The sequence below is a fragment of the Erythrolamprus reginae genome, chromosome 1 (assembly GCF_031021105.1).
Source record: "Erythrolamprus reginae isolate rEryReg1 chromosome 1, rEryReg1.hap1, whole genome shotgun sequence".
In the NCBI taxonomy this organism is placed as follows: domain Eukaryota; kingdom Metazoa; phylum Chordata; class Lepidosauria; order Squamata; family Dipsadidae; genus Erythrolamprus; species Erythrolamprus reginae.
Genome location: NC_091950.1, coordinates 296,806,131 through 297,082,765, shown reverse-complemented (window position 1 = coordinate 297,082,765; position 276,635 = coordinate 296,806,131). Strand labels below are relative to the sequence as shown.

The following is a 276,635-nucleotide window of genomic DNA, read 5'->3' as shown; positions in this document are numbered from 1 at the left end:
GAAAGCTGCTATAACTTGAAAAAAGTGGCTAGGAAAAGGTAACTTATCTGACTTTGTGAGACTGGTTAAAATTATCTGAACCTCTTTTAAAACGCTAGTTACAATGCTTTTTTGTTTCATTTCATGAAACCTAAGTTGATTTGGGGAAGCAATATTAATTGGTATCTGTTGATCAAATCTAATTACATCTCCAGCTTCTGCTTAAGATAACTATGAATTTTTTAACAGTACTGTACTTGAAAAAGACTGGATGAAGAACTTCGAAAGAGACTAGAATAAGCTGCAGAGGCATACAGTGGAAAACTTTTATCTGCTTTCTGTGGTTGCCCTGGCTTCTAACCATATTAAAACTGAATGAGTTCTGTATACCCTGCTCATTGACTTGGAAAAAGATAGCTGGAAAGGTTTCTTAGTGTAATTTAATCACAGGACAATGAAACCATTGAGGAAACCGCAAACATGACAGTGAGAACAAGGTGTACTTATCGAGCCATAGGGGAAATGGCAGACCCCTCGTGTTAATATTTTCTCACTTAAACCTTGGCAGTCTGGGAAACTTGACACTGTACTCTAGAAAAGGTGATAATACAAAGTAGCCTAGGCTGTTTGTGGGGAGTTACTATATTAAGTTTTTAGGACTTAAACAAATTGTTGCAACTTGCAAAACTATTAGTTGCAGTCTGGGTTGGCAGCAGCATGCATGTGGTCCTGATTTAAACACAGCTAAACTATACATTCAGCATTGGATCAGTCAAGATTAATCTGGATAATAGGTCCTGGAAAGTCTTGAAGAAGATAAGCTTTAATGCTATGTCCCTGCTTTAATTTTTCAATATATTTTACTTACTGCTCACCCTGTAGAACTTTGAAGTCACTAGGAACACAATTAGAACCCTTAAGCAAAACATCCAGATTGTCACAGATCCATGCTTTTTTTTTTGAATTCTCTCTTAAAAACTCTTGCCACTTAAAAGAAATTATGGTGGGCTCCGAAAGAGCTTTTGTTTGTAAAAATTATATTCATTTATATTCACTGTATTAAAAATTAATATGCTGAGGCTACCACTTCTCATAGTTGTTTGATGGGATTTTAATGAATTGTTTTTCAACCTAGGCTAGCAAATAATTTTGATTTTGGGAATCCCTGAGAGGATCTTGGGAAACCCTTAGGTTAGGCCCTAGGATCACATTTAAGAAGACCTAGACCAGTGGTTCTCAACCTGGGGGTCGGGACCCCTTTTGGGGTCAAATGAGCATTTCAGGGGGGTCGCCTGAGACTTGGGAAAAGACAAATTTCTCCTGGTATTAGGAACTAAAGCTTCTATTCTGGCATCTTGGAACATATTTTTACAATCCGACCAATCAGGTATTTACAGTGGGGGCGTCTCTCTGACCTTCCTGCCAATCAGCTCAAAACTCTGTTGGGAGAATTGGGGCTAGACTTATGGTTGGGGGTCACCACAATCTGAGGAACTGTATTAAGCGGTCGCGGCCTTAAAAAGCTTGAGAACCACTGACCTAGACTAAAAGAGTTAAAAGACCAAATGGACCTCATTTATTCACTTTGCTCTTTAGATACTGTGAAAAATGATACTGAAGAAGAATTGCAAATTTACTTATGAATACCTGTGATTTTCACTGTATCTAACATTCTGTATGTATCTATGGTATAAATGCATATATTAAATTTATTTCTGATAGAGACTATTCTTCCTTTTAGACATCTGAGGGCCCAAATTGTGGAAAACATCATCCAATGATTACATTGTGTCACAAACAAGAATCTACATCCTGCCTCCATTTCTTTTTTCCCATACTGTAGACATCATTTGCTTGTGCAGGAAATTTTTATACTAGTTCTGCATTTAAAAGACACCATGTAGTATTGACTGCTATGTTTTCTCTGAAGTCTACCATTCTGCTAAACAGCAATATGCAATGTAATGCCAGACACATTTACTCAATGTGAAGCCTTATGTAGTTCAAAGGGACTTATTCTCATGTAAAGGAGAATAGCACTCACATTCCAAGCTTTACTGGCTGCTGAAGTCCTGAAAAGTAACTTAAACTCTCCTTCGGTGAGCAGCCTGTGATCAGTCAAATGAAACACTCCGTTTCCTGGTCACGAATGCATTTAATTGCATGTTCTTAATGTTCCAGAGCTGCTTGGGGAGGCATTATTGATTCTATTTTGTTCTAAATGTTTTCTTCCTTCAGATACAAACTTGTGTGTCCTTCAGAGACTGATAATAACACTTGTTACATTCAAGATCCATACAAATAATATCTTATTTTTCTGGTTCTCTCAAGGTCTTATTTCCAGCAAGTTTCAGCTTTAGATATGAATGGGATACAATTTTTAAAAACCAGACAATGCATTATTATTATTATTATTATTATTATTATTATTATTATTATTATTTTTTAGATTTGTCTGCCGCCCCTCTCTGTAGACCTTATAGTGATAAGGACCTGCAAACAGAGTTGGTTTTAAATTGAACACACTCAAAATTATGATTTGGTGCAGGGGGTAAGCAACTCCTTTGGACTGTGGATGCATGTGGAGCATTGATTAAACCTTGTGTCAAACTTCCTAAGACTAAAGCTCTCTGGCATTCACACAAAGGCACATTCAGAAGTAACTTTTTAAATTAAATTGGATAGGAGAAAGAACTAAAAGTGTCAAATTCCATATACGTATTATAAATAACAATAGTGTAATCCAAATTAGCAAGCAAACGCCACAACGTTTAATATAATATTGGGGAAACGGGACTCTGCCATTCCTTTGAAGGGAATGCATCCAATCACCCAGGAGCCCTTCCTTTTCCTAAGTCAAAAGCCATGCATTTTTTTAGGCCTGTAGCTGCTTTGGCCTGTCCTTTTTTTGGCTGCAGAAGCCTGGGAAAAAAATGTTACTGCTCTGAAACAGTAACTCCTAGGTCTGCTCAAGAATCTGAACACCTATAATGTGTAACATATAAATAAATGTCTGGGGAGGTGGGAATCACCAAATAATTCAGTGGAATTAGATTAAATTGTTGACCCTTTCCTTGCTTTCCAATTGGAGGAATATTGGAGTGCCCACATCTTTACACATAAGCCTCCTTTTCATGATTACAATAACATGTAGTTCTTCCATGGTTGAATCAGAAGGGGGAAAAAAAGTAGTTGGCACAAATTGTGATTTTGTCCAGCTTTGCCTCAGTAGTATCAAGGGCAGGGAGGGACGCTATCTTTACTGTTTGAGGGGAACTATCATTAAACACGAGGGTAGCATGATTCAGAAAAAGTTCTAAATCCATGCTTAAAGTAGCCCCCAAATTCCTGACAGGCATTGCACGGATTCTAGAACGGTGTTTCTGAAACGTGGCAACTTTTAAGATGCATAGATTTCAATTCCCAAAGCAACTCAGTCAGCAATGAAACAGGACATTTTGTCCTTCTATATATTTTTCTGCTGGTGCCAGCCAGCTGCTTATCAGAGTCCCTGGCTGCAGAAATTCAGTCGTCTCCTTATCATGATAAACAGAGACTTTGCAGCAAGAATTCCTCTGTGGCCACCTAAGGTTTACTATTTTATAATTTTATAGACAGTCAACCTCACTTTTAGACTTTGTGGACTTCAACTCCCAGAGGCAGGCAGAGGGGAATCCCTCCCCTCCACTCTCCCAGCCTCCGCACAGGTGCCTTTCCCCGGTGAGGAGCGATGGAGGAAGGCACGCAGCAAGTGAAAAAAGGGGAGGGTATGATGCCCGTCGCCTGCCAGCCTTCCTTCCCTGCATGGTCTCTCTCCCACACACACACCACACACAAACATGCACCCTGTATGCACCCTGTACACACCACACACAAACATGCACCCTGTACACAGTACTCCAAGTGTGGTCTCACCATTGATCTGTACAGAGGCAATACAACACTTACTGACTTATTTTCGATTCCCTTCCTAATCATGCCAAGCATGGAATTTGCTTTTTTTACTGCTGCTGCTCACTGGGTTGACATCTTCATTGAGCTGTCCACCAAAACCCCAAGATCCCTTTCTTGGGGTATCTCAGAAAGCTTGAACCCCATCAGTTGGTAGGTATAATTGGGGTTCTTTGCCCCGATGTGCATAACTTTGCACTTGTTTAGGTTAAAATGCATTTGCCACTTTGTTGCCCACTCACTCAATTTCAAGAGATCCTTCTGGAGCTCCTGACAATCAGTTTCACTTTTCACTAGCGGGAACAATTTAGTGTCATCAGCAAACTTTGCTACCGCACTATTTACTTCTACATCCAGATCATTAATGAATAAATTAAAAAGTAAAGGTCCCAAAACTGAACCTTAGGGTACACCACTTCTCACTTCTTTCCATCCAGAGAATTGTCCATTTATTGCTACCCTTTGCTTCCTGCAATTTAGCCAGTTACCAATCCAGGACAAGATCAATCCAGGACAAGATACTTCAAGCTTGAGTGAGAATTTAGAAAAAATTCCTTGTTAGTTCCTGAGAAATTTAGAAGAATCAAACAAATAAATACCATTTAAGCAACTATTTTTACAGTCTACATAGATAGCCAGACCCAAAAAAGTATGAGGCACAGGGGCAAATGAAGATCTTGTTTTTCATATTTATTCATAGAAATAGCATTATCTACATGAACAGGCTGGGTGGGGCTTTCAGTAGTATATCTGCAGGTCTGCACATTGCCACATCTAGCTGATATTCCAGTGAATTCCAGTATAGGTGAAAACATGCATATTTAAATTTTTCTAAATTTTTCAAAGGTTTCAGCACTTTACAGCCTCAAAACAGAATTGTCACTGTTTTACCAGTTTTTTTCTTTTCCGAGATCTATTTTTTATGAATTTTGTAGGTGTGCTATAGTGATGATCTGATGTTATATTTTGTAATATCCATTATTCGTCATGAAACTGAATATTATTTTGCCATCTTCTATTCTCATAGCTGCTGTGCCTGTTTTGGCAGGAAGTAGCAGATGAAATAAAAGGTTACCTCAACCTGGAAAATGTTTGACTTTTTATATTAACCTTTTACATGCATTATTTGGGGACGCAAGACTTCTGAAGGTAACTGTGGCTCGACTTCTCATTTCCTTATGGGCTATTACCTAATCTGTCCAGTGAAACTGTTCTACACCTTTCACATTCAGTGGGTACATGGAGATATGCTAATGACTTGAGGCAATTCTGCTTTCAGGAAATTGTCGCACCTGCTTGTTCCTGCCTAAAAATAGTCTGTCTCCAATTTCAGAAGGGCAGGGTCTGACAATATCCTCAGCCTACCTTGGCCTGTTCGCAAGGTGACTTCTGAGTTTTCTAGCTCACCATCAAAAGTTGTATTTTTCTTCTCTGATGACACACACAGATCAGTCTAACCAATTTGGTGCACAATACTAATAATACTAATAATACTAATAATACTAATAATACTAATAATACTAATAATACTAATAATACTAATAATACTAATAATACTAATAATACTAATAATACTAATAATACTAATAATACTAATAATACTAATAATACTAATAATACTAATAATACTAATAATACTAATAATACTAATAATACTAATAATACTAATAATACTAATAATACTAATAATACTAATAATACTAATAATACTAACAATAATACTAACAATAATACTAATAATACTAATAATACTAATAATAATAATAATAATAATAATAATAATAATAATACGACTTCAGACTGACCGAATTCTGAAGCATAACACACCAGACATCCTGATTGTGGAGAAAAAGAAAGTATGGATCATCGACATTGCAAACTCAGGGGACAGCAGAATTGAGGAGAAGCAGCTAGAGAAAGTAGTGAAATACGAAGATCTAAAAATCGAGCTGCAACGACTGGCATAAGCCAGTGAAAGTGATCCCAGTGGTACTTGGCATGCTGGGCGCAGTGCCAAAGGATCTCAGCGGACATTTGAAAACCATCGGAATTGACAAAATCTCCATCTGTCGATTGCAAAAGGCCGCTTTACTGGGATCGGCAAACATAATTCGCCGCTACATCAGTCAAATTTCATTTATTTATTACAGTCAAATCTCATCACCGGCTCAAAGTTGACTCAGCCTTCCATCCTTCCAAGGTGGGTAAAATGAGGACCCGGATTGTGGGGGCAATATGCTGGCTCTATTAAAAAGTGCTGTTGCTAACATGTTGTAAGTCGCCCTGAGTCTAAGGAGAAGGGCGGCATAAAAATAGAATAAACAAACAAACAAACAAATAAATAAATAAACAAACAAACAAACAAACAAACATAATAATAATAATAATAATAATAATAATAATAATAATAATAATAATAATAATTTATTACATTTGTATGCCACCCCTCTCCGAGGACTCGGGGTAGCTCACAACAACATAAACAGTGTACAAATCCAATTTTAAAATGCAATTTAAAACCCTTATAATAAAATAAAATAATCACACAACCAATCAAACCATACACCAGCCTTGACAATTGGGGTGTGCTGAGAGAGTTTGCTTGAGAGAGACTTCCATTCCAATTAGCTGGTATGTGCTCTGAAACTGGAGTCTCCAACCTTGGCAACTTTAAGACTTGTGGACTTCACCTCCCAGAATTCCTCTGTGTCAGACCAAAGCCATTTTTAATTGGGGTCTTTGGCCTGCCACACTTTATGCTATTTTAATATGTATTCTTTCCTGTGGGAATTTGGGAGGTGAGATTGCATGAGGTCTGTCTGTATATGGCCATAACAAATTCTTTCTAGATAGTCTACAAGAAAATCCAGAGCATAATAGCATGGTCTTTCGAGACCAAAGGATGCCAATGCAATGCAGTCAAGGTCATCCTTTGTCTTCACACTCCTACATCTGCACAGAAGGAGATGGGTGGATGCTCCCAGGTTGGCGGTTGAAGATTAGTGAAGGTGATGAACTTGGGGGTGTGGGGACAGGGGCTTGAACTTTAAACTGGATGGAGAAACCCCAGGACTTCAGATTTGGATTTCTACCAAATGAGCCAACATGGTTTTGCTAATAAATTGGAACTTTGAGGAATACTTTGCCTCCGGCTCTGATTTAGTTTTGAATGCTATTTGGAACCCAGGCACTAATCCAAATCTACCTTAAAACTCAACCAGCCATCTCGCCTCCTTGGGGCATTGTTCAAGGTTCTGAGCCCCAACGGCAACCCGGCAATCAGCAGTGTAAAGACTCAGGGAAGATGGAGAAAGAAAAGCATGCCACCGGAGAGCAAGTATTTATTTTATTATTTGTTTATTTATATGCCGTTCATTTTGTAGCGGACTCAGAGCAGCTAACAAGCGGGATAAATACAACAGTAATAAAATACAATCAAAATACGCAATAAAATCAGTAATATAATAAAACAATAAAATAATATCCTAAAAAGAACCATACATACACAGCAGTCAATCAAACTCCAGGCCTGCTGGAAAAGCCAGATTTTAACGGCTTTCTGGAAGACTGGTAGGGAGGCGATAGTGTGAATCTCTGGGGGCAGTTGATTCCATAGGGTCGGAGCCGCCACTGAGAAGGCTCTTCCCCAAGGTCCCGCCAACTGACATTGTTTAGCGGATGGGACCTGGAAAAGGCTGACTCTGTGGGCTCTTACTGGCTGGAATGAGATATGAGGTTGGAGGTGGTCCTGTAAAAAGAAGGGGACGGATCGCATATTCACATCAAGACCCTTTCTGTTCCTTCCAAAGCTACTGTGGAAGCCAAAGAGGCCACGGAAAGGGACACCAGTTGGGAGCTTGGTGCAAACAGCCAACCCCTGAGCACCTCTATCAGCAAGGATGGACTTCTCAAGGCGCAGCCGGAGGGCTGAGCTCTCCCACAGAGCGGCTGTGGGACTTCAGATTCCAGCTTCTCCATCTTATGTGCTAATAGGGCTCTACTAATAAATTGGAACTTTGAGGAATACTTTGCCTCCAACTCTGATTTAGTTTTGGATGCTATTTGGAACCCTGACTCTCTGCCATAACAAGAAATGTGATAAGCAAGACCAGGTCTCTTGCCTACTTCCCAAGAAAGGAGTCCACACTTCACCTCCCAGAATTCCTCTGTGTCAGGCCAAAGCCATTCGTGACGTCAAAGCTCCGCCTATGGAATTCGCTATTGGGATTCCCCACCTCCTTTCTAGCCTCCAGATTGGCCGAAAACGCTGCCGCCGATCGCAAAAACGGCACTCCGCCTAGCGGCGGCGCACAGCTGTAATCTTCTGAAACAGCCGGGCGCTTCTCGGCGGCCTCCGGAACCCGAACCCAAACCCAAACTTCCGGGTTTGGCATTCGGGAGAACGCTGAGAAGCCCCCCAGCTGTTTTAAAAGGTGACAGCTGGGCGCCGCCGCCCAGCGGAGCGCCATTTTGCGATCTGCGGTGGGTTCGTAAGCCGAAAAAAGTTCATAAGAAGAGGCAAAAAATTTCCGAACCCCGGGTTCGTATCACGAGGGGTTCGTATCACGAGGGGTTTGTATCATGAGGTACCACTGTATATGTATCACATGTTTTTGCTGAATTTTTAAAATTAAGGGAGACTAGGATAGCGCTATTTAGGCCTTATTCTGGCCTCATCAGCTAGGCATACCCTTACTGGGATTTGATCCCGAGGCCTCTGCCTTGTAAGGCAGAGAATTAACCTCTAGGCCACCAGACCTGATCCCTTCAGCTCTGTACCAGGGAGGGGCTATATGTTTTTTCTGTTGGATCACCCTGGTATATTGAAGGAATGTCACAGCTCCTTTTTGCCTCTAGGCCCAACCCAGGGCCATTTCAAGGCAGTTAATTTATTCATAGCCAACAAACTATGTTCTGTATGTATCACATGTTTTTATATATATATAAATTTATTTATTTATTTATTTATTTATTTAATTTGTTTGTTTGTTTGTTTATCTTATATGCCGCCCTTCTCTGAAGACTCAGGGTGGCTCACAACGTATAAAAATATATATAAAGCAATTCAAAAGCCCAATTTTAAAATGGTCTAAAAACCCCAAGTTAAAAACCATGCAACCACATTCATACACACCACAGTCATACTGATGTCCACAGAAATATGTTAAAGTTCAATGGCCCCAGGCCTGCTGGCATAGATAAGTTTTTAAAGCCTTCTGGAAGGCCAGGAGAGTGGGGCAGTGTGAATCTCTGGGAGAAGTTGGTTCCAGAGGGTCGGAGCTGCCACAGAGAAGGCCCTTCCTCTAGGGCCCTCCAGAAGGCATTGCTTGGCTTATGGGACCTGGAGAAGGCCGACTCTGTGGACTCTAGCCAGTCTTTGGGATACATGAGGCTGGAGACCGGCCCGTAAGTAACCTGGTCCTAAGCCATATACGCAACATTTTTACTACCACATTGTGGGCGTGGCTTATGCAGGAGGCCCTGCATTTTCTTTCAACATCTTTCAGTGCAAATCGGGTGCTCTGGGGTAGAGCTCCATTTTCACTACCCCACTGCATTCCCGCCCCCTGTCCAGGCAGTAGCCCACCCCGGCATATACAGCTTAGGTAACATGTTTGCCTTTATTCGGGTTAATTTTTATTTATTTATTTGTATGTCACCTCTACAAATAACTCAGTAGTGAACATATCCAACATATCTTTTCTCCTCTGATTGTACCCACAACAATAACCCTGAGAGCAACTGGCCCAAAGTCACCCAGCTGGCTTTCGTGGCTAAGGACTAGAACTCATGGCTTTCAAATCTGATGCCTTAATCCCGTGATGGCGAACCTATGACACGCATTGCCACAGGTGGCACGTGGAGCCATTTCAGACGGCACATGAGATCTTGCCTTGTGTCAGCTCCAGCACATATGCGCTGCTGACCAGCAGATTTTCAGCCTCGGGAAAGGCCGTTTCACCCTCCCGATGCTTCTGGGAAGGTTCCCTGAAGCCCCGGAGTGCAAAAAAGCTACTAAATGGACAAACAATGCAGCCTGCATTGGTTGCCGATCAGTTTCCGGTCACAATTCAAAGTGTTCAAAGACCTATAAAACCCTTCATGGCATCGGACCAGAATATCTCTGGTACCGCCTTCTGCCGCACAAATCCCAGTGACCAGTTAGGTCCCACAGAGATGGTCTTCTCCGGGTCCCGTCAACTAAACAATGTTGTTTGGCGGGACCCAGGGGAAGAGCCTTCTCTGTGGCGGCCCTGACTCTCTGCAACCAGCTCCCCCCAGAGATCAGAGTTGCCCCCACCCTCCTTGCCTTTCTTAAGCTCCTTAAAATCCACCTCTTTCGTCAGGCATGGGGAAATTGAGATATCCCCCTTCCCACAGGCCTATACAATTTATGCATGTTATGTTTGTGTGTATGTCTTGCTTTTTAAATAAGGGTTTTTTAGTTATTTAAATATTAGATTTGTCATACATTGTTTTATTACTGTTGTGAGCCGCCCCGAGTCTACGGAGAGGGGCGGCATACAAATCTAATAAATAAAATAAATAAACAATAAACCGGAAGTTCAGAAAATGCACTTCTGTTTTGCCTGTTGTGCTGTTTTTTACACTCCGGAGGCCCCAAAGGGCAAACTAGAAGTGCATTTATCTAAACTTCCGGTTTGCCGGTTTGGCTGTTTTGTCATGTTCCAGGCTTCAGTGAGGCCTGTACGCATGCACAGGGGCAGTGCAGGAGTGTGTGCATGCATGGGGGTGGAGGAAAGGGGTGTGGTCACGCGCATGCATGCTAATACACTCACACACCCACTTTTGGCATGCGAACCAAAAAAGGTTCGCCATCACTGCCTTAATCACTAGACCAAACTAGCTCTCTAATGCAGTGTTTCCCAACCTTGGCAACTTGAAGATATTTGGACTTCAACTCCCAGAATTCCCCAGCCAGCGAATGCTGGCTGGGGAATTCTGGGAGTTGAAGTCCAAATATCTTCAAGTTGCCACGGTTGAGAAACACTGCTCTAATGGTTGTAACTGCTCATTTTGCATCGCTTTAAGGCTTAAAATAGATTAGCCAAGCATGGGAGGATCTGATTCAAAGAAACCCCACAATTCTCTGCAGGGATTCTTCATTCAAGTATCCTCCATTGTACAGATGTGATTTTATTTATTGAGTTTATATGGCACTCCAGTTGAACAGGATTCTGATCACTAGACACTACCAATTATTTGTGCCAGATAAATCTCAAGTCCTTTTTACCATATAATTTCTTGCTATTTTATCATCTCAGACTATCTCCTCATCTGAAGCCATCAATGATTCTGGTGGATTGAAAAATTCTGCAATTATATGCTTGCTGCATATGTAAATCAAAATCTTTCTCTTTTGCCATCCCAATAGTATAATAAAACTTAAGCTGGACATTAAAAAACCCTCAAGTGATTAAATTGTCTGCTAAGTGAATTTTCAAATCCATATCTTATGGCATAAGAATATATTTTTAATCTGTTGCAGATAAAGAGGAAGAAAATGACAATAAAAATTAACTGACTGCTTATAAATGGCAACAGTTGCTTGTAATTTTCATAAAGTGAAAACATATATTGGCCATAAAAATAGCTATAGAAGAACTTATCGTTATAACAAGCTATATCCCAAATGACTATTTAGAAAGATGTTTCCAATTTGAGGAATGTGATATATGCTGGACAAAAACTCTGCAGTCCAGAGAATCTAAAGAAAAGAAATTATCTCAAATGTAACAAACAAATAAGCTGTATTTTTAGCAGTAGCCTTGGGACATCATTCAATTGATGTCAGAAAGGCTGCCAGGTACAATTCTTGGGGCACCTCCCCAGTGGTGCAGACCAACTCAGTTGCAGAAATGACACATACTCTGTTCAAAAAAAAACATGCACTGCTACATAACAAAAATCTCCCCATGGATAAATGTAGGTTAAATCCAGATTGTAAATTCTAGAATAGATCTAACTGCCTTAAACATTGAGCAAGTGGAGTCCCAATCCATTCTAATTTCTAGCATGTGAAATAAATCATAATTGTCAAAGAATTAAGAGGCAGATGTTTGTTCTTTATAGGATGTAGTGGGTAAATAAAATGAGCTCAGGATAATTTATTTTGATGTCTTAAGTATATTTTTATTTTGATGTCTTAAGTTATAAGGCATTCTACTTGAGAATTTTAGTTATATATTTAAATCGGACATGAAATGAATCCCAGACGTCCAGCAGATATCTTTGCTATTGTAGGTAAGTATTTTTTTAAAACTAGTATCTTGTCTCGATATGAATTCTGTTAAGGAAATTACAATGCTACATAATTGATGGAGTCAGATTATAAATTAAATTGCATGTTTGTTTATATACTATTTCCTATAATCCTATTGTTGAGGAATATAAATAGTAATAATTTATAATGACTGTTTATTAAATATTTATTTATTAATTGGTCTTGTATGCTATCCCTCTCCTGGAATAATTATCTCCCTAAAAAAAAAATGAGTTTATTAGTTCTCACACTTTTCATGTAATGAAAGGATGTAGATACTAAGTTGTAAGTCTCCAATGTCTGAGATGAAACTTCCCAAATAGATAAAGTATTTTTACTTTGGGGTTTCATTAGTTGACAGTAAGGATCAGACCACTTGGAAAAGCTCCATGCACCTTAAGGATCATCTCTATTTTAAGATCTCCACCTGCCCCCAAAGTTTACATCTGCAATGCATAGAATTTACCCAGTGAAGGGCTACCAAACTTTTTACTACCACACTGTGGGCGTGGCTTATGCAGGCCACCGTGCATTTTCTTTCAACATTTTTTACTGCAAATTGGGTGATGTGGGGTGGAGCTTCATTTTTGCTATCCCATTTTGTCCCCCCCCCACCGTCTGGGCAGTAGCCCACCCCTGTATTTACCGGTATTTAATACCCAATGTACATCTCATATTTTCTTTTGAGACTTCTCAATGGTTCTCCTAATTTTAGCCACATAATGACAGTCTAGTGATGTAGATTGGGCTGAGAGAGAATAGCAAGCCAAACCCTCAATAAGACTGTCTTTTTAGACTAGGAGTGTGGAACTAGAAACAGAACAGCCACAACAAAGTAAAATCTTGTAATTTTATTTTTTTTATGGACTGTCTCTTCCTTTAAGCTGTGGAATGATTTTCCCTAGCCACGCAGGCAGCTTGTTCAGGCTGGACTTGCACCAAAGGAGTCAATTTAAGAGTAGTATTTAGGTCTTTCCAATCATGTCTTTTTTCATAACCCCAGTCAGGGCTCTGTGCAAAATTGCCCAGACTGAATGCAAAGGTCCTTGTAATGAACTCTATCTAATCTGTTCTGTCGGGATCTCTGGTAGACTCCTCCCGAAAATTCACAGGTACAAATTTCAGACACACACAGGTTTGAAAATTCAAAACAATGTTCTTTATAATGAAAATTCACTTCAACTAAGCCCTCTTTTGGTATAGCAAAGAGCACTCGTCTCCAAACAAACTGGTAATTTGTACAAGTCCCTTATCAGTTCTGTGATACTTAGCTTTCAGCTGTGAGGCAATTCACAGTCCTTCTTCTTTCACAAAGTGAAACACACTTTGCTCTGGTTTAGTTTCAAAGCGGGGGAAAATCAGCACACAAAAGGTCAAAGTCAGTAAAGCAGGCATGAAACACAAGGATCAGATAATCCTCCACAATGGCCAAACCCAGAGGCTGCTATTTATAGCAGCCTCACTAATCACCACAGCCCCATCCAACCACAGGTGGCCTCATTTTCTTTGATAATAATCTCTCAGTTGTTGTTGCCTATGCATCGCTCTCCGCATGCGTGGCTGTATCATTAACTCTTGTTCTGAATCCAAGGAGGAGCTAGAAAATTGATCTCCTTCTGAGCTTTCTGCCACACTCTCCTCCTCCCTGTCACTCATGTCTTCTTGGTCAGAGGAGCCTTCATCATCAGATTCCACCGGGGGCAAAACAGGCCTGCAGCATGTGGATGTCTCCCCCACATCCATAGTCCTTGGGGCAGGAGCTGGGCCAGAGCTAACCACAACATAATCTAAGCTTTAGGTTTCATTGAAAAATTCGCTGCCAGATAATCAACTACAAAGGTGTTTTATCTGCAAGCTTTAGCTAAAAAAATTGGCTATTGATTCTTGTTTGTTAGTGATCATTCTTTGAGTCATCTCTATACTAACATTTAATTTATAGAGGGAGCAACTGGGTTTTAATCATACAGGTGACTATAAAAAGTATTTATTTAGCTATAGTGTGTGTGTGGGGGGGGGGAATCACTAACTGGTTTCCCTGCATTACTAAGACTTCCAAAGTTATAGTCATGATTGAAACATTTAAATATGTTAAAGGGTTAAATAAGGTTCAGGAGAGAAGTGTTTTTAATAGGAAAGTGAACACAAGAACAAGGGGCCACAATCTGAGGTTAGTTGGGGGAAAGATCAGAAGTAACATGAGAAAATATTATTTTACTGAAAGAGTAGTAGATGCTTGGAACAAACTTTCAGCAGACATGGTTGGTAAATCCACAGTAACTGAATTTAAACATGCTGGGATAAACATATATCCAGCCTAAGATAAAATACAAGAAATAGTATAAGGGCAGACTAGATGGACCATGAGATCTTTTTCTGCCATCAATCTTCTATGTTTAAGTTTCTGGAAAGTTCCTAGCAGAAGAAATCTGAAGGTATTATGAAGCTATTAGTCATCCAAATATTTTTCTGTGGAAAAGAAAAGGAGGAAAGAAACAATGAGAAAGCAAAGGAGGGCAGTAAATAAAACAGCATGCAATTTGGGTTCCTCATTAAAAGTTGCATATGTGTGATGAAAATCTGGAAGCATCTCTATCTGCCAAGCCCTTGAGAAGAAGGCAAACTGAATGTCTCTTCTTTTCCCAGTATTTTTCTCAGTGTTTCTGATCTGGCAGAAGCATCCTTATATCTACCCAGGAAGAAAAACGCCTAGGGTAGAAATAAGAACTCTGAGGTGTAATAAACTAGCGACACAAACATTCATTTTCTTCTGAACCACTTTGAAGGCAACCCTTCCTGTGCTTGCCCTGGAAGGATGGACCTCAGTGGCTTTGTTAGAGATAATAGTTGAAATGCAGCATGTCATGTAGCCATTAGTAGCTGAAGTAGGATGTGTCTACCCAACAGCATGGTCCCTATTTGCTGAAATAACATGCAGAGATGCAAGGCCAGGAACAAACAACAGGAAAGACTTTGGGATGGGATAGAAATTTTCATATTTCTTTCACAATCAGTTCTCTCCTGCAAAAGTTCCTTCAGGCTGTGTCTCTGCTCCTTCCCAGTGCCTGTCTAATTGGCAGCTCAGAACTCAGCAAAAGACATAATTAAAAGACTGTTCCTGAGGGGTTAGCATGTGAAGAATAGAAGCGGAGTCACCATGTCTCCTTTATCACATTAGTTCACCAGGCAAAGCTTGTAAATAGATGTCTGGTTGGTTGGCTCCACATGGTTTATTATGGACCATTGAATACACCATTGCAGAAAAGGCTTGGTTAAAAGTCCGAACAAAAATATAGGATAGCAAGCAATCATCTAAAACGAAAGTGTGCTGCATTTCCATCAAAGGTGAGAACTGGATGGCCTTCAACCAGATGTTAGTAAAGGGAGTGATTATGACTTAAAAACTGTGTTGATAAAGCTTCTGTTGCAACATCTGGAAGGTCCTGGAGTCCCCTTCCTGATACAGAAAGAAGTTGTGTATAAAAAGAAACTCTAATTTAGGGACGGTTCCAAATTAAGATGCAAGGAGCCAGAGTTCCCTTTAGGCTTGGATCTTCACAGTCCATCCCCAAGGACTTTGAGGAGCTGCTTTCTGAAGTGAGCCTGCTTGCCTCTTCAAAAAAGGAAAATGGAAAAGAAAATTCCAAGACATTATTTACGGAAGGAAAGGATTCAGGGTCTGTCGACTCCAGTAGTGCTCTAGTAGGCTGAAGATTCATGAAGATTTGCGAGCCAGAATTATCAGAGTGAAAATAGAAACCCATTAAAAAGTAATTATGTGAAACCCAAAACAGAAGGAAGTGTGAAAAGAATTCTAATTAGGAAACGTAATGCAATTCTGACCATACAAGGTGATATGCTCTTAGGACATAAATGTCAAAGACCTCTAGGTTGTCCAGCCCTGCTAAGTAATGGCTAGAGCAGGGGTCGGGAACCTATGGCTCGCGAGCCAGATATGGCTCTTTTGATGGCCGTATCTGGCTCGCAGACAGGGCTCCTAGCACTGAGCTCCCGCTCGCAGCTGTCCCCTGGCTCCTGCTCGATGCCACGGTTTTCGGCGCTGTCCTGCTGGGCCCCAAAGACGGAAGGCAGGAAGAAGGAGAGCTCCATTCTTCTCGCCTTTTTCCCGCCTTCCGTCTTTGGGGCACAGCAGGACATCGCCGAAAACCGCGGCATCAAGCAGAAGCCGGGGGACAGCTGCGAGCGGGAGCCCCAGGAGGGAAGTACCGGCAGCGCCCCGCCCAGCTGAAGCTTCACTGGCGTCGGCGGCAAATGTCCTTTGTGGCCCGATGGGAGGGGGGGGGGGCTGCAGCGGCCGCAGGCAGTCGCAGGGAGATGGCGGCGGCGAGAGGGAGCTCCAGCTGGGCTGGGGGTTCGGGGGGGGGCCATGAACGCCGCCCGGAGCCAATGGCTTCTTTTGGGCTTACTTGAATTCCTGCTGCTGGTAAGCGCGCGCGGGTGGCCGGATGGGAAGGGCGAGGCGCGAGGGGGAGGCAAGTGGAGAAGCGGAGAGAGAGAGAAGTGGACCAAAAGAAAGAAAAGGGAAAGAGAGGGAGGGAAAGAGAAATGGAGAGGAAGGAAGGAGGGAGGGAGGGGAGGGAGGGAGAGAAGGAAGGAAGAGAAAGGAGGGTAGAAAGAGAGGGAGAGAGAGAGGAGAGAGAAAGGAAGAGGAGAGATAGAAAGGAAGAGAGAGAAAGAAAGAGGGATAGAAAGAGAGAGAGAGTGAGAGATGCTCAGTGAGCCTTTCTTTGAAGTTGCCTTTCTTTCTTTCTTTCTTTCTTTCTTTCTTTCTCTCTTTCTCTTTCTCTCTTGCTCTCTTGCTCTTTCATTCTTTTTTCTTTCTCTTGCTTTCTTCTCTTTCTTTCTCTCCTTCCTTCCCTCCTTCCATTTCTTTCATTCCCCCTCTCTATTTTTATTTCTCTTTCATTCTTTCTTTCTCTCTTTCTTGCTTTCTTTCTTGCTCTTTTTCTTTCTCTCTTTTACCTTCCCTTCCTCTATTTCTTCTTTTCTTTCTCCTTCCTACCTTCTTCCCTCCCTCCCTTCCTTCAGTCCTTCCTCTCTTACTCTCCCCTTTCATAAGTTTCCTTGCTTCCTTCCTCTGTTCCTGTCCCTTCCCCCTTTCTTTCTTTCTTTCTTTCTTTCTTTCTTTCCTTCCTTCCTTCCTTCCCTCCCTCCATTTCTTGCTTTCCTTCTCCTTCCTCCCTTGTTTCCTCCCTCATTCCCTTCTTTCACTCCTTCTTCTCTTACTCTCCCCTTTCACACCTTTCCTTGCTTTCTTTGCACCCTTCCTCTGTTCCTGTCCCTTCCCTCTTTCCTTCCTTCCTTCCCACCCTCCGTCCATTCATTCACCCATTCCTCTCTTGATCGCCCCTTTTACCATTCCTTCCTTCCTTCCTTCCGATGTGGGCCTGGGCCAGCAGAGTAGTTTGCTTTTGCACCCCGTCTCGAGCTCCCTTGGTGCCAACCCGGCCCTCCCCACTTCAGAGAGAAGGGGGAGAAAGAGAGAGAGAGAAAGAGAAAGAGAGAGATAAAAAGAGAAAGATAGAGGGAGGGAGAGAAAGAGATAGAAAGAGACAAAGAGAGGGGGAGAGAAAGAGAGAGAGAAAGAAAGAGAGAAAGGAAGATACGTACGGCTCTCGCGGAATTATATTTCAAAATATGTGGCGTTTACGGCTCTCTTAGCCAAAAAGGTTCCTGACCCCTGGGCTAGAGGATGTAAAGCAGTGGCTTCAGTTATCTCTTGTGGATAATGATGTACATTAAAAAGTACGTTTAAAGTGAATTCTGTTTATACGTGTTTTTCCAGGCTTGTGTCTGGAAAAAACACATATAAACAGATTTTAAACAGGAAGTTTCGTGGTTTGTTTGTTTCCTTTGGGGTGATTTTAATGTATTTGTATGCATGTGATTTGTAAGGCCACCCAGTTCTCTCTCTTTCTCTCTCTTTCCACATTCCCCAGGATAACCAATCCTGGGCATAATAGATGCTCACTCTCCCAGCAAAACAGGCTCAATTACCATTTTGGCCCAAGTATTCACAACTCTATGAAAGGCTACTACAAAGAGCTACCTGAACCTGCTGGGGTGGGTGACGGGAAACTTGTTGCCAAGGGCAAGTAGAGCAACAGGGAAAGACGGTAAATGTTTAATTGACTTAAGCACCCCAACCAATTTGTAATCTTCCTCTATGAGTGAAGTGCCAAACAGAACCTGTCCTCCTCCATCCATCTGGAAGTAATTTAATTTAAAATTTAATTTAATTTAATTTAATTTAATTTAATTTAATTTAATTTAATTTAATTTAATTTAATTTAATTTAATTTAATTTAATTTAATTTAATTTAATTTAATTTAATTTAATTTAATTTAATTTAATTTAATTTAATTTAATTTAATTTAATTTAATTTAATTTAATTTAATTTAATTTAATTTAATTTAATTTAATTTAATTTAATTTAATTTAATTTAATTTAATTTAATTTAATTTAATTTAATTTAATTTAATTTAATTTAATTTAATTTAATTTAATTTAATTTAATTTAATTTAATTTAATTTAATTTAATTTAATTTAATTTAATTTAATTTAATTTAATTTAATTTAATTTAATTTAATTTAATTTAATTTAATTTAATTTTTCAACTTTTATACCGCCCAATCCTGTAGGACTCAGGGCGGCTTACAACAATACAAATACAATATAATAATTAAAAAAGAAGTCAAATATTAATAATACCTATAAAAACCCCATTATAAACTCATAACAATAACAATAACAATAACAATAACTTATTACATTTGTATGCCGCCCCTCTCTGAGAACTCGGAGCGGCTCACAACAATAATACACAATGTACAAATCTAATGTTAAAAACAATTTAAAACCCTTATTATAAAAAACAAACACACAACCTAACAGACCATACATAAAAAACCATAGTAGCTAAGGGGTATATCAGTTTCCCCATGCCTGGCGACATAGGTGGGTTTTCAGGAGTTTTCGAAAAGCAAGGAAGGGGGGGGGCAGTTGATTTCAGAGGGCCGGGGCCGCCACAGAAAAGGCTCTTCCCCTGGGTCCCACCAGACAGCATTGTTTAGTCGACGGGACCCGGAGAAGGCCAACTCTGTGGGACCTAATAAAATCCCTGTCCAATGTATCAACAGCAAACATACCAATCAGACATGACTTGGCTGTGCCAGATGTTAAGATTTATGGCCCTCAGGCCTGTCGGCAAAACAAGGGTCTTGACGGCTTTTCAAAAGGCCAGTAGAGTGGGAACAGTATGAATATAAGGGGGGAAATGGTTCTATAGAGCTGGGGCAGCTACAGAGAAGGCCCTCCCCTGTGATCCCGCCAACCTACATTGCTTAGTCAACAGGACCCAGAGAAGGCTGATTCTGTGCGATCTTATGAGCCTCTGGGAGGTATGTGGCAGGCAAGGGTGGGCTACTGCCCGGATGGGGGGGGGAATGCAGTGGGGTAGCAAAAATGGAGCTCCACCTCAGAGCACCCAATTTGCACTGAAAGATGTTGAAAGAAAATGCAGGGCATCCTGCATAAGCCACGCCCACAGTGTGGTAGTAAAAATTTTGGTAGCCCTTCACTGGTGGCAGGAGACGGTCCTGTAAATAGCCAGGCCCTAAGCCATGTAGGGCTTTATTAGTAATAAGCAACACCTTGAATTGTGACCAGAGACTAATCGGTAGCCGGTGCAGTATGCGGAGTGTGATTTATCAGATTTTTTTGAGGCAAGGGGAGGTAAGGTCACTTGATAGAATATGGCACAATTCGTGTCAGGAACCGCTTGATGTGATCAGAAAGGAAATGGCATTAACCATTTGCACAGATGACGTCTACTTGAGCAAGCCATTCATATGACTTCTGGTATTGCTTCCTCAATGTAATGGAATGTGAGAACAATCTTGGAAAATGTGTATGCCTGCTTTTGGGGCAGATGGGGGAGATATGTCCCCAAGGTAATGATTAGATAAAAGAAGGAGTAGCCTACAAGTGAGTAACCGGCAGAGGAAAAAAAACGTAGAAAGGATCTTCCGTAACCAATAAATGGATAAAAAGATACAAAAGGAGATTTGCATTTTCAGACTTTCAACATCTCTTAATATATCCTTGAAATAAAATAGAATTACCTAATCTTGTCATGTTTCTTGTTTGGTCTATGTGGGAGGCTGACATTGATTAAATTCAACTCTCTTCAGAAAATGGAAGATTAGAGTCTCATATGGCCTGCAATAAGAATACCAGTACTAAATGTCCCTAGCAGTAAAAATATAAATGGTTTTTTTTTGGGGGGGGGAGGGGGAGAGGGCGTAGATTTTTTTCTAGAATCCTGTAGGTGGACTGGTAGTGGAATAAAACTGAAAAAGTGAACATTTGCCTAGGGGCAAAAGAAAAATTGTGAAGGTTTTGTGCTGTACAACAGTGTTTCCCAACCTTCGCAACTTGAAGATATTTGGACTTCAACTCCCAGAATTCCCCAGCCAGCAAATGCTGGCTGGGGAATTCTGGGAGTTGAAGTCCTGATATCTTCAAATTGCCAAGGTTGGGAAACACTGCTGTACAAGCCTTCAAATCTCCCCGTATAATTGACACCATTTCCCCTCTAAGAAGTTCGTAATTAAGCTACGTGCATACGGTTAGGCCTAGCCTGGTACTTATCTGTAAAATCTCCAAGGGAGTTGAGGAATGTGGAATATGTCATTTTTTTTTACACAGGTGAAACTGTGGGAACCCTATTAGCCACACCTTAAAAACCTGTTGGAGGGCTATGTGGAAGGGCAGATTAAATTGCATAGCAGGAACCCAGCTCTGTGTTGTGGACCCTCCTGGGTTTAAATATACAAGGAAATGCTGTCAATTAAATGTCTGTTTTCCTGGAGGTTTCTCAACAATGTCTCCTTTATTTATAGTTTTTCCTCTCAGTTTCCTCATAAAAGGATGGCGGCTTTATTTTACGCCACTCTTTTGTGCAACCCTTATTCAGTTTCACACATATTAAAATTGTGTGAGTCATAAAATGATCCTGTTTCTTCAGGAAGATTTTCCCTCCTTGCCCAGAACTTTCAAATGTGATGTGATGAATAAAAACCTGGGCATATATAGTATGTTTTAGAAGCTATTTTATTTTTGTGTATAGTATTGTTGATCTGGACCCACAGAGGAATCAAAAGAATGCAATATAAAACCAGGAACACCTGCCTGTCAATCGACCACACTGGGAAACAATGACTATTGCTTTAGTTGAGGTAAAAATGTCCAGCAGACATTCAAATTCACTTAGCTCAGCATGGAAGAAACATTTAAACAGAACATCCTAGCATCACTCTTACATGTGCATTTGACGGGGGATTTCAAAACAGGCAAGATAGCAACCATTACTCCATAATCAAAGCCCACCTCTTTTTTTGCATGCATTGTGATCAATTTTGATTACATGGTTGTGGCTTCGTTCTTGACGTTTTGACATTCCATATGTGCCCCTAATTATATGATTAGACTTATTGATTTCATGAACTCATCATAAATGTTGTGCATTTATGAGGGTTATCCAGAAAATAAGGTTACAAGGCATGTGTCAGGCCGAAAGCCATTGTGTGGAGTTAGAGGCTGTGGCCTGCCACAGTAACATAGCATAAGGGACTTGGGAGGGGTGGGAGTGAAGTTAATAGCCGCAACAAATTCCTTTCTCAGAGTCCAAGGTCATCTTTTGTTCTGCGTCAACTGTACGAAAGAGGAAGTTGGTGAATCCCTGCACTGGACTGGTCCACGTGATTGCTCTTGTGGGTGTGGGGATGTGAGATGAACCTTAACCTGGGTGGAGTACTGGAGAGAAATTAGTATCAGAATGGCCGAAATGTAACCAGCATGGCTCTGCTAATAAATTGAACCTTTTGTCTGAGAATTGGAGTGGATTCTGATTTATTTCTCAGATGCTATTTGGGGCGTTGACAGCACGTAGTTATTGCAGGGAATATTTGCAGGGGTAGTTGGTGTTCTATTGTGTAGCGGGAAGCCAGCTAAAGAGAGCAAGCAGTTTCAGTGGTCAGTAGATTGTCGACTGGCATAGTGGTGAAGGTTAAAGATGAGCGTCCTCATTCCATTTCCCTCCAAGTGCAAAGTGCATGCTGTAATATGCTATCTGGATGCTAAGGGCATGAATGTTGCTGCGATGGGTGCCCAAGATTTGTGCGCAATGGGTGCTCAAGATTTTTCTCGCCAATTGTTGAGTTTGGAATATTTTGGCTGAAAAAGAATGAGTGTGGCGCCACTGCATTGATTGATGTTTGCTCCCTGGAGTATGGCAATAACCCAAGTTTCATCTCCTGTCCCTATACAGTTGAGAAAAGCCTCGCCTTCAATCTCAAAATGGTCAAGAAATTTTCAGGTGGCCCTGACTCTATCGATTTTGTGCACTTCAACAAGCATCTTGGGCACCCATCGCAGCAGCATTCATGCCCTTCACATTCAGGTAGTGTATTACTGCGCGCACTACGCACTTGGCGGAAAATGGAATGAGGATGCTCATCTCTAGTCTTCACCACAATGCCAGTCAATGATCTACTGTCCACTGGCACTGCTCGTTCTCTTCCTCTGGCTTCCCACTACATGATAGTACAGTGTTCCCTCGATTTTCGCGGGTTTGAACTTCGCAAAAAGTCTATACCACGGTTTTTCAAAAATATTAATTAAAAAAATACTTAGCGGGTTTCCCCCCCTATATCACTGTTTTTCCAGCCTGATGATGTCATATGTCATCGCCAAACTTTCCTTTAATATTTTTTTAAATAAACTTTAATAAATAAACATGGTGAATAATAATCTAAATGGTTGCTAAGGGAATGGGAAATTGTAATTTAGGGGTTTAAAATGTTAAGGGAAAGCTTGTGATACTGTTCATAGCCAAAAATAGTGTATTTACTTCCGCATCTCTACTTCGCGGAAATTCAACTTTCGCGGGCAGTCTCGGAACGCAACCCCCGCGAAAATCGAGGGAACACTGTAATACCAACTTCCCCATGAACATTACCTGCAAAAGCTACATGCTTTGTAACCTTACTTTCCAGATACCCCTTGTAGATTACTTAAAATTTGATGCAGTTTTCAAAGTTATTATTATTATTATTATTAATAATAATAATAATAATAATAATATTAACAATAATTATTATTATTATTAACACTAACACTAACACTAACAATAACAAATAAAGTCTACGGAGTCTACGGAGAGGGGCGGCATACAAATGTAATAAATAAATAAATAAAATAAATAAATTAGACTTGTATGCCGCCCCTCTCCGAAGACTCTTTTGTCTGAGCAAATAAATAAAACAGCAATAAAACAGTACAATACAAATCTAATAGTTAAAACTATGACTAAAAAACCCGCTATCTTAAAAAACAATCAATATTATACAATCACAACCACAAACATAACTCTTAATGGTCAGAGAAGGGGATACATTAATTGTCCCATGCCTGGCGACATAGATAGGTCTTTATGGTCTTGCGAAAGGCGAGGAGAGTGGAGGCAGTTTGAATCTCCAGGGGGAGTTGATTCCAGAAGGCCGGGGCTGCCACAGAGAAGGGTCTTCCCCTAGGCCCCGCCAGACAACTACTGTTTAGTCGATGGGACCTGGAGAAGGCCAACTCTGTGGGACCTAATCGGCTGCTGGTATTCATGCAGCAGAAGGCGGTCCTGTAAGTATTGTGGTCCAATGCCATGTAGGGCCTTATAGGTCATCACCAACACTTTGAATTATGTCTGGAAACTAATCGCCAACCATTGCAGGCCGCGGAGTGTTGATGAAACATGCACGTATCTGGGACGACCCATGACTGCTCGCACGGCCACATTCTGCACGACCTGAAGTTTTATGATTATACATGATTGTACCCCACAACTGTGGCTCTTGCTTTTTTTAAAAAAATATATTTTTATTGATTTTGTAAATATGGTTACATAAAACAAACATAAAACAGTGCACAGTGCGTGTGCCCATCACCCGACCAACAAAAAACATCACCACCAACACCAATTGCGGGGGGTTCTACTTTGCATTTGTTATTATTGAAAGAGTGATTGGAGTTTATTTTTCACATTTGCGTCACAGATTCTACTCAGCATATAACCTTTCACCTTATTCCATCGTGCCATCAGCTTCTCCAGTTTATTTTCATCAAAATTGTTTAATCTTATTTCCATGATTTCAAAATGTATGTGATCCACCATGTACCAGTACCAGTTCTGTAGTGTCCATTTTATAGACTCTTTCCAACCCAATACCACTACCGCTTGAGCACTTTCCAGTGCTGCAGTTTTTATTTCTTTAAAATCTCTTAGTTCTCTTTGTTTGATTAAAATCGCTATTTCTTTTGTAATTGTCCAATTAATATTTAACATTTTATTTATTTCGTTCTGCACTTCCTTCCAAAATTTCTGAATTTCTACACACTCCCAGAACATATGCATGAAAATTCCTTTCTTTTGGCAACCATGCCAACAATTACCTTTCTCTTTCCCCTGGAAGTGTGCAAGTTGTGCTGGTGTATAATACCATTTATGTAAGATTTTTCTTCTCATCTCTTTAACTCTTGTGTTCTTAATCTTATGTATATTTTCTACTATTTCTTTCATTTCACTTTCATCTATTTGTAAATCATTTTGCCAGCATCTTGTCAAACCTTTTATTACTTCCTCTTCTGCTTGCGATAACATTCTATATATATTACTAGCTTGTGCTTTTGTATCATTGATCTTTTCTTTTAATATTTTCTCTACAACTGTGGCTCTTGCATATATCAAAATCAATGCATAACACATTGCGGCTTCTGCTGGAGCTGACATCTTACAAAAGGACCTGTGTAATTTATGTTACTGGAAAAAAGGTATTACACCTACAGATTTAATTTGATTTTACTTCTGTATTTACATTTTAATTCTGCCTTTATTACTTTATAGGTAATTTTTATAATTAGTGAATATATCTAATGCTGCCTCTTCCTCCTCCTCCTATTTTCCCCACAGCAACAATTTTGTGAGGTGAATTGGGCTAGAGAGAAAGTAACTGGCCCAAAAGCACACAGCTGGCTTTCATAACTAATGCAGGACTTCACAGTCTCCTGGTTTCCTGCTTTGTGCTTTAACTAATAGATTGGATCATGGATGTGGCATGAAAAACTGGCCATGTTGCAGATACCTACCCAGACTGTGGTTCTAGGGCCAATTAAACTCAGCAAATAAGGAAAAATAGCTTCTGGATAGCATTGGGTTGTTTTAACAACAAATTCAAGCCCTAAACCACAAATTGAGGTTGCCAAGAGGTGGACTGAACACAAACCTAGATCAGCAATGCTCTTGACTATTTAATGATAGCAGGTTATGCTTATTAGCTAAAAATTCATAGTATATAGGTAATATAAGATCAACTTATAATTACAACTGGGTCATAAATATGTCAGTCTCTAAATAATATGATTATTATGCGAGTCGCAAGTGTTTATTTTAACCAGTTAAATGAATCGTTATGGTTGTTAAACAAGTCATGTGGTCATGAAGCAAATTCCAGAATTGACTTGGCTTGTTAGAAGCTGCCTGGGAAGGTTACAAGTCACAATTGTGACGTTATGTGGCAGCAACCATTGTAAACAAAGCAGATCTCTGGGGATCTTGGCTGAATGAGCCAAAACAAACGAACTAACAAAAAACACCCAGATAGGATTTCTTCTAATGAAAACCTAGGTTCTTTGAAGGCGTCTGAGCAGGGGTGGGCTTCTGGGGGTCCACAGGGGTTCATGAGAACCTCTAGCTAAGATTCCGTGCAGTTCAGAGAACCTCCTACTCCCAACCCTGGCTGGCTCCGCCTATCCATCTCCTCCCAGGAGTCCCCATGTAGCCCGTTTTGTATACAGGGTGCAGATGGAGGCTTAGGAGGGTGAAAAAGCTGTTTTCACCCCAGGGCCGCCGATAGACCGGTATTACTGGGAGTGGCATCAGGGGCCCGGCCAAATTGAAAAATGGGGGGGGGGGGGGACCCGGCGCCCGCCAAAAACTCCCCAACCCAGATTGCGACGAACTCTGCCTCTGCGGAGCTTCTCCTCCGACAGCAGCCTGCACCTTCTTCCCACCCCCGCGAGGAAAGAAGGCAGGGAGGCCGGCAGAAAGGCAGGGAGCCCCGATGGCAGCCACGGAAGGAGGAGTCACCGTGGGGGTGTCTCGGCCCTCCGGAAACCAAGCCGCGCTGCTGGGAAAGCAGAATTGGGGAAGCCGGGAGAGAGCTGAGCCCGGCCGGCTTCTCTGCCGGTCTTGCGTCCCCCCCGAGGATTGTGAGGGCAAGAGAGCCGCGCCTTTCGGCCTCCGGAGGTGCTGGGCTGGGGGTTCGGGGGGCCATGAACACCGCCCGGAGCCAATGGCTTCTTTTGGGCGGGTGCCGGCTTACTCGCTTGCATTCCTGCTGCTGGCGCTGGGAGCAGATAAGCGCGAGGGGGAGGCAAGTGGAGATCCAGGTCCCTCTTTTCATGCATCAGCTCAGTGAGCCTTTCTTTGGAGTTGCTTTTCTTTCTTTCTCTCCTTCCTTCCCTCCTTCCATTTCTTTCATTCCCCCTCTCTATTTTTATTTCTCTTTCATTCTCTTTCTTTCCTTCTTTCCTTATTTCTTTCTTTCCTTCTTTTTTCTTTTTTCTTTCGTTCTTTCTTTCTTTCTTTCATTCATTCTTTCTTTCTTTCTTTCTTTCTTTCTCTCTTTCTCTCTTGCTCTTTCATTCTTTTTTCTTTCTCTTTCTTTCTTTCTTTCTCTTTCTTTCTCTCCTTCCTTCCCTCCTTCCATTTCTTTCATTCCCCCTCTCTATTTTTATTTCTCTTTCATTCTCTTTCTTTCTTTCCTTCTTTCTTTCGTTTCTTTTTCTTTCTTTCTTTCTTTCTCTCTTGCTCTTCATTCTTTTTTTCTTTCTTTTTCTTTCTTTCTTTCTCTTTCTTTCTCTCCTTCCCTCCCTCCTTCCATTTCTTTCATTCCCCCTCTCTATTTTTATTTCTCTTTCATTCTCTTTCTTTCTTTCCTTCTTTCTTTCATTTCTTTTTCTTTCTTTCTTTCTTTCTCTCTTGCTCTTTCATTCTTTTTTCTTTCTCTTGCTTTCTCTCCTTCCTTCCCTCCTTCCATTTCTTTCATTCTCCCTCTCTCTTTTTATTTCTCTTTCATTCTCTTTCTTTCTTTCTCTTTCTTGCTTTCTTTCTTGCTCTTTTTCTTTCTCTCTTTTACATCCCCTTCATCTATTTCTTCTTTTCTTTCTCCTTCCTACCTTCTTCCCTCCCTCCCTTCCTTCAGTCCTTCCTCTCTTACTCTCCCCTTTCATAAGTTTCCTTGCTTCCTTCCTCTGTTCCTGTCCCTTCCCCATTTCTTTCTTTCTTTCTTTCTTTCTTTCTTTCTTTCTTTCTTTCTTTCTTTCCTTCTTTCTTTCTTTCTTTCTTTCCTTCCTTCCCTCCCTCCATTTCTTGCTTTCCTTCTCCTTCCACCCTTCTTTCCTCCCTCACTCCCTTCTTTCACTCCTTCCTCTCTTACTATCCCCTTTCACACCTTTCCTTGCTTTCTTTGCACCCTTCCTCTGTTCCTGTCCCTTCCCTCTTTCCTTCCTTCCTTCCTTCCCACCCTCCATCCATTCATTCACCCATTCCTCTCTTGATCGCCCCTTTTACCATTCCTTCCTTCCTTCCTTCCTTCTTCCTTCCTTCATAGCTCGCCCTCGCCTTTCTTCCCTTCCTTCCAGATGGGAGTGCCCTCTCAAGACACCTTCCCGACTGCTGGTACCCTGCTTTTTCTCTCCCCTCGTCCTTTCCAGCTCCTCACCAGTGGCTGCCAGGTGTGGGATCCCCATCCCCTCTCCCCTCGCTAGAAAGCACATGGTTTTGTCAACAAGGCCTCTTCCAAGAAGGGAGAAGTGCCAAGGAGACGTAAATAAGCCATGCTCCGCCTGACCAATGCCAGGAGGCTCTTTCTTTCCCTTGCCGCTCCCGCTTCTTTCTTTCTCCTGGATGAGTCCACACAATCGGCTTAACCCAGTTCCTGAAATAGCCTATGGCAGTGCTTCCCAACCTTGACAACTTGAAGATATCTGGACTTCAACTCCCAGAATTCCCCAGCCAGTATTCGCTGGCTGGGGAATTCTGGGAATTGAAGTCCAGATATCTTCAAGTTGCCAAGGTTGGGAAACACTGGCCTATGGGACCGCCTCGCTTGGCGTGAAGCGGGAAATGATCCCCGGGGGATGGAGTGGCTTGGCGACTTAAAATAGTTTTAAAATGGCGGGGGTGCCCAGACACTTAGGCTGTATGGGGCCCCAAAATTCCTGATGGCGGCCCTGTTTCACCCACTCAGAGGCTTGAAGAAAGCCTATGGAGCCCAGGGACAGCAAAACACCCTCCTACTATGGTGTTGGAGGCCAACTAGGCCACACCCACAATGGCCATGGACAAAACCTTGTGCGTAACTTGTGACAATGTTTTTTCCATCAAATATTTGAATCTGCCTATGGTTTTTGGCACCTGCAGAAATAAATTCTTCCTCTTAATCTGATAAAATGTTTGAGATTTTAATCTGCACAACGGTAGATCTCTTTTTTAAAAAGAAAAAATATATTAATTTCCTCTTTAGATGTTTTTATGAGATTATTTTTTATTTAAAATGCCAGTTACAGGATTTCACTGAGATTGAACAGAAGTCATGGTTGCAAACATCACTAGCCTTTAGGAAAAACAAAAAGGGGTAATCCTTGATTCATCACAAGTGATTTAGTGACCATTCACAGTCAAAATGAGTACTTAACCGCAGAAGTAAACTCTTCCTCCTCTCTCTTCTAATGTGATAAGATCTTTGACATCTTAATCATCATGATGGTAGGTCTACTTTTCTAAAGAACAAGATGTATTTCCTCTTCAGATTTTTAAATTAAAGTTATTCATTTATATTTCATATTTCTGAACTGCCCATATCAATCATTTTTTCTTTTTTCTTTTTCTTTTTTATTATTATATACAAATAGACATTAGAAAACATACAAACACGCCTGTGTAGGAAACACAGTTCCTATTATGCTAGAGCTCAAGATTGATCTATTATTATTTTTTACATTTGTCATTTAGTTATTAACAAATCTTTTCTAATATGCCAATTACATACCACTCAGCTTGAATGGAAGTCATGGCTACAATTATTTACACAGTTACTTAATGACCATTCATAGTCACAATGGCCTCATAATACTGTATATGCATCACTAGGGAAGTAAACTCTTCCTCTTTTCTCTTTCTAAACTGATAAAATGTTTGAGATTATAATTTGCATGAAAGGAGGCCTCTCTCTTTTATTTTAAAGAAAAGAATTAACTTCCTCTTTAGATTTTTTAATTAGATTATCTTTTTTTTAAGTGCCAATTATAAATGTCATTGAGATGGAATGCAAATATAGCTGCAAATATTACTATCTTTAGGAAGATCAAATACATTGATTTATCAGCGGTCATTTAATAACCATTTGCAGTCACAATGGCCTCAGCACCAGTGATTTACAGTCTACAAAGCAATACCTGCCATTATAGAACGTTGCATTGCCCCCACTCCCAGGTTCACAACTGTATTTTGGATGTTTGTCAACCTGCTTCCGTTTGTAATTGGTTACCAAGTGCCCTGCGATCATATAATAGCCATTTGCAATCTTCTCTGCTAACTTTCCCAGAACGTCAATAGGAAAGGTAGCAGAGATGGTTGCAAGCAGAAAGGACATTGGCTTTAAGGGCCATTTCTCCAACATGTTGTTGGAAGACTGTCTATCTGGTTTCAGTTCCAAGTGGGGAGAAAGACACTGGAAACATGGTGGTTGATTGGAAAGATGGTTTTTGTGATGGTGGACAGAACCACATGATTTGAGGCCCTGGGCAAAAAGACAGATAGGATATATATATATATATATATATATATATATATATATATATATGTGTGTGTGTGTGTGTGTGTGTGTGTGTGTGTGTGTGTGTGTGTGTGTAGGTAGGTAGGTAGGTAGAGAGAGAGAGACAGAGACAGACAGACAGACAGATAATGTAAGTAGGTAGATAGACACAGAGATAGACAGGATAGATGATAGATTGATAGATAGATGATATAATAAATGATAGATATATAGGTAAGTAGGTAGGTAAGTAGGTAGATAGAGAGAGAGAGAGAGAAATGTATACCTTCTGTTCAGCTCTGAAGAGAGAGAGAGAGAGAGAGAGAGAGAGAGAGAGAGAAATGTATACCTTCTGTTCAGCTTTGAATTTGAGCTTGTATTCTGATTAGTTGTCAGACTCCCATGGGACTATGCAGGGGTAACTTTGTAGGTTGTCTGTTAAGTCCCAGGCTTGGTTGACTCTTGTTGGGTGATGGTGTAATGAAAAGGCAATTCCTACTATGGCTCTGCCTGAAGAAGGTAGATATTTGTAGCCAGAGAGGCGCGGCATACAAATCTAATAAATTACTATTACTATTACTATTACTATCATCATCATCATCATCATCATCATCATCATCATCATCATCATCATTAGTTATGTAGAATAGACTGGCCCAGGCCTTAGTGGTCTATTGACAAAAGTGTGGGGCATGAGTTTCTGCCTCCCTTGTAGGAGAAATATTCTGCTCTGTTAATATTTCCTAAAATATCTCATTTTCCTAGGAGAGGGATAGGTGCTACACTTCCTACAGCCCAAAGGAATGTTTTCTTTCCACATACTAGAAGAACTTAGTTCTGGCGAAAATGTTATCAAACATCAGCATTCTTGTTGGCTTTTTAGCAAATGCTATCACATCCTCCACGCCAGAGTGGAAAATGCTAATGCACCAAACACAAGCATTCTTAGCCTTCCGGAATGATGTCATTCACCAATTGTTTTTTCCAGATTTGGGATCCCTTCCTCCAGCATGCTGAGAAATTTCCCACTGGCAGAGAGAATCCTCATACCGGGCAGAAACAAGAGCAAACCCGCACAATCATTCTTCCTAGTAGGACAGGGATAGGTTTTGGCTCTCCCAGGTATGCTGAGAGGCTCTGACTCTCTCTCTCTCTCTCTCCCTCCCTCCAAGGGTGAGCTACTGCCTGGATGGGGAGGGAAATACAGTGGGGTAGTAAAAATGGAGCTCCACCCCAGAGCATCCAATTTGCACTGAAAGATGTTGAAAGAAAAAGTACGGCATCCTGCATAAACCACATCCACAGTGTGGTAGTAAAAAGTTTGGTAGCCCTTCACTGCCCCCCCCCCTTAGTGTTTCCCTTAAAAATGTGTGCAGTGGTGGGTTGCTTTTGGTTCGCCCTGGTTCAGGTGAACTGGTAGCAGCGGCAGAAGGGTCTGCCCACCCACTAGATGTCATCAGGGACAATCTACACATGTGCATAACAGTGAAGGGCTGCAATTTTTTTTACTGTGGTCTTATTTTGTGGGTGTGGCTTGCTGCCATGTGACTCGGTGGGAGTGGCTTGACAATCATGCAACTGGGAGGTGGCTTAAAGATCATGTGACTGGCTTAATGGTGGCCAACTTGACATCACTTACGTCAAGAGTTTGGGTTAGGGTGCCTGGCCCCTCCTCACCTCAAAGAGATACAATTTCCCTTACTATTACTGAACATCCAAAATATACTATTTAATTCTATGTATATATGCCATATGCAAAAATTCTACTACCACACTGTGGGCGTGGCTTATGCATTTTGTTTCAATATCTTTCAGTGCAAATTAGGTGCTCTGGGGTAGAGATCCAAATTTTGCTACCGGAATTGCGTTCCTGACCATTCTCATAGGATCCCATCACTGGCCATATGTGTACATACGTATTACATGTAGGCACACAAAAATATACATTATCGACTATATAAAGTGTATGCACACACATGCACACACAGCTCTTCTAAAATTATACACATTCAAACTCATTTACTGCGATAGGAAAAACATACCCAGAGCCCAGAAGGAAAAAAAAAATCAAAATTTTCCTATTGGTTCTGCGGATCTGACCAAAATTTTTCTATCGGTTCTGCGTACCTGACTGTACCTGTAGGAGCCCATCACTGGTGCAGAAGCACCATGCACTTGCCTTGCTCGCACACCTGCGCACACATTCACCGTTCAAAACTGGTAGCAAAGGTAAGTGAAACCCACTACTGCTTAATAGCCATAATTCAGAGAGCCAGGACAGCAGTTATTGAGCAAAGCAATCATGTGGAATCTCAACCACTTTACTCAACGACCAAGATTCTTGGCTCAATTGTGGTTGTAAGTGGAGAAATTCCTGCAACTTTCTCTAGTTAGACTATCACAAAACTCTGAAAAACAATTGTAGTAGAGCCTTCACTTGGGCACGGCTTGAGAATTTGCATTATTTGTATAAATTGTATTGGCAGTTCTGTGTTAGCAAAAATTTCAGAAGAAAAGGATTTAGGGGTAGTGATTTCTGACAGTCTCAAAATGGGTGAACAGTGCAGTCAGGCAGTAGGGAAAGCAAGTAGGATGCTTGGCTGCATAGCTAGAGGTATAACAAGCAGAAAGAGGGAGATTGTGATCCCACTATATAGAGCGCTGGTGAGACCACGTTTCGAGTACTGTGGAGACCTCACTGACAAAAAGATATTGACGAAATTGAACGGGTCCAAAGAAGGGATACAAGAATGGTGGAAGGTCTTAAGCATAAAACGTATCAGGAAAGACTTAATGAACTCAATCTGTATAGTCTGGAGGACAGAAGGAAAAGGGGGGACATGATCGAAACATTTAAATATATTAAAGGGTTAAATAAGGTCCAGGAGGGAAGTGTTTTTAATAAGAAAGTGAACACAAGAACAAGGGGACACAATCTGAAGTTAGTTGGGAGAAAGATCAAAAGCAACATGAGAAAATATTATTTTACTGAAAGAGTAGTAGATCCTTGGAACAAACTTCCAGCAGACGTGGTTGGTAAATCCACAGTAACTGAATTTAAACATGCCTGGGATAAACATATATCCATCCTAAGATAAAATACAGAAAATAGTATAAGGGCAGACTAGATGGATCATGAGGTCTTTTTCTGCCATCAGACTTCTATGTTTCTATGTTTCTATAAAATTCAGACAAGTTCCTGGCTGGGTCTACCCACCATTATTCGCTTTATAAACTGTTGTTATTTTTAACAAAGAAAAAATTGTTTTCAGAACTGCTTCGATAGTTTGGAGAAATTTGTTCATGTGCTTCATAAGTGTATCTTCTATAAACATCTTTTCATGCATATAGATTGGAGTCTTGCAGAACTAGTTTTTCAGAGTTATCCCTGGAAGCATTAAAGGTTATGTTTATTCTGAGCATCGGGGGGGCACTTGCCAAATTTCACTAACCTTGTAAATGTATCATTGCATTTAACTGAAATTTTGCCCTCCGTTCCTTTCCTATTCCAGCTGTACTGGGAATACCAAGATGAACTATGTTAAACTGAACAGGAAAGTTTCCAGGTAGCTTGTTTTGAATAAATAAAGATAACAATCAAATTCACTACAATGAGTTTCTGTGAAACCTGGTTGGCTTGCATTTCCTTCTTTAACTGACCCTCAAGACAATGATCGTCATAGTACCATAAACGCAAAAACACAAACAAACAAATGGTTTCTTTTACCTGGAATTTGGCACAGTGAAATGGCTTTTAGCAGAAACGCTATCCTCCATGTTTTCTAAATGCAAAAATAACATGGAAAGGGAAATGTTAAAGTTACACGTTCTTCAACTCTTGAGATGTTTTTAGCCTAAAATGCATAGATAAGTTAGCACAATTGCCCTCCAAAGTGGATTAATGTTTGTGTATCAAGGAATTTGCTCTTTGTTATTTTACCTATTCTACCACTGATTCTTTAACATTACATGAATACAAGATATCATCTTGTATAGAGATTACCAAATGTTGGAGAATGGCATTGGTGCAGGAGGACTCTTGAAAAAAAAAAGAATGAACATAGAAGGAAGAAATGCTTTTTGTTTCTTGTTTGAACTGTCTATTCTCAGGCTGCTTCCCTTTTGGTTCTTGTTTGAATTGTCTAATCTGGTTTCAAACAAATGATCCATTGTTCAATTAATTAAATAACCCCATCTTCCTTTTTGAGTTCTCTGGTATTTCCTAGAATTTCTTCTGTGCTGCAATGCCTTTTCATTGATAACATTACAGATTTTGGGAAATTATCGACCTCTGATATAAAATGTTTTAATTCTACATACTTACCGTGTTTCCCCGAAAGTAAGACAGTGTCTTACTTTCTTTTTATCCCCAAAAGCCCCACTATGTCTTACTTTCGAGGTATATCTTATATTGGAAAAAAATTGTCGAATTTTTTGTTTTAACCATAAAATTAACATTTAGACGTGGTGACGTATGGAGGGGGGACGGCGTGGAAGTGGGCAGGAGGCGGCGCTCATTAAGATCAGAGGGAGGTGGCAGACGCGGCGACGTATGGAGAGGGGGACGGTGCGGACGTGGGCAGGAGGCGGCGCGCAGCTAGACGAGAGGGAGGCGGCAATACCCCCGTGTTTCCCCGAAAGTAAGACATATGTCTTACTTTCAGGGTACGGCTTATATTAGCCGAAACCCCTGAAACCCCCGATACGTCTTACAATCGGGGGTGTCTTACTATCGGGTAGTTGACAAAGGTGCTGGTTGGCTAAAGTTTTCAAGATGTTTCACAATAAAGATTTATACACAGGTGAGTATATTTGTCTACAAGGAAAAAAGGTGTCTTATGATTATTATGCCTCGTAACTTCTCAATAAAGTACGTTAGAACAATGAAAATAATACCACATGGAAATGTATACATTTTTCATCATTTTGAGAACAGCAAGGCAGACAGTTATGAAAAACATGTGGAAAATTTGCTTAGGCCTTATAAAGCACTTTGTTACTGAAAATTCACTTCTTACGCTTGCATTTAGACTACAGTGTTCCCTCGATTTTCGCTGGTTCGAACTTTGCGCATAGCCTATACCACGATTTTTCAAAAAATATTAATTAAAAAATACTTCGTGGTTTTTTTCCTATACCACGGTTTTTTTCCATCCGATGATGTCATACGTCATTGCCAAACTAATAATTTTTGCAAATAAATAACAACAAAAAATTATTGTTAATAAATAATTATGTTTATAAATATCAGGATCACTATTCAATGGTGAGTACCAGTAATAATGATGAGTAAATGGTTGTTAAGGGAATGGGAAATGGTAATTTAGGAGTTTAAAGTGTTAAGGGAAGGCTTGTGATACAGTCCATAGCCAAAAATGGTGTATTTACTTCCGCATCTCTACTTCGCGGAAATTCGACTTTCGCGGGCGGTCTCGGAACGCATCCCCCGCGGAAATTGAGGGAACACTGTATTTCCATTTTAACTGTGGAGCAGGGAGTGATGACCACAAAAAGACCAGGATATCACAAGCATCCAGAAAAAGATACTAAGAGAAATGGAGTCTGTCCATGCTTGCCGATTACGGCTGGAATCTCCCCAGGGATGATCCTACTGCGCTTCACAAGAGAAAACCCCAAAACTGCAGTTTAGATACTGAATAAAGATGGAACCTTTATTGGAATAACAAAGTATTAGAAAAAGACAAGATGTCAAAATATTGGGAGGAAGCACACATCACCCTGACACCAAAAGAGGGAACAAATGACTGTCAAATCCAAAATTACAGACCTTTTTCTTTGCTGAATACAGATTACAAATTTTTTGTTTCAATTCTGGCAGAAAGACTAAAAACAATTTAAAATCAAATCATACATTTGGCTCAAACGACAAATTTATAACAACACAGGGACAATAATGAATCTCTTAGAATTTTATGAAATGAGATCAGATAAACAATTGGCATTGATATTTGTTGATGCCCCAAAAAGCGTTTGACAACTTGGATTGGAATTTTTTAACCACACAATTAAAAATGATGCACTTCGTCGATAAATTTATCAAGAGTTGAAACCATATATTTTCAGCAAACAAACATTTAATGGAGAAATGACAGGAAATATATATATCAGAAAAGGTGTCAGGCAAGGATGTCCACTTTCCCTCTGTTATATATTATGTTGGCAAAAGTGCTCCTGAATCACATAAGATTAAATCAGGAAATTAAAGGATTGACCATAAAAAGAGAGCACAACAAAACTGAAACGTTCGCCAACGATATGGTGTATATTATTGAAGATCCTCTTACCTCCGGTTCCAATTAATAAATTGAAAATTAATAAAGATAAAACAAAAATGACCACAAAGAATTTTCCCAAAAAGCAGATAGAAGAATTAGAAAGGTAATGGGAGTCTACGGAGAGGGGCGGCATACAAATCTAATAAACTAAAATTAAATATCTAGGTATTTGGATGTCAGTGAAATGTTCTTCAATAAAAGAAGACAATTACCTGAAACTGTTACAAAATATACAAAATGATTTAACAATTTGGTCCAAACTGGAATGAAGCGTATATAAGAGTGAATGGACAAAGAAAGCAGAGAATTAAAATATTAAATGGCACCAAGCAGAGATGTCCTTTTTCTCCAAAGTTATTTGTAATAGCAATAGAGATCTTAGCTAATAAGATAAGACAAGATAACACTTGGGCAGGATATAAAATAGGGGAATTAGAAATGAAATTAAACTTATTTGCAGATGATGCAATTATATTGACCCAGACCCCGATGGAGATGATTAAAGGTATAAGAAATATTTTAAACAGGAATCAGAGATTATGTGTTTAAATACAGGTCCGAGAGAGCAGATAGAAATTAGAAAAGAATCAGGGTTGAAATTAGGACTAATTTTTTTTTAATATTTGGGAATTTGGTTATTGAGAAACCCAGCAAAAATTGAGGAGGTGAATTATAGATTAATGTGCAGGAAAATGTTGAAACAGATGAGGAGCTGGAAAGAGAAAAAGCTAAGGAGACCCTCTAAAATAAGAGCTTTAAAAATGATGATAGTTCCCAAAATGATGTACCTATTTCAGGTGCTGTCAGGGGTGGCTATCAACATTTAAGTTTAAAGAGTGGGACAAAAAACTTAATTACTGGATTGAAGAAGATAAGAGACCAAGAGTAAGGAAAAAGTGGTTAGTTGCTAATTGCGAATGAAAAAGAGGGGGGATGGGGAGTTCCTTGTTTGGAGCTGTATAGGGAAGCTTTTCAAATGGAAAGGTTAATGGAGTTGCAACTATGTGAAAACAAATGGATGAAATTGGAAAAACTGATAAACGGAATGAAGAATAGAGAATTAATTTTTACAAAGTGGAATAGGAGCGACTTAGGTAAATTAATAGGTCCCATGAAAGGGACTGTGGAAATTTGGAAAAAATGGCAGGAGAAAATAGGATTATATAAATCTAAACTGTCATTGCTTTATGCAATAAATAGAGATAATGAAACAAATTTGAATAGGGTTATAGGAGAGTTGAAGGGAAGAGGGATAACTAAGGTAGAACAGTTATATGAGAAGGATGACAGGCCAAGTAGAAATCGTATAGAATGGTGGTTAGGTAAGGAAAGATGGCTACAAATAAATGCAATATGAAAATATCTCAATGAAAGGGAGAATAAAGAAGTAGTATTGAGGGAGGAGACAGGGTTAGAGAAAATAATAAGAGGAAAAAGTGAGGGTATAAAGGCGCAAGCAACCAATATATATAAGTTGCTAGTGCAGTCAGACGATTCAAGGATTGACTAAATGGTGGCAAAATGAGGTACAAGAGATGGAAAATACAGTAGAAAATATAAGGAAAATTAAGAATACAAGAATTAGGGAAATGAGAAGGAAAATATTACATAAGTGGTATTATACTCCCGTTCAACTTGCACACTTTCAGCAGAAGGTCAGGGGTAATTGTTGGCACGGGTGTCAAGATAAAGGAGTGTTTATGCATATGATTTTGGAATGCCCCATAGTGCAGGAATTTTGGCAAAAAGTTTGAGAGGACATTAATGGAATGTTAAATATACAATGGACAATTACTAAGGAAATGGCAGTACAGTGATCCCTCGAGTATCGCGAGGGTTCCGTTCCAAGACCCCTCGCGATAATCGATTTTTCGCGATGTAGGGTTGCGGAAGTAAAAACACCATCTGAGCATGCGCGCCCTTTTTTCATGGCCGCACATGCGCAGATGGTGGAGTTTGCATGGGCGGCGGGCGGCACCCAGGGAAGGTTCCTTCGGCTGCCCAGCAGCTGATCTGCTCCGCAGCGCAGCAGCAGCGAGGAGCCGAAGATGGGGTTTCCCCGTTGCCCAGGCAAAGGGGAAACCCCATCTTCGGCTCCTCGCTGCTGCCGCGCTGCGGAGCAGATCAGCTGCTGGGCGGCCGAAGGAACCTTCCCTGGGTCTTCCCGCCGCCCAGGCAAAGGGGAAACCCCAAGATCGCTTGCCGCTTGCCGCTTGCCCGTCACCCGCCCGCCTGGCCGCTCGCTTGCCACTTGCCGCTTGCCCGTTCACCCGCCTGCCCGGCTGCTCGCTTCTCGCTTGCTGCTTGCCCGTTCACCCGCCCGCCCGGCTGCTCGCTTGCCGCTTGCCGCTTGCCCGTTCACCCGCCCGCCCGGCTGCTCGCTTGCCGCTTGCCGCTTGCCCGTTCACCCGCCCGCCCGGCTGCTCGCTTGCCGCTTGCCCATTCACCCGCCCGCCCGACTGCTCGCTTGCCGCTTGCCCGTCACCCGCCCACCCAGCCGCTCGCTTGCCACTTGCCCGTTCACCCGCCCGCCCGGCTGCTCGCTTGCCGCTCGAGAGCAAGAGGGGGAGAGATAGAGAAAGGAACACTTTCGTCCCGGACTTCCAGCAAGGGGGCTGCAGTAGAGGCAGGGCAGGCGTTCCTGAAGCGCTCGGAGAAATCGCTCTCGCAGCAGCCCCCTCACCGTCGGTGCCTCTGTTCCGGAGCTCCACCTCACAGCTGATCACTCTGCTGCCGCCCACGGCTACTGCCCAATGCCGCTGGTGCTGAGAGAGAGAGAGAAAGGGGGGAGAGATAGCAAGAGAGAGAAGAGGAAGAAAGCAATAGAGAGAGAGAAAGAAAACAAGAGAGAAAGGGAGAGAGAGATGAAAGGGGGGAGAGTGAGATAGCAAGAGAGAGAAGAGGAAGAAAGCAATAGAGAAAGAGAGAGAGAGAGAGAGAGAGAGAGAAAGAGAGAGAGAGAGCAAGAGGGGGAGAGAGAAATGACTCTTGATTTAAAGCATATGGTAAAAAGCACCCAAATAATAACAGAGAAAAAAACCCCCAGCCGTTTGTGTGTGTGTGTGTGTGATTGAACTCTTGAACTATTTCCAATAGCTCAACTCTAATTGGAAATGATTCAAGAGTTCACACACACACACAAGGGGGGGAGGAGACAGGGATGGAAAAAGAGAAGATAATAATAGTAATAGATTTTGGTTTTGTTTTATTATTAATTTCTTTTAATAAAAAAAGAAGGGAATTTTTTTCTTATTTATTTATTTATTTGTTTGTTTGTTTGTTTGTTTATTTACTTACTTACTTACTTACTTACTTACTTACTTACTTACTTACTTACTTATTTATTTATTTATTTATTTATTTATTTATTTATTTTTCTATGCCGCCCAGTCCCAAAGGGACTGTCGCTCAGACACTATACTTTTCTGCCCACACCGAAAAAAAATTAGAGGGAACATTGCATGGTGGACCATATTCAATTTGAAATGATGGATAAAAGGATAAATTTGGGTAATGAAATTGAATTGAGACAACTGATGGGACGGTGGGACAAGGTAAAAAGTTATATGACACGTAGAATCCGAGACCAAGGTATAAGAAATGAATTGGAATCACTCTATAATATATAAATAGATATATTGCTCTTGGCTTAAAGTGGGTTATATAAGAAACACCGCCCATTTGGTGGTGGGGTATATGTGTGTGTCGGGGTGGTGGGCATTTTTCACTACGCACTGTTTTATGTTGTGTGTATATTAAACTTGCTAAAAATCAATAAAAATACATTAAAAAAAATTGGTCCAAACTATAAATATCAAAGCATAAACAAAAATAACCAATACTTGATGATACACATAATGACGGCGGCAAGATTTTCATATGCACAACAATGGGGAAAAGAAGCGGCTCCCACCAACTTAATAGTTATAAATAAGATATTGGAAGTGGCAGAGATGAATAGGTTCACTATGTGAATAAAGCAGAAGGAAGAAACAGATTTCTATAAAATCTGCAATAAATGGTACTATTGGTTGGATAAGAAAAATAAAACAAATTAAGATTAAGTAGTACAGAGGTAACATAAATGAGAATCACCCTGGTATATTGAATCACTTGGCTATAAAAAAAACTTATCTGCCTTGGAATATGGCCCCTGGTGGGGCTGAGAGACAAAACAGAGCTGTGACGTTCCTTCAATATACCAGGGTGATTTGACAAAAAATCACATGTAACCCTTCCCTGGTACAAACTGATACAGGAGTTGAGCCTGTAGCCTAATTGCCTTATAAGGTAGAGGCCCCGGGTTCAAATCCCAGTAAAAAGGGTGTGGCTACCTGATGAAGACTAATAAGTCTCCCTTAGTCTCCCTTCCTTTTCATTATCAGCAAAAATATGTTACATATACATATACATATACACGTACACATACACATACACATACACATACACATACACATACACATACACATACACATACATATACATATATGTTTTCGTAGATTTTCATGGGTAAAGGTATGAAGGTCTTGGCATATTCAGGTTTCTTCCCGACATTTTGATGAGGTCCCATTCATCATCTTCAGGCTGGTGCTTTTGTCCTGGTGAGTCAGTGGGGTAACACCTGGGGTCATTGATGTAATTGATGTATGCTGAAGTTTCAAGACAGCTTGCAGCTGCTAAGCCAGCACTCCACACCCACCAGTATTTATAGAGGGAAGGCAGCTCAGGTCACGCTGTGTTCGCCCTGGCACAAGGACAAAAGCACCAGAATGAAGAGACGAATCAATTTAAAAGCAAATAATGTGTGCAATTTTGGAAACCACAGGGAGAGTGGAGGCCGTTTCCTCCCAGGAGATTCCTAGAGAGGCCCCATGGAGGCTTCTCCCCACCTTTTCTGGCCCTGTTTCCTCCCAGGAGATTCCTAGAGAGGCCCCACAGAGGCTTCTCCCTGCCTTTTCCAGTTACAATTTTGGAGGCTCGGGTTTGTAAGTGGAAAATGGTTCTTAAGAAGAGGCAAAAAAATCTTGAACACTCGGTTCCTATCTAGAAAAGTTCTTAAGTAGAGGTGTTCTTAGGTAGAGATACCACTACCTCTCTATATATATTTGTGGATTTTTTGTTTTTGTTTTTTTTGTTTTTGTTATTTTGGGTTTTTTTGTTTTCTATATATTGTTTTGTTTTTTGTATATGTCAGTTTTCTTTTTAATATTTTCAATATTTTTTTTTAAAAAAATATTCTCGAGCAATGACTAGTCAAAAGTTGTTGAATAAGTGGGATTGAGCCTGGGGTGAAAAATGTGTTCACAACTGGGGCTACATATTTGATCCAAAATGCCCAATGTCATGCCAAGCCATACTTCCACTTGGAATTGTTCTCTGTGGTGTAGCATTAGCACATCAAAGTGGTCAATCAAAAATATAGTTATTTTATGTCTGTTAACTCTTTTGCTCTTTGAAGAGCACCGGGGCACCAATTGCAAGGGCAATAATCCTGTTAAATTGCTATCAGCAACACTGAGGGACAGGGAAGAGGAGAAAGCTAATCTTTTTCAGCATCTGACCTCTCCATACAACCTCCCCATGTTTGGATAACAGTCCTTCCCTTCCAAGGAGGGAAGCTGTTTTCACCCTCCCCAGGCATTGAATTATGGATGTGGGCACTTGTGCATGCGCAATTGCGCAAGCCCATGCTCTTTCGGCACCTGAGGGAAAAAAGGTTCGCCATCACTGTACTAGTCATTCCTTTTCTCTTCACTTATTGCTATATGATCAGTTGAACTTTGTCTTACTGAACTTAAATTAATATTGTCCTGTTACCTGCAATATTAGCTATAACTTACTAATACAGTAATCATGTTTTAAGAATCTATTGTTTCAGACAAAGCAATTGCTTATTGTTAGCTTTATTCTATTTGAAAAAAAATTGTTACTCACATTTAGGATTCACAGTTGTGAACTCTGATGTTTATTTTCAGGACTCACTACTTAGGGGATGTATGTAGTGATGGGCGAACCCAATGGTGTTCAGGTTCGGCAAGTTCCGATGAACTTTACAGAAAATTCGGCCGAACCGGAACCGGAACCCGAACGGGGAATCCCACCAAGAGATTCCGTGGGTGGAGCTTTGATGTCATGTATACCGGCAGGTTGCTAAGGACGCCAAGGTGATCACTTCCTGGATTCTATGGAATCCAGGAAGTGATTACCTTGGCGTCCTTAGCAACTTGCCGGTGACGTCAAAGCTCCGAACGCCGAACGCGACCCTGAACTTTGCCTGAAGTTTCAAAAAATTTCGGGTTCGTGTGCGGCATACCAAACACTGCAAAATTCGGTACGGACCCGAATTGTGTGGGTTCGGTTCGCCCATCACTAGTTGTATGTCTTAATTTAGAATTTATTTTTGAACTGATCTATGACAGTAAAATCTGATCCAAACTTTTCAGATGTTTAACAATACATTTGCAAAGTAAGCAAAGTATTTTAGTACGAGCTTTAAAATTGATTTAAAATAATAGCCTTGAATTTGGAAGGGAAGTGATAAATTGATGTTTACAGGTAGAATTAAAGTACGCTAATTACATCTTATTGCTGATAAAATGAATTTAAAAATTGAGCAGTTTCTTGAAAAATTGGGAAATTGCACTAAAAATTATTGAATGAAAATTACATTTCAATATTTTCTTTTTTCTTCCAAGTGAGAATATTAGCATTAAAAACTCATCTTTGACAACAGGCATGGGGAAATTGACACACATTGATTTTCTTCCAAATTGAATGAAAACCTTGAGGAAAAACTACAGAAGCAATTTCTAGTACAAAATAAATCATTCCACAAACTTTCTCCAACTAATACGTAGCTGGCTTCTTCAGGTGTATCCAAGGATACCGTCTTACAGTAGTTTCACAGCTTATCCCAAGGGGTAGTTCTTTAGTGATGAATGAATGTATTGTACCTCATACTATTGTTCTGATACTCAGTGAGCAAATGTACATACTGTGAAATGTCAACTGTAAAACAGTATCATTGTGTTTTCAAATGCCAGTTTTTCAGATGTTATGAAATGGAAAAAGCAGATCACAGGACATTTACTGTTTTATAATATCGCTACTGAGACCCGCTGATTAGAATAGAATAGAATAGAATAGAATTTTATTGGCCAAGTATAATTGGACACACAAGGAATTTGTCTTGGTGCATATGCTCTCAGCATACATAAAATAAAATATACATTTGTCAAGAATCATGTGGTACGACACTTAATAATTGTCATAGGGGTCAAATAAGCAATGAAGAAGCAATATTAATAAAAATCTTAGGATATAAGCAACAAGTTACAGTCATACAGTCAACATGGTAGGAAATGGGTGATAGGAATGATGAGAAAAAGTAGTAGAATAGAAGTGCAGATTTAGTAGAAAGTCTGACAGTGTTGAGCAATGTTCCCTCTAATTTTTTTTCGGTGTGGGCAGAAAAGTATAGTGTCTGAGCGGCAGTCCCTTTGGGACTGGGCGGCATAGAAGTATAAATAAATAAATAAATAAATAAATAAATAAATAAATAAATAAATAAATAAATAAATAAATAAATAAATAAATAAATAAATAAATAAACAAACAAACAAACAAACAAACAAACAAACAAACAAACAAACAAATAAGAAAAAAATCCCTTTTTTAAATTAAAAGAAATTAATAATAAAACAAAACCAAAATCTATTATTACTATCTTCTCCTCTTTTTCCATCCATGTCTCCTCCCCCCCTTGTGTGTGTGTGTGTCTGTGTGTGTGTGTGTCTCTCTGTGTGTGTGAACTCTTGAACCATTTCCAATAACAGGTGAGCTATTGGAAATGGTTCAAGAGTTCACACACACCCACAAGGCTGGGGGTTTTTTTCTCTGTTATTATTTGGGTGCTTTTTACCATATGTTTTAAATCAAGAGTCATATCTCTCTCTTTCCCTCTCCCCCTCTTGCTCTCTCTCTCTTTTTCTCACTTTCTCTCTCCCTCTCTTTCTCTCTCTACCCCTCTTGCTCTCTCTTTCTCTCTTGTTTTCTTTCTCTCTCTCTATTTCTTTTTCTCTCTCTCACTCTTTATATTTCTCTTGCTTTCTTTCTCTTCTCTCTCTTGCTAACTCTCTCTCCCCCCTTTCTCTCTCTCTCTCTTTCTCACTCAATTACTTTCTCTCTTCCCCCCCTCTCTCTATCAGTGAGGCGGCTGCGAGAGCGCTTTCTCCGAGCGCTTCGGGAATGCCTGCCCTGCCTCTACTGCAGCCCCCTTGCTGAAAGTCTGGGACGAAAGTGCTCCCAGTGAGGGGGCTGCGAGAGGGACGGGGCAGGCATTCCTGAAGCACTTAGAGAAAACCCTCTCACAGCCCCTTCGTTGGGAGCACTTTTGCGGAGCCAGCCCCATCGCAGCTGCCCCTCTGTTCCAGCCCCGCCCTCCCAAAGAGTGGGGCTGCCACGTCCTAGCCAATTGCATCCCTCTTGCCAGGAGCGCGGATGAGGACGAGGAGAAGAAGCTGCAGCGACCGCCGAGGGAGAAGTCTCACCCAAGGCAGGAGGTGGCAGAGGAGGAGAGGGGGCGGATCGGATGGGCGGGGGGCATGGCCGAGAGGCCAGGAGCGCGAGGGGGCTGGAGGCACCATGAAGAGGCAGGGGCGGCCGCGGCTCCCTTCTACTGCCCGCGCCTCCCCGCCCGCCCCCCCTCTGCGGGCTGGCAGGGGGATGGGGAACATGCACCCGAGGAAAAGGGTGCGTGGGGGTTATTTTGGAGCGTGTGCATGCGCACGCGCGCAGCTTACAGAGAACGCTGGTGTTGAGGGAATTATTTGTTTAGTAGAGTGATGGCGTTCGGAAAAAAACTGTTCTTGTGTCTAGTTGTCTTGGTGTGCAGTGCTCTGTAGCAACGTTTTGAGGGTAGGAGTTGACACAGTTTGTGTCCAGGATATGAGGGGTCAGTAAATATTTTACCCGCCCTCTTTTTGACTTGTGCAGTATACAGGTCCTCAATGGAAGGCAGGTTGGCAGCAATTGATTTTTCTGCAGTTCTAGTGGGAAATAACTGGCTTGATCAAAATAAGATAGACTGGATTGCTTGGCTATATGTTTCTATGATGCTGACATCTAGAAGGGATTTGGCCTTTGAGTTCAGTGGGAGCTAGATTACATCTGTTTTTCACAACTCACGCTTTAGTGAGGTATACAAGCCTGAATTTCAAGGTACAGTATTCCATGAGTGGGAGGGAAAGAGAGAGGGAGGGAGAGATCAGTTAAATTGCTCTGGTTTCTTTTATTAACTACGTTGAGCTGCTGATATGCCAACAGCAAGTATTTCCAGATTTAAAGCTGTTATGTTTTATACACATTTGGGCCATTTTAATTATTGACCAGCATGTGAATAATTAATCATGCATAAAAGCATTAACCTAATGTCTTCTGAAAGAATATCCTTAATTTGCTCTGGGCATGACAAGGTCAGGGTTGCTTGCAAGAAGAATAAATCCACTTAAACATATAAAATTATTGGTATACATTTTAGCCATCTGATTAGAGAAAGTTCAGAGGAAAGCCCTGTTCCCCTAAAAATTCCAGTATGGTGTTAGTGATTGTTAAAATAAGTTCTCCTCTCCCCTCAGGGGTGGAAATTTCCTGCTGACTTTGTCTCAATTACAGACCTGTTGTAACATAGGAGGCAGGAGGGGGTTCCAACTTACCTTGCTGATGGCTTGCTTCTTTCCATGGCGCAGTACAAAAAACACTGAATAAACCCGCCAAAAACAAAATGGCGACTACATGCACATTGCTGGAAACTCAACTTTTGTGCATGTGCAGAAGAAATTTTTTTTTATTTTTTTTTAAATTAGCAAAACAGATGGCAGTGCCCACGGACTAACATCAATCAATCCAGTTTGGTAATGTCATTGTGACATCACCAGCAGGTTGCTACCAGTTTGGGTGAATCAGTCTGAACTGGGAGGAACCCACCCCTGGTTGGAGGACAGAAAGCTGTTGTTGCAGCCTTGAGTTTCTGAATAAAAGGAGAAATATAGCTCTAGTTTGAAAAATAAACATGCTGACTATTGCACAGAGAATACGATCTACAATAATGAAGTAGTGAAAATAATAATTTTTTAAAAATGAAATCTGTATTCCAGCCCAGGTGGTCTTTTTCATAGAATTGTTCTTACTTTTTACTTTGTTCACTTCACTTCCTCGTCCTGACTTCCTCTTGGGGGCTTAGAGCAGAGGCGAGTTCCATCCAGTTCCAACCGGTTTGCCCAAACCGGTAGCAACCTGCTGGTGATGTCACAATGACATCACAGAATTGGTTCAATCAGTGCCGGTCCATGGTGGCCGCCACCAGTTCACGGAGAGGGGTGGCATACAAATCTAATATATTATTATTATTGTTGTTGTTGTTGTTGTTGTTGTTGTTATTATTATTATTATTATTATTATTATTATTATGCGCATGCATCACCATCTTGTTTTCAGCTCTTGTTTTTGGATTTTTTAAAAAATGTTTGCGACTGTGTGAGAGCAACATCAATTCAAGGTCTTTCCTAATTTTTATCTTTATTCACAATAACTGTTGGGAGGTACTGCAGATTGCACTGATTTAGATTATTAGATTTAACTGTGAGAAAGATTTAAACCATTAATTTCAATTGAAAAACTGGAGGCAACTTAGAGCAAATAAGATTTTAAAAGGCAGATGAATTCCTAAAAGCTTATCATTACATGGAAATCAGTCCCATCTACTGCTGAGAGTTTGGAAAAGATATAAAGCACAATTATCTCCCAAAACATCTTTTAGGAGAAAGTCTTTTTTTCAAGAAGATAAATGAACTCAATCTGTATAGTCTGGAAGACAGAAGGAAAAGGGGGGACATGATCGAAACATTTCAATATGTTAAAGGGTTAAATAGGGTTCAGGAGGGAAGTGTTTTTAACAGGAAAGTGAACACAAGAACAAGGGGACACAATCTGAAGTTAGTTGGGGGAAAGATCAAAGGCAACATGAGAAAGTATTATTTTACTGAAAGAGTAGTAGATCCTTGGAACAAACTTCCAGCAGACGTGGTTGGTAAATCCACAGTAACCGAATTTAAACATGCCTGGGATAAACATATATCCATTGTAAGATAAAATACAGGAAATAGTAAAAGGGCAGACTAGATGGACCATGGGGTCTTTTTCTGCCGTCAGTCTTCTATGTTTCTATGTTTCTATGATAGTTACATAAACTTGGTTGATTTATGCCGATCTATTTAAGAGGGTTATATTTATCAATGGTTTGCTTCCGTACAATCAGCAGAAAAAGTTAAACTGGATAAAAATAATGTTGTTTGAGCAGATGAAAAAACAGACTTTGAAAGGGATTTATGTACTAATGATGAATATCTGATTGCCAAAGTATATAAACGGTTGTTGAAAATGAATAGGTGTCAGCATTCCAAATAGCATCTGAGGCCAAAGCCAGAATGATTGGCGGTTTTGTCCTGCCAATAGGATTAATATGTCAAATGGTATAAGATTAAATTGGAGCGGGGGAATTGTATCCAATTTTTCCCCATTTAATCTTATAACATATGTGTGATTGGTGAGAAAATATATGTCTTAATGGAGTGAACTATAATTTGAAAGATTTTTTTAAAACAAATAGAATGATGTATCGTTGGAATTTAACACCTGAAAAACCGTCAAAGATATATAAGGGAATATCTAACAAATTTTGAAAATGTAATCAATGTGAAGTCCCCTTTCACATCATGGTTGATGGACATGCTGGTCAGTAGTACCTCAAGATACGAACTTAATTGGTTCCAAGGGGAGGTTCGTAAGATGAAATGTTCGTAAGACGAAACATTGTTTCCCATAGGAAACAATGTAAAGTCAGTTAATCCGTGCAACAACAAAAAAAAACCGCAAAAAAACGCTGCCGCCCGGCTGTCACCTTTTAAAACAGCCAGGGGGGGGGGCTTCCCAGCAGCCTCCCGAACCCGGGGTTCGGGAGGTTGCTGGGAAGCCCCGCAGCCCGGCTGTCACCTTTTAAAACAGCCGGGCATGGCGCTGACGGCGGCGGTGCTGCTGCTCCGGTCGCCCGATTGTCTCCTGCCTCCTGCGCCCTTCGCTTTGGAAATGGACCCCGGCGGGACTCGGGAGGAAAAGTGGGAAGGGGCGCCAGGGAGGCGACATTTCTCCGTGGGGATGCTGGTCCCAAGCGGGTTGCGGTTTTCCCCGCACACCGATGAAGGTTGGGGAGAGCGGGAACCCCGCAGGCGAAAGGAGCTCGGGCATCGGAGCGTGGCGCCAGGCATTGTTCTCCAGACCCCGCCCGCTCAGCCCCGCGGCGGCCCTTTCCCTCTCCAGGCTGCGGGAGAAGAAGAAGGGGACGTCCCTTCCCTGGCATTGTTTAAAAAGTGAAATGGGTTGGGGAGGGGAAGAGAAAACCTCGTGCCGGTAAGTGGAAAATGAAGGGGGAGGGTCGCGGGAAAATCGCCGGCGGGAGCCTCAGTTTCCCGAAGAGAGCGGGAGAGGAGGAGTGAGGAGTGGGAAGGGTCGCGGGAAGTCTGGAAGCGCAAAGCGGCTTCACTCCGGGCGGGGAGCGCCGCCTTCTTTCTTTCCTCCACCAACTAACTTTTCATAATCTGTTTTAATTTTCTTCACTCCCCCCCCCCAACATTCCCCGCCAAGCCCCACCTTGCCTCGCTTGACTGGTCGGAGGACAGGACATTCACCGCCTCCCATGCCTCCTTCGGCTTTGCGATTGGGCAGAGCGGTGGGAGGCGCATCCATAGGCTTGGCCGGGTCGCCGCAGCACCCTCCCTTCACCAACCCTCTGGCGGTCACCGGTGGGCTTAGGGTGCCTCGGCACCAACTTAGCCCTTCCCCGTCAGCCAACATGAGCCGTAAGGAAGGGACCATCGTGGCTGGGCGGGAAGCGCCGCCTTCTTTCTCTTTTTCCCTCCCCTCCCAGCCCAGCCCCCCGGCCAAGCCTATGGACGCGCCTCCCGCCGCTCTGCCCAATCGCAAAGCCGAAGAAAGCACGGGAGGCGGTGAATGTCATGTCCTCCGACCAGTCAAGCGAAGCAAGGCGGGGAATGTTGGGGGGGGAGTGAAGAAAATTAAAACAGATTATGAAAAGCTCGGTGGTGGATGGCACTCCTTCCAGGAAAACCCCCAGCCCAGCCCCCACAGAGGCGTTTTCCTGGAAGGAGTGCCATCCACCAACTAACTTTTCATAATCTGTTTTAATTTTCTTCACTCCCCCCCCCAACATTCTCCGCCAAGCCCCGCCTTGCCTCGCTTGACTGGTCGGAGGACAGGACATTCACCGCCTCCCGTGCCTCCTTCGGCTTTGCGATTGGGCAGAGCGGTGGGAGGCGCGTCCATAGGCTTGGCCGGGTCACCGCAGCACCCTCCCTTCGCCAACCCTCTGGCGGTCACCGGTGGGCTTAGGGTGCCTCGGCACCAACTTCGCTGCCCCTTCCCCGTAAGCCAACATGAGCCGTAAGACAGAGGGACGGGGTTAAGCCTCCTTCGGCGATGCGGAGCTGCTTGCTGTCAACTTTGCACCAGACCTCCTGCCTTCCCCCCCCCCCAGCCAAAACCCCAAATGTCTCCACTGTAGCAGCTGCTACAATAGGCTTCCACGCCTTTCGCCCGTGCCTGGCGGGAGGTGAAGAGTGCTTTGCCCAGTGCAAAGTTGACAGCAAGCAGCTCCACAGTCGCCAAAGGAGGCTTAACCCCACCCCTCTGTCTCACCCCTCGCCCGTATCCGGCATAAGTTCCTCCTGCCTATCCCCGCTCTCCTGCCGGCCACGGGAGAGGGGTGGGGTTAAGCCTCCTTTGGCGACTGCGGAGCTGCTTGCTGTCAACTTTGCACTGGGCAAAGCACTCTTCACCTCCCGCCAGGCACGGGCGAAAGGCGTGGAAGCCTATTGTAGCAGCTGCTACAACGGAGACATTTCGGTTCTGGCTGGGCAAAAGGCAGGAGATCCGGCGCTTCACTTGCCCTCCCAGCAAAAGGTAAAGCCGCGCAGCTCCGCATCGCCGAAGGAGGCTTAACCCCACCCCTCTGTCTCACATATCGCCCGTATCCGGCATAACTTCCTCCTGCCTATCCCCGCTCTTCTGCCGGCCACGGGCGAGGGGTGGGGTTAAGCCTCCTTTGGCGACTGTGGAGCTGCTTGCTGTCAACTTTGCACTGGGCAAAGCACTCTTCACCTCCCGCCAGGCACGGGCGAAAGGCGTGGAAGCCTATTGTAGCAGCTGCTACAACGGAGACATTTGGGGTTTTGGCTGGGCAAAAGGCAGGAGATCCGGCGCTTCACTTGCCCTCCCAGCAAAAGGCAAAGCCGCGCAGCTTCGCATCGCCGAAGGAGGCTTAACCCCACCCCTCTGTCTCACCCATCGCCCGTATCCGGCATAACTTCCTCCTGCCTATCCCCGCTCTCCTGCCGGCCACGGGAGAGGGGTGGGGTTAAGCCTCCTTTGGCGACTGCGGAGCTGCTTGCTGTCAACTTTGCACTGGGCAAAGCACTCTTCACCTCCCGCCAGGCACGGGCGAAAGGCGTGGAAGCCTATTGTAGTAGCTGCTACAGCGGAGACATTTGGGGTTTTGGCTGGGGGGGGGAAGGCAGGAGGTCCGGCCCTTCACTTGCCCTCCCAGCAAAAGGTAAAGCCGCGCAGCTCCGCAGTCGCCAAAGGAGGCTTAACCCCACCCCTCGCCCGTGGCCGGCAGAAGAGCGGGGATAGGCAGGAGGAAGTTATGCTGGCCACGGGCGAGGGGTGAGACAGAGGGGCGGGGTTAAGCCTCCTTTGGCGACTGCGGAGCTGCTTGCTGTCAACTTTGCACTGGGCAAAGCACTCTTCACCTCCCGCCAGGCACGGGCGAAGGGCGTGGAAGCCTATTGTAGCTCGCCCATGGCTGGCAGAAGATCGCTCTTGCCTGGCTTCCCCGCGAGGCATCAGGTCAGCATTCTGGGCGGGCGGGCGGCGGATGAGGAGGGGGAAAGCCTCCTGCAGCAGCTGCCACAGCCGCTGGCTTCCCCGCCGCCCGCCCGCACAGAATGCTGACCTGATGCCTCGCGGGGAAGCCGGGCAAGAGCGATCTTCTGCCGGCCATGGGCGAGCGGCGGGGAGTTGGGGCTGCTGGCAAGCGCCCCAGCCCGGCTGTGACCTTTTAAAACAGCCGGGCGGCTTCCCAGGAGCCTCTCGAAGCCAAACGCCAAACCCGAACTTCCGGGTTCGGCGTTGGGAGGCTCCTGGGAAGCTGCCCGGCTGTTTTAAAAGGTGACCGCCGGGCTGGGGGGCTTCCCAGCAACCTCCCGAACCCCGAACTTTTGCCGAACTTCCGGGTTCGGGGTTGGGGGGATGCTGGGAAGCCCCCCAGCCCGGCGGTCACCTTTTAAAACAGCCGGGCAGCTTCCCAGGAGCCTCCCAACGCCGAACCCGGAAGTTCGGGTTTGGGTTCATAACTCGAAAAAAGTTCGTAAGAAGAGGCAATTTTTTTCTGAACCCCGGGTTCGTATCACGAGTTGTTCGTAAGACGAGGGGTTCGTATCTTGAGGTACCACTGTATTGGGATCAGTTGTGTTGTTTGGTTCAAGAAAAACTTAAAAATGAATGTAAAATTGAAATGAGAAGCTTTTCTTTTAGGTATCATGGATAAATATATTGGGGGGGGGGGGAAATAGGGCAGTGGTGAAATGCTACACCACGGTTTGGGCATACTGATAGTAGCCACTGGTGGTTTGGAGAACCGGTGGCAACAGTAGCATGAAGCTCTGCCCACTCTCCTGGATATCACAATTTCTTTGTTTTTTCACTCTGTGCATATGCAGAGGGTGAAAAAATGTGCTTGACAGGTGTACGTGCTTCTGAACCAGTAGGGAAAATAAGTAGATTTCACCACTGAAATAGGGGATTGTATTTATACAGTATATAGTAACTATGGCAAGACTTTTTAATGTACATAGTTAGATGCACAAAAATAATACAAAAGCTACACAATTGACTCACAGACAATGCAGAAGCAGCTGAACCTCACACAAAATGGCCCCTGCAATGAGCAGTTAACTCACAGAGTCACATTTTTGTTGAATAGGTTGTTTTTCAAAACTGTAAAAAGTAAAAAGAAGGTTCATCAGCTGTGACAATCGGTTGTGCTGCCCGATTGTGGGAACCTTTAAAAAAAAAAATTAAAAGCATTTTCACTACCAGTTCTGCAAACTGGAAGCATTGGTGCTATTGCTGTGTAAGCCACTGTTGCTTATAAACCATGACTTTTTGTTGAGCATGCTCTGATTGCGGGCAGCATCTAGAGCAGGGATGTAACTCGCGTCCTCACGGCAGAGTCACATGACATATCATGATTTTCCTCCCCTTTGCTAAACCGGACATGGCCGTGGCTGGTGCGTGGCACATCCGACCCATGAGCCAGAAGTTTGACACCCCTGATCTAGAGGACCTTGGATGATCTCAAAAAGCTAAGCAAGGCTTAGTTGGGAGCCCGCTAGAAAATATCAAAGTATAGACTAAACGAGGAAGCTAAAAATACACACTGGAAGTTGATTTAATTCAGGAAATGACATGAATATGTCCATGGAGTCACCCAAAATATTTTTTTGTCAGTAATATTATGCAGAGCTTTCCAACTGTGCTTAGTTTAAGAAATCATGGTTTACCGTGGTTACTGAGGCTGGTCCCCATAAATATGAGTTTGGAGACTAAGGTTAGTTTAACCATTTATATTTATGGAGCTATGCATATTCCTTTTTTCTGATTCCTCATGGGGGTCACCTAGGACATCTCGCAAACTGAAACATAAACAAACCATGATTCAGAGTTTTCTAAATTCATGCCTAAGGCGGGACTAGTATTCATGATCTTCTGGTTGGGGTTTTAACCACTAGAATTCTAGACCAAATTGGCTGAAGGTGATGATGATAATGGTTTTTCTGTAGAAGTTAGGGCAGCAGTCTCATAATGCTTGTTTTATCATTTTGTGTAACTAAAAGTTGAACTTTTGCTTCTGGGTTATTTTAAAATGGCTGCTTTATTACCATATAGATTTTTGAACAGTCAGTTATAAGGTAACACTTTATTACACAACTGTGCATGAACTATTACCTTATTAACAAGATAAGAACACAGCACATTTAGAAGTAGTAGGGCCACTTTCAGCTCCATTAGCTGATTGTGTTCTATAAACAGCCAGGACCTTTTACATTTGAGTTGAAAATTTCTCTGCCGTGAAGGACAAAGAACTGATTACTGCTTTTTAATCTCTGCTGTAGCTGTATTAACAATCCCACCTCTTTATAATTATGAATAACGGCAAACAAGGATATTACAGATATGAAAAGTAATTGATTGCTGTTCTGCTAATGCATTATGAATATAATTGACATTTAATAGCCATTTTAAAATGGTCACTATATTTTCATTAATTCAAAAAGACAGACAGGGAGAGATAAAACTGGGCTAGGGAAACAATGACTTGCATATTTGGGTGTAAAAAGTGTATTCTTCAGTCATCAAATGTGGTATTGTTCAATGTTGACATTTCCAAAGAATGTGAAATACAGTGGTACCTCTACCTAAGAATGCCTCTACTTACAAACTTTTCTAGATAAGAACCAGGTGTTCAAGATTTTTTTGCCTCTTCTCAAGTACCATTTTCCACTTACAAACCTGAGCCTCCGAAACTGTAACTGGAAAAGGCGAGGAGAAGCCTCCATGGGTCCTCTCTAGGAATCTCCTGGGAGGAAACAGGGCTGGAAAAGGCGGGAAGAAGTCTCCATGGGGCCTCTCTAGGAATCTCCTGGGAGGAAACAGGGCCGGAAAAGGTGGGGAGAAGCTTCCATGGGGCCTCTCTAGGAATCTCCTGGGAGGAAACAGGGCCGCCACATTCCCTGTGGTTTCCCCAATTGCATGCATTATTTGCTTTTACATTGATTCCTATGGAAAAATTTCTTCTTCTTACAAACGTCTCTACTTAAGAACCTAGTCACGGAACGAATTAAGTTCATAAGTAGAGGTACCATTATATAAGATCAAACTATGCCTGTATATTCATAGTCATTTCCCAACTTATATGGCTTACCGTATACCTTTTCCTGTATGTGTTTATCTTACTACTGTATCATTATAGAAGAGTTTTGTTCATAATCATCCCCCCCAAGGTTCAGTAGGATGCACTTGAAGTTTGTCATTTTCTCCTAGTTTATTTATTTATTTTCAATTTGGACAATGTTTTTATTTTGCATACTGTCCAGATTCCTAATGGGTTGTGTGAACCCATTAAATTGAAATTAAAAATACATAAATAATACTAATTTTGGCTTGGGACTTTCATATATGCTAATTTATTTGGTGGGATTGAGTGTTTTCTTAAAGAAAATGCAATTATGCATTGTTAGAACTTCAGAAGATGGTAGATCCAATGAAGGCTTGCTAGCTCCCGCTGCTACCGGTCCGCATTCCGTGGAGGTCTGTGACCCCTGCGCACACCTGCACATGCCCAAGCAAGTTTTTGCTTCTGCGCATGCTCAGAAAGCAAAATCTTGTAAGGGGACATGTCGCGAGTGAGATTTTGGCTATTTTTTTGCTTCTGCTCATGCGCAGAAGCAAAAAATCACCGAAATCTTGCTCATGTGTGCACTTCCTCGTGAAATTTTGATTCCTGTGCATGCGCAGAAGCATAACCTTGATTGAGCGCTAGAGAGAGAGAGCATTGGGGATGTGGAGCTGCACGCATAGCCGCCTCGAGTCTTCGGAGAAGGGCGGCATACAAATCTAAATAATAATAATAATAATAATAATAATAATAATAATAATAATAATAATAGTTATTATTATTAGTTTAATATTATTATTATTAGTTTAATATATTATTATTATTATTATTATTATTATTATTATTATTATTATTAAAAACAATAAAAGTGGGATATAAATAAGCCAATGAATTAAAAAAACAACTTTTTATGGAGACTGGATTTCTAGGCCTTTTATAGTTAATGAATAATTAAAAGAAACAAAGTCACTGGATGTGAACAGAATTGATGATTTGGCTGACCATCAATACAGTGAAATTGTGTCTTTGTTCCTGTATATTTCACAATGAACTTCAGATCCATTTTTAAAATTTATTTTTATTTTTTTAGGGGGGGGGAAAGCATCTCCTTTATCTCCTTTATCTTTTCTTCCTTTCATATATCTTCTCCTCTATTTTTATATCTTTTCTTCTATCCTTTTCTGTATATATATTACTACTTGTCTATCCTCTTCAATGTGTATTGTGTATTGGACTAAATAAATAAATAAACAAACAAATGTAAACAAACAAACAAAAACAAACAAATAAATAAAATAAGAAAAAGAAAGAGAGAGGGGGTAAGGTAAGGTAAGGAAAGAAAGAAGGAAGGAAGGAAGGAAGGAAGGAAGGAAGGAAGGAAGGAAGGAAGGAAGGAAGGTCAATTTACATGTACAGAGATAATTTATCTGATCATAGCACAGACCAGACCAGGCATCTGATTAAATGAATTACAGCATCCTATTTTTATAATTCTGGGACATTCTTTTTCTACTGTAAAATGAAAAGAGGTGCTCCTTTCCATTCGGGGGGGAGGGGGGACTGAGACCCTTCACCTTGAAGAACCTGTTTTGTACCTAGGGGATTACGATCTCCTTTGCTTAAAAACAGAAGCCATTGAGCCAAACAGCATCCTGTATCAAAGCAGATTGTTTTGTTGGCACCAGTTGGCTCAGATTTTATCAAAAGTAACTCAAAAGGTATGAAGAAAAAGGCAGCAGAGGAGAATATCTTGGGGTGAGGAGGATAAATCTTGCAATCTGGGACAGAAAACATTGCAATGCATCATTGTTCCAATCTCAGAATCAGTGTAGCCTTGTACTTAATCTCCCTACTACTCAAACAAAATGAGATTTAATGGGGAGAAATGTGAAAGCTTGCATTTGGGGAGAGAAAATGATGTCTTTAAATCACTTCATCAGGCCATGCTAGATTGGCTATCGTGAGAGATAGGCCCTGGATAATTAGGACATTTGGTCTCCATCAATAAGTCAAAGTTCTTAAGGCCATTCAGGTTTTTTTTTCCAGGTCAAGGTTAAAAAATGACCTTTATAATCTGACATCTCCGGCTTTGTTTATGGTTAAATATTATTGCTTTAATCAAAGAGATTTACTAAGCACTATGTGTTCTAGTTGGGGGTTTTTAATGATTTTTGTCAACAAATGGTAATTTTCCTGTAGCAGTTGCTTCCCCCCCCCCAAGTTTTTTATTTTTTTATTTTTTACAAACATAACAATTCTTGAACAGTGTGGCACCTGAATGTCTTACATTTTAGAACCAATAAAATAATATTCATATTATTTATTACATTTGACAAGTTTATATAGTTTTTATAATAGTACATATATTTCTTTTAAGTTATAACCCTTTCGTTATTTATTCAATATTTCAATATGTTATTTTTATGCCAATCACCATATTATTCAAGCATACCAGTCCTTAATAATATCATCATTCAAATCCTAATTTTCCCTCTTTATTATATACAATGGGTATTCCCTTAATTCCACCCTCTAGTTTCCATCCCTATTCTAGTTTTTAATTATGTCACTATTACATTTAAATATTCCCTTTCTATATATTCCCTTTCTATCCATCGTCTCTTGTCCACTTTAAATCTTTCATTATTTGTTTCTTAGCTTGCCTCATGTACTCCTCTCTTGGATCTTTATCTCTATCTGCTTCCACATCTTGACTAATCATTTTAAATATTTCTTCCTTCTCTGCCTTATTCTTGTTTTGGTTGGGTCTGGCCCAGCTCCTGCCCCAAGGAATGTGGAGGTGGATGTGGGGGAGACATCCACATGCCGCAGGCCTGTTTTGCTCCCGATGGAATCTGCCGATGAAGCCTCCTCTGACCAAGGCAGCATGAGTGACAGGGAAGAGGGAAGTTTGGCAGACAGCCCAGGAGGAGATCAATCATCTGTATCATCTTTGGATTCCGAACAAGAATTAATGACACATCCACACATGCGTAGAGTGATGCATAGGAGACAACAACTAAAGGATTATTACAAGAGAAAATGAGACCACCTGTGGTTGGGTGGGGCTCCAGTAATTAGGGCTGCTGCTATAAATAACAGCATGTGGGTTTGGCCGTTGTGAAAGAGTATCTGATCGCAGTTCTTCAGGAATTGTGTGTTGCTGGTTTCTGGACTTTGCTTGTTGATTTTTCACGCCTTTGAAAACAAAGCATAGCAACGTGTGGTGTGTGTGTGTGTCTCACTTTCTTGGAAGAAGAAGGGGTGTGAAGTTTCTTCAAAGCTGCTAGCTAAGTACTTAATGACTGCTTAAGGTTAATTGTACAGACTACCCGGTTGTTTTGGGACAAGTGCTCTTTGCAATACAAAAAGAGTGCTTAGTTTATTTTGACTTTTGGGATAAAGAACATTGTTTTGAATTTTCAAAAGTGTGTGTGTGTCTGAAATTTGTACTCTTGAATTTTCGGGAGGCTCCTACCAGAGAGCCCGGCAGAACAATTCTATTGTCTAATTTTGCAAATATCTACTCTATCCCCTCTCTCTCTTCCAAAGAAGTCATCTTGCAACTATAGTTCCTTTTTTAATTCCCTTAAAATAATCTCCCCTCTGTTTATTTCATCAGTCATTTTTATTTTTGTTAATGTATCCTTGTTGTCATCTTGTTTTATTTGTCAGTTTATCTGTTGTTTTTCTGTCTACTCTTTCAATTGGCTCCTCCTCTTCCTGGGCGACTTGGTCACTCCTTGTCCTTTGCATCATGTTTTCTAGCTCTCCCTCTATGCTCTGCAATATATTCATAATCTCCTTGTAGCTTCTTGTCAAAGTATTCTTCATATTTTGAATTATTGATGTCAAATCTTCCCAAATTCACTTATTTATTGCTGGTGGAACATCTAGTTTAGTTTTATTTTATCCCTCTTTTGTCCAATAATAAAAAAAACTATATATTCAAACCTAAAGTCACTTCTTAAAAAGTTCAATATACTGTATATAAATCTTTATATCCCAAAGCTGATTGACCTGTTCCTCTGGATAGTCCCATTTTTTCCCAATAAATTTCATATGTCCCTGTATATATTCAGTCTTGTGTTGTAGCTTTCAAGGGTCAATATTTAATAATAACGTCTTTCTTATTCTCATGTTTAAGTCTCCAATAGCCAAGTACTGTACTGTATTTCCAAGATATTGAGAATGTGTTATGCCTTCCTTTTGCCATCAGGTGGTGCTCTTAAGTCACATTTTAATATTAATCAGTTTTATCCAATTTTAATGGTAACAATCTAAAATATAAAGATAATGTTAATTTTTTAAGTAGATAGTTCCAGCATTTTGAAATGCCTATTCAAAACAATGCCTGTCCAATTTAAAAGCACAATTTTCTGTATTTTAAAAGATTTTACCTTTCTCCCTTTGATTCTTTTCCCTTCAATTTTGAAATTCTTCTCAAAGTGTTAGATCGCTGCTTTTAAAAAATAGTACTGTAGTATCACTTTTCTCTGATATTCTTTTGGAGTTGAGTTTTAAATAAAAAGATTTCTTCTCACCCTGTCCCAGACACTGACTCCGCTCTAGTACAATTCTTGGCTATCCCAGCTTCATGGCAGCCATCTTTAGGCTGTCTCTTCTCCTCGCCATGGCATAGTGCGAAAAAAGCCTGGGATTCAGCAGGAGAGTTGCAATCTCTCCCATGATCTCTCAGGGTGCCCCTCCTTAGCTTTGCCACTCCTACAAAGTGGCATTGGCTCTACTCAGAACCCACAAACAGGGAGAATTCAGCACAGGGAACACGGAGACCCTTCCCTGTGTCTGATAACACTGTGACATCAGCCAGAAGTCTTGTACCAGTTGCTTTCTGACAGCACTCATACCAAATTCATAAACATCTTTTAGTCACATTGGGTAAAAATAAATTTATAAAATAAGTAGTATTTTTGTTACTGAGCGTGTATTCCAATATCTAAGAAGCTGCCAACAAACAAGAGGGGGGCAATTTACTCTTCAAAGTACCTGATGGCAGAACAAAAACCAATGGATCGAAAATAATCAAGAAGAGAACCAACTTAGAACTAAGGAGAAACTTCCTTAAAACAATTAATCAGTAGAACACAGAGGTGGTATTTAGCCAGTTTGCACCTGTTTCACATGTACCATTGGCGGAAATTTGGCCAAGGTCACCGAACCAGTAGCGATGGCTGGCTGGCTACGCCCCTGAACTGGTTCCCCAGTCACTGCTCACTTGCCCCGTGTTGTGGTTAGCTCTGGCCCTGCTCCTGCCCCAAGGACTGTGGATGTGGGGGAGACATCCACATGCTGCAGGCTTGTTTTGTCCCTGGTGGAATCTGCTGATGAAGGCTCCTCTGACCAAGAAGACATGAGTGACAGGGAGGAGGAGAGTGGGGCAGACAGCTCAGAAGGGGATCAATTATCTAGCTCCTCATTGGATTCAGAACAAGAGTTAATGATACAGCCACGCATGCGGAGAGCGATGCATATGCAACAACAACTGAGAGATTATTATCAAAGAAAATGAGGCCACCTGTGGTTGGGTGGGGCTGTGGTAATTAGTGAGTTAGCTACTGTGGGTTTGGCCATTGTGGAGGATTATCTGATCATTGTGTTTCGTGACTGCTTTACTGACTTTGACCTTTTGTGTGCTGATTTTCCCCCGCTTTGAAACTAAACCAGAGCAAAGTGTGTTTCGCTTTGTGAAAGAAGAAGGACTGTGAATTGCCTCACAGCTGCAAGCTAAGTATCACAGGACTGATAAGGGACTTGTACAAATTACCAGTTTGTTTGGAGACGAGTGCTCTTTGCTATCCCAAAACAGGGCTTGGTTTAAGTGAATTTTCATTATAAAGAACATTGTTTTGAATTTTCAAACGTGTGTGTGTCTTTGTACCTGTGAATTTTCGGGAGGAGTGTACCAGAGAGCCCGACAGAACACCCCGTCTGCCATGTTTGTTGCCATGCTCTTTGCACAAACGCATTCCATTGCCTTGCAAGACCCATGGGATGTGCATGCATGAAGAACATGTTGGCAATGTCAGCACTGCGCAAGGAAAGCAGACATCACACTGAGAAGCCGAGAGCAAAAGTAGTGGAGGTGAGGGAGACAGGAGCGTGTGATAGGTCCCTCCATAGTCCCCTCCCCAATGACAGCCAGGGCTTCGCTGCCTCTTTTCCATGGAAGTGCGGTGTCTGCCTCCATGTTCTTACAGAGGGACACACACACATGCCCGTCACCCCTTCTGCCATTACTTTTGCTCTCGGCTTCTTTTCGGTGTTCTTAAAGTCAATTGCCAGCACCTCCTCTTTTCCTCAGAGGCATGGTGTATGCCTCCACGTCCTTGTGGAGGGACACCCACACCCACACCCACCAGTCATCCCTGCTGCCACTACTTTTGCTCTTGGCTTCTCGGCACTTTTAAAGTCAATCTTGAAGAGCCGGAAGACGTTTCCTTAGGTCACTGCTAAACTCATTTTTTGGGTGGCAATCTAAGCAAATGTCTTTCAGCTTTTTCAAGATCGATTTTAAGAGCGCCTATAAGCTGAGAGCAAAAATAGCAGCAGTGGAAGAATATGTATGTGTGTCACTCCACAAGGACCTGGAAGCTACTAAGGAAAAGAGGAAGCACTGGCGATTGACTTAAATGTCAAAATGTCGCTACAGAGCAATGCACACCAAGACAACTAGATACAAGAGCAGTTTTTCCTGAACACCATCACTCTGCTAAACAAATATTTCCCTCAATACTGTCAAACTATTTACTAAATCTGCACTATTACTACTAGTTTTTTCTCATCATTCCTATCACCCATTTCCTCCCATTTATGACTGTATGACTGTAACTTGTTGCCTGTATCCTTAATATTTTTATCAATATTGATTGTTTCCTGATTGCTTATTTGACCCCTATGACAATCATTAAGTGTTGTACCTCATGATTCTTGACAAATGTATCTTTTCTTTTATGCACACTGAGAGCATATGCACCAAAGACAAATTCCTTGTGTGTCCAATCACACTTGGCCAATAAAGAATTCTATTCTGTTCTGTTCAGTTCTGGAGACCTCACCTACAAAAAGATATTGACAAAATTGAACGGGTCCAAAGATGGACTACAAGAATGGTGGAAGGTCTTAAGCATAAAACGTATCAGGAAAGACTTAATGAACTCAATCTGTATAGTCTGGAGGACAGAAGGAAATGGGGGGGACATGATTGAAACATTTAAATATGTTAAAGGGTTAAATAAGGTCCAGGAGGGAAGTGTTTTTAATAGGAAAGTGAACACAAGAACAAGGGGACACAATCTGAAGCTAGTTGGGGGAAAGATCAAAAGCAACATGAGAAAATATTATTTTACTGGAAGAGTAGTAGATCCTTGGAACAAACTTCCAGCAGACGTGGTAGATAAATCCATAGTAATTGAATTTAAACATGCCTGGGATAAACATATATCCATCCTAAGATAAAATACAGGAAATAGTATAAGTGCAGACTAGATGAGGTCTTTTTCTGCCGTCAGACTTCTATGTTTCTATGTTTCTATGTTCAATATGAGAAGCCTTATCTATGCATCCCAAACCAAAGATTCTAATAATGCCAAATAGTTGATGCCCTTTTCATACTTTTTTCTTTCTTGGCTTCCACAAAATGACTACCTATACCCCCTTTGGAAGCAAGATAGAGCCATTACGACAAAATCTAAACCACTATTTTATTTAAAAGTTGTCGCACTACTACTAATAAAGATGATGTGTTCGGGTGAGGGAGAAAAATATCCTTGAAGACCTTAATTCCACCCACTCTCTCTCCCTTAACATTTTTATGTACTGAAATGGCTGTGATGACATCACGATAATTCATTAGCACCTTTATCGTGTAAATGTGGACCAGCATGGAAATGTGGCATTTGCATAATGAGCTTGCATGGAAGAACCCACAGGTGATGGTTTAATGAATAGCTTGCCAGGGAGGTAAAAGAGAAAGGAATGGCTGTATGTGGAGATAAGCTTGTTGATCGCTATGGTTACTAACTCTCAAATCTGGATTCCCAAATAGAAATGCATTTACTTTGGAGGCGGCAGCCATTTTAAAAGAGCCTTCCGCATTCATGGCCTTGAATGAATTAAGCCTGGGGCCAGAGAGGGGATTAAAAACACCCCTCATTTGAGAAAAAGAGATAAAATGGGAGGATGGGGTATGCAGTATTATTCTGTCTCCTTTCATTTAAGCCCTATATTGACCAAATGCAAATAGATTACAGTGTTCCCTTGACTGTTGCGGGTCCGACATTCGTGAAAAGTCTATACCCTGGTTTTTCAAAAAATATTAATTAAAAAATACTTCATGGGTTTTTTTCTACACCATGGTTTTTCCTGCCCTTGACCTCATACGTCATCGTGAAATTAGTTAATAAATAATTATGTTAATAAATATCAGGATCATTAAGTATCTTCTTCAATGGTGAGTACCAGTAATAACGGTGAGTAATAATCTAAAGGTTGTTAAGGGAATGGGAAATTGTAATTTAGGGGTTTAAAGTGTTAGGGGATGTCCTGTGATACTATTCATAGCCAAAAATAGTGTAATTACTTCCGCATCTCTACTTCATGGAAATTTGACTTTCGCGGGTGGTCTTCGAACGCATCCCCTGCAAAGGTCAAGGGAACACTGTACACTTATCCTCCTGGTGCAGGACATCCAAAAGTACAATTTTGGGGGGTTGTTGTTGAGACTCAGAAAGTTTAAAGATGGGAAGGCTGCTTGAAAGACTTATTTTTTTGAGATGAAGGCTGCCCAGCTTCCTAACCCTGCATACTGTAACGCTCTCTACATGGGGCTACCTTTGAAAAGTGTTCGGAAACTTCAGATCATGCAGAATGCAGCTGCGAGAGCAATCATGGGCTTCCCAAGGTATGCCCATGTCACACCAACACTCCGCAGTCTGCATTGGTTGCTGATCAGTTTCCAGTCACAATTCAAAGTGTTGGTTCTGACCTAAAAAGCCCTTCATGGCATCGGACCAGAATATCTCCGAGACCGCCTTCTGCCGCACGAATCCCAGCGACCGGTTAGGTCCCACAGAGTTGGCCTTCCCTGGGTCCCGTCGACTAAGCAATGTCATTTGGCGGGGGCCAGGGGAAGAGCCTTCTCTGTGGCAGCCCCAACTCTCTGGAACCAGCTCCCCCCTGTTATTAGAAATGCCCCACCCTCCTTGCCTTTCATAAGCTCCTTAAAACCCACCTCTGCCGTCAGGCATGGGGGAACTGAGATAACTCCCCCAGGCCTATACTGTTTATGTATGGTATATTGTGTGTATGTTTTCTTAAATTATGGGTTTTTAGTTTTCATTATTAGATTTGTATTGTATATTGTTTTTCTATTACTGTTGTGAGCCACCCTGAGTCTACGGAGAGGGGCCGCATACAAATTTAATAAATAAAAAATAAATAAACCCTACTTTTTTGGGATCTGGAAGAAACCCCACAAATCCCTAAATGTCTATGGAGATTCTCAGTCGTTCAGGTCACGGCTGTCCCAAAGGTGCTTTTTCAAGAGGCAACTGGACTTTCTGGTTTTTCTTTGAAGATATTTTGCTTCTTATCCAAGAAACTTCGTCAGCTCTGACGGCATGATTCATTTCGGTCAGAGCTGAAGAGGCTTCTTGGGTGAAAAGTGAAACATCGTCAAAGAAAAACCAAAAAGTCCATTTGCCTCTTGATAAAAAGCACCTTTGGGTCATCCATCAATCCCTACAAATCAATTTTAAAATCTAAATAAGGTCTGATACAATCTTTCTTGAATACCCCCTTTTAAAAAACAAAGATGCCTTCTCTCCATTGAATCCCAACAGCAGCATTCAGCTATCAATATTTGTTTAACAAAAAGGTTTTTACGACTTGCTAATGATAAGAATTATTGTAGCAGGAGGTACCAGCCTATTCAGGTAAACATTTCTTGGAGAATGTCAGGGACTTTCCCAATTACATAACAAAAGGTTTTTTTCTTCAAAGAGATTGCTACCTCAGTTTGCAATGTTAAATAAGTGGAAACTGCAAACTCACCCGGCTGACCAAAAAATAGTGCCCCCTTTTGGAAACCTGGCTAATTGCACTTTCTTGGAATTCCTGAGCTTTTTCTCCTGTTTTAAGGAACAAACTGCAAGGTTTTCCAGTACAGCAGGATTGTGAGGGAAGGCTCATGTTCTGTCGGGCTCTCTGGTAGACTCCGCCCACAAATTCACAGGTACAAATTTCAGACACACACGTTTGAAAATTCAAAACAATGTTCTTTATAATGAAAATTCACTTAAACTAAGCCCTCTTTTGGTATAGCAAAGAGCACTCGTCTCCAAACAAACTGGTAATTTGTACAAGTCCCTTATCAGTTCTGTGATACTTAGCTTGCAGCTGTGAGGCAATTCATAGTCCTTCTTCTTTCACAAAGTGAAACACACTTTGCTCTAGTTTAGTTTCAAAGCAGGGAAAAATCAGCATACAAAAGTCAGTAAAGCAGTCATGAAACACAACGATCAGATAATCCTCCACAATGGCCAAACCCACAGGCTGCTATTTATAGCAGCCTCACTAATTACCACAGCCCCACCCAACCACAGGTGGCCTCATTTTCTTTGATAATAATCTCTCAGTTGTTGTTGCCTATGCATCGCTCTCCGCATGCGTGGCTGTATCATTAACTCTTGTTCTGAATCCAAGATAATTGATCTCCTTCTGAGCTGTCTGCCACACTCTCCTCCTCCCTGTCACTCATGTCTTCTTGGTCAGAGGAGCCTTCATCATCAGATTCCACCGGGGGCAAAACAGGCCTGCAGCATGTGGATGTCTCCCCCACATCCACAGTCCTTGGGGCAGGAGCTGGGCCAGAGGTAACCACAACAGCTCAGAGTGCCCACCTCCAATGGGTAACCCTTCTAATTGAGACAACTGCCTGGATTACTTATAGAGCTCAGAAACCTATCTGGAAATATTATTTTGATACCACCAATAAATACATTTTTTTTAAAAAACAGAATAATGTATATTTATTATGCCACCCAATTCCCAAGGGATTCTGCATAGCTCACAACCAAAAAAAAAGTAAAACATACAATGTGATATTAAAACCCCTTAAAAAACAATCTAAAACAATTTAAAGCCAACAATTAAAAACAGTTAAAACCATGCATGTCATTAATGGACAGATTCCAATGGTATGCCATCAGATCAATGGCCGCAAGCCTGCCGGAAAAAACTAGGTCTTTACAGCTTTCCAGGCGGGTCAGTAGGGTGGGGGTAGTCTGGATCTCAGGAGATAGCTGGTTCCAAAGATACGGAGCCACCACAGAGAAGGCCCTCCCCCATGGGCCCACTAGTCAACACTGTTTAGCTGATGGGACCAGTAGAAGACCAACTCTGTGGACCCTTATCAGTTGCTGGAAGCTATGTGGTAGAAGACAATCTCAAAGATAGTCTGGCCCTAAGCCAAGTAGGGCTTTAAAGGTAATGACCAACACCTTGAATTGCGCCCGGAGACCTTTGTATATACTCCCTTTGTACATTTCAAACTAATAATGTTCTGAAAGACACAGTTTTTGTTGGGCTTGGTGTGTTGTGTGTATCCTACTTTTATGTGATAAAACAACCTATGCTTTAATTTGTGAATCCAGCTAAAAGGAAGCACCCAAAGGATGTAACCATGAAAACAGATAAGTTGAAGTGGGTGTTGTTTGGCACTTCAGAAATCCATTTACAGAAAGTTCAATGATTTTTGCCTATTTGTCCTGGAGACATAGAAACATAGAAACATAGAAGACTGACGGCAGAAAAAGACCTTGTGGTCCATCTAGTCTGCCCTTATACTATTTCCTGTATTTTATCTTAGGATGGATATATGTTTATCCCAGGCATGTTTAAATTCAGTTACTGTGGATTTACCAACCACATCTACTGGAAGTTTGTTCCAAGGATCTACTACTCTTTCAGTAAAATAATATTTTCTCATGTTGCTTTTGATCTTTCCCCCAACTAACTTCAGTTTGTGTCCCCTTGTTCTTGTGTTCACTTGTGAGACTTCATACACTACAGAAGATATATACCTCCCAAGTCATATTTATGGGCTTTTTTCTATAAAATATATTTACATTTGATTTTTTTATATACACGATATTTAATATTTTAAATCCCTTTCTCCAAAATGGAATACAGCAAAATCGGCCTACAAAGAGAAATTTTACAGGTGAAAAAGTTTATTCTGTACTGGGGTGAACCCTGTAGAACAAAACATAGCTACCAGTAGATGGATTTATCAACCATCTTTCTATCTGCAGCAGCAGAAGGGGTTTGAGAAGCATCAGCCCCATTTCAGGACCCATTCTATTATGTGGACTCATCTAATTAATATATGGTAGGGTAGTTAATTGTTAGTGCCCTAGTTTTGATTTCTTCTTTACAGAGAGGGCCAGAGAGATAAAAGAGGACCTTCCTACCAGCAACCAACCAAAATCTCAAAGTTCTCTCTCTCTTATCCTCTTCTCGGCAATAAGTACAGTGGTACCTCTACTTAAGAACACCTCTATTTAAGAACTTTTCTAGATCAGAACCGAGTATTCAGGATTTTTTTGTCTCTTCTTAAGAACCATTTTTTACTTAAGAACCTGAGCCTGGAAAAATTTCTCAGGAAATTTGAGAGCGACAGGAAGGCCCAGCGAGTTTCCTACCATTCCCCCTTTAATCCCGGCCACCTTGGGATTTTCTGGATTTTCTGGACCAAGAGGAGCCTTTTGGTGGTGCTTAAGGAGTCTTCGGCAGTCCAAAGCGAACAAAGCATTTTGTTGCCTCCTGGAGCGCCTGGGAGAAGAAAGGGAAAGGGGGCGCTTCACCCTGGCCAAATCAACTCGACTTCAGCCTAACCGAGGCGTTACCACAGTTAAGGAAAGGCGCCGGCTACAAAGCAAGCGAGCAAGAGAAGAGGGGAGCCCTTCAGCATGGGAAGGAAGAGGAAGGAGGTAGCAGCAGCAGGAGCCACCTTTTGGTGAGAACGGAGGTTTCCCCCTCTTGTCCGCCTGGGTTTCTCTCTCTGGCACAGTGTATGGGAGGCAGCCTCGTGCTGGGTGTATGGGAGGCACGTGCTCCTCCTCGCCGCCTCAGAGTCCCTCTTTTTTTTTTAAGCCTTAAAGTTTTGGATTTATTTTATTCCCCTCACATCTTTTTCCTTTGGCAGTGACTATCCTCCTCTTCTTCCTCCTCCTCCTCCTCCCACCCAAATTCCGAGCTTTTATTTCTTTCCTAGTGGGTTTGCATGCATTATTTGCTTTTACATTGATTCCTATGGGAAAAATTGCTTCTACTTACAAACTTAAGAACCTGGTCATGGAACGAATTAAGTTCTTAAGTAGAGGTACCACTCTACTATGTTCTTTATTCAATGAGGTAATTAGTTAACTCCTTTGTTAATTAGTAGATGATTCAAATAGGGAATTAATCAGTGGTGAAATCCAATTTTTTTCATTACTGGTTCTGCGAATTGGCTACTAGTGGTGGGTTGGTGGGCATGGTGTGGCTTGGCTGGGCCTGGCAGGGGAAGGATACTGCAAAATCTCCATTTGCACCCCACTTTGGGGCCAGGCAAAGGTGGTATTTGCCCATTCTCCAAACTTCTTAAAATTTCCACTACCGGTTCTCCAGATCCTGTCCGAACCTGCTGGATTTCATCCCAGGAATTTATTACACACTTTCCTGGATGCAAGTTATCTCCTGGGTTTCAGCACCTTCCTTTTGATTTTCCTAAGACTCATCTGAAGGCACAAGTCTATGGTAGAAGGGCTAAGAAAAAGATCAGGATGTTCAATTTGTCCGATGGCTGCTATAGTAATTATTATTTTTTCTAGTATCCCTTTGGGAACAGATATCAGCCAGAAAGGTTTGAAATTATCTTCCCTTCTCGGTTGAAATATCACCAGTGGGGATCACCAGGCCCACAACTCCTTGCGAAACTCAATGCTATTCTTGCAATTTTTTTTTTGCTGAAGCAGCAGCTGAGTTGGAGATTAATTGAGACTGCTGCTTAACACCCCCCCCCCCCAACCCAAGGAATGGCACCCTGGGAATATAGGCACAGTGCAATGGTCGAGGGGTTTTTCTGTTCAAATTCTGAAAATATAAAGCTTTCCTTATTTGTGTATTGTAAAAATGTTACTTGTCCTTTCTGCATTGAGATTAGTGGTAAAAACAGTTCATTTTCAACAAGGAAGTAAAATAGTTTCAATACGTTCGAATTGGTTGTTCTGTCCATGTGCAGAATTAAGCTTGCAGATTAATTACTTATTTGAAGAAGAAATATGTTTTGCAGATCCCTAGGATAATAATGGTTATATTATATTAGGCCAAGGCTGACAAATACAATTTAAAAAGCTAAATCAGATTAGGGAACAGAATCCATGTCGGAAGGGCAAAATTGATTTAGGAAGCAATTCATTTGTGTGTGTGTGCTTTTGGAGTCTTCATTTAAAATTAAGAAATAAATATAAACAAAGCTACTTTAAACCTGCAACCAATTTGACTAAATTGCTGTCTTTACATTTATGTACTTTTCTAGTACTCAGGCTACAAAATAAAGTGGAAGATACCAAAATGAATTGAAGAACATGGAGGCAAACTTCTTCCCTTCATCAAAAAAGTCTGCAAGACAGCCAGTTTACTTGAAATTCAATCAAAAAGATGAATAGTCAGGGAACACTGAGGCTGATCTGATATTCATACTCATATTTCTCTTTAAACCTTGCTTGCTTTATCAGAGTTTTGAATATGTCCATATACGATGCCCATATGCCTAGCACTTTGGAATAATAAACAACTCTTTTCACTCACATTAACAATCATCTGTGAAACTTAACTACTGTATTGTAAAAATCAGCTAACCTAAACAATGTCGTCTGACGGGACCCAGGGGAAGAGCCTTCTCTGTGGTGGCTCCGACCCTCTGGAACCAGCTCCCCCCAGAGATTAGAACTGCCCCCACCCTCCTTGCCTTTCGGAAACTCCTTAAAACCCACCTCTGCCGTCAGGCATGGGGAATTGAAACATCTCCCCCTTGCCCATGTAGTTTGTGTATGATTCGATTGTGTGCTTGTTTTTTATATATTGGGGCTCTTTTGGATTTTTTAACTTAAAAGTGTAATTTAGATTGCGAAATATTAGATTTGTTACTATGTTTTGTTTACCATTGTTGTGAGCCGCCCCGAGTCTATGGAGAGGGGCGGCATATAAATCCAATAAATCTAATCTAATATAATCTAATCTAATCTAATCTTTTATTTAACAGTGCTTTAGAAACTATAAATTATAAACTTGAAAACAGTGTGATTGCTCAATAAATAACCTGGATAATTTAACTCTGTATTTTAATCTTTAATAAAAAGTGTTTCATTTCTAAAGTACATTGAAAGCTTTGATACACAGAGATTTGTACTTTTCTAAATCTTTTTTTATTGTATAAATAATAAAGTGTCCTATCACCATTCATGAAAAAAATGCTGACTTCTCCTGGTGAGATGTGGTATCAAGAGGCTCCAATGTCCCTTCTAGGTCTAAGGCAGGGAATTGCACTTGTGTTTCAAACCACCTGGCTACGGTGAGAAGCTGCAGCTCATGAAAAGCACGGCCAATAAATTGCAACCCGATCGGTAAGCCTTTTCCAGAGAGGGCAGAAGGAACACTCACAGCTGGCAATCCTGAAAGATAAACAAACATTTCTTTCTTTCTCTGCATTGTCTGATAAGGAACATACAGTACGACAGAAAAACTAAAGCAAAAACATCTTGAAAACAAATATTTAATTTAGTATTGTAGTTTTTCAAGCTGTATTTAATTAAGATTAAAAAAAACCCCACCAACCTTTATTTCTTCTTAAAACATTTCATAGAAACATAGAACACTGACGGCAGAAAAAGACCTCATGGTCCATCTAGTCTGCCCTTATACTATTTCCTGTATTTTATCTTACAATGGATATATGTTTATCCCAGGCATGTTTAAATTCAGTTATTGTGGATTTACCAACCATGTTTGCTGGAAGTTTGTTCCAAGGATCTACTACTCTTTCAGTAAAATAATATTTTCTCATGTTGCCTTTGATCATTTCCCCAACTAACTTCAGATTGTGTCCCCTTGTTCTTGTGTTCACTTTCCTATTAAAAACACTTCCCTCCTGAACCTTATTTAACCCTTTAACATATTTAAATGTTTCGATCATGTCCCCCGTTTTCCTTTTGTCCTCCAGACTATACAGATTGAGTTCATTAAGTCTTTCCTGATACAGTGGTACCTCGAGATACGAGTTTAATTCGTTCCGGACCTGGGCTCTTAAGTCGAGCAGCTCTTATCTCGAACGACTTTTCCCCATAGGAATTAATGTAAATAATTTTAATTGGTTCCAGCCCTCAAAAAACTCACAAAGTTAGTCTAAATTATGCAGAAAGACATGTTTTTAATGAAGAAATGTACATGTACATATAAATGAATAATGAAGTTTCTTTCACTTAACTTGTAAACTTTCTTAAACTTTTAAATTTACATATGTTCAACTTCTCTGCCACCCAATCCTGTAGGACAGAGGTCCCCAACCCTTTTTGCACCAGGGACCGGCTTTAAGCGATCAAGAGAGGAATGGGTGAATGAATGGACGGAGGGTGGGAAGGAAGGAAGGAAAGAGGGAAGGGACAGGAACAGAGGAAGGAAGCAAGGAAACTTATGAAAGGGGAGAGTAAGAGAGGAATGAGTGAAGGGAGGGAGGGAGGGAAGAAGGTGGGAAGGAGAAAGAAAAGAAGAAATAGAGGAAGGGAAGGTAAAAGAGAGAAAGAAAAAGAGCAAGAAAGAAAGCAAGAAAGAAAGAAAGGGGGAAGGGACAGGAACAGAGGAAGGAAGCAAGGAAACTTATGAAAGGGGAGAGTAAGAGAGGAATGAGTGAAGGGAGGGAGGGAGGGAAGAAGGTGGGAAGGAGAAAGAAAAGAAGAAATAGAGGAAGGGAAGGTAAAAGAGAGAAAGAAAAAGAGCAAGAAAGAAAGCTGCAAGCACCCCCCCCCCCGAGCCCCCCAGGCCGGCTGCAACCTTTTAAAACACGCGCGCCGCTTCGCAGCTGTCTCCTGAAGCCGAACGCGGAAGTTAGCGTTTGGCTTCAGGAGACAGCTCCTTGGCGCTTGTATCTCGAATTTGGGCTTGTAAGTAGAACAAAAATATCTCTCCCCTCCCAGCTCTTATCTCGAGTTGCTCTTAAGTAGAGCAGCTCTTATGTCGGGGTTCCACTGTACGTTTTATGCTTAAGACCTTCCACCATTCTTGCAGCCTGTCTCTGGACCCGTTCAATTTTGTCAATATCTTTTTGTAGGTGAGGTCTCCAGAACTGAACACAGTACTCCAAATGTGGTCTCACCAGCGCTCTATATAAGGGGATCACAATCTCCCTCTTCCTGCTTGTTATACCTCTAGCTATGCAGCCAAGCATCCTACTTGCTTTTCCTACCGCCCGACCACACTGCTCACCCATTTTGAGACTTTTATAAGTATTGATAATAACTACTTATAATCAGATAATATAATTATTTAATCCCCTTACAATATACTGTATTTTTCGGAGTATAAGACGCACCTTACTTTTGGGGGAGGAAAATAGGGAAAAAATCTACCTACCAGGTATTCATATGGCTGGTATCCCTAGTCTGTTCAGCTTCAGCACATTATTTTATCCCCTGGTTAGAGTTAAAAAGGCCTTTTTCAGAGGGAGTAGGAATGAAAACAAGCCTGCAAAGACTTAGGGCAAGAAAAACTGCTTTGGAGGGAATAGGAATAAAAATAAATGCTGCAAGCCAGGCAGATCATTCGCACCGCCTTAGGGCTGAAAAAGCCTTTTTCAGATGGAGCAAGAATGAAAAAGCTACAGAGTATAAGACACACCCAATTTTTCAGCCTTTGTTAGGGAGGAAAAAGGTGCGTTTTATAATCAGAAAAATATGATATATGGATGATTGATGCAAATTGTCCTTTACTAGGGCACGAGTAATATTTCATCATTCTAAGGTTCAAATATTCTTTCTAACTATTCATCATTACAGTGTCGGATTAGAGTCACAAGTATACTGAATTTAATTTCTCACTCATTATCCACTAACTCCTGCTTGGACAAACTAATATGAAAAATCACTTTAAAATGTTTGGGTTTTTCATGTGGGTTTCATCCCAACATATTATTCCCTTGCTAAATGAGCAAATCCAGCAACCACATATTTGCTCATACTTGCTAATTTAGAAAATTACATACAAATATACTCAAAGACATAATTGATTGAGCTTTGGCAGCATACTGGTGTAACCAAACTTCAGTAGTTTTTCTTGTTACAATTACATATACCTCCAAAACTCCTCATGGCATAAACATCTACATATTTCCTCCCTGTTGTTTTGGATTATTGTTTTCTCTGATCAAGATTATCTGAAAAAACCCCAGAAAATCAAGCCTAATTTTGAAAATGTTCAGCTGATCTAGTTTATGCAAACTTGGACAGGGTGTGGATTGGCAATACTTTGAATAGCTACAATTGGAAATTTCAGTATCAGCCAAAATTAATCACATCTGACTGTCCATTAGAAGTCTGACTTGGCTCCTGGTCTTTGTTGTATTTAACCTTTTAATGTATTTAGTTTTTCAGTCTTAATTGGGGGTGGGTGGGTGTTGTTATTTTAACTTTTCATTAGGAGATGCCCAGAACTGACTAGAAGATGGGTGGCTACTTTCTTTCTTTCTTTCTTTCTTTCTTTCTTTCTTTCTTTCTTTCTTTCTTTCTTTCTTTCTTTCTGTCTGTCTGTCTGTCTGTCTTTCTTTCTTTCTTTCTTTCTTTCTTTCTGCCTGCCTGCCTTTCTTGGATTTATATGCACAGCTATTTTAAATAAATAAATAAATAAATAAATAAATAAACAAACAAACAAATAAATAAATAAATAAATAAATAAATAAATAAAAGTCTACAATGAATAAGTTTTGTAAAGGATCAGATTTTCCTGAAGGTTGGAAGCTTTTATGTTTTGAATAAAACAATTGCTGCCTGGTTCTAATCCACAAAACGAAGAGTGTCTACAACAAAAACTTTCACTTTTTTTTTACCGGCCATGTTGGCAGCCTGAGTGAGGATATCATCCTGGGTGCTGCGAGTCCTGTTGTCTTCCTTGATGAATTCTTGATACAGTATAGCCTGATTTAAAGTAGTTGGGGTCAGCAGTATATCCACACCAGAACGGAAGAGTTTTGCAAAATCATTGGCTATGAGTCTTCTCACTTTCTGAGCTTTGATGAAATAATTCTCGTAATTCCTAGAGGGAAAGGGATGAAGTCCAGGAAGAAGCCAAAAATTGAATCAGGGTAAAGCTATTACTAAAAAATAAATAAATCATGAGTCAAAACATATTGTGATACTAGCCTCAACCTGTCAATAGGACAGCATTTCTTTTAATGTCTGAAAAGTGAAGTTTATTCCTAAAGATAGACATAAAATACTGTAACAAGAACTCACAATTCAACGATGCATCAGCTACAGAGGTAAGTAACGTTTTACTACACCTTGATATATAGTTCTGTACCTTAACATGTGTCTTTCAGCTATGCTGCCATATACAGTATTCTGTATCTTTCCAGATATCTAACAGCCTTTTTCTCCTGGACCTTCTCTATACTGGTGGACTCTAGTTACTTTCATATTGCAGTTCCCTAAACTCACTGTTCTAACTATTGGGACTATGCCCCCAGATCTGGAACTCTTGAACTTATTATCGGGCCATTTCTAAACACCTGGCATTAATGCCACTAAGCCTCATACATGAATGAACATGAACGTCAGTACCAGTAATGATCACTACTGCATCTACTTATTAATGATGCTGAAAGTTTATCTATTTATGTTCTTTAACTACCCATCTCTCTCAGAATTTTAATTTAGTAACATCTAGGGTGGGGGCTTCAAGTTCTTTATTAAAGAATGGGTAAAATTTGGGGATTAGGAGCTATACGTGCCCCGGATTTAAAGATATAAAATAACGTTCTGAATATAAAATAAAAGTTTCCTTTTATTTAGTCATCTTAATGAGGCTGCAATGGTAGGATTTAGTAAGCATGTCTGCCTTTGCATATATTGGGAATTTCCCCTAACCAATAAAATAAATTCTTGATCTACTGGATTATGCAGAATTTTAAAATACAGGTAGTCCTTGATTTACAACCCTTTGTTTATTGACCATCCAAAGTTACAATGGCAGTGATAAAAGCGACCCATCGTAGTTTTTAACACTTATTGTAGCATTGCCATGGTTACATAACAATGGGGAACAGCAATTTCGTTGTCTTAAATCTGTGATTTGTTTTCAACTAACCTTTGGCCTCTGGATCCAAAAATAACCACAGTTTTTGTCTATCATGTCAACTTTTTAAGCTACAGGATATCCTCAAAAGTCGTACAAATTGTGCATATAAAGGAAAGGAAAGTAAAAACTTACCAAATATACTGTTTACAAAGAATAATTTTATTCATACAAGGCTATTATAGTTACTGCGAGTTAAATTGTGTTCATACAAATAGTTGTGTTTTTTTATCAAACGGTAATTATACATATTAAGATTAAAAAATTGCTTATAGCTTTTTCTGGAGTGTTTAATCTGTGGACATTCTTGTTTGATGCTCCAACAATAGTCAGCCATCATATGTACATCCCATCTACCTTGATACATGCCTCCATGACCTTCAAAACTTGGTGGACTTGATCACCCTGCTCATCACTGACTGCACCAAGATTTTCCGGGAAGTTAGCAAGATGGCTATGTAAAAAATGCAATTTGATGCTCATGTTGCCTAATTAACTATATTATATATATAAGGTGTAGAGAAAAAACTTGACGTGGTAGAAGAAAACTAACTACAGTTTTGAAACCAGCATGCCTAGCTAACTCTAAAAAAAGTCAAAAGTCAAACTCAACAGAAATCGGGTTACAAATTATTCCCCAGTGGATCAAAATTAAGAGGTTTGGCAACTGGCATGCATTTTGGACAGTTGCACCAGGTCCAGGGGTCTTGAGATCACCATCGGTAACCTTCCCGGCCAGCTTCTGACAAGCAAAGTTGATGGAGGAAGCCAGATTCACTTAATGACCACAGTGATTCACTTAACAACAACCAAGGTTGTAAAAATGGGACAAAACTTCCTTAACAACTGTCATGTTTAGCCACGGAAATTCTGGACTCAATTGTGATTGGAAATTGAGGACTGCCATCTCTTACTTCTAAAGCCAAACCAGTAATAATGATAATACTGATTTGGCAAGATGAAAAAAAATCTGGTACCCATGTGTAATTTCTCCTTTAATCGAACAACAAATAAAACGTCAGTTTTGTAACTTTGAGCCTTAAACTTACTGCGAAACTTAACTGTTTTAGCAAGAAGTAGTTCCCCGATAGAATTCTTCCCCTTACAACGTCATTAAAACCTTCTCGGCGTGTGGATGCAATCAAAGCTTCTGTAGATTGTTCAGCATTGCTGCGATGGCCTAAGAGAAGAAGCAACCAGCAGTTAACAAATACATTCCAAAAATTCAAAGCTGATTAAACGATCCCATTCAGCAAAAAAAGGCTAACGAAGGCTTATTGTTGCTAAACCCCATCATATTTCATTTCTGCCGCACGAATCCCAGCGACGGGTTAGGTCCCACAGAGTTGGCCTTCTCCGGGTCCCGTCGACTAAACCAGTGTTTCCCAACCTTTTTTGAGCCGCGGCACATTATTCACATTTAGAAAATCCTGGGGAACATTGAGCGGGGGGGGGGGGGGGGGGGGCTAAAAAAAAGTTTGGACAAAAAAAATCTCTCTCTTCCTCCCTTTCGCTCTATTTCTCTCTCTCTCCCTCTTTCTCTCTCTCTCTCTCCCTTCCTCTTTCTTTCCCCCTCTCTCTCCATCTCTTTGTTTCTCCCTTCCTTCCTCTCTTTTTTGCCCTCCTTCTCTCTCCCTTCTTCCCTCCCTCTATGTCTTTCCCTCACCATCCTTCCCCCTCTCTCTCCCTCTCTTGCTATCTCTTTCTCTCCCCCCTCTCTCCCTCTCTTGCCATCTCTTGCTATCTCTTTCTCTCCCCCCTCTCCCTCTCTCTTTCTCCCTCTCCCTCTCTTGCTATCTCTTTCTTTCTCTTCCCCCCTCTCTCCCTCTCTCTTTCTCTCTCTCCCTCTCTTGATATCTCTTTCTCTCTCTTTCTCTCCCCCCTCTCTCCCTCTCTCTCTCCCTCTCTTGCTATCTCTTTCTCTCCCCCCTCTTTCCCTCTCTCTTTCTCCCTCTACCTCTCTTTCTCTCTTTCTCTCCCCCCTCTCTCCCTCTCTCTTTCTCTCCCTCTCTTGCTATCTCTTTCTCTCCCCCCTCTCTCCCTCTCTCTTTCTCTCAGCAGTGGCATTGGGCAGTAGCCGTGGGGCGGTGGCAAGGTCATCAGCTGTGAGGCGGAGCTCCAGAACGGAGGCACCGATGGCGGCGGCTAGGACATGTTTCTAGACGCCGTACATGCTGGCGTTGCGCTGGGCATGGACGTGGGGCTGGAGCCTCTGTCCCGGCCCAGACAGCAGGCAAGTGCCAGCCACGCAATTCCAGCATGTCCAGCAGCCGCCGTTGGTGCCTCTGTTCCGGAGCTCCGCCTCACAGCTGACCACTCTGCCGCTGCCCCACGGCTACTACCCACTGCCGCCGCCATCACCCTCTCGCTGCGCACCGCCCTTCCGCTGCCGCTATCCTCCCACCAGGCCCCAAAGCTCACCTGCTGCCGCCGCCAGGAAAACTCCAGCCGGGCGGGGCACTGCAGTTGCCGGAAAACTTGGAAGGCGCAAAGAAGGAAGCTCAGCTTCCGTTCTCACAACTTTTTGCTCTTCGCAAAAAGTTTCGAGACCAGAAGCTGAGCTGCTTTCTTCGCGGCACACCTGACCATGTCTCGCGGCACACCAGTGTGCCGCGGCACACCGGTTGGGAAACACTGGACTAAACAATGTCATTTGGCGGGACCCAGGAGAAGAGCCTTCTCTGTGGCGGCCCTGACCCTCTAGAACCAGCTCCCCCCAGATATCAGAGTTGCCCCCACCCTCCTTGCCTTTCGCAAGCTCCTTAAAACCCACCTCTGTTGTCAGGCAGGGGGGAATTGAAATTTTTCCCTTCCCCCTAAGCTTATAGAATTTATACATGGTATGCTTGTTTGTATGATTTGTCTCTTAAATTGGGGTTTTTTAGATTCTTTTTAATATTAGATTTGTTACATTGTCTTCTTTATTGTTGTTAGCCGCCCCGAGTCTTCGGAGAGGGGCAGCATACAAATCTAATAAATAAATAAAATAAATAAATAAATGTATTCATCAGCCAAAAACTAGACATTTCACATGGGTTTTAACAGCTTGACACCTGATCTAGCAGTTTGAAGGACTGAGCTGAACCTTCTTCACTAAATATTTCTTGCACAAACAGGATGGTACAAAGAGACGGAAATCCTCTCCAAAGATGATTAAATGTGACCTTTTTATGTCTCTTTCTTTTTCCTGGTTCTTGCTCAAGAAGGAAAACAAGAGAAGAGAGACAGCTAAAATTAAGTGTAATATATTGACCAACATTAAACCAAGCCTTGAAATCAAGGATTGTCTAGAACTTTGGCTCCTACTTTGCTTTTTCCACAAGGAGAAAAAGTTATGTGAAATAAATGAACAAGAAATAGGCTTAATCATAGTTTAATCCAGATGTAATTTCTGTAAATTAAAATTTCTACATCCCTATTCAATAATGCAAATTATGAAAACTTCTCAAATAATTCCATACAGAACCACTGAACAGTAGAAAGGAGCTCTACATATATTGGGTTTCCATATACTGTGGATTTGATAAACATCAAGCTGGCAACGTCCTAGTCCTTTCCCTTCAATACTGCCATCTAATGGAGAAACTAACATACCATACTAAGCTATGATACAACCGATTTGACTTTGCTTTACCTGGTTGTGTGTAACTGGCTATTTTTTTAAAAAAAATATGTTTTTTTACAAACAACAGTGTAGGGTTTACACATTGTGTGATTATAACTCTTATCACATTGCTGTACCTGGCAACCTTCCTTAGGATTAGGCAGATGAACAAGTCATCAGAAGAACGTTTGCAAATGAAGGCTACCTAGAAGTAATATTTTATTGGGCCCCTTGGATTAATTGTCAGCTGAAGAACCAACAATACAGGGTTATTCAAAAAAGAAAGAACCGATTTTATGATGCAATATTTTATTAAGGAAAAGTAATACAAAATGCCAGCCAAGTCACAAGTACAGTGATACCTCGTCTTACAAACCCCTTGTCATACAAATTCTTCGAGATACAAACCCGGGGTTTAAGATTTTTTTGCCTCTTCTTCCAAACTATTTTCACCTTACAAACCCAAGCCGCCGCCATTGGGATGCCCTGCCTCCGGACTTCTGTTGCCAGTGAAGCGCCCGTTTTTGCGCTGCTGGGATTCCCCTGAGGCTCCCCTCCATAGGAAACACCACCTCCGGACTTCCCTGTTTTTGTGATGCTGCAGGGGAATCCCAGCAGCGCAAAAACAGGTGCTTCACTGGCAATGAAAGTCCGGAGGTGGGGTTTCCCAGCGAGGGGAGCCTCAGCGAAATCACAGCATCACAAAAACACGTAAGTCTGGAGGTGGGGTTTCCCATGGAGGGGAGTCTCACGGGAATCCCAGCAGCGCAAAAATGGGCACTTCGGCTGGCAAAAGGGGTGAGTTTTGGGCTTGCATTGATTCCTATGGGAAACATTGTTTCATCTTACAAACTTTTCCCCTTACAAACCTTGTCCCGGAACCAATTAAGTTCGTAAGACGAGATATCACTGTATTCAACTCACAATCAACTTTTATTTCCTGTCTACAAGTAAGTGTTCAATGTGGCCACCACTTGTAGTATGGGCAACATCAATGCAATAAGAGAATTCTTCCCAGGCACATTTCAGCATATCACAGTCCACTGAGTTGATCCCTGTTGTTATTCAATGTTTAAGGTCATCGAGGTTAGTGGGTGGAGGGGGAATATAAACACGATCTTTTACATATCCCCACAAGAAAATAAATCACAGTTAAGTCTGGAGATCTTGCAGCCCTAAGAGCAAGATCTTGGGGCTCCTTCCAACCAATCCAATGCAGAATGCCTTTTCCTGAGGATTCGCCATTCCAAGGGTAAACAAACAACTGAACATTGACAGAAGAACGATGGAACGACATCGCCCCTGTAGCAGCCATTCAAAACGTAGAAAACTCCTCTTGCAAATGGTCACTGACATGACAATGCTTGAGAACTGAAGCAATGCATCACGAAATCGGTTCATTCTTTTTGAATAACCCTGTATATTATCTTTTGTTACTAGGATTTTTACTAAATAGAGTTTGGTTGAAAACACACTAAATGTGAATATTTAAGAGATGACTTAATATTCAGCAGGGAGAAAGCTTACCATACTCCAGACCATCGAATCGAGCCATATTAGAAGCTACCTCTGCTGCACATAACACGTGATAACAGACAATGGAATAGGAGGTATGGGGCAGGCTCACTTCCATCACTTTAGCTCCAGCTCTCTCAAAGAGCCCAGCTGCCTTGGACCACACGGCTAGAGTCTCACTAGATAATCCTGCAGTATGGTATTCCTGGGAGGGAAGGGAGGAGGAGAAAGCAGAATGTTATGCACAACCAGCAGTATTTCACAGGGTTCGTCTGATCTGAAAATGTCAGAAATGCTCAAGTGAATTGTGGGATGGCAATGAAAGGCTCTGTGTTGGAGAGTGAAATTTCTCTCTGGATTATACCTTATTTCTAAATCTGTACAGGGAGTCCTCGTCTTACAACCACAATTGAGCCCAAAATTTATGTCATTAAGTGAAACATTCATTAAGTGAGTTTTGGCCCATTTTACGACCTTTCTTGCCACAGTTGTTAAGTGAAGCACTGCAGTAGATAAGTTAGTAACGGGATACTACAACGGTCAGAAGTATGAACCAGTTGCCTAGTGTCTGAATTTTGGTCACATGATCATGGTGATACTACAAAGGTCTTTAAGCGTCAAAAGCGGCCATACATAAGTCACTTCTTTCGGTGGTATTGTCACTAAATGAACTGTTGTAAGTCGAGGACTACCTGAATCAGGGACAGTTTTCTCTACAGGGCAGCCAATTTGGCCCTGAGTCTGATATTAAACTGCAGCTTCTTTCAGAGTTATTTATTTATTTATTTATTTATTTATTTATTTATTTATTTATTTATTTATTTATTTATTTATTTATTTATTTATTTATTTATTTATTTATTTATTTATTTATTTATTTATTTATTGGATTTGTATGCCGCTGCTCTCCGTGGACTCGGGGCGGCTAACAACAGTGATAAAAAACAGCATGTAACAATCAAATACTAAAACAATTAAAAACCCTTATTATAAAACCAAATTATAAAACGAAAGTTGGGGGAAAGATCAAAAGCAACATGAGAAAATATTATTTTACTGAAAGAGTAGTAGATCCTTGGAACAAACTTCCAGCAGACGTGGTAGATAAATCCACAGTAACTGAATTTAAACATGCTTGGGATAGACATATATCCATCCTAAGATAAAATACAGGAAATAGTATAAGGGCAGACTAGATGGACCATGAGGTCTTTTTCTGCCTTCAGACTTCTATGTTTCTATGTTTCTAAACATACATACAAACATACCATACATAAATTGTAGAAGCCGAGGGGGAAAGAATATCTCAGTTCCCCCATGCCTGACGGCAAAGGTGGGTTTTAAGGAGCTTACGAAAGGCAAGGAGGGTGGGGGCTATTCTAATCTCTGGGAGGAGTTGGTTAACATCTTTTGGAAAAATCCTGGGATAACATGAGCTCTTGCTCAGGGATCAAGAATGATATTAAGCAATATTAAGTAGCCATTAAGTATGGAATGAATAACAATGCTAAGAATTTATTCCAGGACATTTTATAAATCCTAAAATAGGCTTAAGAAACTTTGGAAGAGCCTACATCTTCTAAACAGTGGCTTACTCACAGTTACTCATGCGCTGTTCACCATTAGAATGCCTTACTATATAATAAGCTCTACATGGGGCTGTTCTTGAAGAGTACAGAACTCCATTTCCCCCGAGATGAATGTGACGTTCAATGATAGTCATCTCTTTTGCTGTCTTGAATGATTTTTTTTCTGCTTTTATTTAATATTTTGCTTGTTTGTCATTTTTATGTATTATATGCAGTCTAGAGCAGGGGTGAAATTCAAATTTTTCCCCTACCAATTCTGTGGGTGTGGCTTGGTGGGCGTGGCAGGGGAAGGATACTGCAAATTCTCCCTTCCCACCCAACTCGGGGACCAGCCAGAAGTGGTATCTGCTGATTCTCCGAACTACTCAAAATTTCCGCTACTAGTTCTCCAGAATCTGCTGAATTTCACCCCAATCTAGAGTCACATTTCCATACACTTGTTAAACAAATAAACATTTAATCAGAACCAGTAGAAATGTACAAAGCAAGGTTTAATACTAAATTGTTCTGTTATACAATTATCAAACCTAGCGCCATCTTATTTTTGTGTGTAACAAATAACTCTGAACAACGCCTTCTCTGTGGTGGCCCCAACCCTCTGGAACCAGCTCCCCCCGGAGATCAGAACTGCCCCCACCCTCCTTGCCTTTCGTAAAGTTCTTAAGATCCATCTCTGCCGTCAGGCATGGGGGAACTGAGACATCTCCCCCGGGCCTATATAGTTTATACATGGTATGTTTGGGTGTATGCTTGCTTTTAATAATGGGTTTTTTACTGTTTTTTAAATTATTAGATTTGTTCTTACATTGTCTTTGTTATTGTTGTGAGCCGCCCCGAGTCTACGGAGAGGGGCGGCATACAAATCTAATAAATAAATAAATAAATAATAAATAAATAAATAAACGTTAATCTGCAGACATGCCAATAGCAAATGGATGCTAACCTGCCATTTCAGCCTTTTTCTTTATTAAAAAAAGGATATGTTTTTAATATGTTCCAATGTCATGTTCATTAATTCCACTTGCTTTTCTTTTGGTAACATTACAGTGAATTCTTTTTAATAGCCTCCCATCAATCTGGACACTCTCCAGGTATATGGATTCCAGTTTCCATAAATCTCGTGAATGGCCATGTGGCTGGGAATTATGAGGGTGAAATTCTCAATGTCTGGAGAGTGCCCTTGGAAAAATTTGTATTTATAACATTAAAAAAAACAACCAATTCTCAATTTATTTAAGTAGTGCATGGAAAAATGATAAATCATAGGTTTTGGTCTTATGTTCAGAATGTGAGCTTCATTATCTACAAACACGAGTTTTGAATGCAAGATTTTGGTTTTGAAATTTATTTTTTTGTAAAGGGAAAAAAAGTTTTGGAAGAAAAATATCACATATTTATTTTATATCTTTTACTCTGGCACTGGCATATATCTCTTCAGAAGACAGAAAGGTATTTGAAGTTATCACAATGTAACCAAAGATTTCACAATCCTCTCTAAAACATGAAATACTTGTTTTTAATCTTGAAATATGAGATGGTTTTATTCTTCTTCATATGTTGTGAACTGCAACTTCTAGCCTTTGTCATCATTGCCAGTAGTGCCTCAGGCAGCTGGGAAGATTCGTTTACACATGAAGGAAAATATGGGTGTCCCAGGATAATGTTGCAGGATCCAATCTGGGTCAGTCACCAGGTGTGGCAAGAACCCACCCCTGGTATCTCCAGATTTTACTGAACTAATCTTGCAGGGTCCAATTTGGGTTGGTCAGCGGGACCAGAGATTTAGTCTTCTGAATTTTGGGGCTCCTGCTGGTGCCCATCTTTAGGCATTTTCTCTTTCAACCTCTGGTCCTGGTAATCAACCCAGATTGGATCCTGCAAGATTAATTTAGTAATATCTGGAGTCACATCTGCCATAAAAAGGAGAAAAAAGCTTAAATTTCACTTTATGTTTTTGGTAAATGATGCTGAAACAATCAACACAAAACCTAATGCCAAATAATAATACAATTAGTGCTGTGCTCATTCAACTAGGAATAAGGGAACCTGTGTAAGGGAGCTTCTATCAAATTCCCACTATCTCTTGACTATTCATCATCGCCATTCACCAGAGTTGCATAGAGATTAAGAGTGCAGTACTGCAGGCTACGTCTGCTGATTGCTGGCTGTAGTTCGGCAGTTCAAATCTCAGCAGGCTCAAGGTTGACTCAGCCTTCCATCCTTCCGAGATGGGTAAAATGAGGACCCAGATTGTTGGGGACAATAGGCTGACTCTGTAAACAGCTTAGAGTGGGCTGAAAAGCACTGTGAACTGATATAAAAGTGCTATCTTAAGACTGGCAAAAGCTGTACTCCAGCAAGATTTGGGTTTCTGTCTACTGTACTGGCTTTATTATTTATTTTATTTTATTTTATTTATTTATTCAGATTGTATGCTGCCAAACTTCCGAGGGATTCTTTTTATTACTTTTGTAGGTTGAAAGCATGAATCAAAGGTAGAAGGGTATGCTCACATGTTTAATTTAATTAAAATTAAATTTTAGTGCTCACTAACTAAATGCTCATTAATTTCTTATTTTAATGCAATTTAATATTTATTTATTTATTTATTTATTTATTGGATTTGTATGCCGCCCCTCTCCGTAGACTTGGGGCAGCTAACAACAATAATAAAAACAGCATGTAAATCCAATACTACAACAACTAAAAAACCCTTATTTTAAAACCAATCATACCTACAAACAAACATACCATGTATAAATTGTAAAGGCCTAGGGGGAAAGAGTATCTCAGTTCCCCCATGCCTGACGGCAGAGGTGGGTTTTAAGGAGCTTACGAAAGGCGAGGAGGGTGGGGGCAATTCTAATCTCCAGGGGGAGTTGGTTCCATAGGGCCGGGGCCACCGCAGAGAAGGCTCTTCCCCGGGCCCCGCCAAATGACATTGTTTAGTTGACATTTAATTTAATTACAATTAATGTAACCTAATGCTCACTAATCATGCACCCGTTTACCTTAGGAACCCCAATGCAAAGATTCTTCATGTCTACCAAGTTAGGTAGCTGAAATGGACCAAAGGGATCTTGCACTGTAGTTGAATCTTTCGGGTCATGCCCGCCAAGAACACCTGGAAGAAATGGAACGGCACATGAGATAACAGGAAAAAAGAGAACTGCTAAGCTAAACTAACTTGAGACAAATGCCTAAAGCTGTTCTCAACCTTTCTAATGCCACGACCCCTTAATACAGTCCCTCATGTTGTGGTGACCCCCAACCATAAGTCCAGTGCCAATTCTCCAAACAAAGCTTTTAGCTGATTGGTAGGAAGGTCAGAGGGACACTCCCACTGTAAACACCTGATTGGTCGGATTGTAAGAATACGTTCCAAGGCTCCAGAATGGAAGCTTTAGTTCCTAACACCATGGAAAATTTGCCTTTTCCCATGGCCTTAGGCGACCCCTGTGAAATGGTCGTTTGACCCCAAGGGGTCCCGGCCCCCAGGTTGAGAACCACTGGCCTAAGTAAACATATAATTATTGTACCTAACACAACCGCTGCATCATCAACACATCTGGTTAAAATGCCCGGGACATCCATTGAGTTCACAAGTGGGATGAGACCATAGCGGGAAATGAGGCCATAGCTGGGCTTTAGACCGACAACTCCACAGAGGGAGGCTGGATTTCTTGTGGAACCTCCTGAATCAGATCCCAGAGCCCTGCAATTGAATTTAAAGAAACCCATGGCAATCAGAAACAAATACAAAACTGTATCCCATTAGGCTCTCCTTTTATATTTGCTACCTGAAAGCCATTTTCGAATGAATGAATGAATGAATGAATGAATGAATGAATGAATGAATGAATGCACATATAATTACATTTCCTTCCAGTTAACTCTTGAGGACTCCATGGAGCTTTCTCAACAACAGTACACAGTGCTTTACCATTACCTTCTTCTGGTATTTTTAATATTTATTTTTACCCTATCCTGCTGCTCTGAAGTTTATTGATGGCCTCTTATCCAGGAATTAAGTATGTATCACCTGACAAGATTGACCAGATATTGTCATCTGCTGAGGCAGAAACAGACAAGCTATACTTAAAATAAGAGGTGGGATTCAGCAGACTAGTTCTCGAGAACCAGTAGTGGAAATTTTGAGTATTTTGGAGGACTGGTAAATGACTGCCACCTCTGCCTCCTGAGTCCCAGCTAATGGGGAGGAAATGGGGACTTTGCAGTAACCTTCCCCTGGAGTGGGGAGGGAATGGAGATTTTGCAGTATCCCTCCCCTGCCGTGCCCACCAAGCCACGCCCACAGAACCGGTAGCAAAAAAAATTGAATCCCACCACTGCAAGTTAAAATATGTGTGAGCAACCATAAGTTTTAGATTTTGTATGCACCATTCATCTTTCAGCTCTAAGGAGAGGCAAGTTTGAATTCCAACGTATGTTTAATTTGGAAAGAACTTTAAATGGTACTTAGCTGTGCTACAGGTAGTCCTCGACTTACGACAACTGAACATAATAATTCTGTTACTAAATGAAACATTGGTTAAGTGAGTTTGCCCCATTTTACTATCTTTCTTGCCAGAGTTGTTAAGTGAATCACTGTAGTTGTTAAATTAGTCAAACTGTTGCTAACTAAATTAGGTTGTTGAGTGTTACACCTAGCTCTGGCCATTGACTGGAATGTTTATGGGATGAATGTTGATCATTGTTTTTAATTGTATTGGGGTTTTAGATCTCATTTTAAATTTAGATTTCTTATATATTGTATTACTATATTTATTTTGTTGTGAGCTGTCCTGAGTCTGGGGAGAAGGGTGGCATAGAAATATTATTATTATTATTGTTGTTGTTGTTGTTGTTGTTGTTGTTGTTATTATTATTATTATTATTATTATTATTATTATTATTATTATTATTATTAAAAATCTGGTTCCCCATTGACTTTGCTGGTCAGAAGGTCTCAAAAGAGAATTACATGACCCCAGGTTACTGCAAGCACCACAAATACCAGTATGAGTTAATTACCAAGCGTCTGAATTTTGATCACACTACCAAAGGGATGCTATAACAGTCAGACAGGTCATAAGTCTCTTTTTAAATTCCAGTTGTGACTCTGAACTGTCACTAAACAAAAACTGTTGTAAGAAGACCATCTGTATTACGATGTTCTAAATTCAAGGTTGCGAGATCCTCTTACGCAAAGCAGGTAAGAGATGATACCGCAGCAGCACTGCCACCAGAGCTTCCTCCAGTTATCAGCCAGTCGGTATCCTCGTGTTGAGCAGGGGAAGTTGGTGCACGTTTTTCTCTGTACTGCCTTGAATAACTCCAGGGGTTCCGCACTGGCCCAAATGCCCCATCTGTACTTCCAGACCTAGGATGAACAAGTCGCAAAGGAAATTTTGAGAATTGTGAAGCATTAAGCAGGTTGTTGTTGTTGTTGTTGTTATTATTATTATTATTATTATTATTTGCCTTTCAAGAATTTAATTCAACTTACCCCATGGCAAATTCGTCTAGATTGGTTTTTCCTAGCAGAACAGCCCCTTGATCCAGCAATTTCTGAACTACTGTTGCATTGAATGGGGGGATATAACCTGGAAAAAAAATGTAAATGACTGGATTAGCTATGGACTCTATCTTGTAATAATTGAATGTTTTACCATTGCAACAATATTTTATTAATCTGATATATCTGATTGATTTTTGTTTCCGGGCATGTGCAGAATCAAAAAATTACTGAAATCTTGTATGTGCGCATCCCCTCGTGAGATTTTGCTTCTTGCGCATGCTCAGAATCAAAAACACTCCAGGACACACATGCATGCTCAACTTTTGCTACCGGTGCGGCATCCATCCTTCCTTCCTTCCTTCCTTCCTTCCTTCCTTCCTTCCTTCCTTGATTTGATTTGATTTGATTTGATTTGATTTGTATGCCGCCCCTCTCCATAGACTCGGGGCGGCTAACAACAATAATAAATATGACAAATCTAATGTTTAAAATAACTAAAAACCCTTACTAAAAGCCAAACATACACAAACACACACCATGCATAAATTGTATAGGCCTGGGGGGAAAGGAATATCTCAGTTCCCCCATGCCTGACGACAGAAGTGGGTTTTAAGGAGCTTATGAAAGGTGAGGAGAGTGGGGGCAATCATAATCTCTGGGGGGAGCTGGTTCCAGAGGGTCGGGGCTGCCACAGAGAAGGCTCTTCCCCTGGGTCCCGCCAAACGACATTGTTTAGTCGATGGGACCCAGAGAAGGCCAACTCTGTGGGACCTAACTGGTTGCTGGGATTCGTGTGGCAGAAGGTGGTCCCAGAGATATTCTGATCCAATGCCATGTAGGGCTTTATAGGTCATAACAAACACTTTGAATTGTCACTGGAAACTAATCGGCAACCAATGCAGACTGCGGAGTGTTGGTGTAACATGGGCATATCTGGGAAAGCTAAAGATTGCTCTTGCAGCTGCATTCTGCACGATCTGAAGTTTCCGAACACTTTTCAAAGTAGAGAGCATTACAGTAGTCAAACCTCGAGGTGATGAGAGCATGAGTAACTGTGAGCAGTGACTCCGATAGAAACCCATTACTGGAGGGGAGGCTTTCCTCCCCCTCCCAGCACTGTTTTGGAATGTGAGGAGTTGAGCATGCATGCATGGAAGGAGTTTGTACACACATGTGCAAAGGCAGGGTGCACAGGAGAGGCATTGCATTATGGATGTGGGCACACGCGACAACATGCGCATTATGCACTTTCGGCACCAGAGGGGAAAAAGTTAGCAATCACTGCCATAGATTAATGTGAGACAATTAAGACACTAAGAATCAGAGCTCTAACGTATGGACTTGTTTTCTTTTTTAAAAAATCTACTTTACCTTTTAACATCTTGGATGCACATGTTGTTTCAATGCCAGCAGTGCTGAAGTTGTCTTTCACAGCAAAAGGAATACCATCCAAATCACCCAATGGTTGACCTTCATTATGAAGAATACAAGGATACAAGGATAATACAATATGACTCCACAATAGAATACAGACTTCAACTTATAACTCTGACTAAGCCCAGAAATATGATTGTAAGTCATGGTAATCTTAAGAAGATGAATGTGTCTGACTTTACAACCCTTTTTGCAGTGGTCATTGGAAGAACATAGAAAACCCACTGCACCCTATGGATGTTTGAAATTGTAAGTTAATGCTGGTTTATGGCATTGTGATTTATTGTAATAAATTGTGATCATGCCACTTCAGGATGCTGCAAATAGCTGTACAGTAAATTGGGATCGATTGGCAAGTGTCTAAAATATGATCACACAATGGCATTGTGTGTGTGTTTGTGTGTGTGTGTTCTGCTATTGGAACTTTGAAACTGGATTGTAAGTAGCCTTGGAGAGAACCATCACAACTTTGAATGGTCTCTAAGTGATCAGTTGTAAATCAAGGATTACCTAACAATTTTAGAGGAGAGCAGCTGTTTGGTAGTAGTATCTTACCTTGTCTGTATCTCTCCTGTGATGCCTGAGCTTGTTTTAATGCTGTCTCTTCTGTTACTGTTATGTACGCATTAAGAAATTTGGTAGCTTTTATTAATGAGAGACATTTCTGACAAAGTTCAGTTGAACTGATATGGCCTTTCTTTAGTGCTGCAGAAATCTGAAACGAGAAAGGAAAAAAAAGAAGTACAATAATTTGAACAGAAAAAATACTGTAGTTATACAGTGAAAAAAGCCTATTTAAATTGTGATATTAAAATACATTAAATAAAGCAAGAGAAAGAAATAAAAAGTAAAGAAAAGAAAGAGAAATGCCCATATAATATCCATTTAGTATTAATAGAGAATTAATAAAATTCTAACATAACAAATTTGTGTTGTGAATAAATTCCATAGTACCAGCAGGATAAACTTCTATTTATATAAGATTATTCTTTTTCATTGAGCCCCAAGGTCAATAGAACCAAAACTCTTCATAAAATATATTTTAGGAATAAAGTTTAACATGGCATTTACATCTTTAATCACAACATTTCTTTCTAATTGATTAACATGTGCTATATTTGAAATCAAGACAAATAAGACAAAAGGAGATCACATGAGTTAAGGAACTCTAAAATTTCTTACAATGTTACAATTTCTTGGGGAGGGGGGATGAAATTCAACCCCTTTTAAGTATTACACCATGGCGTCCTAGAGCAGTGGTTCTCAACCTTTCTAATGCCGCAGCCCCTTAATACAGTTCCTCATATTGTGATGACTCCCAATTTTAAGTTTAGCGCCAGAGCTCTAAGTTGATTGGCAGGAAGGTCAGAGGGACACCCCCATTATAAACGCCTGATTGATTGAATTGTAAAAATATGTTCCAAGCCGTCAGAATAGAAGCTTTAGTTCCTAACACTATGGGAAATTTGTCTTTCCCTTGGTGTTAGGCGACTCCTGTGAAATGGCCGTGCAATCCCCAAAGGGATCCCGACCTCCAGGTTGAGAACCACTGTTCTAGAGACACAAAATATTTTCTGATGAATTACTTTCTATCAGTTCTCTCCAGATAAACTAGACAAGAAACACAACCTGAAAAGTTAATTCTACTTCATTTATTATATTAGCACAGTACATTAACAAAGTTGCCAATATGAAAGCACAAATCTCCTGCTGAAGATTATTAATTGCCTGATCCATTAAGATAGGTCTTTCCTAAGTTTCTTTCTCTGATCATTTATGCAACTAAGTTCTTCTCTTGTCTGATACTTTTTTAGGCAGCATCTCTTCCCTTCGTCCCTCAAGGTCATTCTCACATACTGTTACAGTTTCATCCTTAAATCACAAGTTGTGTGTGTATGAATGTACATATGGTCACCTAACATCAAAAACATCATCAAAAAAGCACAACAAAGAATGTTCTTTCTGTGCCAGCTCAGGAAGCTCAAACTGTCCAAGGAGCTGCTGATACAGTTCTACAGAAGAATCATTGAATCTGTCATCTGCACCTCTATAACTGTCTGGTTTGGTGCTGAAACCCAACAGGATCGACACAGACTTCAGAGGATAATCAGAACTGCAGAAAAAGCAATTGCTGCCAACCTGCCTTCCATTGAGGACCTGTATACTGCATGAGTCAAAAAGAGGGCAGGGAAAATATTTACTGACCCCTCACATCCTGGACACAAACTGTTTCAACTCCTACCCTCAAAACGTCGCTACAGAGCACTGCAGACCAAGACAACTAGACACAAGAACAGTTTTTTCCCGAACGCCATCACTCTACTAAACAAATAATTCCCTCAACACTGTCAGACTTTCTACTAAATCTGCACTTCTATTCTACTAGTTTTTCTCATCATTCCTATCACCCGTTTCCTCCCATGTTGACTGTATGACTGTAACTTGTTGCTTATATCCTAAGATTTTTATTAATATTGCTTCTTCATTGCTTATTTGACCCCTATGACAATCATTAAGTGTCATACCACATGATTCTTGACAAATGTATATTTTCTTTTATGTACGCTGAGAGCATATGCACCAAGACAAATTCCTTGTGTGTCCAATCACACTTGGCCAATAAAAATTATATTCTATTCTTTATGTGTGCATATACATATATGTGTATACACGCATAGCGTGTATTTGTGTGCTTGCCAAGGAAATAGGAATAAGAGATCCACAAATAAATGCATTCCTGAATATTAACGTAATGATAGAATCCCTATGCTTATTTATGTAAAAATGAATGCATTTTTATATATTCTGTAAAAAAAGGTTCTTCTTACAAGACAGGGATTCTAATGCCACCTGGGTTGTTCTAGATTAGATTTTTAAAATTTTATCTTGCTTTTGGTGTATCAAGTCCCCATTGCTATCTTAGAATATGCTCCATTTTTAACTACAAATACTAATAAATCTTCTCAATAAAAATCATATCATTACAATGCGGTAGTATCCAGGTAGCCAAATACAGTATAGAATTCCTTGCAGCCTCTCTGTTTTTGTACATAAATACAGTAGTTGCCTATTTGCAAACATTGAATATTATTATCACACTGAAAAAAGCATAGTACACCTACAAATGAAATGTAAATTTATATTGTTAGTCCATGTATAATATGTCATCCGCTAAATAAATAACCTACAGACAGAGTAATCCTGTTTGTGAAGGGCATCAATGTGTTCCCTGGGAATAACTCTTATACAATCACTCTTATACAAACTCGGGTTATACTCTTTTGTAAATACACTGCTCAAAAAAATAAAGGGAACACTCAAATAGCACATCCTAGATCTGAATGAATGAAATATTCTCATTGAATACTTTGTTTTGTACAAAGTTGAGTGTGCTGACAACATGTGAAATTGATTGTCAATAAGTGTTGCTTCCTAAGTAGGCAATTTGATTTCACAGAATTTTGATTTACTTGGAGCTATATTGTGTTGTTTAAGTGTTCCATTTATTTTTTTGAGCAGTATATAAAGAGATGGTTTATTTTGTATGGATTATTGAGAAACTACGGTATTTGTGTGATGATGATGATGATGATAATAATAATAATAATAATAATAATTTATTAGATTTGTATGCAAAAATAGCTATTTGACTCTCTCTCTTTTTCCCTCGTGTGTGTGTGTGTATGTGTGCGGGCGCACTAAACTGTCATCTATAGTTTCTTTTTGCACAGCCAAGATTGCAGGTTTTCCTGCAAAAATCCGGATGAACACCTGAACTTTCCATATCCTTTCGTTGCTGTTACTGGTCATTTGGATTTCTACCACCCACATCTGTTTTCTTATCCTTACTACCACAGCAACCTAAAAAAATCAACCCCACCAACAACCGAGAAGCGCATTGCCCACCACGCAATACGGAAAATCCTGAATGATCTGGATTCCTATTCTTTATATGCCAAGTATACTTGGCAAGATCAAGCGTCTCCCCAAAATGCAGAAGGAGGACCCAGATCTAGGCACGGAAATAACTCCCAGAGCAGCCGAAAACAACAACGACGACGCACCTCTCGGAACGAGGCGCGCAGCATTTTGCCCGGCATCCTGGGACGAAAGATTCCGAGGGATCCGCAGACCTCACTCGCTGTACGAACTTCTGTTATTGGTACTGCAGGAAGTCACCTATGGGCGCATCCATCTTGGTAAAGATGTCTAACATTGAGATCGCTGATTGGCTCAGCGCTCACAGCATCGAAGCATGGTGGGCTTTTATTGGTCCAGACGGAGCCTGTCAATCTATGTGCATGCCTAGGATTTGGATGACCGGGGGTATCAAGCGCTGGCCTGCAGGAGATTTGGGATTAAGACGGGTAGATCTTTGCGCGACTTGAAAAGTCATAGGAAGGACATTGTGGGAAGGGTGCAGGGAAATATTATAATATCAGCGGCCGGTTTTTTTTGCTGGTGGGAGAGATTAGTTTCAATTGCCTTGAGGACTTAGTGCATGGGTGCTGCATTCTGGAACTGGAAAGAAAACAAAATAGTTTTACTTCCTATGAAGTTTAGCATTCTTTTGCTCATCAACCTGGAGGATCAATGAAAGCTATTTCAGAATTTTCTCTTCCCAAGTTTTTTTTCCTTTGTCTTGTGAGAAAAGAGAAAAAATAAGGAGGGTATATTTTTCAAAAATTGTAAAGGAACAAAATGATAGTTTTAAGCTAAGCATTAACACTTTTCTAATTTATTAGAAGTGCTTTTCAAAGCAGATCAAAAGAGACTTACCATTTCTATTGTCTTTGGCAATCATGTTGCTAAGGGGACACACACTTAGCAGGAAAGTGTGTTCTAAATTGTTGGGCTGTTTTAGCCTTCCTGGATTGAGGCAGAATTTGAATCTACAACCGCTGAGTAGAAAGTTCCACGTTTCCTGTCAAAGATGCTCAACAATGCCTTCCTGGGTGATTGATCGCTATGGGAAAAACGATGTACTCCGACTCATCAGTGATATGGCATTTCCTGCAATTCGCCTCCCTAATGAAGTTATTATTAAAGTTCACGCTGCAAGTTTAAATCCCATAGATGTTAACATGCGAAGTAAGTAGATGTTATGAATTGCATATTATAGATATAGATGGTAGATAGATGTGAACATCAGTGAACTTATTGTAAAAGTACACGGAACGCACAAAAATAAATCTTATGCATCATTTCTGTATTTTTATTTCAGTACTGATGGAGTATGATGTTAATTATCTTTTTTTAAAAAAAAAAACCTGTAAAATAGGTTTGTAGGCATGTAACTTCTCTAATAACTAATTTTCCCCTGGTGTTTCTGTTTTACTATTAGTATCGTATAAATTTGTCTGGTAGGAAAAAGTTATAGAAAAGCTGATTAATACAGAATTCTGTTTTCACCTTAAACAAGAACTACTAGATTGGAATTGTAAAAAATTCAAACAGGTACTAAAAGGCAGCAAATCAAAATGGCTATTTCTTTGCAGCCTTCTTTCTACCAGCTGCTAAATTTTTGCAGCCAAGATACAATAGTTCTGCCTTAGAGATTTTCTTAAATAGATTGTGCCTTGAGCTTCTTTAGAGTTAAGACTCTTAAATCTGTTGAAACCAACAGCCTAACATTATCTACAAAGTGAGTATTGCTGGGAACTTGTTACATTTAATTGAATGCAAGTGACATTGAATAAGAATAGGCTTAGATTCTTGCACTGTAACTTAACTGGGTCTTCTTAAATATTTTCATTAACTTAATTTTGTGTTAATCCAGTCTAAATGAGCATAGAATTATCTCCATTGGCATCTGCTCTTTGACTTTGCCCATTCCTTTTTTTTCTGTTTCATTTCACCATTTACAAAGAAGTCTGACCTCATTTTCTCTTGCAGTCAGATCATCCTATTAGGAAATGCTGTGCCTTGCTGGGAATATTCCCCCTCTGTTTTCACTTTGGTTAAGAGTAAATGTAAAAGTGGAAAATGTGCAGTATAAAGCACCAGTGAACAGTTTTAATGTTATATTAACCAGACTCTTGTTTACACTCACACAATTTAAAACTTCAGCATATACCAAACTGAATTCAGACAAATCTGACTTTTATGTTTATTTATTTATTTTATTTATTAATTAGATTTGTATGCCGCCCCTCTCCGTAGACTCTTGGCTTGGCTGCTCTGGCAACCCTTTGGGAAATGCTGATGGGATTGCAATTTTAAAGAAACAAATATTTTTTTTCTTTTTTAAAAAGCCAAACTGGATACTGGATTATATAGTTCATACTGTGTCCCAGAAACTAATGCCTAGCTCAATGTCAGTTTTCTGTCTGTAAAGTGGGAATCCTCAGTTTGGAATGGATAAAGTAATGGAATAGTGCAAGCAAATAGTGAGGAAGAGAAGTATGTAAATCTAAATAAAGGTTCAACAAATAGATTCCCGTTTTTCCATTTCTTTTAATAGATGGCTATGGAGCTTCTGCTCTAAGAGTGAAACGAGATCCGCTGCACATTACAGAAAAAGGCACCGAATTTCCTCTAACTTTAGGTCGAGATGTTTCTGGGGTTATTATGGAATGTGGACCTAGTGTTCGCTACTTCAAACCTGGAGATGAGGTAATGGAAGATTGAAATATAATAGCAGTAGCACTTAGACTTATATACCGCTTCACAGTGCTTTTACAGCCCTCTCTAAGCGGTTTACAGAGTCAGCCTATTGCCTCCAACAATCTGGGTCCTCATTTTACAGAAGGATGAAAGGCTGAGTCAATCTTGAGCCGGTGAAATTCATAGAATTATAGATTGCATGAGTGGAAAGGATCCTAATCCTTCTTCCTGGTTTATACAGGAATCTTCAAATCACCATGGCAAATTATCCAGCTGCCATTTGAAAGCCTCCAGTGAGGGGAATCAACCATTCTAAATAAGCAGATTGTTTCAGTTCTTCACTCTTCTCATTGTCTTGATGTTTCTCTTAATGCTCAGCCTGAATCTCTTCATTAATTTCATCCTTGTTTTGCCCATGGTTTTGACAAAAATCAGATCTGATGCCGCCTGCATGTAATAGCTGTACCCGTAGACTGCTGTGCACCATTAACCACCATTCATTTAGTGATTATTCAAAGTTTTAAAAAAAACATTGAAAAAAGTGAGGTACAGTAATCCCTCTCTACTTTGCGGTTCATCTTTTGGGGATTTGCTACTTCATGGGTTTTCAAAGGGGGCTTAAATCCATTAAATCCACTGAAAATTTTAAATCCATTAAAATTCATAAAAAATTTTCTACAGTACTACTGTACTCTATTAAAGAAACTGGTAGGATATCACATGTAGTTCCAGCTGAGAAACATTATAGAATGACTGTTTAATGCAAAGGGTGGGTTTTAAAAGTCCAAATACTTGTTAAATACATAAAAAAACCTCTTTACTTTAGGAAATTCATTTTTCACGAGTGGTGTTAGAACGCATCCCCTGTGTAAAACGAGGGATCACTGTATGTCTTTTTTTAAAAAATTTTAAAATAGACTGTATTAAACAATTAAAATAAACAAAATTAATAAACATGCTTGACATTGGTTGAGGTTTTTAGGCTTACATTTCAGCAGTTTACCATTCTTTTTTCTATATACATTCTAGATCAATTAAGTATATTTACTATAATTTGTTCTTATGTAATTACCCAGTTATCTTATTACTTAAGCCTAGACTTAACATATGCATGATAAAGAAAAAAGAAAGAAAAGAAAGAAAAAAGAAAAAGGGAAAGGTAAAAGAAGAGGAAGGAAAGAAGAAATACTATTGGTCAATTATTTACATTGACTCACGCATTTAAGCGAACTGTTTCTAATTGTATTTATGCAATTATTGAATTCTTAATTTGCAAATACAAATGATTGTGATGTATGTGTTTTTCCATGACTGTTGAAGGGTCACGTGATCAAAATTCAGGCATCTGGCAATTGGCATGTATTTATGAATGTTGCAAGGTCACAAGGTCATGGGATCACCTTTCACAATCTTCTGACAAGGAGGGTCAATGGGGAAGCCAGATTCCCTTAACAACCGTATTGCTAGCTTAAAAACTGCGGTGATTCGCTTAATAACTGGGGCAAGAAAGGTCGCAAAATTGGGCAAAAGTTCACTTAACAACGGTCCTGCTAACAGTTTGGGCTCAATTGTGGTCAAAAGTTGAGGACTACTTGTAATATTTTCCTTGTGTCTCCTCTTTAGAAAGTTAAGTTCTTTTAATTGTTCCTTTTAAGGTTTGGTTTCCAGACCCTTATTGATCCTGATAACTTTGTTCTGAACTTGTAAAAACCTGTTAAAAATCCTTGTTAAAGCTTAGGGCCCAGAATTGGACATAGCTTTCCATTTATGTTTCAACAAATACAGAGTACAGTGACACTATTACCTCCTGTACTGGAATCTGGTTTCTATCATTCTGTTAATGCATCTGAAGTTTGCATTTTACCTTTTTAGCTGCTGCATCATCCTGCTTCTTTAAATTCAGATGGCAAAATATTAGCGCTTTCAGAATTTTCTCACACAAGAAGGTTCCTCAGTCCTGGCTAATAAGACCCAATCCACCAAACCAAATCAAACCAAACCACAACGCTACACAACACAACAAAACCCTTAGCATTTTGAGTGGATTTCCAAATCATTAGTGTAGAAACCAATGACTTCAACAGAGATGTTTCACTTAAAATTGTAAGTGGGAGTATTTTTATCTTTTATTGTTATTTTATGGGAATAAAAAACTTGCTTAAGATTTTCCAGTATGGAATGAATTGGACAATCTATGAATAGAGTAGAGTAGAGTAGAGTAGAGTAGAGTAGAGTAGAATAGGCCAAGTGTGATTGGACACACAAGGAATTTGTCTTGGTGTACATGTTCTCTGTACATAAAAGATATGTTCATCAAGAATCATGAGGTACAACACTTAATGATAGTCCGGGTACAAATAAGCAATAAAATCATATTAAAAAACAGTCAATATAAATGGTAAGGATACAAGCAACGAAGTTACAGTCATACAGTCATTTGTGGGAGGAGATGGCTGTTGGTAATTGTTCTGTTGGGCTCTCTGGTAGAATCTTCCCAAAAATTCACAGGTACAAATTTCAACCACACACACGTTTGAAAATTCAAAACAATGTTCTTTATAATGAAAATTCACTTAAACCAAGCCCTCTTTTGGTATATCAAAGAGCACTGGTCTCCAAACAAACTGGTAATTTGTACAAGTCCCTTATCAGTTCTGTGATACTTAGCTTGCAGCTGTAAGGCAAGTCACAGTCCTTCTTTCACAAAGTGAAACACACTTTGCTCTGGTTTAGTTTCAAAGCGGGGAAAAATCAGCACACAAAAAGTCAAAGTCAGTAAAGCAGTCACGAAACACAACGATCAGATAATCCTCCACAATGTCCAAACCCACAGGCTGCTATTTATATCAGCCTCACTAATCACCACAGCCCCACCCAACCATAGGTGGCTTCATTTTCTTTGATAATAATCTCTCAGTTGTTGTTGCCTATGCATCGCTCTCCTCATGTGTGGCTGTATCATTAACTCTTGTTCTGAATCCAAGGAGGAGCTAGATAATTGATCTCCTTCTGAGCTGTCTGCCACACTCTCCTCCTCCCTGTCACTCACGATTCCACCGGGGGGGGGGGGCAAAACAGGCCTGCAGCATGTGGATGTCTCCCCCACATCCACAGTCCTTGGGGCAGGAGCAGGGCCAGAGCTAACCACACCAGTAATGATGAGAAGATTAATAGTAGTGTAGACTTAACTAGTTTGACAGCGTTAAGGGAATTATTTGTTTAGCAGAGTGATGGTGTTCAGGAAAAAACTGTTCTTGTGCCTAGTTGTTGTGGTGTGCAGTGCTCCATAGCAACATTTTGAGGGTAGGAATTGAAACAATTTATGTCCAGGATGTGAGGGGTCTGTAAATATTTTCACCACCTTCTTTTTGACTCATGCAGTATACAGATCCTCAATGGAAGGCAGGTTGATAGCAATTGTTTTTTCTAGAATTCTAATGCAATTATAATACACTACCATGTCAGAATATGCCTTTTCTTTGCTTGCATTAGATGCACCACCTTCTGCAGATCAAAACATTGGGTTATTTTGTAGAAACAAAATATTTCAGATTCTTTATTCTTCAGGTATGGGCAGCAATTTCACCCTGGAAGCAAGGAACCTTGTCAGAGTTTGTTCTAGCAAGTGGAAATGAAGTAAGCCAACCAGGTTATATTTTCAAATGAAGTAAATGTATGTGCAAATGCAAAAGAATTTTTAAGTTGTAATTTTTAAAAAACAGCAATAGCATTTAGAGTTATATACTGCTTCAAAGTGCTTTACAACCTTCTCTATGTGGTTTACAGTGTCAGCATATGGCCCCCAACAATCTAGATCCTCATTTTACCGACCTCGGAAGGATGGAAGCAGTAGTGGGTTCTAAGACCATTTAATACCGGTTCAGTGTGTGCTTGCACATGTGTGCGACACTTCTGTGCATGCGTAGAAGTGTTCTGGGTGGGTGGGTGGAGCCTCCTGCTGCCAGCATTACCAGTTCTTAGAACCGGGCCGAACTGGGAGTAACCTACCGCTGGATGGAAGGCTGAGTCAGAAGACCAGCTCTGCTGACGGGCATGGGAGCTGTGAGTGTTGAGATTGTCTCCGGCTGATATTAGGAATGATTGAATTGGATGAATATATATGACTGTATATGGGGTTTTCTAACATTTTTAGTAATTTTGTATAATTCTTTTTAAAGTAATTTAGATTTCTTTAGAATAGAATAGAATAGAATAGATTGGGGTGGGTAGGTGTAGATCTGCATTTTAAGGGAAACGTTAGGATTGAGAGAACTCAGGACAATATCTCCATGCATTTATTTTGATGCAGGTATCAAGGAAACCGAAATATCTCACTCACACTGAAGCTGCATCCTTGCCTTATGTCGGTCTAACCACATGGTTTGCAGTGTCCAATGCTGGGGGACTCGATGCAGATAGTTGTCCCGACAAAAGGTAAACAGTCAGATGATCTAAAGCAGTGTTTCCCAACCTTGGCAACTTGAAGATAACTGGACTTCAACTCCCAGAATTCCCCAGCCAGCATTCGCTGGCTGGGGAATTCTGGGAATTGAAGTCCAAATACCTTCAAGTTGCCAAGGTTGGGAAACACTGATCTAAAGAAGTTAGTTGTGGGCTTTCTTGTCCAAAAGTAAGTCCCTAACTTTCCTTTGGATTGTCTGTATGAGTCTTTGCTTCCTGATTCAATTTTAGCGTCTCTTACATAACCCTTCCTTGAATATAACTAATTTCAATATCTTATTTATTTATTCATTCATTCATTCATTCATTCGATTGTTATGCCGCCCTTCTCCTTAGACTCAGGGCGGCTTACAACATGTTAGCAATAGCACTTTTTTAACAGAGCTAGGCTATTGCCCCCACAATCCGGGTCCTCGTTTTACCCACCTCGGAAGTATGGAAGGCTGAGTCAACCTTGAGCCAGTGATGAGATTTGAACCGCTGACTTTCAGATCTACAAGTCAGCTTCAGTGGCCTGCAGTACAGCACTCTACCTGCTGTGCCACCCCGGCTTATATCAGGCACAGAATATGCCACAGATAAGTTTTTTAAAATCATCCTTCCTTTGTAGATCTTCTCAACGTTGCTTGATTTTCTCCTTCCTTCATGCCAATATTGGGCAAGTGAGACCAATTTTCATATTATATTCTCACAATATTTCTACTCTGTGGATATGTTATTGTATTATTTATTTATTTATTTGTTTTTTTTAAAAAATGCCGTCCTTCTCCTTAGACTCAGGGCGGCTTACATGTTAGCAGAGCCAGCATATTGCCCACACAATCTGGGGCCTCATTTTATACATTTAAATATTGCTATCCTGTGCTTTAAACTTGCAATACTTTAAAGGTGAAGGTTACCTGAAATGTTGATTCCTCTTCATTTATAGTTTCTTAACACTGCACTATATAAATTGAATTCCTTAAAAGCAGTTTGCACAATAGCCACTTTTATCAGTTTACTCCTTTTGGTCATTAGATATAAAACTACCCAGAAATTAATATTTTCATTATTTCTACTTGTTTTTGCTTCATAGAATATTGATAATAGGTGCATCAGGTGGAGTGGGTACCTTTGCTATACAGGTAAGTTTACTAAATCTGATTATCTTGGTAGATATTTTGCTTGTTTCTTGAAAGAATCCTAGAAGAGAGTCTTTTGCTATACAGTGGTACCTCGAGATACGAGTTTAATTCGTTCCGGACCTGGGCTCTTAAGTCGAGCAGCTCTTATCTCGAACGACTTTTCCCCATAGGAATTAATGTAAATAATTTTAATTGGTTCCAGCCCTCAAAAAACTCACAAAGTTAGTCTAAATTATGCAGAAAGACATGTTTTTAATGAAGAAATGTACATGTACATATAAATGAATAATGAAGTTTCTTTCACTTAACTTGTAAACTTTCTTAAACTTTTAAATTTACATATGTTCAACTTCTCTGCCACCCAATCCTGTAGGACAGAGGTCCCCAACCCTTTTTGCACCAGGGACCGGCTTTAAGCGATCAAGAGAGGAATGGGTGAATGAATGGACGGAGGGTGGGAAGGAAGGAAGGAAAGAGGGAAGGGACAGGAACAGAGGAAGGAAGCAAGGAAACTTATGAAAGGGGAGAGTAAGAGAGGAATGAGTGAAGGGAGGGAGGGAGGGAGGGAAGAAGGTGGGAAGGAGAAAGAAAAGAAGAAATAGAGGAAGGGAAGGTAAAAGAGAGAAAGAAAAAGAGCAAGCAAGCAAGCAAGCAAGCAAGCAAGCAAGAAAGAAAGAAAGAAAGAAAGAAAGAAAGAAAGGGGGAAGGGACAGGAACAGAGGAAGGAAGCAAGGAAACTTATGAAAGGGGAGAGTAAGAGAGGAATCAGTGAAGGGAGGGAGGGAGGGAAGAAGGTGGGAAGGAGAAAGAAAAGAAGAAATAGAGGAATGGAAGGTAAAAGAGAGAAAGAAAAAGAGCAAGAAAGAAAGAAAGAAAGGGGGAAGGGACAGGAACAGAGGAAGGAAGCAAGGAAACTTATGAAAGGGGAGAGTAAGAGAGGAATGAGTGAAGGGAGGGAGGGAAGAAGGTGGGAAGGAGAAAGAAAAGAAGAAATAGAGGAAGGGAAGGTAAAAGAGAGAAAGAAAAAGAGCAAGAAAGAAAGCAAGAAAGAAAGCAAGAAAGAAAGAAAGAAAGGGGGGACAGGAACAGAGGAAGGAAGCAAGGAAACTTATGAAAGGGGAGAGTAAGAGAGGAATGAGTGAAGGGAGGGAGGGAGGGAAGAAGGTGGGAAGGAGAAAGAAAAGAAGAAATAGAAGGGAAGGTAAAAGAGAGAAAGAAAAAGAGCAAGAAAGAAAGCTGCAAGCCCCCCCCCGAGCCCCCCAGGCCGGCTGCAACCTTTTAAAACACGCGCGCCGCTTCGCAGCTGTCTCCTGAAGCCGAACGCGGAAGTTAGTGTTTGGCTTCAGGAGACAGCTCCTTGGCGCTTGTATCTCGAATTTGGGCTTGTAAGTAGAACAAAAATATCTCTCCCCTCCCAGCTCTTATCTCGAGTTGCTCTTAAGTAGAGCAGCTCTTATGTCGGGGTTCCACTGTATAACTATAATTCATTGCTTTACTTTAATATTTGTAGTAGTGGCTACAATAAAGAATACTGTCACTTAGAATTCTGGGAGTCTTAAAGTTGCCAAGGTTGGAGAGGCCTGACTTAGAGCTTTATAATCAAATATTACCAATTGCATCATAGCTTAGAGACATTCAAAGAAAAACTTTTGACAATGCTTATGTGAACTTGGAGATGTGTTAATTCAGGTTAAGTGTTCTAAGAATCCCTGTTATTGAATCATTGTTGGAAAATGATGTAGAACGAGACAATTTTAGTGTGAAAAAAACATAATTAAAAGCAATGCACAATAAAGACTCTCTTTGAGAGTTCAGATTTTTTTAAAGCATCATTTGTAGGTAGTCCTCAACTTATGACCAGTGTTTAGTGACTATTTGAAGTTACGGCAAACCTCTCAGGGCTACTTATGGCCAGGATTAAAAGTTCTGAGGGTTGCCCACACCCCGTCTACAGATCACATTTTTGGCACTCAGCAATTTTCCTGCATTTATGGCCATTTGCAGTGCTCTGTTCATATGACCACAATTTATGGCTTTTTTTAAAAACTGGGAACCGGTATTTATTTTTAGTTTTTGACAAAAAAAAAAAAGACTCATTGCAGAAGTGGATTAATTTAACAACTAGCATTTCCTTAATGGCTTCAGTGTTTGTTTTATGACTGCGGCAAAAGTGGCCACCTTATAACCCACTAAATCAGTGTTTCCCAACCTTGGCAACTTGAAGATATCTGGACTTTAACTCCCAGAATTCCCCAGCCAGCGAATGCTGGCTGGGGAATTCTGGGAGTTGAAGTCCAGATATCTTCAAGTTGCCATGGTTGGGAAACACTGCACTAAATGACTGGCCTGATTAGTGTAATTTTGGACTCAATTACGGCCATAATCAAAGATTTCCTCTACTGTGAAGTACACAAGTATAAAACATGAATAGCATCTATTACAGCAGGGCGGGGGAAAAAAGAGTCCAAGCTATATCAGTGTTATTGCATTGTAAGGCTCAATTGTTTGGGCCAAGACATATCAAAAATGAGTTTAGCAATAGCATTTAGCATTTAGACTTATATACCGCTTCATAGGGCTTTTACAGCCCTCTCTAAGTGGTTTTATAGAGTCAGCCTGTTGCCCCCAACAATCTGGGTCCCCATTTTACCCACCTGGGAAGGATGGAAGGCTAAGTCAACCTTGAGCTGGTGGTGAAATTTGAACTGCTGAACTACAGCTAGCAGTTAGTTGAAGTAGCTTGCAGTGCTGCACTCTAACCACTGCGCCACCCCGGCTCTTAAGTTTGCAAGCTTGGGGGGAAAAAAATCCAAAACGGACAGTTAACAAGTTAAGTCTTTCCCATTCTGATGTGTGGTGGGTGAAATGTTAAGGATGAAAAACTGGAAAATGCGCCCCTGCCAAATATCCCTACAGTATTTACCCCTACAGCATAGACTCTAGAAAAAGTTCAGAGAAGAGCAACAAAGATGATTAGGGGACTAGAGGCTAAAACATATAAAGAACGGTTGCAGGAACTGGGCATGGCTAGTTTAATGAAAGGAAGGACCCAGGAGACATGATAGCAGTGTTCCAATATCTCAGGGATTGCCACAAGGAAGAAGGAGTCAACCTATTCTCCAAAGCGCCTGAGTGTAGAACGAGAAGCAATGGGTGGAAAGCTGAAAAAGGAGAGAAGCAACTTAAAACTAAGAAAATTCCTGACAGTCAGAACAATTAATCAGTGGAACAACCTGCCACCAGAAGTTGTGAATGCTCCAACACTGGAAGTTTTAAAGAAGATTTTGGATAACCATCTGTCTGAAATAGTGTAGAGCTCCCTGCCTAGGCAGAGGGTTGGACTAGAAGACCTCCAAGGTCCCTTCCAACTACAGTAATACCTCGCCTTACGAACCCATCATCATACAAACTACAAACCCGGGGTTTAAGATTTTTTTGCCTCTTCCGAAGTATTTTCACCTTATGAACCGAAGCTTCCGCCGCTGGGATACCCTGCCTCCAAACTTCCATTGCCAGCCGAAGGCTCCCCTCACTGGGAAACCCCACCTCCGGACTTCCTTTGCCAGCGAAGTGCACGTTTTTGCGCTGCTGGGATTTCCCTGAGGCTCCCCTCCATGGGAAACCCCACCTCTGAACTTCCATGTTTTTGCGATGCTGCTGGTGATTCCCAGTAGGGAAATCCCAGCAGCGCAAAAACGGGCGCTTGGCTGGCAAGGGAAGTCTGGAGTTGGGGTTTCCCATGGAGGGGAGCCTCAGGGGAATCCCAGCAGTGCAAAAAAGGGTGCTTCGGCTGGCAAAAGGGGTGAGTATTGGACTTGCACGTATTAATCGCTTTTCCATTGATTCCTATGGGAAACATTGTTTCGTCTTACTAACTTTTCACCTTGCAAACCTCGTCCCGGAACCAATTAAGTTCATAAGACAAGGTATCACTGTATATTGTTATTGTTATTTCCAAAACAAAACAGTCCTTGAAGTAAACTGGACTTAGAACTAGGGACGTTGTGTAGCATTCACAGGAAGTGAGTGGAATAATTGTCGTGCATGTGATTGTAGACTTCCTTTTTTTTTTTTTTGCCTTTTCTCTTAGTTAATAAAAGCTTGGGGTGGTCACGTCACTGCAGTTTGTTCTCGGGATGCCAGCGAATTAGTAAAACGTCTTGGAGCAGATGATGTCATTGATTATAAATCGGGAAATGTGGAAGAGCAGCTGAAAAATTTACCCAAGTATGTACTTAAATTATGCGCTCGGCAAAAAGTTTCCAAACGGCGAGTTGGTTGTTTACTTTCTGAAAGTGTAGAGATTCTCAGCCATCCAGTTCATGGTTGTTCTAAAGGGGCTTTTTCAGGAGGCAACTGGACTTTCTGGTTCTTTCTTTGAAGGTGTTTACTTTCTGGTATCTTGCGAATCCAACCTGGCTACTTTCCATAAACTAGGAATTTATTTTCATTCAGCCCCTATCTTGAAGACAGGAGTTGGCAGCCGTGACAACTTTTTGTTCTTTCTTTGAAGACATTTCGTCTCTCATCCAAGAAGCTTCTTCAGCTCTGACAGGACAGTGGGGAGTGGAAGGATTTATATTCCTTGCAGACAGCTGGTCATTTGCATCCTTTTAGAGCAGTGGTTCTCAACCTGGCAGTCAGGACCCCTTTGAGTCGGGACCCTCGTGAAATGACCGTTTCACAGAGGTCGCCTAAGACCATTGGAAAAGTTTTCTATGGTGTTAGGAACTAAAACTTCTATTCTGGCGCCTTGGAACGTATTTTTACAACTTGACCAATCAGCTGTTTACCGTAGGGGTGTCCCTCTGACTACCCTGCCAATCAGCTTAAAGCTCTGTTGGGAGAATTGGCACTAGACTTATGGTTGGGGGTCACCACAACATGAGAAACTGTATTAACGGGTTAGAAATGTTGAGAACCACTGTTTTAGAGGGTCCTTGAAGCGTTTGGAGGTTTATCTGTGTCCTCAAGGTCACCTTGGTTCCTTTGGTCTGCAGGTTTTTTCCCACTGGAAATCCATTCCTACTCCCACAAGGGTGTGCATCCCAAATTGTATAGCTAAAATTCTGCAGAAATTCGTAGAGGGGTGTAGAGGGTTGGCATACAAATCCAATTAAATCTTAATCTTAAATAATTCAGGACCTGATTGTCCCAAGGGTGCTTTTTCAGGAGGCAACTGGACTTTCTTGTTTTTTCTGTGAAGATGTTTATCTTGCAAATCAATATGGCTACTTTCCACAAACTAGAAATTTATTTTCATTCAGCCCCTATCTCTAAGGCAGGAGTGGGCAACCATGACAACTTTACAATCTGTGGATTTCAACTCCCAGAATTCCTAAGTCGGGGTCAAGAATTCGGAGGGTTGAAGTCCACGGTTCATAAAATTGCCATTGTTGCCCACCCCTCCTCAAAAGGTTTTGGAGTATAAGACGCTCCTTAGTTTTGGGGGAGGAAAATAGGGAAAAGAATCTGTTTTCCAGATATTCATATGGCTAGCATCCTTAGTCTGGTCAGCTTCAGCACATTATTTTATCCCCTGGTTAGGGCTTTAAAAAAAACTTTATTCAGAGAGAGTAACAATGAAAGAGCTCGCAAGCCAATAAGAGTTGGAAAAATCATTGGCACCTGGTTAGGGCTGGAAAGAAACATTCGGAGCAAGTAGAGCAATGAAAAAAAACTACAAAGACTTAGGGCCTGGAAAACATTCTTCGCAGAGAGTAACAGTGAAAGAGCTTGCAAGCGGGTAAGAGCTGGGAACATCGTTAGCACCTAGTTACGGCTGGAAAGAAACATTCGGAGCAAGTAGAGCAATGAAAAAAACCCTGCAAAGACTTAGGGCTTGGAAAACATTCTTCGCAAAGAGTAACAATGAAAGAACTTGCAAGTGAGTAAGAGCTGGGAACATCGTTAGCACCTGGTTAGGGCTGGAAAGAAACATTCGGAGCAAATAGAGCAATGAAAAAAACCCTACAAAGACTTAGGGCTTGGAAAACATTCTTTGCAGAGAGTAACAATGAAAGAGCTTGCAAGCCAATAAGAGCTGGAAAAACCATTAGCACCTGGTTAGGGCTGGAAAGAAACATTTGGAGCAAGTAGAGCAATGAAAAAAAAACTACGAAGACTTAGGGCTTGGAAAACATTCTTCACAGAGAGTAACAATGAAAGAGCTTGCAAGCGGGTAAGAGCTGGGAACATCGTTACCACCTGGTTAGGGCTGGAAAGAAACATTCGGAGCAAGTAGAGCAATGAAAAAAACCCTGCAAAGACTTAGGGCTTGGAAAACATTCTTCGCAAAGAGTAACAATGAAAGAACCTGCAAGGTAAGAGCTGGGAAGATTGTTAGCACCTACCCTGTTTCCCCGAAAATAAGACGTACCCCGAAAGTAAGGCATGTCAGAGGTTTTGCAGAATTTGCTAATATAAGGCACCCCCCGAAAATAAGGCATAGTCAAGTTTACATACGGTATGGTGGAAAAACATACGGTACTATTCAAAGCTGTTCATAGCGGTACCGTAATAATGTGGCGTTCCCTGCTGGCCCCTTCCATCGCTTTGTACCGTCCAGTACAGCAGACACAGTCTGCTGCTGTCTCACCGCCATTACAGTCTCCACTACAGTGCGTAGACTGTAGTTCCTTTGGTGGCCGGAAGCTGCAATAGCGGGAGTATACTGTTGTACAATATAAATGCCGTCATTTGTGTGTGGGGGTGCCATACTGACAGGTACCGTACTGTAATCAGTGTACCATACGTTACACTTTCTTTGGGGGTGTCAGCTTTTCTGCCTGTGAATTTGTCTTATTTGAGAAATATAAGGCACCCCCCGCAAATAAGATGTAGCACAATTTTTGGAGCAAAAATTAATATAAGACAGTGGGGAAACATGGTAGTTAGGGCTGGGGGAAAAAGGTTCGAAAAAAGTTACATTCAGAGGGTAAGATGCACCTGAATTTTCAGCCTCTTTTAAGGAGGAAAAAGGTGTGTCTTATAATCTGAAAAATACGGTACTTCCTGACCTCTTAAATATCTTATAGAAATTACATTTATTTCTAGGATGTTTTGTGCTATTGTTTCCTATTGGGGGGAAATACATGTCATGTTGAGTCACTCACTTTTTGAAAATTAATTGGTGCATGCGTCTTTTCTTTTTAGGTTTGATTTCATCCTCGATAACGTTGGTGGATCTACTGAAAATTGGGCTCCTAATCTTCTCAGAAAGTGGTCAGGGGCCAAATATGTGTCTTTGGTGACTCCCTTCTTAGTGAACATGGACAGACTTGGGGTAGCTGATGGCATGCTACGGAGTGGCATCACTATTGGTACAAAGGTTTTGAAGGTCAGTTAGGAAAAAATAAGTATTTTCGCTTCTCCCCCAGCCATTTGCTTATGTGACAAACTCACGGAAATGTTTGTGGAAGGTTATGCGGTTTTTACTTACTTTTTGGTACTTAATTTTCTTTCTTTCCTTCACAGCACCTTTATAATGGGATCCATTACCGGTGGTCATTTTTTGCATCGAATGGTCCTCATCTGGATGAGATTGCAACTCTTGTTAATGCAGGAAAGGTAGGTCTAACCTGGCTACTTCACTTTTTGTTATTTGATGAACCCATGATGTCTTGATTCAAGCCTTTCTGCTAAGTTTATCAGGAAAGCAACTCGCCCTCTGTTGCACTTTCTGCTGAATATTCCTAGTGATGGGAGGATTGTTTTATCTTCCATATTTGTACAGTGATACCTCGTCTTACAAACGCCTCGTCATACAAACTTTTCGAGATACAAACCCAGGGTTTAAGATTTTTTTGCCTCTTCTTACAAACTATTTTCACCTTACAAACCCGCCGCCGCCACTGGGATGCCCTACCTCCGGACTTCTGTTGCCAGCGAAGCACCTGTTTTTGTCTGGAGGTGGGGTTTCCCAGCAAGGGGAGCATCAGTGAAATTGCAGCATCGCAAAAACACAGAGGTCCGGAGGTGGGGTTTCAAGGACTTCGGTGTTTTTGCAATGCTGCGATTTCACTGATGCTCCCTTCGCTGGGAAACCCCACCTCGAGACGTTTTTGCAATGCTGGGATTCCCCTGCAGCATAGCAAAAAACACGGAAGTCCGGAGGTGGGGTTTCCCATGGAGGGGAGCCTCAGGGGAATCCTAGCAGCGCAAAAACGGGCACTTCAGCTGGCAAAAGGGGTGAATTTTGGCCTTGCACGCATTAATCATTTTTCCATTGATTCCTATGGGAAACATTGTTTCGTCTTACAAACTTTTCACCTTAAGAACCTCGTCCCGGAACCAATTAAGTTTGTAAGATGAGGTATCACTGTACTATGTTACTAGAAAAGATGTAATTGGCAGAGTGTGGTCCTCTAGCTTTTTAGTTTCCTTGAGGTTAATCTCTTCATCTTGATGTCAGGAAGAGTTCAAGAGCGTTAATGCATGCAAACCGGATAAAATAAAATACTCCGGGAAAGCCTTCGCTTATGTAGGTTTTGGTTTTTTTAATTTCATCTCAGGTTAGGAGTTATTTTTTGCATGGTGGAGGGAGCAATTGTATTTATCTTTGTCAGGCTTAGCAATCCTGGGTGATATTTCATTGTAGTACCATATAAGGTAGAATGTAAGCATGCTAATGATGAGTTATTGGGTACGAACTGCAATCTGATTGGGCCTGGGCATTATAAGATGCAGATCAACATCACCATTCCCTTGTGGTTGTTTGCTGTTGACGGTGTTTGTTAGTTGGCTGGCTGGAGCAGTTTTAGCATGAGTTAAATATTGAGTAGAACTAAGATAGCGATACGAAGAAACCTGGATTAGTTTGGTATCTACTAGAAACCTGGATTGCTTTTGTATCTACTTCTAACCTGGATTGGTTGAATATCAACTTGTAAGTAAGCTGAATATAACTGATGTAAACTTCCAGTATATAGAAGACTGAAGATATTTTTCACTGAAGAGTAAACTACTGTTTTATACAAACATGTCTTCATCATTTATCTGGTTCATTAAATTGCCACCATAGATTCTTATATCTTATCTAGTCCTCCTGCGTTACTCTGCATACAAATCCAATAAATAAATAAATCTCTCCATCCATCCATCCATCCATCCATCCATCCATCCATCCATCTATCGTCTGTCTGTCTATCTGTCTGTCTGTCTGTCTGTCTGTCTGTCTGTCTGTCTGTCTGTCTATCTATAATCTGTCTGTCTGTCTGTCTGTCTCTGGACAATCTTTTCCCCTTGAAATATTCTTCTCTTTTCCTTTATTATTGAATACTTCATAAAAACAATATGCAAAGTATATTTAAAGAAAGGTATTGAATTAAATGAAACTAATGTGTGTGATGGCAAAAGTCACCCTATTTATTGGAAGAAAGCCAATCATTCATGGTTTTTGGGCCTGGCAGAAGATCAGGTAAAGAAACCCAACACATAAAAGGACAGATTTTACTGTAACATCCCCACCTCTCTTTTCCTCTCATCTGTCTGTCTCTCATCATCATCTATCATCTACCAATCATCTTATCCATCCATCCATCCATCCATCCATCCATCCATCCATCCATCATCATCTATATCCGCGATGGTGAACCTATGGCATGTGTGCCAGAGGTGACATGCAGAGCCCTCTATGTGTGGCATTGCCAGCTACTATTCTGGTTTCCGGCATGCGCATTGGCCAGCTGGTCTTCCTGCATGTCGGAGCACCTGAAACTTGAAGACCACGTGTGCATTCTGGCTTGGTTACTCAGTGCCAAAAAGGTTCCCCATCACTGATCTATATGTATCTGCCTATCTGCATATCTATATACATCTCTATATGTATCTGCCTATCTGCTGCTCCGAGTCTCCGAAGAGGAGCGGCATACCAATCTAATAATAATAATATCTAAAGCAATTCTGAGATATGTTCTCAAGTTATTTTCTTGATTTGAATTCAAGGCCAAATATCTGACTGTTGCTTTGGTAGTAGCTTTTTCTCTTGTAGTGGTATAAGATATCCGTTCTCCATAACACATGAGCTGCATTAATTGCCAATCCTATAAGAGGCCCCCCCACCCAATACATGTGAACTTCTTAAAGTCCTCTGTTTGCAACAAGCTTCATTGACTGAGTGGTGATGGGAGAGGGAGGAACCGGATGGGAACATTTGACTCAATAAACCTATAACCTGAAGATACTATACTTAGCATACTGACCTAGTGAGAGTTGAATAAAGTCACCCAGAGGGGTTTATGTAACACATTCCAACACCATGTTGTAATTTACATTGTGTCTGCCTTTTCTTTTGTGTGTGTATGTGTGTTTTCGAAACTATTGAATGGCAAAGTCATTGGGTCTCTGGAGACGGGTGGCATACAAATCCAATAAAAAATAAATAAATAAATAAATAAATAAATAAACAAACAAATAAACAAACAAAAAAGAAAGAAAGAAAGAAAGAAAGAAAGAAAGAAAGAAAGAAAGAAAGAAAGAAAGATGTATAAACTGAGATTCTGCTTTTCTTCAGCAAACTACCAATGCTTTGCTGGGAACTCGATGGACACTGTAGCTGTTTGCATGCTTAACAAATTTATATTGTATGTTCCAAGTGATTTGATTGCTTTGGGTTTTGGTCACAACACTCTTGTCTTTCAAGGCTATTCTCTATGCCCTTTATGTCCTCCCTGCTAACTCTTTAGTTTTCATAATTCCTGTTAATCAGCTTATGTGATAAGAATAGAATTACAGTGGTACAGTGGTACCTAAGAAGGTTTCTACTTACGAACCTTTCTATATAAGAACCAGGTGTTCAAGATTTTTCTGCCTCTTCTTAAGAACCGTTTTCTACATAAGAACCCGAGCCCGGAAAAAATTCCCAGGAAATTTGAGAACGGCAGAAAAGCCCGGCCAGTTTCCTGCCACTCCCCCTGGGTTTCTCTCTCTGGCGCAGTGTATGGGAGGCAGCCTCCCGCCGGGTGTATGGGAGGTATGTGCTCCTCCTTGCCGCCTCAGAGTCCCTCTTTTTTTGTAAGCCTTAAAGTTTTGGATTTTTTTGATTCTCCTCACCTCACCTTCTTCCTTCGGCAGCGACTGTCCTCCTCCTCTTCTTCCTCCTCCTCCTCCCACCCAAATTCCGAGCTTTTATTTCTTTCCTAATGGGCTTGCACACATTATTTGCTTTTACATTGATTCCTATGGGAAAAATTGCTTTTCTACTTAAGAACCTGGTCACGGAACGAATTAAGTTCTTAAGTACAGGTAACACTGTATAGCGTTCATGCTATATTTCACAATGCTTGCTATATATTATCTAGCTGAGGTCCTTGGAATGAGCTTGTAAAATTAGCACCTACTGTTATTTCCCAAATACAAACTATTTATTTATTTATTTAATTTCATTTATTTATTTTGTCCAATATACAATGCATATTGAAGAGAATAGACATGTAGTATTATACATAAAGAAAAGGATAGAAGAAAAGATAAAAAAATAGAGGGGAAGATATATGAAAGGAAGAAAAGATATATTACCTCAGGGACCGCCTTCTGCTGCACGAATCACAGCGACCAGTTAGGTCCCACAGAGTGGGTCTTCTCCGGGTCCCGTCAACCAAACAATGTTGCTTGGCGGGACCCAGAGGAAGAGCCTTCTCTGTGGCGGCCCCGGCCCTCTGGAACCAACTCCCCCCAGAGATTAGAATTGCCCCCACCCTCCTTGCCTTTCGAAAGCTGCTTAAAATCCACCTCTGCCGCCAGGCATGGGGGAACTGAGATACACTTCCCCCTAGGCCTTTACAATTTTATGCATGGTATGTCTGTATGTATGATTGGTTTTTATATAATGGGTTTTTAACTGTTTTTAGTATTGGATTTTGTTATATACTGTTTTATTGCTGTTGTTAGCCGCCCCGAGTCTGCGGAGAGGGGCGGCATACAAATCCAATAAATAAATAAATAAATAAATAAATAGGATATATGAGATAAGGAGAGACAATTGGACAGGGGACGAAAGGCACACTAGTGCACTTATGTACGCCCCTTATTGACCTCTTAGGAACCTGGAGAGGTCAATCGTGGATAGTCTAAGGGAGAAATTTAGTAAATATGTGATAGTGTAATCATTATACAGGTAAAATTATCAATAAAGCGTTTGCTGTTGTTGTGGATTGTATAATGCACTGTCAAGGTTGTTTCCTGTCATGTATAAACTTGCAGATCTAACAATTTTTCCTGCAACAAAGTGAAAAAAGAACCTAATGGATTCTTATTATTTGGGCCATTCTTTTTCAAGTGGATCAGGTGTCCACTTGACTTATTTTTGCAGCCTTATTTGAAAAGAAACCATCACAAAAACAACATATGTGATAGAAAAAAAGTGCTCTTTCTAATGAAACAAAAATGAAGATGATTGAAGGTGAGAAAACAGAGAGCTCTGTTTCATCACCTTCAATCATCTTCATTAGAAAGAGCAAGTTTTTTTCTACTGCTCTCTGTTTTCTTACCTTCAATCATCTTCATTTTTGTTTCATTAGAAAGAGCACATTTTTTCCTATCATATATGTTGTTTTTGTGATGGTTTCTTTTCAAATAAGGCTTCAATTGCACCTGGTCCACTTGATAAAGAATGACCCATTTATAGAATGACAATACTTCATTGGACCTAAGTAGCTGTTTTCAAGCAAAACCAGGAAACTGTCCATGGCAGGGAGTGAACCAGGAAATATTACAAACAGAATTTGGCCAAATGGGTGTGTCACATTTCTTTTGTAGTTGGGAAGATCTTGTCATTGCCTTTGTATATGAACAAGAGAAAGGGTGTGACTAAGTCATCCATTTGCGCAAGACCAGAGCAGGTGAATGCTCTTACTATTAAAAATGTGGTTGGCATGTTTGTTGATGGCTAGTTTTCTTTTGTCATAAGAATAACAAGGAATAAAAGTATTTGTTTAATCTTTTGTTTGTTGTCTTCACAAAGGACGGCTTTTAATGTCGCACAATTTTATTCTTCCTTATCTGCAGAATGATCTTTATTTGACTTTCTTATCCAAATGCATTTTTTACATTTATTATGTGCCACTAAGACCATATAAATAGATTTTCTTCATAGCAATCTATACGTAACCTGATATATAGGCCCAGGGCCACCATTGTATACTGCTCAAAAAAATAAAGGGAACACTCAAATAATACATCCTAGATCTAAATGAATGAAATATTCTCATTGAATACTTCGTTTTGTACAAAGTTGAATGTGCACAACAGCATGTGAAATTGATTGTCAATCAGTGTTGTTTCCCAAGTGGACAGTTTGATTTTACAGAAGTTTGATTTACTTGGAGTTATATTGTGTTGTCTAAGTGTTCCCTTTATTTTTTTGAGCAGTGTATAACTGGGTTCATTGCCCTCTTCTTTTCACCTTTTGCTAGCATTACATTGTCACATTGTTATTATTATTGTTGTGAGCTGCCACGAGTTTGCGGAGAGGGGCGGCATATAAATCTAATAATAATAATAATAATAATAATAATAATAATAATAATTATTATTATTATTATTATTATTATTATTATTATTATTATTATTATTATTATTATTATTATTATTATTATATCCTTCTCCGGAAAGCTTGGTCTTTGCATAATGTGCTTGAAGTAGGACAATGTGATGCCTCCTCTTTAGGCAGTTTCCATGGCTTATTCCAATATCCAATTTGTTTCCTACTTCTTCATCTTTGTATCCTTTTTTTGCATTCATTCTTAAAGACATCTTTACGTCCAATCCACATTTTCTCAGATTCCCTACCAAAATGAGACCCAGAACTTCTAAGTAATTCCTGGTGGTCTCCCTGAAAATGGTGGGTAATGCTCAAAGTTGTATTTGTTCTGACCTAGGCTTCCTGGTAAATCATGAAACAGAAATGTAGTCCTGAAAAACCTCTTTTTATTTAAAGGGCTGTGAATTATGTTCATTCCCAGCCGTAATAAGTCCAAAACAGTATTAATTAGTCTGACAGAAGTCTGCCCCAGTCTTTCAAAGGCTGATAAGCACCAATCTGTATCTCTTGATATGCTGCCAAAGACCTAATTGGCAAGGGGGCTTTGCAAGGCCAAACACAACAAGAGTCAGAACAGAGTTACCCCAACCAGAATCGAACTAAGTTGCTTCCTGAAACAAACACATCTGTTTGCTTATTCTTGGTCACAGGCCATCTTGGATTTGTCTTCCTCTTGCCTTGTCATAGGACAAGGACATGTGAAACCCTTGATAACTCTTATTTCTGATGTTGCAGTGAACATTGACAAACTCAAGCAAGCAGGTTTAATGGCAACATAAAAATCAACGATTTTTTCAGAACTAAGGCTGTTTGCAATGATACCTTTCTACATGGGCATCACCAGATGGACTGTATAAAAATCAGATTGACCCTATTAAAAGACATGGTGAGGTGCTGATGGTAGAAAAGACCACAAATTGCTAAAAGTATCTGTTACACTCCAAGCTAAAGAAGAAGAAAAAGGCAACCAGTTTCCACAATACTGTGATTTATTTTCTCAATTTTTTGTGGGTGAACAAAGCTGAAGATTTTCTTGGTGATAGATAATATTTTGATAATCTTACTACATAAGGATATGGCTATTTTGCCTAGAGCATGACCAACACAAGAATTCAGTTTGCTAGTAATATATACAGGTAGAATGATTACACTAATGAATGATGAACCACTAATGGAGAAATGTGTAGTCAGAATTCAGTAATAGTTCTTTGTACATGTATACAACCTCTTTCTGCTGTGGAGGCCTTGGTCCTTCCTGAGTTTGGTCATTTGTTTGCAGACATTTCATTACCCGATTAGGTAACGTGATCATGCTAGTGAATCTAGTCTTTGCTCTCTCATTATACAGATAATAGTTGGTGTGGATAATAGTTCGATGTAGATAATAGTTCAAAGTGTATAAAACCATGCATGGGATAGAAAAGGTGGATAGAAAAAAATTCTTTCCTCTATCACACAAAATTAGGACGAGGGGGCACTCCCTAAAGCTCATAGGTATGAAAATGAGGACAAATAAAGGGAAATATTTCTTCACCCAGAGTGTCGTTGGTTTATGGAATTCACTTACAGAAGCAGTCGTCACAGCTGTCAGTCTGGATAGCTTCAAGGCAGGATTAGACAGATTCATGGATGCCAAGTGTATTGATGGTTATTGAAATGGATGTCCATGTGCTGCCTCTATTTGTTGGGGGTCGACGGAAAGGGAGAGTTTTGCCTTGTCTTTCTGCTCAAGATCCCCATGGACAATTGGTGGGCCACTGTGTGACACAGGATGCTGGACTTGATGGGCTTTGGCCTGATTCAGCATGGGTCTTCTTATGTTCTTATGGTGGCAGTGTGGTGTTTTCCTTGGTAGTTCCTTGATTAGGCTATTTTCCGTTGGTTTGCTTGCTTGTCTGCTTGTATGTTCCCTGAGTGGTCCCTTGATTAGGCGATTGTTTTCTGTTTAATTATTTGTCTGTTGTTAATCTCTGCTTATCTGGGTGTTGGCTGTTGAAGAGGATGTGTTCTGACCTTTTTGTTTTCTTCTTAGGGGTTTTTTTTTTGTCTCTTTTGAATGGTGTGTAAATGTAACACAAAGATAGTGTTTTCATTGTCTTGCTAATCTCCTTTTACTGTCACATCACCACTTGCTGACTTGCATGGTTGTGTGTACCGAAAGAAATATTTGTCTTAGTCAGGCTGTTTGGAGTAAACAGTGAATGACTTATTATACTAGGTTACACCATCAGCCCTTTTCAGGTTTATTGAAACAATGAGTGTGGATCAACCAGCCAGAAAGGGCTTAATGTACCAAAGTGCTGTGCTCATCAGTCTCAGCCGTCATGACACTTCCTGTCAATGTTGAAGGCTAGAAACCCAATTAGATAGTGGTCTGCAATAATATAGCACAGGGGAGTAGTTTGCTATAGCCTTGAACAAAAATCTATTTAAGCTGAAAGCAACTTGCTTCTTTTAAAAAAAAGATGTTATGGGCATCAAGTAGTAAAATTGTGCCCTCTAGAGAGCAATCCTGAGAATTACATATTTTTAAAAATCGCATTATTTATACATTAGTAGTATGATAGCGTAGCTTCCAAAGGGAAAAAAATACAGGGTGAAATCCTGAGTTATTTTACAAAATTCACAAACTGGAACATTTAAGAATGTTGCAAGTTCTTTTTGTACTTGTAAAAATAGGAGCTTAGGAATTAGAAATCATCATTTTGGTGGCTTCTTCAATCTTTTTAGCTCTTCTTTAATTTTTTAAACTTTTCTTCTGTACTAATTTTAGGTATTTCAATGTCTTGTTCTATTGTAAATAAGGAACGAAAAAGTATTTCATTATTCTGAATGAAATCACTCTTGAAGTAGATCCTAGTAAGGAGAGGTGATTTTTATGAAGAACCTTATCCTGGCAAGAGATGGCATCTTGTATTTGCCCTCTTTTTCATCAGTTATTTATTTGCTTTATCTAGGCTGAAAAAAAATAACTGCAAAAATATGATGGGAATTAATTCTAATATGTTTGTATGTATGTATGTGGGGGGTGGGGGTGAACAGTTGCTCAGCATTTATTCTATAAAACATGTACTTGCTTGGATAACATATTCCCAGTAAAGAACTTCCTTAAAACTGGTGGGACGAGGGAGGGCATTGAAAGTATATTTAGTTTTTGTTGCTTATACTTTTCTACATCATATAAGGTAGCAGGGGTCTCCAACCTTGACAGCTTTAAGACTTGTGGACTTCAACTCCCCGAATTCTGAGGAATTCTGGGAGTTGAAGTCCACAACTCTTAAAGTTGCCAAGCTTAGAAACCCCTGATCTGCAGTATTGCTTTTGTAATTAGTTTCATGTGCAACAATACATAATCAATCATTTGAGAATTTGTTTCCTTGCTAGAGGTCTGTTGAAAGGCTTTTGAAAGCTTCGGAGAGGGGCGGCATACAAATCTAATAAATTATTATTATTATTATTATTATTATTAATTATTCAGGGACACTTCTGCGAGACAGGCAGGTGTTACAGATCAATTACAGACACACCGAAATTGGTGGCAGTTTTCAATAACAGTATTTTTTTTCCATGTAGATACATCCAGTTATTGACCAAGTCTTTGAATTTTCTGATGTTCCCATGGCCTTTCAGAAGATGGAAAGAGGACATGCACGTGGTAAAACGGTGATCAATGTAATTAGTAAATAAATTAGTAAATAAAAAAGTATTTACATCTTGGTTTCTGTTTCTTTGTAAGAAATATTACTTTCTTTAGAAATTCCTGCGCTACAAACATTCTGTTAGCCATTTGTAAGAATTCCTACTTCACAACATGAACTTTGGAAGTATATTACTTTCATATTAGCCTTTTAACATTTTCCAAATGAAACTCATGTTTTTTATGTAGTTCCTTATTGTTATTCAAGAATAGTGGGGAGTGGGGAGAGAAATTTTTTAAAATGATTCTTTATCATGCATTAGTATAAAGTTGTAGTGGAACTTTAGAAATTATTTAGCAATGGCTGCATTGGATCAGAGTTATATGTGGTTGAAAATGTTGATAGCTTTAGATATAGTTATAATTTAGGTATACCCTGTTTCCCCGAAAATAAGTCACCCCCCCAAAAGTAAGACATAGGAGAGGTTTCGTAGAATTGCCTAATATAAGGCATCCCCCAAAAGACGTAGGAGACGTTTCGTTTCGCAGCATTCCCGAACAGAACATATATAACATATATTTGAAGAAAGTATAATTTTTGTATATGGAAATAATGGTATGGTAGTAGTAAGGAATTCTTGATAGGATTCAGTTTGTCTGGTTATGCTGGTTTATGATTACAACTACTTTATAGTATATAATAAATGTTCTTTTTTTGTTGTTCAGCAATAAATGTGAATTCTTCTTCACTGAAAAAAAAATAAGACATCTCCTGAAAATAAGACGTAGCACATCTTTGGGAGCAAAAATTAATATAAGACGCTGTCTTATTTTCGGGGAAACAGGGTATTAGTCTACTGGTTCTATGAATATTAGTTACCCTTGCAGGGTGGCAATGTGTACATATACACAGGCAAATATATGTTTGGATTGGTTGGTCTATCTGTTGATCTAATCATTGGTGGATTTCTATTCAGATAGTTTACGTGGGTGTAAATACAGTGATGGTTATCCACGATAATTAAAATATGCTTTGTCATCTGAACCATGGATTCTGTATCTCTAATCAATATTGTCATTACCACATTATACTTACCTTTAGAGCAAATGGCTGAAATTCTGCATAGCAGCAATTGCTACACTGGCGTTTCCTGACCATTTTGTCAGAATTCTTGTTTGTACAACAAAACAGATTCCATCTGAGTAATATTTATTTGTAAAATACATGTGTTTATACAAGGGTTTGGACACAAAGACATTTTCTGCAAAGACCACAACCTAAAATATTTTCTTTTATCAAGGATAGATAAGCAGCAGTTTCAAAATGTTACCAGAAAAATATAGCAGCTATGTGAGTGTTGCAAACAGTTATACAGCAGATTGGGGTCAAAGTAAACCTTGTAACATTTGGATTGAGTATTATAATATCCCAGTAAACAGTGGCAAATTAACACAATACTGGTTTCCAAACAAACCAGTGCAGCACTGTTAAATCCTTATAGTTTTTCATGACATTTGCCTGAGCAGCCTAAGGGCATTGCTAGTTATGACTTCAGATCTGTGTGGGAAGCTAATTGAGCCCCTACTGATTTCTCAGTGTGGCATAGCCAGGCGCTTTCCAATGCACCAGCCATGGCTACCTCCTGTTGCTGTGGCAGGGTTTTATGCGGTATTATCAATTGTGTGTGTAGAGGGGGCAGGGAAGGACACTCAGCTTGCTGCATGGGCTTCAAGCAACATTTGGCAATGCTCCAAGATAGTTGTTGGCAATGTTGCTTTTCAAGTAGTTTGTGTACATGGAGAAATAATAGATCTGGGAAGAACTGGGAGGGCTATTGATGCAGGAGTTATTTTATTTCTAATTTCTCTTGTAAAATGCAGCAGCTGGATTAGACATTCTGAAGATACAGGGATTTATTCGCAGTGTTTTCCATTCAGTAGTATGATGTGATAGCTTTGTCATTAGTGATAATATAACAAATATTTTTGGTGGATATTTTTTTTAACCTGCCAGAACTTCAACATTTTGAAATTCAGCAGTTACATATAAAAATATCTTAAAAGTAGGGTTTGTTTTATTGTAGAAACAAACTGTGCCCAAGTAAATCCAGCTTTAACATTAAATGTTAAAGTAAGAAACTACTTGGTATTCTGATATTCAGATTAGTTTTTTCTGAATTCAAACTTTGAGACCTCATTTTCATGTTGATGATCAGTATAGTATTAGAGAAATGTGAATGCAAATAAGGGGGTACAAAGCAGGAAAAACTGAATGGTGAATATTGAAATTACCTGAATACAGAATCAGAAATATAAAACTTACGTGTAATACACGTTGTGCGTTTCATCAGAGAAGGCTTAAAGCAAAGATATAGGAAAACATTTCTTAATGCAGTTCATTAAAAAGCAAGAACTGTTGTGCTATGGAAGTCACATATAGCTTGTTACACAATTTAAAGTAACTTATTTTAGAATAGAGAAACAGTAAACTTACCATGTACAGAGTTAGTAAGTGCAAATTGTGTAAAATAAGGCAGCCACGCAGATAACTGACATTTTTAACAGATGAAAAACTCAGCAACAAATGTTTGTTGGGCACTAAAGCATTCATCTGTCACAATTTCATTTATTTTAATATCATCTGAAATGATTTAGATTTTTTACATAAATATCTAATTCATTTTTTTGATGACGTTGAACTAGTTAGCAATGTGTTTTCACTAGAAAATATTTCAGTGCAATAGTAAATTAAGTTTTAGCTCTAAACCTGGAGCACCAAAACATTAAAAGTTTACTTGTATATTTATAATTGCACATTAAAATGTTAGTAGCCTTAGTAATATAAAATAGCTGCTTGTGATGCATGTTTCTAATAAGAAAAGGTCAGAAAAGTCTAAGACTATTTCCTTTCAACCCAGAATATTTATACCATATACTCATATACAATTTCATTTGTGGCAAAGGAAAGTATGGCTGAGCTTGCCAAGCCTGTCATCTTCTTTGCGTCCTACCCAAAGAGTTGGAAAAGAGAATCTGAGACAGGGAGTCCATTCTAGGCATATTACAGCTCCATATTTAGTAACTTCCTCACTTCTGGCTTGGTCTGCCTCTTTGCAGAGCATGGAGGGCAGTGGACTTGAGCAAAAGAGTGAAACAAGGCAAAGTTAACAAACATAATAGAAATTAGGTGACATGACATCCATATAAGGAGTACTTTACTCTTGGATGCAGTGATGGAGTTAGCATATTACAATTCTTGTTTCTTCAAATGACAAGCTGGTTGAAAAACCACCGTTTGTCTAATTGACTACTCAATTTTTGCATCTCAATCCGCCTTTTAAATAATCAGTGGCTCCCAGTACTGGGTTGATCTGTCTTCACTGGCTGTGCTGAGAATCAGGTGGTCTTGATCATATAGTTTTCCCCCTAAAAGAAAAAAAATAGTTTTAATTTAGTCATATTATTATGATTTATCTTTGGATTGAACGTTTTAGATATCTTAAAACTTCTACTCCTATTTCTATATTTGTTCCCTTTTCCTATGATGATAATTTTGCCTTCACTGTATTTAGTCTTCTGAGTCGCTGTCATATGTTTTTTGCATTCATCTTGTTTTGCAAAGGTATTTCAAAAACACATTAGCAATAGCAGTAGCATACAGACTTATATACCACTTCACAGTGCTTTTAAGCGGTTTACAGAGAATCAGCATATTGCCCCCAACAATCTGGGTCGTTATTTTACCGACCTTGGAAGGATGGAAAGCTGAGTCAACCTTGAGCCTACTGAGATTCGATCTGCCAAACTGCTGGCAGTCGGTGATCAGCAGAAGTAGCTTGCGCTACTGCACTCTAACCACTGTACCACTGAGGCTCTTTTTTTACATCATGCAATTATATTATAACCCAACAAATGATTTATATGTAGTCTTTGACTTATGACCACAATAGAACCCAACATTTTTGTTGTTAAGCAGGACAATTGTTGAAGAAATTTTGCCCTTTCTTTACCAACTGTATCACTGTAGTTGTTAAGATGGTAACAGAGTTGTTAAGTGAATCTGGCTTCCAATTGTCTCTGCTTGTCAAAAATTCACAAAAGGTGATTGCATGACCCTCAGGACACTGCAACTGTCATAAACCAGTTTCCAAGCATCCAAATTTTGATCACGTGACTATGGGATGCTTCAATAATTGTGTGAAAAATAGCCATACATTTTTCAGGGTCACTGTAACTCCAAACCAGGGGTGAATTCCATTTATTTTCACCACTGGTCCGCATTGCATGCCTCCCCTTGTGAAATTTCGCTTTTGTGCATGCTCAGTAGCAGGAATGGACCCAAAACACAGCTGAGGAGCCAATCAGCTGTGCTTCAGGCAAAGAAATAAAGGTCAGTATTAACCCACGGGTGTGCGGGAGGGCCCTTTTTCAAGCAGCAGGAGAAGCAATCCAAATGGAAAAATTAGCAAAATAAAACTTTTTACAAGATGGTGGTACCCATGGACTGGCACCGACCAAATTGGATCCATGACAGCACCAGTGGGTCGTTACAGATTCAGGCGATCCAGTCTGAACTGGGAGGATCCTAGCCCTGCACCAAACAATCACTAAATGAATAGTTGTAGGTAACTACCTGTACAAGTGCTTATTTATCAATCAAATATTTTAGCTTTAATTGGGAAGGCCTTCAAATGTAGAAAAAAGATTTAGAATCAGAGGAATATCATTTCTCAGTACTAAATATATACAGTGGTACCTCAAGATACGAACCCCTCGTCTTACGAACAACTCGTGATACGAACCCGGGGTTCAGAAAAATTTTGCCTCTTCTTACGAACTTTTTTCGAGTTACGAACCGGCGTTCGGGAGGCTGCTGGGAAGCCCCCCGGCTGTTTTAAAAGTTGATAGCCGGGCGGCAGGGCTTTCCAGCAGCCTCCCGAACGCCGGTTTGTAACTCGAAAAAAGTTCGTAAGAAGAGGCAAAATTTTTCTGAACCCCGGGTTCGGTTCGGGAGGTTGCTGGGAAGCCCCCAGCCCGGCTGTGACCTTTTAAAACAGCCGCGCGGCTTCCCAGCTGTCTCCGAACGCTGAACGCGGAAGTTCGGGTTTGGCCTTCGGCTTCGGGAAGCTGCTGGGAAGCCGCACGGCTGTTTTAAAAGGTCACAGCCGGGCTGGGGGGCTTCCCAGCAACCTCCCGAACCCCAAACTTTTGCTGAACTTCCGGGTTCGGGGTTTGGGGGGGTGCTGGGAAGCCCCCCAGCCCGGCTGTCACCTTTTAAAACAGCCGCGCAACTTCCCAGCAGTCTCTGAACACCGAACGCGGAAGTTCGGGTTTGGCGTTCGGCTTCGGGAGACAGCTGGGAAGCCGCGCAGCTGTTTTAAAAGGTCACAGCCGGGCTGGGGGGCTTCCCAGCACCCCCCCGAACCCCGAACTTTTGCCGAACCTCCGGGTTTGGAGTTCGGGGGGGTGCTGGGAAGCCCCCCAGCCCGGCTGTGACCTTTTAAAACAGCCGCGCGGCTTCCCAGCAGTCTCTGAACGCCGAACGCGGAAGTTCGGGTTTGGCGTTCGGCTTCGGGAGACAGCTGGGAAGCCTCACGGCTGTTTTAAAAGGTCACAGCCGGGCTGGGGGGCTTCCCAGCACCCCCCCGAACCCCAAACTTTTGCCGAACTTCCGGGTTCGGGGTTCAGGGGGTGCTGGGAAGCCCCCCAGCCCGGCTGTGACCTTTTAAAACAGCCGCGCGGCTTCCCAGCTGTCTCCAAACGCCGAATGCGGAAGTTCGGGTTTGGCGTCCGGCGTCCGGGAGGTCGCTAAGAAGCCCCCAGGCTGTTTTAAAAGGTGACAGCCGGGCAGCAGCGGGTTTTTTGCGGTTTTTTTTTTTTTGGTTGCACGGATTAATTGACTTTACATTGTTTCCTATGGGAAACAATGTTTCGTCTTACGAACCTTTCGTCTTACGAACCTCCCCCTGGAACCAATTAGGTTCGTAAGACGAGGTATGACTGTACTGCTCAAAAAAAATAAAGGGAACACTCAAATAACACATCCTAGATCTGAATGAATGAAATATTCTCATTGAATACTTTGTTCTGTACAAAGTTGAATGGGCACAACATGTGAAATTGATTGTCAATCAGTGTTGTTTCCTAAGTGGACAGTTTGATTTCACAGAAGTTTGCTTTACTTGGAGTTATATTGTGTTGTTTAAGTGTTCCCATTATTTTTTTGAGCAGAGTAGTTACTTCTAGATGTGGATCAAAAGAACTACTGGAATTGTGTGTATATATAAAATATTATTTTGTAACAAATTTTTGGTATACCTTTTTATCTTCTCTCTATTACTATCTCAGGCAGTTTCTAACTGAAATCTTGGCCAGATTCCCAAATATCTTTAGTTTCATCAAACTAACTTTATAGTCTTTCTAGATTACAGTACACACTTCAAATCATGGTTGAAGTGACACAAATATTTGCCAGTTTTAATTATCTATGATGTGAAAATGTTTTTCTTACAAATGTTTTCTGATTTGGAGAATCAGTGAGTTAATTCTGCATATTTTTGCATCCACGAACAAGGGTGGGGATTGTTTTTTCTGCAGCTGGAAATAAAGATGTGTGCCATCTGGCTTGTACTTGCAAGACAGATGGTAAAAGTACCTTATGGTTGAAAACAAACTCATTCCTTACATATTAAACATATAGAAGCTTCAGAAGCATTTTGGTGTATCTCGGGGGAAGCATATAAAGAAAATTCTTATTGATGCTATTTATTAAAAATTCCCCACAAGCTTATCTGTAAAAATTTAATTGGCATTAAATTTTGGTTATGGATAAATGCATAAAAGTATGAGGTATAAAATGAAGTGTCTTGGAATAGTTCCATTTAATTGTTTCATGAAATACTAATGATAGTTTTATTTATTTTTATATTTCTAACCTGCCCATCTCCCTAAGTATATAAAACTTTTTAAAGTATTGTTATGCAGATTAGTTTTATGAAACATAGCTAGTTCTTGCACTCTTATATGTAACCACCTGGGCCTAAAAACCATGAAACTGATGGATTTATTCTGAATAGATACACCCAGGATCATGCAGTTATTGTTACATCTTGTGTCCTCTAGAGGGCACACTTACATTATGAGCTGTAAACTTGTACACTAACTAGGATACAGGGTGCCTTCCAAAAGTAATGCAATTATTTTTTTTAAAGTAATTTATTGAACAGATTTGCACAAACACTTAACATTCTTCAAAGTACTTTCCTTGGGCCTCTACACATTTTTCCCAGTGACTTCCATGACCGGTATGTGCCCTGAAAGCTGTCTTTGGGGACCTCTCACAAGGTCTTCATAACGGCTGATTAGGTCACTTCTATGGACGAAAAACGGGTTCCTTTCAGGGCTGCCTTAATCCGAGGGAACAAAAAGAAGTCTACTGGGACGACATCAGGACTGTAGGGGGGATGGGGCATCGTTGGCACCTGGTGTTTGGCCAGGAACTCGTGGACTCGTAGCATGTTGTGGCAAGGTGCCTTGTGATGGAGTTGCCAGGTAGTGGAGATGTCTTTTCTTGTCCTGATGACCCTTTTTAGGAGTCTTTCCAGCACATCCACTTAGTAGGCAGCGTTAACTGTCTGTCCTTGAGGAACAAACTCCTTATGGACCACTCCTTTACTGTTGAAAAAGACAATGAGCATTGTTTTCACTTTTGATTGCTCATTCTTGCCTTTTTGGGCTTGGGGGACGGATCAGTGTGCCACTCAGAGCTTTGGCATTTTGTTTCTGGGTTGTATTAAAAAATCCAGGTTTCACCACCAGTGATGACGTCCAAATAACCAGGTTCAATTTCTATACATTGCAAAAGTTCACTTGAAATTTCCATTCCATTTTTTTCGTGACATGGTTGGCGCGCAGAAGTTTACAATAACTGATGTCCTGCTGCTTCCACAGCTTGGAGAGCACTGAGACCGGTTTCGTGGCAAAGCTTAGCGTTCCCCCCACCTACTCCAAGTGCTTCAGTCCCACTCCGAACAATAGGAGCGGCGCTGGAAATTCAATTGCATTACTTTTGGAACACACTCTGTATGAACTGATGTCTGTTAAGGTGTGTCTTTAAACTTTTATGAGTCACTGTATATCATGCCTTTTTAAATTAATAACAAAAGCAGCAATGTAGACAGGAGTTTTAATACAAATAACAAATCATACATTTATTCCTGAATCACTGAATGATTTTTGTACTTCCACATCTATTCCAATATTCAAATGAATCAGACTTGCTATAAGATAAACTTGTTCACCTCTAGCAATAGGTATTGTTTCTCAAGAGTCCTTGAGAGATCTCATGTAAATTATGATTACAGGATTATCACTTGATTCCTTACAGTCATTGACTTGTAATACATTGCAAAATGAAAACTTCATCAGTTTGCGTCAGGTATAAAGGTTCAAAGGATGCACCTTTAGAAGCTATTTCTTTATTGCAATTTTGCAATTTGTGTGCCATCAAGACAGAAAGTCAACAAAAAGTAATAGTGCACTTTATTTTAGAACAGTGTTGGAGAAAACATTTTTGGTTCATGTGCCAAAAGGTGTGGGTGTGCCAGCATGCATACATGCACCATACCCCTTCCTGCCCCTGCATGCACAGCCCCCTGTGCTGCCCACCGCCCATGCGCACAGGTCCTTCTGAAGCCTGGTAGGTGACATTTTTTTTTTCCAAATGGGCAAACTGGAAGTTTGGGAAACATACTTTCAGTTTGCTGTTGTGCTATTTTTTGCACTCCAGGGCTTCAAGAAGCTTCCCTGAACCCTCTGGAGTACAAAAAACAGCACAACAGAAAACCGGACGTACATTTCCCCAAACTTTTAGTTTGTCTGTTGGGCAATTTTTTTTGCTTCCAGGGCTTCAGGGCAAAACGGCCTTTCCAAGGGCCGAAAATCAACTGGCCAGTACGCACATGTGCGCTGGAGTTGAAGCATGGCAAAATCTCGCATGCCCTCTGACATGGCTCCGGGTGTCACCATGGCACACGTGCCATAGGTTCACCATCACGGTTTTAGAACATTCTCTTGGACTTCACAAAATATTAATTAAACACTTCCCTTTAGTCAAGCACTGGGTGTGTTTTTTTCCCCTTTGAATCCATTATAGTTTTATTTTTGTTTTTGAAATTGCTGATTAAAAAAAAATTACTCCAATAATTAAACTAATTATTATTAGTTTAATGATAATTCATATTATTCATATTCATACTAATTCATTATTCATAAATAATTCTAGGTGACTGAATTATTCTAACTACTCTTCTGTTATTATTTGAACACCGGATGATAAATGGAGCTTTATCATAACTGGTTACATGAAATAATATGAAGAACTTATTATATTTGCTATTTACCAGATGAAAATTAATTTTCATTCATTAAATAAAGTTCATAACGCAGCAATAAAAAGTCCTTACCTTTAATATCCAATACTAAATTTGGTTTCATTTTGCTGTAAATCTTGCCATCAGGATTAAATCTCCAGTTTTGCTTTTCATCATTCTGCTGAAGGGCCAGGCCCAGCTTTGTACCAGGGGTTATCAAATTTCCTACAATCGTTAAGCAGACGTCTTCTGCCCCCTGTGCAAGGAAACAGCATCGGTTAGAGCCCAGCTTACACTATCACTCAAGTAACTGGTCACATGCTTGGATAAAAAGTAGATATTTCTGAGGAGTCCTTGGTGCTCAATGAGCTGTGCTGTTTTCCTACAGATGTTTCATTACCCAAACTAGAATAGAATAGAATTTTATTGGCCAGGTGTGATTGGACACACAAGGGATTTGTCTTGGTGCATATGCTCTCAGGGTACATAAAAGAAAGATACATTTGTCAAGAATCATGTGGTACAACACTTAATGATTGTCATAGGGGTCAAATAAGCAATGAAGAAACAATCAATATTAATAAAAATCTTAGGATACAAGCAACAAGTTACAGTCATATAGTCCTAAGGAAAAGGATGATAGGAATGATGAGAAAAACTAGTAGAATAGAAGTGCAGATTTAGTTATAAGTCTGACAGTGTTGAGGGAATTATTTGTTTAGTAGAGTGATGGCGTTTGGGGTAAAAACTGTTCTTGTGTCTAGTTGTCTTGGTGTGCAGTGCTCTGTAGCGGCGTTTTGAGGGTAGGAGTTGAAACAATTTATGTCCAGGATGCGAGGGGTCAGTAAATATTTTCCCCACCGTCTTTTTGACTCTTGCAGAATACAGGTCCTCAATGGAAGGCAGGTTGGCAGCAATTGTTTTTTCTGCAGTTCTGACTATGTAACATCCTCAGTGCTGGTCCTGATAATCCCGACTAGCATTGGTGGTGTTATCTAGTTTGGATAATGAAATGTCTGCAAGGAAAGAACCAAGCTCAGAGAGCACCAAGAACCCCTCACGTCAACCCTGAGCTACATATATTCTCTTTTATTAGCAGACATTTTTATTTACTACTTGGACATTTATTCATGCCAACATGGTTCTTAATACGGTGTTTCAGATTCCATCGTTATTTAAATAAAGAAAATCCTTCTAGATTGCTGCAAACACTCAATGCTTTAAAAACATAATGTTCGGTTACGTGAAATTCAGGTTATGACATATCATATTTACAGTTCAGTTAATATAAACCAATTGAAGCTGCTTAGCATCATCTACTAAACAAACACTGTCAAACTTTTTACTAAGTTTGCATTTATATTTCTACTAGTTTTTTCTCATCATTCCTATCACCCATTTGCTCCCACTAAGGACTGTATGACTGTAACTTGTTGCTTGTATCCTAAGATTTTTATTAATATTGATTGTTTCTTCATTGCTTATTTGACCCCTATGACAATCGTTAAGTGTTGTACCACATGATTCTTGACAAATCTATATTTTCTTTTATGTGCACTGAGAGCATATGCAACAAGGCAAATTCCTTGGCCAATAAAGAATTATTTTCTATTCTTTTCTATTCTATTCTATTCTATCCCATCCCACCCCACCCTACGCTACCTTACCCTATCCTATTCTATTTCGCAAGCCTTAGCTTCTTTTTAAAGCTATGGTTTTGGAGCTACTATAATGAGGTCTAGTCTTATCAAAAAACCTGTTTTTGTTCTCAGTGGCCTCCTCTTCTTTTAATAGGAGATCCTGTGAGGTTGTGTTTTAATACTAAGGAAAGGCTTCTTCCCAGTCCTGCCAAAGATTGGTTGCAAGAATTCCAGCACGAATATGCTCAAATGTAGAGAAATCAAAGCCACGTGACAGATGTTACCAAATATCGGAAAGGAAAACACTGAAAACCCTTTTATGTTATTTTAGGTGGGGCATTAAAATGAACACCTTCACTTTTTTAGTCTGTTGTGAGCTACAGTTTCTCATCTTCTCGTGTTCAAACATGTTCTTGAAAAGGAGGAACCCTTTCCACTCTGACACAGGTTCACAGGATGATAATATAGTTGAGAAATCTCTCCTTTTGGAAGGATGCTTTGGGAGGTGTTGCCCAACTGTAAACAAGAGATCAACATATAGCTTGCCACTTGGCTGTCTTCACTGGATTTGATGTTAATGAGACTGTACACTGTTAAACATGAAAACTGAAAAAAGGCTTCAATTCAGCTCCTAGATCAATGATGTGCCACAGGTGACATGCGGATCCATATCCACTGGCACATGAGCTGTTGTCCTAGCTCAGCTCCAATGTGCATATGTGTGCCAGCCAGCTGATTTTTGGCTCGCACAAAGGCTCTGGGAGGGCATTTTTGGCTTTCAGAGAGCCTCCAGGGGGTGGGGGAGGTCATTTTTACCGTCCCCCAGGAGCCTGGGGAGAGCAAAGAGCACAAGCCTAGTGGGCCCACCAGAAGTTGGGAAACAGGCCATTTCCGGCCTCCAGAGGGACTCTGGGGGAGGGGGGGAAGCTGTTTTTGCCCTCCCCAAGCATTGAATTATGGATGTGGGCATTCGCGCATGCGCGATAGCATGTACGCACGCAATTTCGGCACCCGAGGGAAAAAAGGGTCCTAGATCAATTGACCAGATTTAACTGACAGGAAGAAAGCCTGTGTCAGTCTCCTTTGCCTGCTTGCTTTGGCTGTCATAGTAATGGGGGGTGGGAAGTTAGGTATTTGGGTGAGGGGGAAGCGTGCTGGTGGTTGTTCTCTGTAGTTTAATAGAATGCTAGAGAGGAAAGTTCTCATCGCTGTCTGCCAGTTACAGCCAGGTGTCATGGACATGTTGATAGCTTGATCAAGGTCAACGGCTTTGACAGACCAGATGTGGAAGACCAAATGGCACACCCACCCATCTTGGGACATGGGGATTGGATGAATTGCCCAGTGGGGGTTATGTGGGAGGATTTGGAGATTCTTTGTATATGCATTTTACGTGCCTTTTGCCTCAGAACTTGCTTTCCTTTCGTTGCTATCACTTCTTGTCCAGGAAAAGTTGGGGTTTTTTTCTTTCCTGGAATTTGAATGGGAGCACACCTGACAGCCTCTATGTACGATTGAAGTTTGTAATTGGATACAAGAAGTGCAAATTGTGTTCTGAAGAACTGGGAATCAAGAAGCTCAATTGGTTTGGGCATCTGACAAATAACTAGATAAATAAATTTATAACTGAACAATTATTTCTACTCTCGAGAGCTGTTTCTACAATTTTACGGATCATTCTGTTTTGTTATTAATTGCTATGGGTCAGCAATGGCAGACAATCAAATTTGCCTTTCCGAAAGGCTAAAAACCCCAGTCAAAATAAAGGCAAAATCAATAGTTTCCGCTTCCTTATTTTTAGCTAATTCCTGCAAATATGTGCAGTGTTACAAAGCAGACCTGAACTCCAGTAGTGGGTTCTAAAATCCTTTACTTCTGTTTTGTGCCGAAGCATCCCAGATGGGAGGGCGGAGCCCCCCCCAGCAGTACCGGGTCCTAAAAACCGGTCCAAACCGGGAGCAACCCACCACTCTCAACTCATACTTTTTAATCGTCGTGCTTGAAGACAGATGTTCAAGAAATAGAGGGGTGTCTAAGATTCAGTTGCTAAGTAAGATAAACAAATACATCAATGAAGGGACAAACATAGTCTATTTTCTTAAATTTCAGGAATTGTTATGGAATCACATAACTAGAATTATACCCTATTTTAGAGGAAAACAGATTAGTAGATTGGGCATTAGCAGCACCCAAGCGTAGTGAGACAAGCACCAACGCCCTTGGGTCATGACCAAGTCTTCTGAGATAATTACTTTGCCATTGCCGAGCCCTACAAGGAATTGCCTCCTAATCTCTGCCACTTTTCATTTCCTTCCCTCTTTGCTTACCCAGCAGGTAACACTTTTAGAAGGGAACCAACCCATTTGCTGCCAACGTAGCCCCTCCAAATGCAATTCTGCTGGATTAAGTGCACCTAGAAAGAAGGTTGGTTGGCAGTAATGACATGCCATGCAGGTTAGGTCTTTTTAGATTGGTAAAAGAGAGGCATCATCTGGAGGCACTTTGAGAATGGCCTAGTTTTTCCCAATCCTGCTAAAGACTGGTTATGGCTCTAATTAATAGGAAGAAGAAACTTAACTCTAATGAAAACTAATGATAGAAATAGCTGAAGAATAATAATGGTCTGAAGCTGAAGAATAATGTTGGTCACAGACTGTATTTACTAGGTAAATAAACAAAAAGAGAACCAGGGTGGACTCCCTTTCAATTACGTTTGTTTCTGTGGGGAAGCAATACCTGTTTCCTGTTTATCTTATGGAAAGTCTGTCAAATATGCTGAATTGTATTCTACAGCAAGATATGTTTCATACAGAACCTTACCCTACACTTGATGAATCCATCTTGATAGACCCAGATCTGGTCTCCAGATTTATTGTCTTCCACAGCTTGTATCCTCAGAAGACTCAAGTCATCCATATTACCATCAGCTGCCATGAATTTTCTGGTCTCTTTGTTTCTGAGTCTGAAGTACACTTGTCTCTGAAATGTAACAAGTTTTCTTTAACAATAATAACACACCTTCAAGATTTAGCATTTCCCACTTTCATTTTAAACTAATGTTAATGTTATCAAAGGAAAACATAACTAAAATATATTACACATTTGTAACTACATTTTGAATATTAATTTTACTGTATATTTTTTATTTTATTTCAAATTAGAAACAACATGCAGATTAACATTGTATATTGCTTAGACTTGATAATATACACATTGAAAACATGATTATTCCTAAACGGAAATGGATGTCTAAATAATTTTTACGAAGAAGACTTTCATGTTAAGCACTTAGGTTTTCCATAAGGAAGTAAAATGAAATCTATTAAATACCTGAGACATTTTAAGTAGATTTTGGTACAATGACATTTTGTAAAAGAGAAGAAAACATGGCATTATGTTTAAAATGTATTACCCCAGATCGGAGAACTGAACTAAATCCTAACTTCTACATTTTAAAAATCCACTGCGGACAAGAAATGTGTGATTTCAGCATTCAGTATCAATAATAAAAGATATTTCTAAAACCTCAGAATGAGAAGTGGAATAATATTCATTAGCATGAAATACTGAATAGACTCACTAGTGATTTTATTCAGTGTTTTCATGTGAAAGGCAATATGCTTACATTTTTATTTAGAGATGTAATTTTGAACAACACTGGATGGTAGAATGAAAATCACCATTTAAAGTCCGAAAGACCATAGTTCTTTCTGCAGCTCATAATATTCATAGATAAAAAAAATCACATGATTTTTTTATCATGTGATTTAAATGATACCCAGGTGGAATATTAAGGCAAAGAAACAACACTGGAAGAGAAGTTGAATGAAGGTAATAGAATGATAAAAACTTCACAAAAACCTTTAATATCCCAAAATGGTCTGTAGTACACTCTTACCTGCAATAAAGGTCGTAGTGAACCAATTTTGTGATAGCCGCTTGTCTCTTTCCAGTTTGATATTTTTCTAGGTGTTAGTAAAATCTGACGGCCATTATAATTATGATGTTCATAAATAATCCATCTGAAAAAAATCTCTAGTTATTATATCTAAAATAATGCTTTCACTAAAATATCATTTTTTAAAAAATACGTAACTTCATAGTTATCTATTAGGGTGGATATTTTAGAATCTATTTGAAGTATATCATTATACTTGTTGGTATATTTCCCATGGCATTCTATAAGAGTTCTTCTAAAGTCTCTTTTATGTCTATTGTGTAATGATTTCACGTTTGAGTCTAACAAAGCCATTTCATGTATTTGAATCTGATAAAGCCATAATGCTTAATAGGCTCTTAGAAAACAAGGTCATGTCACCAAGAAATTGGAGCCTCTCTTTGCTCTAGCCCCAGTCATTTGTACAATAACATAGTTTTATACTGATTTATTACAGTAATTTACAAAGGATCCGTGGGAGCACACATTAACAGCTAAATAACTATTATATCTAAATCCTTAAATCATAGTTTAAATCCTTAACACGTAGTTTAGATTGGCTTATAAACATTTGTTAAGTCATTTGTTAAGAATGAGCTAAATCTAATGATGGGTGAGCAGATTTTTTCTTCTGCAGTCTTCGATCCCCCAAATTAATTATGCATACACCCAGAAGATTCTAGAATAGATTTTGAAAAAAAAGGTCTGTTGAGCCTTTTCTGTTCTTTCAATTGAAGGCGTTTTAATGGAGATGGCTGTATCTTAAGGCAGCAAGATGGAGATACACAGATAAACTATGTTTAACTTTTTAAAAAAGTGGTATAACCTCCATGGTGGAAAATGGGACATATTATCTACCTTTAATAAATTTGTGACAAAAATCATATCAATTGGGTGAAGTTAAGTATTATTTTTCTGGAATTATATTAAAATATATAGTTTTGCTATTTTCTGTAATATAAACATCTAAGAAAAAAATTGTTTAGTCTAGTTCCCTGAGTAAATCTGAAACCAATACCGCAATTGTCAATTGTCTGTGCCTAGCTTGACAAAAAGACAGATACAGTACATACACTTTCATATAGACACTGGAACGATATATTAAAGGAAGCATTATAGGAAATCCTATTTAAATTCTAGAAATAATAAATGTTCAAATTCAAACTAACTTACATGCCACCATGGACTTCTACTGAAGCAATAGGAGAATTGTAGCCAAGAAACTGGAGATTTACTATTTCTGTCATGAATTCAAATTTCTTTCCTCTGAAGTTTTCTTTTTCAAAAAGGCTTATAAGTGGCTCAGAAAATTCCTGTTTTTTTTTTTAAAAAAGGGAGGCCTTAAGTTATTGTTTTGCCAGCAGGGAATTATAGTGCTAATATTCTAGACAGGAAAAGTGATATATACAGTACATGAAACACTGTGAGCGACTTTCCCCCCCCCCCTCCACTAATATATATATACCGGTATTTTGAATAGAATAAATGCTTATATCTTTTCCCACTTCATTTCAATATTTATTATTTAATAATAAATATTAATTTAAATATTTATTATTTTCAAATAATTCCATCATACAAATCTGCCCAGATGGCAAAGTCTAGAATAAAGGACTTTGCTCATTGAAAAGGCATTCCAGGTGTGGAAGGAAAACAAGGAGGAGAAGCAAGGTTGATTTCTTACAACCACACCTTTCATTCTTGGCTGACATTTTCATGAGTCAGCAGTAGCTGGGTCTTCAGAATTCCCCTGCATATTATTGGCATCTGGAATATTTATGGGAGGTTTTTTTAATTGCTGGTACCACAAAGCTAGAATTCCAAAAGATTTGTTTTCTCTGAAGAAGGTTTACTAATAAAACCATACAATTTTCCAAACAAAACCTTCAGTATTTGGAATCGGTGTTCTCCAGATTTCTTGGACTTGGTGATTCTTAGTGGACTTTAGTGAATCACTGAAACTTCATTTGCAAGGAACTAATATATTAGCTAATTATATAACACATTACATAATTGACTTTCCAGAGCAAGTATCTTCTGCCTTAAACTATGTAATTTTTAAAGAATTCTGTTAATTTACAGTTTACTGTTTAATTTATAAACAGTTTCATTCTAGTTTATGATTTAATAATCATAGATAAAAAGTGCAATATGTAGCCTTATTTTATCTACACACACCATGATGCATGGTTGTGCAGAAAAAATAATTTTATATGCCCCAACAACTGCATTGAAATAGATAAAATCGTTTAGCAAAAAGAGCACTTTTCATTACAAGTTCACATTACCCTAATCCTAAATGTAAACTTTGCTTTGGGTGGAATTTATTCTGTTCAGATGGGTACCTATTTTTCAAACTCAAAACAGACTTGTTTGGATCCTCCAGGGACAAATTAATACATTCTTCAAGTAGGATTATCTCTACTCCTGTTGACTTAAGCTTTCATCTAAGAAAAACGGAGGGGCGTAAACATGTTGAAATTCCAGCCCATGTTTATCTTCGCTCTTAATACCCACACAATTATCTTTCTCTCCCTATTTTGTAAAACCTCTTTTCTTTCCGGTGTTATTCCAGCCAATTAGTAACATACTGTAACCAAGAAAACATTATGGCATTATGGAGTTCAACTTAGTGATGTCTTCTCAGATTGCGCTACATAATAAAGCAGTCAAGTATGCTCTAATACCCAAGGATATTTTTTGCTCTTTTTTATCTCATACATATACACCAGCGAACGACTGCCGTCTGATGCACCCTCTGAAGCCGTTGCGAGAGTGGGCGCATCTGGCATTCATGGACGTCAGAATGAGATTTGGCATCTACGCATGCTCAGCAAGCAGAATGTCAAGTGAGGATGTGTGTGTGTGAGCAAGATTTTGGCGATTTTTGCTTCTGCGCATGCGCAGAAAGAAAAAAAACGGCAAAATCTTGCTTGTGCGAACGTCTTCCCATGAGATTTCGCTTGCTGCACACGCACAGAAACCAAATCTTTTGCAGGCGCTTGCTAAGGATGCACAGCCATCACAGATATACAACCCCAGGAAGGTGTAGCTGTAACTATAGATATATGATGCCTCTACCCTGATCACACAAAGACAGAAGTTTGGTTTCTAATTCTATTCTCAAAGAAGACTTAACAGAAAATAACCTTCTCCTCCTCTTCTCTACTGATCTCATTGCATACTTTCACTTGAAGCTGCTTTGCTTTTAATTGAACTCCAGTTGTCTAGGGTGAATCTGAGTTGGTCTAGGATGAAAAATACAGGTAGTCCTCGATTTACAACAGTTCAGTTAGCGACTGTTCAAAGATACAACAGCACTGAAAAAAGTGACTTATGACTGTTTTTCAGACTTCAACCATTGCAACATCAGGAGCTTGCAATGTCCCAGGGCCATGTGATCATCTTTTGCAAGCTTCTGACAAGCAAAGTCAATGAGAAAGCCAGATTCACTTAACAACCATCTTACTAACTTAACAACCGCAATGATTCACTTAACAACTGGACAAGAAAGGTTGTAAAATGGGTCAAAACGAAAATGCTTCACTTAGCAACATCAATTTTGTGCTTAATTGTGGTCGTAATCAGAGGACTACCTGTACTTCAAGATAGTGAAACCGGTGAGATATTTTTTTGTTTTAATTTTTACTTATTTTTATGTTTACACTATTTACAAGTCATGTCATCCTAAAAGATTCTGGGAGGATTCTGGATTTAATTGCAAAATCAACTCTGAAAAAGAAGAGTTAACTATTATTTTTGTTGACTAATGGAGTGATAGAATAATAACTTTCTAAACAAATTAACAATCTGTAAATACTTAAAAGTATCCAGAAGCAAAGATGTTATTACTTAGGATTGTAACTCATATGCTCTCACTGCTATGCATCATATAAATCATTCACATACATTTTGAAGCCTCACCCTTTTCTAACCTACTTGGCTATAATTTCCCCCCCCCAAAACTTACAATATTTACAACTTGTAACGATTTCAAGCATGTTTGGGGCAGGCAACCCATTGCAGACAGATCAGGATAGGCTCCTTCTTCTAACACATACTGATTCCCAGAGAAATTTTCTTTATCATATGCAATCCAACTACAAGTGGGAAAAAAAGGAAGTAAGAACATAAGATAGATTTTAAATAATTTCCAGATTGAAAACCTGCTAACCACTGAGTCAAATGCAGGAACTATTTGGTATTTCTATTCATTGTTTATTTGGTGAAGGGATAGAAATCAGATTTTTAAGAACAATAATATGAATTGGTACAATTTACAAAATCATCAAGCATTTTCCTTTATGTACTTGATAGAAAGAGCATCCAGGCACACTTTCTAAAATATAAGAGTAATAATTCAAACAAGAATCTCATCTTCGCAGCAGGGCAAATGCTTTGGATTTATGGGAAGAAATATAATGAAGAGCCCCTTAGAAGACAGAGAAGGCCTGCCATCTTCGCCACTACTGGTGTGCCCTCTGAGGCTGCCATGGGTGCGTGTGTACCCGGGTGCACCCGTCAGTGCGAGATTTGGCTGCTGAGCATGCACAGCAAGTGAAATCTTGTGTGAGGATGCGTGTGCAAGTGAGACTTTGGCGATTTTCATCGATATCTTTGCTTCCGCGCATGTGCCGGAGCAAACGTTTGGCGAAAATTGCCGAAATCTCACTCGCACGAGTGTCTTCACCTGAGATTTCGCTTGCTGTGCATGGGGGCACGGAGGGGCACGTGCACGCGTCAGGGGCAGCAGCTGCGCATGCATCCCCAAAATCACTACCGGAACATAGCACCTTATTTATTTATTTATTAAATTTGTATGCCGCCCCTCTCCGTAGACTCGGGCTGGAACTTTACCATTCCAGTAGATAACAGGCCATCACTGTTACAAGAGCTGCAGTTTTAGAATCCTTAGAAAAGAAGTTGGTTTAAATGTTCCTGACAAATACTCTGACTCACATTTCTCCCTTCAAATGCAAGGCACTAGTAAGGCTTATTTATTTTTATGGCAAACAAAAGTACATCCTTCAATGTACTTTTGGACTCATCCCTCTGCCATTCATCTTAGGTTAAATTTAACTTATTAAAAACAAAACAAAAAATACAGGAAACTCAGTATAAATGTAGTTGCCAATAAACACCCAGTAACTTGGAGTGGTTGCATTCATCAGCATAAAAGTATGTATCCATCCAGCCCAGTCTAAATGACCTCCCTTTGCACCTCTTTCAAAAATGTGCTTCCATAATAGCTTGTTGACTAGAACACTTCAAAGTAACACTTCACTCACCTGCCAGATAATACCTTTGAAGATTTAGCAGGAAATTCCACAATTTGAGAAACATCTTTCTCAAGTATTTGACTGCTGCCTTGGAACTCTGGTTCTGAAAATAACTGGACCTTTAAAGGCAACAGAGATAATATAGATTAACAATACATCCAGACATAATTCATCTTCTCTCTCATGATACAAATGAAGCAGGTTCATATATGCAGTCTTATCTCTTTTTTTGTTGTTCCTTCCTGGATTATCTTTATAGGCTGAAAACTATTCTATTAGCAACTCTCCTCACATCCCAATTCTTCACTTTTCTTAAGTCACTTATACATCAGACTCGGCTTTCATTCCATATTGCTTATGCAAATTATTTGATTTATTTTACCTTAAATTTTCCCACATGATCATTGATGATATCCTAAAAAAATACAGAAAACAAAAAATAAGAAAATGACACCAGAAAAAAGTATAATAATTTCTAAGGGAGTAAAAACATTTTAAAAATTTGTTTGTTTGTTTTTTAAAAGAGGAATCTTCTTACCAAAAATATGGGTTGAACTGAAGATATCTTATTATTCTTTGCTCCCCAAGCTTCAAAGCTGGGGTACATTCCTTTATCAAGAATATATTGTTCTCCTGTAAAGTCAGGGTTTTCATAAGCCACCCACCTAAAAGAATGTCAATTTTTATTTTATTATATAAATTATATCAAATAATTGTAGTGAAACTTTACATTCATATATATTAAGGACAGAAAAAAATCAAAACAACAGCATGACATAGTTGTATACATAGTTTTTTTTTAGGGAACATGGTTTGCCTCGGTGTATAATTTTTTTCAGTCCACTTAACAAATAACACATTTGGGGGGGGGGGGGGGGAAGGATTCAATTTGTATTTCCATGCAGGATTTATAGGAAACTGCTTAACGACAGTCATATAACACTTTAGAAACTTATATCCTTTTTCCTATTATTATGCAATTTGAAAACACAATTCTACCTCCTCTAAGGTATCTCCTATTGAACTCAATTCAGTTTCAGCACTGACATATTAATAATGAAGTTAAAACTATTTTTCATTGAACACATGTGAAATTACATATGGGTTCCTTTAATAAAGTCTTTATATGTTGCATCCCCCCTCCCCCAATTCTCTAAGTGTAACCTCAAAATGTCATAAGATATTATAAAAGTGACTGTTATGTGCTTTGGCCACTTCTCTCTCTTATTTTATGTTTATTCTTATGAATGTTAACTACCTGGTAATTCATTGGTTAATGTATATTCCAATGTATAAATCCAGACATAGCTGTAAATTGTAATGTGACAAGATATGAACAACATATTAACCACTAAGTACAAACAGGCGTGTTTGCACTTGAACCTGAGCTCAAAGTTTTGAAAACAGTCCAGGCCTGGCTGGTTCTCAAAGATATCAGGCTTTTCATTCTACAAACATGCTACTCCTATTGCATTAATGCATAATTGAAAACATGAATATGAGGTTATGCTGAGAATCTAAATAAAGAATAATGGTTTCTCCATTATGCAGTAAGACTATCATGAAAATGTATTGCTTGATTTGTGCCAGCTACCAGTACACTTTTCCTTCCAAGTCCCTTAATCTGTGCTTTCACAACAGGAATAAGTAGTTTTTTTGAACTGCTATTGAAGCAGGAAAAACATTTTGAGTGTCCTTTAAATTGTTTAATTACTAGGTATGGTTCTCACAGAGGGGTGAAAAGACACACTAAGGCAGTGGTCCCCAAACTACGGCCCGGGGGCCGGATGCGGCCCGCTGAGGCAAATTATCCGGCCCGCGGCAGCCCACAAGATTTTATCAATAGATATAATAAGCTCCCGAATCTCCTGTCAACTCACCGCGGTCTGCTGCTGAGCGAGGAGGCGGTACAGAGGCAAGGGGCGGGGATGATAGGAGGGAGAGAGAGAGAGAGGGAGAGATACAAAGAGGGAGAAAGAGAATGAGTGAGAGAAAGAAAGAGAGAGAGGGACAGAGAAAGAAAGAGAGAGAGAGAAAGAAAGAGGGAGAGATAGAGAGGAAGAGAGAAAGGGGGATAGATGGAAAGAGAGAGAGAGAAAAAGAGAAAAAGGAGAAAATGATGGAGAGAAAACGAGGGAGAGGAAAATGAAACAAATGAGAGAGAAGAAAAGAGGGAAGAGAGAAATGGAGAGGAGGGAGGAAGGAAGGGAAGGAAGGAGAAATGGAGGGAGTTTGTTGATTTAAGTTTAAATTACTTTATTACTTAATTATTTAATTACTTCTTTATTTTAAATATTGTATTTGTTCCCATTTTGTTTTTTTACTTTAAATAAGATTTGTGCAGTGTGCATAGGGATTTGTTCATAGGGTTTTTTCATAGTCCGGCCCTCCAACAGTCTGAGGAACAGTGAACTGGCCCCCTGTGTAAAAAGTTTTGGGACCCCTGCACTAAGGATCTCAGTGATTTGCAGAGAGAAAGTCAAATATAAATATCTGGCCATAGAAGGTGTAGCTGCTTAAGTAAAATACTGCTGCTTGTATGTTAATTTTAACTATGATCCATTTTAGCTCCTGATGAAATTCAAGTGAGGTTTCTTTTTCTGTATTTAACTGTATGATTTTAATAATTTGTATATAGTTAAAAGAAAGAAAACATGAAGAAGCTAGAATAGCACGTTCTTCAAATTATAGTTGACTTGATCCCTTCCTTATGCTTATTTCTGTTCATACCTAAGAGGATAGAGGCACGTTTGCACTTACAATAACCTATTTATTGTTTAAAGTATTTTGATGGAATTTGAGCAACCAGGTTTTTTAAAAAAAAATCATAGTCAGTTACCCAAAGTGAGTTTGAAGTCTGAAGTCAGTAATAATTTCAACACCAAGCTATGATCAAATGGTGTACAGTATAAACCTTTAAATGAAAAGTTGGGGAAATCCCAGAAAATTCTGAGTTGGGATATATTCCATAGGAACGCCCCAATAATAGATGTCAGTAGTGAATACAAGTTCTTCCCTTGCTTTGATTTCATTCATGGGAACTCAGTACAGAAGACTAATCTGAGTCGGATTAGGATTCTGTGTTAATCACCACTCCTGAATCAGTACAAGGACATTTGTTTATGTTGCCAAGCACTTCAACTTCAAAGTCCTTTGACATAGTTGCCAAACTATGACAAATGTATTCCTGCAGGGAATTAAATATTTATGTAAAGTGGCAGAACAGTGTAATACAGTACACCTTTTGTCTCTGAAAGGAAGAAAGCAATAAGGTTTGTGAGCTATTACACTTATATAATTGCAAAAAATGTGCCTTACATGAGAAATTTCAGAGCACTGAAACTTTTTACTTAGGGCCATAGATCACCAACATATTAATCAAACGCTCATTTTAAAAATTTTTGGAACACTTAATTCATTTCAAACTGAACATGCGCCAGCAATGTAAAAAAAGGCAGACTAGTTTTAGCCTGCATTAGCAGTTGTATAATGTTCAAATTAGGGGAACAGATAAATCCAGTCTATTCTCTATAGGTGAGAAATGTGCTGAGTTCTGGGCACCACATTTTAAGAACGATTCAAAGAAATTAAAGAAATTCAGAGAAGGGTAATGGAGATTATAATGGGACTAGAAACAAGTTCACTAAAGAGAGATTAAGAGTGCTGGGCATATTTAGTTTTGAGAAAAACTCATGAGGAGGGACTAAGTGTACTTCAAATACAGTACAGTGTTCCCTCGATTTTTGCGGGTTTGAACTTCGCGAAAAGTCTATACCACAGTTTTTAAAAAATATTAATTAAAAAATAATTCGCTGGTTTTTTCCCTATACCACAGTTTTCCCCGCCCAATTACGTCATATGTCATCGCCAAACTTTCGTCCGCCTTTAATAAATATTTTTTTAATAAACTTTAATAAATAAACATGGTGAGTAATAATCTAAATGGTTGCTAAGGGAATGGGAAATTGTAATTTAGGGGTTTAAAGTGTTAAGGGAAGGCTTGTGATACTGTTCATAGCCAAAAATAGTATATTTATTTCCGCATCTCTACTTTGCGGAAATTCGACTTTCGCGGGCGGTCTCAGAACGCATCCCCCGCGAAAATCGAGGGAACACTGTAGTACCTCGTGATATGAACCCCTCGTCATACAAACTTTTCAAGATATGAACCCAGGGTTCGGAAAATTTTTGTCTCTTCTTACAAACTTTTTTCGCCTTATGAACCCGCCACCCGAACGCAAAACCCGGAAGTTCGGCAAAAGTTCGGGTTCGGGGTTCGGGTTCGTAAGGTCGCCGAGAAGCGCCGCCGCCCAGCTGTTGCTTTTTGAAACAGCCGGGTGACTTCTCGGCGTTCTCCTGAATGCCAAACCCGGATGTTTGGCAAAAGTTCAGGTTCGGTGTTTGGGAGGCCGCCAAGAAGCCCTGCCGCCCGGCTGTCACCTTGCCAGAAGAGCCGCGGAGCTGTCGGCCGGTCGGGAGGCTCAAACGGAGATGGGGAATCCCAATAGGGAATTCCATAGGCGGAGCTTTGACGTCATGAAGATGTCCTTCCTGGCCGGCCGAAACGTGCACTCCAGGAAGGACGTCTCCGTGACGTCAAAGCTCCGCCCATGGAATTTCCTATCCACCTCCGTTTGAGCCTTCCGACCGGCCGACAGCTCACAACAAAGTAATACATAACATGTAGAAATCTAAATTTAAAAACATACTAAAACCCCAATTTCTTAAAAAAACAGTCACTCGTATTCAGTCAATCAAACATGAATTCATTTGTCGGGCGGGACTAGATGTTGGTCTAAACAGTGCCAAGCCTGTCGGCAAAAATAGATCTTTACAATCTTGTGGAAGGCGGGGTGGGTGGGGGCAGGGCGAATCTCTGGAGGGAGTTGGTTCCAAAGGGCCGGGGCCGTGACAGAGAAGGCTCTTCCCCTAGGTCCTGCCAGGAAACATTGTCTAGGCCAACTCTGTGGGACCTGACCGGCCTCAGGGTCACATGCTTGGCAATTTGTTCATAATTATGACCGTTGCAGTATCCTGTGATCATCTGATCATCTTTTGCGTCCTTCTGACAAGCAAAGTCATTGAGGAAGCCAGATTTCTTTAACAATCAGTTACTAACTTGCCAACAGCAGGGAGTCACTTAACAACTGTGACAAGAAAGATTGTAAAATGGGGCAAAACTCATTTAACAAATGTCTCACTTAACAACAGAAATTTTGGGCTCAATTGTGATAGTTAAGTCAAGGACTACCTGTTCTAAGCACAATTCACCAGTGTACAAACAATTGATGGACAGAGATGTAGACTTCCCTTCATTGGATTTATTCAAGTGGAAGCTAGGGAGCCGTCTATTTTGAGAGGCTGCTTTAATTTAGATTTCTTTACTGATGAGAGAGGTAGACCCCGTTGCCTTAATGCAGTGGTGAAATCCATTTTTTTCACTACTGGTTCTGTGGGCATGGCATGGTGTGGCTTGGTGGACGTGGCAGGGGAGGTATACTGCAAAATCTCCATCCCCATCCCACTCTGGGGCCAACTAGAGGTGCTGTTTTTCGCTTCTCCAAACTACTTAAAATTTCCGCTACCGGTTCTCCAGAACCTGTCAGAACCTGCAGAATTTCACTCCTGTCTTAATGCCCTCTTTCAATTCTGGGAGCCTAAGATTAATCTGCGATCATCTTCTTAATAACATTTAAAATTCACCCAAGAAACTGCACATTAAAAAAAAAAGTTTCATAAGGGAAATCTTTTTAATATGAAGAGTTTTCACTCAAACCATTAATGAATATAATGTCTTATGCCCTTGTATTTATTCCCCTATGCCAACATTTCCCATTAAATTTAAATGAACATCTTACTTACACTCCATTAGTTACATTTATGGATTGTGTCCTTAATCCATAGCCGGTGTCCTTCAAATTGGAAATAATCCCTAATACATTTATACTGGAACCTTTACTGCCAAAGTCTTTTTCGGTGTACATTATCATGTGAGGGTGCGTTGGATCCTGAAGAAAGAAAAATCAAATGAAGATAAAGAGAGAAATGAAGACATAAATTAACTATTAATTTATTTATTTATTGGATTTGTATGCCACCCCTCTCCGCAGACTCCGCAGACTAAGAATATTTTTCTCTTGAGCATATTATTGTTGCCTTGTATTTAGATATGGTAGGAAATGCAACAGAGACTGAGTCCATGTAAAGAAGAAACCAACAGTAAGAGGTACCCGTAAAGAAAAAATATTGGAGGATTAAAAAAAGAAAGAAAGAACGACCTAGTACTCTCATGGAAACTGCCTTCACTTTTTACAAGCAGTTAGGAACTTCTGGTTTGAGGGTATTTAGCCGATTAATTGTTCAACCAAAAGGAATCCTTTAAAGGACGATATTAACCCTTAAACATCCTTCAGCTATCTCAGTGTCCTCTGGATACATTGGAATTTCAATGCCCAAAACTGAACCCAAATGTTAGCAGGTCCAATAACCAACATATCTGGAGAACAGCAGGTTGGAAACAAGTGCACTCAAATGTTAATGGCACATTTCCTCTGAAGTCCATCTTGATGCTCTAAAGTCTGTGAGGACAAAGTTGCCTTCCAGCAAATGAAGTGCTGTGAAAGAGCAACACGAGCCAACCTCATAGGAAAAACTAATTTCAATCACCCGAGCACATGCTGCCTTAAGCACTTTCAGTGCTTCAGGTAAGGTGGATGCTGACTAACATGCATCCGGGCACAGATAGTTTGCTATGGGCATTTCTCTCCTTAATGCAGGAAGTGGTGTAGTGGCAAACCCTCCCCTTCTTTCCTGTACCAGTTGGTGACATTACATAATTACACTGGAGTTGTTGTCTTGGCTTTCAACAATTTGCTAATGGGTCCATGATGTCATACCCCCATCGGAGGCTGAATCCGCCGGGGAGGATGAGCTGGGGCTGTGGCCAAAGTAGACTGGGGGGGGGTAGTTTTGGAGGAACGGGGGAAGGAGCAGGACGAGGCAGACCCTAGCCCCCCAGGCTTGGGATGGCTTGCCAGCAGGGAGGAATGGGAACAGGACAACCAAGAGAAGGCAGGCAGTGGAGATGAAGAGCAACAGAGCTCACTGACGATGGAGAGTGGAGAGGAAACGGGAACAGCGCAGGCCGACCCAATGACCTGGAGACTAGAGGCTTAAGGAGATGCGGTGTGGAGCATTTGTCAGGAACAAATGCTGAACTTTTGGAGTTTTGTGTGCTGTTACCGACATTTGGAGTTTCCTAGACTTTTTGCCTGATTCCTTGTTTCCTGAACTATTTGCCTTGTTCCTTTGCTTCCAGGACTCATTAACTTATTCCTTTTTACCCCATTGAATTTATTGCTTTGAAGCAGTTGTGCTAACAGCGTTTTGCTGGACTATCTGCAGCCAGAGGCTGCTGGAGGGATGTGTGTGTGTGTGTGGGTGAGTGAGAGAGAGAGAGTGAGAGAGAGTGAGTGAGTGAGAGAGAGAGAGAGAGAGAGAGAACTTTGCTCAGGGACTAAATCTGGGAGCGTTGGAGGAAGGTTGGAGCAATAAAGGGACCATTTGAACTATCAGCTGACTGTGCTGCCTCTGTGCCTTGCCCTGGGTTTTCACACATTAATGGAAACAAATACAGAAAACAGGTAGAAAGTTCCGCTTCCCTAAGTACGATATCCTCCTTATGATATGGGAAGTACGGTATACTTCCCATACCGTAAAAAAGAAAGAGGGGCCTGTTTGATTCTGGTATGCTCTGAATGTCTGTACCTTCTACTTTCTCCTTACTTCAGAGTAGCCTCAAGCTCTGATTGATTTTCACCTCTGCCATTTTAACAATCTTGTTTCTCTATTTCTAGAGAATTAGAGAGAGCGTAAGCTGCTATCATTATCAATTCTCTTTTATTACTTCCCTTACAAGACAAATATACATTGGTTCTTGGCACATCTGTCTGTATGGCTTGACATTTCATCAGAATCATGGACAGTCCAGATAAGCAAGCAATGCATCAAATCCTGCAGATACCCAGAATAACCCAGGGATGAGGCTCAGATAGTTATACAGTAAGTAATACAATGGACTACTGTTCACATCATGTCAGTAAGATTTCTAGCAATGATATTGGGGGAGTCGGAAGCTACAGCCCAAAGGAATAGAAAAGGAACAGGTAAGAAAGCACACAACATTGCTTTTTAGATTTATACTTCAGATTCAAGTACACATTTTCATCCCCAACTAGAGATACAGTTTCAGATGAATGAATCATCCAACCGGTTCATGAACCAGCAAATGACTCACTCATACTTTTTTCCATCTTATATTTATTGAATTGGGCATAAGTGCAATGTGAAGGAGAGTGTAAAGAAGGAAAAATTGTTCTGCAAACAATGAAAAGGGTACATTGCATTTCTTTAAGGTGATGCCAAAATTATATATTCTTAAACTTACCCCTAGCACAGGCCGTAGTGATTGCAACTGTTCATCATAACCACCCCAGTCTGGCCATTCCTGGTATTCACCTTCTTCCAGTAAATACTGATGTCCTTCAAACTCTGGCTTCTCATATGCAACCCAGCTACAAATAGAGAACAAAAATCGAGAACCCAAAAACAAGCATGATTGTTAAAACGTTTACTTTACTTTACTGTCATTGCACCTCGTACAACTAAATGAAATGCCATATTCAGTGTACATTATAATTATACAAATAAAATACACAACCTTCACATTCTATACAATACAATGGGCATAGCATAATTAAAATGTCATCTTGAAAGGATCAAAATTGGAGGATAAAATAAACTGAACTAACATTTTAAATTAAGGCAAATTTTAACTCTTTAGATCACCATCTGTAATGAACAGTATTATATTGTCCAATTTTACTCAGTTGTAGCTAAATTTTAAATCAGATTGGTAGGAAAAAATAATAAGATTCATGTAACTTCAAACACCCCCCCCAAAATGTTTTAACACTACCACTATCCTACTGTATGGCATTTAATAGTGATGATACTTCATTTCATTTCATTTGAACATATTTTGAATACACCTAGTCCTGCACTATTTGCCATAATATTAATACAATTTTCAGAAAAATATGCTCTCAAAGTTTGTACAATATTAATAAGTAAAGAATGAAAACATGAAGTTTTTACTATTACACATGCTTCACTGACTTTTTCAGATTGGTATTTTAACATCTTTAGATGTTATGGTATCCCCGAATCTTCCAGTTTAAAAACTAATACTATGTTACTGTTTCCACAACAGTTATGAGGAATATCACAGGGGCTTTAAAGTACTCTTCCCTTAATCTGCATTTTAAGCGGTAATTTCTAATTCCAGAAAGACATGAGGCCGTAAAGTTTCAACTTCCTAAATACTCTTAGAGGGTTTTAAAGATTTTCTAAATCTTTTCCAAATACTTATGCCTTTAATATTTTAATGCCAGCTCTCTGATTTGTGGACTGGATCCAATCAGCCATATTATTTGTGATATAACCAGCTTAAATCCTATTAAGTCAACCACTTAAATATTATTTAATCTGGATCAATGTGTGTGTGTTTGTTTGTTTCTCTCTCTCTCTCTCCCCCCACTATTCCTGAATGGACTAGATATTAAAGCTGTAGATTCTAACTATATTCTTCCATAAACATCCATGCTGTGAACATAGTCCATCTACCATCTACCTAAATTATATATTTGTAAGATTTATATCCCACTTTATGTGCATAGCGCTCACTCCTCCATTTTTCTACCAACAATCTTATGAGATAGTTAAGAGAGAGCAATCGGCCTATAATTACCAGTTTTTGTATCTGAAAGTCCTACCCCAACACTTAACCACTGCACTACATTCACTCTCAATGCCAATTTCTCTGCCTCTACCCTCCAGGGGATATAAAATGAGATGTAATCATCCCCCCCCCCCGCCCGCCTGCTTATACCTACATTCCTCCCTTCACTTTTATGGATCCTATTGATGTAAGCTGCTCATTTTCCAACTCTTCAGATTCTTCAGTTCTGTCTCCTTCCTTAGCAAGAGCTGTTAATTCAGAATCCAGTTCTATATGCTTTCCTTCAAAGAATGGCTTTTCATAAACAATTACCTTAAACAAAATAGTTTACGGTTAGAAATTTGTTTTTTATAAAAGTTCAAAATGCTTTCACGTACAGTGATACCTTGTCTTACAAACTTAATTGGCTCCAGGATGAGGTTCGTAAGGTGAAAAGTTCGTAAGACGAAACAATGTTTCCCATAGGAATCAATGGAAAAGCGATTAATGCGTGCAAGCCCAAAGTTCACCCCTTTTGCCAGCCGAAGCGCCCGTTTTCGCACTGGTGGGATTCCCCTGAGGCTCCCCTCCATGGAAAACCCCACCTCCGGACCTCCGTTGCCAGCCGAAGCGCCCGTTTTTGTGCTGGTGGGATTCCCCTGAGGCTCCCCTCCATGGGAAACCCCACCTCCAGACCTCTGTTGCCAGCCGAAGCGCCCGTTTTCGCTCCCCTCCATGGGAAACCCCACCTCCAGACCTCCATTGCCAGCCGAAGCGCCCATTTTCACGCTGGTAGGATTCTCCTGAAGCTCCCCTCCATGGGAAACCCCACCTCCGGACCTCCGTTGCCAGTTGAAGCTGGTGGGATTCCCCTGCTGGGATTCTGCCCCCTGCACATGCACACCTGACCCACCGTGCATGCACACGCGACCCCCCCGGTTTTGGCCTCCCATCCCCAAACAGTGCTGGGAAGTGGAAAAAGCCTCTTTCTCCAAATGGCGCTGGGAGGGAGAAAAAGCCACTTGCCCCAAACACAGTTGCAAAGGGGAAAAAGCCTTGCTTGCCCAAACAGCGCTGAGGTGGAATCTCCAGAGATCTGGGAAGGCACGGGCCGCAGAAAGTGAGGAGAAAGCATGAGCTTGTGTGACCCGAAAATTAGCTGGCCAGCGGGAGGCACTCGCACAGTGGAGCTGAGCTGGTCAACAGGTCGCATGCGAGCAGATAGGGCTCCATGTGCCGCTTGGGGCACGCGTGCCATAGGTTCACCATTACGGTAATATGACATTTAAATCTGCAACACCTCACCCATAGCTCTTCTCTTCAGTCACCAAAGCTAATGTTAATATATAATATACCAACAAAATCAGAGCCATCTAAAACCTGCTAAAGGAAGACTTTACTAGATTTATTTTTCTTTTATACCCACACCTTCAAATCTTTTCCAGAGTTGCCAACATTGCACCTAAAGTTACAGATTTGGAGGCACTATCTAAGGCTGTAAATCTCAATCTCAGCACTTTTCAGATGTGTGAACTTAATTCCTGGAATTTCCCCACCAATTATGCTGGCTGGGGAATTCCGGGGAATTGCTGTCCTGAGTCACTTTGAGAAGGGCGGCATAGGAATCTAATTAATCTAATTAATAAATAAATAAATTGAAGTCCATACATCTGAAAGTTTTTGAGGTTGAGAAACATTGATCTAAGGGTATCTTAGAAACCATAATTCGTCAGGATATAAATAAATAATGTAGACAATCAGTGGCATGAATTGGTACATGAATATAAACTCTTCTGAAAAAAGAGTAAAACACAACATCATTATAATTTAAATATAATGACTGACATTCAATAAACAATACATTTGTATGTAACTATTTTACCTTTCGGCTTTTAGGATATTCAACCTTGCGTCCACCCTATAAAAATTGATGGGAAAATATTATTGGAATGTTACATAACTTGGATCGTTGTCAGTTAGCAGAAAAATTTAAGTATCACCCACATTTTCCAATGTGTCAATAAAAAATCTATTCATAACAATGATTCAATAATCAAATTCTAATTAAACACATGCAAATTTTACTACATTTAACAGTAATTACCTAAAATAAAAGCTCAACAAAATGGCTGAGCTGCCGCCCTTCAATTAAAAAACTATTTCCGATCCAACTATATTTTTGCAAATTTTAAATTTCACAAATTATGTTTATTTTGAACTTGAAAAATAGGATAGATGAATAAATGGAACGAAAACTATTATTTCACTGTTACTGTCTTTTAGGTGTATATCTGTGTATGTCTTGTATCTTGTTTTAATTATCTCACCATTTTCAAGGGTTTCAAAGATCTAATATATGCCTCTTTTTTCTCCCAGCATGACAGATCAGGATATTCTCCTGGTTCCAGCATTAAAGGGATTCCCTGGTAACCAGGTTCTTCATAAAGTAGCCATCTAGAAATGAAAAACAGTATAGGGAAATTTGAATTCAAAAAAGCCCAGAGAATATAGGATACTAAGAATGTCTCCTCTGGCTATTTATTGTCTAGATCAGTGATGGCGAACCTATGTCACAGGTGTCACGCGGAGCCATATCTGCTGGCATGCGAGCCGTTACCATAGCTTAGGTACAACATTCATGTGTGTGCCAGCTAGCTGATTTTTGCCTTGCAGAGAGGCACTGGGAGGACATTTTTGCTTCCAGAGAACCTCGGGGGGGGTGGTGGTGGGAAAGAGTGTTTTTACCTTCCCCCCGGCTCTAGAGAAGTCTTTGGTGCCTGGGGAGGGTGGGCGAAACACGAGCCTACTGGGCTCACCAGAAGTTGGGAAACAGGCCGTTTCCAACCTCCAGAGGGCCTCCGGGGGAGTGGGGTGGGGTGGATGAAGCTGTTTTCGCCCTCCCCAGACATTGAATTATAGGTGTGGGCACTCGTGCATACATGATAGCACATCACACACTCTTTCAGCACCCGAGGGGAAAAAGTTTGCCATCACTAGTCTAGATGGAAGATTACATGCATAGAAATTCAAAGGTGCTTATCTACGAATGAAACAAAGACTGTCCATTAAAATATTTATAGCCTGCATATTATTCAGCAGATCTTGTGCTATTTTATAATAAAATGAAATTGGATAAACTTTAATTTAAATCACACAATTTAAATACCTGGAGCAGGATATTTAAAGGATAAAAAGAAGGATCTGGACACTGAGACAGAAATGTGAGGTCAAAAGGCTAGGTTATCACTACTAAATGATTTTGTTATATGATTCTATGAAATTATTTAATAGTAAATGTTTCAGCCCAAATAAGTGGTTGCATCTATCCAAGCTTGACTAATCTCAGTAAGACTAGTTAATATTTGGATGGGAGGCTACCAGGAAATCTAAAGACTATAGTCTAGACTGCAAAGTTTTAAACAAACATGAAAAAAAACAACATACCACTTATGTGTTGTTGCTAAAAAACTACAGAAACTGTTCCTATGGTCAAGCTCATATTGAAGGAGAGGTTACATTTAGTTATAGGATTTTAAAATGTCATATTGGTCTCAATGAATAGCTATAATGAAATGCATATACATACTTTGCCAATATATGAAGGTAGAATCATTTATATCCACACCCACCAGAAGCATTCCCAATGTACTCTGTCATGCTATGATTCATATTCACAATGCACTTTGGTAAATTATGAAACCTATGGTAATTTTGTTTATTCATACTGCTATCTCCAGAAGGTGACACAAGGAACTGCTGATACAGTTCTACAGATGAATTACTGAGTCTGTCATCTGCACCTCTATAACTGTCTGATTCGGTTTTGCAACCCAACAAGACAGACAGAGACTTCAGAGCGTAATTAGAACTGCAGAAAAAACAATTACTGTCAATCTGCCTTCCTTTGATGACCTGTATACTGCACGACTCAAAAAGAGGCCGTGAAAAGATTTACTAACACCTCGCATTCTGGACATAAATTGTTTCAACTCCTACCCTCAAAACGTCGCTACAGAGCACTGCACACCAAGACAACTAGACACACTGAAGGTCATCACTCCGCTAAACAAATAATTCCCTCATCACTGTCAAACTATTCACTAAGGCTGCATTACTATTACTATTAGTTTTTCTCATTGGTCCTATCACCCATCTCCTCCCACTTATGATTGTATGACTGTAACTTGTTGCTTGTATCCTTACGATTTATATTAATATTGATTGCTTCCTGATTGCTTATTTGTACCCTATGACAATCATTAAGTGTTGTATCTCATGTTTCTTGACAAATGTATCTTTTCTTCTATGTATGCAGAGTATATGCACCAATGACAAATTCCTTATGTGTCCAATCATAATTGGCCAATAAAGAATTCTATTCTAGAATTAGAATCAATTATTACATAGTTAGGCATTAGACACATGTCTCGTTTGAAAATTTAACAGCAAATAATCAATCTTGTATCCTTTCAGACAATTTTGAAAATATTGCTGATAAAGGACCCCTTGACTAATGAAAACGTATGCAACTTGAAATTCAGAATCTCATTTCAGCTTTTTAAATTCATGTTTTAATTTATTACATTTACCGTATATACTCGAGTATAAGCCGAGTTTTTCAGCCCCCAAAATGGGCTGAAAAACCCGACCTCGGCTTATACTCGGGTCACCACAAGAGGGCGCCGAATCACCACAAGAGGGCGCCCCGCGGGAGCCCGGCAGGCATTTCTGGCTTGGGCGAATGAGGGAGCTATGGCAGGTGCCTGCTGAGGCAGCTTCGGGGGCGCCTTTGCGAGGGCTGGACGCAGGGACTGGGCTGTGAAGGTCACACTTTTACACCCTCCACAGCTCCAACGATGCCGGATCTCTTGGGGCTATGGTTGGGTGGTGCCTTTACTTGAGCCGGGAAGAGGAGGCACCTGCCCCACCCCTCCCACAGCTCCGACGGCATGTGAGAAGGGAAAAACGCAATGGGAAGCCAGTGAGGTTGGGGGTGGTGGATTCCTGCTTCTGTCTTCTCACCCCTCCCCCACCTCATCGGCTTCCCATTTTCCCCCTCTTGCGCGCCGTTCGAGTGGTTGGCTGGAGCCTTTGCTTGAGCCGTGGAGAGGAGGCACTTGCGAGAAGACAGAAGCTCCAGATTTGCTAAGGAGATCCACTTGGGAGGGCAGCAGGGAATGGAGGAGGAGGAGGAGATCCAGAGTAGCCTGCAGCTGCAGAGGAAAAGGAGGAAGAGGAAAGAAAGAAAGAACCCTCGCCGACAGCATAATTATTTATTTAAGTACCGGTATTTTAAAAATAAATTTAAACTCCTTGTAGCGGCAGGAGAGTGTGAGAGAGAAACGAGCCTTTTCCTCAGAGGAGGGGGAGCAGTTGGCTGGCGTCTTTGCTTGAGCCGAGGAGAGGAGGCAACGGCCCCACCCTCCCCACAGCCGAGTGGGGGGGGGCGTTGTCTCCTCTCCCCGGCTCAAGCAAAGACGCCAGCCAACTGCTCTCCCTCCTCCGAGGAAAAGGCTCGTTTCTCTCTCTCGCTCTCCTGCCGCTACAAGGAGTTTAAATTTATTTTTAAAATACCGGTACTTAAATAAATAATTATGCTGTCGGCGAGGGTTCTTTCTTTCTTTCCTCTTCCTCCTTTTCCTCTGTGGCTGCAGGCTACTCTGGATCTCCTCCTCCTCCTCCTCCTCCTCCATTCCCTGCTGCCCTCCCAAGTGGATCTCCTAAACAAATCTGCTTCCCCGAACAACACATGGGGCAATAAAGGGAAATGGAGGAGGAGAGAGCCAGCAAGCTAAAGTGGGGGTGGGGGGAACGGCATGAACTTTCTCCAGGCTTTAGAAGCCCCCAACCGGAGAGAGAAGCAGATTTGTTAAAGAGATCCACTTGGTAGGGCAGCTGGGGAAGGAGGAGGAGAACAGCTCTTTCCTTTCCTCCTCCTCCCCCTGCTGCCCTCCCAAGTGGATCTCTTTAGCAAATCTGCTTCCCTGCACAACACATGGAGCAGTAAAGGGAGACGAGGGGGAGAGAGGATCAGGGGTGGAAGATCCAGCCAGCCAGCCAGCAAGCTAAAGGGGGGGGGGGGGCGGACGGCATGAGCTCTCTCCAGGCTTCTAAAAACTCAAGTTTAAAGAGCCCTGGGTTAGGGTTAGAAATGCAAGAGTCTTCAAACCTGGAAAGATTAAGGCTTGTGGACTTCAACTCCTACTCCTGGAGTAGCATGGCTGGTGCAGGAATTCTGGGAGTTGAAGTTCACTAGTCTTAGAACTGATAAGTTTAAAGAGCCCTGGGTTAGGGTTAGAAATGCAAGAGTCTTCAAACCTGGAAAGATTAAGGCTTGTGGACTTCAACTCCTACTCCTGAAGTAGCATGGCTGGTGCAGGAATTCTGGGAGTTGAAGTCCACTAGTCTTAAAACTGTCAAGTTTAAAGAGCCATGGGTTAGGGTTAGAAATGCAAGTGTCTTCAAACCTTAAGACTTGTGGACTTCAACTCCTACTCCTGAAGTAGCATGGCTGGTGCAGGAATTCTGGGAGTTGAAGTCCACTAGTCTTAAAACTGTCAAGTTTAAAGAGCCCTGGGTTAGGGTTAGAAATGCAAGTGTCTTCAAACCTTAAGACTTGTGGACTTCAACTCCTACTCCTGAAGTAGCATGGCTGGTGCAGGAATTCTGGGAGTTGAAGTCCACTAGTCTTAAAACTGTCAAGTTTAAAGACCCATGGGTTAGCTTTAGAAATAGGTTTTAGCTTGGTTGCTGATTGAGCTACTTTTTTTACTTTTTAATTTATTGTTATTACCAGATTGCTTTTGTTTACCGTCTTTTAAATTTACAGAGCTAGTTTACTGGTTTTCTTTAAAATATATATTCTAAAACATTTAATCTACTGATGTCTCAATTAATGTAATTTTATTGGTTTCCATTTTTATAAGTTACCAGTAGCCACTGCATTTTCTACCCTCGGCTTATACTCGGGTCAATAAGTTTTCCCAGTTTTTGTGGCAAAAACTGGTGCCTCGGCTTATACTCGAGTCGGCTTATACTCGAGTATATACGGTATATTCTACCTTTCTTCCAATCTGGCATAAGACCTGCTTTATATCAAGTTACTGTTGTACTTCTAAATATTTCTTGTCTGCACACATTTGTTTATACAATTTACAATTAATTTTCATATCTATACCCATAACCTTTATCTTGGATACTCAATGATTCTAAGCAAGTTTCAATTGATCACATGTACTCAGCAACACAGGATGCTAGAGCTATCTATCTAAGGCAATTCTTTATTCAGCAAAGTGCATACTTCTGCATAGTTTTATAAACATTAATGCAAAATTATTCTTAGGCATATAATTGCTACAACCAAGATTTCACTCTAGATCCATTTATGCTCATAAGACAACCAGATATATTAAATGACCACCAAAATGTCTATCACATATTGTATCATAAAATAAACCACCTATATGTTATACTAGTAAACTGGATACCCGTGCTTCACTACTTAACTGAACTCCTTAGCATGCAGTAGAATGTCTAAACTGCCAGCCCGCAAGCTGGATTAGTGTGCTGGCCACTCCCACTAGCATTTGGAACAGCCTTCTTTTTAGGTGGGATGGGGAAGTACATCTAACTCTTTAGCATCAAAAAGTGTTAATAATAATATAAGAAATAACTAATGATACGATGGTAATTTCAAAAAATCCTTTCTTAGTGAGCACCTAGAAGCCAAGAGGAACATACGTGCCAAGTTTCAAGTTTGTAGGTTTTATGGTTCTGAAGATTTCATGATGATGCGTGAATGGTATCTGGCTTTTATATAGAGAGATTTTGTTTTGCTACCAATGAATCACTCCTGAAATAATGATAACTCCTTAAAAAAAAACTGGGGTATAAGATATGTAACAGATTCAGGGTGATCCAATAACTACAGCCAATACATACTTATTTACATACTTACATGCCCCAAGACACTTGGATAGAACAAGTCTTCTGAGAAGTCCCAAGTCGTATTTCTTCAGCATCATCAAAATATGCATTTACTAATCCTAATCCTTGTGGTTCTGTAAACAGGTCAATTCGGCAAATTCTATAATCCTGAAAATTTATAAAATTCAAATTAAGTAGGCATAGCCAAATTGCTCTTCTGATCTTACCATAGATACAAAAATATCTAATAGCATCTAAAAATATCATGCCCTGTTCATCTGACAGCTTGACTAAAGCAATGCGTTTTATATGGGAATGCCCTTGAAGACCACCCAGAAGCTTCAGTTGATGCAGAATGCATTGAACAAACAGAGATGGACATGGCTCTGTATACCCATGTGATACTCTGCTTCGTAAACTACACTGGTTCCCAAAGTGCTCCTGGATGCAATTCCAGGTTACTACTTATAAAGCCCTACATACTGGGCCTGCTTGTTTGAGTGAATCACCTATCTTCTTGGCCAGCTCAATTGGACAGGGTTGATGTGCTGTGGGTTCCATCAATTTAACAATCTATTGGCATCCCTGAAACAAGTCTTTTCTGTAACAACACCCTTCCTTTGAAATGAAGTTCCTTCCAAGATATGAGTGGCTCCCACTCTATTTGTATTTTGTAGAGTCTGAAGATGGCTTTTTCCCTAAATCTTTGGTGAGGATAATTACTGACCCCCTCTTTCTTTTCTTGGTCTCCCCACTAGGCTTGTTTTCTCTGTAATTTCTGTTATTTTGTATTGGTTTTCTGGTTCTGTGTTTTAAAATAGAACAATTTGTAATCCACCCCAGAGTACCTATTATTAATTATAAACAATATTATTTCACTGAAAATATGTGGAAATGAATCAAAATCAGAATCATATACATTAAATCATGTGAATGCCACTACATATGCACAACCATATCTTCTACTAAATTACAACACAGTGTTATCCAATCCCATCAAACTGGTGAAATGCATATTTCATAAATACTGATCTTACAATGATGATAAAGATATACAACTGCATTTCTCTGTGTTTTAGAGCGTATTTCAACCATACCTAAATGCTGGTGGAGTTTCTCTTGCTATACATATTGAAATCACTTCAAAGTGATTCAGACAATTAACTTTTTCATAACAAGATTCTCTTTGATAGGATATAGAATTTTCCATGTGAAAAAATGAAAAGAAAAGAATAATATAATTAATCTATGCCATTTATTATGGCTGATTTATGTAGTCTAAAAGGTCCTTCCAATTTCCCTCTTAATTCTCTTATATTTATCCAACCATAAAGAATAAAGGAGTGTGGTGGCCAACTGGTTAAGATGATGAGCTTATCAACCACAAGTTTGGCAGTGCAAAACCAATCACTGCATGACAGAATAAACTTATGTTACTTGCCTCACAACTGCCAACATAGCAGTTAAAAAGCATGCAAATGCAAGTACAGAAAGAGGTAACATTTTGGTGGAAAAGTGTTCCTTATGCTTTTGAGGTATAGTCATGCTGACCATATGATCACAGAAATGTCTTTGGACAAAACTGGCTCTTTGGCTGTGATGTGAATCTGCATCACCCCCTTGAACTGAACATGACTGTTGGGAAACCTTTATCTTTTAAAAAAAGATTAATATGATGCCGTTTAAACTTTAAAGCAGAGGGAAAGCATTTAGATATGGGTTAATGTGGCTATGTTTAAAGTCCCATTACCCCAAATGGGGGCTAATCACATACCTTCATTTCACTTATTTCTCTTGGTTCTAACTGGAGAATATCACACAATTATACTGTACAAGATTCATGTATAATTGTGGATTACTAGAGTAATTTGACTAGCGTTGGGTAGAACTACAAATAAAATCAAATTGTGGTTGTTGTAATTTCACTCCTTACTTGCCTTTACTACATGCCTGATTGAACCAATCACAATAGGCTCGGGAGCTTTGCTTGTATCTTCATTGTCAAATACTTCTTCCCCCCAAAGATTTGAAAATTCAAATTCTCCTTCTTCCATCGGAATAGAAGCTCCTTCAAAATTTGGTTTCTCATACAGAATCCAACTATAATACAAGAGGGAAAATTAAACTCTTGACATGCTTCAAATACCCAATTGTTTTACAATTCTGAAAAAGGGAAGTTAATGTGATTTTTTAAATACTAGAGCAAAAGTACTATAAAAATAAATAAATGTGTGGTTTAACGACAGGTATATTTCTACTTAAATAGGTGCAACATCTAATGATGAACTAGCAATAGTAATAGCACATTGGCTTATATACCGCTTCCCAGTGGTTTACAAGCCTTTCTAAGTGGTTTACAGAGTCATCACATTGTCCCCAACAATCTGGATCTTCATTTTACCCACCTCAGAAGGATGGAAGGCTGAGTCAACCTTGAGCCGGTCGAATTCCTGGCTGAATTACCCTGTAATATTGCATTCTAACCTTCTAAACACTGCACCACCACTGGTCCAACTAGTAAACTTAGATCATGCAAATTCCTATCTAATTTAATCCAAGGCTATGTGTGTCCATTATACAGTAGATATGGGAGGTGCATGTTGAGGGGGGAAGGGGAGAAATAGAAGTTAAGGAAGAATTGTTGTTCTATCAATAGACAATAAAATCCTTCATGTATATTTCTATTTCATTTTTAAATGAAATGAAAGCTCATTTGTAACTTTCTATATACCGTATTTTTCAGAATATAAGACCCACTCCCCCCCCAAAAAGAAGCTGAAAATTTGGGTGTATCTTATATGCCAAATGCAGCTTTTTCAGAGCTTTTTTCAGCCCTAAGGAGGAGCGATCTTCCGTGCTTTGCCTGCTCCCTCCGACTCTCAGCTGTGCTTTAGAAGGTTTTTTTTCCAGCCCTAACAAGGCACTAGCGAGTGAAACGATCTCTGTGCTTTGCCTGCTTTTCTCATTGCTTCTCTCTTCAAAGATCAGTTGTGCTTTAGAAGCTGTTTTTTGTCCTCAAGCAGGGGATATAAAGTGCTTAAAATCAGCAACTAATGTGCTGAAGCTGAGCAGTCTAAGGCCACCAGCCAGATGAATACCTGGTAGGCACTTTCAATTTTTCAATTCAATTTATTAGATTTGTATGCCGCCCCTCTCCGAAGACTTCCCCCCCACCCCTAATTTTTTCCTTAAAAACTAAGCTGCGTCTTATATTCAGGTGCATCTTATACTCTGAAAAACATGGTATTCTCTATATTATGAAACTCTTTATCCTTTCTCCACAGATAATAAGCTAATTTTAAAAAATAAGATTGTGTGTGCTTTCCCCCTCCCCAATGGATGCAGTACTATGCTTAAATCTACCAAGAAGCTTGTGTTCCTGATGCTAATGCATAGAACATGACTCATCTACAAGTTTTCATCTACAAGAGAAGCAATAGTATTAAATTAATCTCTTTTATGTAGTTAAAAAAATAATCAATGTACACAGAATAACTAGTACCATGCATACACATGCCTACTGAAATAATCAAGTACTGAAACAAACTGAGAGCAAATCCTCTCCAACAATCCTGCTATGTAACAATAAACACATATAATTTACCACAAAGCAGTTGAGTGAAAAGGTGGCTAAAAGTAACATCCTACTTTCTTCAGCATACGAGTATTAACTTGCTTGACATAAGGCAACAATCATTAAGAGAGAAGATCTTGCTAGCGCTTGAGGGAAAATGACGCCATTTTCAAGAGACCAGAATGAAGATCGAGAAGATAGGCTGGGAAATAGAAAATAGATAGCCAGAAGTAATTCTAAATAAGGACAGAAGTCAAAGCAAGCCAAACCCCAGGTGCCAGAAGTACAGAGCTTTACATTTGAATGAGAAATTTTAAAAAGTGAATAAATCCCTCAATTGTGTCAAAAGCCACATTGTTAATAAATAAAAAAACAGGCAAGTAAAGAAGTAAGCAAGCTGTAAAAAGGTATTGAATGAAAGGATGTCCTGTACTATAAATAGGCGAAAAGGAAGGTGACAGATAATACTGCATCTCATATACTAAATTTTATGTCAGGTCACCATGTTTACTCATCATTGCTAATTACTTTAGCAATTTAGCAATAATTATGAACAGGAGTTTATATCAAGGAGTCCACTTGTGCAAATTGGAATCAGCATTGCAATCTTGTGATCTCAAAATGTTGGAGCTCATTAGCAGCTCTTTTGTCATGCTTCCTTACCACCTTATTTGTTATTCTACATATACTACATATATTGAAGTTCCCCCACAATGCCAGCATTTCCTTAATTCTCCCAATGATATCAGTTTCAGGCTATCAATGTGCAGGAACTATGAACCAGACAAGCTTACTGATAATGTTACTAGAAATTTGATACATGTATTGCTCTTTTATATTCCTTTTCGATGCAGAACATAACCGAACACCTGCTCAATATATAATAGCAGGATGTTTGTTTAGGTTTTGTGAATTTCACATACAATGAATTTATAAAACAAGATGTTTGAAAAAGGAGATGTAGCATACTATCAGGACAGAACAAAGGAAATATACTAACAGTCATTCAAAATGATTGAAAACAATTAAACGCTCAGTCATAAGCTGCTATGGAAATTTTGTTTGAAATCTTCTACAATGCCAAACTTAATTTAAGCATTTCTATACTTTGATTATGCACAATCATTTTATTAAAATTATAAATCATAAAAATCTTCAATATTTTAATTCTATCACTTTAAATTAAAATCTAATTCTAGTACAAACATGATAGTAATGTCTTCCTGCTTCAAACCAAGCTCTTTTGCTTTAGGTAAAAAAATTCTTATTTCTAAAAATATTCTGCGACATCCCTGAGCTTCACTGGCATTAACATTTAGCATTAGTATTTAGACTTATATACCACTTCATAGTGCTTTTACAGTACTCTTTAAATGGTTTACAGAATTAGCATATTGTCTGGTTTCTCATTTTACCCACCCTGGAAGGCTGAGTCAACCGTGAGCCGGTGGTAAGATTTGAAATGCTGAATTACAGCTAGCAATTAGCTCAAGTAGCCTGCAGTGCTGCACTCTAACCACTGCACCATCCCAACTCTTTATCCTTGGCTTTACTAAGGCTTTGATAGTTAGAGCAATTCTACCATAGGAAACAGATCGTTATTTGATAAATGCAGTATAGCAAGCTCTCTCCAACCTTCAGTTAAGAGATTCAAGAAAGATCTTTAAGAAACTCCAGCATTTAATAATATCTAAAGATAGATTTCTGGTTATTTTTTCCAAGGCAGAAACTAGTACTCGACAGAAATTAGACAGCATGCAGCTTTTAAAAAAGAAGTTACTTAAAAATTACAGGCAAATCTTTTATAACATCAAAGAATGTATAAGCAAAGCTAACAATAAAGGTTCTATAAACATTAGATTATACACGTTATGACACTTTTAAACATGTCTTAAAAACAGTTCAGAGAAAACTTGTTTAGGCAAGCTCAGCTAGGAAACAGGCATGAGGCCAACCCGAAAATTTGCTGAAGAAATAAAGAAAGCCACTTTTGCATAGAAAGGGGAATAAGCATCAGGGGGACACAACTAAAGGAAAAAAGTAGGAGAGTGGACACATTTATTCTTACCATCCTCGGATGACTTTAATTAAAATCACAGGTGACAATTTCCAAGAGGTGCAATCCAACATATCATGAAAAACTTCAAAACTATTTTCACAAGCATCTGATTTACTGCAGATCATGACCTGTATTTTTAAAAAAGAAATTTAATTGTCATTTAATCTGACGAGAAAATTACAATAAAACAAGAAGCATTAATGAAGGAAAGTTGTCTTACCTTTCCAGGTCTAGGATTAGTTTTATTCTGGTTTTTTCCTGAAAATGTCTAGGGAAAGCAAAGGGGAATAAATGGTAAGAAGAAATCAAGTAACAAATTGTTATGTTCTATTGTCACAGCAGTCTTAACACTGAGCTCATTGCTCCAGCCTCACAGCGTTCTAGCATACCTAAACTGCTTTTGCAGAATTAGTATGGAGACACTCATAGTATTGGATATTTGTTTTTTCCTATGGTTAATTTGGGAAGGAAGGAATGGATAAGTAACATATCTTCTCACGCAGTGCAAATATTTTGGGTGACTTCAGACATTGAGCTTTTTTATTAAAAAAAAGAAATATTTATAAAACATTTTTAGTGTTAAAGAATGCTGGGAACCTCCTGAGCTTCCTGGCATGTACAAGTCTGATTCCTAGTAATCTTACCTTTGGAGCATTCCAAGATTGGGATTTGTGAGTGAGAAGAAGCCCACTATGAGCTGGGTGATCCTGTACTGATTGTTTCTTATACAGAAATTTACAGAGTTGCTAGCCTTGGAAGATAAAAGAAAATAACTCATGGCAGCGATGGCGAACCTTTTTTTGGTTCATGTGAGAAAAGGCAGGGCGTGCGCATGCGTGCCCACACTCATAATTTCATGCATTCCTGCGCATGCATGCATGACATCCCCACCCACTCTTGGCATCCGATGTCACATCCGTTTTTTGCTCTCCCCAGACTTCAGAAAATGGGCCATTCGCCAAGTTCCGGTTGAACCGGAAGGCCCTGGTTTTTTTCTTTCCCAAACTCCAGAGCCTTTCTAGGAGACTGGGGAGGGTGAAAACGGCCTTTCCCATCTCCTCAAGAGGCTAAAAACAGACCAATTCCTGACTCCCAGTGGGCCCAGAAGGCCCTAATATCAGTTGGCCAGCGCATGCATGCGCACTGGACCTAAGCTCACATGCCCACCGACATGGCTCCATGTGCCACTTGTGACACACGTGCCATAGGTTCGCCATCACGGACTTACGGTATGTGCTCTGAGATTACCTCAATGACCACTGAAATTTGCATTCCCTACGTTTCAAAATTGTTACTATTTCTCAATATGATGAAATAAATCTTCTTACTTAATATGGATTTATTGCTAATTTACATATTTTAAAATATAACTGTTCCTAAATCAGACTACAAAACATTGACCAAATGCAGGAATGTATACTGAACATCCTTTCAATTTATTCATAAAGGCCTATTTTTCTGCAAGCTTCCAAGAATGATCAGAGGGTTAAAAGAGGACTGTGCTCGAAGTATACATCTTTATTAGCTAAATGTGCTATATCTCTTCTGTTATTCTGTGCAAGTAATTTTTTTTATACTACTGCAGTTCATACCATTGACCGCACTGAGTGGAACAATTAGTACTGTGAAGATAGGGTAAAAGTTCTAAAAATCAGTACAAAGAACCATTTTAATTTAATTAATTATAAATTAAAATAGTTTCTAAATAAACATTGATTAAAGATATGGAATTAGACTGTGATTATTACTGTCAGGGAAGTGCTGTCAAATTGTTGATATGTGCAATAAATGATTAATGTAGGATTAATGCAATAAATGATTAATACAATAAATGACTAATCAAACAGTGGAAGTTTAAATTCATGAAGCAGGTTTTTTTTCTGGACTCGTATTTATGGAAAACACAGATGATGCCACTACGCTCACTACTACCCTTTACCAGCCTAAGCTATTATATTTATTTTTAAAATATTGATCTCACCTTACCTACTTGAACAACATATATGCATAGATACTCATAAACATATCTCTTAGCAATTGCTGGGTTTATATTATTTGGGATATGTTATTCTATCTGTGCCAATGAAACAGATTATTGTGCAGTTTTATGATTCAATCCTAAATACTGTATTATTAAAAGGGAAAGCAATGTGGTAGCTGTGTCTTTGAAATGGGAGGTGGTGTGATGAACTACAGTGAAACGGCAATTTTTCAGGAGAAAGCACATTCCAAGCTATGTGACAGAGAGATAAGATTCAACACAGTCCAGAGCTGGATTGAAGAAAGAGGAAGAGAGTTAGGATAGCCACTCCCTAGAATTTACCAGGGTGTATGCATTAGAGTGAGAGTAGTATTCATTTAGTCTGGTAAGGTTCTGTCTATTGTTTATTTTTATTTATTTATTTATTTTGTCCAATACACAAAGAGGGTTTTAGTGGGTATATATCTATATACACATAGTAAAATACATGATGAAGGTTATAGAGGAGATACTCATAGTAAAATATATCTAAGAAATAATAGAAAAGAAGATATAGTAATAGAACATATCAATGAAAGAATAGAAGAAGAGATATAGGAATAGAAGAAAGGTATAGGAGATATAGGACAGCAATAGCACAGGGGACGGAAGGCACTCTAGTGCACTTGTACTCGCCCCTTACTGACCTCTTAGGAAGTAAGTAAATAAAGAAATAAGTAAATAAAGAACTGAACTTTGGCTGAATTGTTCTATGTTTTTCTTGGGCTTGGCCTGATAGGCAAGCAGCACACTGAATTCCAAGTCATTTGAAAGATCTATCTATGCCAGGATGAATCTGAATTCTAGATATCAACACCAGAGACCTGGCTTGCTGGCTGTCTTTAGGGTTAGTCAGATTCTATTCTAGGCACTAGGACGAAAGCTCCCTTACAAGGGACGCAATACTGACTTCTTCCATCTTGCTTTCCAGTCATAAAATTGCAGCTTTGGAAGGGGCCACTTACACTAATCCCCTGTACAGTACAGGAATATGAATGAAAGCATGTCTAATCTCCTCTTGAACACATTCTCTTGCTTCTGTGTTGGCTCCAATTCACTCCAATCTTTTGTTATGGTCAGAGACCAGAATCAAAATTAAAACATTAAAATAAAACACAACTCTCAATTGAACTCTCCTTATAGTGAGGAAATGTTTTCCAAAGTTCAGTCAGAATGGATCTTCTAATTTTAATCCATTATTCATGTTCTGCACTCTGAGGCAATAGAAAATTGATCTCTTTCTGTTCTATACCCTTTCAAGTTTTTGAATACTACTGTCAAATACGGTAGTTCCTTCCTCCTGTCCACTAGTTTCTTTTCTCAAGGATAGCCATTCCCTGTTCTCTAAGTCTCTCCTCATAGATTATCTTTACTGCTTTTCTCTGAACCTTTTCTCTACATCTTTGTTGCAGTATAGTGTCTCACCCAGAATAAGAGAGAATTTTATGTAACTGTGTACCATTGGTTTCAATGTAAATAACTTCCAAATATAGTTGAAAACTGCGTTATCTTTTTTTGTAATCAGATAATTATCTTTATAATTATTAACTACTAATTTAAGATCTTTTTCATCAGTATTGTTGTCAAACTATCTCTCATTATACCTGTGCTTCTGTCGAATATAATTTATAAGTAAATACTTGTACATTTGTCAAATTTTATTTTACCCTTTTATAGATAGTTTTAACTATTCATTTTTCCTTAGAGGGATTAGCAAAAATTTACACCCTTAGATTAACAATCTTGCAAGTAGGTTGGGATATTTTATTGCAATATTCATGAATTTTACAATAATATATGAAGAAAATGGCAATGATATTTTCATTTGAGTGTTGAATGAAGGAAAAACCTTTTTTTATCAATCCAAATGGTCATTTTCAATATTCTTATAGCAACTCACATTGCTAATTTCAGTTCTGTTTTTAAAAGTTCAAAAGAACTTTACTTCACTGAAGTGGAAGCAGTAAAACATGAACAATCAAAAATTCACTTCAATATGCAGAGATTTTCAAAATGACTAGATAGATTACATTCAACCCACCTCAATATTTAAGAATTCATTTGATTCACACTGACCAGGTTTCAACCAGTTTGGAAAACTGTTATCAAGGCTTCCAAAGTTTGGTATTTGCAAAATTCTCTCTTTTTTTGCGTCGTCAGTTTGTAAATATTTATCCATAAAGTTTGGTGCTTTCAAACCTGGAAAAGGCTATCAACAGAAAATAAGGCAAATGAGTGGCTGCAGATGAAACATATTTCAGGTAACATATATTATAGATAACATACATATATAAAGTAACATTCAATATGACATATAAAATATAGATAGATAAAACATATTTCAGATAACATTATAAATAAAGAAATTACCTCGGATTTCTGAGTCACATCAAACATTAGAGGGGGAATTCCTGGAGAATTGGCACTCTTCTGAGATGCAAAAGATGTTGTGATTGTGTTTACAGTGGTTACAGATGGTGTAAATGTTTTTTCTTTAGTTACGGGAGTTAGCAGACTGGAGAAGATGGCGCTGTTTTCAAGCCGAGACCTCTTGATGTCACCGTCTGTACTGTCCTTACTCTCTTTCCCATTCATTTCCTGCACGAGAGCGGAATCTGCTCTACTGGGTAACTTCAGGGACTGGAGAAGGAGGCTGTTTTCAGCAGAAGCCCGCTTAGGTCTAACCCTGGCATCCGTCTCTAAGCTTTGCAATTTTAACTGGACAGATGGAGTTAGATCTTGTGATCTGTCTCTCTTTATTCCCAATCCCAAGGTAAATATATTGGGGTCAAATATTTTCTCCAACTTGTCCTCATGAATTGGAGGCATTGCAAAGTGAGGGGCAGGAGGCTTTGGAAGTTTCTGCTTTTTCTTTTTCTGAGGTATACAAACAGAACTGTCTAGGTTTTTAAGTGTTTCTGTAAACTTGGCCATATCTGAAGGAGAGTCACAAATGCCATCAGTGCTGCTGTCTTCAGAAACATTAAAACCACGGCTTTGATTTTCTTGCCCGCTGTTATTTTGTTCAAATTCTTGGTTGTCTTCCCAAACAGTATTAATCATCCTTTGATCTTTATTTTCAAACTGACAAATCTCGTGTAATTCTGGCTTTTGGGGTGTCGGATCAGGCTGCAGCAAAGATTTATCATTATTATTGGGAAAATAATGATCTGAGCTCAAAGAAAATGTCTCTTCACTTTCAGGAGATAAGGATCTGGCATTCATACTCCAATTATTTGTTTCTATTTCTTCATTCTGTGCTATGGATGAAACATTATCTAGGTCTTTGTCCTTGACTAATTCTGTATCATTTTTGGTAAAAGTGAAATGATTCACTTCATTACCATCTATTTTGTCATTCTCATTAACTTGACATTTAACAACCTTTCCAAGTTCTTCACTTTTCCTAATATCCTCACATGTAATGTTTGCCTCAGTCTTTCCCTGTGTCTTAATGTTTATGTCTGAAGAGATTTCTTTTACTTTTGTGCCATTTTGCAATAATTTCTGACGGTGGTTTCCTTTATTTGTTATTTTGTTAGTCTGTTCACTTTCAATTTGCTGTCGTCCAAACTTCAATTTTGCTCGGCCAACAAATGTATTTGATACAGAACCTCTTTTTGGACCAGGAACATCAGCAGATTGATGATTATTTTGCTTGCTTTCAAACATGGATATTTTATTGGCGATGCTGAAGTTCATTTTAACTTTGTCTGAAGAATCTTGTTCATTTTCCGTATTTTCCAGGGTTTTTGAAGCTTTAAGGTTTAATTCAACATTTTTTGGTTTAGCTGGCCTATAAAAAATAAAGTAATGAAAAATAATAAAAATAATAAAAATAACATTTACTTGAAGAGGATTTTTCTTCTAAATCTAATTTATGAAACATATATGTATGTCTGTTTAGGAATTATTTCTAAATAAACACATAACAACTTGTACTACATATTGCATTATTGATAGAATTATAACCCTGTTGAATCCTAAATAAGTCTGCTAAAAAGTACTTCCCATCAACACTTTGAACTTAATATTTATAAAAATGTATAAAATGGAAGTCTAATAATTTAAAGGAATAGTAAAATGAAACTAATTAAACTAATAGTAAAATAAAACAGACTACCGTATTTTTGGAGTATAAGACGCACCTTAGTTTTGGGGGAGGAAAATAGGGAAAAATCTGCTTACTAGATATTTATCTGGCTAGCATCCTTAGTCTGGTCAGTTTCAGCACATTATTCTATCCCCTGGTTGGGGCTTTAAAAAAGCCTTATTTGGAGAGAGTAACAATGAAAGAGCTTGCAAGCCAGTAAGAGTTGGGAACATTGTTAAAACCTGGTTAGGGCTGGAAAGAAAAATTCTGAGCAAGTAGAGCAATGAAAAAAAAAAACCCTGCAAAGACTTAGAGCTTGGAAAGCATTCTTAGCAGACAGTAACAATGAAAGAACCTGCAAGATAAGAGCTGGGAAAATCGTTAGCATCTAGTTAGGGCTGGAAAAAAAAGTTTTGAAAAAAGCTGCATTCAGAGTATAAGACGAATAAGCTGAATTTTCAGCTTCTTTTAGGGAGGAAAATACACCAAAATATGGTAATCAATATAGCATCAGAAAAAGACACACAAGAAATATAATTTTTAAAGCCACATAAATTAGCACAATATTGGATTCTTAGCAACTTATTCCTTTCCTCATAATGTTAAGACGTATGCTTTAGTGCATCAAAAATTACATTTACTATTGGCACTTTCACTGTTTCCTTCTGTGAACTCATTAAGACAAAATATGTTCTCCATTTTCACTTGGAAAAGTTCTCTCTCTCTCTAGATTTTTTTAAAATCAATTTTTGATCATTTATTTCATTGCTTGAAAATGCTCCTGACATGAATGTTTGTGTGCGTGTATATGTGTATGCCCTCCCTATACACACACTGTAAGATAGGAGGGTAAGTGTGAGATATATTTGAGAGATCTACATGATTTTTTAGAAAGCTACCACAAATTATATACATACATTTGACATTGACTCAAAAATATCTTTCCAATCTTTATTTTGTCATCTTACAAAGCCTTACATTAACTTATTTCACTTTGCCCTTTAAAAAATATTAAGGCTTGTTAATGAAGCAGAGAATTGAGGATTCGGGTGCTTTTGCATATTGCTATGGCTCGTTAAATTCATGTATTGGGTACACTGAGTAGAAGAGATGAATATCTAGGTATGCCTGAAGTAGATGAATTGAATCAAACCACCATGTCATTTACTAATTAAGAACCAAAGGCATTTTTTAAAGAAAGTTGAAAATGACCAATCACTTTCTCTGGTACAGAGTCTACAATGTAAGTGATATTATTTTTCTTTTTTTAAAATAAAAAAAAATTATAACATTTTTATTTTCTGCATGAGAGTAAGGAAGCTGTTCATAATTTGTCAGCAATTAAATGGGAAATGCTTAAGTCATTCATACTTGAAATTTTTATAAATTCCTAAAAGGAATACAGTACCTTGAAATTAGTGTTAATAAATTCAAAGAGTTGGAATGGGACATCAAATTTGAGGAATATTGTTTAAAGGAAATTATAAAAGAACAGAATTTCCCTTGAAAGATGTTGACGCTACATTTTTATTCTATTCTAATGAAGCAAAGAGGAAGCCAATTGTTGAACCATTCAAGGCTCCCAGAATGCAATAGAACACACAATGCCTACAGCAGTAATTCATATTATTTGCTGGAAATTATATCAGCGGATGTGTCAGAACTGGAAAGCAATGCACACTGAGTGCAGATGATTGCTCACCTGAGGATCATGAAAAATGACCGTAATATCTTCCTGTTAAGCATATTTACATAGAAATACATTCCATTGATTTCAACACAATTTATTTCAAAGTAGGGCTTGGATTTTTTTTCCCTACCGTAATAATACTTACTCAGAAGTGCTGCCAATTTTAGTTTTAAGAAAATATATTTGCAATTCCAAGTGTGTTGTACACATTTAGTTAAATTTCAGTGAACTTAAATTAAATGTAAATGGATTTAGATTTGTATTATGGCTATATAAAGCATTCAAAGGAAATCTTCACAACATGTGTCAGTGCAAATAAAACATCCCTATTTATATTGATGAAGTAGTCACATCTCCCATATTTTCTCCAAGGCATTTTTCAGGTTGCATGCATGCACATGCCATGATAATATTTCACCTGGAACTGCTGACTAAACAAGGTTGCTATGCATGCAAACACATGTGAAGATAACCTTGGAAAATGTTTGAAGTTTGAAGGTGAGCCTTTTATAGGTCATGGTGATCACAATGCTTTAAAAGGAGGTTTTCTCCCCACCAGCAGAAGTGCTAAGAAGTGTTTAAAGAAGCTTATTTTACCGTATTTTTAAGGGTATAAAATGCACCTTAGTTTTTGGGGAGGAAAATAGGGAAAAGAATCTGCCTACCAGGTATTCATCTGACTAGCGTCTTTAGTCTGGTCACCTTCAACACATTATTTTATCCCCTGGTTAAAGGCTTAAAAAACCTTTACTCTGAGAAAGTAATGAAAGAGCTTGCAAGCTAGTAAGAGCTGGGAACATCATTAGCACCTGGAAAGAAACAGTCAGAGCAAGTAGAGCAATGGAATAAAACCCTGCAAAGACTTAGGGCTTGGAAAACATTCTTCATAGAGAGTAACAATTAAAGAGAACATTAATAGCACCTGGTTAGGGCTGGAAAGAAACATCTGGAGCAAGTAAAGCAATGGAAAAAAACCCTACAAAGAGAGGGCTTGGAAAACATTATTGGCAGAGAGTAACAATGAAAGAGCTTACAAGCCAGTAAGAGCTGGGAACGTTGTTAGCACCTGGTTAGGGCTGAAAAGAAACTTACTCGGAGGAAGTTACAGCAATTTAAAAAACCCTGCAAAGACTTAGGGCTTAGAAAACATTCTTCACAGAGAGAAACAATGAAAGAGCCTGCAAGGTAAGAGCTGGGAAGATCTTTAGCAGCTAGTTAGGGCTGGGGAAAAAGCTACATTCAGAGTACTGTATAAGATGGGCCCTAATTATTAGCCTCTTTTAGGGAAGAAAAAGGTGCATCTTATTTTAATTTAATTTATTAGATTTGTATGCCTCCCCTCTCCGAAGACTTATACACCAAAAATACAGCATATATTTTTAAGTGAAATGTAAATATGGACCAAACTTTAGGATTGGCCACAAAATAAACTACCATACTGTACTTTTGAACGAAGCAAAAGAAAAGTATTAAATAAATTGGAGGATCAACTATATGAATTTGAATTCAAGTAAAAGAAATCGAATTTAGTATGGGATTCAAGGTTACTATTTCTTTTCCAGACAAATATTTGGCTCTGTCAAGGAAGAAATTCAATCACAGAAGAAAAAACAAACACCAAGAGATGTATATTTTGCTGATTTCTTTCCATTGCATGAAAACCTATTTCAGAAGACTGAGAAAATATCTAGAATTGTATGCTAGCTACAGGACATTGATATTTATCAATAGAAACAGCTCTTGCTTCTCCATACATATACTTTCTATGCTAAGAAGCCAATTTGGATTGAAAATTGAAGACTCATTAATTTGGATATACTTATTAAAGTGGTAGCTAAATTTCCCTCTCTTTATATGCTTAAAATCAGAGATTAAAGATATTTTATGTGAATTTATATAAAATATTACTGTAATTATCTTCCCAGGTTCAGAGAATGTACAAAACCAAAATTAATTGAGCATATTGTAGGGCCAATTTATATAATCTATCATTATTTATTTGTATCATGCAAATTCAATTTTTAATTTCTATAACATTATTATAGGTCTGTGATTAAACTTATAGACAGGCTTCCATAATTAATTTATTAAACAAGATTGCACCTAATTTACTATTGCAGATCATCATATCAAAGTGCACAGATACCATATAATTTTTTTAAAAAGAGAACCTAGGTTTCTTCTCTCCCTCCTAAATCAAATTTAAACCATAATATATTCTACTTCTCAAAATGTGTATATGGATTCAAAATAAAACATCAAGTTTTGTTAGAAAACTTAAGTGAATTTTCAGAAGAAAATTAAACCTGGGAGGGTAGATGGGTGCATTATTCTCTTAAAAATCATACAACAGTACCTGAAAAAATGTCATGGATTACCGTATCTTATCCTATCTTGAAGAGATTTCATCTAAATTAAAATGATCACAAAAGCTACCAGGTATGTTTTTAAAATATTGTTCTGGGAAGCCACCTCAATTTTCAATTTTTTGTTTTTATCAGGAACACTGTTTCAGAACATTTCATATTCATAAATTTCACTTGAAATTTATCTTTCAAGGTAATACTCCGTGTGCTAAAGTTTAATTGTAATTTATGAACTGAATAGAATCTATGCAGTTGCTTGGACAACTGGTTCACATATATATTTTATTATGTGTACAATCTGCATATGAACTTGTATTTATGTATAAATTGGCACTAGACTCCCTCTTCAAATACAGAATTTTATCAAATCATCTGACATAGAGATAAGTCATTCTTGAGTCTGAAAAAACACTAACTTGTAATGATGGTTTGGAAATCACATAGGTACACTGTGTATTCAAACTATAATATGCTTAATATAAATGGAAACAAGGTTGTAACTGTCCAAAATTGAATTTCTGCCAACTATTTTAAAAATTCTGCTATCTTTAATTAATGACACAATCCAACCAATAGCACTGTTCCCCAATATTATTGTTCTGATTTTTTTTTAAAGGATCTTCACTAGAGCTTGCAGCTGAGACAGAGAGAATACTGTAATGGCATGAGAAGAAAGGCAGAGGAACTCTAGATGTAAATGTCCCTTCACTGGATGGAAGGAAGGGGAAATTTAGAAAAGGAGACAGCGAGGGAAACATTTAAGCAGCATTAACTACTTCCAATCATCTTCACTCTGTTCATAAGTAACCTTTTATATAAAGCAACAAAGCAAAAAATGACTCCAGTAATAAAATTAAATGAGTAATACTGTAATGGTTAAGACAACCATTCATTGTAAGAAGCATAAAGAAATTTCTCCTACTCCCAAAAGATTTTCTAATACCCCAAAGGTGCTTTTTTCAGGAGGCAATTGGACTTTCTTTTTTCTTTTGAAGATGTTTTGCTTCTCATCCAAGAACTTCTTCAGCTCTGGCAGGATAGTGGGGAATGGAAGGGTGAAACTTCTTCAAAAGAAAAAACAAGAAAGTCCAGTTGCCTTCTGAAAAAAAGCAACTTTGGGACCACCATATCGTGGATGATTGAGAATCTCTACAGAATTTTCTATAATACTTTAGCATACAGTTAGTCCTCAACTTACAACCACAAAGCCCAAAGTTTCTATTGCTAAGCAAGATAGTTGTTAATTGTGTTTTGCCCCAATTTATTACCTTTATTGCCACGGTTAAGTGAATTAATGCAATTGTTAAGTTAGTAACCCTGTTGTTAAATGAATCCGCCTTCCCAATTGATTTTGCTTGACAACAGGTTGCAGAAGGTGATCACATGGCCCAGGGCACTGCAATCAACATAAACATACATTGGTTGCCAAGCACCTGAATTCTGATCACATGAACATGGGATGCTGCCATGATCATAAGTGTGAAAAATATTCATAAGTCACTTTTTCAGTGCTGAAGTAACTTTGAACGGGCACTAAACTGATGGTTGTAAATACGGACCACCTATATTTAGGAAATTTTATTTATTTATTTATTAGATTTCTATGCCACCCCTCTCCGAAGACTCGGGGCAGCTCACAACAACAATAAAACAGTATACAATAAAAAAAATCTAATATTTAAAAAATATCTAAAAACCCATTATTTTAAAAAAGAAACATACAGCACAAGCATACCATACATAAACTATATAGGCCTGGGGTAGATGTCTCAGTTCCCCCATGCCTGATGGCAGAGGTGGGTTTTAAGAAGTTTGCGAAAGGCAAGGAGGGTGGGGGCAATCCTAATCTCCAGGGGGGGAGCTGGTTCCAGAGGGTCGGGGCCGCCACAGAAAAGGCTCTTTCCCTGGATCCCGCCAGACGACATTGTTAAGTCGACGGGATCTGGAGAAGGCCAACTCTGTGGGACCTAACCGGTCGCTGGGATTCGTGTGGCAGAAGGCGGTCTCGGAGATATTCTGGTCCGATGCCATAAAGGGCTTTATAGGTCATAACCAACACTTTGAATTGTCACCGGAAACTGATCGGCAACCAATGCAGACTGCGGAGTGTTGCTGTTACATGGGCATACCTAGGGAAGCCCATGATTGCTCTCACAGTTGCATTTTGCACGATCTGAAATTTCCGAACACTCTTCAAAGGTAGCCCCATGTAGATAGCATTACAGTAGTCAAGCCTCGAGGTGATGAGGGCATGAGTGACTGTGAGCAGTGACTCCCAGTCCAAATAGGGCCGCAACTGGTGCACCAGGCGAACCTGGGCAAACGCCCTCCTCACCACAGCTGAAAGATGGTTCTCTAGTGTGAGCTGTGGATCGAGGAGGATGCCCAAGTTGCGTACCCTCTCTGAGGGGGTCAATAGTCCCCCCCCCCCCCAGGGTAATGAACGGACAGATGGAATTGTCCTTGGGATGCAAAACCCACAGCCACTCCATCTTATCAGGATTGAGTTTGAGTCTGTTGACACCCATCCAGACCACAATAGCCTCCAGGCACTGGCACATCACTTCCACTGCTTCGTTGACTGGACATGGGGTGATGTAAAGCTGGGTATCATCAGTGTACTGATGATACCTCACCCCGTGCCCTTGGATGATCTCACCCAGCGGTTTCATGTAGATATTAAATAGCAGGGGGGAGAGGACCGACCCCTGAGGCACCCCACAAGGGAGAAGCCTAGAGGTCGACCTCTTACCCCCCACTAACACCAACTGCGACCGACCGGAGAGGTAGGAGGAGAACCACCGAAGAACAGTGCCTCCCACTCCCAACCCCTCCAGGCGGCGCAGAAGGATACCATGGTCGGTGGTATCGAAAGCCGCTGAGAGGTCAAGAAGCAAAATATTTTTCCATACTGTAATTCCTCCTGAGAGAGAAGTCCAAGAACAGAAAATGGAAAGCACTACCACGAACTGTATTTCATTAATGAAACAGTAAACAAGTGAAAGTGAACAAGATGAAAATATTCTAATTGCCATCAGCTATATACATTTCAGCAAGTATTTTTAATTATAGTGCTGGAGTTCCTTTCTGACACTTGAAATATATTGCATTCACTTATATTTAAACAAGTAGAATCCATGCATATAGATATTTAGCAGCTAATTGAAAGCAAGCTTATTGAAAGATAGGTGACATGGATGGCATATACATTTAATAAACAAATATTTCATTTCATCATATGTAAAACATTAAACTTACAGGCTAACTTTTGTTGTGACTGTTCTGGAAACGTCAAGACATAAATTTCTTGGTTTTGCCTCATCCAAATCAGAAGAAATTTGCCTCCTGTTGCCTTCCACCTCATTGTTTTTATACTTGTCAGCCTGCAATATAACCCTGCCATCAGAACTTCTGACAGGATGCAAATCTGGAGACTCTATCCTCTCTTCAGAAGGCGACCAAGTGCTGCTGTTGCTCACAATGGCTACAGGAGAAGCTACAATGTTTTCGTCAGAAGGCAATTCTCCTACGGGAGTACATTTGGATGTTGGATTACCGTCCATTATGCTGTCACTCTGTTTTTTGGTGGAAGGGTTTTTCCCAGGACTTTTTATGCTTATGGGTGAAGGTGGACCTGCATCAGACTGATTCTTTTTTAAGGATTTCTTTTTATATGGGGATGAGGCTGGACTCTGCTGCTTGCACTTCTCAAGCTCTGACTTAGTAAAACCTTTATGGTTACTTACGGGCCTTATGTCGTTATTATTTGTAGGAGACATAATCTGTTGACAAGGCCTAAGTTTCCTTTCAGGAGTGTTTATTTTTTCTGGAACCATATCGGAAGGAATCGCATCAAAGCCAGGCTCCTCTTTCACCGTATTCTCACTTGCACTTCTATCCCCATTTGGCACATCACTGGAGCTCTGAGATTTTCTCCTCTTTCCAGATTTCCTAACGGCAGGTTTTTTATCCATTATGTCTGTGTTGCTACAATCGTCGTCTAATGCAACAGCTACTGCTTTATTCAAATTTCGTTGTTCGGTTCTACGAAGAAAAATATCCAGTGTCAATATCCTAGAAGGTTGGGAGTGCTCATCTTGCTTAGGCTCCCCAAAAAATGGTTGATCTTCTGATTCTGCATATTCTGATTCTGCATATATAAGAGGCTCCACCAATTCCTTGTGATTTAGTAGGTTTTGTTCTAGATTTTCATTAGATATAGATAAGTTTTTAAAGAAATCTGGAGTCGTGTTTGTATCGGTGACAAGTTCGTTCTCCCCTTCCAGTGTCGCAAGTGTGAGATTGCTATCAAATAATGTATTTTTTATTGTTTCATTACTACTATGCAAATCAAGTGACCATTCACTGCCAGAAGAAATTCCTTTAGTGTTCCATTCTGAAACAATGTCATTATATAAAGGTGTCAGATCCTTATTGTAGAGATAACCTTCTGAATTGTCAATAGTATTCTGGGTCTTTGACTGGTTCTGCTCCCAAACCGAATCAGCAAGAGATTCCTCACTCTTAGATAGGTCATTTAGGTCCTCTATTTCTATGGATGCCAATGGGGCTAAATTATTATGAGGAGATTCAGACCTTATACATTTTATACTTGGCTTTAAAGATGTTTCCTGTGTATTCTTGGGATTTTTTCTCCTCCCTGTGGTAAAAAAATGTCCAAACTTTCCCAAAACTGCCTTCTTTTTTAATTCCTTTGAAGACTCTGAAGAGCGGGTTTTAGACTAGAAAAAAAGGAAAGAAAGAAAATGAGATTGTATAATAATAAAATCTTGCTTATTAAACATTTATTTGTTCAAAATAATTAAGGAGCTATATCTGAAGTATTTGCTGAATGTAGAACCTTCTTTGAAAATGGTGCCTTTGAAAATGGCGCCTTCATGTAAAATATTGTATTTTATAAACTGCATTAAGTGAAACCTTGTTGGGCAATCAAAGCACATGGCACACCAAGTCAACTTAAGTAGACCTTAAAATAGACATAAAATAGCTCAGTACTTTCATTGGAGTGCACCAAAAATTCCCAGGACTGCAAATTATAATGAGAAGTCAGAAAATATCCCACAAGGTAGCAAGGCCGAAACATTTCTTTGCAACTGATTTTAAAAAATTACATGGACATGTCCTTACAGTTTGCAGAAGGCGACTTTGAATCAAAGCAAACTCTACTTTTTAACAATCCAGTTCTTTGATATCAGGTTAAATGCCAGCCCCTACTCACTTTAACAAGCTTACATCCAAATAAATTGCATTAGTACTATAGTACGATAGCCTAAATTTCTTACTTAAATAGATCTCTAAAACATTATTCTATTAATAACAAATACCTTTTTGAACTTTCAGCAAAACAAAAGGAAACACATTTTCTGATGTTTGTATAGCATTAGCAATAGCATTTAGATTTATACATACCGTTTCAAAGTGCTTTGCAACCCTCTCTAAGCGGTTTACAGAGGGTAAGCATGTTGCCCCCAATAATCTGGGTCCTCATTTTACCAACCTTGGAAGGGTGGGAGGCTGAGTCAACCTGAAGCCTACTGAGATTCGATCTGCCAAACTGCTGGCAGCCAGTGATCAGCAGAAGTAGCTTGCAGTACTGCACTCTAACCATTGCACCACAGACGCTCTTGTTATAGTTGTGACATTCTTAATAAGCATGGTTAGTAGACCTTGTTCCGGAAATTTTGGTACATGTGATAATTTTCAGGCCATCTTTTATTTTTAAGGTGTATTTATTTGCATTGCTCACTAAGCCACAAATTAACCACACATTTATTATATTATTGGGCTGTACAAACTAAACCCATGTAGTTAATGGCTTAACAAGTACACAAAGAAATTGGGCATGGGTAATTATATCATCCAAATACAGCCAAACCCCAAACTAAAAACAAGAACTAGAACAAAATCTACTCCTTGCAAGTCACCAAAACTGCTGATGTTGATTATATGTTGATTAGCTGCCCATAGTCCTTCAGGAGTGGGAGGCAAATAAATAAATAGTAAATATCTATCTATCTATCTATCTATCTATCTATCTATCTATCTATCTAACTATCTATCTATCTATCTATCTATCTAATCTATCTTAATTATCTTATCTATCTATCTTATCTATCTTAATTATCTTATCTATCTATTTATCTCTCTCTCTCTCTCTCTCTTACAGTCATAGTACAACGGCCCAGCATATCCTGTATATATATCTTGTATCCTAAGATTTTTATTAATATTGTTTCTTCATTGCTTATTTGACCCTATGACAATCATTAAGTGTTGTACCATATGATTCTTGACAATCTATATTTTCTTTTATGTACACTGAGAGCATATGCAAGACAAATTCCTTGCGTGTCCAATCATACTTGGCCAATAAAGAATTCTATTCCATTCTATTCTATATGGACTGGGCGTCACAGCACACTGACCCACAAACAAATCAAATTGGATCGAGTTGGACAGCTATAAAAATTGAATGAATGGATGAACTGGTGGATGGATGGACTTTGGAGCAACGGTGTTTATGAATCCAACTCTTAGGAATGCACAATTTTGCCTTGGTGAAAGCATTAAATCTAAATAATAATAATAATAATAACAACAACAATAATAATAATAATAATAACAACAACAACAATAATAATAATAACAATAACAACAACAACAACAATAATAATAATCCCCTGCAACAACAACAGAACAGGCAGCTCCACGGGAAAGAGCCAGAACCCCTTTCTCAAGCTTCTTCCTCCATGTGTTCCCTAAAGACACTTAAAATCCCGGAGAAAATAACTCAAGCCATATTTAGCGGCGCCGACACTGAGCCAAAGTGGCCATTCGACCCACTGCCTTCAACACCCCCCCCCCCACCTCCTTCCAACCCTGCGCATCTTTCGCGGTCCGAAAGAGGCTCTGTCACCCAGGCTTTCCATATACTGTACTCGGGTCAGAAGACCGAAGGGCGGGTTGCTTTCTCGCCTCCGCAACTTCTCACGCCCCGTCGGGACCGACCTCCCCGACCTTTCCCCGGTGCCCGCTTCTTTCTCTGCGGGTCGGCTTACTCACTAAAGTAGCTCTTCTTCCCAGCGTCCCAGGCACGAGTTGGACGGCCGCCTCCGAGCGACCTCCTGAGAAAAGAGCGCCAAGGCCGGCTCCCAGGAAGGCGCCAACTGCAGAGCAAGCCAGCCGCGCCCGCCCGACGGAGAGAGGGAGGGAGGCCCGCCCTTCGCCTGAGGTATTAGCAGCTGCTGCTGCCGCTCTACCTGGCACAGGTGGGACGGATGGGAGGGCGGGCCGAGCTCTGGGAAGAGGAAAAAAAATGTGGTGCGCAAAGCTGGCGGGAAAAGGTTATTCGGGTACAAGTCGCCTGAAGAGCCGAAGCCAGTGGGTGTGGGAAGGGACAGTGAGGAGAAATTGGCTCCGGAGTCGCGCTGCTATAAAACGCGGGTTACGAAACTGATTTTATGGAGGACGGTTTCTTCCCGCGAAAGGCCAAGCTTTGCTTCGAAGTCTGGGTTTCGGAGCGGTCCCGCAAAGATTGGAAAGGAAACCGGCTGGACTTCCACCTGAGCTGCAGCATCTCTTTGAAAGTATTTCTTAAGAACGGACAGTCGCTACATTTTTTAAAAAATCAGAAAAATCACAGCCCAGTGGGACAGTGTGTTTATGCTTAATTTTGAGCGCAATCGCAGGGCGCCAAATTAAAAATGGCCATTTAATGTATTAATCACAGATGAAAGGATGATAACGGGTATTGTTTTAAAATGTACCTCCATCTCATGTTATGTATTCCGCCTGGGTAATTTAACATCAGTCAAACTAACATTATTTTTTATTAGAAAAAAGTAAATTAATATACAAATATAAGTAAGAAACAAAATATACACATAACTTTAAAAACAAGGGAGGTAACCTTGCTCTCTCTTTCCTTAGGTATTATCCATTATCCATTTCTAAATTGTTTGCAGGTTTTTATATCGGTATCATATATGCTTTTCCAATTTAATTCTATTTCTTACATAAGAAGTTATAGTAACTTAAATTCATAATAAAAACTTAATTGTTTATAGCAGATAAAAATCATTCTAAATCAAATAATTATATCTTACCAAATCTTAGAATATCTAACATTTAACTAATTCTTGCCTATCTATATTTTGGCATATCTAAAAAAGCTTTTCGTTTTAGTTCTTATAGGATCTCCTCGTTGTAATGTATTTAAGCTAATTTTTCCCTTTCTTGTTCTTTTTTGCAAACAATTGTACCATTTGTCCCAAATTTTGTAGAAGACTAACATTTAGTTTTGTGAGAACACAGTCGAATTTGCATTAGCAATAAATCACAAACCATGGCTTAGTGCAATGTGTGAACACAAGTGTGGGCCCAAACATATAAATGTAGCAACAGGGCACAGACAACCAATTATTTTAAGGTGTCATGTAATCATGACAGAGCTTTCCAGAAGAGAAAAGGGAAGTATGCCAACAAGCATAACAAAACTCACAAAATATGTTATTCTTAAAAATGCTTCCACAAGCCTGAGCAATCTGAAATATTGCTGGTACACTGCCTAGTCTCTTCTATTCAGGACAGCAAAATCGCCTTAAGCAAAACTGACACTTTGATAATATGGTAAAACGCCAAGATTCTTCTTGCTTTAAAAAAATGGTTATAGGTAATTTAATCAACAACCACATCTGAAGTTACCAAGCTTATAAAACAAGACACGGTATAAAACATATTTCAAAATAAACGGGTATGCTCATTAGCTAATAGTGTTTAGGGAGCTATATCTGGTGAATAGTGAATCTTTACTCCAGTTCATCTTTGTGCCACTCAAGACAATGATCTGGAAGAAAATTATTTACCCCGTATTAATCTCTTCTAGAACAATCTGATATATTATACTATAAATACAATTGTAATTTGTAAACAAATTCAAATAACACAGCTGCTTAGTGTTTCTGCCTAAGGAAAGACCCATTGATTTTGCTTACTCATTGAAACTTTCCATACTACATTACTCTATGCAATTTAGAATATACTTCCAGATAAGAGTCACTTAACAAGAAATACACTATACACTGATTTATCTAAATTTAGATAACAAGAAACCAAATGTTCATTTTCAAAAAATACTTTACCTTTTTCCTTAGTTTCTAAATGCAAGTGCAGTTCCTTAATAGATAGATAGTATTGTGAAGAAGATACAATGCTGTACAATAAACCATATGTGCCAGACAGGTTCCACCCCTTCTGGTTTGCAAAGAGGGACATCATAGAATAAAAATTGTAGAGGCAGTATACCAGCTGATTTACTTTACCAATACAATATTAGTTTTGCTGATTTAAATGGCTAATAAAGTCAGTGGTTCAGGTGATCACAAAACAGAATATGAAAATTAGGAAGGTGTACTATATACAATGCTAGCCACCCATTTTTCTTTTTATCAATAAGCCATTGAATTAAAGAGGTGGTAAATGTAAAAAGGTGTCTACACTCAGTCGCTGAAGTTTTCTTCTCCTAATTTGTAGCAAGCTTCAAAACAGCTCAGCCTAAATAGGGACTTAAATTTTATTTGCCTCCTGTGCCTAGAAACAAGTTTTCAGTAATCCAAAGATTTTCATGATATTAAACCCAAGTTCTGAAATACGTATTTCCTAGTAAACATGCCTAGGAATGCTAGCTTAGTCTGACTTTAAGACTATATTATTACTTATCTTTAACTTCAGCTATGTAAGAGCTGTATTAGTGAGGGCACTAATTATTAAACTAAGTGAGAGTAGGTCTAACAGCATACCTTTGTTTAAGCCTGAGAAATATAAAGCTTCTTGCACTTTTCTATGTATATTTTATTACTTTGAGATAATTAGATGCTCCCTTTGATATATAGGCACGTTTCTGATCAGTTGCACACATGCAGTTCCTTATTCTAATTAATGAGCAGCCAACTTCATTTCTTCTCAGAAGATTAAACACAACTCAGAATAAATGAAGTTACAATACTTTTATACACATCTACATATTCTTTATTAGAAACTCTAATAAACTTAGAACAACTGGCTTGATTCTCCATAATTTTCTTTCAAGGCAATTGCATACAGAACTCAGCCCCTTGAGTTATGCCAATTTAAGAAATATATTGCAGGGATTCCAGAAAAACTAGAATATTTTATTGTTGTAAGGTCAATGTCAACTCTAAAATCCTTTAACTATATAATTGATCTGCTGTACACATAACTATTGGTTAGGTTTTTAGACAGCATCAGAAATTCCTCATAAAATGTATAGGAATCCTCATAACTTATTTGAATATACGGCTGTTTTTTTAATTTGCCCTTGAGTCAGTCTTGACTCCTGACAACTGGTTGGACAAGCTCCTCAGTTTCCTTGGTGAGTTTTTTTCAGACATGGTTTGCCATTGCCTGCTTCCTAGGACTCAGGATGAGTGATTAGCCCAAGGTCACTCAACTGGCTTTGTGCCTTAGGTGAGACTAGAATTCATATCTTCTAGTTTCTATGACGCCTTAACCACTACACCAACTGGCTCCTTTAGGGAAATAATAAAGGTTTAAAAATTCTTCATTGAGAATTCAATATTTTATTGTTATTATCCATATGTATGATATGATAATTTACTTTATTACTTTAGTGAATAGCAACTGTACTCCAACACTCAGGTAAGAAAACATAGCGACATCAGTAATGCAGATAAAACAAGCACAATGTTTTTTGTGAGATACTAAATCCTGAAGCTCATTTGCAAGAATATTCAGTGTTGCACTATATTAACAACAGAAAAACTGTGTGTACCATATGTAATTGATTGAATCCAGTACTCACCAAAGTTCTCCATTTATAATATACTTTATTTCGCCCAATGCATAGCAGGTGCATACCAATATACAGTACTGTATCTGGGAAACTTGTGATCTGGTCAAGTTTTTCTCAAACAATCTCATCACTGACTCTTAAGATTTCTGTGATTTTTACAGTATGCCAAATCACACTTGCACATTTCTCTTTATCTTCTGAGTCTATCCACCCATATCACCCAGTGAAACTATAATGAGGATCTACAACTTTCCTACCTTTCCTCAAGATGTGAAAAGTTGGGTTTTCCTGAAGTACTATATTTTAGGCAAGCAGAAATGATTGTAACTTTGCATCCTAGTATTTGGGTTTTCTAACTATGGTGAAAGAACAGTTAAGTCTTTATTCTACTTTTTAAAGTTCCATTACTTCTTTCTCTTAAGCCATTAGTTTGTAGACAATATTTAATTGAATGATGGCACCACATTTTCACATACTGTATATTAACAGGAAATTATTTCAACAATCTGAAATAACTGCACATCAAAAATCAACCTGAAAAATAATCCTATACAAATGCTCCCCACCAGAGCTTCTCCAGATGCTGAAATTATTATTATGGGCATTACTAATTCAGAAGATTTTGACAGCAATGAGAGCAATCATGAAACTGAGACTGATCTGGTTGGTAATCGTCAAGTGCAGTTACTCCCACAGTCAGATGATGAGAACCAAGAGCTGAAGTGTCTGCCCAGCCCTCAGGCACGCCATACTCTACCGCAAGCAGAGCAAAGGTTCTCTGTGTTCAGTACTTTCTTGCCTAGGAAAGCCATTCCCAGCCCTGACTGGCCCCTGATGTGCTTAAAAATTATTGTTACCCAGCAAGATGCATTGGGAACAATTGCCCTCTCTGAACTTTGCACCTGAAGTCTTCAAACTCTTGCTTTCCAATCAGTCAATCTGCCCACAATGCTTATAGCTTTGGATCATGACTGAATAATGTGGGCTCTTGCTATGTGGAACTTGTTGCAGGCAAGCTCAGGCATAGATAAAGTATGTGTGCTTTTGCATAAAAATTTTGCTGCCATTGTCTATACTTGCTTTAACCAAAAGTAAAGTCTTAGCAAGGTAGCTTCTTTAATTGGCCTGTATAGCTGCTTCCTCTGGATAGTTAGTGAAATCTAATGAAAATCCAAATCTTTTCCAGTGAATTTTGTGAACTAATGAATTACATCCATTGTTTTCAGCTATTTTGTGCTTTTTTTACTCACCAAATGGGTTAGGATTAGTTACTCAATCTATAATCAAAGATTTTGAGGAACTGAGGAACCCCAACACAGCAACTTCGCTAGAGAAGATCTTGGCAACCAACTCTCAGAGCTGCAATTAGAGGGAAATACTGAGAAGGACTGGGAGTCCTTTCGGGACATTGTGCACTCTTCTGCACTAAAAGTTCTAGGACCCTCACACAGGAAACAGCAGGACTGGTTTGATGAAAATTATGAAGAGATAAAGGCCCTACTTGCTGAAAAGCACTGCCTTCACCATGAAGGTGAAGAAAGACCCATCATCAACAACTAAGAAAAATGCCTTCAACAACACTCGCAGGATCATATAGAACAAACTTCGCAAGATGCAGGACTCCTGGTTGAGTACCAAAGAGATGAAATTCAAAAGTTTGCTGATAGAAACGATGTTAAACAATTCTATGAAGCCCTCAGATCTGTGTATGGACCTCAGCCCTTAGGGAACTTCCCTCTACTGGACACAGCTGGTGCAACTCTCATCACTGAGAAGACCCTGATTCTATAACGTTGGGCCGAGCACTTCCAATCTGCATTGAACTGCCCATCTTCCATCAACAATGAGGCGATCGACAAAATGCCCCATCAACTCCCCACCATCGAAGACTGAAACTTTATCTCAACCAGCTGTCCAGTGGCAAGGCCCTAAGATCTGATGTGATACCAACAGAAATCTATAAGGATGGTGGTGCAGTGCTTGTAGATAAACTCACTCAGCTATTTCTTGGAATCAAGGAACCATTATTCAGAAACTGAAAGATGCATCCATCATACATCTCTACAAGAAGAAAGGGAATTGACAGGTCTGTGATAATCATAGAGGAATATCACTGTTTGCACGATGCTTGCACGAGTGTTGCACCACCTGACTGACCCCCTGGAACAGGATCTATTACCCAAAGCACAATGCGGTTTCTGTAAAAACTGTGGACTGTAGACATGATCTTCGCAGCCTGACAGCTCCAAGAGAAGTATCAAGAGTAGAATCGTGAATTGCACACCACCTTCGTGGATCTCACTAAGCTTTAGACACTGTCAGTTGTGAGGGCCTGTGGCACATAATGTCAAAATTTGGGTGCCCTGATAAATTTATCCTGATGGTACGTCAATTTCACGATGGTATGATGGCCCAGAACTTCAGGGCTCATGAGTTGGCACAATTTTGTATCAGTGATGGTTTCTTCCAAGGTAGAATCCTTGGTCTCCCTGAATTGGGTTGTTTCCTTGCAGACATTTCATTTTTAGACTAGGTAATATCTTCAGTACCAAGACTGTGCTGTCCACATTCCTATTTAACTTTGGTGAAGTAATTTAATGGCATTATCCGTATGTTGAAGATTCCCAATTCTGCATTTCTGGCCAATGTTGCTGTGGACATTCTGTCCTGGTGACTTCAGGCTGTGAGGTTCTGCAATGGGAAGAGCAGGCTTACTCCTTTGCTTTTCAAGTTGAGTGGCTCCCAATGAGGCTCAGATTGCAATGCAAAGTGTTGTTTGTCACTATAAAACCCTCCATGGTCTCGATCTGGGTTATTTGAGAGACTGCTTTTCTCCAATTCTCTCCACCTGCCTCATCAGATCTGGCAGGAGGGGTATATTTCAGGTTCACCTAAAGCATGTCATCAAGTGGGATTCAGGAAGTCTGCCTTTGTGTCACTGCACTTGCCCTCTTAGAATATCAATGTATACAATATACAAATCTAATAAATAAAATAAATAAATAAATAAATATCATCACACCCTAAATTTGACTGGCCTCTATCTTGTTGATTTTCAAAGGGTCTTAGAAACATAGAAAATTGACAGCATAAAAAGACCTCATGGTCCATCTAGTCTGCCCTTATACTACTTCCTGTATTTTATCTTAGGATGGATATATGTTTATCCCCGACATGTATAAATTCAGTTATTGTGGATTTACCAACCATGTTTGCTAAAAGTTTGTTCCAAGCATCTACTATTTCAGTAAAATAATATTTTCTCACGTTGCTTCTGATCTTTCCCCCAACTAACTTCAGATTGTGCTCCCTTGTTCTTGTGTTCACTTTCCTATTAAAAACACTTCCCTCCTGAACCTTATTTAACCCTTTAACATATTTAAATGTTTCGATCATGTCCCCTCTTCCCCTTCTGTCCTCCAGACTATACAGATTGAGTTCCCTGTCTTTCCTGATAGGTTTTATGCTTAACCCCTTCCACCACTTTTGTAGCCCATCTTTGGACCTGTTCAATTTTGTCAATATGTTTTTGTAGGTGAGGTCTCCAGAACTAAACACAGTATTCCAAATGTGGTATCACCAGTGCTCTAGTGATAGATATTGAGGGTCTTAAAGCTAGGCTGCTCTTTCAGATATTGAGGTCAGGCAGGTATTATTTATTATTGTTTGTTTATCTTTGGTTGACCTTATTTGCTTTATATCTGTACTTTATTTTTTATTGTTAAACTGATGTTTAACAGTGTTCACCACCCAGTGAAATCAGCTGGCCGCGAATGTGTCAACTGTGTTCACTTCCCTATGCCCCACCATCAATTAAATAAATAAATGGGTTGACTAATAACTGGTAAAGGTTTATGACTATTTTTCCTAAGTATCTCACCCCTAGGACAAGCCAAACAAAAAGCACTCGTCTCTCTTAACTGACACTTGGTAAATAAAAAGGCCCAATCTAATTGGGGCATTTCAAAGCTCATATTTGGTAATACAGTACCATTTTATATAAAATAATTATTTTCCCAACAGATTTACCCCTAGCTTCATTCTTTTTCTCTTTATTTATTTCTACTTCAATGTGTTTCAGAGAGTTTTCAGTCTATAATTTCTTTTTTTGTTTGATGTGCACAAGACAACAATGAAGGATATAAAGCATTTTTTCCATAGTGTACATCTCATATCACTTTAATTTTTCCATTCCATTCTTCCAACAATCTGGCCACCAGATATTTCAATTTTTTAAAAATATATTTTTTATTTTTTCACCATCTTTACATAAATATCCATACTTATACCATAGTATCAAAACATAATTATACATTTCTGTCCAAAATTCCATAAACAAATAAATTTGCACCTTTTGTACTTTTACTTCCTGTTTTTCTTCTATAATTTCATATTACTCTCCTTCCTCTATCCCCTCTTCTCTCTACCTTCTTTCTTCCTCTCTTCGTTTTTCCACTTTCCCTCCTCCATCGCTCCCCCTTCCTTTCTACTTCCTTTTCCTCAGTCATATCCTTTCCTCTAGTCCATTTTATTGTTAACAGATGAGCAATTCAAAACCCTAACTTCATACCAACATTGGTGCTATTCTTAAACTTTTATCTTTATATGTACATATATTCTTCTAGGTATAATATATTATTCTAATGCTGCCTTCTACTTCCTATTTTTGTAACCTGGGTCTACCACCTTTAATTTTCAATTTTCTTCCAAATCAATTGCTATAGATTATCTTCCAGACATATTCATTATCTCTTATACCTCTTAATTTTAGGCTGTACTCCTCCCTTACTTCAATTTATATCTTTACTCATCTTTTAAAAAAATTATGTCATTTCTAAATGCCCTAAATTTCCAATCTTTTTCTGTATCATATCTCCCTTTCAACTTCATTACTCAATTTTTTATTTTAACTCATTCTCCATATTTAAACAAATTCTAATCTCATCACTACACTCCTTTCTGTTGGTTAATAATATTACCAACTTCCCAGTATACAATAAGTATCTAATATTAACTTATAGAAAAAAACATTTTGACAAGATAATTATGGGAATTACTTAAGTACAACTAATAGTGTTGATGCGATTAAATGTAAAATAATAATTCTTTTAAAAATCCTTTCTATTAACCTTTCCCTTTTCACGTATTCTCTTTTGGTCTCTCAATTCCACCTTTATAGGTTTTCTCCTTCCAACCCCTTCTCTTAAATTTTTCTTTTTTTTACTTTTATGCCAATGACTTCTTTTTTCCCCAAACAAACCCAAAAAGGCAGAGTCATAGCTGAGGGCATTCTAGGCATTGCCCTATTTCAGCTCCAGAGTGCAGGTGCATGCGCATCAGCTATTTTCTAGCCTTCTTTTCTGCAGTTTTTGCTGTCCCCAGGCTTCAGGAAAGCCTCCTGAACCAAGGGGACAGTGAAAAATGGCCCAACTGGCCAACCGGAAGTTCATTTCTGAACTTTTCGCTGTCCCCAGGCTTCAGGAAGCTTTCCAGAACCCTAGGGATAGTGAAAAATGACTCAATGAGCCTATCAGAAGCCAGGAGGCTTCAGTGAGGCCTATGCGCATGCGCGATGGGAAGCGTGGGAGGGTTGTGTGCATACACATGGGGAGAGGGCATTGTATTATAGGTCTGGGCACCCGACCACAAAAAAGTTTGCCATCACTGATCTAGACTAAATTCAGTTAGAGTTATGAATTAGTTGTTGTCAGCTCAATTGTCTTCTTTTTCTCAAACGATGGAAATATTTTCCTTTATTAAGGACTTTTAATAAGGCAAGTAAGAGACACAGTTGGTAAGTACTTAGGAATTTGGTTTCTATTTTCCATGAGAAAACCAAAAAGGTAGACAAAAGATTGCAGTGTGGGGGTTGGTGAGATTTTACTTTTAATTTTATTTATTTTATTTATTAGATTTGTATGCCGCCCTCTCCGTAGACTCGGGGCAGTTCACAACAACAATAAAACAATTCATGACAAATCTAATAATTTAAAAAACATTTAAAAAAACCCCGTTATTAAAGCAGACATACACACAAACATACCATACATAAATTGTATAGGCCCGAGGGACATGTCTCAATTCCCCCATGCCTGACGGCAGAGGTGGGTTTTAAGGAGTTTACGAAAGGCAAGGAGGGTGGGGGCAGTTCTAATCTCCAGGGGGAGCTGGTTCCAGAGAGTCGGGGCTGCCACAGAGAAGGCTCTTCCCCTGGGTCCCACCAAACGATATTGTTTAATTGACGGGACCCGGAGAAGGCCAACTCTGTGGGACCTAATGGGTCGCTGGGCAGAAGGCGGTCCTGGAGATATTCTGGTCCGATGCCATGAAGGACTTTATAGGTCATAACCAACACTTTGAATTGTGACCGGAAATTGATCGGCAACCAATGCAGACTGCGGAGTGTTGGTGTAACATGGGCATACCTGGGGAAGCCCATGATTGCTCTCGCAGCTGCATTCTGCACGGTCTGAAGTTTCCAAACTTTATTATTTAAAACTGGAAATCAAATGTCCATAAATCCTATCTGTATTTTAAAGAAGATTTGGAAGTATGTGTCTCTTTGCATGGATAATAAATCTGAGATATTGCTGTGAAGGAGAACTGTAGATACCATTAAGCTCCCTTCTCCCATCTGAGAACAGAAAACCATATCTGCTTGATGCTAAGGAGCTGAGTTATGGATGAAAGAAGAATTTCTGCCAATGGTAAAACAGCCCACCCACATTTCTGAATTGCTTCATGACTTCAAATGGAAATACCACATTCTTGGCTAAACTGAATTAGTTCAGCTGCCAAATAGATAATGATGTAACAAGATTGTCCATACATGACTCGGGACTAATAGAAATAATTTTTATGTATAACTTTATATATGTATGTATGCGAATAGAAACCCTTGTGTACTCTTGTTTATTCTTTTACCTTTCTTATTTTATAACTTTGGGTATTCTTTGGGGTTGGTTTTTTTGGTATTTAATTACAAATGGGAGAAATTTATATGAAAATGTGTATATTACAGCATTGGCAATAAGTATGGAAAATGTATCAAATTTCTTTTAATTGTTTCTTGGAGGATTAAAACATATTTCAATAAAAGCAAAAAAGATGACACCAGTAACACTGAAATTAAATGGGAAATGCAGTGGGTATCATACTTCTCTTCAAAAATCATTTTTGTAAATCTAAGGAGTATGGGGCTATCAGATTTGTGCTGCAAAAATTTAGACAGACACTAGTTAACAGCAAAAAAAATATAATATATTTTCCTTGTCAACTAGCGATCAACTAGTTTTGTGCATCCCAAATCTAGTAGCTGTAAATAAAAACTAGGGATACTCCCACATTTTTTAGTTTTTGGGAGACTGAACCAATCAGATTTACTGGTTAAAAAAAGCAAAAGAAAAATGACACTATTTCTGAATCAAAAGTATTTTGATATGCTCTATAGTTTGTTAATCTCTATAACAAAAGGTTGCCTTATTTCTAAGTAAGACTGTTAATATTAGTTTTCTTTATTCCACCTTTATTTATATAATCCAGGGCAGTGAATACACCTCTCTTCTATTTTCCTCACAACAAAAGTTTATTTGTTAAATGCAGTAAGAAAATAAAATGAAGGCAGTGTTCATGAAAATAATGGAAAAATGCTAAAAGATAGAGAATATCAACAAAATGATAAGACATTCCTGTTCAAATTCCTGTTAACAGCAAATACTTTGCAAACCATATTCTTCACTTCAATCTGCTAGCATCAATCTTTTTTTCCCTTTAATTAAAAAAAACCCTACAGTCTTTATTCTGAAACATGACTAGAAAGATTTAACTTAGACAATAAATCTCAGAACAAAAAAGTTAAGAATACTGCCTTACCATTGTGATGTTTGGAAAACAGACAAGGATATAAGAGGTGAAGTCATGTGCACACTAATGTAATACATGAACTAACTACCTCTGTCCCTCCCACTCTTACGTTAACTTTTTGATTTTATGCTTAGGGAATCTCATAAAGAAAATCATAGTTCAAAACAATATGTTTCCTTAGTAGTCGGGCAATGACATCCACTTAAATTGAAAAATATTTTAGTTTTTCTATAACTCCTGATAACTGTAAATGTTTAGAAAGTTAATCATTTTGGAAAAAGTAATAGACACATGGTTTGAAGGACAAGAAAAAACATGTAAAAGATGCCAAGTAACTAATGATCAGTTAGGATTCCAAATTGACAAACAAATATATGAATAATATAAATATGTGGGCAGGTTAATCATTCATATTTCAGAGTACTTTTTTCAAAATTTACCAGAAGTATGTACAAATTCATTTTCATTTATCCTAACTTATATTACTCAGAGTGGCATATAGTATTTGAAAATATTAAATGTTAATCTCACTTTAATATTGAGCGCAGCAGATATCCGTATCCCTGCATAATTTTATTCATATTTCCATGAAAATAATATCTGCAACTAAATTGCCAAGTGCATAGGTTTGTCAACTTAGGCTAGCATTCTAATAACACATAAATCATAGTAATTCTATGTAGCATTTATGGAAGACCAAGCAATCTTTTTTGCTGAAATTTCAGTAAAGACCTATTTTATTTTTTAATTTAAAAAACCAGTTTTCACTTCATTAGGAAACAATTGGGAATGGACTCAAGTGTTGCTACCAGTAATTACTGGTCTTACATATCTGGTGTTGCAATTTTAGATTATCTTCAATCTCTTTCTATAATTAAAAAGATCATGTTAATCTTCTCGAAATGAGATGAAGAAATATCGTGGTGATTTCATTGTTTTTGAAAAGTAACTTTCCATCTTACTAGAAATGAGAAAGCTTGTGTTGATGCTACTTTACATGGACTTGTTATCTTCCATAATATCTAAAATAAAAATAAACGTACAAGTACCATGCAGTTTTGATGGCAACAGTAAGGATGTTTTCATCAACTGTATCAAGTCTACAGCCCCAGTTTAACTTGATAGCAATCTGCTGTCCATGTGCTAATTAAGTGCAGATAGGTTGGGCCAGATAGTGCCATCTGCTGAGACCATAATATCTACTAAGCATAAGCACAGGAGTGGCTGCAATATTAGTCTGACTGATCAGACTACATTCCATGACTATGATTTTTTATTTCATAGGTAAATAACCCTAACCCTAACAACCAGAAGACATGATGACATATAGCCAAAAATGTAATTCTGTTAATAAAAATCAGGAAAGACTATGCATAAATGTGATTAAATAAATGACATATATAGAAATTAAAATGAAGTATTAATATAGTACTAGCTCAATCCTTTAATATATTGTTAAAAGTAAACTATAGAGGCAATCTATAGTTCTGTTCTCAATTTTGATACCGTATATCATTTCAGTACAATTATATTTATATGATAGGCAAGTAGTGCTCGACTTACAATAGTTCGTTTACTGAATGTTCAAAGTTACAACAGAACTGAAAACGTGTCTTATCATCATTTTTCACAGTTATGACCTTTGCAGCATCCCCATGATCATATGATCAAAACTGGGGAACTGGTTCATATTTATGACTGTTGCTGTGTCCCAGGATCATGTGATCCCTTTTTACGGCCTTCTGATAAGCAACGTCAATGGGGAAGCCAAATTCACTTAACAACCTGGTTACTAACTTACCAATTGTAGTGTTTCACCTCGGAACTATGGCAAAAAGGGTCTAAAATGGGACAAAACTCATTTAACAAATGTATCATTTAATAACAACAGAAATTCTGGGATAAATTGTGATTGTAAGTCAAGGACTAGCTATATTTAGATTCTATATATTTTGTTATTAGATAAATTAGAATATTTACAGATAAGAGAAAAAAGTGAATATTCTATCAATATTAATTATAGTTTCAGATATTAATGTTACAATAAATTTATATGATTTAAACTTTAAGAAGACAGGATAGAAAGGCAAAGATTGGATACATGAAGCATCAGCTGTAAATGAATCCTTATTCTGAAATAGTCATACATGCACTGTTTACATTAAGCTAAGTGTCATACGTTACAATTAATATATATTAACTTTGATTTCTTTGCTTTCAGGCATAAACATATTACACTACTCTGTTTTTGAAAAACTATTTATCCCCTGAATTCTATTCTTGATGGGATAAACTCTAATTCTTTTTATCAGGGATGTTTCTCCTATTTACAATGCTGATTATGCAAGATTCATTTGAATTAAGATGAATAATTAATTAAATTAAATATCTCTTGAAGACATATATTTTAGAAAGAGATTCTTCCTAAGGCCTATATTGTAATTTATTAGAAATTTACTCTTGCCAAGAATCACGGTGTCAGCCTTACTAGTTAATTGCCTCTTGCAGTGTAATCTTGACATTATCTGGACTGGATTGACAACATTCAGAACTTGTAATGCCACTGTAAGATATTGATTTATTGCTTAAGAAACCAAAACCCACTTTTTATAGAACCGTAGATGTTGAATGATGTAATTAGCTATTTAAAATACTATCTTATATGTATTTACTCAGAAATCTTCTTGAATTTACAAGGATTTTCTGCTAAGAAAATGACTTCTTAGTTTTAATCTACAAATGCTGTATTTAAACTAATTTAAGGAGATATTTTCTGCAGTTTTTAAAACACCACACATAGAGTTTAAGAAGAGAGGGAAAGGTTTTTGTTGATGATCCAGCTCAGGAACAAATAGTCAATAATCCTCCTTCAATCCTGTGTAGATATGAAATATTTAATCAGAATTGCGTCTATCCCAACTTCTACAACTTCAATTAAAAGAGAAATTGCATGCTCTATATTTTATGCATTTTTAAATTTACACTGCATGTCAATTCTGAAAATCCAATTCAAGTTTAAGTTTAGATTGTTTTTACCTTATTCCCAAATAGATTTAAAACAGGAAATTATCTTATAGGAAACTATAAACTGAATTTAAATATCAGTACAAACATTGGTTGCAATATTGTATATAGTAAAGGAGTAGCTAGCACCTGAGGAATTTCAACATATAACTTGTTTGTCTTCAGATCTAATTTAAATTCTAGTTTTATAATATAGTACTTGTATTGCCAAGCTATTAAAATATGCTGATGCTATAGCAATTATTCACACTCAGCACTTTCCCCCAAAAAAAGAATTGTGGTTTTTTTCTTACTAGAATGAATGAATGGAAATGGACAACCACATTGACAGAAAGTTGACAACTTAGAGTGTTGCTGGATAGGAAGTAAAAAAGGGGAATGGCTATAAGATTGTGCATTGTTCAAAATAGTTTTTGTCATTTTTTCAGATTAACCTTGCCCCCATCCCTTTTTGCACAGAGGATTACTTTTACTATTTTTTGTTTAGTTTCCTGAAGAATATCAGATTCCGGCGGATTTATAGGTCACTTTATTAATTCAAGCTGGACCTGTTTTGGTCCAGAAAACAGAGAGAAAACAGGCCAGTTGGGGAGGGGAATGAAGTGGATGCTCTATTGGCCTTTAGATGGTTTTCCTTGCTAGATTATGGATAAAAGGGCCAAAAAATCAGCAGGGAAGAAAAAAAAAACCTATGGCAATCTAAGAATTTTATTATTTTCCAAGTTGATCCCTGAGTTAGGGGTGCAAGTGTTTTCAATCCTGGCAAGTTTAAGACTTGTGGTCTTCAACTCCCATTTCTGAACTAGCATGACTGATGGAGGAATTCTGTGAGTTGAAATCCACTAGTCTTAAAACTGTCAAGTTTGAAGTTTGTAAAAAGTGGTCATGGTTTTAAAAAGTATACATGGTTGTAAAAAGTATTCTGCTACACTGGTATTTAATTAAACAATATAATACTACACCATTTGGTTCAGAATACTTTTTTCCTTGTTTTCCTCCTCTAAAATTTAGGTGCGTCTTATACACTGGTGTGTCTTATACACCGAAATATACGGTATGTCTAAATGGATGTACATTCTATATATGTAAATAAACTTTAAATCACATGCATTCCCTCTGCATCTCCAGTGAATTGCTTATATATATAATCATTTAAATATAATTATATAAATATACTAAGATGAAGTAGAATGAACATATGAAACAATGTTTGTTGTCTGTTTTGATTATTGTAAAGGAATTTAGAGATGACCCAGAGAAAAGTATGAAACAATCTCTAAGAGGGGATTTGTAGAAAATGTTACATTGTGCAGAGACTGAAACAAGAGTTAAGAAAGAAACTCGAAATCATTCTTCCTTGATTTTGTTGACAGGCTTTCAACATTTTGATATTATAACCTACAGCAATAAAGTAGCATTTCTGGAATCTCTGCAGTGTTTGTTTTTGACCTAATCTACCTTGAAAAGCTGACACTTTTCAGCATAACATTTTTACAGGTTACACATCATTCAGTCACCAAAAATGATACAACATGAAAGAGAAATAGCAGCATGAAACAATGAATCTGAATAAGGCTTAACATGGCATTATTAGAATAACCATTCAATTAGAAGAAATACCTGGGCATATTTTAAAGTACTGTAAAAACTTTGAGAGTGACTAACAATTACAAGAAGATATGCTAGATATGATGCAGCAGTCAAGAAAGCTCCTACTGGTTACTTGTTAATCTCAGATGTGAAGATTATCCATTATTTCAGATTAGCAACAGCAACAAAAACCTGAAGCCAAATTAATGGAAAAATACAGCAACAAAGCATTTAACAAGGTTTTAATTAGAGTGTAATATAATACAACCCAACATCTTCTGAATTTTTTTTTCCTTTTCCCCAGTTGTTTCTTCTAGAAAGCATGTTGGTAACAATGAAAATACAACATATTTTTTTCATCTAATGTTTTTAATGTATGGATTTGGGCATGTTCAACTTTGCTTTTCAAACTGAGGACTTTCATGACAGAAAGTTCTTTGAACTGGTAATAAGGCCTAGCTTTGTGGTTATCCTCTGGAATATCACACCTGAGATTAGCCTGGCCCCTATGCTGCTGACTTTTATTTATTTTAGAATTGTATGCATGTTTAACTTATTTTAAAATTGTGCACTCTTTTTTTCTAAGGGACTTTTTCAGTTTATTACTTGGAACAAATCCTTTATAAATACGGTATATGTATAAATCTGAGAGGGAATGAAGGACTTCTTTTTTATTATTTGTTTATAAAGTTTTAGAAACTTTAGAAAAGTTTCTAGTTTTATTTTTACATTTACTGTAGGTTAACCAGTCCAGCTTCGCTACCATTTCTTTTCTGAAAAAAGATTCCTGACGGGACACCCAAAGAAGTATCCTTGTAGAAAGCAAGCAAAGAATTTCTGAAAGACCCATTCTGGATGAGAAGCTTATTTAAGTCTAATTATCACTGACTCATTTGTAAATCTTTTTTTTAGAAAAAAACCTGTTTGTTATAAGAATATAAATGACTGTAATGAATCATAGCAGAATTGAGCCTTTGACTACATATTAGAAATGTTGTCAGTTGGCTATAAAATAAAAGATATTAAAACCAGTGTTCCAATTATTTATAAATATCTCTCTACAGATTTAAGAAAAAAACAAATCTAGCTTTTTGTCAGCTTATATGAATGTAAATAATGAATGCATCGCCTGCTTTGGAACATATTTGAAAGTTTTTGTTGATGCACCTGCAGTTCTATTAAATGAAACAGGGAAACTTGATTATATTAACTGCTTTCCAGTTCATTTACATGTCTATATCAAAATAATGATTAGAATCGTCAAAGGAGGGGCAGTTCAACAAGCAGATGTTGTTGATCTACATTTTTTAGCATTCCTCATTAGCAATCTTGCTGATTGAGAGTTGCATCAATATCTTGGAGTTTAGCAATAGGTGGAAAACAGGATTGTTTTGCTGCCGGTTCGCTCAGGGTTGTGCTGTACGTGTGCCCCTGCTTTGCACGTCCGCCCCTCCCCAGCAGCAATCAAAAATAGCTTCTACACAGAAGCAAAAATTAGCTTTTGCACATTCACAGGAGCTAAATCCAAGATAGCGGTGCTCACAGAGACACCGACAGAACTGTGACGTCATCACCAAACTACTAATGGTTCTAAAGAACAGGTAAGAACCAGTAGGAACCCACCCCATCACAGGTTCCTCAATCTTACTTTAAAATCTGGAATAATTTTGGACTTAGTCTTAATATTGACTTTTCCTGACCATATTGAGTCAAGCTTTTGGAATTTCTTTAAAGCCCTATTTTATGTGCCATTGCCAATAAAGTTAGTAAAGAACTCCTATGGAGAGGGATGACTCAATTGTAGTTCTTTCTTTTTTTTCAATTGTATAAATCTTTCTAAGAGGAAAAACCACTCAAACACCATGTCTCCCCCCATTTCTAAAGTGTACCACTGTTCAGAAAGATACCATGATCCCCATCACTTTCCACCAGAGGTTATCCACAAACTCATTCAATAGTATTTGGATGCCAAGCACAGGCCTAAGTTCTAACTAAAAGAGACCCCAGGGCTCTAATGCCACAGCGCAACCATAGTCTCCAGAATATTTTCCAGGGTTACAACCTTGGTAGCATCCCCATGGTCACATGATCAAAATTCAGATGCCTGGCAGCTGGTTCATACTTATGACCATTGCTGTGTTCCAGGGTTATGTGATCCCCTTTTGAGACCTTTTAACAAGAAAACTCAATGGGGAAGCCAGGCTCACTTAACAACTGGGTAGCTAACTGATCAACTGCAGTCGTTCACTTAACAATTGTGGCAAGAAAGACTGTAACATGGGGGCAAAACTCACTTAACAAATATCTCATCATCAGAAACGTTGGACTCAATTGTGGTCATAAGTTAAGGACTACCTGTATAGAAAAATATGCCCTTGTTGCAAGAAACTCAGAAATTGTCAGCACAAGACCACTGCTTTGCAGATTTAAAGGAATTACAGAGGAGGAAGCATCCATACATCAGGCTAAAATAGCAAGACACACCCACTGCTGGATTTCACCCCTGGCATCATCTAAAATGGTGTAACTACTTGTATTAAAAGTGCTATTAAAATACATCTCAATTACAACCATTTAATTAAATGGTGTTCAAACAAAATAAGCACTGCAATACAAAATAGTATGATTTTAATGCAGGCTATCACATTACCATGTGACATGATATGTAACAAACCAGTACCACACCTATCGTACATCCTGTGGATCAATGAAAATCAGTAGAATGGAAAATTGTGCTGAAAATAGTTTTATTTTCCTAAAGTAGAATCTCATTAATAAGGAAGAACTTAAGCACAGAAACACCTTTTTTTTAAAAAAAATATTTATTGAATATTTACATTTAAAATGACAGAAACAAAGACACAAAAAAAGAATGTACAGTACAAACAAAAACAACATACAAAAGCATACAACTTTATGCTATATAGGTTACTTTGGTATCAGAACTTAAGCATCTAACGATTAACATATATGCCAACTATTCTGCTGGACCTTATTCTTTACAGCCTATCCATGTTTTATTCTATTTAGTTTTCTGATTTTATTGTAAACTACGCTTTTTTATTACCTTGTTTCTATATGTTTCTTTTTCTGGGTTACATTATTTCTCATTACTGTGAATTGGTAGTTCAGTAGGAATCAATAGGTGAGTTTAGCCACAGTTTGTCTGCTCGCTTAGTTGACCATAGTTAAAAGGATTTATAAGATTACTCTTATATTTTGAAGATTAGCTTTCTGTCAGGTCCTAAAAGTATTTTATATAAATTGCTTGTTTTTTGAAATCCCTCTTTATTTCTGTCTTCATTGTGGCTTGATTTAATTTGAAGGTAGTGAATCCAATCTATTATAACCCCTTTTTGTTGTAAGTCATGTTTTGTAATAAGTAGATTGCTTTCATCCATTATTTGGTCAAGGTTATTATTTTATTTGTGTTCATTGTATTTGGGTATATTGAAGCTACTAACAAAATTAATTTCATCACATAATGATACAGGAGAAGATAAATATGTTGTTTGCAACAAAATGAGAAACCCTACAAGTTCTTGTATTAACATAATACTTAAATGTATATCTTAAATGCATAACTTGTTTAATGTTATACCTTTACTTAAATGTATAATTTAACAAATAATATGTTGCTTAATGTATAACAATGTAATATAATTATCAATCCATAAACCTAATATAGTATTAGGTTTAAAGATAATATGTAATAATGTAATGTGAGACATAGTAAAGTAGATAATATAAACAATACATTAGAATAATTAATGTTATTAAAAACTAGAAAACTTTACTGCTAAATAATTCTGAATCATTTCTAGAATCTAAATTGTCAGTCCATCTGAGTAATGCTTGAATTTTAAGAGCATTATATGAACTCTAGATATCTCTCAGCACAAGAAACAGGGATGAAATCCAGCAGGTTATGACAGGTTCTGGAGAACTGGTAGCGGAAATTTTGAGTAGTTCGGAGAACCGGCAAATACCACCTCTGGCTGGCTGGGGTTGTAATGGAGATTTTGAAATATCCTTTCCCTGCCACTCCCACCAAGCGACACCATGCCCACCAAGCCACGCCCATAGAACTGGTAGTAAAAAAAAATTGGATTTCACCACTGACAAGATATAATCCTTTCTGGCAATCTTGATTACCTCTGGAAAAACAGTCTGCTACTCATCTAGCTTTTTAGTTCATTCGTAGATGACAAGATTTGAATTTAATGTTCTATGTCATCTTCAAATGTGGGAGTTTGGGAGTGCCTTTGCAGTCATGTGATCAAAATTCAACGCTTGGCAGCATAAACAGGGGTGCTATAAACCACTTAACTCCTCCAGGAAGGTGATTTCCTTGCAAAACCTGGGGTGATAGCTTCCTGTGGCCAGGAGTTGTCTCGTGGGGTGGGGATGCCTCAATAGCAGCAAGAGCAAGAAGTCAGTAGATATCAGCTGAAGCACCAGGAATTTTAGAGTGCAAGGTGTCAAGGATGACTGAGATTAGGCTGGAATGGTTGAGGTTTTCTGGGGTGGCTATGCCATTCTATCACATGATTTGGGCAACTAGGGCTTCTCAGGTCTTGGTACCTTTGCATCATGCTGCTAGGGCATCCAGAGACACTTCAGCTTTGCACTGTGCTACTCGGGTGGCTGGGGCTTTCCGGGCATTGTGGCTTTGTGCTGTATTGCTGGGATGGCTGCAGTTTCCAAGGTTGTCTGCAACTTTGCACTGTGCTGTGGCAGAAGGGTGTCTTGCAGTCCGAGACCTGTGGCACACCAACAGGCCTCTGATCAAGCAGCCCCAGAGCTATTCGGTTCTGAGGCGACTTACTGCCTTGAAAGGCAGGGTGCAAGACAATAAAAGGAGATCATGTGACATTACACTTTACAAATGCATTATTTAGTAGTGGAAATTTTGTTCCCAATTGTGGTTGTTGAGGTAGGTATATCAACCTTAAATACACTACTTTCAGCTTTATCTATTTTTACATTATTGCAATGCACAAATACTCTCCACAGAATTTCTGGTCAATACGAAGACCTGATGAAAGTTCAGTATACATAAAAAAGAAAGTTAGATACTGACCATACTAAAGCATAGCCAGAAGCACATAGCGCCCAATAAATGCCCTGCCACAAAGGACTTGAATTTTCTAGTAGGCCTGCCTTAGGCTGTTGAATTCAGAAGGAGATTATAATTTATTATGCACTGCTTATATTTTAAAATTCTGTTTTGCGATTCTTGGAAATCTACAGTGATGAGATTGGAACAGTGTAGAGTTATGTTAATAACTAAATACAAAAAATAAGTCCTGTCTGTGCTCATCTTCTGCTAGATTCAATATTTATAATTTTACAGAGCCGAGGTGGCACAGCAGGTAGAGTGCAGTACTGCAGGCCACTAAAGCTGACTGTAGATCTGTAGGTCAGCAGTTCAAATCTCATCATCGGCTCAAGGACTAAGCCTTCTATCCTTCTGAGGTGGGTAAAATGAGGACCTTGGGAAGTCACTCAACCACCCAGAACCAGAACACTGGGAAGAATCTTGGAAGTTTTGGAATACCATCAGTAGATCATACAAAATATTGATGTCATGGGCAGTGAAAAAAAGAGAACATCAATAGGAATAGGGCAAAATTTAGGAAAGTTTACATTTTGTTTATTTAAGGAGGTAAACATTTATTACATAAAAAGCAAAGATATGATGACCACATATTTCATTGCATTATTTGGAAAACCAAAAGTAATCTTGATCTGGTTTACTAGTAAAAGAAAACATTGTACATCACTGTTCATTATGAACAGTGCACAATGGTTGCACAAATAGTTTTCAATATCTGACATTTTGTGCAAGAAGTATTGAACAGAAATAAAAGTGACAGCAAATACTATAGTTTTTAAATAAAGAATGCAGTATATTACAATATGTAAATAAATTGTGTAGAATTATGGCCTTGGAATTTCAGGTTCTGATTATTAATTACAATATAGGAAAGATACACCCAAAGTCTTGCTCAACATTTTATAGCAAGTCATAATTTTAATTAATTAATTATTTTTAAAAGCCCAAAATATCCAAAATGTACTGTAGATTTATAGTACAGTACATTTTGTATATTTTGGTATTAGAGAATACTCCTGAGAATACTATGGACAGCCAACAAATGAAACCAATGGATCATGAAACAAAACAACCAGAGTTCTCATCTGAGGCACAAATGACCAGACTCAAACTTTCCTATTTCCAACTCATTATGGAAAGACCAAACTCTCCTGAAAATGGTTCTAATGCTGTGAAAGTTGGAAGGAAAGAGAAGAATGTGAAGAGTAACTTGGTGGATGGACTCAGTTAAAGTGACAATAGGTCAAATGTTGGAAGATCTTACAGACCAGTTTACAAACAGTTCACTATGGAGAAAATCTATCTACTGTATGTGGTTGGTAGGAATTGAAAACGACTCGATGGCTCATAATCAAGTCTTCAACAACATAGAAACATAGAAACATAGAAGACTGACGGCAGAAAAAGACCCCATGGTCCATCTAGTCTGCCCTTTTACTATTTCCTGTATTTTATCTTACAATGGATATATGTTTATCCCAGGCATGTTTAAATTCGGTTACTGTGGATTTACCAACCACGTCTGCTGGAAGTTTGTTCCAAGGATCTACTACTCTTTCAGTAAAATAATACTTTCTCATGTTGCCTTTGATCTTTCCCCCAACTAACTTCAGATTGTGTCCCCTTGTTCTTGTGTTCACTTTCCTGTTAAAAACACTTCCCTCCTGAACCTATTTAACCCTTTAACATATTTAAATGTTTCGATCATGTCCCCCCTTTTCCTTCTGTCTTCCAGACTATACAGATTGAGTTCATTAAGTCTTTCCTGATACGTTTTATATTTCAGACCTTCCACCATTCTTGTAGCCCGTCTTTGGACCCGTTCAATTTTGTCAATATCTTTTTGTAGGTGAGGTCTCCAGAACTGAACACAGTACTCCAAATGTGGTCTCACCAGCGCTCTATATAAGGGGATCACAATCTCCCTCTTCCTGCTTGTTATACCTCTAGCTATGCAGCCAAGCATCCTACTTGCCTTTCCTACCGCCCGACCACACTGCTCACCCATTTTGAGACTGTCAGAAATCACTACCCCTAAATCCTTCTCTTCTGAAGTTTTTGCTAGCACAGAACTGCCAATGCAATACTCAGATTTAGGATTCCTTTTCCCCAAGTGCATTACTTTACATTTGGAAACATTAAACTGCAGTTTCCATTGCTTTGACCATTTATCTAGTAACGCTAAATCATTTACCATATTACAGACCCCTCCAGGAATATCAACCCTATTGCACACTTTAGAGTCATCGGCAAATAGGCAAACCTTCCCTACCAAACCTTCCCCTATGTCACTCACAAACATATTAAAAAGAATAGGACCCAGAACAGACCCTTGTGGCACACCGCTTGTAACCTGTCTCTGCTCAGAATACTCGCCATTAACAATAACTCTCTGATGTCTATGCTTCAGCCAGCTTGAAATCCACTGAACTATCCAGGGATTAAGTCCAATCTTCACTAATTTATCTATCAGCTCTTTATGTGGAACCGTATCAAAGGCTTTGCTGAAGTCCAGATAGGCAATATCCACGGCACCACCTTGATCCAACACCTTTGTGACATAGTCAAAGAACTCAATGAGATTAGTCTGACACGATTTGCCTTCAGTAAAGCCATGCTGATTTGGGTCCAATAAGTTATTGTTTTTTAGATGCTGATTTATCCTCTTTTTGAGTAGAGTCTCCATCATTTTAACTACAACTGATGTCAAGCTAACTGGCCTGTAGTTTCCAGCTTCTTCTCTACTGCCCTTCTTGTGGATAGGCACAACACTGGCCATTCTCCAATCCTCAGGAACATCTCCTGTTAACAGGGATTGGTTAAACAAATCAGTCAGGGGGGTAGCAATGACAGATCTGAGTTCTTTAAGAACTCTGGGATGGATGCCATCTGGACCCATTGCCTTATTTATCTTTAATCTTTCAAGTTCTTCTAAGACATCGGCTTCTAAGATCACTGGAGCTGAATCCGTACAGCTGGAAGCAATGCTATATCCCTCTATAGTATTATTTTGTAAGGTGTCTTTTGAGAAAACTGAACAGAAGTAGCTATTGAAATGGTCAGCGATCTCCTTATTCCCATCAATGCATGTATTATTCCCGGTACTAAGCTTTGTGATGCTGCAGTTTTTCTTCTTCCTATCACTAATATATCTGAAGAAGGTTTTATCCCCCTTCTTTACAGATTTTGCTATTTCTTCCTCTTTTGAGGCTTTAGCAGCATATATTATCTGTTTCGCCTCCTTCTGTCTCATTTTATACACCTCTCTATCAGCTATACTTCCAGACTCTTTATACCTCCTATAGGCAGCCTTTTTTTCATTGACTATAGCCCTTACATCATTGCTAAACCATAGCGGTTTCTTCTTCCTTTTACCTTTAGTTACTTGCTTTACATAAAGTCTTGTGGCTTTTAAGATGGCCTTTTTTAATACAGTCCACTGGGTGCTCGCTCCTGCCATTTTATCCCTCCCCTTTAATTCATTATTTAAATATTTCCCCATTGCATTAAAATTTGTTTTTCTGAAATCCAATACTTTGGTTGCAGTATAGGATTGCTCACAATCAGTTTTTACATCAAACCACAAACATAGATGGTCGCTGCAACCTAAATTTTCTCCCACCTTGACCTCTGAAACCCGATTCCCATTTGTAAAAACTAAATCTAGAATATTCTCCCCTCTAGTTGGTGTCTTAACTAGCTGTGCCATAGCTGCTCCTGTAAAGGCCTCTACTATATTCTTACTTTTGCATGTAAGGGCACTGGGGATATTCCAGTCAACATCAGGCATGTTGAAATCACCCATAACCACAATATCTCCCTTTACTGCCATTAGGGTAATCTCATCCACCATCTTGTTGTCATGTTCCTCAGATTGCCCTGGAGGCCTATAGATCACCCCAATTCTAATGACAGAACCGTCTTTATTTTGCATGCAAATCCAGAGGGTCTCCAGATCTTTACATGTATTTTGAATTAGTATTGTTTTTAGACTTTCTTTAACATAAATGGCTACTCCACCTCCCCTTCTCTCTATTCTATCCTTCCTATACAGTGTATATCCTGGTATGGATATTTCCCATTCATTGGAATCCTTAAACCATGTCTCAGTTATGGCAACCAGATCCAAATTATCTCTAGATATTATGGCCATTAACTCACAGAGCTTGTTGCTCAAGCTTCGAGCATTCGTGCACATTACCCGAAGAACATTATTTTCATTATTAGTTTGCCCCTTATCATCAACAACTACATCTATTTTATTTTCAGCTCCCTTTTCATAAGCTTCCAGAAACTGATGTATCCTCATTGGTCGGGGACAGAAATCCTCCACATCTGGTACATCTCTGTCCCCTTTACCTAGTTTAAATGCCTGTCCAAAAAAGCTCTGAATTCCTCACCGAGCACCTGGGTACCTCTGTATGATGGATGCAAACCATCCCTCTTAAACAACTCCCTATTAGACCATCTACTGACATCATGACTTACATAACCAAAACCTTCAGCTTTACACCACTGCCTTAACCACACATTAAACTCTCTGATACAACTTGTTTTACCCTCCTGGCCACAAACCGGTAACACCTCTGAGAAAGTCACTGAATCAGTTATTTTACCCAGCTCCACACTTAGACTTTGAAAATCTCTTTTTACTACATTAACATTTCTCTGGGACAGATCGTTTGTGCCAAGATGCACCACCACATCAACTTTATTACCTTTATTCACAGCCCTGACAATGTTTGTAATCCGCCTGCTGTCCCTGTGGGCAGTGGCTCCTGGAAGACACCTCATCACCTTCACCACATCCTTCCTCTGTCCCAAATCAACACCTCTGACAATCGAGTCACCCACAAGAACATGTGTCCTCTCTTTATTTCTACTAACTGGACTTGGTTTGGTGACACTATGTTCCTCATTTACAACAACTTCGTCAACAACAAACTTAAGGACTCTAGACCTATCCCACAACTCAAAGGACCAAACGACAAAGAATACCACGATGATTCTTCCAAAGCTAATCTTCTCAACTCTTTGGATCTGTCTTTGTTAACAGCACTGTCTCATTCTCCAATTTCATCAATCGCACCTCAAACTCTCTCAATGACCTAACCTTTATAGACTACTGAAGACCGAGTTGAAAAAGCATTATGTGACCTTAAACCTTCCCTATCAGTCGGAGCAGATGGTCTATGTGCATACTTCCTAAAAAAATTATCTTCTGCTATAGCTGAACCACTAAGCATAATTTTCAAAAAATCCTTCAGTACCAGCATACTTCCTAAGCTATGGTCGAAAGCAATGATCATCCCTATCTTCAAAAAAGGAGACCCTTCTCTTGTCGATAACTACAGACCAATATCACTATACTGTGTCCCATGCGAAGTCATGGAATCAGTTATAAACCAATAAATTACCCTCCACTCGAAACTAATAATCTGCTCTCTAACAAACAATTTGGATTCAGAAAAAAAATATCCCGCAACCTACAGCTCCTCCACTGCAAAAACATATGGACTACTCATCTTGACCACGGAAGATCTATAGATGCAATTTATATTGACTTCTCCAAAGCCTTTGACTCAGTGGTCCATGACAAACTACTCCCTAAAACTCAAATCCTATGGCATCTCAGGAGCCCTCCACAGCTGGATTACAGCATTCCCGTCAAACAGACAACAAGTGGTTAAAATAGGAAGCACCATATCTATCCCTGTCTCTGTTAAAAGCGGTGACCCCCAACTCTCTTCATTCTCTACATAAATGACCTTTGTGATCTCATTACAAGCAACTGTGTTCTCTTCGCAGATTATGTAAAACTCTTCAACACCACCGATAACACAACTACTCTCCAAAAAGACCTAGACTCTGTTTCTGATTGGTCTAACACATGGCAACTCCAAATCTCAACCAGCAAATGCTCTGTCCTACACATCGGCAAAAAGAATCAGAACTCCAAATACAAACTGAATAATCAAATTATCACAGATAACCCCCATTCAGTTAAGGACCTCGGGGTACTAATTACAAAAGACCTAAGTGCCAAAGCCCACTGCAACAACATCGCCAAGAAGGCTTCAAGAGTAGTTAATCTAATCCTACGTAGCTTCTGCTCTGGAAATCTCACGCTACTTACCAGAGCATACAAAACTTTTGCCAGACCCATCCTAGAATACAGCTCATCTGTTTGGAACCCATACCGCATTTCAGACATTAACACCCTTGAAAATGTCCAGAGATAATTCACCAGAAGAGCCCTGCATTCCTCTGCCCGTAACAGAATATCGTATGAAACTAGACTTACAATCCTGGGCCTAGAAAGCTTAGAACTAAGATGCCTTAAACATGATCTAAGTATTGCCTACAAGATTATATGCTGCAATGTCCTGCCTGTCAATGACTACTTCAGCTTCAAGCACAACAACACAAGAGCACATAACAGATTCAAGCTCAATATAAACCGCTCCAAACCTGACTGTAAAAAATACGACTTTAGTAATAGAGTTGTTGAAGCGTGGAACTCATTACCGGACTCCGTAGTATCGTCCCCTAACCCCCAACATTTTACCCTTAGACTGTCCATGGTTGACCTCTCCAGATTCCTAAGAGGTCAGTAAGGGACGTGCATAATTGCACTAGAGTGCCTTCTGACCCCTGTCCTCTTGTCTCTCCTATATCCCATATACAGTGATCCCCCGTTTATTGCGTCCCCAACCATTGCGAACAGGGTACTTCGCTATTTTTCAACCCGGAAGTCAAAATACCATCTACGCATGCGTGCCCGTTTTTTCTATGGGCACGCATGCGTAGATGGCAACCGGCTTCCCTGGGTCTTCCCCCTCTTGCTGGCGTCAGCGAGGAGTTTCCCCACCGCCCACGCAAACTCCTCGCTGCCGCCCGCCCTTCGCCCGCCCACGCGGTTCATTCTCGCCGCTTTCGAGCTGAGTCCTGAAGCGAATTCGCTCCAGGACTCAGCTCGAAAGCACGGAGAGCCAGCGTGGACAAGCCGTTCGCTAGCGCTGGCTATCGGCGCTTTTGAGCTGAGTCCGGAAGAGAATTCGCTCCCGGACTCAGCTCGAAAGCGCCGATAGCCAGCGCGGAGGAGCCGTTCGCTAGCGCTGGCTATCGGCGCTTTTGAGCTGAGTCCGGAAGAGAATTCACTCCCGGACTCAGCTCGAAAGCACCGATAGCCAGCGCGGAGGAGCCGTTCGCTAGCGCTGGCTATCGGCGCTTTTGAGCTGAGTCCGGAAGAGAATTCGCTCCCGGACTCAGCTCGAAAGCGCCGATAGCCAGCGCGGAGGAGCCGTTCGCTAGCGCTGGCTATCGGCGCATTTGAGCTGAGTCCGGAAGAGAATTCGCTCCCGGACTCAGCTCGAAAGCGCCGATAGCCAGCGCGGAGGAGCCGTTCGCTAGCGCTGGCTATCGGCGCTTTTGAGCTGAGTCCGGAAGAGAATTCGCTCCCGGACTCAGCTCGAAAGCGCCGAGAGCCAGCGCGGAGGAGCCGAAGATTGGGGGCGGTGCGGCTATTTTAAAATGTCGCCGCCGGCATGGGGGGCTTGCCAGCACCCCCCGGACCCCCAACCCGGGTTTGGGGGGCTGCTAGGAAGCCCCCCATGCCGGCGGCAAACAGCCGCGCCGCCCCCAATCTTCGGTTCCTCGCTAGCGCTGTGGGAGTAAAAACACCATCTGCGCATGCGCAGATGGTGTTTTTACTTCCGCAGCGCTACTTCGCGAAAACCCGCTCGTTGCGGGGGGTCCTGGAACGGAACCCTCGCAACGAGCGGGGGATCACTGTATCTTCTCTTCTATCCCTATATCTTTCTTCTATTCTCTCACTGATTATTTTATCCTATACTCTTTCTTCTATTCTTTCTCTAATTCTGTTTCCTTGAAGGTGTCCTCTATTACCTTCATTGTGTATTATTGTGTATTAGACAACATAAATAAATAAAATAAATAAATAAATAAATCTATCAAACTGATGATCATGTTAATTGCGTTATGATAAATTATTAAATACAAATAAGTAAAAAATTTACTTGCTGCATGAAAAAAGAAAGAAACAGAAAATATACTTGCTATCCAACCAAGTGTTCCGAAGGGAAAGTCTATCTTTAAAGTCGTTCCCAATTACCAAAATATTGTGAAAAGCATTTACTTGTTTAGATGTTCCACACAGTAAGCTTCATATTAAATGTCTCTTATTATTGCAAAGACACAGATGCCATTTTCTATATACCGGGATCAATATCTGGTATATAAAATAAAATATGATGTACATATGCATGACATGAACAAGGTAGGAGTCTTCAAACCATAAAAACAACTGCTTAAATGTTTATAATTCCCACATCCTGTTACATCTGAGCTGAAGACATGCATAATATAAAAATGCAGTTCACCAAGCCATACAGGTTTTGGTACTGTAAAGTGGCAGATGATACATATATAGATGAGCTTTCAGTGAAAGAATCAACCTTTATCCTGCATGCTTCATTTGATCTGCTGTCTCCTCTTTTCAAAGAACCATATACTGAAAAGCACTACAAATTAGTCCCTATGCAGTCTACTTGTTATTATATTTATGACTGAATTTTCCAGCAAAAAATCAAAGTCAGTTTGGCTTAGCTCACAGCCTATGATATAAATACTATTTATGCGAAGATTAAACATTGTGATAAGTTATTGTACAACCTTACCTCTATGATAATTATGCATACTCAGTTTCCATACTAGAAGAGAAATGATTGGTACTCTTCCTGCCTTCTTATTCTCTGATATATTTATATGAATAAGATGATATGAATACAAAAAAAAGTTTTGCAACATATAGTACAGATTTAAGCCAACTCAATCAAATATTTTCATGGGGCTGAATAAGAATAGACATTAGATGGATAATATTCCAATTCCTCCATCTTAATCTATCACAATAGTTTGTGCTAAAAATAGAAAAAAACATTTTAAAATTTTTTTCTGTATATAAAAATGAATGTTTGTACTTTGTTTTATGCAAATGAAAAAATAAATGGCTTCTTTTGTTTCTTTTGAAACAAGCTATTTCAGAATTTAGAATATATTCATATGATTTTCTTTTTTCAATAAAATGTAGTACAAATATTTTTAATTGAATCTTACCTTTCTAAATGAATTTGGCAATGAAGTTGAAGATATTGCATCCACTGGGATACCATAAGGATACTGTGAATCTTGTGTTGGATTTTCCTGAGTAACATACTGCATATCAGGCATGTCAAAATAGCTGCAAAATAGATTAAAATTATGCTTTAAGAGATGCCGGAGTATTACATTGAATTATCTAAAAGGCAATGTGTTTAAAGTTTTTTGAAAAACTCAAGCAAGAGCATGAAATTACGTACCACAATACCTTTAGGGTAGTTAAAAAGCATTTATTAGGCAGTTTATGTTCATCAGTTCTTTAGATTAAGCAGATAATTCAACCCACTGAATTATAGCAATTTCCTCAGTTCATTGCTGGTCTCTATCCTCTTTCTGTCTGCACAAGACAAACCCTATCTAGATTCCATAATTTAAAGAAGTTAGGTTGATGATGGGAAGCACTAGCAGAACTTTCCCATGGCAGCATCAGCCTAATGAAATTTCATTTGTACCGAAGTCTGCCACACCTACTGACATTAAGAAGGCAAGTTAAAACCAAAGCTGTTCCCTGCAGTTTATTCCTGCAAAGATAAAAGTGTTCATAGTCACAATTTTAGGTTAGACTGGGTAATAAAAATATGGCATAAAGCATGAAAAAAAAAAGATTATGCCATATGAAAAAAAAATGGAACAACATAAATTATGGAAGAAAACAACTTTGCTGTGCCATAAAGAGAGCAGGGGTAGAGTTGAAGATGATATATAGAATGAAACATCATATATTCAAATTAAGCTCCATCAGATGCTTGCAACTGTTTCATAAAATATATTCATTCTCTTGACATTAAAAGAGTCATGTTGTTTGGTTGGTTGCAAATTACTTTTCATCATGTTTCTCAGGGACAGATGACATTAGAAGATAAGAGTCTCAAGCTACTTTTTCCCCCATCATTGTGTACAGAGTTCATTATTCACTTTTCAAAACAGTTCATAGGTTCCAATGAAACCCTAATGATTCCCCAGGCTGCTCCTGAATCTGTCCAGATTTTCTTCTCTCAATATTAAGAGTTTTAAGGCTCCACATCATTGTAAAATTATTTTTAGAAGTTGCTAGTGCTTCAGCAATGCTAAGGTACATTTAGTGATCAGTCAAGCTTATTTCTGACAATCTTCCACTTTTGATGAAACAGCTTTGGAATGTAGAAGCCATGACACTGCTTGCTCCTATCCAGCTATTTTTCTGTTTTCAGGAACTATTTTGATTTCTATTGCTTTTGACATTGCATGCCCTCCATGTACTTCTGGATTTGGGTGAACCTCTAAAATAAATAAATGCATACCTTACATACCTATCAAACAAAAATGCAGACTAACTCTAGGGCTGAGCAATTACATGCTTCTGAATTTCTTCTTACAGGGCTTACCTTTCAGGGATGAAATGTTACTGGTTCGACCCAGTTCAGGCGTACCAATAGCATTGGTTGATGGTAGTTTGGAGAACTGGTAGTGGTGGCAGTGTGAGGCTCTCCCCACCCACCCAGATGTCGCCATTTTCTTTTATTAACCCTCTACCCATGCACAAAGTGTGCACTTCTAAACTGATAGGTAAGTAGATGTCACTGCTGGCTTAACTGAATTTTATATACTGTAGTTCTGATTTTACTGTCTTTATGATAAAAGTTGCTTTTCTTTAGTTGATTATTTTAAATTAATTCACCACTTCAATTTTTATTTTGTTCTTTCATAATGCAAATCACAAACCTAGAGTTAGTTCTAACGCCACTTTTGTCAGATATTACATGCCCATGCCTGATCATTCCTGATATTTCATTTTCTGTTCAACTTAATGGAATGTTACAAAGAATTCTGCCTGTCCATCAGCATGATGACTGTCTGAATAGCAAAACATCAAATTTGGTATGGGAGAAGAAGCCAGCAAAAGAAAGTTGGACTTTGAAAATTAGTCTGTTTGGGCAAATGGAAATGGGGAAAAATCCAGAAAATGTCCCCTCTTTTAGAATGGCAATTGGGCAGCAGATGGAAATGCTGCTCACTAATCCAGAATTAGCCCAAATCACTATGATCATGAGAACTAAAGTGGAATCATTATTAAGAGTTTGAAAAGAAGGTAAGAAACCATACTCTGCATGTTTTACTACAATGTTAACTAATCAAATATTTCTATTACTTTCAACTCAGCTTTGCAAATTATTGACTGGAAGAAAGAAAACTTCAGAATATTTTGGCAGGAAATATCTCCAAAGTAGCAAAAAGTGAGAGGGGCGGCATACAAATCTAAATAAACTAAATAAATAAACTAATATTAAGTAGAAACATTTTCATCACAATTTGCTTTGGAAAAAAATAGCAGAGCAATCCTTAGGCTATAACAAGGAAAATTGAAATCTTCAAACATTTGGTAAACTCTGCCATCTAGTGAATTGATTCTACTAAGCACTCATTATTTAAGCCCTAGATTTTATTAAAAAAACAGAAAAGGGTAAAATAATGTTCATTAGGTGGTACATAAAATTATTTTTTTCTATAGGAAAATAAATTGAATGGAATAGCTAAGATTAAGCTTGGATTGCAGAAATATAATACAATAAACTGAAATGAGAATAAATTTTAATGAATAAATTTATATGTGTTTTATATGAGGTTAGGATTTGGTGGATAATATTTTCTTTGTGTTACTTTTTATTTGTTTATTAAAACGTAATTGTGCTTCAAATATTTTTTTAAAAAATACAAATAATAACCAATAATGAAAGCTGTGGGTCAATTAATAAGAATTATATGCAATAAACTATTGCGAATTTAGGACAAACAACAAACAACCATGCCAAAAATCATCAAAAAGATTCCAGGTGTGTAAGCAAAGATTTCTCAGGCCACTAACCGCAATTGGAGAAGGAAGGAGCAATGCTTCAGACACTGGTCCCTTGACATTAACCCTTACCACTGCAATTTCGCTTCACATTCTATTTTCTTCTTTATTGATCTTACTTTCCCTTCCTCTACTTTTACTTAGTCCCCTTGCTTATTAGACAGTGAGAACTTTCTTTCTAATTCTATTAAGTTGAAGAATCTGTCTCTGACTGATGCTGGAGGCAGCATTCCTGGTTGTGTTTACAGCAAGATTTCTGCTTCTGGTGTTTAGCTATTTCCTATTCAAGCTTTCAATACCATATTTTTCTTTTCAGTAGCCTTCTTTAGCTTAGTGTAATAAAATCTACTATATTATACAGCTTCCATAATTCCAAACCAAGAGTTACAACATCAGGGTTACAAAAATATAGAGTGATTGAGGTATATAATTTATATAATTGCTCTAATCCCAATGATTTTGGGCATCTTACAATTAAAAACATTTTTAAAAGATAAAAGGTAAAAGAACAGAACAAAAATCATGATCTGAATCTGAAAATAACCAAAGCCAACCCAAACTCAACCTTCACCAGGCCTGAGAAGATAAGCAAATTTCTAATAGCTTTCTAAAGCCAGAACCACTCAGATCTCTGGCGAGATATACCAGATGCAGGAGCCATGAGAAAGAAGTCATACTACCCGTCTCTACTACACTTAGATGACCTGAGGGGTGGCAGGGAGACGCTTGAGCTCACGGTCATGCAATCCCCCTAAGCAAGTCTCCGCTGGTCTCAGATTGCCCAGAGAGTAGCCTGAGCAACTCTCTGGGCAATTTCAGCTCATATACGTGCCTGGACTGTCAAGGGTTGGTCAGTACCAATGGATAATTGGCCTTTTGCCAGCCTGCCAAATTGATTTTGACCAGTTGTGGTGGCCATTTTGGGACCCCACTCGGGCTGTAAAATGGCAGACGGAGCCGTTTCAAAGGAGAAGCCACGGAGCAAACAGCACCATAAGTCAGATCACCATGCCCCAGATGATGATCTACCTGGACCTTCCAACCAGGTTGTGGCTGGGTCTCCCCCTTCCCTTCAGGGCTTCTGGGGTTTGGCCTTTCCTCTGTCCCCCGGGTATTTACAAAGGTTTTAGAAGTGGTGGTGGCCCATCTTAGGTCCTTGCCTGTGCATATACAGTGTTATCTAGATGATATCCTGGGCCAGGCATCTTCTGAGCACCTCACGGTCTGCCATCTCCAGGTAACTATCTCAACACTCCAATAGCATGAGTTTTCAATCAATTTAGACAAGAGCCACTGGTGGGGATCACAACCCATATGCAGAGTGTGGCGACTTCCACGGCCTGGGCAACCCAGGCTTCCCTGGCGGACATTTGTCGGGTGGTGTGTTGTAATCATAGGTTCATAGGCACTGAACATTGGAATGGAATATTGCTGAAGGGTGATGTTTTAGCCTAATGGGTGCTGTATAAACCTTATTTCTTCCTCTATTGAAAGGAAGCAAAGTCCAGGCTGAGTAAGCAAGCTGCAGAATCCATGACCACGTGGAAAATAATTAACTTGATATACAACATGAAGAAAACCTATAGCTAACTTCCATATAAGGAAATATATGCCTTACTCTCATTCCTTTGCTAATCACCAGTAAACACACAATCCAGGAAAAGGCAATGAATGGAGCTTCCGTTAATTATCTATAGGGAAGTCACGAGGAGGTTGCCTTATACAGCGCATAAGTGAATGGTAGTTGGAGGATGGCTTCATGTATGTAGCGTTCGCGAATTGGTTATTCTGTACCACATGTCAGGAAAAGTGAAATACAATAAAAGGAGAGATCTCAATACAATCGAGGTCATCTCATTGAGAAAATTCTCTTCGTTGCTTCATTCTGATGTGGCAATTATGGCATCCTGTGCCTTCCTAGAGGTCGACCCGCTGGGGGAGGGCTGTTTGCCTTCAGTGGTGACTGGCCATCTTCTTCTCAGTTTATCCGCCACTACAAAATCAATTTGTATGCGTCAGCAGATGCAGTTTCAGCTGAAGGTCCACGAGGACCCACATTGAATCGGACTTGGACTATGCCCACCTGGGGGATCTTTCATTTTGGTATGTCCCATGATGGGACATCCCATCCTGAATGCTGGCTCCACCCATGATGGAGAAGGAGCATTGGTCTTACCTGATACGGTTCTTCTCATTAGCTGGAGCCAGCATTCAGCACCACCCTTGAAGTGTCCATTCCTGCACCTTGGTTTGTTGAACTGGCTTGGTGGTTTCTTTTCTTGGCCTGACTTTTTGCATGGCGGTCTCCACATGATTGACATGTTCTGGATGTGGAGCCTACCAATTGTGGAATGTCGAGTCTGCTTCTTTGAATTAATCAAAGCTGGGTCCTAGGAGGGCAGATCTAGCAAAAAGTAACAGACTCGGTCCTCATTCTGAGTGGATGAGGACAACCCATCCTGAATGCTGGCTCCAGCTGATGAGAAGAGGCTTATCAGGTAAGACCAACACCCCTTCTAGATGAGTTGTAGTTTCTGAATGGTTTTCATTGGCAGCCCCATGTTGTGCACATTGCAGTAATGAGTAATACAATTCTAAGGTGAGGTCTGAGCCAGGGACCCAAATATTTGCAGTCACATAGTCCTGTCAGGATTAAACTTGAGTCATATGTTAAACAGAAGAAGTGAGAGTATTGGGCCTTGCCCAACACCCAAAAGATGTGTTAATGCTGACTGAAACTAGCTACAAGTAGAAAAGTAGAACCAAAAAGTAAAAAAGCAGTCTAGAAGAATATTGTGATGAATGGTATCTAAATCCAGTCAGAGATTTAGGAATACATTGATGCTCAGATGCATCAGCAACAAAAATAACTATTTTTTTTAAAAAATTCTAACGTTAACTTATCCGTTTCTGCACAGAGTATGACCTTTTCTATGATCTCTTCCTCCTGAGGGATTGCTTCATTCTTCCAATATTGGGCATAAATTAACGTGGCCGCTGTAGTTATGTGGATAATCAAATATATTTGGTACTTTTCTAGTTTTTGCTGAAATATTTGTAGCAAAAAACTTTCTGGATTCTTTTCTATTTTGATGCCTAAAATTTCTTCCAACGAATTTGTAATTGTATTCCAAATGCATTTTGCTTTATCACACTTCCACCAAAGATGATAATAAGAGCCAATTTTGCCAATTTTAAAAAATAAGGAAGAATCGGACTTTTATAAGTGTTGGGAGAGGTTCTATTGGTGTTAGAGAAAAAAGAAAAAAAACGTGGTTAAAATATAATCAGAATAATATCTATTTGACAAAGCTATTGCCTGGTATTAGAATCTATTGTTAATATAAAGATATAGAATGTTTTGTATAATTTAAGATGTATATTCTTTTCCAAAACTGGCGTATGCAAATAACTTAATAGAGCTATAATAGAATTTTACCATAGTTGGAACCGTTTTTCCTATAGGATATGCTGCAAATTCGTCCAAATATTGTTTGCTTTTCTTTGGGTTTTGTTCCTTTCGTTTTTGTTTTTTCTTTTAAATGTATTAGTATTGATTTATGTATTGTATGTATATATGTATATAATAAAAAATAACTAATGCTCTTTTCATACTGTGATTTGTCGTATGAAATCTGATTAAATGACTCTAGATAATCAGTAGAATCTTGTGCATCTGAAGCCTAATCACCTCTTTAAAAATGTCCTTTAAAAGATGTATAGTAATCATTCAGAATCAATGAGTCCAACTATGAATAAAGAACATAGAATAATAATTTGAAGGGACCTTGGAAGTCATTTAGTCCAATACCCTGTTTCTAGCAGGATACTCTATACTAGTGATGGCGAACCTATCGCACGGGTGCCACAGGTGGCATGTGAAGCCATATTTGCTGGCACATGAGCCATTGCCCTAGCTCAGCTCCAACGTGCATGTGTGTGCCGGCCATCTGATTTTTGGCTCACACAGAGGCTCTGGGAGGGCGTTTTTGGCTTCCAGAAAGCCTCCAGGGGGGTGGGGGAGGACATTATGAGCCGCTCCGAGTCTTTGGAGAGGAGCGGCATACAAGTCTAATATATTATTATTATTATTATTATTATTATTATTATTATTATTATTATTATTATTATTACCCTCCCCCAGCTCCAGGGAAGCCTTTGAAGCCTAGGGAGGGCAAAATACGAGCCTACTGGCCCCACTAGAACATGGGAAATAGGCCATTTCCGGCCTCCAGAGGGCCTCCAGAGGGTAGGGGAAGCTATTTTCGCCCTCCCCAGGCATTGAGTTATGGGTGTGGACACTCACGCATGCGTGATAACACACCTGCACGCTCTTTCGACACCCAAGGAAAAAAAGGTATACCATTTCAGACAAATGGCTTTGAAAGCCTCCTATGATGGAATTGCACCCACAACCTTTGAAGGCAAACTGTTCCAGTGGTTGATTGTTCTCCCCATTAGGAAATTTCTCCTTAGTTTTATTTTGCTTCTCCCCTTGATTAGTTTCATCATTGTTTCTTGTCCTGCCTGCAGGTGCTTTGATTTAGGGGGAGGGGGGAAGCCACAAACACACATATATGGCTTCTTGAGGAAGGAGCACACCACAATACAATAAAAAAAATATTGCTATGAAAAAAAAATCCTTTCTAGATTCCATCATTTGCCACATGGTGGCATCACATGCCTTTATAAAACTAGGCTGTAGATCTGCTACCTTAACCAGATGTTTGTTATTGTCTTCAATTGTAGGGGTGTCACAATGTTTATTTATTTATTTGCTTGTTTTGTCAAGTACATATTGGTGATATACAAAGATATAATAATATTTATATACATGATACTAGTAAAAGAGAAACATTAGGACAGGGGATGAAAGGCAGTGTTGCTCTTATTTATTTATTTGTCATACAAATATAGTATTGTAGAATGTTTAACAAAAATATAAGTATAAAGTAGAGATAAAAAAGACAAAAATACATTAGGACAGGGACGGTAGGCACGAAGGTGCACTTATGCACGCCCCTTACTGACCTCTTAGGTCGGGAGAGGTCAACAGTGGATAATCTAAGGGTAAAAGTTTTTTTTGGGGGGGGGGGGTGTTAAGTGATGATACTACAGATTCTAGGGGTGAGTATTAAATGTATTAAATGTTACAATTTATTGGGTTTGGGGCAGAAAGCCCTCTGAGGCTGTTGAATGCTTTGTAAAATAATAATTGGAATGTATTTTTTGTCACATTACATGTGGTAAGTGAAACAGCTTTCCAAGTCCTGGAGAATTTTAAAAATACCTCTTGAATTTTTAAAGACACTCTGTAGCGCTAAAAAGAAGAAAATATTTTCCTTGATTATATCTTTTAAATGACATCTACTCCACGCCCACTCCCCAATCTTGCTATCGTGTGATGACATATTACTACAATACTTGCCATGGAATTTTCACTAAAAGGTGTGTGCATTTTTAAAATTGGCTGGGCCAGGGAGAGGCTTTAATTGTGCCTTTGTAGTTAGGCATCCAATGAGTTCTTGATTTTGCTGACTGATTTATGTAAATATATATATATATATATATTTCCAAGTTTATCCTGCAAATGTACCAACCTTGTAAAGTCAGCTTTTTCATTAGTCTATCAATTAGCATTATTTACGGTCTCTCCAGAGTTAATGATTTGCTATTGTATTTCACTTACTTTCAAAATTAACGGTACTTTGCCAGACAGCTGTCAGTGCTGACACAATATTACAGTATAAATGTTCAGAAATGACATCCCTATAAAAACATTGCCAGCATTCATGTGAAAAAGGAGCCAAAAAAAAAAAAAGTGTGGGTAGATGCTGAGCAAGTTTCTTACACAAGCTGCTTAGAGGCTTACTGGGATTTTGGTAAAACAGCCTGCTCTTCCAGAAAAGGTGCTCCCCGAACAATAGCTATCTGATAAGACAAATTATACTGTAAATGGTTTTGTCACAAGAGTCAAATGAGTAGTCTGAAACTAAATAACTCGTGCTCAGCTGTATTAACCATAGTGAAAGCATGCTTTTGGCCTGAAATTAGCCTTGTTCAAAGGCGGCACTGAAGTAGAAACAGAAACTCCAGGGACAGTATATCTGGCATTAATGAATATTTGTGAAGCACAATTAGCCAAACAAGTGTAAAAACAGCTTTAGTAAATACTGCAAAATAAATAGCACAGCATCATTTAACACCGCACCCAATTTATGCAACAAATTAGACTGAAGAATTAAGAGTACTTTAAAAGTCATTGTATTAATAATTTTGCTAAAAATCCGGTTATATTAAAGCGTGCACACGCAGTATTTGTATATAATGTTTTCTCAGGAATGCACATTAAGATGAAAATAATCTTTTCACTAATTTGGGAAAGATATATAGGTAAATAACACAGTCCCAAAGGTGCTTTTCCAAAAAAAAATACTTATAGATAACATAAAATAATAAAATTAGGTGACTCTAAGATGAAGAGCTTATTTTTATTTTATTCTATTAGCTTCTGAAATGTGTACAAGATAGCAGGTAAATGTATACAAATATAAATGTATGCAAAGTAAGTACAGATAAATGAGGACAGTAAGGCAGGAATGGTAGGCACAATGGTGTGCTTATGCACGCCCCTTACAGACCTCGTAGGAATGGTGTGATGTTGACAGTTGACAATCTAAGGTTAAAGTTTTGGGGGTTTGGAAATGAAACCACAGTCAGGTAGTGCATTCCAAGCATTGATCACTCTATTGCTGAAGTCGTCTTTTCTGCAATCAAGTTTACATCAAGTTTATATTTATTTTGTGCACGTGTATTGTTGCATTTGAAGTTGAAGTAGTCATTGACAGGTAGGACATTGTTGCAGATTTTATGAACTACGCTTAGGTCAGAGCAAAGGAGGCATAGTTCTAAATTGTCCAAGTCCATAATTTCAAGTCTGGTGGTATAAGGTATTTTGTTGCAAGCAGAAGAGTGGAGGACTCTTCCACTTGAAATAATTCTGGACTCTCTCAATTGTACTAATGTCTGATATGAAGTACAGGTTCCAGACAAGTGAGCTGTATTCGAGAAGTGGTCTGGCAAATGTTTTGTATGTTCCGGTTAGCAGTGTAATGTTCCCAGAGAAGAAGCTCTTCTGGGCTATCAAATCTCATCAAGCTGGCTGTTATCAAATGTACACACACTATACCTCACATTCTCTCAGAAGGATTCCAAAGAAGAAAGTATTGTTCATCTTGTGTTTATTAAAGCTTTTCTACAACTTGTCTTCTTCCAAAATGCCATAAAAAGGTTTCTGTAAACCACAATATTACACTGCTATGACCGATGAACAGCAGGGAAAAAGCATCTTTCTTCAGCGAAGCCTTTCCCCATAATTCTTCTATGAAATTTACATAGTTACTATAAGTTCCTTTTACCTTTAATTATTTCCTGTTCAATTCAGACAATAAAATGTCCTTGAACTATCTAATTATTTTAACTAATTATTTTCTATTCCTTTTGACTTCAGTGAAAATTATTGGTTTGCTCTTGTTTTTCTTTCCCTCAAGACTACAACAAATAAACATAACATAAATTTGTATCGTTATGTTGTGTATTGTTCCATTAGTTTCCAAGTGCCAAGGTAGGATGGAAATGAAGGACAGCTGCATTAGAATATCAAGCAAATGTTCCTTTATTTCAATAATGTAACTTAAAAGGTGAAACTTAATATCTCCTAATAGACGGCTGTGTTTTATGAAGCACAATGGACCAACAGCAGATGACATGGCTCCCCAAATCAACAGACTGGAAACTTTTGCATCTCATTTGGAAACCAGTCTGATATTGTTCTATGTAGAATCCTTTTTTTATTGATCACATGTAATATTCTAATTTTCTAAGATGGGGGATTTGGGGTTTTCATGAGCTGCACCCCATAATCGTCACAATTATGACAAATCACGGCTTGAACTACTGCATGTTATGAATCTCTCTCGTATATTACGTATCACCTTTTAAGTTATATTACTGAAATAAATGAACTTTTGCACGATATTCTAATTTTTCGAGCTTCACCTGTATGTATGTACAGGTATGTATGTAAGTATGTATGTATGTATTATTTATTCTATTTGTATGGCCACCCATTTCACCAAGTATTTTTGGACAGTGAACAAAATTGAAAAAATAAAAACCACTACAATAATACTAAGATTAACATACATATCACCCAAGAATTATTCACCCACCATAATTGCTAAATTAGCCAAGAAACAGGTATTTGCACCCACTCAAAAAAGATAAAGAGAAAAAAAACAACCATTAAAAATAATTGCCGTAGCTGAATGCATTTTGTTATGTAGAATTGGCCATTATCGCTCCGAGTCCTCAGAGAGGGGCGGCATACAAATCTAATAAATTATTATTATTATTATTATTATTATTATTATTATTATTATTATCATTATCATCATCACCATCACCATCATCATATTTTTCACAAGGATGAAAAATTATGAATAATGTAGCGATTGGAGAGAGGAAGGATGGCTCTGTCTCCAGATCAGTCAATGAAACTGATAGATATGTACTGACGGCATAAAAAGAGAATGCTTTTAAACTACAAGTAAATATAAAATTTATAATCACAAGACAATGTCAATCACCATTATGGCATATAACAAAACATAAACATTTGATGTTAAGAAGGGAATTGAACAAATTCATGACAGGATGTGATTGAGAAGCAAACACCCCAGAGGACTGCTGCCTTCGTATTTGGCATGTATTTGGCCTGCCAAGTGTTTTTAAATGTAATTTACTGGCCTTGGGAAAAGAATGCTGACCACAGCAAACTTTTAGTTTATCCAATAGAATCATTCTTATGCATTTTGAAGTATTTCAAAAAAAGCAACACTGACAAAGTTGCCATACTAAGTGACATACACAAAGATGCATACTGTTGTCTAATCCTGTAACCTCTGGGTTAACAGACCTCAGCTGAGCAAATTTCACATACAATAAACAGGTCTTTGTTCAGATTCCGTCCCCACTTAATAATGTCCATTAAGATTTTGCTGCAAATGAAGCTATTTACATCAGTTATCTAATCACATAAAAGACATAAATGGCCATACCCATCCCCTCTCCCTGCACAATTTTACAATTGGTTTACAATTCTTGAGGATATATGCTACTTATTAAATCAATGTATTTAGTTTCCGAGCCCAATGAGTGAAGCAGGAGTCCCCAAACCTGGAAACTTTAAGACTTGTGGACTTCAACTCCCAGAATTCTGGGAATTGGAAGTCCACAAGTCTTAAAGGTGCCAAGTTTGAAGACCTCTGGAGTCAAGAAACAAAAAAGCAGGTCTTGAAGGCAGGTTCTGTTGCTGACATCCAAATCTTGGGGAGGATGCTATTCCAGTGGGCAGGCATAGTTAGCACGCCCACCCCATCAGATCTTTTCAGATTGTATTGGAAATAAAGATCACCACCTATGTATTCAACTTTTGCCCTCCTGCCTAATTTTAGTCACCAGAACAAAATAGGATTAAGGGAGTGTTGGCTATTATTCTTGCAGGAGATATTTAGACCAATAGTAAGACCTTTCATGAAGAAATTCTGCCTTGGCCTTGGTGATCTACACAATTGCAAACTAGGTTTGAAAACTTAATTTGTTGTGAGTGTTCTTTGTCCATCTTAGGTCATGTCAGATTCTGAGGAGGATGAGTCAGGCCCCTCTGGATACCCTGGGCCAGGGGGGTTGCCAGATGAAGCAGACAGCAAGAGTGAGGCAGAAAGTGACTTGAGTGACCCTGAGGAACCACTAGAGGGGGCTGATGTGACAATGGGTGAGTGGTCCCAGTCAGAGAGTGAGAAAGACATGAGAGTGGAAAGTCATTGGATTGACCCTCGCTTTAGAAGATTGCTCCGAAAGCGAGAAGAGTTCCAGAGTAAAAGGTATTAGTTTACAGCCTTAGCCTCTTTGACGTGTGTGATGTCACTTCCAGGCAGTATAAAAGAAAAGGTTTGTGGGAAATGGGGCGTGGAGAATCAATGTTATTCAATGGAGGAGACCTGAGACTGGGAGGTGTGACTGAACAGGGCTTAAAAATCATGATTTCTGCTTCAATAAGGAACAGTGCTGGGCAGCTTTCAGTGAGCAAAATCATGTGTTTAAGTAATGAATGGAGTTTATCTAAAGAATGCAGATAAGACTGAGTTTCTGGCGCTCTTCCCGGATATAAATTACAGTTAGCTCTAAAGTGAAAAGCAACTTCTTCTGTGCCATTTTAAAAAACCTGCGTTTCATTATACATGCTTGTGTTCAAACGAAGAGTGGATTTTATCATAAAATAAGTGACTTCTGAGTTGGGGTTCGCTCCGAAGGCCTATGCACAGAACAGTAAGGTGATGACATCACAGCTCTGCTGGCATTCCATCTTCAGTGGTTTTCAATGCTGTTGATCCTGCTATTGTACAGCAAAGGAGGTTACAAAGAGTTTGCATTATTACTCCTTACCATCCCATTCCAGGGAAGCAGTTAATACTGTGGATTATGGGCTAGATAGAGATGCTATGGATAAATAAAACACTCAGCATGTTTTGGATGAATTACACCCTCCCAAAAGAACATATTTGGAAATTCCGGAACTGCCTGCTACCGCACGAATCCCAGCAACCGATAAGGTCCCACAGAGTTGGCCTTCTCCGGGTCCCGTCGACCAAACAATGTCGTTTGGCGGGCCCCAGGGGAAGAGCCTTCTCTGTGGCAGCCCTGGCCCTCTGGAATCAACTCCCCCCGGAGATGAGAACTGCCCCCACACTCGTTGTCTTTCGTAAATTACTCAAGACCCATCTATACCGCCAGGCATGGGGGAGTTGAGACACCTTTCCCCCAGGCTTTTTTTTTTGTATTTATGTTTGGGTATGTATATGTTGTTTGATTTTTTTAATTATGATAGGGTTTTATGTGCTTTTTAATACTATTAGATTTGTTTTCGCTGGAATATTGTTTTTATTATTGTTGTGAGCCGCCCCGAGTCTTCGGAGAGGGGCAGCATACAAATCTAATAAATTGAATTGAATTGAAATTCTCAGTTTTCAATTGTCACTGAATGTACTGAAGATTAGTTACTAAGGAGTCATCCAGGTTTGACAACCACGTCACTGTGACACTCTCACACCTTGGCTACAACCCATCTCAACTGCTGCAATGTGCTGAGACTGTATGCTTGAAAAATATATGGAAACTGCTCTGGATATACTTTATATCACAGCTGTATTTAAATATATGCTAATAGATTGCTAATTTCTTACTTAAAGTGCTCATATTGACTTTTAATATCATAAACTGCTATAACGATCTGCAGGAGGGCTGTTCTGAAGCTATGCCATGGCCAGAGGCTCATCTTTCTAGCACAGACAAGTTTTTTCAGTTTAAGAAAACTGTTAAGAGACGTTTCTTTCACTAGATTTTATTTGTGGGCAATTAAACTGCATTTTTAATTTTCTATACAGCTATTCCTTGACTTACAACCACATTGAGCCCAAACCTTCTGTTGCTAAGTGAAACAGTTGTTAAGTGAATTTTGCTCCATTTTATGACCTTTTTTGCCACAATTAAGTGAATATCCCAAAGCTGGGGGGGGGGGGGGTTCAGAAGGTAACTGAACTTTCTTTTTTTTCTTTGAAAACGTTTCACTTCTCATCCAAGAAGTTTCTTAAGTTCTGAGACAGGATTGTGGGGAATGGAAGTTCCATGACAGGATAGTGGTGAATCCCCCACGATCCTGTCAGAGCTGAAGAAGATTTTGCGATGAGAAGCAAAACGTCTTCAAAATAAAAAATAAAAAAGTCCAGTTGCTTCCTGATAAAGCACCTTTGGGAAAACCATGACCTGGATGGCGGAGAATCTCTACAGACTGTTAAGTGAATACTTCAATTGTTAACTTAGTAACGTGGTGATTAAGTGACTCTGGCCTCCCCACTAACTTTACTTGTCAGGTGGTTACAAAAGGTAATCACATGACCCCAGGACTTTGCAACTGTCATACATGAGTCAGTTGCCAAAGCATCTGGAATTTGATCATGATATATGGGGATGCTGCAATAGTCGTAATGTGAAAAAAAGTTATACATCACTTTTTTCAATGCTGTTGTAAGCAGTAGTGTGCTCGACTGAGCGGGGTGGACATAAGCTCCAGCCCGAAGTGGCAGGAAGTGAAGGCTGCCTTCGCTCTGGTGACTCTCCTTTGACTGTCAAGGAGATGAGTAGCATCCTTCAGACATTGGAATCAGAGGGGAAAATTAAATTGATTATTTTGTATCTTTCAAAGCAATTTTTAAAGCTGCACGAAGGATTTCCTTCCTTTCCATAGTGGGCCTGAATAAATTCCAGTGCCTTTTCCCAGATATATCCCAAACACAAGATTTGGTATTAAGATAGGGAACTAATAAATGTCTTGTGGATTAGACCAAGAACAATATAGTGCCTAAAAATATCTGATTTTGCTAATGAGATTATTTTGGAAGTTTTGTAATTGGCACCGTATCAGTTAATGGAGGTATCTATAAACACATTTATTGCAGGATATACCAGAATAACCACTGAAATCATGATTGCTGCATAAAATGCGAAATGTCATTAAGATTCTATCCAAAACAGGTTCTCTAACCTGACTTCAGTTAATAATAGTAAAGAACAACAGACATCTGAGAGAAGACTATTTTTGCTACACAAAAGTATATATTTGGGGAAAACCTGTCACAGAAGGCAATGCATGAAGTTCTTGAAATATTTATTTATTATTATTATTTATTAGATTTGTATGCTGCCCCTCTCCGTAGAGTTTATGCATGGATGGATGTATGGATGTATGGATGTATGGTGTGTTCAGGAGTGTGCAGAACCCTTGAGTTATCAAGGACATGTACAGAAGAAACGTGGAATTCCAGCAGATATTCAGGAGATGAGTAACTATTCAGTCATACAAAAACGGATACATTAAAGTGTATAAAATAGTGTTTACTTTAAAAATAGCACAGTCAAGTTAAATAGCCCGGGCATTTACATTCAAATCAATCAATAACTCTCAATACAATAATAATATTACAAGCCTGTCTTTGTCTTACATACCAGACGTACATTATAGCTTACAAATACATTAAACTATCTTAGACACCCTGAGCTTACTACATCAGTCGCCGCCCCGAGTCTTCGGAGAGGGGCGGCATACAAATCTAAGTAATAAATAAATAAATAAATAAATAAATAAATAAATAAATAATAAATCAGTCACAGTGAATCAGCAGAAAGAACAGAGAGAGCAGAGAGAGAGAATCATGTTTTCTGGCTCCCTCTTATGGCAATTTGCAACACTACCTCTTAAAGCTATAGTACTTTAATACAACATTCATTGTTAGCTTGTTTATATATTGCAAACCCAACTGTTTTGTACATAGTATTAACAAAGTTTGTATAAAATTACAAAGTATAAACATTAATATGAATATACAGTATGAGAAGTATAAGTTATATTGAAGTATAAGTATATGCTGGCTCTGTTAAAAATTGCTATTGCTAATATGTTGTAAGGCACCCTGAATCTAAGGAGAAGGGCGGCATTTAAAAAATCAATCAAACAAACAAACAAACAAACAAATAAATAAATAAATAAATATGGTTTTGAGTACGTGATATTTTATGAATATATGGGGACTTTAAGACAGGGACGATAGGCATACTGCTGCGCTGTCAATTGGTGCAATTGACCAATTGTCAATTGGTGCAGTCAATTCCTGGACTGTTTACAGGAAAGCCTATAATGTCACTCCACATGAATCTCTGAAAGCTTGTCACTATACACAGTCAATAGGACACCAAGAATCAATCAAGTTATATGCAGAGAATGAACGAGACATTGACTTACAGTGAGCAACCTCACATGGATCTACGGTGAGAACATAAGAATGTCATTTGGACTAGAAAAGCATAGCTGGATGTTAGTCAAGAGAGAGAAAATAGTTAAGATTGATACCAGTGCATCACATAGTAGACATTCAGACCAGCTACCTTGGTCTTAATGTCACATGAAAACCATAATGTATACCAGTGAAGGGCTGCCAAAATTTTTACTACCACACTCTGGGCGTGGCTTATGCATTTTCTTTCAACATCTTTCAGTGCAAATTGGGTGCTCTGGGGTGGAGCTCCATTTTCGCTACCCCACTGCGTTCCCCCCCATCCGTACAGCAGCCCACCCCTGATGTATACGTATATGCTAAGCATTGGGAAAACGGGGTGGGGAGACTCTACCATCAAAGAATGGATTTTAAATTGATTGAATTAGCAGAGATGACAAAAGTAACTGCTTTGATTAGAGAAAATGGACTAGACAAGTTTATGAGAGACTGCAAGCCATTTGTGGAATTTCTACATGTTAAATGCAACAACAGATGGTTAGAAGAGGAATTTGAAGATTGGTTTTAACTTTATATAACATGTTGACTTTTTTATATATAAAATATAAATATATACATATACATTTTATGAGTGTGAGAGAACAGATACTGGGTCGATTTGATTATTAGATAAAGAGATTTCCACATCAGCGATATTTGTTTATGTTTCTTAAATACAGGTGGGAAAGTTTATAACTATTTGTAGAGCCTTTGTGTAATGGGAGGAAAATGTATTAAATTTTTATGTATCTTTCAGCATTAAGCCAAGGTGGATTTTTTTCTTATGTTTAATGTTAAATGTATTTGATATTTGGGGGAAGAGGGAGTAGTACACACTTTTTAAAATTCTTTTTGATGTTAACGTTGGATATTTGTTAGTCTGTTTTTTCTTTGTTTTGTATTTTGTCTTTGATGATAAAATAATTTATAAACATGTTTTTAAAAAACCCAGGCATTATCGTATGTTTTGGCGTATAAGACACACTTTTGTCCTCCCTAAAAGAGGCTGAAAATTTGGAGGCAACTTATACTCTGAATAGCTTTTTCAAAAAAATCCTTTTCAGCCCTAACAAGGGGCTAATAATCTTCCCAGTTCTTACCTTCCATCCCTAAGTCTTTGCAGGCTTTTTTTAATTACTCTACTTGCTCCAAATAAGTTTCTTTCCAGTCCCAACAAGGTGCTAATGATGGTCCCAGCTCTTACTGGCTTGCAAGCTCTTTCATTGTTACTCTCTCCAAATAAAGTTTTTTTAAAACCCTAACCAGAAGATAAAAGAATGTGCTGAAGCTAACCAGACTAAGGACGTTAGTCAGATGAATACCTGGTAAGCAGATTTCCCCCCTTATTTTCCTCCCCCAAAACTAAGGTGCATCTTATACTCTGAAAAATATTGTAAGTTCCAGATCTATAGAAATAGGAGTACAGAACTAGACAGGACCCAAAGTGCAGACTATATAGAGATTCCTCAAAGACTGTACTGTATCATATAGCGGCAGGTTGTAAGATGCAGGCAGGAACAGCCTTCACTTAATGGCACAACAAAGTAAGTGGTATTGTACACAGGAAAGTCTCTACAGAATGTGGGCTAGATCCTTCCAAGTTCAGATGGGAGATTCCATAGAAGATTGTAGAAAATTAGATCCTATGGAATTTCCAGATCAAGAAAGACAGACATCTACTGGTCAATCAACCAGACGTTGTGGTAGTAGACAAAGTCCTGAAGATAGTCATAGAGATAGATTGGGATAGATAGAGCGGTGCAAAGTGACAGTTTTGTATATGATATGTTTGTGTGTATGCTTCGTAAATAATGGGTTTTTTAGGCTTTTAATGTTAAATTGTTATTTTAGACTTTTAATATTAGATTTGTTATTGTACATTGTTTTATCACTGCTGTGAGCCGCCCTGAGTCTGCGGAGAGTGGCGGCATACAAATCAAATCAAATAAACAAACAAACAAACAAACAAACAAACAAACAAACACCAGGAGGAAGGAACATGAGAAACTGGAGAAATATCGGGGCCTCAAAAAGGAAATGGAAAGTAAAGGCCAAAGTGATCACAGTGGTGGTAGGGTCACTTGGGCCATGATGAGTCCTAAAGTGGTAAAGTGGCCCCAACAGATCCTAGGAAAGACACCAGAGCTCTCTGTCCAGAACAATGGAGATCCTGATACAAATATGCTACCTGCACCATCAATGGGGGGGGAGGGGGGGAGGAAGAATCAACCTACTGTAGAAATTACATGAAAAGTATAGATGAAGAGCACCATAAATACCTGTGCTTCCTTCAGGCTGATATATCTCCCCCTGGGCACGTTGAAGTTATATATGGTATGCCTGTATGTGTGTACGTTAGTATTGGGGATTTTCTTAAACTTATAATATTTTAATTAATTGGATTGTATTGGATTGTTTTTCACTTGTTGTGAGCCGCCCCGAGTCTTCGGAGAGGGGCGGCATACAAATCCAAATAATAAATAAATAAATAATAAATAAATATCAAGCACTCTGAAGTCAGGAAGTACAGTGGTAAATACATTAGTTGAGTGAAGCAATTAAAGTCTAGACTCAGTGGCAGATATATCACTAAGAAGATTTACACCTGGGCAATTCCAGTCGTTACACATACAGCTGGAATAGTGGACTGAATTCAAGAAGGTCTAAGAGTCTTGGATAGGAGGACCAGAAAAATAATTATAATGAATCATGCCCTTCATCCATTCAGTGACACTGAACAGACTGTATTCACTAAAGAAAATAGGTAGGCATGAATGTGGCAAGTGTATATCAAACAGTTGATGAAGGAAAAAGGGCATTGGAAGAATATCTGAAGGACAGTGAAGAAGATGCATTGAAGCTACCACGCTATGAAGGTTTACTGAATATCAGAGAGACAAAACTGGGTCTATAGGAAAGACCGAATGAAGAATATAAAAGAGAAATAGCAAGTACTACGTGGCCAATACCTATTTTAAAAAGGCAGGCAAGTAACAAGACCTGGCAATGGCTAAGAGCAGAAAAAAATGAACAAAGAGACAGAGAGACTAATTCTAGATGTACCTGACCAGTCTTAAGAATAAATGCATATTATAAATCAGAACTGAGAAAACAGCAACAGGCAGTAAATACCTCTGGGAGGAGGAAGCTGAAGAAACAGTGGACCACCTAGTTAGCTGTTAAAAGAAGATCCCACTAAGTACAAACAAAGGCAGGGTGAATTAGCAACAATGGTGCATTGGAATATCTGAAAGAAATATCATTTGTCTGCAAGCAAGAACTGGCAGGACCACAAAATAGATAAAGTAATAGAAAATGAAGAAATAAAAGTGCTCTGGGATTTTGGAATTCAAACAGATAAGCATCTGCCATGCAGCACCAGACTTAATGAGTTGATAAGAAAACTAAAAAAGTTTGGATAGCGCCTGAAGAGAGCAGAAGAGAAAAGAAGAGGAAGAACTGGAGGGAAAATAATCACAAAGTACAAATAGAAATAGAATGACTGTAGCAAAAGAAAAATTAGTTTCATAGTAATAGGCGCCTTGAATCAATTCCAAAACATCTGAAGCACAGCTTGAACACTATCAGCACTGACATAATGCAGCTTAAATCCTGCAATGATGTCTTCAACACCATCAAACACATCTGGGAAAGACTTGATAGCAGGGGTGAAATCCAGCAGGTTATGGCAGGTTCTGGAGAACCGGTAGCGTAAATTTTGAGTAGTTCTGAGAACCGGCAAGTACCACCTCTGGCTGGCCCTAGAGTGGGGAGGGAATGGAGATTTTGCAATATCCTTCCCCTGCACGCCCACCAAGTCACGCTCACAGAACTGGTAGAGAAAAATTTACCGAACTGGCTGACTGAGCAACCAATCATAATAATGTATTAAATGTATCAGAATGGACTGCAAATTAAACCATTTAAAACAAGAAATGACAAAATCAGAGGGGAATGGGGGGAAAAATATCAATCCATTTATTGTAATTGTAATTGTAATTGTAATTTTTAGATTTGTATGCCGCCCCTCTCCGTAGACTCGCGGCGGCTCACAACAATAACATGAACAATGTAAAAAACAAATCTAATAATTTAAAAAACACTAAAAACCCCATTATTAAAAGCAAACACACACACAAACATTCCATGTATAAACTGTATAGGCCCGGGGGAGATGTGTCAATTCCCCCATGCCTGACGGCAGAGATGGGTGTTAAGAACTTTACAAAGGCAAGGAGGGTGGGGGCAGTTCTAATCTCCGGGGGGAGCTGGTTCCAGAGGGTCGGGGCCGCCACAGAGAAGGCTCTTCTCCTGGGTCCCGCTAAACGACATTGTTTAGTCGACGGGACCCGGAGAAGGCCAACTCTGTGGGACCTAACTGGTCGCTGGGATTCGTGCGGCAGAAGGTGGTCCCGGAGGTATTCTGGTCTGATGCCATGAAGGGCTTTATAGGTCATAACCAACACTTTGAATTGTGACCGGAAATTGATCGGCAACCAATGCAGACTGCGGAGTGTTGGTGTGACATGGGCATATCTTGGAAAGCCCATGATTGCTCTCACAGCTGCATTCTGCACGATCTGAAGTTTCCGAACACTTTTCAAAGGTAGCCCCATGTAGAGAGCATTACAGTAGTCGAACCTCGAGGTGATGAGGGCATGAGTGACTGTGAGCAGTGAGTCTCGGTCCAGATAGGGCCGCAACTGGTGCACCAGGCGAACCTGGGCAAACTGAAAGATGTTTCTCTAATGTGAGCTGTGGGTCGAGGAGGATGCCCAAGTTGCGGACCCTCTCTGAGGGGGTCAATAATTCCCCCCCCCAGGGTTATGGACGGACAGATGGAATTGTCCCTGGGAGGCAGGACCCACAGCCACTCCGTCTTATCCGGGTAGAGTTTGAGTCTGTTGACACCCATCCAGACCCCAACAGCCTCCAGGCACTGGCACATCACTTCCACTGCTTTGTTGACTGGACATTTACTCCCAATGTCTAGGTTAACAGCCATGTCTTCATGGCCTTTCAAAATACCAGTAGAATGGGGGTCATGTGAATCTGAGGTGAACTTCATTCCAGAAGAAGACACCCTCTGGAATTACCTGAATTACCTGAAAATATGCTGGGTTGAACGAAGTAGAGCTCTACCCATAACCAAAGCTTAAGTCTTGATAACCATGAATTCCTTTGCAGTCAATTGGTCTATGTAATCCTGCATCTCTGGATCAAGATGTTTTCATACACCTCACAACAATTTGTAATAGTAGTTTGCCTCCTGCCAAGTATTTATTTATTTACTATGGCCACACATAGTACTAATATTACTTCCTGCTGTAGTGCTACCTATTTATCGACTCGTGTTTGCATGCTTTCAAACTGCTAGGTTGGCAGGAGTTGGGGACAGGACAGGCGCTCACCCCATTGCGTGACACTTGGGTCTCAAACTTGGGCTGCTGACTTTCCAGCTGACAACCCCAGTGTCTTAACTGCTGAGCATTGAGTCACCAATGTTCCCCTTATGGTGGGAAGGTAACAGTGCTCCATGACAGCATGCTGGCCATATCACCATGGAAAAATTTCTTTGGACATGGCTTAATGGCCTTGAAACTGAGATGAGCACTGCCCCCTATAGTCAGCAATCACTAGCATAATGAAATCCGCAGAGATTTTAAAGTGACTCCTTTACCTTTTTTTAAAAAAAAACTACTATAGTGACTATGAGCAACTAACAGCACTTAAAAATAAAAGGAATGGAAGGAACGGACCCCTATTTGTCGGACATGGCAAGGTTTCCTGCCTAAACAGGGGGTTGGACTAGAATACCTTGAAGGTCCCTTCCAACTCTGTTATTCTATTCTATTCCCCTCACTGACTGTTTCTATTCATTCCATCAGATACAGCAAAAGATACCTGCTCTGGGTCCTATCAGTTAAGGTGTGGCATCTTGCAGGATCTAGGAAGCAAGTCTTTTCTGTCAAGGTAACTGCTGTTTGAAGACATCAGATTGACCCCCAAAGCACTGTTGGTCTTTCACAAGGCCCTAAAGAAGTGGCCCCTATGCATGATGGCTGAGTTGTTACTTACAAACCATGAGATGTTCACTGATTGTGTTTGTTTTTAACTTTAGGTATTACAGTGATCCCTCGATTTTCGCGGTCTCAATCTTCGCGAAACGCTACACCACGGTTTTTCAAAAAATATTAATTAAAAAATACTCCACGGTTTTTTTGCTATACCACGGTTTTTCCCACCCGATGACGTCATACCAAGAGTCACTTCTCTGTCTCTTTCTTTCCTGTCATTCTCTTCCTCCCTCTCTCATCTCTTTCTTTCTTTCCTTCTCTCTCTTTCTCTATCTCTCCCCCTCTTGCTCTCGAGCGGCAAGCGAGCGGCGGGTGGCCGGACGAAGGGCAGGCGAGCGGCGGGCGGGCGAACGGACAAGCAGCGAGCGGGCGAACGGACAAGCGGTGAGCGGCGGGCGGGCGAACGGACGAGCGGCGAGCAGGCGAACGGACGAGCGGCAGGCGGGCGGGCGAACGGACGAGCGGCGAGATGTTTATTTTATTTATTTAGATACTGTAGATGTTTATCTAATATTAGTTGCACTTTCGTCGCTCCCCGGCTCCACCATCTGCGCATGCGCGGCCATGGAAAAAAGGGCGCGCATGCGCAGATGGTGTTTTTACTTCCTCACCACTATACCGCGGAAAATCGATTATCGCGAGAGGTCTTGGAACGTAACCCTCGCGATAATCGAGGGATCACTGTATATTGTATTTTGTCAATCTCTTCGTAAAAACTTCCAGTGTTGGAGTATTCACAACTTCTGGAAGCAAGTTTTAATACTGATTAATTGTTCTAACTGTCAGGAAATTTCTTCTTATGTTGCTTGCATAAATAGTGGGCCTTACACTATGAAAGGCTTGAATAGTGACCACCACTATCCTGAACTGCACCTGGAATGTACTAGTACCCAATAAAACTTGCAGAATAGAAATACAGTGATACCTCACCTTACAAACGCCTCGTCATACAAACTTTTCATGATACAAACCCGGGGTTTAAGATTTTTTTTGCCTCTTCTTACAAACTATTTTCACCTTACAAACCCACCGCCGCCGCTGGGATGCCCCGCCTCTAGACTTCTGTTGCCAGCAAAGCACCCGTTTTTGTGCTGCTGGGATTCCGCTGAGGCTCCCCTCCATGGGAAACCCCACCTCCGGACTTCTGTGTTTTTGTGATGCTGCAGGGGAATCCCAGCAAGGGGAGCCTCAGGGGAATCCCAGCATCACAAAAACACAGAGGTCTGGAAGTGGGGTTTCGAGGATTTCGGTGTTTTTGCAATGCTGCGATTTCACTGATGCTCCCTTCGCTGGGAAGCCCCACCTCTGGACCTCTGTTGCCAGCGAAGCAGAAATCAGAAATCCAGAGGTGGGGTTTCCCATGGAGGGGAGCCTCAGGAGAATCCCAGCAGCGCAAAATGGGCGCTTCGGCTGGCAAAAGGGGTGAATTTTGGGCTTGCACGCATTAATCACTTTTCCATTGATTCCTATGGGAAACATTGTTTCATCTTACAAACTTTTCACCTTAAGAACCTCGTCCCGGAACCAATTAAGTTTGTAAGATGAGGTATCACTGTACAATGTAAATATACTGAGGGGCTTTAATAGCTGCCTGCACTGCTAAATTTTGAATCAGCTGAAGCTTTCATGTACAATCTGGAATATCCCATGGCTCATATCTCTTAAAACGAAGTACTGTATATGCAGTATTTATTTTGACATTATTGTACAAGTTATAGAACCACTGTGGGCCATTTCCAATGCTATACAAATGAATTCCAAAATATGAATTGCTAACATTTGTTGCACAATGTCACAAGAGTAAGTGGGGGGAGGATTCAAATTTTTTTTGAGCAATGAAACCCACAAATATACTACAGTTGTCTACTACATTTTGAAGTGAAATAATGCCCATTTTCTAATGGCCAGAGTGTATTTATGATTGTGAGCTGGAATTAGATTAAAATAAGATGCTGAATACTGCAAAGCAAAACAGGAGAAGACTCGGTTTGCCGATGACATGATGACACAATGGGGCCACTTGGGAATAGAGGCTCAATTATTTATGCAGTGTCTGCAGCTGTTGATTTACATGAACAAACTTGTTATCAAATGGCAACTAGCCTGACAACTCCATTTGTTTACTGTTTCTGAGATTTATAGTTGAGATTCTCTCTTTTCCTTTAACAACACAACTTAATAGTTTGAATGAAAAGTCCTTCCTTCCTTCCTTCCTTCCTTCCTTCCTTCCTTCCTTCCTTCCTTCCTTCCTTCCTTCCTTCCCATAAACTAAAATACCTGGCATCTGAATAGCAGGGTAACTATAATAGTCATTTATATTATTAGTTTTGTTAAATTATTATATTCCTTTTTTAAGTGACTCATTACAGGAGAAAGATGGGGGAAGTTTAATATTTGAATCAATGTTGTTAAAGTTGAATTAATATGCTGATAATGCATAAAGAAAATAATGTCTTCTTTTCATTTTAATACAATTAAAGAGCAACAAGTTCAAATAGTTTCCTTTAATTTTTTTAAACTCTGGTTGCAGTCAAAATAGTCTGCTTAGCAAGCACAGCCTTTATTAAAGCATAGTCAGGTATTTCCATAGGGAGTCAATTTCTATGTAAATTACTTGTCTTAACAGGTATTCCATTTCTGCATCTTCTGTTTTTGGGCACCTATTTATTTACAATCCAAGTCTATGGACTACACATAATAAGGGCTGTTCTTTAACACCAAAGTATAAACTTTCATGAGCTGCTGCTCACTTCATAAGATGCATAGGGTGGATAGACTAATGTAGGCTTTAATTTGGGATTAGAGACAGAGGAGGGAGGGGAAGTTATGTGCTCAGGTGCCAGTTACAGGCAAATAGATTACAAATACCTTATACAATTTTAACATATCATATTTAACACGTCATTTTAAGTACTGTACTCACAAAACCTCAGACCTTTTAATAAAATGTGTTAGTTGAATATTACTTAGATTTTTGAATCTTTTTTTAATTAAAGGAAAATGCCTGACCTTGGCATGCCTGTCGTTAGAAACTCATTGCCCCATTCTGCATCGTTTCTAATTAGTTTGGAGCACCAACAAAAAAGTTTAATTAAAAGCTGAAATACAAGAATACCAGGACTTATTAAATTAAAATGACAGTAACTCTATTTTATAAATCACAATTCTATTTAATTCTTATGCTAACTCAATTATGGAATTGGAAAGCAAGGTTCCTCGTGATTAATCATTTACCAATTGTGCTTTATTACAGCGTGTATATGCATGCATGCACATAAACTTACACACATTATATAATATTTTGTACTTAACAACTCAATGACTTGTTGAAACATGCAATGAATGCTATTGCATTGGACAATTCAAAATATTGCTAAATGTTGAATGTAAATAAATAATAGTTATAGCAGCAAATTCTCTGCCTATTCAAACTCATTTTTGGTAGCATTAATTTGAATTAAGAATAACAACATTGTTCCTAGAATGGCTTTCCACAGTCGAACTACATAGCATCCAAATTCTAGTGTGAATGACCTCACAATTGTTCAGAATTTTGTATAAATTTCCCACATGATTCCTCTGCAACGTATAATTAACTTTTCTTTTATGAGTGGTATTATCCTCCAACTTTTTATGAAAAGGTATATTACACAGTTTATGAACTTACTGTAATTACTAATTTACAGCAATGCAGGCTTGTTGTAACGTGCTGCTCATATGCTTTTGGAATATGGCAAGACACTGAAAATTTATATTCCAGATGACCTTTTGCCCCCGCTCAATCAGGTATGATTCTTGAAAACTGTCTGGACAAATCCTCTCTTGGACTGAGTGAAAGTCACTGGCTCAAGGTTACCTAGCTGGCTTCATGTTTAAGGCTGGACTACAATTCACTGTTTCCTAGTTTCTAGCCTGATGCCTTAACTAATGTTATTTTTTAAAAAATACCAGATTGAAATATAATCAATATTGAAAGAATAATAGAGGTGTGCAAAAAGTTTCAAGATCAAAATGTTTTGACTCCAAAATTTCTCATTCTAACTGCTACAGCTAAATAACTACACTATCTAAAAACCAAAGCAGTCTTTTTTTTTTCCTGTGGAGGAAAGTATAGTGATACCTCGTCTTACAAACCCCTCTTCATACGAACTTTTCATGATACAAACCTGGTGTTTAACATTATTTTGCCTCTTCTTCTGAACTATTTTCACCTTACGAACCTGAGCCACCGCTGCTGGAATGTACTGCCTCCGGACTTCCGTTGCCAGCTGAACCGCTGGTATTCCTGAGGCTCCCCTCGCTGGCAAACCCCACCTCCAGACTTCCGTTGCCAGCGAAGCACTGGGATTCCCCTGAAGCTCCCCTCGCTGAGATTCAAAGCAGCATAAAAACGAAAGGAATCCCAGCAAGGAGAGCCTCAGGGAAATCCCAGCAACGCAAGAATGGGCGCTTCAGCTGGCAACGGAAGTCCGGAGGTGGGGTTTCCCAGCGAGGGGAGCCTCAGGGAAATCCCAGCGTTTCAGCTGGCAACTGAAAGTCCGGAGGCAGGGATTCCCAGCAGCGCAAGGCAAAAGGGGTGAATTTTGGGATGGAGTTGCACGCATTATTTGCTTTTACATTGATTCCTATGGGGAAAATTGCTTTGTGTTACGAACTTTTCATCTTACGAACCTGGTCACGGAACGAATTAAGTTCATAAAACGAGGTATCACTGTATTGATATTTTTGACACATATTCCTAATGAAACAAAATCAAACAATATTTTTCTCATACTTGACTTTGCTGATATATAATTCCCCCCTGCCCCACTCCCGAAGAAAAGAAAAATATCCACCGCCCACATCTAAGCCATCTTAAACAATGGCACTCGACAGCAGAACGAAGCCTGGGCCTGAAATATAGACTCAAGTCTTGACTTCAGCTCTAGCACCATTGTTGATACTCAAAAAAAGCCACCTTATATTGTTGCTTCCAAAATGACTGCCCCTGAGGACCAGCCTGTTACATTCTCAGACTGAAGCAGATAAGCTTCAGTCAGGTCCTCCATTCTGGAGGGAAAATACTGACTACTGATTGGCTACACTGCTTGGCAGCTTTCTATAAAAGGGCCGGCTGTCAGACAGAGCCTTTGCTGGATTGCAAATACTGTAGTTCCCAAATAAAGAGCTGTTGTTTTGAAGCCACCTCTGTCTGCCTCTTCCATTCACCCTATTTAACACAGCCCACACTTAAACACGCAAATTGCTGCACACTAAGAAATTATATATTGCTGAGTGCTGCATTCTAACTTCTTAGTATTACAACATGCATTTTATTTTAGGCTTTAAAATAAATTCTTTCTCGAGCAGCCTTCCATACCCTGGCCAGATAGAATGGAAATAGAAATGCAATTTATTTTTGAATTCTGTTCATAATTAAAAATTCTAGGAATTACCATCCCAACACACCTGCATAGCTATTGAAGAATGGAAGTACTGATGGCATACTTCCGATGAAGATGGCTGATTAAAAACAAACTCAGGGAGGGATCCCTGAAGGGTTTTTCCTTGTGATGTAGCTCTTCTATTACTAACTGAAGGGACTGGCATTCATTCAGTTTTTATGAACCACCCAGATCAGGGAGAAATATAAAGAGTTGTGGTTTTAATTTATTATTGTAGTAATTTGTAGCTTGCTCTTCTTTGTTGCAGGTGGCTAAAACTTCCTGATGTTTATAGTTCCTGAATGGATAGCAATTCTTAAGTGACTTACAAATAAGCTATTCTTTGACCAAAGAGGGAGTCAAGCAGGAGAAGCAAATAATTAGATATATATTTGAATTTTTTCTAAATAAAATCCACCAATTTGTTGATCAGTTCTGCTCTAATGACTTTAAAAAACCTCTCAAACTACTTTAGAGATGCAAACATATGTAGAGATTTATCAAACTAATGAGACAACTTCACAAGTAGCTGAAATGCAGAAGAGTTAACAGCAATTTTGGAATATAAACCTGACACCAACTTTTATTATGATGGTTTAAACATAAATCTCTTAAACATAGCTGAAAGAAGAGCTTCAAGCAAATAAGCAACTTTTACAAAGACAAGTTTGGGACTTTTTCTGTTAACATATCTGTGTTAAGAGAAAGTTAAAGAAAATTTTGAAATAGTTTAAATATTTTTTTTTGAGTTAAGGATGTTTATAAAAGAAAATATATATTTTATAAGGGTTATTTGGAGAGAGGGATCTAAATTTAATACTGAAATTACTAATTACTAATCCTTCAAAGCCTATATATTAAGAAGTTAAAGAAAGATATGCATTAGAAAGTTTAGATTTTAGAAATGGGTTTAAAGAAAGGTTTAGCATTTTAAAAAGGGTGGGGGAAAAGATTATTTTTCCTTGTATGATAAAAAAAATCAGAAAGAATACAGTAAATCTTATTAATAAAAATTGTAATGATTCATAAAGGTTATAAGGTGTAAATAGAAATACTGTACATATTATTTCCATAAAGCAAAAATGGTTAAATTTATCATTTTATTCAAAGAAGAGAATATACAGTGATCCCTCGATTTTCGCGATCTCGTTCTTCGCGAAACGCTATATCGCGATTTTTCCCACCCGATGATGTCACTCTCTTCCTTCCTTTCTCATCTTTCTCTCTCTCTCTCTTTCTCTATCTTGCTTCTTCCTCTCTCACACTCTCTTCCTCCCTCTCTTATCTCTTTCTTTCCTTCTCTCTCTTTCTCTATCTCTCCCCCTCTTGCTGGCGGGCGGCGGGCGGGCGGGCGGGCGAGCAGGGGCATCAGCGAGGAAGACCCAGGGAAGGTTCCTTCGGCCGCCCAGCAGCTGATCTGCTGGGCGGCTGCAGCAGCAGCGAGCAGACAAAGATCGGGGTTTCCCCGCCGCCCACGCAAAGGGGAAACCCCGATCTTCGTCTGCTCGCTGCTGCTGCGCTGCCAAGCAGATCAGCTGCTGGGCGGCCGCAGCAGCAGCGAGCAGACGAAGATCGGGGTTTCCCCGCCGCCCACGCAAAGGGGAAACTCCGATCTTCGTCTGCTCGCTGCTGCTGCGCTGCCGAGCAGATCAGCTGCTGGGTGGCCGAAGGAACCTTCCCTGGGTCTTCCCCGCCGCCCACGCAAACTCCACCATCTGCGCATGCGCTGCCATGAAAAAAAAGGGTGCGCATGCGCAGATGGTGTTTTTACTTCCGCAACCCTACATCGCGAAAAATCGATTATCGCGAGGGGTCTTGGAACGGAACCCTCGCGATAATTGAGGGATCACTGTATTTAAGTACGTTTTTCACTTGGATACCATTTCTGGATTTTGTGCTTGCGATAAAAAAATGAAATTTTGGTTTTGTCAATTAGATTTGTTGTTGGCTGCTTATATAATAATATGTAAGAGGAAAAAATTGAAGCTGGAGTATTTTTATTTTTTACTGTGATAAAAAGAGATAGAAGTCAATGCCCTTTTTTTCTTTTTTCCCTTGTACCTCACATTTTCTCTCCTCCCTCTTTTTCCTTCTTCTAATTTCTTATTTCTCTTTTTATTTGTACTTTATATATTAAATTAAAAAATCTTTTTAAAAAAATGTAAGTACTGATCTGTTCTGTTTTCTTACACTTGCTACAAAAATAAAGAGAAAAATCATCTCTTAATAAGCTCCAATTAATCTGTCATCAAAATGATGAGTCTTAGATATGCCCGGAGGTTACATTCCCACAGTTTACTAATAAAAGTACAACATAATACTGTGAAATTATAGACAAGCCAAACTGTATGGATAAATCATGAGATATTTTGGAGTTTCACACTGACACCGACATTTTTATACATATATTATTTCTTTATCCATTTACTTCTTTTTTTCTACTACACTCTATAAAACTACAGCCTTTTCCATGCCAAACTAATATGGGTACTACTTAAAAACAATTTTTAAATCTAGGTGAAATATTCTTGGTACAAGTTTAAACATAGGGATTTTTTTTTAAGTAATTAACTAAACCATTATAAATGCATAATCCTTCAGGAAAGTACATTTTAGGATTAAAACAGAAATGGCAAGGTTCAGGAAAGCAGAAGATTACATTAACTGTTCTCATGAGCATGTCAAAATTGATCACTATAATAGGCATTTTCCTTGGACTAATAATTCTAGTGATTATTTGTAACAGGGGCATTCAAGTTAAATTAAATTCAAATGAATTTATGTGAAACATAAAATTCATGTGAGAATATTACGAAACTATCCTCTTCCTAACCTACCCAAGTTTCATGCTCTGGGGAATCCAGAGCATGATACCATGGTCTTTCGAGACTGAAGGATGCCAATGCATCCCATTCCTTATTAAATTTGAGAATATTTTACCATGCAACTTTGCAAGGCAGCATTGACAGTATACCATACCAGCAATGAAAGTCACTTTTACTCTGTCATCTCTATAATATGTATTCTAAGGCAAGCCGAAGTTGTGTTTTGTCTGCATATGAATTATTTGCTTTGTAATGCTTTGTAATGCTTTTTTCCCTTTTCAAAAGGAACACATAATGATGTAAATATGATACTCTAGATCAGTGGTTCTCAACCTGGGGGTCAGGACCCCTTTGGGGTCAAACGACTGTTTTACAGGGGTCATCTAAGACCATGGGAAAAGACAAATTTCCCATAGTGTTAGGAACTAAAGCTTCTATTCTGGTGCTTTGGAACATATTTTTACAATCTGACCAATCAGGTGCTTACAGTGGGGGTGTCCCTCTGACCTTCCTGCCAATCAGCTTAAAGCTCTGTTGGGAGAATTGATTCTAGACTTGTGGTTGGGGTTCACCACAACATGAGGAACTGTATTAAGGGGTCACGGTATTAGAAAGGCTGAGAACCACTGCCCTAGATAGAGGTGGGCAATTAATTTTTCCAAGGGGCCACATGAGAAACTGGGACTGTTCATGGATGGCCAAAGCAATAACCCTCAGATGCACTTCAACCAAGGGGGCAATGGGTGACTGAGCCTGCGTCCCCTCATGTAATTATACCTGCCATTGCCCCAACTGCTCAGGTGATGGGTGAGCTCTGCACAGGTGCAGAAAAGTGCTTTCTCTCCTTGTCCTCCCACAGCCCATGAGCCAACTGAAAGAGTGCACAATGACTACATAGAGTTGGACCCTACCTGACTTCCTTTCCCACTCCTTGCAGCACACACAGATATTTGATTTCCAATTTTCAACTGACTCCATACAGGCAGGACAGGGACAGCCAAAGTGAGGATTGTGACCCAGCAGTTGTAAGATACCCATGTTTGCTCTAGACTAGTGTTTCTTAAAGTATGATCCAAGAAACCTCGGCACTTTCTCAAGACCCTCTCTGGGATGTACAAAATTATAATTATTGGCCAGATATTGAAGATGTTTGTAAAAATTTAAAACAATCTGAATCTTTTTAAATTTATTTGTTAAAAATACAGTTTTTTCATGAAAAATATGTAGTTAACAGCTAATTGTTTAATATTATCATCTTACATTACTAAATAAATAAATATATGACTATGTCAATTTTAATTTTTAATGTCGTAAATATTGATAAATATAACCTATTCAAATAAAAGCTCCCCTCCATAATTTTTAATTGGGAAGGAGTCCTGAGAGGAGACCTTGCTAGATCAAAGGTCACCAACCCTTGGTGCGTGGACCGGCATCGGTTCGCAACATGCCAGCAACCAATCCACGCAAACAAGCAAAGCCCCATCTGCGGCAGCACATGAAACCATACCCTCTCTAGTTTATGGGAAAATCTCTCTCTATGGAACAGGACCCTGATGCACAAAAGACTGGGGGCCACTGCTCTAGATAACTAATAAATTTATTTATTTATTATTAATTGGACTTAAATCTCAGAAAATACTTAAGGATTTTCTATATAACATATTGCATATTACAATCACAACTCTCTGAATAACCTGCTGTAAAATTAAACAATTGCTTCCAGCAGAAAGATTTTTTTAATTGTTTGCAACAGATATAAACTGTAAAAGGAATATTATAGCTTGTAAGTACATGCTTCCAATTTTTGTATCACTGCCCACAAATTTCCTCAACTTGCCATCTTAATGTACTAAAGTTAACATTTCTAGAGACAGTATAATTAGCAACAAGAGATGCAATAATTTATTTTTCTGTTCAACATGTTTCCTCGAAATGGAAATATGGAATATCAGTGTTCTCCATTTCAACATTTCAGTCGCTAATGTGATAGCAGTCAAGCCGTAGACCAATATTTTAAACAAAAAGCACAACCCACCAGTCTACCTATTTCAATTTAGCAGGAATTCATACATACAGTATATACATAGTGTACATCCATTGTATTGTTCTTTCTTTTCAGGGTAAGCAATATTACACAGAGCACAATACATTAATTACAAATAGTAATGCAAGAAATTTTTAAAAATGGAATATGAAAGAAGCATTGTTTGCCCCAATATAATTCATGACACCTCTCCACAGCTATTTAATCTTGCAAACTATGTTAACTTTCACTAGATCCAACTAGCAATACATTCCTCGTTCGTTCATTCGTTCATTCATTATTAGAGTTGGAAGGGACCTTGCAGGTCATCTAGTCCAACCTCCTGCTGATGCAGGAGACCCTATATCACGCTAGTCCAATAGCAGTCCAGTCTTTTCTTGAAGGTCACCAGTGTTGGAGCGTTCACCATCTCTGCGGCCAAGCTGTTCCACTGCTTGATTGCTCTCACCGTCAGAAAGATCTTCCTTATTTCCAGGTTGAATCTTTCCTTGGACAGCTTCCAACCATTGCTCCTTGTCTGGCGCTCTGGCGTTTTGGAAAATAATGTGTTCCCCTCCTCCCTGTGGCAGCCTCTCAAGTATTTGTAGACTGCTATCATGTCCCCCTTGGACCTCCTCTTTGCTAGACTATCCATGCCCAATTTCTGCAACCTTTCCTGGTATGTTTTAGACATTTCATTAAACTTCTCAATTCTCATATCATCACTTGACTCAACCACAACTTTTAAAAACTTATCCTTCTACTTCACCCATCCAATCATCCTTCAAATATTTGTTTTGCAACTTGATTTTCATTCATTTTCTCTCTGTGATCAAACCACTTCTTTCAGACAGGTACAGGCTATTCATTTATATATTTAATCCACATTCATTTAGTACCCATTCTTTTTTGACGCTTGTTTTATCACACAAGTTTAAGTATATTATCCATTTTACATTTAATTTTCTGCTGACATCCCCAATTCTCACTCATATAACATAGTAAGCAGAAGTACCTTTTTATAAATAGCAATTTTATTTCTTTTGACAACACTTATGACCTACAAGGGTGCCACATTATTTCATCCATTTTGCTATTTTTAGTAATTATTCTTCAAAGTCACTAAATTAATCTATTTCAAATTAACACAGGACTTTTAAAGTAATTTTGATGGGAGATGAATTGATTTGACGTGTCCTGTGTAAAATTAACTGGAACTCAACTACAGAATTATTTTCACTTTTCAGTCAATATAAATATATAACTTCTGAAAAAATGTATTCATACAAATGCACTACGGCAGTATGAACAACCTATTCTTATGTTTGGTCCCATTATGCACTCTCATGCACTGGGAACCCAGACTGAGGTATTTTCTCCTTTCCATCCCCATCTATGGTTATTGATTGTGCTATCAACTGCTATCATATTGATATCACATATAATGCTCCTGATATTTTGGAAGATATCCCTACAAAAATACAATTCTTGAATAAATCGGGGGTGTCAAACTTGTGGCCCGCAGGTTGGATGTGTCACGCGCTGGCCATCCCAATCCCCATTTAAGTGAAGGGGGAAAAATCACGATACATCACATGACGACAACATGTCACTGCGAGTTTGATAGCACTGATTTAAATGGATGAAACTATTGAAAATATCTATTTGGAAATTATGATGAGAGAGATGTACAGTAGTGTAAAATATAACTGCATTTATAATTGTTAAGATTTTATGCTGTTTCTTTGTAACTTATTTCCCCCCCTTTTTTTCTATATATTTCTTTTCTTTATCTCATTTTTTCTTTTTCCTTTCTTTGCACTTTTTTCCATTTCTCCTTTTTTTCCAAGTTTCAAAATTATATAAACTCAAAAGTATGCAAATGCAAGTGTAGATGAATAGGTATCACTTTGGTGGAGAGGTAACATTGTTCTAGGAGACTCTGGTGTGTATAATCATGCTGGACACATATGACTATACAAAATGTCTTCAGGCATGATACAAATAAATAAATTTCTGAAAGAAATAAAGATTTTACTTTGTCATGCATGTCAGTTCCTATGGAAAAGAAAATTCATGGGAAGAAGCTAGAAAAGCATCGAATTTTATAAATGTTTATTCTACTATATCTTGGACATTCAAAAGAATATTCAAAAGAAATATAAGTAACAAACACTGTAGCTTTGCAGCCGTACTGTAAGTAATAATGGTAATATTTGGCTCAGTTCTCTCTATTAAAAAGAAATTAAAGAAGTCAGAAAAGGAAAGTCAATTATATTTGTTTTGAACAAAGATTTTCAGATTGGCAGCTATTAAGCAATCTTCCTTCATTATTCCAGTCTCAGTGTATGAAAAACCATTTCTGCATAGTTAAGCCTACAAAAACATTATTACAGTAATTCTATGCATGGCAGTTTAGGTTAAACAAAATAAAGTATAACTTAAAACCACAAAGCTGCATGCAGTGAAGGGTCATGTGAATTGGCTTGAATGAGAAAAGGAAGAAATACCAAGCAAAATAAAAATCAACAATGAACTACCTCTCATTCATGACACACAGCACAGCTATGCAAGTGAATCCTTTTTAAATATGAGTCCCATTCATTCTACTCATGAAGAGTTTATATTTAAACATTGGAAGAGAAAGGGATGAAGAATTAAAAATATTTTATGAGGAACAGCATATACCAGTCATGGGTAACCTTATTTTCCTAGGGTGCCGAAAGAATATGGGCACATGCTATTGTGTATGTGCTAGTGCCCACACCCATAATTCAATGCTTGGGGAGGGTGAAAACAGCTTCCCCTCCCCCCCCCCTGGCGGCCCTCCGGAGACTGGAAACAGCCTGTTTCCCAACTTCTAGTGGCCCAGTAGGCTTGTTTTTCACCCTTCCCAGGCTCCAAAGGCTTACATGGGGCTGGGTGGGGAGGGTAAAAATGCCCTCCCCCATCCCACTGGAGGTTTTCTGGAAGCCAAAAACACCCTCCCAGAGCCTCCTAGAGCCTCTGTGCACACACATGCACACTGGAGCTGAGCTATGGCAATGGCTCGCATGCCAGGAGACATGGTTCCATGTGCTACCTGTGGCACCTGTGCCATAGGTTCGCCATCACTGGCATATAGAGGCGGGGTGGCGCAGCAGGTAGAGTGCTATACTGCAGGCCAGTGAAGCTGACTGTAGATCTGAAGGTCAGCGGTTCAAATCTCATCACCGGCTCAAGGTTGACTCAGCCTTCCATCTTTCCGAGGTGGGTAAAATGAGGACCCGGATTGTGGGGGCAATAGGCTGGCTCTGCTAAAAAGTGCTATTGCTAACATGTTGTAAGCCGCCCTGAGTCTAAGGAGAAGGGCGGCATAAAAATCAAATAAATAAATAGATAGATAGATAGATAGATAGATAGATAGATAGATAGATAGACAGACAGACAGACAGACAGACAGACAGACAGACAGACAGACAGACAGACAGACAGACAGACAGAAAGAAACCAACCAACCAACCAACCAACCAAATAAGCATTCTATTTTCAGTTTTTGAATATGTTTTTTCAATTTTTGAACTTCTAATTATTTTGTCAAGTTGCTTTGTGATAAAATAGCACAACCAAAATGTTGACAATCTTGACAATGGTTTTGAGAAAGAATGATGGGTAATGTAAAATGAATTTCCTTTGATAGGCAGCCAAAATTTTTACTGCCACACTGTGGATGTGGCTTATTTTCTGGGTGTGGCTTAATGGTCATGTGACTGGGTAGGAGTGCCTTGCCGACCATGTGACCAGGTGGGAGTGGCTTGAATGATCATCATTGTTCAGGTGAATTGTTAAGTCCTCGACTTACAACCTTACCAGTGTCGCTCGCTGGGGTAACAATTTGCTTTGCTTTTTCCGCATTCTCCTTCCTGGGTCGTCGCCCCCGCCTCAGGCTGGATAGCTAGGTGAACAGGTGCTGCCAGAAGAATAAATGCTGCCAGCACCACTTCCACCTATGCCTTCTGCTTGTACCTCAGGTGGGAGGTGGCCACATGAGGCTGGAGGGGAGCCGGACAGGAGAGAGGGAAGCTCGTCCAAGGCCAGGAAGGAGGAAAGAGGAAAAAAGCAAGGAGCGCAGATGCAGCAGCAGGGGGAAAAAGAAGACCAGTAATCCAGGTAGTGACAGCCGCCGATCAGCTGGTGCTGCACATACATCTTCATTTCCGCCGGTGGAACTGCATTCCACCCCGTCCTGCCTGCTGCCCACCTCTGTGTGTGTGTGTGTGTGTGTGTGTGTGTGTGTGTGTGTGTGTATATATATATATATATATATATATATATATATATATATATATATATATATACAGTGGTACCTCTACTTAAGAACTTAAATTGTTCCGTGACTAGTTTCTTAAATAGAAATGTTCTTAAGGATAAGCAATTTTTCCCATAGGAATCAATGTAAAAGCAAATAATGCGTGCAAACGCATTAGGAAAGAAATAAAAGCTCGGAATTTGGGTAGGAGGAGGAGGAAGAAGAGAAGGACAGTCGCTGCTGAAGGAAGAAGGCGAGGTGAGGAGAATCAAAAAAATCTAAGACTTTAAGGCTAAAAAAAAAAAAGAGGGGACTCTAAGGTGGCAAGGAGGAGCACGCGCCTCCAATATACCTGGCGTGAGACTGCCTCCCATACACTGCCTCCCATACACTGGCTGCTACTGCTATTACCTGCTGCCTCTTCCTTCCCATGCTGAAGGGCTTGCCTCTCCTCTCGCTCGCTCGCTCGCTTTGTAGCCGCTATGTGCAGAAGCAAAAAACCAGCAAAAATTGCCAAAATCTTGTGCTTGTGTGCTGCCTCACATGAGATTTCACTTGCGCATGCGCGTGAAACAAACCTTGCGCCGGGCGCGTGCACCCAACCTTTACCTGCCCATGCCCACTGCCTGCCCAGAGGTGTCCTGGTAAGTGTGGTCCCTCAGTGATGAAAAACTATCATCTCCAGTGGCAATCTGTTTCACTGATAACCATGTTGTGGTCACAAACTGAAATGTATATCATTATAAATTAAACCCACTGGTTTTTATCTTGCTTTCAGGAGCAAGCCTGGAAATTCTGAATCATCTAAGAAAACTCCAAGAACAGGATACTTCAATACTCTAACAGGAATAGATCAACACATTGATGCTTCTGTTGTAGTACTTATTCATGGTAAATATTCTTTCTTGATGTAAGCCAAACATCTAATCAGCATTTGAGGGTATTTCATAGCCGAGATGGGATTCAGCAGGTTCTGCAGTGCAAAGTTTGAGAAGTTTGTAGAACCAGTAAATACCACCTCGCCCCGCCCCCATATATTCTCTGTCTTCCGAGTCCCAGCTGATCGGGAGGAAATGGAGATTTTACAATATCTTCCCCTGGAGTGGGGTGGGAATGGAGATTTTACAGTATCTTTCCCCTGCCATTCCCACCAAACCATGCCCACACCCACCAAGCACGGCCACAGAATCGGTAGTCAAAAATGTTGAATCCCACCACTGTTTCATAGGTGTTTAGCATCCAACCTATCTTTAGCTTAGCCTGACCAAGCCTCATTGTGTTTCTTTTTGTGAATTCCAATTCTATTTTGAACTCAGAGATTTTCCATTTTTGAAATTAGCAGGAAAGAAGAGTAGGAGAACTTAGTATTTCCCCCTTAAAGAAGGATGACTTGCCTAGCTTAGCATCTCCAAGACAAGGCCATTGTTCCAAGATTTTAGTCAATCAACGTTACTTAAATTATAGCAGTGCACTGAAATCTAAACAGAAATAAATCTAAAATCTGAAATAAATCTAAAATCTGAAATCTAAAAAGAAGACAATGTGTGTTGGAACAGGAATTTTTTCTCAGATGCTATCTGAGCAGGGAGATTCTATGAATAGAAAGATCCAAGCTACAGTCCTATTACATTTAATTCTCAGCTTTTCTTGAATTAGTGGTATATATATATACATACAATACATTAAGCATATCTAGAATATGGATCAAAATGTTAGCTTTAGTGATAGTGACATTTATTTATTTATTAAATTTATATGCCACCAATCTCACTCTGCAAAGCAACATCAATGATTTTAACTGTATTTTATAAATGTCTTCATTACAAAAGTCCAAACATTGGTTAACTACAGCAATTATACCTATTTACATAATAGCTGCCAAACTATAAAAATAATGATAAAAATTATTGTTTCTATGAATAAAAATAAAAAGAATATACACTTTCATTTTCATGTAATCTTTAACTAACAGATTAAGTATGAAGAGGAGAACTGATTGCAGCTATTATTCTAAACTTACTGTTAAAGAAATGCATTATAAATTGGAACTGAAATATTTAAATATGTTATGTTTTCTAAAGGAAATTCTTTTAGTTTCTTTTTACCCTTAGTTATATCTAAATAATATATTCATTTTCAGTTAAAGTATTTTCTCTGAGTTTATTATTAACACAAGTATTCTTTTAATTGGAAAATAAATTTAATTAAGTGAAAGAAATGGTAGATTATATTTAAACATTTTTTTAAAAAAAAATTGAACCACATATAAATGCTTGCTGCACTTCACAGATTGGCTTGACCAGTACTGTAGCTGGATGCTGTAAAAGATGACAAATATGGCCAGCTCAGTTTGGTTGTGTGTCCAGTCAACTGTGAAGCTTTGTACCCAGTTTATTCAGAAAATCAGAGTTAAACAATCTCAATTTGGTTGCAAGTATGAATCAAAGAAGAATCTCAGAGCAGATGTATTAAACTTTATATATAATTTAATAAAACTTTAAGACATTAGGGTAAACTTCATATTGGGAACTGCACGAAAACCAAAAACCTGAATATTTAAAAACACTATAATATTTAAGAAAAAAATAAAATATAGTACAAGGAATTTGCTGATTTCATGAAAGACCAGACTTTATTGTCCCCAAATTATCAAGTCTAAAGTTAAATAGTCAATACATACCATGATTCACAATGTTCTTTCATTAATCATTCCTATATTTCTCTGTACATTTTAAAAGTTTTATTTTAACATTTATTGTGGGAGTTGCCTTGATAGTAATATTGAAAGGTGATCGATATACATTAAAAGTCATCTAGATCCTTAAATGTAAGTTTTATTCATCATAATCTTTGCTTTTGAGTAGCATTAGATTTGGGGTGGTAAATTTGCAGAATTAGTTCAGGAAATATAAATTATCTATTGCCATATTAATTATACTCTAGCAATTAAGATGCTATAATCTCAGCTGTACAAGGCATGCAAAGATATTAATCACCAGCTGATTCAATAGTGACAAAAGGAAATGCTTCAAATAGTATACTGCGTAATTAAGCTACCTGAAATTATTACATTTACAGAGATGGTTACTGTCTTACATGACTTTCAAAAAAAAAAACCCTAAACAAAATTATGGATCAACCTGTTCCATATTTGAAAGCAAGAGGTAGGTTCACTATAAGTCAGCCTTATAATTCTCAAAACGAGTCTTTTCAGAAATAGACTGAGATAAACCTCAAGTGAGCACGGACCACAATACCATGTTAGTGTTTATAGGTAAACCTCAATTTATTACCACAATTAAGCTCCAAATCCCCATTGCCAAGCATGACAATTATTGAGTTTTATCCTATTTGCACCCTTTCTTGCCACAGTTATTAAGTGAAGCACTGCAGTTCTTAAGTCAGCAACACAGTTGTTAAATGAATCTGGCTTCCCCGTTGATTTTGCTTGTCAGGTGGCCACAAAAGGTCATCAGCCATGATGGACAGCCATCATAAATACTTGCCAGTTGCCAAATGACTGAACTTTGAACACATGACATGGAATGCTGCAACAGTCATAAGTATAAAAAATGGTTAAGTCACTTTTCTCAATGCCACTGTAACTTTAAATGTTATTTAATGAATAGTTGTAATTTGAGGACTACCTGTATTTAATTTACAGCTCACTCCAATTTACAGGCTGAGGAGGATGCTAACATCACATCCTTTCAAAGATTAAAGTAGATTAAAGGCTAAAAACCTGTACACTAGTTACACTATACAGTACACTGTACACTATAAGGGTCTCTTCTGTAAGAGTTCTCTTTCCTTTCCCCTTTTTTTTCTATCTCATTCTTAACATGCTAAGAAGCTAATCTATTTTGGTGATGTCTTGAATTTGATTTGTTTTTATAAGTGATGGAAGTCTATCACATAGAATAGATCTTCAGTATGTTTTCCTTTGGGATTTATATTGATAATAAGCTGCAGATGTTACAAGCTATTATGTCTGAATGTCTCTTCAACTCAAACCACCCATGAGGATATTCCCTATTGACAAAGCTTTCTTTGTCAATAGAAAAAAAAGCAACTTTTTCATTAAATAATGAAAGGTATGGATGAATAAAATGCAGAAGAAAATTTCAGTGCAAGAGTATATTACATGTTTTAAACTACTTTTAGGTTATTTTTGAATAGATGACCATCGTCAATGCTTGAATTTTTTTGCTTGATAGTCTTAGAACGAATAAGGAATTAAAGTGGTCTGTTTCAAAGTGAGAAGTACAGTACTATACTATTTTTCTTTGTACATCCCATAATGCTCAGTATATTAAGGCCATTGAAAGCTCAGCCAACATGAATTATAATACATACTTTATGACTCCATTTTGTTTTTAATTAATATTTTAATTAGCAATGAAATACTTTTCTGCATTTTTTTCATTCATCAAGTCACTCCATGTATTATAGTGTCAATGTATGTGATCACTGACTGCTACAGTGATAACGCAACACTAAAAAAACATTCCCATTTCTACCAAAACACAATCAAAAAAGTTTTTTTTAAATGTATTGTAAACATTAAACATATGTAATTATGGTATTCCACTTGAAATAACAAAAGTATAATCCTCTTTTATCAACTGCCCAGCTCAGTGACCATTCAAATTGTGACAACATTGAAAAAGTAGGTTAACAACCGGTCCTTGAACTTGCTGCTCTCTGTGTCTCCACAGTTACATGATCCTGACTCAACCACTTTGCGAACTGGGGCACATTTGCAATGGTCACAGTGTAACAAGGTCATGAGATCGCCTTTTATGAACTTCGCAAGACTCAACAAGCAAACTTAGTGAGAATACTGACAGGAAGTTTGAAAAGCATGGTCACTTGATGTCACACTTAAACCACCTGTGGTGATTCGCTTAACTAAAAGTGGAACCAATGTTTGAATCCAAAGCATGATCACAGGATCACATGATGCCTCACATAATGACTCTGTGGCTTAGTAAGAGTTGCCAGTCCCAATTGCAATCAGTAAGTGAGGACTACTCATATAGGTGTCTATCTCTTTTCATTGTAAAAAAGAGAAAATGGATTTTTGGGTCCTAAGACAGATGGGAAAGCCTACAAGGAATATATGATACTTTATCATATTTTAGCATAACAATGCGCAATAAAATTGAGAAAATAAAAAAATATTTTAAAAAACACAAAAACATGAGCCAACAATGTGCAGCAGCAGCTAAAAAAGCCAACACAATCCTAAGCTGCATCAACAGGGGAATACACTCCAAGACCAGGGAAGTCTTAATGCCACTCTACTACGCCCTGGTCCGACCACACCTGGAGTACTGTATTCAGTTCTGGTCACCACACTTCAAAAGAGACATTTAAACTCTGGAGAAGGTGCAAAAAAGAGCAACCAAGATGATTAAGGGATTGGAAACCAAGACTTATGAAGAGAGACTGAGGGAACTGGGCATGGATAGCCTGGAGAAAAGGAGGGCCAGAGCGGACATGATAGCAGTCTACAAGTATACGAGGGGATGTCACAGAGAGGAGGGGATCACTTTATTCTTCAGGGCACCAGAGGGCCGGACGAGGAACAACGGCTGGAAGCTGACCAAGGAGAGATTCAACATGGAGATAAGGAGGAACTTCCTGACGGTCAGAGCGATCAACCAATGGAACAACCTACCAGCGGACGTTGTGAATTCCAACACTCTGGACATTTTTAAGAGAAGATTGAACTGCCACTTGACTGGTGTACTATAGGGTTCCTGCCTGGGCAGGGGGTTGAACTCGATGGCCTTCATGGTCCCTTTCAACTCTAACAATAAATAAATAAATAAATAAACATGTCTAAGCTGAACAGTTGGAAGACTTCTTGCATCAGAATTGCAGGAAAATCCCTACCAGTGTATTTCAGAGCCAACAGGATGTAAAGTGACACATCGGGATTTATTATTGCTGGGAACTCACATCTTGATACTCTACCTGTTCTTTGGAAGAACACAATTTCAAAGTTCAGTCTGACTACTAAATCAATTGCATCTACTAGTGATGCATGTATTGATACAGAAGAATTTTCTTTAAAAGAGAGACCAACATCCTAGAGCTTCTGTATTTGGTAAGCAACATAGGTGTGTAAAGGATGATGGGTCAGCAAACCAAAAAACATAAACCGTCACAAGGCCCATCTAGTCCACCAGTCTATTCCCAAATGGCCAGTCAGAAGCAGAAAGAAGACCCAGCCTGTGGCCTTCAGAGGCAGCTCTTCTCCCATCAAGGCTAACAGACGTTGATCCTCAACTTTCAACTCTTTTTTGAAACTGGCCAAGCAAGCAGCCACACATCTTGTGACAGCAAATTCCAGAGTTCTTAAAGGTAACCATTCTGTATGTCCTGATTCTTCCAGCATTCAATTTCATTGTGTGATTATTTTAATTGATCCTAGGATTTTGGGGAAGGGGAAAAGACTGCGAGGAGACATTGCAACTGACTGGGGGCTCAATGGCTAAGACACTGAGCTTGTCGATCAAAGAGGTTGGCAGTTTGGTGGTTTAAATCCCTAGTACAGGTCTCCTGTGTGAGCAGGGGATTGCACAAGATGACCTCCAAGATCCCTTCCAACTCTGTTACTGTTACCTGTTAAGGTGCCAAGACCTAACCGGGACCATCTTCTACCCCATATCTCCCTGCAGCCAATAAGGTCCCACAGAGTTGGCCTTCTCCAAGTCCCATCTGACAGGTGGGGCCTTCTCCAGGTCCCACTGCTAGTTGGAGGGGCCTTCTCTGTGGCAGCTTCCGACGCTCTGGAACCAACTGCTTCCAGATCCATGCTACCTGCACCCTACCGGTCTTGTGGAAAGCCATTAAGAAAGTGGCTTATCAGCATGATTAGGATGTAATTTGGTTACCATCTGAGTCAGCCACTTGAATGATCGAGAGTATGTATGGTTTTTTTAAGGCAATGTTTCTCAGTTATTTTCTGTTACATCCCCCCTATGAAGAAATAAATATTTCGTGCCCCCCAACTCTCTGCTGGGACGATTGTTTGCAATATTCAGCATGCTTTCGTTGCAAAAACTCAAGAAGTTTATCAGCGTGATTAGGATATAATGCAATGCCATGACCCCTTAATACAGGTCCTTGTGTTGCGGTGACCCCCAACCATAAGTCTAGCCCCAATTCTCCCAACAGAGCTTGAAGCTGATTGGCAGGAAGGTCAGAGGGACACCCCTCCACTGTAAACACCTGATTGGTCAGGTTGTAAATATATGTTCCAAGGTGCCAGAATAGAAGCTTTAGTTCTTAACACCATGGGAAATTTGTCTTTTCCCCCATAGTCTTAGGCGACCACTGTGAAACGGTCCTTCGACCCCCAAAGGGGTCCCGACCTCCAGGTTGAGAACCACTGATATAATGTGTTTAAGTAATGCCTTAATTTATTTGGCTTCATGGTGTTCCTCTGCCAATATTTTTAGATACAGTAAATATATCGGTCTTTCCTCATCTCCCACCTTAGTCATAGTGAAACCTAGCACTACATACGCTTTGTCATATTTCCTCATCTTAGCTTTCAGGGACTTATGTTTGTCTCATTACTGTATCTCCATCTCTTTCCTTCTTTCTTTCCACCCCTGTTAAATATTTTTCCATGGTGTCTCTTAAGGGTTTGTGATATGCACTTCATACCTCCTACTCTGTGCTGTGTGCTATTATTCGGTGCAAAACCCCCCTACTCCTTGCGGCAAAAAAAGAGCACATTCTCTGGGGTCACACACACCCCTCGGGGGGCCGCCCCATTATTTGAGAAACACTGTTTTAAGGGTTATTAATGTATTTTTATATTTTTTATTTAAAATAATTATTGTTGTAGTCGTATTTTCACATTCTCTTTTAATTGTTATTATTGTGGTGAGCTGCCCAGAGTCCAATTGGGAATTGGGTGGCATATAAACGTCACAAATAAAATATTTATTTATTTAATTTAATTAAAATTTATAGGCCGCCCTTCTTGTGGACTCAGGGCAGCTTTCAATAGTCAATAAATAAAAGAAATAAAAACAAAAGAACGTCCTCTCTCAAGTCCCCAACGGTTTGGCTAAGACCACAACAAACAACAGGTGGAAGAGGAAAACAAGCAGCGCTGTGCCTTTAAGACCCAGAGCTCCGGGGAAAAGCGTTCCCGCAAGGGCGGCGCTTGCTTCTTCTTTTTTTGCTTCACACTTCAGTAGAAAGGGTACGTTTCAGCAAAACCCACCCGGCTGTAGCGGGAGAGGACTCTCCTCCGTTACGTCCGAGAGCAGCGTCCCTCGGGGAAGAGAGACGGGGATGCGCGCGTTCACCCCCCCTCCCCCGCTGGCAACGAACCACCCGTCAGGGAAGAGTTTGGCTCGCCCCAAAACCACCTGAAGCAAAAGACGAAGGAAGTGTGTGTGTGTGGGGGTGTCGGGGTGCTGCTGCGGGGCCGAGGGGGGGGGGGCAGACCCATTTGTTCCTCCGGGGAGAAAAAGCGGGGTGGGCAGCAGCAGCAACAACTACAAAGGTGTGTGGTTGTACTAAGAGTGAGGCGCCTTGCTTGCAAGACGCAGGCGAACGGACGCGCTCGGAGGTGACAGCAACCAGGCCGGGATTACCTGTTGGTGGGAGTCGTGGGCTCCGAAGCGTCGGACAGGGCAGAGGGGACCGCGCTGTCGCCCGCCGCTGCTTCTTCGTCCTTACTCTGCTGCTTCTTCTTCAACCGCCAGTTCCCGAAAGCCGACCGCTTCTTGCGCTCGACGGAGACGACGGTGGTGGTGGAGGAGCAGCTGGCGCGATGTTCCCGCCGCCCTTCCAAGTAGGGCGACGGGCAAGGGGAGGACACCGGCGTATCCTTACCCAGGTCCGGTTCCGAGTCCTCGGACTCGCTCCTGTGGTGGAAGAGCCGCCCGAGCCTCTTGAAGCCCCCTTTCTCCATGCTTGAGGCGAGCGGGGTTGAGGGGAGGGGGGGGGCTGACTTCCCGGCGTGGCGGTTAGAAAAACCGCCTTTCGGCGAGCGGCTGGTGAGGATGGTCGGGGAGGAGGAGAAGCGCTCGGTTGGCGCGGTCCGTCGGGAGACGGTTGGAGGAGGAGGAGGAGAAGGAGGGGAGAAAGCAAAGCGCCTCCTAAAGGTAGCAGGAGCTACTCATAACCGCGGCTCGGACCGCGCCCTTCCCACCTCCTTAGATGTGCGTGCGTGCAAACTTTCCAGCGACAGCCATGAATTCGCCCGTCTCCTCAGGTTTTCCTCTCCGCCACCTTTTAGCGAGTGTCATCTCTCGTTCTTGTTCCCGCGACTAGTAGTTGCAGCTGCTATTTCTCGGGTGTTCCTGTTTAAAGGGCTGCCCATTGGTTATCTTGAGGCAGCTCCCTTTCGCGCGTTACCCATGAAGGGGAAAGGCTATCTTGATCTGAGGGTGCTGATTGTAAGGCAGCAATAAGTACTCTGCTTCTTTCTGAGGGAGACGAAATTATCAACGGTTTGGGTTTCCCGCGCAAGGAAGGGCTGCAGGTTTCCCCAAAAATAAACCTGTATGAACCAGACACATTCATACATTTTAAGCTAATCCGCGATAGGCTGTTTCCTTCGCTTGTAAAACTCCCACTCCTTCTCCATTACTATGGCAATCCTCTTTCTCGTCACTGAATTTAAGAGGTTTATTTCTGAGAATACAGGCGTGTAGTAACTTGCGCTCTAAACCTGATTCGAAACTTTGCATATTGGGGAAAATGTATACATAGGGGGGAAAAGTAAAAACAAAGCAAAGAGGGCATTGTGCATACTGTAAATAGCCTGTTCATGAATTGTAGGTGCATTTTTAAAAATGGTAACTTTTCTTTCCAAATAATAAACCTGGCTGGGGAATTCTGGGAATTGAAGTCCAAATATCTTCAAGTTGCCAAGGTTGGGAAACACTGCTCTAGAATTACCCCGCCACCCTTCAATTTGTGATAGAAAAAAGTTCCTCTTTTGTCTCCAAAAATAATTGCATTGATGTTTGATGAAAAGTGCCACATAAGAATGTCTTCTTTCTATGGGGACAACAAAGGGATCTTCATTATAATCAATGATTTGGGGTACTTCAGTGCTGAAAAGAAATTTAGTGGAATCTGAACTGATAAAAGGGCCAAGGATGGCCTAACTGCCTATATCAGTGATGGTGACCGCAGAGCCATATCTGCTGGCACGCAAGCCGTTACCATAGTTGAGCTCCAACATACATATGTGTGTCAGCCAGCTGATTTTAGGCTTGCATGGAGATTCTGGGAAGGTGTTTGTTTCCACTGAGCTTCTGGAGGGATGGGGAGGATGTTTTGGCCCTCCTTTGGCTCCAGGGAAGCCTTTGGAACCTGGGGCGGGTGAAACATGAGCCTATTGGGCCCAGCAGAAATTGGGAAACAGGCCATTTCTGGCCTCCGGGGGGGGGGGGGGTTGCCATCCCCTGGCAGTGAATTATGGGTGTAGGCACTTGCGCATGTGCAATAGCGGAAGTGCGTGCTCTTTCAGCACCCAAGGACAAAAAGGTTCCTTATTCCATGCAGGTTTCAGAAACACACATCTAATATTTAATTTCCACTGACATCAAGCCAACTTACCATAAAAAACACAAAAATAATAAAGGGAGTAAAGGGAGTGGGCATGTTTGCTGCTGCCATAGCCTTTGTAGGTTTTAAAATTTGTTGTCAGGCAAACCTATGTTTTGCCTTATTCTCTTGTCCTATTATTATATTTTTTCTAGCCTAATTCCACTTCCCTGAGAAAATATTTATGCATGACTCTTCAAAAGTTCTATTCAGCTGGATGGAATTTGCTTCCAGATGAATAGATGGACTATTATCACATTGAAACATAAGTTAAAAATAACATATTTCAGGCCAGCCATTTTTGTTTTAATAATTCTGGGTTTCAGATAAAACAAATATGTAAGGGAAAAGTAAGGCAGTAGTGCATCAGATGAACTGCACTTTCCTGTTATCTTTTCAGCAATTCCCAACATGGAGTATTCTATCTCTGACTCTGTTAAGCTGGCAATATCCTGGGTTTTGCGGAGAAGGAGATTTATCCCCATCTCAATATTACTGCCCAAAATAAAACAAGCCTATTATACCATTTACCAAACAAAACACTTGATGTGTATATCTGTTCAGACTCAAAGCTAGATCTCTATCTGGAATATTTTGACATGCCTACAAATTGTCCAATATTATTATTGAAGAAGTATGTGGTTGCGTTGTCATCCAATTATTAACAGCTTACCCTGTTCACATTTTAACCACAAAACCATCCTGCATGCTGCTAGTTCATTATCATTCTAGAATAAACTGTACCCAAACAGTAATAAGGATAAACAGTTCTTTTTTAAAAAATTGGACAGGTACTGATAATTTAATAACAAATAACTTTCTTAACTAACTTGATTAAATATCACTGACAGTTCCAATCACACTAATGGGAAATTTTAAAAATGGACCCACAATAATAATGAAGTGAATCTTATTCTGCAAATATTTCATTCTCAGGATGTCCTCTAACATGTAAGAACACTGTGGTTTCAAATGACTCAGGCGATTTAGTTTCTATATTGTTTCTTCTGTGTGCTTTCTTACACAGATTTAAGCAAAATGTGCATTTTTTTAACTGGGGAAAAATAATTTTGGGTTTGGGTTTTGAATGGAAAATTACATTAAGCCAAAATGTTTATTCAGCTTCAGCTTCATAAATTATGTGATCCTAACCAATTGTGGTTAAGGAAAGCATATGTGAAAGTCATTAAGAAAAAGTTCAATTAAATTCATCAAAACATAAAACCAAACATTATTTCTTAGTGAACTTTACAATACAAAATTCAGTTCCATGATTTTTAAATATAGCGGTGTATTTATAAGTGATTGAAAGTACACAAAACAGGAAACAAGTTTTATTTCAAGCAAAGTATGTTGAAACATTCAGGATTGGGTTGTTGAATTGAATAATTTATTTGTAATAATTTTGAATTAATTATTCATTTTATTAATAAGTGCTTACAATTTAGATTGTTTATTTAAATAATTTGGGTTATTGTGTATTTGTATTGCAAAGTTGTTGGTTTTTAATAATTATAAGTTACCGGTAAGTAAAAGTTTAAATAATTTCTATGGAACTATGTAAAATTCTATAATGGAGTTTATAAAAACAATCACATTGAGTCATGTCACTCTTGTCAGGTCTTCAGGAGGAATTCAGTTTTGAGAAATAATTAGAACAGTTGAATCCAACATAATTTCTAAGGATTCATTTGAAACAAAACCCCAAATGGTTTGACTGTTGACCTTTTAGATGAATGAAAACCTGGAATGATCCCGATTTTATAGAACAAGTAGTGCAAGATGGTTGTTGCTGCCTCCATTTCACCTCAATAAACATTTCATTCATTCTCTGTGGTATTGATAATGTTGGTTTCTTGTATGTGCCTACTCTACACTGCAGTGGTTGATGCTTGAAAGGGGAAGAGGGATAACACACTGGTTTTTAGTGATTAAGCTTCTTCCTGAATGGACACTTCTAATCAGAGTCTGCTATTTACTGTACAACTGCTAAGAGAAGTTATTTGTAAGTTTCAAGTTAAGTATCATTAGTGAATTGATTTTAGCCAAATTTATCATCCCAAACCAAGAAGGAGGGGGCAGTGGGCATTCTAAGCCAGTTACTGGTGGTTGTGAGGGACAGTATGAAAAGGAACTTAGAGCAGTGGATTCCAACAGGATGCAATTGTTTTATAGAAAACTTCTAATTCTGTGGATGTTGTTTCTGGCTGAATGATGTTATCTTTCAAAGAGCTGGTATGTGATTTGGGAGTTCCCCCAGATACATAGTTCCTGCTATAGTGACTGTGGCCGATCCTGGCTTAATCTGCAATTTATTTCCTTTCCTTGCTATAGCAATGAAAACAGTTATTAATGTGTTTGTTTGGACTATTGCAATTCACAATATATGGGGTTACCTTTGAAGGCAGCAGGAACTGGATCCCTCTGAATCAGGTGGCACATATATCAGTGTAAAAATAATAAAATCAGTTTGACATAAGGTGACTGAGTCAGACATGGTGCTAAATCAGTCACCGGATTCAGACATTCCACTATATTGTGCTTTGTTTTGGCTTTGTGTGTTCTACTGACTTAGCCATTGTGATTGTCATAGTTTATTGATTAGTATTACGCATCAGCCCAATCAATCGTGAATCATTTAATATACCATTGTTAAAAGATGGCCCAGCATAAACTCCAGTATTGTTTTAAAGAATGTTAAATCTGCCTTGCAGAATTATGTTTATCTTTTTGTTTACCTTAATTTTCAATCTATACTTTATTGTTTCTTCCAATACACCTGTATGTCTGCTAACCTGAAATAAATGCTAACGCAGTACAGTATATGGTTGCAATCTTGATATCTGTTTAATGGTGCATTATTATGCAACTTTATGTTTGTAGTTGGAAAGTTTAGAACTTGTAAATGATTTTCAATTTTTTTTAAAAAATCAGCTACTAGTTATTCACCATGCCAGACTACTTTGGCTCAGAGAAAGAAAGCATAAACTGATTTTACAAACTGCAGTGCTTGGGTTCACACATCTCAGTGTTACTTTTCCCATCCAGTTGGGGCACACACTACCACACTTGTAACACTGTACACTTGAGAACATGTTGAGATTGCTGGAGATACTTGCTTGTTCAGTACTTAGACATTTATGTGGGGAATACACACACTTGTCATGAGATATCAGTCATGTGTGTCACCCTGAAACATAGCATATATTTTTATACTAACTTCTTAGTATTATTATTACAATACCGCACTAAACTTTACTTAGGTGCACACACAGAGCCCTTTCATTCTCACATGCTCACAACAACAGTAATTGTTCAAGAAGCCTGAGGGAAATCCAAATGACTTCAGGTTCAGAGGATATCTTCTAACCTAGATCTTTATATAGCAGTTTTTCCATTTTCTGCCTCTCACATCATAGAATAAAATCTGATTAGCCCAGGAGTGAGAGTAATCAAGTTAAATACTCCTAAAGAAAGCAGTGAGAAAATCACTTCCATACTATGCCTAGTAAAGTGCCAAGACATATTCAGGGAAGTTACCAAAATTCAAGTTCAACTCCAGGGAGACTGTTTTCCTCCAGTGGTGCCACATAATGTAATGTTTATATCCCATTATTGCTTAATTCTAAAAGACAAATCACTCTTTCCATAATGATGAAAGATAAAATAACCCTGGCAATTAATCAAATATTTTAATTCAGTTATATTGGTGGTGTCACTAAATAAAAAACTAGGTTGATGAAAAATTATCTCAGCTAATTTGGATGTCTGGAAAATTGTTTGTTGACATTATTGAAAATTTCTATAAACAAATGAAAGAATAATTAGATGATGGAAAAGGTACAATCAGACAAATATTGCAAAATCCAGAACTGGCAGAAATTTAAATATATACTTAATTATATATTATAAATTCACAATTACTTCATATTATGAAGAGTATGTATACTTTTTAAATAATTGTGGATCTAGAAAATGAAATAATTGCTCAATAAAAACTCCCAATGAATGGTAACAAATTATGACAATAGAGGAATATTCACCAGAATTAGAAATATTTTGAATAAACTTTAGTTTCTGTAATCTAATTAGTAATATTTAATAGATATTTTATAGTTATAAAATTTTATGTTCATTTTTTTTGCCAACAACAGATAATTTGCACAGAAAGATTCTTTGATCCAATATTGATCAATAATTTGGTTAGATGAATATTGGACATATACAGCATGCAGTTGAAAATATGATTATATCAGTCACTTGTAGCAAAAAAATGGCAACAAGAAATAAAAAGTGCATAAATTTCATAATAATAATAATAATAATAATAATAATAATAATAATAATAATAATTTATTAGATTTGTATGCCGCCTCTCTCTGAAGATAATAAAATCACAAATAATCTTCCATTGTTTTTCTGTTATTTTTTAAATTATTATTTCTATAAATAAAGCTGCAACTTATTACCTGCAAATCCTGAGGTAATCCTTCATAGATATGAAATATCCATATCAATACCTTTTGAAATAATGGATTGGGTGCGATAAAGATTTCTATTAAAATTACATTTATGTAACATTAAGCTCTACTATGGAATAAAAATTCATAATGTTTAAGTAAACAGAGACAGTGCTATTTGATTATAGTGCTGTGTTTACATTGATGAGGAATGGGGAGGGGCTTCAACCCCTCAAAAAATAAACAGATGAATGTTTTAAAGAACATTAAATGTAAACAATTACATATAATTTTAAATTAGATAAGCAAAAATTACATGGATAGTAAATAAACATACCGTAATATTCCTTTCCAGGCAAGGAAAATTAGGCAAATTACTTAAAAAGTGTTAAGATTCAACAAGCAAATTAAGTGAAGGCACAAGAGGAGAAAAGAAAATGCAACTTTCAATTCCTATTTAATATGAATAGATTGTGCGTTATAGGGTAATGTGTTTAAAAAGAAGAAATGACCAGGTGCACCACAGTGTTATTCTAAGGCTAAGCTAACACAAACAAGGTTGTGCATGAAGGATTATAGATAGTGCTAATATTTAGTGACGTTTGTTTGAAATAATGAAAATGATAACAAAACATGCTTTCTGATAAGCACACACCTCTTTAATCACACATCCCTCTTTTTGCACTCCTTAGTATTAGTATAATCTATCCCTCCCTTATTACATTCTCTTGCTATTCTACTTTTTGACAGTTCAGAACCTGTGATTAGCCTTCTAGTGTTTTTCCTGTGCCATGAAATACTCTCTTCCTGTTTTGTACAAGCATTTCTTTTCTGAACCTTTCACTTATGGAAAAGGATATGGGAGGAGATGCAGTTGCCCCTTATACTTAAAGCCATAAAATACATCTAAGAGAATGTCTTTGAACATTTCATGAATACTTATTATATATGCCTGTTTAGTACACCATCATATAACATCAACAAGCATCAAAGTAGGTAGAAGTACCATTATGCTACTTACTTTTGTTAAATTGATTATCAATATCTTTTAACAAAACCCTTTCAACCTTTATCACCTCGAGGTTTGACTACTGCAATGCTCTCTACATGGAGCTACCTTTGAAGAGTGTTCAGAATCTGCAAATTGTGTAAAATGCAGCCGTGCAAGCAGTCATGGGCCTTCCTAGGCTTGTCCATGTTTTTCCAGCACTCTGCAGACTACACTGGCTGCTGATTGGTTTCCGGACACAATTCAAAATATTGGTTATGACCTATAAAGCCCTACATGGCATCTGGCCAGATTCCTTGTGGGACCGCCTCCTGCCGCATGAGTCCCAACAACCGGTTAGGTCCCATAAAATCGGCCTTCTCTAGGTCCCATCAACTAAACAATGTCGCTTGGTGGGGCCTAAGGGAAGAGCCTTCCCTATGCGGGCTCCGGCCCTCTGGAATCAGCTCCCCCCAGAGATTAATACTGCCCCCATCTTCCTTGCCTTCCACAATAATCTGAAGACTCTTCTATGCAAACAGGCTTGTGCCTATTAAACTCCAGCCCTCTGGCCACCAAATGCTATTTATGTTTGCTATTTGAGTGGAATGACTGATTTTTAATACAGCTGGGGATTTTAGATTACATTAGTTAGTTGAAATTAATTGGATTTAGGACACTTTGTATTGTTTTCTTTTATATGTTGTAAGCTGCCCGAGTCCTCGGAGAGGAGTGACATATAAATCCAATAAATAAATAAATAAATAAATAATATCGGCACTATTTTTATAGTTTATACTCTTAAGGCTTTGAAGGTAGTGTATGTCTAAGTGCAAATTTATTGAACATTTCCTAAGTGGCATAATAGGTACAATCAGCCTTTCAAAAATAAACCAATTTTATATACCCAAAGGTATGTGCCTGACTTCTGACAACCAATAGAGGAAAAGAAAGGAAATCCATCAGATTTGGTGCAGGAAGAGTTTGGTGGGTTTTGCAAGAGACTTGGCAGTGACTTCAGGAAACAACCCTTGAATTTTTAAACCAAAATACCATGTTAAATGCATCACCCATGGATAAGTTGATGCTCAAATATTTTCATTTTCACAACAGGGCTATCTATACTTACATATTTTTAAGGTATTTTGAAAAATGTATTGGCTTATCCATGGATGGGTATGGATAGAATAGGGGTAGTTTAAAAAAAAATTACCATATGTACTTGTGTGTGTGAGAGAGAGAGATATGTGCGTATCTATTTAGCAAGGTTTTAAGGATTTTCCCTTCAATCCTCTCCTGCTTCCCAAGAGGATGGATGTGAAAAGGAAAAACTGATTTAGAGGGTTGTGGCCACAAGGACACTTAATTTATCAATTGTTGTTCACCAAGAATTGAAAGACCTCTGAGGAGTTGATTGGTTGGTGGCTTAAGACATCAATAAATATGCTATAGGAAAGTCACTCTATGGATAACAATTCTCAGTAGTTTAAAATCACTATTTTGGCTCACATTATTTAACTCCAGAACTCCAGTATTATTTATGGAAAATGTAGGGATCAGTCATTAACTATAGCATGTACGATATATATATATCATCTCTCACTGCTAGAATACGAAAGGGAAGAGGCAACTCTTTCCTTGAACATCATTTAAAAGCAAAGACTATGTCAACTGTAAAATAAGAATTTAATATGATTAATAAGATGATACAAGTAGTTGATAGTTACAATTTTCCAGATGGAAGATATGTCCCCCCAAAAAATTCAAAGAATAAAAAAAAGGTACTGAGGGATCTATTCAAACTCATAAATCATCAAATCATTTCAGTCAAAATTTATGGTATACAGCTACAATGTGTTCTTATTTTATGATATGAGTTTTATCTATTTTTGTAAGCCACCCAAAATCGTGTTTGAGATGGATGACTGTATACATTTTTTTAAAATGTAAAAGCCAAAATGTAGACTCAGTAGTATTTCCTGTTAGGATGTAACTGATGCAAGAGGGAGCTCATAATTAGAACAAGAGGAAGGTGATTTATTATTTTGAGCTATGGTGTGGAGAAGGCTGCTTTGCATTCCTTGGACAGCCAAAAGAATTAACTATTAGAGGAAATTATGCAAGCCTACTTATTGAAAGCAAGGATCATATTTACGGTAAGTGATTGTCCACTAGAATTCCATATCCCTCTCACAGTTATTGCTTTTGAGCCAAATTTCACCTAATCCGTAGTTGTACATTTGTTTTTTCTTGCCTGAGTGTAGAAAAATAAGATTTTACAGAAATCTATCGTAGAAGTAAAATGCAGGCAAAGTTATCAAAAGGTTGGCAGACAAGTTTAAATATGTATGTGCTTGTTATTATTTATTTGTATCAGGATTTACTAGAATTATCACATTTTGAATATAATTTACAAATACAGTATATTGATTTTAAAATGCATCTAATTTATCTTCATATCAACTTTTTCCTCAACTTGTTTTTGATCATGCAGGGTATATGTAGAATGGAATAGAATTCTTTATTGGCCAAGTGGACACACAAGGAATTTGTCTTTGTGCATATGTGCTCAGTGTACATAAAAGAAAATGTACACGTCTACATAAAATTCTATACTGCAGGCTAGCCTTTAGATTGTTAAGAGATTAGCAGAATCCCAATTTTTATGGCCAAGGACTATACTTTCCTTTTAAATATTTGTTGAGATTTGAATGGCTGCAGGGGGTTTGTCCAACAATACAGTGATATTGACACTGAACACATTGGTGTTTTGGTTTTTTTGCCATACAGATAGTACTTGACTCTGATCATTCAAAGTTACCGTTCAAGGTTACAATGGTACTCAAAAAGGAAACTTATGACCACCCTGTACAGGATTCCCTTGGTCAGGTTATTCCCTTGGCATCTGATTTATATTTATAACAGTGCCCATGGGTCATGTGATCCTGACAAGCAAAGGGTCATGTGATCCTGACAAGCAAAGTCAATGGGGAAGCCAGATTCACTTAACAACCATGTTGCTAACTTAACAATTGCAATCATTCACTTAACCTCAGCAAGATAAGTCATAAAATGGAGCAAAGCATCCAGACAGTAAAAACAAAGCGAAACACTCTTTTGCAGAGAATTGGTTGTTTTGATTGTCAAATTTCACCAGTGGAACCTAAAAGTTTACTTAGAATACTGCAAAAATGATTATATGGCTCATGAATTTGTTGTCATTGAATTAAAAACTAATTCCACGTTTATTTTCATTCACCTGAGAAACAAGATGTTTGTTTTAATGTTGCCTAACCAGAAGAGAGTCTGACAGTACAATCCTATCAGGTAATATCAGATTATAGTCTGAGACTGTCTTGTCTTCAAAAGACATGATCACCTCATGACATATTAAGTAGATGCCACAATAACAAGAGCTGTTTGATATTTTAATATTGTATAAAAGGTAGATGTTAAAAGAACAAATTAATATGTTTCATCAACCATACTTTGATGTATGGAATTCTTGTTTTCATATAATTATACTGGATTTAGTGGCATGAAATAGAAACTGTAAGAGTCTTATGTGGTCACCAACTGCTCTTGCAAGTTTCCCATCCACTGGAATTTAAATTCCACGAGGCTTAAATTTAAGATATTTTAGGTTCATAAGATATACTGTATATTAAGACCTTTCAGAATTAGCACTTGAGTTTCTTCTTGGAATTTTAATGGAGAGTGAAATGCACCCTGTCTGGCTTTATCCTTAATTTTCAATACCTTTTTGTGCTGCAGAAAGCTACAGTAGTAATGAAGAAATGTATCATGGCAGAGCAAAATTGTCAGCACTGCAAAATTGTTTTAATGAATTACACTACAACTACCTAGCTTCAGCAACAATTAACAGCTCTTCCTCCTTCATAAACCTAGGTTCATAATAAACTGGAAAATACATAGGGACCTGGTACCAAACAGGAATGCAAGTGTTTTTAGGTAGTAGCCAAGGATACTCACACAATTATTTTTGGATTAGTGTAATAGATTCTCCAGAAATTTCTGGAATCCAAATGGTTTAATTAACCTGCATTAATTATTAAGAAAATACTGGGTTTTCAGGGCAAATAATTCTTAATTGATCTCTGGTTTCACTAGCTATTATTTAAGATGGAGTGTAAGTGTATTCATGGAAAGTTAATATTGTTTAGAAGATGCTAATATCAGCACTAAAACATATATTGCTTTACAGCTCTCTCTAAGCAGTTTACAGAATCAGCATATTTCCCCCAACAATCTGGGTACTCATTTTACTGACCTTGTAAGGATGGAAGGCTGAGTCAACCTTGAGCCGATCAGAATCAAACTCCTGGAGCAAGCAGTGACTTAGTCTGCAGTATTGCATTCTAACCACTGTACTAACAAAGCTCAATATTGTTGGAGATCAGAGGACTCAGACAGGGAATTAGTCTGGATTTATTACGTAAACATAAGAGGATGCCTACTCTGAATGCCTTTGAGCCTTATGTCAAATATCCTAAGCAAAAGCTGCCAGTCCTGGGGAGATTCCTGCAAAATGGGCATAGAATAATAAAGTAGTGAGTGGGTCTGGTTGTTTGCACCTGACTAATATCTTCTAATTTCAGTCAGTTAGGAATGTTTTGTATCCTGGAGTTGAAAGTGCTGTTTCTTTTGCATTTTTGGAAGATACGTATGAAATGATGTTGAACGAATCAAATGAAAAACTGGCATTTTTGGCAAGAAGCACTTAAGCCATTGTATACATGTGAGAGCTGCTCTCCAATGTCTTGGGTAAATTGATTCATCCTGATTAAGAAGTGGATATTCTTTGATGCTAAAGTATTTTTAAAAAATCCCTTGAACTGAATCTAAGACCAAGGAACTTCATGAATACAGTGATCCCCCAGGTATTGCGACCCCGATCATTGCGAAATGGCTATATGGCGATTTTGCAACCCGGAAGTAAAAACACCATCTGCGCATACGAGCCCTTTTTTCTATGGGCACGCATGCGTAGATGGTGCCGGGCAGATCAGCTGCTGGGCGGCTTCCCTAGGTCTTCCCCCTCTTGCTGGCGGGAGGGCGAGCGGCGGGCATCAGCGAGGAGTTTCCCCACTGCCCACGCAAACTCCTCGCTGCCGCCCGCCCGCCCTTCGCCCGGCTACGCCGTTCATTCTCGCCGCTTCCCAGCTGAGTCCTGAAGCGAATTCGCTTCAGGACTCAGCTGGGAAGCGGCGCGAGTGAACAGCTTGTCCGCCGCCCGCCCGCCCTTCGCCCGCCCACGCCGTTCATTCTCGCCGCTTCCCAGCTGAGTCCTGAAGCGAATCCGCTTCAGGACTCAGCTGGGAAGCGGCGCGAGCGAGCGCAAGCGAACGGCTTGTCCGCCGCCCGCCCACCCTTCGCCCGCCCACGCCGTTCATTCTCGCCGCTTCCCAGCTGAGTCCTGAAGCGAATTTGCTTCAGGACTCAGCTGGGAAGCGGCGCGAGCGAGCGGCGTGGGCGGGCGAAGGGCGGGCGAGCGGCAGCGAGGAGTTTGCGTGGGCGGTGGGGAAACCCCAGCGCCACTTCCCAGCTGAGTCCCCTTCCCAGGAACCCCACTCGCTAGCGCTGCGGAAGTAAAAACACCATCTGCGCATTCGCAGATGGTGTTTTTACTTCCGCAGCGCTACTTCGCGAAAACCCGATAATTGCTAGGGGTCCTGGAACGGAACCCTCGCAATGATCGGGGGATCACTTATTTTCATCGCAATTATACAGAATAATTATGCTGCCTTCTTCCAGATCTTTTGTTTGTTTGATTGCTTGTTTGGCTTCCCGATATAGCCTAAAGAATTGATACAGATCTGAGACTATTGAGTTTTTAAACGTTATCCAGGGTTGGCTGCCAAGCTGTAGGGAATGTGTCAGATTCAAAGGCAAAAGGGGCTATGGGGCTCCTAGGACCATTAGCACAGTACTCTATACTGAAAGCAGTTGTATCTTTGCTCTGGATTGCAAGATAGCTATGCAATCCTGGGAGAAGACATTTTTAGTCTAAGTCTAAGGAATGCAGATAGTCTGACTCTCCGTGTATATAAAGCACTATTTTGCCTTCATACCTTAGGTGCTGCAAAGATAGATGATTATAGCAAACCATCAGCTGAATTTCTCAATTTGATCATTTGTTAATTATCTACCATTAGGAAATACTGTACACTTTTTAAAAAAAGAGAAATTATATAGCTAGTAAACTTGAAAGTTCAGCCCAAAGTTAAATGAAATACTTAGTTTTTGCTTGAAAATACATGAAAGAGTAGAAGCGTACTAACACAGCAATTATTTGGGGCCGAAAGGTATTAGGTGTGGCTAAATAAAAGTAAATAATTTTGGCTTTTACTATTGCAGTAAAACAGTTTTATATTGTGTCTGAAGCAAGCTCAGACCAAGAGCTGTTACACAACTTTTGGTGCAATACAGATATTATCCAAATTACAGCAGTAAAATGCTATTGCTAAGCCTGTATTTTAGACTTATTCATTTGCTGTGATCCATAACATTAATTTATTTAGGATGTAATAAAAGAGAGACTTAGATCATAGGGTACACTTAATATTTGGATTTCAATTATTCCTACCTTACCTCTGTTATTCAGTGTTTTCTTTTAGATGTAAAACAAGAAAGCAGGCTGCCAATATTATGGTTAAAAGACAAATATTTGACTTTATTTAATGAGAAATAAATGTATAGATATACAGTATTCACGTATCTGGTATAACCTAACAATATTAGCCAGTTGTTTACCAAATTATTTTGTCAGTTTCCTTAGATGGGTGAAAACAACTACTCTTTCATATTACCATGCTCCCTACAAATCTATGTTAGATCTATGAAGTTGTTATGAGGTGAGGTTTCACAATACTACACACTCTCCTATTCCTTCTAACTTCAAGCAATGAAGGGCTGCAAAAATGTTTACTATCACAGTGTGGACATGGCTTACTTTGTGGGTGTGGCTTGCTGGCCATGTGATCCAGTAGGAGTGGCTTGATGATCATGTGACTGGGGGGTGGCTTAAATGCCATGTGACTGGCTTAAAGGTGGCCAACCAGATGTCACTCATGTCAAGGGTTTGGGTTAGGGTTAGGATGCCTGGCCTCTCCTCGCCTCAAAGAGACACAATTTCCCTATCTATTTACTATTACTAAACATCCAAAATATACTACAGTATTTAAATATATGTATATATGCCATATGTACATACATATTGCAAACAGGCACACAAAAATATACATTATCTACTATATAAACTGCATGTGTATGTACACACACAGCTCTTCTAAAATTATACACATTCAACCTCATTTACTATGATAGGAAAAGCATACCAAGAGCCCAAAAGGGAAAAAGGGGAAAAAGAAAAATAATTCAATTTTTTTCTACTGGTTCTGCGTACCTGACTGTATCCATAGGAGCCCATCATTGCTTCTAAGTATGTAAAATACAGAACTAGGAGAACTGGGCCAGTCTTCAAAGGAGGTAGAATCATAGCTGGTGATTTTAGCAATCTAATATACAGTAGCAATCTATGATTCTAATAAACATAATGTGGAAGCAGATATTTTTCCATCAGAAGACACATCTGAAGTATGGATGGCTTCAGACTTTTCTTGTTGCTTCCAATGGCCCCATGACAAAATTAACTCCAGCAGAAATCAGATTTGGCTGATTTATAACCGGTACTCATTATTGATTCACAATCCAGAAAATGGATATAGAAGCAGATTTTGCATCAAAGAAGCAAAAACCCTGTGTTTAAAATATAGGCATGTGTTTATAATTAATAAATGCTCTCTGACCTTCTTGTACATCTTTAAAAGACTAAACTGCAGCTACATTATCTTGCAGTGGCAAAGTGAAGGAATCATTATTATTTCAAGGAGTTTAGTGACCTATTTTGTTTTCTCCATTTTAAGAAAAGTCTGGGACATTAGAGCTCATTCTGAATTACCCTGCTTGTTTTTAATTCCCACATGCTGTACAAAGGAGAAGAGGGGAGGAAGTTTATTTTGCTGTGAAAGTCTCAGACTTCCAATTCTCATCCCGGACTCATATGCCAAGGTCTGCAGCAAGGCCATGAAGACATTACACCAAGTTTTGATACAAACTGTGGGGTTGTTATTAGGATAGAGCTACACAAAACCTAGCATTAGGTACTGCGGAAACTGACTACCCATGGGGCATCTCTGCTGTTATTAAGGTGCTCCTGGCAGCGTGTAAGAGGTTTTTTTGGTATGGATGCTTTTGAATGTTACGCTTTTAAATCTGCTTGAGCTAATAATAAGTTTAACATCAGTTTATTTACTGCTGTGCATATTGTTGTCTCTGGATCCAAAAGAGCCAATTGCCTGGGCATCTGTCATGTGGCAAAACATATCTTCGGAGAGGGGCGGCATACAAATCCAAGTAACAAATAAATAAATAAATATCTCAATTATCATTTTAAGGAAAAAAGCAAAGCACTATCTTATACATGTTTGCACGTCATTCAGTGAAGGAAGAAATGATAATAATATTACTATGACAATGCAGCAACAATGGTGTATTGGAATATCTGCTTACAAGCAAGAAATGTTGGGATAACAAAATAGACAAAGTAATAGAAAATATAAAAGCTAAAGTGTTTTGCAATTTTGGAATTTCAACAGACAAGTATGTGTCCCACCGCAGACTTAACTGTTGATAAGAAATACAAAAAAAGTCTGGATAGTGGATGTGACAGTAACTGGAGACAATAGAATAGAAGATAAAGAACTGGAGAAAATCTCAAGATACAAAGAACAAATAGAAGTAGCAGGGCTGCAGCAAAAGAAAGCAAAGTTGGTACCAATAGTAATTATTGGGTACCTTGGGTGCAATCTCAAAAATATCTGTAGCACTATTTGGACATCATCAGCACTGACAAAATCACCACCATAACAATAACATTTGCCTACCCTGGTCCTTGGAAAGGACTTGATATAAGTGGACAGGAATGCTAAATCCAGTCTAAACTTACGGCTTGATCAACATTAACTACAACAAGAGATGCTAGAAATAAAATTATGTACATTATTATTTTTTGCTGAGTTTTAGCCAAGCTTACCTAAGAGTAAATAAGTTTAATTCATGCTTCTGAGTATATGTGTAAGACTAAACAAGATTGAGTATATATGTGTAATACTGTGTTTGTGACAATAATGACAAAGTGCATTAAAATAAATACGTTTAATGATAATAATTCAGTCCATTCACCTCATCATATATGCCACTGAAAGCAAGCTCTATTTAGCAGTAGTAGTATTACTTCAAGGAGCTGAGTCGAACAAACATTAGCAATACTGTACAGTGTTTGCAATCGAGTAGGCTGTATGGTGCTACCGATGCTTGTCCATTACATAGAACTGGTTGGAGCAGTCGTGTAAGTTTTCAAGCATGCTATAATTCCAAATTAGGTTATTCATTAACTTCATTTCTTCTTCTGGGATAAGTTTAATATGTTTGATGGATTTAAAAAAAAAAGGGTACCGGAACCACAGATAAAAATCTGGTTTATTGGAAATGCTGTCATACTTGCAGTAATTGTTTGTTAAAAATATTAAAAATGGCATGGATGCAGGTTCCAAATATGGTTATATGTATTAAAATGTCATATGTATTAAAATGTGTCATATGTATATATATAAGAAAGGAAACATCTAAGCAATAATCAATGTTTTTCTACAATTGTAGGGCTTTGTACAGTTGTACCAAGCCATGTTAGAAACTTATCCTGGCAACATATTACATCCTAAACCCTATCTGAGGCATCCCTAAATGTTCTGATGTTTTTTTCCAAATTTAACTTAGCCACAAGCCACAACAATTTTAACATAAGATTAATTTGATGCACTTCAGTAACCATTGAGGATTCAAAATATAATATCAGGTTTCTACCACTAGATCCTTTTATAAATAAGATTAAGCTTAACAATTCATAATAAAAACATGGTTAAATTTATATGTGAGATTTATATCAATAGACTCTAAGCAGTTTACATATACCCATACTAATAAAATATTAATAGTAAAAGGTACAGCGTTAAATTAAATACAAATGAGTTTCAATCACTATGATGAAATGTGGATCATGATGTCATACTGCAAATCCCACCCTTTACATATATGTTCACAATATGATACTGCAAGTATAATAAGAGCAGCCTTTGTACTGTAATGTTACGATGTACATCTCATTGATTCCTCCCATTACATTCATAGTTGGAATATGGAGTTCAATAAGTTTACTTGCCATAAACTGGCAAAGCAAAAAGAGGAAAAATAGATTTTCTGTTTTTGTAGTTTGCAACAGGTAGGAGGAATGTAGTAGAGGGAGATAGACATTAAAGTTCCCATTTCATTTGGCTTTAATGGTATGCGTCATTTAAAGTTTAAGAACTTGTAATGGAATTTGCTTTATGCAACTAGCACTGTTAATCAATAATACAATGGCTATTTGAAATATTGCAACTTTCTCCAATGAAGTTGACGGGAATCAAACAGCATGTTTATATGGTATTTAATGCAATACAGTATATAAGTTTATCACTGTGGCTTATTCAATTAATCATGGTTAAAGTAGTAAACCTTTCTAGCCAGTGATTACATTTTTTTCAGTCAGGTTACATTTTTTTTAGTTAGCCGTTGCAATGGATGGCATCGCAGTGACATACAGTAATATAAGGGGAAGAGGAAGACCAATATTTTTGTTTGGGATTTTCTAGGGTCATTTTAAACAAGTGATATAATCAATCTGTGGAGACAACTATTTGCTGTCTTATTTTTAAAACCTGGAAAAACAAGTGCTTTCTTGGAACATTTTGGTTAAGGAATTGTCAAACAACTGTTCACTAAATGAAGTTTTCCTTAATTTTTTTTGAATTTGCAGTAGTTTTTATCATATGAGAAAAGTAACAGAAATGATAGAAACACTCTGACACCTAGTGGTTTCAAGATAACTTTGCAAGAACATACTGTATGATGTTCATGTGACAATTGCTGTATTTATGCAAAATTGTACAAATAAATTTACCGTATGAAAGTAATATCTTTTTTAAAAAATCACTACTGTCCCTTACTTAATCCTACCATTTCTTTTTGTACTAAAATGCAACAAATACAATTCAGTTTTACCCCAAATCATCTATTTAGAACACATTTGCACAGTGTATGAATTATGATATAATAAAATTTCAATTGCAATCTGGTTCTTGAAATAATATTAAGACAGAAAGTTAGAAAATATTGCTATACTATTTGGCCAGATTCATTCATTTCACTAAGTTATATTGGCTGAGTTAACATAGGATGCTAAATTACTGATTGGTTTAAAACTGCAAATAGTTCAATTAACAGAAGTTGCTCAGCCACAGGAAACCACTCTCTTGCCTACAACTTTTCTTTATTCTTTTAAAAAAAGTATTTAGTTTTTAAGTCAGTTTACCTTTTCCATTTTACTTGAGGAGGGGCAGTCAGTTTCAAAGAAAACATTCAGCTGCAGCCATTGTTTTTATATTGTAGGAATATTCAGGGTTATTTTGTGGAGTGAGGGTGAAAGCAGTGATGACTTGCCAAAATTTTACTGCCACACTGTGGGTGTGGCTTATTTTGCGGGTGTGGCTTGATGGCCATGTGACTGCGTAAAAGTGGCTTGCCGGCCATGTGACCAGTTGGGAGTGGCTTGACAATCATGTGATGGGGTGGCTTAAAGGTCAAGTGACTGGGTAGGAGTGGCTTACTGACCAAGATAAGTTTTCAAATAGGTGCTTGGATTCTTTTTCAATTGATTAAGGCCACAAAAAGGACAAATGATAAGCACCATTATTTGTTGAGGAGCACAGTAACATTTTAAGGTTTTGTACTGAACTCTCAAGGTTCATTTTGATAACAGGCAAGTAGCTCATTTTTCTTTACTTGCTATAAAAGTTCAGTTCTATATAATGATTAAAATGATTAAAGCGTTTATAGGATTTACTCAAATGAAAAAGAATTATTGAAGTAATGGCTAAAGAAAGATCCTTTAATAAACTTTTTGTTGCTCAGTTGCTAAGTCGGGGTGTCAAACACAGGTCTGCAGGCCGGATCCAGCCCCCAGGTGCTTAGATCTGGCCTGTGAGATTGCCATGGAAACAGTGAAGGACCAGCCAGCAATGCCTCTGCCAGTGAAAATGGATTCCCAATCCATTTTCAGCTGCGACAGCCTCCTACAACTCTTTGCCAGCAAAATTGAGCTTGGGAGGGATAGAATATTTCTTGCCCCTATAGGCCTTACCAGCCACCTGCGGACACATAGTGTACAATCCACTACCCATTAGATGTCAAGATCCTCTTCAAACATGATGCACAAACATCACTCAGGTTACCACAGGCACCTTTGACACAAGTAACATCAAGATGGCCATGCCCACCCTGGTCCAACCAAGGTCAAACACAAATCTGATGTAGTCCTCAATAAAATTGAGTTTGACACCCCAGTGCTAAATCATGCCTGTTCATGGCCTCAGACCAATGATGGCAAACCTTTTTTCCCTCGGGTACCGAAAGCATGTGTGCACATGCTATCGCACCTGCCCACATCCATAATTCAGTGCCTGCAGAGGGTGAAAATTGCTCCCCCTGCCCTTCTGGAGGGCCATTTTCCAACTTCTGGTGGGCCTGGTAGGCCTATTTTTCACCCTCCCCAGGCTCCAGAGGCTTCCCTCAAGTCTGGGGAGGGCAAAAACGCCTTCCCCCATCCCTCCAGAGGCCCTCCAGAGCCTCTGTGTGAGCTTAAAATCAGGTGGCTGGTGCACACATTTATGCTGGAGCTGAGCTAGGGCAACAGCTTGTATGCCAGCAGATAGGGCTCCACGTGCCACCTGTGGAATCCTTGCTATAGATTAGCCATCACTGTCATAGACCATAGTACCGACATCCCTCCTCCTCCTCCTCCACTGTCTTACAGACTTTGCCCAAACACATTTTTCCATTGCATCAATAACACTAACCATTCTCTCTGCTCCCCTTTTCCTTTTGCCTTCAACCTTTCCCAATATTAGGTTCTTTTCCAATGAATCGGCTCTTTTCATTTGGGGGTCAAAGTATTTGAGGAGGAAACGTTAAGGAGAAGGATTTTTCTCCTAACTACAATCACATTGAATAAAAAGTGAAGATTGTGAACACCATGTTTTTGTACTTGCACCCTGACACGAAATACAAGTTAAGAAATAGAATTTGCATTGTGATAAAACAGATGTATGCACTTATTTCCTGGAATGTGCAAAGAATGTGAAAAATTAATTGCCAGACCATACATATATTTAAGGGATTTTCATAGATGAATTTATGTTTCACTTCTCAGAAGGAATTCTTCCTGATTTATCATCTGAAGGTTTATCCTCTGCAATCATGTATCATACTTTATATTACATACTTTTTCCTTTTTAGTTGTTCAACTTGTCTGCTATTGTACAAGATTCTGCCTTATTTATTACACTGGAAACCAGTTTGTCTAGTTTTTAGTTATGTTGAGTTTCACCCAAGCTTGTCATTCTCACAGAACCCCACCTTGAATGTCTAATTATATCTATGTTCAAAGCAATGCAAATATATTTCCTTTGGAATTGCACATAGGTAAAACTATCTGGTTGTTTCAAAACTCATTGAAGCTGCAATTTGCCCAATAATCTTTTTATAGCTACAGTTCATTAAATGTGTTTTACTTACTTTTCTCTAACCTGTGGCTATTATGATTTCAATAATACCAATATACTGTACATATACACAAATATATATACAGCAGGCTAAACCACA

At 39.1% G+C, this 276,635-nt stretch overlaps 3 protein-coding genes across 5 annotated transcripts; 1 reads left to right on the top strand and 2 right to left on the bottom strand.

Moving 5' to 3' along the window:
• Positions 1-69,935: 69,935 nt before the first annotated feature.
• On the bottom strand, positions 69,936-93,132 carry QRSL1 (glutaminyl-tRNA amidotransferase subunit QRSL1). Its single transcript, XM_070733284.1, has 11 exons — positions 92,676-93,132; positions 89,167-89,326; positions 88,549-88,647; positions 87,166-87,262; positions 86,863-87,039; positions 85,196-85,371; positions 84,668-84,780; positions 80,080-80,272; positions 76,011-76,128; positions 73,702-73,907; positions 69,936-70,279 (listed from the first exon to the last, which is right to left on the bottom strand). The coding sequence occupies exons 1-11, from the start codon at positions 92,709-92,711 to the stop codon at positions 70,068-70,070; spliced, it is 1,587 nt and encodes a 528-aa protein (XP_070589385.1). The 5' UTR covers positions 92,712-93,132; the 3' UTR covers positions 69,936-70,067.
• Positions 92,645-118,059, top strand: RTN4IP1 (reticulon 4 interacting protein 1). Its single transcript, XM_070733286.1, has 9 exons — positions 92,645-93,702; positions 95,075-95,226; positions 98,785-98,853; positions 99,527-99,651; positions 100,754-100,802; positions 104,893-105,029; positions 107,958-108,141; positions 108,279-108,371; positions 117,916-118,059. The coding sequence occupies exons 1-9, from the start codon at positions 93,414-93,416 to the stop codon at positions 118,027-118,029; spliced, it is 1,212 nt and encodes a 403-aa protein (XP_070589387.1). The 5' UTR covers positions 92,645-93,413; the 3' UTR covers positions 118,030-118,059.
• A 1,113-nt stretch (positions 118,060-119,172) lies between these two features.
• CRYBG1 (crystallin beta-gamma domain containing 1) lies at positions 119,173-274,432 on the bottom strand. Of its 3 annotated transcripts, none has more exons than XM_070733293.1 (23): positions 274,288-274,432; positions 209,299-209,422; positions 174,971-176,454; positions 165,934-167,359; positions 165,605-165,772; positions 161,764-161,811; positions 161,553-161,671; positions 157,848-158,010; positions 155,942-156,078; positions 150,312-150,438; positions 149,867-149,902; positions 148,160-148,317; positions 146,653-146,779; positions 144,069-144,214; positions 138,745-138,871; positions 138,589-138,621; positions 138,216-138,325; positions 136,898-137,027; positions 134,101-134,240; positions 132,889-133,012; positions 131,811-131,969; positions 127,444-127,606; positions 119,173-121,405 (listed from the first exon to the last, which is right to left on the bottom strand). In XM_070733293.1, exons 1-23 carry the CDS (start codon positions 274,332-274,334, stop codon positions 121,317-121,319), a joined length of 5,385 nt encoding a protein of 1,794 aa, XP_070589394.1. In that variant the 5' UTR covers positions 274,335-274,432; the 3' UTR covers positions 119,173-121,316. The 3 variants fall into 3 exon arrangements, with proteins under 3 accessions (XP_070589394.1, XP_070589393.1, XP_070589395.1); XM_070733292.1 differs by lacking the exon at positions 274,288-274,432 and adding an exon at positions 255,383-256,242; XM_070733294.1 differs by lacking the exons at positions 209,299-209,422; positions 274,288-274,432 and adding an exon at positions 178,796-178,955.
• Between the last annotated feature and the right edge of the window lie 2,203 nt (positions 274,433-276,635).

Excerpts from the sequence above, each read along its gene's own strand:
- QRSL1 (XM_070733284.1), bottom strand. The coding sequence starts at position 92,711 with ATGCCGGGCAAAATGCTGCGCGCCTCGTTCCGAGAG. Across the intron at positions 88,648-89,166 it reads ACAGGAGAGATACAGACAAG|GTCAACCATTGGGTGATTTG; the intron begins GTAAGATACTAC and ends TTCATAATGAAG. Across the intron at positions 87,040-87,165 it reads CTAGACGAATTTGCCATGGG|GTCTGGAAGTACAGATGGGG; the intron begins GTAAGTTGAATT and ends TGTTCATCCTAG.
- RTN4IP1 (XM_070733286.1), top strand. The coding sequence starts at position 93,414 with ATGTTGCTAAGGGGACACACACTTAGCAGGAAAGTGTGTTCTAAATTG. Across the intron at positions 95,227-98,784 it reads ACTTCAAACCTGGAGATGAG|GTATGGGCAGCAATTTCACC; the intron begins GTAATGGAAGAT and ends TTTATTCTTCAG. Across the intron at positions 108,372-117,915 it reads CTCTTGTTAATGCAGGAAAG|ATACATCCAGTTATTGACCA; the intron begins GTAGGTCTAACC and ends TTTTCCATGTAG.
- CRYBG1 (XM_070733292.1), bottom strand. The coding sequence starts at position 255,702 with ATGGAGAAAGGGGGCTTCAAGAGGCTCGGGCGGCTCTTCCACCACAGG. Across the intron at positions 165,773-165,933 it reads ATGTGACTCAGAAATCCGAG|CCTTTTCCAGGTTTGAAAGC; the intron begins GTAATTTCTTTA and ends TTCTGTTGATAG. Across the intron at positions 138,622-138,744 it reads CAGTTCAACCCATATTTTTG|GATATCATCAATGATCATGT; the intron begins GTAAGAAGATTC and ends GTATTTTTTTAG.